We start from the raw sequence: 288,358 nt of genomic DNA on the forward strand, positions 1-288,358 counted from the left end.
CCGGGGACTTCCGACGACTCGTGCAGGCCGTTCTAGGTCGACTTGCTGCGCGACGCCGCGCGAGAGGTGAGACATGACATTAGGAGGCATCCCGTGTCATTTGTCAGCTCATTGTATTGTCCAGAGAAATAACGAGTACCGCTTTCACTGTACAAAAAGAGTTTCGTTTTGTAATAGAACAACTACGGTACAGAAATTGGGAAATGAGGAGCGTCAGGAGAACTTATGACGGGTACCACAAACGAGACAGCCGTGGTCTGTGCAACTGCTACCCACGCCCCGAAAGCAGCCTTGCCCTGCAGGTAACTTTGCTTGTCGCAGACGCGGCCTGCAGATGGCTACAGCTGCAGGGGCGAGCCCTGGACAGAAAGCGCTGAACTGGGCCGCAGTCGGCAGCTAGCCGCTCGTGGCGCTGCCAATCAACGGGAGGCGGAGAGGTGGTCCGGACTGGCCGCGGTAATCAGGAAGCCGGGGAGGGCTAGTCGGTGTCCGGCGCCACCATGGGCCGCGTGTCGCTGCTGCTGCTGCTGCTAGCGGCGGCGGCGGCGGCGTCGGAGGAGGCGCGGCTCGCCGCCAGGATTGCCAGCCTCGAGCGCCGCCTCAAGTCGGTCGAGCAGCCAGGTGCGTCGTCTCTCGCAGTCGTTACGAATTCACTGCCGACAGGTGTTGCATGTAGCGCGCTCCTCAGCGTCGTCATCAGCGGTTCTTTTTTTCTTTGAGTCATCATTCTTCTCAAACTTCCTGGCTGATTAAAACTGTGTGCCGGACCGAGACTCGAACTCGGGACCTTTGTCGTTCGCGGGCAAGTGCTCTACCAACTGAGCTACCCAAGCACGACTCACGCCCCGTCCTCACAGATTTACTTCTGCCAGTACCTCGTCTAAAGCTGTGAGGACGGGGCGTGAGTCGTGCTTGGGTAGCTCAGTCGGTAGAGCACTTGCCCGCGAAAGGCAAAGGTCCCGAGTTCGAGTCTCGGTCCGGCACACAGTTTTAATCTGCCAGGATGTTTCATATCAGCGCACACTCCGCTGTAGAGTGAAACTTTCATTCTAGAATCAGTCTTCTTATTGGTATGATGCGACAAGCGACGAATTCCTCTCCTGTGCCAACAGCCTCTTCGACTCGGAGTAACACTTGCAACCTACGTCCACAATTATCTTTTGCACGTACTCCAGTCTCTCTCTCTTCCTCTACGGTTTCTACTCTCTACAGCGCCCTCTAAAACCGTGCAAGCTATTCCCTGGTGTCTTAACAGTTGTGCTGTCATCCTGTCCCTTCTCCTTGTCAGTGTTTTCGGCATATTCGTTTCCTCGCCCATCTTGCGGAGAACCTTCTCATTTCTCACCTCACCGGTCGACCTAATTTTCAACATTCTTCTGCAACACTACATATCAAATGCCTCGATTCTGCTGCTGAGAATTTTTGCGGGTCGTACGGCCGTGGTCCGTGGAACTCTTGAAACGTCCTCTTAGAACAATTATACACGATTGTGCTTAAACTGAGACACAATATTTTTAGAGCAACGCAATCTGACTTCCAAAAATCCCTACGAAAGAATGGCCCTGACTAACATTAACCTATACGTTTCACAAATCACTTACCTCACAAAAATCTTCGTTACTCAAGCTACTGCAACACAGCGAGCGCCACTACTGCCAGCTAAATAAAAGATTCAAACTACTGAAGGCACTAACTACTGATAGACATAGTTAGCAAATGAAAGATTTTAATACAGAACAAACAATGTATTTACCTTAATAGTCATTATATATATATATATATATATATATATATATATATATATATATATATATCAGTTCGTGACACCAATTCTTACAAATTTCAAAACTCCGCCATCTCTCTCCACACGTCCACCACTGCTGGCGGCTCACCTCCAACTGCCTGTCAGTAGTTAGTGCCTTCCGTAGTTTGAATCTTTTATTTAGCTGGCAGTAGTGGCGTTCGCTGTATTGCAGTAGCTTGAGTAACGAAGATTTTTGTGAGGTAAGTGATTTGTGAAACGTATAGGTTAATGTTAGTCAGGGCCATTCTTTCGTAGGGATTTTTGGAAGTCAGATTGCTTTGCGCTAAAAATATTGTGTTTCAGTTTAAGCACAATCGTGTATAATTGTTCTAACGAGACGTTTCACTCTTCAATCCCTGACCTTTCGTCCGAGGCTACGTTGCACATCTTCGGACGTGCTCCTGGTTGTGCCATCCCAACTCGCGTATTATATCTGCCACACTCTCTCTCCTATTACGTGATAATACAAAACCAGCTGCCCTTTTTTGCACCCTTTCGATGTCCTCCGTTAATACCACCTGGTAAGGATCCCACACCGCGCAGCAATATTCTAACAGAGGACGAACGAGTGTAGTGTAAGCTGTCTCTTTAGTGGACTTGTTGCATCTTCTAAGTGTCCTGCCAATGAAACGCAACCTTTGGCTCGCCTTCCCCACAATATTATCTATGTGGTCTTTCCAACTGAAGTTGTTCGTAATTTTAACACCCAGGTACTTAGTTGAATTGACAGCCTTGAGAATTGTACCATTTATCGAGTAATCGAATTCCAACGGATTTCTTTTGGAACTCCTGTGGATCACCTCACAGTTTTCGTTATTTAACGTCAACTGCCACCTACCACACCATACAGCAATCTTTTCTAAATCGCTTTGCAACTGATACTGGTCTACGGATGACCTTACTAGACGGTAAATTAGAGCATCATCTGCGAACAACCTAAGAGAACTGCTCAGATTGTCACCCAGGTCATTTATATAGATCAGGAACAGCAGAGGTCCCAGGACGTTTCCCTGGGGAACACCTGATATCACTTCAGTTTTACTCTATGATTTGCCGTGTATTACTACGAACTGGGACCTTCCTGACAGGAAATCACGTATCCAGTCGCACAACTGAGACGATACCCCATAGGCCCGCAGCTTCATTACAAGTCGCTTGTGAGAAAAGGGTGTCAAAAGCTTACAGGAAATGTTCCGCCACGGCTGATTTGTCTGTTTTCCCGAGTCGGCAAAGACTTTTATGTTCCATCAACCGTGCATTCACACTTCTCTTTGCAGTTCCAATGTAGACCTTGCCACACGTACACGGAATCTTATATACACCACTCGCAGCCAGAGGTGGACGGAACAAAGTGCTTGGCCTATTTTGTTCAAATGTGTGTGAAATCTTATGGGACGTAACTGTTAAGGTCATCAGTCCCTAAGCTTACACACTACTTAACCTAAATTATCCTAAGGACAAACACACACACCCATGCCCGAGGGAGGACTCGAACCTCCGCCGGGACTAGCCGCACTGTCTATGACTGCAGCGCCTGAGACCTCTCGGCTAATACCGCGCGGTGCTTGGTCTATTATCGAAAGTCAGTCGAACGTCATGTTTCCTTAGAATCTTGCCGATCTGATCCGTCACTTTCTTGATGAAGAGTAGAGAAACCGTGTTCTTCCTTCTCTGTGTCCTAGCGTTGTCCTTAGGCATCCTGTTATTCGGTGGCAAAACTCTATTTATTTCCTTACTAGAGTATCCATTCTTCTCGAAAGCCTGCTTTAGATGTTTTAACTCGGCGTCCAGGTGTTCTGGCGTGCAATTCCTTTTAGCTCTGTCCACTATACTTTTAATTACACCTCTTTTCTGTTCTGTATGATGATTGGAATCCTTATGCAAGTATCTGTCGGTATGTGTGACCTTCCGAAAAGACTTTATGTTTCAAGCTGTCATCAGTCTGTGTCATGACGAAGACATCCAAGAACGATGTTCCATTCTCTTTCTCTATTTCTATGGTAAACCGGATTTTTGATTTATACTATTTAAACAAGAAAAGAGTTCCTCTAAAGCTTTTTTGCCATGTGACCAAACAACAAATGTATCATCCGCGTATCGATACCATCGGCATGGTGTCATACTCGCTTTTTCCAGAGCTAATAGTTCGAATTTTTCCATGTAGAATTTAGCAATCCTAGGACTCAATGGGTTACCCATGGTCACACCATCAACCTGCCCGTAAAATCGTCTTCCCACTGGAACTGACTAGAGGAAAGGCAGAGTCTGGAAAAAGCAGCGGGTTTGTTTCACTGCCATGCAGTGCTGTGCTCCAAAGTACGTTCTCAGAAATTTCTTCCTCAAATTAAGGTCTAAGTTTGATACTATCAGACTTCTCTTGGCCGGGAATGCTTTATTTGCCAGCGCTAATCTGCTTTCTATGTCCCTCTTGTTCCGTCCGTCATGGGTTATCTTGGTGCCTAGGTATCACATTTCCTTCACTTCATCTACTTCTTCATCACCAATCTTTATGTTAAGTTTCTCGCAATTCACATTTTTGCAACTTCCTGTTACTTTCGTTTTTCTTCGATTTTCTCTCAATCCGTATTTTGCACTCATTAGACTATTAATTTCATTCAACAGCTCCTGTAATTCTTCACTTTCACTAAGGATACCAATGCCGTCAACAAACCTTATCACTGATATCCTTTCACCTACAATTTTGACTTCACTTTTGAACCTTCTTGGATGCATAGATTGAACAGTAGTACATCCCTGTGTTACATTCTTTGTAATCCGAGAACTTCGTTCTTTGTCATTAAGTCTTATTGTTCCCTCCTGGTTGTTGTACATATCGAATTTACCCGTCTTTACCTATAGCTTACCCCTATTTCTCTGAAACTTTCGAATATCTTGCAACATTTTACATTGTCTAGTGGTTTTTCCACGCCGACGAATGCTATGAGCGTGTCTTCATTTTTCTTCAGCCCTTCCATTATCAGTTCAATTGTCAGAAGTGCTTTTGGTGGCTTTACCTCTGCTAAAGCCAAACTCATCATCATCTGAAACTTTCTAGCAGATTAAAACTCGGGATCTCTACCAGCAGAGCACTTTCCTGCGAAAGGCAAAGGTCCCGACTTAGAGTCTCGGTCCGGCAAACAGTTTTAATCTGCTATGAAGTTTCATATCTGCGCACACTCCGCTGCAGAGTGAAAATTTCATTCCGACCGTCATCTATTAGATCCTCAATTTTCTTTTCATCCGTGTGTATATTTTGTGTATATAGACTGAAGCGGCGAGTGAAATTTTTTTGACAAGGCTGGGAGACGAACCCGTGTCTTCTGCTTACTAGGCAGGTGCGTTAGCCACTTTGGCACAGCGGTTCACACAGCTTCACGGGTTACGCTTTCATGCCAGCCTCCTCGATCCAAATTCTCACTGCCGCCGCAGTCTACTTTAAATTCTTCCTTACACATGAACAAAATTTCCGACGCTCTGAATGTTCTGGAATAGCATCTCAGCGTCAAACCTAAATTAGGAATCCAGACGGAAATCCAGGTTCATGTACTTATACAAATGAAATGGAGCAATTTCAGAGACTTTACTGTGGTGAGTGGATATTTCTGCTCCGGCTTCGGCAATTTTCTCAGAGAGACCGCCAAATACTTGGTACAGCTGCAAATGGCGTAAGTTTCCCTTATGATTTGGATAGGTCTCTTGCAACTGATTGGCAACGTTTCTATCCAGAAAGTAAAAAAAAAAAATCTGAAGTACACTACGCGATCAAAAGTATCTGGACACACCCAAAAAGATACATTTTTCATATTAGATGGATTGTGCTGCCACCTACTGGCAGGTACTCAATATCAGCGACCTCAGTAGTCATTAGGACATCGTGAGAGAGCAGAATGGGGCGCTCTGCGGAACTCACGGACTTCGAATGTTGTCAGGTGATTGGGTGTCACTTGTGTCATACATCTGTGGCGAGATTTCGACACTCCTAAACATCCCCAGGTCAACTGTTTCCAATGTGATAGTGAAGTGGAAATGCGAAGGGACACGTGCAGCACAAAAGCGTACAGGCCGACCTCGTCTGTTGACTGACAGAGACCGCCGACAGTCGAAGAGGGTCGTAATGCGTAACAGGCAGACGTCTGTCCAGACCGTCACACAGGAATTCCAAACTGCGTCAGTACCCATTGCAAGTACTACGACAGTTAGGCGGGAAGTGAGAAAACTTGAATTTCATGGTCGAGCGGCTGTTCATAAGCCACACATGAAGTCAGTAAATGACAAACGACGCCTTGCTTGATGTAAGGAGCGCAAACATTGGACGATTGAACAGAGAAAAAAGGTGTGTGGAGTGACGAATCACGGTACACAAGGTGGCGATACGATGGCAGGGTGTGGGTGTGGCGAATGCCCGCTGTAAGTCATCTGCCAGCGTGTGTAGTGGCAACAGTTAAATTCGGAGGTGATGGTGTAATGGTGTGGCCGTGTTTTTCATGGAGGGGGCTTGCTCCCACATAAGAGGCTTACATTGATGTTTTAAGCACCATCTTGCTTCCCACTGTTGAAGAGCAATTCTGGAATGGCGATTGCATCTATCAACACGATGGAGCGCCTGTTCATAATGCACGGCCTATGGTGGAGTGGTTACACGACAATAACATCCCTGTAACGGACTGGCCTGCACAGAGTTCTGACCTGAATGCTACAGAACACCTCTGGGATGTTTTGGAACGCCGACTTCGTGCCATTCCTCACCTTTCGACATCGATACCTCTCCTCAGTGCAGCACTCCGTGAGGAATGGGCTGCCATTCCCCAGAAGCCTTCCAGCACCTGACTGAACGCATGCCTGCGACAGTGGAAGCTGTCATCGCTAAAGGTGGGCCGATACCATATTGAATTCGAGCGTTACCGATGTGGGGCGCCACGGACTTTTAAGCCATTTTCAGCCAGGTGTCCGGATACTTTTGATCACATAGGGTATCTTACTGAGTCTTTCACGCTCGGCAAAGCTCTGGGGCGTGAAATTTCCTCTACCAGCTGTACGCGCACGAACGCTGTTACGTTTCGTGGGAGGACAGCTGAAGGCTGCCCGCGATGTGACGTTGGCTGTGAGTGGAGTGCCGGTGAACGCGGGCCGCGTGTTTGCTGCAGTGTGGGAGCTGTCTTCGGGCCCTGAGCGCTGGTCTCGCTGCACGGAGGGCCCCTGCCGCTGCCGCCCGGAGACGCTGAGCCTCAGCTGCTGGAGGATGCAGCTGCGGGAGCTGCCGGCGCTCCAGCTGGTGCCGACCGACGCGCGCGCCATGTGAGTGAGTCCGACTGAGCCTGCCTGCCTCCGCGCTCTGCGGGCCGGGCTCATTTAAGTACAGGGTGACACAGAAAAACGGCAGCGTCTCCACTGTGGTTCAAATGGATCTGAGCACTATTGGATTTAACATCTGTGGTCATCAGTCCCCTAGAACTTAGAACTACTTAAACCCAACTAACCTAAGGACATCACACACATCCATGCCCGAGGCAGGATTCGAACCTGCGACCGTAGCGGTCCCGCGGTTCCGGACTGCGCGCCTAGAACCACTAGTCTCCACTGTGGTGTGCGTACTGTAAGACCTTCGGTACACACACAATCAGACTACTTGACTTGTCGCTCTAACGAAGTAGGCGAATGTCAGCAATATGTCTCGTGGTCTTATCGTGGCGTGTTTATCTTCTGCCGTTTGGTCAGACGGTAGAAATTGCACTTGCACGCTTAGAGTAGCAGATTGACGGTGACCAACTTTAAACAGAGGTTGATTAATTTTCTCACACATTTATTAAAATAATAACAAGCATAAACATTACGTAACTTGACTCTGGATGCTATTTACAATTGACAATCTGCAGTTCCTTTGGTCTTGGTACGTTAATCTTATTCTCACATATATCCGATACTTGACAAAGTGTCTATACATTTCCCTTCATCGCTATGTACAAGAATATGGTAATCTTATTAGGCGCAGACTGAAACTTGACTATAGACTGGTACAGACTAATGTAGAACACGTACAGACTGGTACAGACTAATGCAGACTGGTACAGACTGGAGCAGACAAATGCAGACTGACTAATCGAAGGTCTGTACACTCATTATAATACCTCGAGCGTTCAGGTATCACTGCGCGAGTGTGATCCGCGAGGAGAAAAGGTTCTACGTTAGCAGCAGTCTCATTGGCTGCGTTACATACAGTATTAATACGCGGATCGGTGGAAGCAGAATTTGGTCCGTCTCTAAGGCAGCGCCATCCCATAGTGCGGAGATGGACAAGCGCTGCGCCTGCGCCGTTGTGCTTAGCGGGGCGCGCTCCAGTGGGAAAGTTGTGTACGCGCTGACCACGCGGGACTATGTACACATCATCTACAATCCAATAAAAGTAAGAAGGAAAGAAATTACATTCGTAGTAACTGAAACCTTACAATTTTGCCATTTAAGAAACACTTATGGCATTTATCATATTTTTAAAGAGTTACGTCGTTTAAGTGGCATCCTCCTGTACGAATACATCCGTGAAATTTGCTGTTGAGATTCCTCATTGATCGCTACAACATCTCAGCTCGGGTACTGTCAATTGAATCCCTAATTCTCTGTTCTAACTCATCCGGGGCTCTCGGTCGAGTCATGAAGACTTTGCTTTCGAGGTAGCCCCACAAAAAAAAAAAAAAAAAAAAAAAAAAAAAACACAAAGGGATAACTCTGGCGATCTAGGGCGCCAGGGAATGTGACCGAATCGTGAGATCATACAGTTCCCAAACAATTCTCGTACATATGCGAATGAATGCCGTGTAGTGTATGATGTCGCTCCCTCCTGCTGAAACCATTCTTCTTCAACGTTAAATTTCCCCTAAAGCCGTCGTCACACGGACCGTGCTGTCGGACGTCAACGTTGAGCGTGCCGAGTTCAACGTGCTGCTGGACGCTCAGCAACGATGCGACTCGTGCACACGGTACGTGGGCCCCAACGTGCTGTATGCGATCGCACTCCAGCGACAGTCGAGGGAAGTTTCTAGTTTGTAAATCACACTGTTTACTGAACGGGCGCGCGTAAAATTCCGACGTTCCCTATATTAAAACGCACGCTTCCTCCATCGTGCACGAAAAGGAAAGTACCATGTCCAATCAATAAGGACACAGGCTAATAAAAGCTCCATTACAAACAGTGCGTTACAAATTTGGAATACTTCTCCGCATGACACAAACATTATTTAATCATTCCCACATTTTATTAAAACACCAAGGTCAGTCTTACTTGATCACTGCTCCTACCCACTAGCAGAATGTTTGCAACATGTCACGAGGCCTGGCCGCGGTGTCTACCCCTCCCGTCCCTCAATCACTCCCTCAAAGTTCCTTTCTGATTTATTTTATTATTTTTATTACGTTTTTTCTTTACCAGGAACTGGGTAAATGAACAAAAGATCTTTATTGGTACAAACTTAAATACAACAGAAATGCAATCCTTCCGGCGAAAATAACCCAAGACATTATACTCGCACAAGGCAAGCAATTTTTTTAAAATTAGGAACAAGGTGTAGGAAAAAAAGAATAATAATACTGATGTAAGCTAAGAGGTGTGAAGAAATATACAGTGGAGTGAGGGAAAAACCAGTGTTTTCGGGTATAGTGCATAAAAGAAAGGAGGCGCCTGCCCATGCGCCTACTCCACTGTGGGTTACAATGTAGAAAGTACCGCGGGGAGTCTCAGATGTCAGCAGGGGGGGGGGGGCGGGGGGGAGAGTGCTGTCGGCGTGTGGCACCATCCAACTGAGCGGGGGTGACGTAAAGATCGCATGAAGGTAATTGGCGAAGAAGGCACGGTAGCGCGCTCGGTGTTCGACTTCACTGTGGGCGGTTTGTAAGTACTGCCAGAAATCAAGGCGTGATTTGTCGCCATCATTATACATGTAGGTGATGGTCCATCCCTTGACCCATAGAATCGCATGATTTTTGGTGGCGGGGAAATAAGTATTCTCAGGATGGATAAAAGTCCATGGGTCAATCGAGTCCGGCGGAACACGGAGGTAACAGGCAACGAACTGTCGGGCAAGTTTCCAGACGTCACTGGTGGCAGCACAAGTCAGTTGGTGGACATCGTCATCCGCGAGGTGGCAGATGGAGCAGAGTGGAGAGTCCTTTAGTCCGATGCCGTGAAGACGATGATTTGTGGCGTATTTTTCATTTGCGACTTGGTACCATGTGACCCGGACGTTGGAGGGAAGAAAAGGCTGGTGGATGTGACGCCAGACCGTGGGCGTCTCAGTTCGATATTGTTGCTGGATATGGAACGAAGGAGTGGGGTGTAAAAATCTTTAGGTCGAGGAGAACGCGTGGTCGGTAAGTCTGTGTGAGCATAACTGAAGTCGACGATGAAATCAGAAATGTGCGTCAGATGGTGCTTGATGTGTCCGACTGGTACTGGTGGTGTTATGGTCGCGGGCACAAGAATTTCCAGCAAGCTGCGCGTAAGGGAGGTGCCCCCGTGCCACTGCTTGTGCATGGTGGACATGTACAAGGACGCCGCGCGGAGTCGCACATTGACAAGGCCGAGGGCACCCGCTCGCGGGGGAAGGGTGAGCGCGTCGTAGCGGACCTTAAAGAGCGTACCGGCCGTAAGGATGTATCCGAAGGCAGCCTGGAGGCTGCGTCCAATAGTTGATGGCAGCGGGAGGACCTGTGCGATGTGGACCATTCTGGACGCCACGTGTTGATTCAGGCATTGGACACGTTGTAAAGAATCGAGTCGTCGGAGAAGATTTTATCGCACCGTCGTGCGGATAGTTTGGAGAGCACGCCGAAAATTGATGGCAGCGGAGCGGCGCACGGTGGAGGTGAAAATGATACCGAGGTGTCGTAGTTTCTGTACACACGGGAGAGGTGCTAAGTCGTCGTGTGAGAGGCCGCGTCCAATGGGCATCGCCGCGGATTTAGTCACATTCATGTTACTGCCCGCTGCAGTGCCGTACGTTGATATCAAATCAAGTACCGTGTGTGTTTCACTCCGTGAGCGGATCAAGAGGAGGAGGTCGTCCGCATACGCACGACATCGAAAACTGTGCTGTCGCAGAGTGAGACCAGAAAGGTGGCTCGTCAGACTCCCGATGAGTGGCTCCAGGCTGATGGCAAAGAGTAGGGTCGAAAGTGGGCAGCCTTGCCGCACGGAACGCCGGATCGCCACTGGACCCGCCACACGGCCATTAACCTGAATCAGCGATTCGGCGGTGCCGTACAGGCGCCGGAGGCGTGCAAAACTTTTACAGTCTGCGTTAAGCAGAGTCAGGGGACGGTGATCTGCAGTCGTCACACCTGGTGTCGCTTTGTGGATGGGTATAATAATTCCCGGGACGAAGGACCATTCGTTACGCTAAACCAACATCACAGCATTCGGATCTAATCATAGTATCTTACCGTTACTAAAAACCTTAATCGCAGGTAATTACGTTACTAATAGAAATTTAATTATAACAAATCGTACTAAGAACAATGCGTTTTGGGTGGATCTTCAGTGTGTCGCTGCCTTCAAACGGCTTTCTCTCATAATACGCAAGTTACAATAATTCTTTGGCTTCGAATATTATGTTTTTCATTATTTTATTGCATCGAATCACACAACTAAAAACGGGTTTTCCAGTGATTGTCAATTTGCTGGTGCTCAGAAACGGCATATGTACATATAGGCTTGAAATGAATGCCAATATATGGCGCCTCACAACTCTGTACTGAAGGGAGACGGCGTGCGTGTGACGTAGGTGGCGCTGTGCCATCTCATTGGTCAACGCTCAGAACATCTGACATACCAGATACTGCTCTGCACGTTCGGAAAGACTCCCGAGCGTGCTATTCCTCGCTCTGACGTCAGAAACTGGGCACGCTCAAACGCTCGGATGCACGGTCCGTGTTCCGACGGCTTAAGACATTTAAGTCACTAATTTATCTACGATAACGTTGGAAGCTGAACATGTGAATTAAAATCTGTGCTGGGCTGGGACTCGAACCCGGGTCTTCTCGAATATTAGGCAGATATGCTGACCATTACACCACCAAAGCATTAGTGTAAACATACCTGCACGAACTATTCAACTCAAATACCTCTCCAACACAAACACAATTCACATCTCGCCTTATATTGTCACTATTACCAGGGCTCTCCGACATTGGAATAGAACCCTTGGATTGGACGTCATGGGGAAGTTCTGTATTAGATGTGATCGTATAGACCTTAAATTAAATATTCGCTGAGACATTTAAGTGTCTAATTTATCTACGATAAACGAGACCCGACCGCCGTATAAATTTTAACTCACTTCTTCAGCTTCCAACGTTATCGTAGATAAACTAGACACTTAAATGTCTTAGGAAAAATGTAACTTTCCTAACACTGAAAACCCCTGGTTTCATCAGGACGGAGAGACATCACACACTGTACGGCAATCACTGGCATATGTACGAGAATTGTTTGGGAACCGTCTGATCGTTGTTCAATTCAGGTGTAACGAAAATTCGTAACATCTCCACGTAACGATTAGCATTCACAGTTATTGTGTTTCCCTGTTCATTTGCGAAAAAATACGGTCCGGTAATCCCCTGCGATGAAACACCACACCTTACTGCTACTTTACTAGCGCGTAAAGGGCGCTCGTGAACGTAATTAGGATTTGTGTTTGCCCAGTAATGATAGCTCTGTTATTCACATAACCTGTGACATGAAAATGTGCCTCATCTGACATCCACAACGTGTTTACAAATTCATCGTCATTATTTTTGTTACCATTTGTTGACAGAATCCTAATCGTAACGGTAACCGTTCTCCTTCAGTTGTTGCACCATCTGTAGTTTCTACGGATGAAATTTTAAATCGAGATGAAGAATTCTGCGAACACTCTCTCGGGACATTCCAACCACTGCTGCTCGCTTACGAGTTGAACGCCGTGGGCTCCGTAAGACAGACTCGCGTACATCAATGTTCGCTGGACAAGCACACTTCTCGGTCGTCCTGTTGGGCTCTTCCTGACGGCAGATCCAGTTTATTCAAAGTTGTCAATCCAACATTTTATCTCGTGTTTCGACGGAAGGGCATCATGACGTCCTAAATTATAAAAACGTCGGAGCTCCCACTGCGCCGCTACCAAACAACCACTGTTTTTATAAAATATTTTTATGGCTCCGGCATGCTGTTTTCCGTTCCACTGATCCGTGACTTCTGAAATGAAGGACTGCTTACACGCTACCACGAACCCGCAGTGTTGCCGCGTGCCCATGGCTGCCTGTACTCATCCCAAACATTCCCGTTATCTGAGTCACCCTGTATAGATGCGCGCATGTATTCTAACTCAACATTACATGTACGAGCGCAATATCGTTTTATATAGTCTCATGTCCAGTGCTTAAACGTGCTCCATACACATGTATGGGGCCACGTGCACGAATATCAAAGAATACAACAGAGACTAAACAAAGTACAAAACAAAACTTTTCAAAACGTGCTTACTGGTAATAAAAAATTACAGGCATACATGCATCAATTAACATGGTAAAACACAACAATGTTATATAATAAAATAATAGGCAACCAGTCGCATAAAAGAAATTTAATTTTTTGACCGGTTTCTGGTACTGAGTGCCCTTCTTCAGAAGGTTTTGTTTATCCCATTATTTGCGAGAGTCAGTCACAAAGTGCATACAACACAATGGCATACCCTTAAACATATATATACAGGTACAATAAGTAATACAATACTGAATCCATTAATACAATAAGAGCTCTAAGATGCCTACATGTAGTTCGCAGTGTCTACATAAAACTGGTACAAGGAAGCTCTTTGTACTAGTTCACAGTGTTTGCATAAAACTTCGTGGCTACCGCGGAGATGCTGTGTCCCATCGCTCGCGCGCCGACTATAAACACCACGTTCAAACTTACATACTTAAATCTTGATAACCTGTCATTGTAGCAGCAGTAACCGATCTAAAACTGCACCAGACACTTGTTTTCTATAGGTATTGCCGACTGCAGTGCCTTATTCTGCCTGTTTACATATATCTGTATTTGAATAATCATGCTTAAACCAGTTTCTTTGGTGCTTCAGTGTATATGAGATAAACGGTCGTTATCTTCTGATTGAATTGACTTACAACCTTAAGTTTTACACAGAACTAAGGGACGATAGACCTTACTTGTTGTTGTCGCCTTCAGTCCTGAGACTGGTTTGATGCAGCTCTCCACGCTACTCTATCCTGTGCAAGCTTCTTCATCTCCCAGTACGTACTGCAGCCTATATCCCCCTGAATCTGCTTAGTGTATTCATCTCATGGTCTCCCTCTACCATTTTTACCCTCCACGCTGCCCTCCAATACTAAATTGGTGATCCCTTGATGCCTCAGAACATGTCCTACCAACCGGGCCCTTCTTCTAGTCAAGTTGTGCCACAAACTCCTCTTCTCCCCAATCCTATTCAGTACCTCCTCATTAGTTATGTGATCTACCCACCTAACCTTCAGCATTCTTCTGTAGCATCACATTTCGAAAGCTTCTAGTCTCTTCTTGTCCAAACTAGTTATCGTCCATGTTTCACTTCCATACATGGCTACACTCCAAACAAATACTTTCAGAAACGACTTGCTGACACTTAATCTATACTCGATGTTAACAAATTTCTCTTGTTCAGAAACGCTTTCCTTGCCATTGCCAGTCTACATTTTATATCCTCTCTACTTCGACCATCATCAGTTATTTTGCTCCCCAAATAGCAAAACTCCTTTACTACTTTAAGTGTCTCATTTTCTAATATAATTCCTTCAGCATCACCCGACTTAATTCGACTACATTCCATTATCCTCGTTTTGCTTTTGTTAATGTTCATCTTATATCCTCCTTTCAAGACACTGTCCATTCCGTTCAACTGCTCTTCCAAGTCCTTTGCCGTCTCTGACAGAATTACAATGTTATCGGCGAACCTGAAAGTTTTTATTTCTTCTCCATGGATTTTAATACCTACACCGAAATTGTCTTTTGTTTCCTTTACTGCTTGCTCAATATACAGGTTGAACAACATCGGGGAGAGACTACATCCCTGTCTCACTCCCTTCCCAACCACTGCTTCCCTTTCATGTCCCTCGGCTCTTATAACTGCCATCTGGTTTCTTTACAAATTGTAAATAGTCCTTCGCTCCCTGTATTTTACCCCTGCCACCTTCAGAATTTGAAAGAGAGTATTCCAGTCAACATTGTCAAAAGCTTTCTCTATGTCTACAAACGCTAGAAACGTAGGTTTGCTTTTTCTTTATCTAGCTTCTAAAATAAGTCTATGTGACATAAATTTCTACTTGATTCGTCTACCCGTTCATGACGTGAAGGGTTTTTCACAGTCCGACAGACAGACAGACGTGTAGACGGACAACAAAGTGGTCCTATAAGGCTTTCGTTTTTACCGAGTGAGATATGGAACCTTAATTGTGTCTTTCCTGTGGCACAATCGTCCTGAGCCCACCTTTTACTCGTAAGGAAGTAGACCTATTCTGTGAAAACCTGCCTTTTTGAGTGGTTGTATCGTGTGGAGCAGTAAATACAAAGGCAATTTTCATCCTCTTTATCAGACTGCTGCGGGTTGTAAGAGAAAGGGAGAAGAACTAGAGGGGACGTTCGTTGAAACGGGAGTGCTTGCTAACAGACGCTTCGTCAGGTCTAGTTTCTAGGAGGGCCTGAGGCGAAGGAGAAGACACGACAGACGACACAAAGGGATGCTGAAATTGCGTGGATCTGAAGAGCATGGCAGAAGACGGGGGGGTGCGGAAAGTTACAATGTGAAAACGTGCCTTTGGGCAAGACACTAATGATATCAGAAGTAGGCGTATCCACATTTTTTTCTTGTCCTTCCTTTTTGCAATTTCTTACCTTTATCTGTCTTTGCTCTCGTAGAACCAATTCCTTCTGCTTGAGATTTATTAGGTTCAAACAGCTTTTTTCGCAATTTCTACGTTCTGTTCTCCTGTGCATTTTTCTAGATTGAGTTTCCAACTGCTGTTGCCCCTTACAGTTTCCTTGTCTGGAGTAATGAAATGTCGTCTGGCTAGGGCATCCCGCCGGATATACAGATAGCCTTTTTAGTTGACGCCACTTCGGCGACTTGCGCTTCGATGGGGATGAGATGATGAGGATGATGAAGACGACACAACACGCAGTCCCTCGGCGGAGGAAAACCTCCGACCCTCCCGGGAACTGAACCCGGGCCCCTTCGCACGGTATTCCGTCACCCTGACACTTAGCTATCGGAGCGTACATGGATAGTAATGCACGCGCCCAACAGGAATACGTAAATGTGGCGCGTGGCTATGTTCGAATTACTTTGGAAACTACTGCAGTAACTTTCAGGCTTTCAAATTATGCAAATGGACGTTGTAGAGTAGAATAATCTCCTGCAACCGAACGAATATTTATTTCTACTCAACTTTGAAAGGTGTGTTTACTAGGAGTTTCGATGTTTGAATAGCAAAATTTACTCACCTCGCACAAAAACGTAAATACGGGGCACATTTCATAAATAATGCACAGGATGGCATTGCTGTGGATGCTTTGACACAACAACAATGAAAATTACGTCTGATGTGATTGCAAGGTTGAGGAAGGCGCACGTGTGTTTGTTTTTTCGCTGCGTACTCTAACATAAAATTGGCGAGAGGTAGAAATGGACCCTGCACGTGTCTCGAGTACTATGACTGCTGAGGACCAGAGATCGTACATGACGATCGAAACTTTACGCCTGAAAAAACCCGACAGAAATCCACAGTACGTTAAGTGGAGTTTGTCGTAAATTTACGGTGGACGTAGTACAGTTTCACGTTGGGTTTATCGTTTTCGTGGTAATAGTACGAGCGTAGATGACAGTTCAAGACCCGGGAGGGCAAAACGTCAACAGATGAACTACGTGTGTAACGTGTGGCAGATGCTCTTGAAGAAGGTCGCAGTGCGACTTTTGAGGAACCCTCCTAAGACACGGAAATTTCTTCACTATCAGTATTCCGCATTCTGACAAATGATCTGAAGAAGAGAGAAATTTCTACGAGATGTGTCCCACACCGTTTGACTGGTGAAGAGAAGCAGAAACACCTGGACATTCCAAACTTGTTCAGACAACCATTCGAACGTGAAGGTCAAGGATTCTTATGTTGAATTATCGCTGTTGAAGAAGCGTGGACTAGAGACTTTGGACCGGAGATGAGATCACAGTGCAATGAATGAAAAAACGCCGTTCGATCAAAGCTCAATCAAATGATGATTTTCTCTTATGATCATCAAAGAAACATATCATCATGATAGACAGAGTCGCTGTGGAACAAGTGTCACAGCTGTGTATTATCATAACTTCGTGCAAAACCTGCAAACAAAAATGCACAAAATATAACCTCTGTTGCTCGAAGCCGGGCCATTCCACGGCAATGTTGTAGCCCTGAAACTGCGTGAATACTGATGGGAAGTGTTTCACGTCCTCTCACCAGCCCCCCTACACGTGGTCGTCGTTATGTTTCTCTGTAAGAGCTTTCTATCACTATTACCCGAGACATTCTGCAGGTGAACAGAAGTGGTATCCTGAGTGGAATGATAAAGCTTCCGAGGTCTAGAGATTCAGTCAGAGACAAGCAGTGGGTCTACACTGAAGGATCGCAGGGAGAGATATTGAAAAAAAGAAAACATATAAGTAAAAAAATTAGAATGCATTATTTATGAAATGTCCCTCGTATGTTCTTCGCACTAAAATGTTTACTCGACTGGTGGCGCAAAGTTCGTGAGAGTCTTCAGTAAATGGCAGTACTAATCTTCGACGGTCGGTAGCGCTCTAGAGAGAAGTGCCCGTTGCGTAACCTCGCCCTGGTCTTCCCTGCTTACCAACGTGCCAGTACCGGACCTTCTATCCAGTCCATTCACTTATGGAGTGTGGGAAGAGTGACAGCTTAAACCATTGTGTGAACGCTGTATGTGTCTAATTTTTTCCTCGCTACTGCTATTGGAGCGATATGTACTCTGTTGTAGCATATTCCCTAGATTCATCATTTGCAGCTCGTTCTTGAAACTTTGTAAGTAGGTTTTTCCAGGATAGTTGGCGTCTGTCTTCAGGTGTCTGCCAATTTTGTTTGTTCAGAATCTCTGTGACACCCACCCACGGGTGAAACAAACTTCTGACCATTCGTGCTGCTCTCCTTAGCATACATTCGAAGTCCCCTGTCAGTCCTATTTGGTATGAATCCCACGCACTTGAGCAGTATGCTAAATTGCGTTTTATAAGCAATCTCCTTTGTAGGTGGAACGTCTTTCCTCGGTATTGTACAGGTGCCGAACATAGGCACATCTGCGTTGTCAGGATGGTACTGTGAAACCTGTAGAGCGTCTTTCGCTGCTACTAAAACCTTGTTAGCAAGTTAATATTTATTCACAGTGACACGGAGGAATTCCGTTGACTCCTATCGCTGGTTCAGCTGGCAGGTCTGCGGGTCAAGCAATACGGCGAAGTATTGTGGGTTGCCGTCTGGCAGGCGAAGTTCTGTGGTTGAATTATGCCCCACACTGCGTTAGAGCATCCTCGATCCTGCACCACAAAACTCGCGTTGGCCCATCAGGATGCACTGCAGTGTCGGAAATTATGTAGTCACATGATGTTCTTGGCTCTACTGGACCCTTTGGCCCCAGGAGCCTGGAAGTGGCTGTAGCGATGATCAGGAACAGAGGCAGCGAGTGGCGCTCTTAGCCAGCAGCGATGACGATGTTAGTGCGACAAGACCACGAGCTGAACTGGAACTGGAAGACCTTCGGTCTCCCCATCAGTGATGTCATAGGCAGCCAGTGCGAAGTTCCCTGTGTGGAAGGTGGTGATTACTTGGATACTGCCGCCTCAGGAATGGCAGTCAGCGTGTTCACGAAAAGTGCTCGAACAACTAATACATCGATGTCACCATAACGTAATAATCATTCAGTTGCTTGCTTCGGTAAAAACGCCATTAATCCTAAAGACCAACTGAATTCAGAGCAGGAGAACTGCGGTATTTATGGAGAGGGGCGGGAGGCAGAAACCATCGTTCCACTGTGATTGCTTAACGATTCGTTACAGGCTGTTAACTGCACTGTCGAGTCTTTAATGGGTTTTACTGCATCCGGCATACGGCTTGGTGCTCCACGTAACAAGAGCTCACAATTACATCTCTGTCTCTGTCTGTCTGACTGTCTGTCTCTCTCTCTCTTCCTCAGTGGTCTTTCTGCTAAATGTGTGTAACTTGTGCCTCGCGGTTGGGGTTGATGTAGCAATGTGTGCTCACGACTGCGACCGACGTGCAGTGTTGATTTTTGCTGCTTAGCTATGCCACCATTTGTGCGTGGTGTTGTTTGCGGTTGTGCTAGAGTGAACTTATGAAAATTTTTTTAATTTCTTCTCCTTTTCTACTCTGTGGCGTAACACTATTCTACCGATAAACCAAAGCCTATGTGATCTTCCCATTTCATATCCTTACCAACTGTTACACACACGTGTTTGTATGAGTCGATGTATTTTAATTGTGACTAGTTACGATTGTAGTCACAGGATACAAAATTTTTTATTATAGTGAATTGCACAATTTTACTTTTATGAACATTTAAACCAAGTTGACAAACTTTAGACCACTTTGAAATCTTATCGAGATCTGACAGAATATTCCTGCAAATATTTTCAGGCAGTACCTCAGAAAAATCTCCTTCGATCCATGATTTCATGATGTCATGGGAGAAATTGCGAGCTGAGTTTCACATGATCAATTTGTTGGCAATTCATGCTTGTTGGCTTGGAGAAGGTAATTGTGTTCGAGATACCTCGTTACCTAATCACCTTGAGGCTGAAACTCTTTTGTCCATGATTAATTACAAATAGATTTTTTGTTTGAGAAACGCTGCCTTGAGAAAATCAGAATTTTATTTTTTCTTCTACTTCCCAAAATTTTTCGCTCAGGTTCCATCATCAGTAGAGTTTTATTTTCTTTCTATTAAACAGGAAAATGCTCTTTATCACTTGAATTTTTGAGACAGTATTTTCAAATAAAAAACGAGACAGTTTTGCATATATTCCTTGTTAACACTTGCTGCGGCCTTATTGCAATGGTTTTCTTCCCCAGTTCGTCATCTGAAATCATGCAGAACGTAATGCAGAATAATTATTTACTTCGAAATTTTACGACTGGGAACAGGAAGTGAAGAATGAAACTTAGATAAGAATGAACAAACTTAAAAACATTGGAGCTCTTGTCACGAGATTACACAAGGGAAACTCCATGGTAGTAATAAAACAGAAGGACTACAAAGACAAAACCTTACTTTTTCTTGAAGACAGCAACACAACAAACCTAACCAGTAACCCAACACGAAGATACCAGAAAAATACGCAGACACTTATGAAAAAACGTATTCACAAAACAGAAAGTGAAAAAGCTAAAACAAAAGAACTCCAAGGCACCATCAATGAACAGCCTACTAAAGCTCGACAAGAAAGATATTCCGATATGCCCAGTTGTAAATTTCAGAAGTGCACCCACATATCGCCTTGCCAGAGAAATATACACATACGTACACAAACATTACACACACGCAAACAAAAGATGCATACACAGAACTGAAGAGTTGATACAAAATGTCAAAGACATTAACATGTCCATAACAGCGACACTCACATCATTCGACATCACATTTATGTACACAAACATCGCCATCACTTAAACCACGAACATAATCAAACAACAATATAAACAACAGAAAGGCATTCCCAAACCCCCCATAAAAGAAACAGTTGCCATTCTAAAACTAACCACAGACCAATACTGCTTCTTATTTGAAGACCAGTTCTACTCGCAATAAGATTGGCTTCCCATGTCACCACAAATCAGTGGATTCTTAGACGGCATCTTCCTGAATCACAACGGAAACAAAATATTTGGAGCACAGTAAATCCAAACAATACAGGATAGTGTGCTCGCACCACTGTGTTGATGACATCATATGTCTTCCAGATGAAGTTGCATCCATCAACTCCAAAATGACGAACACATTTCACCCAAAAGTAAAATTCACCATAGAAACAGAAAATGATGAAATCTTAAATTTCCTTCACATACACAACAATCAACACCAATTCTCCATACTCGTATAAAGCGATCGCCACGAGCACAGCCAGACACAAATACGCTTATCATCCGACTGTGTACAAATTAGCCAGTTTCCAATACGTGCTGCATAGACTGAACAGAACTCCAATCGGTGAACACAACTACAAAAGTGAATTACAGATAATCAGACAAATATCTGTAGAGAATGGATATGATACAAACATTATAGAGAAACTGAATCACAAAATAAAAATAAAAGTAAAGCGACACTTATCACAGGAAAACAAACAGCCTGTCACCAACATACAAAAACAGACACAACGGGTGGTGCACTCTCACTTACAACAACCATGCATCCCAAGGAATAGGGAACATACTCAAAAAATAAGGGCTTAAAACAGCCCACAGGACTAATAATTCAAAACGCAAAAAAAACTAAGGGCTACCGATACAAGGGTAAACAAACAAAACACAACTGGTGACATGCTAGGACTGTAAATCAATTTATATAGGAGAGACACGCAGAAACTTTAATACCAGATACACAGACCACGGAAGAGCTTTAAAAGTAACAGCTGCCCTTCTACATTTACTGAATATCCTATGGAGCCTAACAGACATCAACACTGACTTGAAAATTCTGAAACGCAGCAACAGTTCCCCACGAAAACTAATAACTATCAAATACAAAAAGCCGTACTTGAAGGAAAAAAATTATAAATGAATACATAGCTCTCTGCAACAGAACTCTGTTCTCTACCCTCAAAGACCTATCAGACAATACCAACCGACAAACATCCAAACCCCCGACCTCCGCCACACAAAGCTAAATAATTTAAAAAATATCCAGAAAAGAAAGGAAGATAGTAATTAAATAAAAACCCACAGCCTTTCACCAAGACACACACACATACACTCACACATAAAATGGCAGATAAATCTCACAGAGATTCAATATTTCACCCAGAATACATTCAACTGTTCAACCGTCCGTGACCTTGTTTTCGTAGTTTGTAAACAGTTATTTTATTTTATTTTATTTTATTGCGAGTTGCGTTGATCCTGATAGCAATGGAGTTGCAAGGATATGGAACGAGTCAGTATTTTTACAATGTTAACAATACAGCAGCACACAATATGGTTAATTCATGACAAGACTCTTAGTGTCAACATGGAACACTAGAAGAAATAAAAACATATTACATACATCAGAATTAACACTTACGTGTACACATTCAGATCAACAATATCAAAGTATTTGAGCAACCAAATGACACTACAGTAACGAGTAGTTTACATTTATGCTTACATTGAATGGCTAATTCAGTTGTATAATAAAAACTTGCTCCTACGCAATAAAAAAATTCACCAATTGAGTAGAATGAATTTTGTATTAGGCATTTCTTCAGTTTGCTCTTTATCTTTGGTATTTCAAGAGCAAGACTTTTGATGGCACTGGGTAGAGCATTGTAAATTTTGTGCACGTATAATTTACTCCTTTCTGTACAAGGCTATAATTTGACTGGTTACTACGAAAGTCCTCTTTTGAACTTGGGTTGTGACCATGATATTCACTATTGGTCTTGAAGAGAGAGTGGTTTTTATTAATAAAACATACAAGAGAGTATATGTACTGATGTATCATTGTAAATACCTGTAGTTTCGTAAACAGATTCCTGCATGAGTGCCTTGGTTGCACACCACTCTTGATCCATATAGCTCTCTTCTGAGCTATAAAAACTTTTTTTTCTCAAGGGCTGGTTGCACCAAAAGATGATTCCATAAGACAAAAGTGCATCGAAATATCCGAAGTAAGCAGCTTTTATCGCCTACTTATGTGTGGTTGATGAAATTATGTGTACATCTATGTTTCAGAATGTAGCCTTTTTTCTAGATCTAGGGTATAATTGAACCAAGTTAGGTTGCAAACTGTGTACACAGGCAGGAACTTGTATTTATATCTCCCGTTTCTTTATGTGCCATGTGAAACTGTACATAACGAGGTTTTTTTATATTCAGAGAGAGTCCATTACAGATAAACTATTTCAGAATGTCATCAAATGCATTGCTCACAGTTGTTTCCCAGTTGTTCCCTGTTGCTTTATCAACTAGAAGAGAAGTATCATCAGCGAATAGGGTGAACTTGCTCACTGGTGCGGTGCAGTGTGGGAGGTCATTTGTAAATATAAGAAAATGTACGGGCCCCAATACTGAGTCTTGAGGCACTCCAGTGTTGACTGTGACCCACTTGCATAAAGCTGGGATTCCATTACTGTCAGTAATTATTACCCTTTGTTTCCTATCTGTAAGGTAGGATCTAATCCATGTCCCGATTATTCCACTTAACCCATAGTAGTCTGCTTTCGACAGGTCTCATGGGATTCTAGCTGGTGCCAATTTTCTTTTAAGGGATTCGAGAATTTGATTGGTAAAAGAGAAAACAGCATCATCAATTGATAGGCCTTGCCAGAAACCAAACTGCCATTGACTGAGAATGTTATGGCTGTTCAGATGATTAACAATTCTCCTATATGCCAGTTTCTCAAGGACCTTTGAAAAACTTGTTAGCAGGGACATTGGGCAGTAGTTACATCAGTTTTTCACCTTTCTTGAAACATATTTTAATCTAAGTGAAACAATACCTTGTTTTAGGAATTCATTAAAAATGTGACACAAGACTGAATTTATGTAACCATGACTGTGCTTGAGTATCTTAGTTGAAATATTATCAACCTCACGAGAGTTTTTCGACTTCATCTCTCTGATTGTCTTATTGATCTCACTAATTGTTATGGAGGTTATCTGCATCTGGCAAACTCTGGCAATATTAGCTTTATGCAGAAGAGCTATCGCAACACCCGGGGAGCCTTCACAGCCAATTTTTTCTGCAGCTGTTAAAAATGTTTATTGTAGATATTAACAACTTCCTCAGTACATTTTACAATATTTCCATCCTGACTTATTTCTATGTCAGTCATGTGCTCTACCTTTTCACCACTCTTCATATCTTGCCAGATGGGTTTTGATTTGTTGTTTGAGTTATCAATTCCAGATGTTATGTATATAGTTTCGGACTTCTTTATTATCCTTTTTAAAATATTACAGTAAAATCTGTAGTTCTCGTTTTTGATGGGATCACTAGACAGCCTTAAGGATTCATATAAATTTCTTTTTGTCCTACAGGATATTCTGATCCCTCTAGTAATCCAGGGTTTCCGTTTCGCAGCCTGAGGATTGTTTCTCAAAATTATTTTTGGAAATACAGCTTAAAACAATGCCACAAACTCATTAGAGAACAGATTAAATGTTTCATTAATATTTCTATCCATAAATACAGACCTGCTGTAACAGAAGGTTGAAGATTTCTAAGTTACCATTATTGACTCGCCTGACAGTTTTAAGGGAGTGTTTCGGTTTATCACACAGTGTGATATCACGTACTGTAAGCAGCTGACCATCATGATCTGACAGACCGTTGAGAATTTGACTTACAACAATACTGCTGCTGCTGTGTCTGTGCAGGAACACAGGGTGAAGCGAAATTCGCGCACTCGGGATTCGCAGCGCGACTCTTCGCATGTCAGCGATAAAAAAAAAAGTCTGTTGCAAAATTTCGTCCTGCAAGGACATCCAGCAGAAAAAGGACATTAAAGAGTGACAATCTGACAGCACTGTAACCACGTGTATAGAAACTACCTCTGGTAGCTCTACTATTTGTACTGTCCAGTTGGTGCAGTGGATACAGTTTTCGGTTAGAACAGGGGTCTCCAAACCCGCGAGGCCGGCAAACCGGCCCGCTTTAGCTGGCCCGACATCCCCGGTATCCGGCCCGCCAAATATTTGAGGTGCTACCTATACTGCCGACGACTGAATTTCGAGGCCTATCGCGACTAATGTACCGTGACATTGGCCCTGCTACTCGCTACAAGACTACATAACTAAACTTATTGTTGCGCCGCTTGAAATAACAACGCGTTGACATACTCTACCTCTGTTACCTCTTGCAGTAATAGTGTTGCTAACAATGATTTTGAGATTTCGTTAACTTTGCAGGACGCTTTCGTGAAGAATGTGCAGTGACATACTTTTTTGTGGGTGAAATTCGCCAGAATAAAATACGCCAGAATTTCGGTCAGGCACGTCCACCAAACAAAATTATGTAATTAAATAAAAATCGTAGTTGGTTTAAGTGCTAGCTATTCCCACAACCTTAGATTTTTGCGATTTCATGTTTCCTTTAGCCTTACATTACGGTGTTCATGGAGTGCTAGGGTGCTTTAATCCCACTAGGAAGATCTTGGCCCTTATGAAATCGTGGTGGAGTCAATGTGGCCCGCGCACTAACAAATTTGGAAACCCCTGGGTTAGAATGCAGGAGGTCAAAGGTTAGGCCCTCGGTAGGGGCGCACTTTCTTAATTTGCTAATTTCATTCTGACATTTCATACTGTAATATACTCCATTTCTTAGTTCAAATGTACCCCAAATTTACAAATTTTTGTAACGCTGAACGTAAGAAATACATGGTTAGACAAATAAGAAATATACAGTTGAAAAAAATGACCTGTCTGAGGACAGAATAACTACAATAACATTATCAGTTTCGAGATGCTAAATGTGATAGCACAGTGCAATAACACATGTACTTGTCATTTATACCACATTTAATATAAGAACTCAGAAGTCGTGCATTAGCAACCAGTGACAATAATAATGTCCGTTTTACTGACCGCATGACAGAATGCGTTGTCCTCAGAACAAGACATGCTCAGAGCGACGTCCCTGCACATTCAAACGTGGCGCAACCCGCCAGATCACACAGCTCTGGACCCTTCGCAGCGAAGCTGCGCCCACAGTAACGAGAGCAGCGCCACCAAATCTTCCGCATCCGTCCGCGGAGTAACGTGCTGCTTCAGGTGCCCCCATAGGAAGAAATCCAGGGGATTTAGGTCAGGTGAACGCGGTGGACCTCCACGTCCCAGCCGTTTCCCTGGAAACGTCCTGTCCAAATACCGTCGCACGTTCATTCCAGAGTATAGAAGTGCACCATCATGTTGCAACCATTTCCTCCGTCGAACATGTACTGGAACATCTTCCAGTGTAGCAGACAGACAGGTTGAGAGCAATGCATGATACCGTCGTATAGTCAACTGGTCAGGCAATATGTAGGGGCCCAAACACCTGTCACACAATATTCCGGCCCAGACGTCGATACCAAAGAGAACTTGACACCCACGGTTGTGGGTGACGTGCGGGTTAAGCTCACACCGATGGTGGCCATTGTGCTCCCTCACGAGTGATGGCTGCTTCATGCGGCCATATTACGATGTTGACGGAGACATGGTCGGCCTCCTGTTGTTGTTGGAGCCGTCCACAGAATGGCGACCTGCAGGCTGCAGGCGTTATGTGAGGGCACAACGACAGGGGTGTGGCCCGTCGTCCTGCAGCTCATTAGCGACCGTGCGCTGCGAAGCAGCAGCTGCCACGTGTACTGCACTCAGTGTTTCGGCGTATGACCTCCAGAATAGCTTCCTTAGTAGCTGGAGTACGGCGACACCGTGGACGACCTCTGTCACGCGATGGCGGAAGGAGAGGACCTGACTCCCGAAGGCGCAGCTCCAGACAATGAAACACACTTTTATCTGGATGGCGTTGACGAGGATATCTAGCAGCATATTCATGAAAGGCAACACCACACCGGTTATCAGATGCACCATGGACCAGAAGCATAACCACATATTCATCGTCTGTGTGTGCCATACGTCTCCCACACGGGTTTAGAGGTTTACAGTGAGAAAATTCGATGCGTGTACGCATGTACATTGGAGCCTGTCACGGGTGCGTTACTCCGCTCGCAACGACTCCCAGTCTGGGGGACAGCGCACACAGTATACACACACCGCCAGTCCTGCGAGCTGTTCCACCTAATGCGCATTACCCCTCTGACAGATACTGTTCTGCACGATTCATCCCGAAACAGCTAATTGTGAAATGTTCAGTTTTGAATTACACTGTTTCCATAAGGGTAATGTACGTGATGTTTCCACAATCCTATAGATAATATTAATAATAATAATAATAATAATAATAATAATAATAATAATAATCCCGTGGAGAATAGGCCTCCGGTATGTTCTGCCAGTCGTAAAAGGCGACGAAAAGAACAAACCACTTATAGGGCTAACCCCCCTTTTAGTGTGATTAGTTGGTTCAGGACAGAACAAATGAAGCCTCGGGCATGCGCTGACATGGTCGGAGACGACGCTTGAACCCTATGCCCGTCCACAATGGTAACAACACTGCTAGCCACACAGAAAATTATTTAAATCTAAATAGAGGTGTTTTGCAGGATATGCTTCCTGCAACCACTCTAGAAGGAAAACAAAGACAGAGGATGAGATGGTCAGATGAAGTTAATCGACACCTCATGTTCTGTTATTACCAAGCAACAACCAACCAACACACAGAGGAAAACCATAAAACCAGCATGGCAACACAGGCTACGGATCAGAATAGAAAAACTGGGAAAAGACATCGGACAGTTAACACAATTTATAAGAAATGAAATATCATACAAAAAACGAAAAAGGTTAGATAAAATCTCACAACAAGAAGCGATAGAGCAATTAGATGAAAAGAAGCAGAAATTACAAGCATTGGCCAAACGACTTAGAAGATACAAAAAAAGTGAAAATAGAAGCAAACAAAACCAAACATTCAACACAAACCAAAAGAAATTTTAGCAGACAATAGATAACACACACATTAAAACAGACAATCCACCAAACATAACAGACATAGAACACTTCTGGAGCAACATATGGTCAAACCCGTTACAACATAACAGGCGTGCATGGTGGATACAAGCAGAAACAGACACATACAAGACGATACCACAAATGTCTGAAGTGATAATTTTGCAACATGAAGTCACCCAAGCAATTAATTCTATGCACAATTGGAAAGCCCCTGGGAAAGATAAAATAGCAAATTTCTGGCTAAAGAAGTTCATGTCAACACATTCACATCTAACTAAATTATTTAACAATTACATTGCAGACCCATATATATTCCCTGATACACTTACACATAGAATACCTTAATTGAAAACCTAAAGATCAAGCAGACACAGCAAACCCAGCTAAATACCGCCACATAACATGCCTACCAACAATATACAAAATATTAACTTCAGTCATTACACAGAAATTAATGACACATACAACACATTTTATATCCTCTCTACTTCGACCATCATCAGTTATTTACTTCCTAAATAGCAAAACTCCTTTACTACTTTAAGTGTCTCATTTCCTAATCTAATTCCCCCAGCATCACCCGATTTAATTTGACTACATTCCATTATCCTCCTTTTGCTTTTGTTGATGTTCATCTTATATCCTCTTTTCAAGACACTGTCCATTCCGTTCAACTGCTCTTCCAAGTCCTTTGCCGTCTCTGACAGAATTACAATGTCATCGGCGAACCTCAAAGTTTTTATTTCTTCTCCATGAATTTTAATACCTACTCCAAATTTTTCTTTTGTTTCCTTTACTGCTTGCTCAATATACAGATTGAATAACATCGGGGAGAGGCTACAACCCTGTCTCACTCCTTTCCCAACTACTGCTTCCCTTTCATGCCCCTCGACTCTTATGACTGCCATCTGGTTTCTGTACAAATTGTAAATAGCCTTTCGCTCCCTTTATTTTACCCCTGCCACCTTCAGAATTTGAAAAAGAGTATTCCAGTCAACATTGTCAAAAGCTTTCTTTAAGTCTACAAATGCTAGAAACGTAGGTTTGCCTTTTCTCAATCTTTCTTCTAAGATAAGTCGTAAGGTCAGTATTGCCTCACGTGTTCCAACATTTCGACGGAATCCAAACTGATCCTCCCCGAGGTCTGCATCTACCAATTTTTCCATTCGTCTGTAAAGAATTCGCGTTAGTATTTTGCAGCCGTGGCTTATTAAACTGATAGTTCGGTAATTTTCACATCTGTCAGCACCTGCTTTCTTTGGGATTGGAATTATTATATTCTTCTTGAAGTCTGAGGGTATTTCGCCTGTCTCATACATCTTGCTCACCAGCTGGTAGAGTTTTGTCATAACTGGCTCTCCCAAGGCCGTCAGTAGTTCTAACGGAATGTTGTCTACTCCGGGGGCCTTGTTTCGACTCAGGTCTTTCAGTGCTCTGTCAAACTCTTCACGCAGTATCGTATCTCCCATTTCGTCTTCATCTACATCCTCTTCTATTTCCATAATATTATCCTCAAGTACATCGCCCTTGTATAAGCCTTCTATATACTCCTTCCACCTTTCTGCCTTCCCTTCTTTGCTTAGAACTGGGCTCTTGATATTCATACACGTGGTTCTCTTCTCTCCAAAGGTCTCTTTAATTTTCCTGTAGGCAGTATCTATCTTACCCCTAGTGAGATAAGCTTCTACATCCTTACATTTGTCCTCTAGCCATCCCTGTTTAGCCATTTTGCACTTCCTGTCGATCTCATTTTTGAGACGTTTGTATTCCTTTTTGCCTGCTTCATTTACTGCATTTTTATATTTTCTCCTTTCATCAATTAAATTCAATATTTCTTCTGTTACCCAAGGATTTCTAGCAGCCCTCGTCTTTGTACCTACTTTATCCTCTGCTGCCTTCACTACTACATCCCTCAGAGCTACCCATTCTTCTTCTACTGTATTTCTTTCCCCTATTCCTGTCAATTGTTCCCTTATGCTCTCTCTGAAACTCTGTACAACCTCTGGTTCTTTCAGTTTATCCAGGTCCCATCTCCTTAATTTCTCACATTTTTGCAGTTTCTTCAGTTTTAATCTACCGGTCATAACCAATAGATTGTGGTCAGAGTCCACATCTGCCCCTGGAAATGTCTTACAACTTAAAACCTGGTTCCTAAATCTCTGTCTTACCATTATATAATCTATCTGATACCTTTTAGTATCTCCAGGGTTATTCCACGTATACAACCTTCTTTCATGATTCTTAAACCAAGTGTTAGCTATGATTAAGTTGTGCTCTGTGCAAAATTCTTCTAGGCGGCTTCCTCTTTCATTTCTTAGCCCCAATCCCTATTCACCTACTATGTTTCCTTCTCTCCCTTTTCCTACACTCGTATTCCAGTCACCCATTACTATTAAATTTTCGTCTCCCTTCACTATCTGAATAATTTCTTTTATTTCATCGTACATTTCTTCAATTTCTTCATCATCTGCAGAGCTAGTTGGCATATAAACTTGTACTACTGTAGTAGGTGTGGGCTTCGTATCTATCTTGGCCACAATAATGCGTTCACTATGCTGTTTGTAGTAGCTTCCCCGCATTCCTATTTTCCTATTCATTATTAAACCTACTCCTGCATTACCCCTATTTGATTTTGTGTTTATAACCCTGTAGTCACCTGACCAGAAGTCTTGTTCCTCCTGCCACCGAACCTCACTAATTCCCACTATATCTAACTTTAACCTATCCATTTCCCTTTTTAAATTTTCTAACCTACCTGCCCGATTAAGGGATCTGACATTCCACGCTCCGATCCGTAGAACGCCAGTTTTCTTTCTCCTGATAACGACATCCTCCTGAGTAGTCCCCACCCGGAGATCCGAATGGGGGACTATTTTACCTCCGGAATATTTTACCCAAGAGGACGTCATCATCATTTAATCATACAGTAAAGCTGCATGTCCTCGGGAAAAATTACGGCTGTAGTTTCCCCTTGCTTTCAGCCGTTCGCAGTACCAGCACAGCAAGGCCGTTTTGGTTAATGTTGCAAGGCCAGATCAGTCAATCATCCAGACTGTTGCCCCTGCAACTACTGAAAAGGCTGCTGCCCCTCTTCAGGAACCACACGTTTGTCTGGCCTCTCAACAGATACCCCTCCGTTGTGGTTGCACCTACGGTACGGCCATCTGTATCGCTGAGGCACGCAAGCCTCCCCACCAACGGCAAGGTCCATGGTTCATGGGGGGAGGGGAGGTAACATATCAAGCTAAAATTGAACAGAGGTCGCTACACTACGCATACATTGATTACCGAAAAGCTTTTGATAGTGTACCACACTCGTGGTAGCTACAAATATTGAAAATATACAAAGTAGATCCTAAATTGATACAGTAAACATAGTAATGAAAAATTGGAAAACCACACTTAATATCCAAACAAATTCAAATAATATCACATCACAGCCAATACAGATTAAGCATGGAATATACCAAGGAGACTCATTAAGTCCTTTCTCGTTCTGCCTTGCACTGAACCTACTATCCAACATGCTAAATAATATAAATTATGGATACAATATTACTGGAACATACCAACACAAAATCACGCAATTGCTGTACATGGATGATCTAAAACTACTGGCAGCAACAATTAACAACTCAACCAATTACTAAAAATAACAGAAGTATTCAGCAATGATATAAATATTGCTTTTGGAACAGACAAATGTAAGAAAGATAGCATAGTCAAGGGAAAGCACACTAAACAAGAAGATTACGTATTGGATAACCACAGCGACTGCATAGAAGCAATGGAAAATACAGATGCCAATAAATACCTAGGATACAGACAAAAAATAGGAATAGATAATACAAATACACTCCTGGATTTTTTGACACCGGTGTGTCAGACCCACCATACTTGCTCCGGACACTGCGAGAGGGCTGTACAAGCAATGATCACACGCACGGCACAGCGGACACATCAGGAACCGCGGTGTTGGCCGTCGAATGGCGCTAGCTGCGCAGCATTTGTGCACCGCCGCCGTCAGTGTCAGCCAATTTGCCGTGGCATTCGGAGCTCCATCGCAGTCTTTAAAACTGGTAGCATGCCGCGACAGCGTGGACGTGAACCGTATGTGCAGTTGACGGACTTTGAGCGAGGGCGTATAGTGGGCATGCGGGAGGCCGGATGGACGTACTGCCGAATTGCTCAACACGTGGGGCGTGAGGTCTCCACAGTACATCGATGTTGTCGCCAGTGGTCGGCGGAAGGTGCACGTGCCCGTCGACCTGGGACCGGACCGCAGCGACGCACGGGTGCACGCCAAGACCGTAGGATCCTACGCAGTGCCGTAGGGGACCGCACCGCCACTTCCCAGCAAATTAGGGACACTGTTGCTCCTGGGGTATCGGCGAGGACCATTCGCAACCGTCTCCATGAAGCTGGGCTACGGTCTCGCACACCGTTAGGCCGTCTTCCGCTCACGTCCCAACATCGTGCAGCCCGCCTCCAGTGGTGTCGCGACAGGCGTGAATGGAACGACGAATGGAGACGTGTCGTCTTCAGCGATGAGAGTCGCTTCTGCCTTGGTGCCAATGATGGTCGTATGCGTGTTTGGCGCCGTGCAGGTGAGCGCCACAATCAGGACTGCATACGACCAAGGCACACAGGGCCAACACCCGGCATCATGGTGTGGGGAGCGATCTCCTACACTGGCCGTACACCTCTGGTGATCGTCGAGGGGACACTGAATAGTGCACGGTACATCCAAACCGTCATCGAACCAATCGTTCTACCATTCCTAGACCGGCAAGGGAACTTGCTGTTCCAACAGGACAATGCACGTCCGCATGTATCCCGTGCCACCCAACGTGCTCTAGAAGGTGTAAGTCAACTACCCTGGCCAGCAAGATCTCCGGATCTGTCCCCCATTGAGCATGTTTGGGACTGGATGAAGCGTCGTCTCACGCGGTCTGCACGACCAGCACGAACGCTGGTCCAACGGAGGCGCCAGGTGGAAATGGCATGGCAAGCCGTTCCACAGGACTACATCCAGGATCTCTACGATCGTCTCCATGGGAGAATAGCAGCCTGCATTTCTGCGAAAGGTGGATATACACTGTACTAGTGCCGACAACGTGCATGCTCTGTTGCCTGTGTCTATGTGCCTGTGGTGCTGTCAGTGTGATCATGTGATGTATCTGACCCCAGGAATGTGTCAGTAAAGTTTCCCCTTCCTGGGTCAATGAATTCACGGTGTTCTTATTTAAATTTCCAGGAGTGTATTAAAGGAGAACTAAAAGAGAAATATAGACAAAGACTAACAAAAATACTGAAAACAGAACTGCCAGCAAGAAACAAGATAAAAACTACAAATACTTATGCTATACCAATATTGACCTACTCATTTGGAGTAGTGAAATGGAGTAACACAGACCTAGACGCACTCAGTACACTTACAAGGTCACAATGCCGCAAATATAGAATACATCACATACATTCAGCAACAGAAAGATTCACATTAAGCAGAAAGGAAGGAGGAAGGGGATTTATCAACATAAAAAACCTACATTATGGATAGGTAGACAATTTAAGAAAATTCTTTATAGAACCAGCAGAAACTAGCAAAATACACAAAGCAGTGACTCATATGAATACATCGGCTACACTACTGCAATTTCATAACCACTTCTACAACCCTTTAGATCACATAACATCAGCAGATACAAAGAAAGTAAATTGGAAAAAGAAAACACTACATGGCAAGCACCTGTATCATCCAACACAGCCACACATCGATCAAGACGCATCCAACACATGGCTAAGAAAAGGCAATATATACAGTGAGATGGAAGGATTCATGATTGCAATACAGGGTCAAGCAATAAACACCAGATATTACAGCAAGCATTTTATTAAAGATCCCAATACCACAACAGATAAATGACGACTTTGCAAAAAACAAATAGAAATAGTAGATCACATTACAAGCGGATTTACAGTACTAACAAATATAGAATACGCCAGAAGACATGACAATGTAGTAAAAATAATACATCAACAATTTGCCATACAACATAAACTAATAAAACAACACGTTCCCACATACAAGTATGCACCACAAAATGTACTGGAGAGTGATGAATACCAATTATACTGGAACAGAACCATTATAACAGGTAAAACAACACCACATAACAAACCTGACAGCATGCACACCAATAAAAAGAAGAAATTAACCTAACTAATCGAAATATCCATACCCAATACAACAAATATACAGAAGAAAACAGGAGAAAAAAATGAAAAATACGTCCAGCTGGCTGAGGAAGTTAAGGATATGTGGCATCAGGATAAAGTTGACATTATACCAATTATACTATCAACTACAGGAGTCATACCACACAATATCCACCAGTACATTAACGCAATACAGCTACATCCAAACGTATATACAGGGTGTTACAAAAGGGCACGGCCAAATGTTCAGGAAACATTCCTCACACACAAAGAAAGAAAATATGTTATGTGGACATGTGTCCGGAAACGCTTACTTTCCATGTTGGGGCTCATTTTATTACTTCTCTTCAAATCACATTAATCATGGAATGGAAACACACAGCAACAGAACGTACCAGCGTGACTTCAAACACTTTGTTACGGGAAATGTTCAAAATGTCCTCCGTCAGCGAGGATACATTCACCCACCCTGCGTCGCATGGAATCTCTGATGCGCTGAGGCAGCCCTGGAGAATGGCATATTGTATCACAGCCGTCCACAACACGAGCACGAAGAGTCTCTACATTTGATACCGTGGTTACGTAGACAAGAACTTTCAAGTGCCCCCATAAATGAAAGTCAAGAGGGTTGAGGTCAGGAGAGTGTGGAGGTCATGGAATTGGTCCGCCTCTACCAATCCATCGGTCACCGAATCTGTTGTTGAGAAGCGTACGAACACTTCGACTGAAATGTGCAGGAGCTCCATCGAGCATGAACCACATGTTGTGTCGTACTTGTAAAGGCACATGTTCTAGCAGCACAGGTAGAGTATCCCGTATGAAATCCTGATAACGTGCTCCATTGAGCGTAGGTGGACGAAACTAAAATGAGCTTTAACATGGAAATTAAGCATTCCCGGACACATGTCCACATAACATCTTTTCTTTATTTGTGTGTGAGGAATGTTTCCTGAAAGTTTGGCCGTACCTTTTTGTAACAACATGTATACCTCTACCAATGGATAGCCCCACTACTGGCGAATTCCAGAAAAAAACCAAAAAGGCTTCTAATGGACCACAATGTTCCAGAACATTCCAAAACATTCTAGAGTGTTCCACAATGATCTTGGATGTTCCGCGATGTTCCCGAACATTCTGGAATCTACCTGAATGATTATTCCCGAACATTCCAGAGTACACCGGATCATTGTCGAAAATTCCGGAACATTCTGGAATTTTGTTGAATATTCCCGAATACTCTGGATTGTTCTTGTATATCCTCAAATGTTCTGGAATGTTTCAGAAATTTCTAAAGAGCGAAACGTCCCAGCCTTTATATCTTCAAAAACACGCCCTTCAGGTAAAAGCGGGAAGTGTGGGAGTAACAGTCTGTAGGGATATGGAATGGAACGATCACACAGGGTGAGTCGTGGATAAAGCAGGTGGTAGGTTTCGGGTTTATTGCTGGAATGCTGGGGAGGCGCAGTCAGTCTGCAAATGAGATTGCTTAAAAACCACTTGTGTCATCCATCCTAGAATATTGCTCAAGTGTGTGGGACCCGCACCAAGTAGGACTAACAGGGAATATCGAACGCGTGCAGAGGAGGGCAGCAGGAATAGTCACAGGTTTGTTTAATCCGTGGGAGAGTGTCACAGAGATACTGAAGGAACTGTACTGGAAGACTCTTGAGGATAGACGTAAGCTGTTCCGAGAAAGTCTGTTAACAAAGTTTCAAGAACCGTCTAGGAATATACTACAATTCCCTACTTGTCGCTCACATAGAGATATTAGAATAATTACTACACACACAGAGGGATTGAGTCATTCTTGCCGCGGTCCATACTTGAATGGAATAGGAAGAAACCCTAATAACTGGTGCATTGGGGTCTACCCTCTAGCATGCACCTCATGCTGGTTTGCAGAGTATAGATGTAGATGTAGATGTTATACGTAGTAACATTAGGGAATAAACTTGCGAAGCGTATAACGTTCCGGCCGTTATGGCCGTGCGGTTCTAGGCGCTTCAGTCTGGAACCGCGTGACCGCTACGGTCGCATGTTCGAATCCAGCCTCGGGCATGGATGTGTGTGATGTCCTTAGGTTAGTTAGGTTTAAGTAGTTCTACGTTTCTAGGGGACTGATGACCACAGATGTTAAGTCCCACAGTGCTCAGAGCCGTTTTTTGTATAACGTGCTTCGAGATGTAGCAGCTTCTGAGGTGGCGCGCGCTAATGGTGACTGTTGCCTTGATGTCGTGTTACAGAGACCTGGGCGTGAATGCGCTGCCAGCGCTCCACAAAGACGCCTTCAAGGACCTCAGCCGTCTCGTCGAACTGTGAGTAGCAAATTTCATTTCAGAGACAGTGAAGAGTGTTGACTGTGTACGAGGGGTGCTCAATAAATAATGCAATACATTTTTTTCGCCCAGTTTCGGTTGAAAAAATGCGGAATCTGTTGTGGGACATTGTGGAATATTCTCGCTTCGGCCCCAATAGTTTCACGAAGTTTCGGTAGGTGGTGGTGCTATGCAGAGCCTTCAAAATGGTGTCTGTAACGAAGGTACGCTCCAAGCAGAGAGTTGTTAATGAGTTTCTTTTGAGGGAAAATCAGAGTATCGCTGATATTAATAGGCGCTTGCAAGAGGCCTGCGGAGACCCGGCAGTGAACAAAAGCATGGCGAGTCGTTTGGCGAGGCGTCTGTCACCAACGAAACAAGGTCGCCTAAACCTGTCCAATCTCCCGCCTACTGACCGGCCGCTGTGACACCTACGTCTACGTGATTATCCTGCTATTCAAAATAAGGTGCCTGGCAGAGGGTTCAATGAACCACCTTCAAGCTGCCTCTCTACCGTTCCACTCTCGAACGGCGAGCGGGAAAAACGAGCACTTAAATTTTTCTGTGCGAGCCCTGATTTCTCTTATTTTATCGTGATGATCGTTTCTCCCTATGTAGGTGGGGGCCAACAGAATGTTTTCGCAATTGGAGGAGAAAACTGGTGATTGGAATTTCACGAGAAGATCCCGTCGCAACGAAAAATGCCTTTGTTTTAACGATTGCCACTCCAATTCACGTAGCATGTGTGTATCACTATCTCCCCTATTTCGCGATAGTACAAAACGAGCTGCCCTTCTTTGTACTTTTTCGACATCATCCGTCAATTGCAACTGATGCGGATCCCACACCGCACAGCAGTACTCCAGAATAGGGCGGACAAGCGTGGTGGAAGCAGTCTCTTTGGTAGACCTGTTGCACCTTCTGAGTGTTCTGCCAATGAATCGCTGTCTTTGGTTTGCTCTACCCACAAAATTATCTATGTGATCGTTCCAATTTAGGTTATTTGTAATTGTAATCCCTGAGTATTTAGTTGAATTTACAGCCTTCAGATCTGTGTGACTTATCGCGTAATCCAAATTTAGCGGATTTATTTTAGTTTTCATGTGAATAACGTCACACTTTTCTTTATTCAGCGCCAACTGCCACTTTTCGTACCATACATACACTCCTAGAAATGGAAAAAAGAACACATTGACACCGGTGTGTCAGACCCACCATACTTGCTCCGGACACTGCGAGAGGGCTGTACAAGCAATGATCACACGCACTGCACAGCGGACACACCAGGAACCGCGGTGTTGGCCGTCGAATGGCGCTAGCTGCGCAGCATTTGTGCACCGCCACCGTCAGTGTCAGCCAGTTTGCCGTGGCATACGGAGCTCCATCGCAGTCTTTAACACTGGTAGCATGCCGCGATAGCGTGGACGTGAACCGTATGTGCAGTTGACGGACTTTGAGCGAGGGCGTATAGTGGGCATGCGGGAGGCCGGCTGGACGTACCGCCGAATTGCTCAACACGTGGGGCGTGAGGTCTCCACAGTACATCGATGTTGTCGCCAGTGGTCGCCGGAAGATGCACGTGTCCGTCGACCTGGTACCGGACCGCAGCGACGCACGGATGCACGCCAAGACCGTAGGATCCTACGCAGTGCCGTAGGGGACCGCACCGCCACTTCCCAGTAAATTAGGGACACTGTTGCTCCTGGGGTATCGGCGAGGACCATTCGCAACCGTCTCCATGAAGCTGGGCTACGGTACCGCACACCGTTAGGCCGTCTTCCGCTCACGCACCAACATCGTGCAGCCCGCCTCCAGTGGTGTCGCGACAGGCGTGAATGGAGGGACGAATGGAGACGTGTCGTCTTCAGCGATGAGAGTCGCTTCTGCCTTGGTGCCAATGATGGTCGTATGCGTGTTTGGCGCCGTGCAGGTGAGCGCCACAATCAGGACTGCATACGACCGAGGCACACAGGGCCAACACCCGGCATCATGGTGTGGCGAGCGATCTCCTACACTGGCTGTACACCTCTGGTGATCGTCGAGGGGACACTGAATAGTGCACGGTACATCCAAACCGTCATCGAACTAATCGTTCTACCATTCCTAGACCGGCAAGGGAACTTACTGTTCCAACAGGACAATGCACGTCCGCATGTATCCCGTGCCACCCAACGTGCTCTAGAAGGTGTAAGTCAACTACCCTGGCCAGCAAGACCTCCGGATCTGTCCCCCATTGAGCATGTTTGGGACTGGATGAAGCGTCGTCTCACGCGGTCTGCACGTCCAGCACGAACGCTGGTCCAACGGAGGCGCCAGGTGCAAATGGCATGGCAAGCCGTTCCACAGGACTACATCCAGGATCTCTACGATCGTCTCCATGGGAGAATAGCAGCCTGCATTGCTGCGAAAGGTGGATATACACTGTACTAGTGCCGACATTGTGCATGCTCTGTTGCCTGTGTCTATGTGCCTGTGGTTCTGTCAGTGTGATCATGTGATGTATCTGACCCCAGGAATGTGTCAATAAAGTTTCCCCTTCCTGGGACAATGAATTCACGGTGTTCTTATTTCAATTTCCAGGAGTGTATATCTTACCTAAATCATTTTGCAATTTGTTTTGGTCATCTGATGACTTAACGAAACGGTAACTGACAGAATTATCTACAAATAATCTAAGAGCGCTATTGAGATTGTCTCCTATGTGGTTCCTTGGGGAACTACGGATATTACTTTTCTTTTACTCGGTCACTTTCCGACTATTACTACGAACTGTGACCGTTCTGGCAGGAAATCACAAATCCAGTCGCACAACTAAGGTGATATTCCATAGGCCCGCAGTTTGGTTAGAAGACGGTTGTGAGGAACGGATTCGAAAGCGTTGTGGAAATCTAAAAATATGGAATCAATTTGACATCCCCTGTCGATAGCACTAATTACTTCATGAGTATAAGGAGATAGTTGCGTTTCGCAAGAACGATATTTTCTGAATCCGTGCTGACTATGTGTCAATAAATCGTTTTATTCGAGGTACTTGATAATGTTCGACTACAGTGTATCTTTCAAAAGCCTACTGCAAATCGACGTTAGTGATATGCACTTGTAATTCAGCGGATTAGTCCTACTTCCCCTTTTGGGTATTGTAGGTACGGATCTTTCTGTGAGCGCGCGGTTGTATATAATTTCGAAACGTGGAGCTATTGTATCAGCATACTCTGAGAGGAACCTGACTGGTATACAATCTGAACCGGAGGCCTTGCCTTCATTAAGTGCTTTAAGCTGTTTTCCTACACCGAGAATATCTACTTCTAAGTTTCTGATCTTGGCGGTAGTTCTTGACTGGAATTCAGAGATATTTACTTCGTTTTCTCTGGTGAAGGAGTTTCGTAAAACCGTGTTTAATAACTCTGCTTTACTGGCACTGTCATCAGTGACTTCACCGTTGTTATCGCGCAGTGAAGGTATTGATTGCGTCTTGCCACTGGTGTGCTTTATATGTGACCAGAATCTTTTTGGGTTTTCTGCCAGATTCCGAGACAGAGCTTCATTGTGGAAGTTATTAAAAGCATCTCGCATAGAAGCACGCACTATATTTCGAAGTTCTGCAAATTTTTTCCAATCTTGGGGATTTTATGTTCTTTTAACTTTGGCATGCTTTTTTCGTTGCTTCGGCAACAGCGATCTGACTTTTGTGTACCATGAGGCATCAGTACCATCACTTATTAATTTATGTGGTATATATCTCTCAATTGCCGTGCATGCTATCTCTTTGAAATAATTCCACATCTTTTCTACGCTTACGTGATCAGATCGGAAGGAGTGGACACTGTCTCTTAAAAAGATGTTAAGAGCATTTTTAACAGCTTTTTTAAAATAGATGTACTTTGCATTTCTGTTTGATGGTTGTGGGTGTTACGGTATCCAGCCTAGCAGCAACTGCCTTGTGGTCGCTAATCCCTGTATTCGTCACGATGCTCCGTATTTGACAGGATTCTTTGTTGCTTAGAGGTCAAGTATGCTTTCGGAACTTTGAGTGGTCTCATGAACTAATAATTTAAAATAATTTTCTGGGAAAGCATTTAGTACAATTTCGAATGACTCCTGCAGTGCTGGAACGTGCGAACACTTTCATTCGAGGTGCTCATGGTGACGGTCTTCTGGGACGCTGAAGTGTATTGTGCTACCCTCAGAAAACCGAAGAAACGACATCAGCGTGTTCGTCACCACAAAATGCATACGAACGTCCCCATAACAACGCGAGGCCTGCCACGAGTCTGCGCACCCGAGAGGAACTCAGAAAAGTTCGTTGGACTGTTCTTCCTCATCCTTCCCAGAGCCCGGATCAAGTACCTCCCGGCTTCCATCAGTTTGGCCCAATGAAGGATGCACACCAATGGAAGTATTACGTGGATGATTGAAGGTTATTGACGCAGCAGAACGTTGGCTCCGAAGTCGGCCGGTAGAGTGAGTGGTACCATGCGGGCGTGAGGGTCCTCGCAGTAAGGTGAGCAGAAAAAACTGAGTGCTGAAGCTGAAAGAGTATTGGAATCCTGACTAAAACTAACCTGCTTCCAGGAAAAAATATGTGTTGCATTACTTAACGAAAGCCCCTCGTATCAAGCAATTCGCCAATCCTTTGCTCTTATTGTTTCACATACAACACTTTGTAATGGTACTTGAATTACGTAACCATTACGGCACCTCACCTCAACCTCTCGATACCAGCAATACTGTGTTTCTGTAAAGTAGTTAACATATTTTTGAGACAACATTCAGATTTGATTTCATTAATGTAGAGGTACTTTGATACATCAATATGTTTATATTGCAATGATATTTATTCTATGTGAATTCTTTCTTTTGTCACTATAATCTTTGACGTACTTGTAACCTTGATTTTTGGGCGCGTAAGCGGTTATTAGAAAGTCAAGTCTTGGTCGTCATGTTGAAAAGACACAAATTGTAGTCAGTTTATAAAATGTGAACTTTAACAGTGAGGAAGATATTTTCAAGTATGTTTTATAATGTGATGTTTTGTGTGTTGCGTGGTACTGGAACAAAAGTAATAAAAAAGAAGTGTAACTTAAATTCGGAGTGCTGATTACTTTTTTACATCACCATTGTGCTAACTTTCAAAGGTATAATCTTCAAGAATGGTTTGTGAAACACATCCATAAAACTTTTGAATATCGCAGAATAACACCTAGGCCTCTTTGCATCCGAGCTTGGAATCATCACTACCTAGATTTTCGACGATAGAGCCATGAATTCACAACGAGACCAGAGTGGGAAACACGAAAAGATGAGTGCGTAGTTTATCCATTATTTCATGAAATGACTTTATAAACTGTACTCTAATGACACCTGCCACATAATATAACTTTGTTGTTGCCCGGAAATGCAGTATTTAGCAGCGTGAGCAACACCTCAACCATAATTAATTTTCGACCTATGTTGTGCTAGGGCTGTTAGAACTTCAAGTATTCTGAACTATGAATTACTAAACGTAGAAGAAGAAACAAACCGTTCTTAACTTCGTCACTCTTACTGGGTGCAATATTATGTAGAGGTTCCTTTTGTTGTGCTAACGGTCGGCTCCAATTGTATAGCGACCCCTCTGTTCAATCAGTCATTTTACAATGATTTATGCGTGCAAGCCCACTGGAGATAAACGACAGTGATAAAATCTCTCTACGAGGGCATCCCTACCACACCAGTATCATCACATGTCTCTGAACAAGGGTCTCCTAAACAGTAATGCCATCCTGTGTCTCTGTACAAGGGCCTCCCTGCAGCGATGCCATCATCTGTCTTTGTAAGAGCCGCCTACTTAGCAGTCCATCCTCAGTGTCTGTACACTGGTCTCTCAACCAGCAACGCTCTCCTCTCTCTCGGTCGAGCGGTCTCGGGCGCTGCAGTCAGGGACTGTGCGACTGGTCCCGGCGGAGGTTCGAGTCCTCCCTCGGGCATGGGTGCGTGTGTTTGTCCTTAGGATAATTTAGGTTAAGTAGTGTGTAACCTTAGGGACCGATGACCTTAGCAGTTAAGTCCCATAACATTACACACACATTTGAACATTTTTCTCTCTCTCGGTACGAGGGTCTCCTACATAGCAATGGCACCGCCTGTCTCTCTGAACAAGGGTGTCCTTACAGCAATTCCATCCTCTATCTCTGTAGAAAGGTCTCCTTACAACATTCTGTCTCTGTACAATGTCTTCTTACAGCAATCTTCTGTCTCTAAAAATGGGTACCATAACCGGCAATGCCACGTACAAGGGCCTACCAACCAGAAACGCTATTTCCACTCCCATACTACGGTCTCCTTCCAGCAATGCCACTGTCTGTGTCTGTACAAGAGTCTCCAAGCAATTAATGTCATCTCCTACCTTTCTACAAGGGTCTCGTCGTAGGAAGGCCATCCTCTGCCTCCGCATTCTTCCCCTTTCCGGTGTGTGCACTGCTAGCCACGTGAAGTGACCTGCTTGTTTTGCAGAGACCTGTTCGACAACAGCGTAGACCACCTGCCACCTGCCATCTTCGAGTCTCTGCACAGCGTCCGCCACATGTAAGTGCTGCCATATTCAAGTACAGCCTTTACAAGTGAAATCGTAAATTCTGTTTGCATACTTAAATTATTGGATGTAACCACACAAATCATTCCGTGAAACAAGATAGGCCAGACACATTGTGAGCATTTCCTGTTATTGAATTCGAGTGGGGAATATTGCGGTAAAGTAGGCTTGTCGTCCACTGGAATCGTATTTGCCCGTCAGCTGGCCAGCCGAAGAGAACCGATGACGATCCAATAATCTCGAGACAGATAATTTTTTGTTTGTTTGGTGACAGTACTGCACACAAGCTGTTCGTCTGAATATGGCCGATTGACGGGTGAATGCCAATCGCGTGGGCTGCCCGACGGATTAATTACGGTGAATGATTGTCGGTCGGACGTAGCCGTCGGGTATGCAAGGCAAGCGGTATCACCACTGCGACGTGGAGAAAACTGGTCAGAAGTTGTAGAGGACGTGGATAAAGGAGGAAAGTGGAGAGGCCAACATAAGTTACCACTAAAAATAATCTGATTTACTGAACACGTGACATTTAGAAGCAAATGTTACACGAAGTGTACGTTCGGGTCAGTAAAAACGTTTTTAGTCACTCTTCTTCGGTAAAAAATTGAGAACACCTAGAACAGCGGTTGTATTTCATCAGCCTTCTGCTCATAAGCAGGGCAATATTGAGAACCCATTGAGTTGAAGCACACAACTACTGCAAATTTCGTGAAAGCTTACACTTCGTAACAGTTTAAACCGAACATGGGACTGTGCCCTATTTTAAAGAGAGTGAATACATTTAATATGAACATGTGATAGGTAACATAAATCGGTAAATAAAATTACATGACAAAACGTGTTTTACATAATGCTTTACATAATGCAACATTAAAAAAATGGAAATGAAGTCCAATGCTTCTTTACAGAGCGTAGGGGAACGACGCGGGAGGCCTCCACAGCCGTAGTGTAGTAAAAACATGTCTCACCCACCAAATTGCCACTTATGGCTGCAAGTATGTAAACAAACCGTATCAGTTCCATAGCAGATATAACTCTTTCAGTAAACACAAATAAATTTATTTTCTACATGTGTCTGTAATTCATCCAATGAACTGTGCAAATATTTAAAGATACTTCGGAAAACTTGCACAATTACCTGTCTTTTAATAATTATTGCGCCATGTGCCGTGCTTGTCTCAAATAACTTTCTTTTCTGTATTAAGAAATTGTTTTTCTCATGAAATTTTATTCTACTCTCTCACATTCTCTTCAACTCATTTCGGGACAAATTTATTCATCACATCCTTTGTGTTGCTGTTACTGTTGGCTTCAAAATATCGTCTTTCCTTTAATAGCTTTCTTCTTCCATTTGAGATGTTGCGTTTTGTCTCCTTTCTTTTTTCATTCTTGTAACAGATTTAACTGTTTCCTTAAATATATTTTTAAAATAATATTTCTTTCGTCTGTACCTGTTTATCCTTCACTTTCTAAGATGCTAAACTCGCTGTTTAATTTGTTCTAGCATACATCCATAATCCTAAATAAATTGTCATTATCTATGGTTATGGCTTTCTGACGTATAAGTTTTTTTTCTACACTCTATATCTTATACGTATATTATAAACTAAAATCTGTAGTGGTTTAATACGTCACATAATTCTTTATTAATTAAAAAATATAAGTTGTGACTCTTACCAAGTCCAAGTCCAAGTATTGGTTTCATATGCAAGAACGTGTTCGCAACAAACATACTGTTGTCGACAGACTCTTCTAATGCTTGAGCCCTGTCATTTCTAGTAGCAAATCTGTAGTTTCCCACTGAACAATTGTTCTCTAACTCTTGGTGGACCGGAGTATAAAATTTCCTGTCACTACCGTGCAGTGGAATTCGTTGGCATTTATTAGTGTGTGGAAATATTTGTGAAGATATTCGTTCTCTTTATCAGAATGTGAACATTTTGTAACGTAGACTTGGTTTATTCCTAAAGAAGTCTTGCTATTTTGTTTGAGATTTAATGAATTTCTTTAATACTGTTTTTACACTTAAGTCTATATCCGAATATCTCCCCTTTATTGACATGTATGTAAAGGTGTATCAAGATTTTAATTCTGCACTGACTCCGCTTTCCTGTCACACTTCTGAAAACTCCATTATTTCCAATACGTTCTAATTTCACCCCTCTTCCAACTCCCAGAAACTGTCTTTGATTCCTAAGGTCCTGTAATCTGTTGTCCATAAATATAAATTTGTGGAGGCCTAAAGCAAGTCTCAGCTACAAGCGTCTGATATTAACTCGCTGCAGAGGGCGCAAGCTGTTTGCTCTTCTTCTTAGCGTGCAGCACGAGGCACTAACACAGACTCTCTCGCCTTGTAACAGGAGGCTGAACAGGAATCGCCTGGTGGAGCTCTCCGAGAGACTCTTCAGCAAGCTCGTCCACCTCGAGACTCTGTAAGTACCTCTCAGGTAGGCGTTTCTGCACGGAGGCGCAGGCATAAGAGGACTCCTGTCTGCTCCTACAACAAATTGCAAAGATTAAGGTTACGCAATACACTGAACACATATGTTTGTCAGTTGTTTCCATTCTCCTTTTATCTACCTCATAATTGTTATAACTGGGTTTGATATGATATTTGTCGCTGGTATAGAATGACTCAGTTAGTGCGCAATAACTTGTGTGCAGTATATAATTGTCATTTATACTGCGTATCACGAAACAAAAGAACTGGCAACCCCAGGTGACGCAGTGACGCGACTTCTCCTGAATCGCACAAAATCATTAATTTCCATTTATAAAGAGAAATCTGTAAATGATGTACACTGGATGCTGTGCTTCCAGTTTCACCGAGGCCAGGATAGAATTCAAGGTTAGTAAAGTTTAAGTTTAGAAACGAAATCTTATTACACTACTGGCCATTAAAATTGCTAAACCACGAAGATGGCGTGCTACAGACGCAAAATTTAACCGACAGGAAGAAGATGCTGTGGTATGCAAATGATTAGCTTTTCAGAGCATTCACACAAAGTTGGCACCGGTGACGACACCTACAACGTGCTGACATGAGGGAAGTTTTTAACCGATTTCTCATACACAAACAGCAGTTGACCGGAGTTGCCTGGTGAAACGTTGTTGTGATGCCTCGTGTAAGGAGGAGAAATGCGTACCATCACGTTTCAGACATTGATAAAGGTCGGATTGTAGCCTATCGTGATTGGGGTTTATCGTATCGCGACATTGCTGCTCGCGTTGGTCGAGATCCAATGACTGTTAGCAGAATATGGAATCGGTGGGTTCGGGAGGGTAATACGGAACGCCGTGCTGGATACCAACGGCCTCGTATCACTAGCAGTCGAGATGACAGGCACCTTATCCACAAGGCTGTAACGTATCGTGCAGCCACGCCTCGATCCCTGAGTCAACAGATGGGGACGTTTGCAAGACAACAACCATCTGCACGAACAGTTCGACGACGTTTGCAGCAGCATGGACTATCAGCTCGGAGACCATGGCTGCAGTTACCCCTGAGGCTGCATCAGAGACAGGAGCGCCTGCGATGGTCTACTCAACGACGAACCTGGGTGCACGAATGCAAAACGTTATTTTTTCAGATGAATCCACGTTCTGTTTACAGCATCATGATGGTCGCATCCTAGTTTGGTGAACGCACATTGGAAGCATGTATTCGTCATCGCCATACTGGCGTGATGGTATGGGGTGCGATTGGTTACGCGTTGACGGCACTTTGAACAGTGGACGTTACATTTCAGATGTGTTACGACCCGTGACTCTACCCTTCATTAGATCCCTGCGAAACCCTACATTTCAGCAGGACAATGGACGACCGCATGTTGCAGGTCCTGGTTACAGAAAATTCTCCAGATCTCTCACGAATTGAAAACGTCTGTTCAATGATGGACGAACAACTGACTCGCCACAATACGCCAGTCACTACTCTTGATGAACTGTGGTATCGTGTTGAAGCTGCATGGGCAGCTGTACCTGTACACGCAATCCAAGCTCATTTTGACTCAATGCCCAGGCGTATCAAGGCAGTTATTACGGCCAGAGGTGGTTGTTCTGGGTACTGATTTCTCAGGATCTATGCACCCAAATTGCGTGAAAATGTAATGACATGTCAATTCTAGTATAATATATTTGACCAATGAATACCTGTTTATCATCTACATTTCTTCTTGGTGTAGCAATTTTAGTGGCCAGTAGTGTATGTAGTTGGCACGAATGTAAAATTTTATGTTATTTCATATATTTTATTTCAGTATAAGATTAAACTGCCAACCGGTTGCACATAAACGTTAGGTACACTGACCTAAGTTTCGACTCCTACTAGGGGTATATACATCAGAACGGACAGTCTGATGTTCTTCCTAGGTGGGTACACGTGGCAAAGGCTACAACGTTTTGTTTTACTTTTGACTTGAGCATAGCTGCTTCAAATTCTGACTATTCCTTTCTAGCAATGTCGTTTTACGATTTAGCAATTGACCATTCTGATGAAGACACCCCTAGTAGGTGTCGAAACTTCGGTCAATGTGCCTAAAGTTTATGTGCAACCGGTTGGCTGTTTAATCTTAAACTGGAAGTAGTATACAGTTACTGAATAACAGCCATTTTCAAAACTGTATCTATTTAATTATTGTTTTTACGTTATTGACATTGTTATAAGTATTGCTTTTGTTAATGAAATAACTTTGTGCTGGCAGTCACGACTTCCTAACCACAGTCACCGTCCATGTCCTCCACGTTCGCTTATCTATACACTGGTGTCCGAAATTAAAGCAACAAATTTTGCAAGGCTGCATTTATTTTGCCACCGAACGGTATACACAGGTGATAGTAAAGTAGAAGCAATTTAAAGGATACTGAGACGTCAACAACTACAACGTGCAGAACGGTAGACAAAAATGTTCTTCGCGTTTTCCAACGTAACGGATTTGCACACACATTCTGACAACTGGCTAATGTGCTCGGCATGCGGTGTGGCCACCCCTGGCAACAACACAGGCACGACAACAACGGTGAATGCCGTGAATGATGTCGTCAATCTCATGTTGACGCAATAACGCCCGTAGCTCCTCCAGAGGTGCTCACAAGTCTTGGAGAGTGGTTGGCGCACGCTGATGTGATGCAACCCGTCTATCCCTGCAACCCAGACATGGTCTATGGGATTCAAATCGGGAGGCCACGGCATCGATACAATACCTTCCGTTTCCAAGAAAACATCAACCACCCCCGTGCTCTATCGTCCATCAATGCGACATCTGGCTCCGCAACATCTCTTCACGATACCTGAGAGCAGTTGAACACTGCCAATCTACCGGTACAATTTAGTGAAGAAGTGTTGATGTGATTAACGTAATGCCTGCCCCATACCATTAGGGAGCTCCTCAACATCGGTCTAGTTGGGCCTCGACGTTCCCTCCAGGTCCGAATTCCGTCGAGAATCAGTCTGCAGTGCAAACCGGGAGTCATCTGGCTCACTGCTCGACTGTTAAGGTAATATGTTGACCACTCCGCTCCAGACGTTGCCTTCTATGAAGACGCGTCAGAGGCACACACGCAGCAGGTCACCGGCAGCAAAGGCCCCTCTGCCAAAGCCTTCTGTACACCGTTTGCCTCGATGCGACACGTCCAGTGGATGCTGCTGGGTCAGATGCCAGATGCCGTGCAGTACTAAGGAGATACCGTTGTGTCCTTGCAGCCAAATAACGGTCCCCTCTTTCTGATGTCACAAATGGTCGGCCATGCCCTGGTCATCGGCATACAGTTTCGGTCTCTATAAACTGCTGCGACTTCCGAGAAAAGCAGGACGATTCACACGAGGCCAGCAGGCTACATCATTTTGCGAGTGTCCTGCTTCCATTTTTCCTATGGCCCTCCACCATAGAGAGTCTGGTAGGCGCCTTCTCTGCGCCATACTGCAAGGTCTGTGGTGTGCATACACCACTTGTGTATTAGGCTCTACCCGGCACACACTAATTGTTTTGATAGGTGCCCCGACGTCATCGTTGGCGTGGGTGTCAGTTGATCGGAATGCCACCCTCCTATCGTACGGACATATGCTCACAGTTTGTATGATTATATCGAGAATTAGACACACAACGGGGAAATAGCGCTCTGTTGGTTTAATTTTGGAGACGAGTGTATTTTGCACATGCGTTTTCAACTGCATATTTTGAGTGCTACGCCATTCATTCGTGATATTTTCCATTCAATGTATGAGGTGCTGCGTTATTCTGCTGTCTGTGCAAGAAGCGAACAAGCGTATTTTGAATTAATGACCGACTTTTGTTTGAAGTTAGTGGCGAATTAAGAAACAACTTTTACAAATGGCCACTGATTTTAATTTTGTCAGAGACGGGAAAGGACTTCGAAGGGCAGTTGACTGTAGTAAACAACATCTTGGAAAGAGATTATGAGGTGGACATCGACAGAGATAAAACACGGGGAAGGGAATTTAGTCGAATTATATCTGGCGATCCCGAGTGAATTATATTAGGAAATTAGAGTCTAAAGGTAGTAGATGATTTTTGCTATACGGGCAGCAAAATATGAAGTATACACATTGTAAAATTCAGACTGAGAGTAGGAAGAAAAGCATTTTTGAATAAGAGTGTTAGTATTTAATATGCTGCCGGGAAACATGCAACACAATCAAGCACTGTGTTCTGTGGCACCAGAGTACAATACGTTTGTAATGAGGGACTGTGATTCAGCTGAGACGGTCATCGGCGATCGGGCGGCGCTCACGACGCCTGTATGTGCTCCCTCCGTTCCGTCGCTGCAGGCATTAACTGTGATGAGTTTAGAGGCGAACAAAGTTTACGACATTTGTTCTTGCGTACAACCAAGCCCCACCGACGAGTTCCTACTGTTGTTGAATAACTTCAGCCGTTTGAATGGGGTCACACTGTTGGCTTGTGCGAAGCTGGATGCACTTATCGACGGGTTACTGCACATGTTTGGCACACAGTGTGTCGGCGGTGTGCCGCTGCATTAAAAGCGGTTTTTGGAACGTGCCCACGCCTGCAGACCAGGTTCTGGGCGTTCACATAGCACAGGCGCACTTCACGTCAAGACCAGCACGTTGTATCGGTGTAGCGGTGGCCATCCAAGTACCATCAGGCGACCATTGGGAACCGTCTGATTGTAATAAGATGGCGGGTGCCTCTGGCCGAGCTGCTGGTGACACCCTGACACCACCAACGACGGCTACTCTGGTGTCATCAAAGTGTTGACTGGAGACTGGAATGGCGTTCTATTCTCCTCAGTGACGGACCAACGAGGTATGACGTAGACCTGGTGAGACGCCAGTTCCAAAGTGCATCCGCCCGCTACACATAGATTCCGCCGTAGGCTTCAAGTTGTCGGGGGGCAACGTTGGTGTTTCTGGCGGGTGCATTTACCAAAGCCTACTACATTTCACAAGCTGTTATTTCCATGCTGCTGCCATTTCTTTGACAGGAAGGTGAAGTGTTTTTCCAGCAGACAGTGTACGTCCACATATGACTACTGCGATGGTAACGTGCTCATGTTGTGTACAGCAACCGCCCTGGCCGATAAGGTCAGCAGATCTCTCGCCACGTGTGGGACTTCCTGAGGCGGCAACTTACTCGTTCTCCTGAACCAGCTGAACCTGCAAGACCCAACAGAAGACGCAGGGCGCTTGGGATAGTAGATCGCAGGATACAGAATGGCATTCGGCACGTTTACGATCGTTTGCATGCGAGAACACACACCTGCGTTACCGCCAGAGGCTAGGGAGGAGGGGGGCAGGTACAATGTGTATTGATGCGATGCGACTGTTTCGGGTACCTTTTATTGTGGCATTAGTTTCATTTGGTCTGAATTTGTTATTATATGCTCTTATATGTCAGCTCACTTGTCAATAAGCTTATCTCGTCCCTCAGGGTATTGCATCGTTTCCAACATTGTATAAATTTCTTAGAAAGTCTTTTCTCAAAGTATTTGCCTGGCGTGTAGCTTTCTATGGAAGGGAAACGTGGACGATAAGCAGTTCAGAAAAAACAGAACAGACGCTTTTGCAAAGTGGAACTATGGAAGAATGCTGACGGTCTGATGGGTAGGACGAGTAACAAATGATGTCGTACTTAATCAAACTGGACAAAAAAGAAATTTATGGTGTAACTTGACGAAGAGGAAGGATTGGATTCTGAGCTATCAAATAATTGCCAATAGACTAATGGAAGGAATTATGTTTGTGTGAGGGGCGTGGAATTGAAGAGGGAGACCAAGGCTTGAATACAGAATGTAGATTGCGGAATGAAAAGGCATACACAGGACATTTTGAAAACACAGAATGTGAATATCGTTATTGAGCATGAGCATGACTTGTTCATTTTAGTAGGTAAAATGGAAATGAGCGTTTGGCGTCATTGGCCGGGAGGCCCCTTGCAGGACAGCTCCGGCCGCCTTGGTGCAGGTCTTATGACATTCACGCCACATTGGGCTACGTGCGCGCCGGAGGGGGATGAAATGATGATGAAGACAGTCCCAGAGCAGAGAAAATTGAGCCCGGGCCCGTAGGACGGCAATCCGTCACGCTGACAACTCAGCTATCCAGGCGGACATTTTACTAGATGTTCAGATAGATGATAAGCCATCGTGGAAAGCCCACGGCCGAGATCTTGTTCAAAAAGAGGATGATGCCGTGTTTACTACTAGAAGAGTATCTGTAATAACTGCTAGTCTACTTTGCTTATTTTCATTCGCTTGTGATATGGTGCATTATAATGTGAAGTAGCTTTTTCCATTTGCAAAAGGATATTTTCTTGGCTCAGAAATGAGCTGTTCGGGAAACATACGGTGTAAGTTCGAGAACCTCTTGTCAGTTCCTGTTCCGGAGTCCGGCCTCTCAACAGATATTTTCTTTAATGTCGTTTGTTGTTAACAATTTTATTTATTTATTTAATCGTGTCCAAGCCATAGACAAGCCACATATTACATATACACACAAATACAAATACAAATACAATACACATATGTATGAATAAAACAAACCGAAAATGGGGAGTCCCATTACAATAAAAGACAAACATAGTATATATATATATATATATATATATATATATATATATATATATTACGTCCCGCCAAAGTTGAGCGCATTTAACGGCCACTACCGTAGCGTTTGCCAGATCCGCTTCCCTGCACACTTCCCCCGTGTTGCTGCACTCCAGGAGGTGGCCCACTGTCTGGGCTGCGTCCGTGCCGCCTCGGTGTCCCCACTCACACGTGTTTACGTTGCCTCTGCCCACCCCAGTTCGTAGCCGGTTCAGAGTTATCCACAGTGGCCATGTTCGTTCACATCCAGAGGCCAATAGTTCGTTGGGGGAGATTAGAGGTGCCTGGGCTCCCGTAGGCAGTGTTGCTTGCCATTTTGACAACCTGGCCTTTTGTTTTCAGGTTTCGAGCTGTTGGACTCAGGCGACGAAACTCAGTCTCGATTTTAGACGTGTGTGTGTGTGTGTGTGTGTGTGTGTGTGTGGAGGGTTTTGTCCGAGGAGAGGATGGCGCCGGCCGCGCAGCTACTTGAGGCGCTCTGCTTCGCTTGCTGTAGCTCGTCTGATGTTGGCTGGAGCCATGCCACTAACCGGGGTGGGTCTTAGGCATCCCGCGATCACGCGACAGGCATCGTTCAGCAGAGGATCCACTCGTTTCGCAGGCGCTGACCTTTCACAAACTGGGGCAGCGTAGTCAGCAACCGAGTAGCAGAGTGCGAGTGCCGACGTACGTAAAATATGTGGGTCGGCACCCCATTTTGTGGAGGTGAGCTTACTCAGGAGGTCGTTTCTTGTTGATAGTTTGCCCCTGACCTTGTCTACATGATGTCTGTAAGTAAGTGTGGGATCAAGGGTGACGCCTAAATAACAAGGAATGCTGCTGAACGCGATCCGTTGGGTGTTCCACGTGATGTTTAGGGTATGTTAGGCGTCTCGGTCTCGAAGATGGAATAGGCAGGATAATGTCTTTGCTGCGTTCGGGCGTGGGCAGTTGGCTTCGTAATATGGCGTTAGACCGTTGAGGGCATTCGTAAGACTAATTTCTATGTCGTTAAAGTTCCGACCCTTCATGGCTATTGCAAGATCGTCCGCGTAAGCAAAGCTCCTAGTCCCTGGTGCAACTGGTTGATCATTCACATAAATGTTGAAAAGAGTGGGTGCGAGGACACTGCCTTGGGGTAGTCCATTTTTTCTGGACACGCCATCGGCTTCGCTTCCCTCCTAGGTTTACGATGAACCGTCTGTTGCTGAGAAGAGTTGATATAATTTGTATCAGCCCGAAATCATTTGTCATATCGTATATTTTAGTGAGCAGCAGTTTGTGCTGTACAGTGTCTAATGCGGATCAGACGTCGACAAGTACGGCTCCAGTAAGTAGACGCTTCTCGTACCCGTTCTCTATGAACTGGGTAAGATTCGAGACCTGTCCAGTGCAAGTTTTCCCAGGGCGAAAACCCGCCTGTTCCGGAATTATCTGATGATCAATATTAGGCACAAGTCGATTCAGCAGCATGCGCTCGAACACCTTGTACAAGCAGCAAAGTAATGTTACCGGTCTGAAATTTTTTGGCTCGTCCAATGGTTTGCCTGGTTTTGGAATGGCTATGACCTTGCCCTTTCTCCAGATTTTCGGGATGTTGTTTAGCCGGGTACAGGTACTGAAAAGTAGGAGCAGCCAGTTTTTCGTGTACTCGCCAAATTTAAGGATCTGTTCATTCCTAAGGTCGTCTAGCCCTGCTGCTTTGCCAGGTTTCAGAGATTTAAGTGCGGACTCTAGCTCTTCGATGGTAAATGGACGGCTGTAGTAGCTCGTCTCACTATCGCCACTTCTTATTGGGATGGTTTTTGCTGGCGTCTTCGTTTTCCCACTAAGAACGAGTTTGTGCGCTATTTGGTTGGCTGTTACTCTTGGTGCTTCCGTTTGCTGCTTAGGGTCATTATTTAGCTTCTTAATTGCCTGCCAGGCAATCCGGCTAGTATGTTTCATGTCTACACTTTCAATTACATGTTGCCATTCTTCTCGGCGCTTCTCGATTAGCTGGTCGGTAAGTGCATTTGCAAGTTCAAGAGTTTCTTCAGAGAATGGGTTCTCCTCATACCTTCCCTTATATGCATCGTATAGTTGCCGGCTGTCTGTCGTTAGGCCCGGTACAAACTCCGTTCTGCAGCCCCTAGGGATAGACTTTCTTGATACATTCTGGACGATTTCTAGGAACTTATCGTAGTTGCTGGGTGTTGGTTCTAGAGTTTGCAGCTTTTCGTCGATTCCAATTGCGAAACCTTCTCAGTTTGCCCTCTTGAAATTAAATCTTCGTCGAAATGGATTTCGCACTGGCACCACTGCTGACGTGACTGTGAGTCTGCTGGGCCTGTGTTGGGAGTGTGGAGCAGCAGCCAGGAGCCAGCAGCCGGGGCGTCTCTCGCAGAGTGATTCAGCATCTGCCCGTGTCTCCGCCTTGAGTCCGTCTTCATTAGATTCATTGTATCCCCAGCGTGTATGGCGACTGTTCAAGTCACCCATTACAATACTGTCCGTGGGAAGGGGATTATTGCGCGGCAGGTCATATTCGAATGGCGTATTTGGAGGCTTATATATTGGTGTTATTGTCATATGATCAGTCTCAACTCTGAGAAATTCCTGTTCCGTTGTCCGGCCTCTCAACAGATATTTTCTTTAATGTCGTTTGTTGTTAACAATATAAGCTTACTGCTAAGAAGTATCAGCTTTCACTCAGTCAACACTGAGCAGAAATCTTATCTGCATTTGGATCGCACCTCTGTGACTCTTGTGCAGCCTTGTGTGCAGTATTCTGCTGTCTCCTTTTTCAATAAAGTACAGTTTGCAAAAGAACTTTTTTGTTGCGATGCAGGAGTGTGAACTTGGCTCAAAGATGCCTACGAACCTTCCACTGTGACGGTGAAAATGCACGGCGCCTTGCCAAGTCTACCTCCAGCTCGGCGATGGTTCAACACGTGCGAAAGAAGGGCCACAGCTCGGCAGTCCCCGTGAGCTGTAGTACGGGCTGATGGTGCCGCACTGCTACCAAATGTCACCACAGAGCTGTAGTACGGGCTGATGGTGCCGCACTGCTACCAAATGTCACCACAGAGCTGTAGTACGGGCTGATGGTGCCTCACTGCTACCAAATGTCACCACAGAGCTGTAGTACGGGCTGATGGTGCCGCACTGCTACCAAATGTCACCACAGAGCTGTAGTACGGGCTGATGGTGCCGCACTGCTACCAAATGTCACCACAGAGCTGTAGTACGGGCTGATGGTGCCGCACTGCTACCAAATGTCACCACAGAGCTGTAGTACGGGCTGATGGTGCCGCACTGCTACCAAATGTCACCACAGAGCTGTAGTACGGGCTGATGGTGCCGCACTGCTACCAAATGTCACCACAGAGCTGTAGTACGGGCTGATGGTGCCGCACTGCTACCAAATGTCACCACAGAGCTGTAGTACGGGCTGATGGTGCCGCACTGCTACCAAATGTCACCACAGAGCTGTAGTACGGGCTGATGGTGCCTCACTGCTACCAAATGTCACCACAGAGCTGTAGTACGGGCTGATGGTGCCGCACTGCTACCAAATGTCACCACAGAGCTGTAGTACGGGCTGATGGTGCCGCACTGCTACCAAATGTCACCACAGAGCTGTAGTACGGGCTGATGGTGCCTCACTGCTACCAAATGTCACCACAGAGCTGTAGTACGGGCTGATGGTGCCGCACTGCTACCAAATGTCACCACAGAGCTGTAGTACGGGCTGATGGTGCCTCACTGCTACCAAATGTCACCACAGAGCTGTAGTACGGGCTGATGGTGCCGCACTGCTACCAAATGTCACCACAGAGCTGTAGTACGGGCTGATGGTGCCGCACTGCTACCAAATGTCACCACAGAGCTGTAGTACGGGCTGATGGTGCCGCACTGCTACCAAATGTCACCACAGAGCTGTAGTACGGGCTGATGGTGCCGCACTGCTACCAAATGTCACCACAGAGCTGTAGTACGGGCTGATGGTGCCGCACTGCTACCAAATGTCACCACAGAGCTGTAGTACGGGCTGATGGTGCCGCACTGCTACCAAATGTCACCACAGAGCTGTAGTACGGGCTGATGGTGCCTCACTGCTACCAAATGTCACCACAGAGCTGTAGTACGGGCTGATGGTGCCGCACTGCTACCAAATGTCACCACAGAGCTGTAGTACGGGCTGATGGTGCCGCACTGCTACCAAATGTCACCACAGAGCTGTAGTACGGGCTGATGGTGCCTCACTGCTACCAAATGTCACCACAGAGCTGTAGTACGGGCTGATGGTGCCGCACTGCTACCAAATGTCACCACAGAGCTGTAGTACGGGCTGATGGTGCCTCACTGCTACCAAATGTCACCACAGAGCTGTAGTACGGGCTGATGGTGCCGCACTGCTACCAAATGTCACCACAGAGCTGTAGTACGGGCTGATGGTGCCGCACTGCTACCAAATGTCACCACAGAGCTTCGCAACGCCACCGTGGTCGTATCAGGGTGTTCGTGACACCCCCGGCTTTTCCTCATCTCATCCCATCTCCTGACTTCTCAGTGATGGAGGTCATAACCGCAACGCCCAGCGTCGAAATCACGCGGTTTTCTTGTGGGTGACTGAGGAAAACATTGCACACCAACTGCCACTCAGAATCGAGAATAAAAGGCCTCACGATGTGGTATAAAGGGCGGCAATGTAACCAACCCTCCCGTGGGGCGTTCATTTACACACTTCTTGCGCTTGAAAACGACAGATTGCAGTATGATGTGCAACAAATGATGTTCAAATAACTTGCGGGTTTGCTGCCGGATGACGTCGTCGAACACCGCCGATCTTTCGATAGGAGCACATCCTGCCATTCTCAAGGCACAAATGCAAGGAAGAAAAAATGTGCAAGCAAATTTAATACCTCGGTTCACAGAGGACAAACAAGGAAGACACCACACACACAACAGGTGTCAACACAAGCAAAGATAACCAACATGAGCTATTGAAATCAGACCATCAAGTAACCTTATTAACAGAGATGGTGGAATTTGTTTAAATGCTGCTTGGAATCCGCCTCTGTCACTCATCAAAATACAGAGGGACAGAATTAGTGCTACCTCACCTGGTGATCAATAGTAACCATGGATATTTCTGATGTTGGTTATCTTTGCTTGTGTTGACACTTCTTATCTTCCTTGTTGCTCCTCTGTGAACCGAGGTATTAAATTTGCTTGCACATTTTTTTCTTCCTTGCATTTGTGCCTTGAGAATGGCAGGGCGTGCTCCTGTCGAAATATCGGCGGTGTTCAACGAAGTCACCCGGCAGCAAACCCGTAAGTTATTTGAACATTCGATTCGCCCGGAAAAGTGAGATCTCAACAGAATGATGTTCTTGACCATCTTTAACACTGCCGACACCCCACAAACGATTCAGCCCTTTTATGAGGAAATAGTGGACCTGCAGCCCAGCTGAATGTCATATGACCTCTTTTGAATGTAACACGACAGCAGTTTTTCCTCTGGTATACAGGGTGGAGCCGCTAGGGCCATTCAAAATTATTCGACGAAATTTGAACGTGGTCCGAAGCAGTAAAGGTTGCTTATGATTTTCCAGCCCTCCTGTTTCGTTCCTTCCTGTGACTGATCACGGGAGGGTGCCACATTGACATGTGTATGAATAAAATGGCAAAGGGTCCCTCTGAGACGCCCTTCCCCAGTTTGCCAACACCCTGGTCACCCATCTACTTTTGTTGAGCATTTTAAAAACGTGCCGGTACAGGGACATCCCTTGACAGGTTCCTAGGTACCTGCAGGCAGGTACACCGTGCCGCAGCTGATAGGCGCTACACTGCGGCTCTACCCCTGAATGCATGTACGCACAATCTGAGGGCTGTTGGAGGGACAGCCTGCCCACAGGCGCCTAGGAATCAGTCAGTGGTTCTTCCTGTACAGGCAAATTTTTAAAGTGCTCAACACAGGCGCACGGGTGAAACTGAGGCTGTTGTCGAACCAGTGGGAGGTCTTAGAGAGATTCTTCGGCATTTTATTTATGCACATGTGAATGTCACAACCCACTACGATCACACGACAAAGGGGCGCGAAATAGGATGGGTGAAAAAGCGTTAAAAATGCTTGCTGCTTCGGATCACTTTCGAATTTCGCCGAACGATTTTGGAACTATCTTTACTGGTTCCACCCATTATACTAGAGCCAAATTTGCGGTCGCGCTGCACACCAAAGGGCGTTGGATCACTTTCGAAGGGGTTGCAGCCCCTCAATGTCCTTAGACAAGAAGTTAATCATCTGGGGGTGTCGGCAGCGTCAAAGGTTGTCAAGAAAGTCGTCCTGTTGCATATCACACTGCAATCTGTTGTTTTCGACCGCGAAATGTGTGTAAACGCCCCAGGGAAAGGGTGCTTTCACTGACACCCTTCATGCCACTTTGTGAGGCCTTTCTGTTGCAGATTCTGAGCGGCGGTGTGTCTGAACTGGTTTCGTCGGCCACTCATAAGGAAACCTCTTGATTTTGACGCGAGGTGGTTCAGTTCTGATCTCCGTCGCAGAGGGGTCAAGAGAATGAATAAGATGTACTTAAGGGGGCAGGCTGTAACGAGCTCCCCATCATGTGACACGTTTACAGTGGTCGTCGGGCAGAACTGTGCTGAGTCTCGATGCCAACGAGACACCATTACCCTGCTTTACGTCCCACGTAACCTTCTGGGCTCTCACCCTTTTTCCACTCGTGTCGGTACCCATCTGTCTGAAACGTCGCAGAACCCCAGGAAGACATACTGCGCGGCGCCAGGCTTTTTTGTCTTTGCAGAGAAGTTTGTAGTCGGATTCGACTCAAATTTGCAACTTCTCCGACGCAGTAAGGAAAAATGACGCGGTTTCAAAAAAGTTATCTTATAATTCGCTTGCGCAGTGTACTAACAGAATTAAAAATTCGTAGCAGTAATCCTTGCACTTTCAAGTCTAAACTGAAGAATTGACTCATGGCTCATTCCTATTCTGTTGGGGAATTCATGGAAAAAATAAGCTAATTCCTATGTTATACCGTTGATTATGCTAGTATATACTCAACATTTGGTCGTCTGCGTAGCATTAATATAATTTTACTTTATTTGTTATTACTTCTATGATGTTAATATCGTGTACCGAGTCGTCCTATTAGCTTGGAGATTTGTCCCTCAATTTCTGCCACGGAACTAGATGGCTAAAATAAAAATACATGAAAGAGGATACACTAGCATGGACACTTACATCAACATGTGGAATAGTTACTTACATTGCTACCAGGGGATTAGCTTTTATATACATGACGGTTTTCACTTATATGTCGATGCTTTGGAGTGAACTACTGGTTCCTTCGTACGGTATGACGTCAGTGTATTTTACGCGTATAATTTTGATGTCATCTGCATTTATTAATTTTTAAGCATTTAACTTATTTTCATTATTGTCTGCCTTGTAGACCTGAAGAGGGCTGGTGACAGCTGAAACCAGTTATTTCTCGTTGACATTATACACTGTTGTGTCGGAAAATAAAAAACGATTTTAAGGTCAGTCACGTAACGAGTACGGCTAGAATGTCATTCTTTCCAATAACCTGTGTCCGTCTGAGAGCACACACGATGTTTAACAAAGCCTGACTCTCCATTAGAGAAACACAATATATGGAGTTAGACCTATGTCTGCCTATCTACACTGCCGGGAAAAAAATGAATCTCCGTCAAGGAGAAGGCCATTATATTGATAAGTGACAGGTAGGAGTATATAATGAATTCAGACGAAATGAATCATATATAGCAATGTAATATACGATGTTCCACCCCTCTATCGGCAAAGCAGGCGCGTATTCTCGCATGCAGACGATCATAAAGGTACTGAATGTCATCCTGTGATAGACTGTCTCTATAACCTGCCAGCTTTTGTTGCAGTTCGGCAGTGGTTCCTGCATTATCTGGAAACGGGTAAGTTCCCGCTTCAGCATGTCCCATACGTGTTCAGTTGCGTAGTCCGGGGCAGTTGTACACCATGAAAAGCACGTTGCGTCATAGCACCGCATGTGGACGGAGGTGCGTTGTCCTTCTGAAAATTCACACTAGCTTCCTGTGGAAGAAACGTCAGTATAATGAGGCTAACAACCTGTGAAATGTAGCGGGCTCTGGTTACTTTACCATGTAGTAACAGCAGATGTGAAAGCGAGCTGTAACGCCCCTTCATTCTCCCTCCCCCCGCCGATACACACACACACACACACACACACACACACACACACACCATGAAGCCTGCCGTGGGACCTGGGTATCGTGGGCGAATAAACTCTGGAATAGGCCTCTCACGAAGTCTACTCCCTACATAAATGCGTCGCTCACGTGCGTCCAAACAGAACCTCCTGCCTTCGGTGAAAGCAACAAAGTGCCATTCCACTCTCCAGTCGACTCCTTCGCGGCACCGGAGCAGCCGCGCCCGTCGACCTCACCGCGGCAGCAGAGGCCTGACCAGACGCGCCGTTCCGCTCCCTTGGTGATGTTCGGTCGGCCACCCGTGCTCTCACAATGCGCCGGTCTTGACACGCGGTTATAATGCGTGCACGTTTAGAACGCGCGCTGGCTTCCCATAGGGCCATAATCAAATGCTCTTCAAACGGCAGGAGTTGTGCAGCAGGAGTACATACCCGAAGGCGGAGCATACTTGCATTCCAGAACGAATGTTCCACACACTGCTCACCTCTAAAACCAGCACAGTTACTGCGTACAGGCTCAAAATAGAGAGCGCACCAGGCCGCTGTCTGATCGCCGACGACTGTGGCGAATGTATCACCAACACTACAGTCCGCTAGCACGCACATTTTGTACCCTGGTGGCACTGAACTCAGTCGTCGAGTGTACTGCGTAGCGGCCAGGATTCCTTGTGTCGCCCAGCACGACACTCAACGTGTTTGCCAAGACCGTTGTCTCCCATAACAGAGCGCACACTCTCCACCTAGATACAGTGTGTTTGTTCCAACTTAGCGCACACCGAAGAGACTTTACCTCCCTGCACGACACAGGCAGTCACCACCACTACGAATATCGTCCTGCCCAACATACCTTTTCTTTTCGTCAGTCTTCCAACTCTCCCCTGTGCTAATCTCTTCATTTCCGTTATTTTCTGGGTATATTCCAATACCTATCTTCTCCTAGAGCTTTCACCCTTTACAACTCCCTCTAGTTCCACGAAAGTGCACTTTCATTTTTTAGCAAATTTGCAGTCATACTGTCTTTTCTTGTTGTCACCGTTTTCCACATGTTCCTCTTCTCGCTGACTGCACAGAGAACTCCCAAATTCCTTATCTTATGAGGCTACGTGATTTTCAACATCCTTTTGAAACACCACATACAGTGTGTGAACAAAAGTATCCGGACACCCATCAAAACATACGTTTTTCATATTAGCTGCATTGTGCTGACACCTACTGCCAGGTACTCTATATCAGCGATCTCAGTGGTCATTAGACATCGTGAGAGAGCAGAATGGGCCGCTCTGCAGAACATACGGACATCGAACGTGATCAGGTGATAGGGTGTCACTTGTGTGATACGTCTGTACGCGAGATTTCCACACTCCTTAAGATCGCTAAGTCCACTGTTTCCGATGTGATAGTGAAGTGGAAACGTGAAGGGACACGTGCAGTTCAAAAGCGTACAGGCCGACCTCGTCTGTTGACTGACAGAGACCGCCGACAGTTGAAGAGGGTCGTAATGTGTAACAGGCAGACATCTATCCAGACCGTCACACAGGAATTCCAAACTGCATCAGGATGCACTGCAAGTACTATGGCAGTTAGTCGGGGGTCAGGAAACTTTGAGCTCATGGTCGAGCGGCTGGTCATAAGCCACACATCACGCCGGTAAATTACAAATGACGCCTCGCTTGGTGTAAGGACCGTAAACATTGGACGACTAAATAGTGGAAAAACGTTGTGTGGAGTGACGAATCACGGTACAGAATGTGGCGATCTGATGGCAGGTTGTGGCTATGGCGAATGCCCGGTGTACGTCATATGCCAGCGAGTGTAGTGCCGATAGTAAAATTCGGAGGCAGTGGTGTTATGGTGTGGTCGTGTTTTTCATGGAGGGGGACTGCACCCCTTGTTGTCTTGCGTGGCACTATCACAACACAGGCCTACACTGATGTTTTAAGTACCTTCTTGCTTCCCACTGTTTAAGAGCAATTCAGGGATGGTGACTGGAGCTTTCAACACGATCGAGCACCTGTTCATAACGCACGGCCCGTGGCGGAGTGGTTGCACGACAATAAGATCCCCGTAATGGACTGGCCTACATACACTCCTGACCACAATCCCATGGAACACCTTTGGGATGTTTTTGGAATGCCGACTTCGTGTTACGCCTCACCGACCGACGTCGATACCTATCCTCAGTGCAGTACTCCGTAAACAATGGGCTGCTATTCCCCAAGAAACCTTCCAGCACCTGACTGAATGTATGCCTGCGAGAGTGCAAGCTGGTCAACGCCATACTGAACTTCATAGAACGCCATACTAATAGAGGGAGGCACGAACTTGAAAGCCATTTCCAGTCGGGTGTCCGGATGCTTTTGATCACATAGTGTGTCAAACGGTTCGCTTCTCCCCTTTTTCGATTTTCACACAGTTCTTTATTCACTTACATAGAATGCAGTACTGCAAACGTACGTTTTCAGTAATTTCTTCCCCAAATTATGGCCTATCTTCGGTAATGGTAGACTTCATTTGGCTAACATATGCAGAGTGGAACTAGATCTTTGTCTCGCAACTCAGCGCACAGGCGACCACCGTGTACCCGATGGACGTGGGTGTATCTGGGACTGGCGTTGCAGGGACCTCTCGTGGAACCAGCTGCGGTCGCTGCCGGAGAAGCTGGTGCGCTTCTGCAGCCAGCTGACGCTGCTCCACCTCAGCGGCAACAGGCTGGTCACTCTGCCTGAGCGCCTGCTCCAGGGGCTGGCCCGCCTGGAGGAGCTCGACCTGTCCGCCAACAGCCTCGAGCAGCTGCCGCCGCTGCTCTTGCAAGGTACCAAGCCCTTCCGCAAAACTCTCACTACTCACAATATTTTCCAGTGCTGGTAAAAAAATGGTTCAAATGGCTCTGAGCACTATGGGACTTAACATCTATAGTCTTCAGTCCCCTAGACTTAGAACTACTTAAACCTAACTAACCTAATGACATCATACAACACACAGTCATCACGAGGCAGAAAAATCCCTGACCCCGCCGGGAATCGAACCCGGGAACCCGGAAGTGGGAAGCGAGAACGCTACCGCACTACCACGAGCTCCGTACCCCGTGCAAGTACCATCTTACAAGACGGTCTCGTATCATCGCAGCCAAATACGAGAAAATTAAACTTACGGATATTCTTGACTTTTGTTGTTGTGGTCTTCAGTCCTGAGACTGGTTTTATGCAGCTCTCTATGCAACTCTATCCTCTGCAAGCTTCTTCATCTCCAAGCACCTACTGCAACCTACATCCTTCTGAATCTGCTTAGTGTATCATCTCTTGGTCTCCCTCTACGATTATTACCCTCCACGCTGCCTTCCAGTACTAAATTGGTGATCCCTTTATGCCTCAGAACATGCCCTACCAACCGATCCCTTCTTCTAGTCAAGTTGTCCCACAAAGTCCTCTTCTCCTCAATCCTATTCAGTATCTCCTCATTAGTTATGTGGTCTACCCACCTAATTTTCAGCATTCTTCTGTAGCACCACATTTCAAAAGCTTCTATTCTCTTCTTGTCCAAACTATTTATCGTCCATGTTTCACTTCCATACATGGCTACACCCCATACAAATACTTTTAGAAATGACTTCCTGACACTTAAATCTATACTCGATGTTAACAAATTTCTCTTCTTCAGAAACGCTTTCCTTGCCATTGCCAGTCTACATTTTATATCCTCCCTACTTGGACCATCATCAGTTATTTTGCTCCCCAAATAGCAAAACTCCTTTACTACTTTAAGTGTCTCATTTTCTAATCTAATTCCCTCGGCATTACCCGACTTAATTCGACTACATTCCATTATCCTCGTTTTGCTTTTGTTGATGTTCATCATATATGCTCCCTTCAAGACACTGTCCATTCCGTTCAACTGCTCTTCCAAGTCCTTTGCTGTCTCTGAGAGAACTACAATGTCATCGGCAAACCTCAAAGTTTTTATTTCTTCTCCATGGATTTTAATACCTACGCCAAACTTTTCTTTTGTTTCCTTTACTGCTTGCTCAATATACAGATTGAATTACATCGGGGAGAGGCTACAACCCTGTCTCACTCCCTTCCCAACCACTGCTTCCCTTTCGTGTGCCTCGACTCTTATAACTGTCATCTGGTTTCTGTACAAATTGTAAATAGCCTTTAGCTCCCTGTATTTTACCCCTGCCACCTTTAGAATTTGAAAGAGTATTCCAGTCAACATTGTCAAAAGCTTTCTTTAAGTCTACAAATGGTAGAAACGTAGGTTTGCCTTTCCTTAATCTAGCTTCTAAGATAAGTCGTAGGGTCAGTATTGCCTCACGTGTTCCGATATAACTACGGAATCCAAACTGATCTTCCCCGAGGTCGGCTTCGACTAGTTTTTCCATTCGTCTGTAAAGAATTGTTGACTATGAGTAGAAAATAAGTGCGGAAATCTGTGGCCAGTCACTTTCTTTGCCTATCTGCACAAACACTTTTCACACTTTGTCAGACTCGTTATAAGACGGAGCACGCAGGTGTTTCGTCTTTAGTTTCGTAGTGTGTTTCTGTGTACCAGCACATGGCCCTGTGGATGGCATCGTCCAATTTGAGTGCCTGTTGGTCACACAGTAACCACTTTTCACTTCAAATGGAAATACAGGCTGTCACCACAAATCCGCCAGTCTCCAGCTGTGACAATATCAGTGACAATGAGAGACAAGAGTAGCAGTCATTTACTTGTACGTCTAAGAACATACTCCGCAAGCCATGTTGTGGTGTGTGGCGGAGGGCACATCTACTTCTACGCAGATACTCCGCAAGCCCCTATACGGTTCCTCTCGTGTTCCACTTGCAAACAGAGCGAGGGCGAGACGACCGCCTGCACGCCCCCGTCTGAGCCAAAATCTTTCGGATCTTGTCTTCGTGCTCCTTACGCGCACTGGATGTCGGTGCCAGCAGAATCGTTCGGCAGCCGGCTTCAAATGCCGATTCTCTAAATTTTCTCAATTGTGTTTCTCGCCTTGCCTCCAGGGATTTCCACTTGAGCTCCCGAAGCACCTCCTCAGCACTTACATGTTGTCCGAACCTACCGGTAACAAATCTCACAGCCCGCCAACGAATTGCTTCGATGTCCTCCCTCAATCCGACCTGGTACGGATCCCGCACACTGGACCAGTACTGACGAATAGTTCGCCCCAGCATGCTATATGCGATCTCCTTCACAGGTGCACCACTCCTTCCCAAAGTCTCCCAATAAACCGAAGTCGACCATCCGGCTTCCCTACCACAGTCCTCGCATGCTCGTTCCACCTCATATCACTTTGCAACGTTACGCCCAGATATTTAAACAACTTGACTGTGTCGAGTAGGGCACTGCTAATACTGTATCTGAACATTACAGGTTTGTTGTTCCTACTTATTCACACTAACTTACATTTTCCCACATTTAGGGCTACCTGCCGTTCATCACACAAACCGGAAATTTGTCTAAGTCGTCTTGTATCTTACTACAGTTACTCAATTTCAAATCCTTACCGTACACCAGGGCATCATCCGAAAATAATCGCAGATTACTGCCCGCCCTGTCCACCTAATCATTTATGTTCACAGCCAACAAAAGCGGTCCTATCACACTTTTCTAGAGCCCTCCTTATGTCGGATACAACATATTGGGTTTTGAAACTTCCTGACAGATTAAAACTGTATGCCGGACCGAGACTCGAACTCGGGACCTTTGCCTTTCGCGGGCAACTGCTCTACCAACTGAGCTACCCAAGCACGACTCACGCCCCGTCCTCACAGCCTTACATCTGCCAGTACCTCGCCTCCTACCTTCCAAACTTTACAGAAGCTCTCCTGCGAACTCTGCAGAACTAGCACTGCTGAAAGAAAGAATATTGCGGAGACATGGCTTAACCACAGCCTGGGGGATGTGAAAATCTCATTCTGGAAACATCCCTCAGGCTGTGGCTAAGCCGTGTCTCCGCAATATTCTTTCTTTCAGGAGTGCTAGTTCTGCAGAGTTCGCAGGAGAGCTTCTGTAAAGTTTGGAAGGTAGGAGGCGAGGTACTGGCAGATGTAAGGCTGTGAGGACGGGGCGTGAGTCGTGCTTGGGTAGCTCAGTTGGTAGAGCAGTTGCCCGCGAAAGGCAAAGGTCCCGATTTCGAGTCTCGGTCCGGCACACCATCTGCCAAGAAGTTTCATATCAGCGCACACTCCGCTGTAGAGTGAAAATCTCATTCTGGAAATATTCGGTTTTGTTACTCAGTTGGTTGTATATTACATGCTGTATGCTGGTGGGTTTATGTTGACCATAAGCATCTATATTTGCAATGAAACGTGAGTAGCTATTGCCCAACAGGCAATTACAGTGGAAGCTGCCAGGTGGATACTACAAGGACTTCCTAAACTGTAATGCTTCCGAATTTTTTATGTCGAAACGCTTAAAGACTTTTAAATAAAACAAACGTTATTAACAGTCTACGTCTTTATTCCTCATATACACTGTACCTGTTTGCAGACCTCTTCCGCTAAAGCTCTCTGAATTGTAGAGAGTAAAATGGCGATGTGTAACATACCTATGGCGGTGCGTGAGAAACAGCGTTCTGTCAACAGGTTTCCATTTCAAACAGTTCGTCCACACACGGAGCATCCTGTCCTTCAGCATGGAAATGTCAGACCACACACGACCGATACGGCGTCTGCAACAGTCCGACGCCTTACATTCAGTCATCGGTCATCTTCCATACAGTCCCAACTTGGCTAATTTCCAAGATACATATCGAACGTGCAATCGTAAATCGATTATGCCACTCTGGTGGCGGGTGTTGTATTTTTACAGTGGTCATTGCAGCAACGGCAAAACAAGGGCGTTACAAAAATACTTGTAATTGCAAAACAGACAACTTACCTCAATCGTCGTCGGTGTTGTCGCCATGTGACAGTCCATAACGGTGGTCTGGATGGATAATTTCGAAGAGTCGAATCACGTATTATTCCTGATACTCGTTCGTTTTCCGCACTGTCTGCAATTAAACTGTAACGGTAGTTCAGCATCGGAACTGTTCTTACGAAGTTTTACACTCTTCGCACCACCACAGTCTACACAGTCCCTTCTTTCCTCGTCCGGTTGTACTCCATATTTTCGACAAAAAGTCGGACAATTTTCTACGCTGCATAAACATGTGAGAGAATCCGCCGAAGAAACGTCAAGAACACCAGATATCCCACTCAATAACGACATAAATCGTCTGGGTTTCCATAGCAACTCATAAACAATTCGCTGAGGTATGTAATGTAGATCAACTAAGGGAACGACGGAAAACAGATAAAAATGACGATCACAAATAATTCATCACAACACCCGCCACCGGAGTCGCATGATCGATTTACGATCGTAAGTTCGATATGTATTGTTTGGACCCCGCGACTTCGATAGGCAATCATTCTTGGAAATTATCCCAACTTGACCCTAACCGCTTTTCGTCTTTTTCCAAAATTTAAAGAACATCTTCCAGGACTTCACTTTAACAGTGAAGTTGTGGCACCGTCAATGAACTCAATCATTCTACAGTGACGGTATCAACAGGCTCTCGTTGGGAGAAATGAGTTCGTCGGCAGGGTGACTGTGATGGGAAATAAATATGCAGATGTGAAGAATAAGCAAGTAGAATTTCATTAACGTTTATTTTATTTGAAAAAAAAATCTGAGGCATTACGTTTCAGCTGATCCTTGTAGTTACATGACCACCCATGCAATCGCAAACCAATACCCAGCACCGCGCTACGATAAAAACGTAACTACTGTGTGATCCATTTAATGGCGAGCCTCAAAAGGCTCAAAAACTAATCTATGGAAATAAAAAAAGGTATTTCTGAAAATACTGGTCGCAGTCTTGTGCATACGAACAATTCACGGCTCTGCTATTCAGTTCTGTCGCCTTTTGCTGACGCATATACAGGGTGTTACAAAAAGGTACAGCCAAACTTTCGGGAAACGTTCCTCACACACAAATAAAGAAAAGATGTTATGTGAACATGTGTCCGGAAACGCTTACTTTCCATGTTAAAGCTCATTTTAGTTTCGTCCACCAACGCTCAATGGAGCACGTTATCATGATTTCAAACGGGATACTCTACCTGTGCTGCCAGAACATGTGCCTGTACAAGTACGACACAACATGTGGTTCATGCACGATGGAGCTCCTGCACATTTCAGTCGAAGTGTTCGTACGCTTCTCAACAACAGATTCGGTGACCGATGGATTGGTAGAGGCGGACCAATTCCGTGGCCTCCACTGTCTCCTGACCTCAACCCTCTTGACTTTCATTTATGGGGGCATTTGGAAGCTCTTGTCTACGCAACCCCGGTACCAAATGTAGAGACTCTTCGTGCTCGTATTGTGGACGGCTGTGATACAATACGCCATTTTCCAGGGCTTCATCACCGCATCAGTGATTCCATGTGACGGAGGGTGGATGCATGTATCCTCGCCAACAGAGGACATTTTGAACATTTCCCGTAACAAAGTGTTTGAAGTCACGCTGGTACGTTCTGTTGCTGTGTGTTTCCATTCCATGATTAATGTGATTTGAAGAGAAGTAATAAAATGAGCTCTAACATGGAAAGCAAGCGTTTCCGGACACATGTCCACATAACATATTTTCTTTCTTTGTGTGTGAAGAATGTTTCCTGAAAGTTTGGCCGTACCTTTTTGTAACACCCTGTATAGGCTAACTTTCTTACTATCTCTGTTTTAAGGGATATTGAAACAAATGTGTATAAAGATGCAGTAACCTATATCATTACATTTAATTTTTTTGTAAGATTCACAGTCGTTTGCTGCACTGGAACATACCTTGTTATTTCCTTTTTAGGCACTTGCAAGGCTAGATAGTAAGTTGAGTGCATCAGAATATTTGTAATTGAATAAAACCAGTGAATGAACCACCACACTATACTCTGATCAGTCAGAAAGTATGACCACCCTCCTAATAGGCGGTATGTCCAGCTTTGGCACGAGTAACAGCGGCGACGCATCTTGGCGAGGAAGCAGTGAGGTCTCAGCAGGTCACTGGAGAGAGTTGGCACCACATTTGCACACACAGGTCACCTGATTCTGAGCTCTGACACCACGTTCAAACACATCCCAGATGTGTTCGATCGGTTTCAGATCTGGCGAATTGGGGTAGGGGGTGGGGGTGGGACAGCACATCACTTAGAAATCGCGCTGTGTTCCTCGGACCGCTCCATCACACCCCTGCTCTTACGACATGGAGCATTATCTTGTTGAAAAATGCCATTGCAGTCGGGAAACATGATCGTCGTGAAGAGGTGTACGTGGTCAGAAGGTTTCTCCTCGGCCGTCGTGCTGCCTTGGACGAGCTCCGCTGCACCCACGGACGCCCACGTGAATGTTCCACAGAGCATAACGGAGCCGCCGTCCCGCAGTACAGGTGTCAGGAGCTGTTCCCCTGGAAGACCACGCATTTGCGCCCTCCCAGAGGCACGACGAAGCATGTGTCGAGATTCATCAGACCGTGCAACGCTCCGCCACCGCGCCAACGTCCAGTGTCGATGGTCACGTGTCCATTTCAGTCGTGGTTGCCGACATCGCGGTGTTAACATGGACATATTGACACGTGCTTGGGTGGTCGGCAGCGGGGGCGCATCGTTTGGATGTTCTGTACACTGAGTGCTCAGACGCACTTGCAGTCTGCCCCGCATTAAGTTCTGGTGTTCGTTGTGGCACAGCTCCCCGCCAGCACCGATTTACAACTCTGTCCAGCCAACGAGACCTGACTTCTACAATGAAGGGCGGCCACGCAGCTCCACGACGTGTGGACGTGGTTTCACCACGTGGTGAAGACACTCGCCACAGCATTCATCGAACACTTGACAAGTCCTGCAGTTTCCGGAAAGCTCGTGCTAAAGCCGGGCCATCAGAGCCTGTCCGCGGTCCAACTCAGACAGATCGCGCGTCCCCATTTTACACACGGCTACTACATGCACCGCCGGCCGCGGCGGCCGAACGGTTCTAGCCCCTCCAGTCCGGAACCGCGCGACTGCTACGGTCGCAGGTTCGAATCCTGCCTCGGGCATGGATGTGTGTGATGTCCTTAGGTTAGGTTTAAGCAGTTCTAAGTTTTAGGGTACTGATGACCTCAGATGTTAAGTCCCATAGTGCTCAGAGCCATTTCAACCATTTTACTACACGCACCGTGCATGTGTCTGGCTAGCAGTCATTTCTCGCCAGATGACGCTGCTGTCGCCTTGGCGGGTTTATATCGATAGTAGGTCGGTGTTCATAATGTTCTGGCTCATTAGTGTACGTTTTGTTCAGTGCGAGTTCAAAGGGATCAGTAGTGAAAGTCATCGCTGACCCCTTTCGTATCTAAGGAACTGGAACTAGAGGGATACTCTCCAAAAATCAACAAACAGGGCACAAACATGCAATTTTCTGACAGCTATAAACTTGCAGATAGCGCAGACTTCCGTTGTTGGTCAACTTCCTATTTTCAATATGAACGATTTTCCATAATACATGAGGTAATAAGAAAATGTTCAAAAATACAGTAATTGAAATGATTACATCTTTCCTACACCTTGTCTGCACCATCAGCGTCAAAGTAGTCTCCTTCGGAACGAGTAGACCAATCCGAACCTTTCTGCCGCTTCCGAAATGCATGGTGGAGGTCTCTTTTTGATATGTTGTTCAGTACCGTTTGCGATTCCGCTTCAGTATCTTTCACTGCGTAAACTCTCCGCTCTTTCAATTTGATTTTCAAATTGAGGGACAGTTCGTACCAGCTACGTCTGGAGACTTCAGAGTATGAGTACCAACTATCATATTGCTTTTAGTCAAAAATGCCTGAGAAATGAAGACCGTATTAAGTCGTGCATTGTATTGATGGGGTACCCAGACTTTCGTATGGCACTTTCTTGGGCAACTTATCCTCTTGTCCTCCCTCAACCGTCTCGGTACATCTTGATACAACTCTTTACTGACCATCTGACCTTGACGGTCGAACTCTTCATTAGCAATCCATATATGCCTTTAAAATCCCCTGTCTACAATTGTGTTCATTAATGTTTGCTGTATATTAGCTGCAACATAAATGTTTCTCCTCAATGGAAACCTAATGTACACGTTTGTGAATGTTCAGTCTGCGCACCACACAGAGGTGCTGCCATCTGTTGGGCATAACCGTAAAAATATCAACAAATGTATGTTGGAGTACGTAGCGGCTTGTGATCGCCAGAATACACGGAAGTGGTTGAGTAGTTGGGCTGTCTTGTATAACTGATATTGTTATTGTTATTTTCCATGGTAATTATTGAATGATCAGTTTATTTATTGCAAAAGCGAATATTTCAAAGTTAAATGTTTTAGTCCATAAAAAGAACCCAAGCAGACACAGTATGTATTGGAAACAGTTACGTATATGTGTATAAAACTTGCATTCGAAATTGTTTAAAAATCATCAATTAGAGCACAAAGAAAAATTTTCCTTACTCTAGAAAAAGAAAATTCAGGTCTGAAAGGGATATACACTGCCTGACAAAAAAGTGGGGCACCCAGAAGGGAAGGAGGAAAAGAAATGAAACTCCATGGGTTGCGAGGGAGTTTGATGTTACCTACGTGAATGCAACATCAAGTTAAATGTACTAAGAAATGGATGCACGCACTGATTCACTTGGGAAGGGTGCCATAAAGACGTTGCGTCTTATAGTGATTCATGCAAGACAACAACTGTTGTAGCGGGTCCTGGGTACTGACTCCAGGACGTAGTTGTCATCTGATCTCGGTCCACACGTGCTCTGCTGGGGACAGATCTGGGGAACTTCCTGGACACAGAAGAACCTCAACATCAGACAGACAGTTAATGGAGATACGTCACATGTGTGGACGACCTTTACCCTTGTGAAAAGTGGCACCATAGTACTGTCGGAAGAGAGGCAACACATGCAGAAGCAGCATGTCGACCACACACCGTTGTGCCGCCATTGGTCCTACAATCGCTACCGGTTGCGAACTCAAGTCACACCCCATGGCTCCCCTCACCAAGACATCAGGATTAACACCGTTGTACCTCCCCAGAACATTGGAAGACTGGAAGAACAGGACATCTGCCCAGGTCGCCGACATACTTGCTGACGACGACGGTCACCTGGGGTAGTGCAGCGCTATTCACCAGCAGTCCATGCTTCCCGTCACGGCACTACTCCAGATGGAGCCGTTTGTACTGCGGTGTCAACGACGCCCTACGCGTTGCACGGCAATTCCACAGTCCAGCTGTTGTTAGTCTCTGACCAAAGGTGCGGGAACACACAGAATTTTGCAAGGCGTCGAGTACTTCTTCTTGGACGGTAGGCGCCGATGTGAGGGAGATATGATGTTCTTGGTGCACAGTACGTCTACTGTCATACCTTAATGCTCTACAAATCTGGATATAGCGTGGTTCAACCAACTGGCCAAATAGAGACCCGCAATGAGTCCCCTTTCAAAGTCTGCGAGGCGCTGATAAAGCCGTTTACAAAGAGCACGCAGCATCTCCGAGTCCTTCACAATGATCGTTCAACATCTGACCATGTTTACGCCCCTTACATACACTACCAGGTCCGATAAAAACGCTAAACACGAACATTAGTGCACTCTGTTGGCCATACCACACGTCACAGAGCATTGCAACACTAATCATTTACATACCTGCCGATGGTGTGTACGTGTACGAAGGTCCATTTTCGTTCGACCATTTCTTTTGGATGCTTCCTTTTTGTTGTCTTCCCACGCCCGGGTTCGATTCCCGGCGGGATCAGGGATTTTCTCTGCCTCTTGGTGACTGGGTGTTGTGTGATGTCCTTAGGTTAGTTAGGTTTAAGTAGTTCTAAGTTCTAGGGGACTGATGACCATAGATGTTACGTCCCATAGTGCTCAGAGCCATTTTTGTTGTCGAGCAGTGTATGAGGTGCACTCAAGTTCTAAGGCCTCCGATTTTTTTTCTCTGGACTGGAAAGAGATAGAACATGCGCATTGTTTTAAAATGAGGCCGCGTTCATTGTCAATACGTCCCAGAGATGGCAGCACCGTACGGCAGATGGAATTTTACCGCCAGCGGCGAGAATGAGACCTGTTTTAAAAACGTAAAATGGCGACGTTTCCCTTACTTGAACGGCGTGCAGTCATTCGTTTTCTGAATTTGCGTGGTGTGAAACCAATTGAAATTGATCGACAGTTGAACGAGACATGTGGTGATGGAGTTATGGATGTGTCGAAAGTGCGTTCATGGGTGTGACAGTTTAATGAAGGCAGAACATCGTGTGACAACAAACCGAAACAACCTCAGGCTCGCACAAGCCGGTCTGACGACATGATCGAGAAAGTGGAGAGAATTGTTTTGGGGGATCGCCGAATGACTGTTGAACAGATCGCCTCCAGAGTTGGCATTTCTGTGGGTTCTGTGCACGCAATCCTGCATGACGACCTGCAAATGCGAAAAGTGTCATCCAGGTGGGTGCCACGAATGCTGACGGACGACCACACGGCTGCCCGTGTGGCATGTTGCCAAGCAATGTTGACGCGCAACGACAGCATGAATGGGACTTTCTTTTTGTCGGTTGTGACATTGGATGACACGTGGATGCCATTTTTAAATCCAGAAACAAAGCGCCAGTGAGCTCAATGGAAGCACACAGATTCACCGCCACCAAAAAAATTTTGGGTAACCGCCAGTGCTGAAAAAATGATGGTGTCCATGTTCTGGGACAGCGAGGGCATAATCCTTACCCATTGCGTTCCAAAGGGCACTACGGTAACAGGTTCATCCTACGAAAATGTTTTGAACAATAAATTCCTTCCTGCACTGCAATAAAAACGTCCGGGAAGGGCCGCGCGTGTGCTGTTTCACAACGCACCCGCATATCGAGCTAACGTTACGCAACAGTTTCTTCGTGATAACAACTTTTAAGTGATTCCTCATGCTCCCTACTCACCTGACCTGGCTCCTAGTGACTTGTGGCTTTTTCCAACAATGAAAGACACTCTCCGTGGCCGCACATTCACCAGCCGTGCTGCTATTGCCTCAGCGATTTTCCAGTGGTCAAAACAGACACCAAAAGAAGCCTTTGCCGCTGCCATGGAATCATGGCGTCAGCGTTGTGAAAAATGTGTACGTCTCCAGGGCGATTACGTCGAGAAGTAACGCCAGTTTCATCGATTTCGGGTGAGCAGTTAATTAGAAAAAAAATCGGATTCCTTAGAACTTGAATGCACCTCGTACATGTAATTCAAAACAAAACTTATTACAGACAAGCTGCTTTTCCAAGTCATCCATAGTAAAACTGCAAACTCACAGCAGTGACAACAGTGAAAATATGTTCACTAATAACTAACCAGTGCACTCAGCTCGTAAACACATGGCACACTAACTCATCGAGGTTGTGTGGGTGGTATATCAGTGTACTCGGAACCATTTGCACGTAAAATGTAGATTTCCTGAGCTTTTGGACACCACACGCTACAGATACCGCAAAAATTATTTTGACGAACAGGAGAGTGGGTAACATGAAGGTATTGCTAACAGAAAACAGATCGGTTGTCATTTGCAACATATAGAAACGGAACTTTTGTCACAATGTTGATCATCTTAAGGCACTTGTTAGGTACTACGCACACCTCCGTGCGTCACTGCTGCTGATCGTCTTTAAACAGTCGTGGTATATACCTGGCGCAATTCATCTCTCGTTTAGTTCACCTGGCAGAATACGTTCACAGGTACCATAAGCGTTGCGGAAGTTTTGGATGGTCGGTCTACTATCTTACAAAATCAGATACCTCACCTTCTGAAGGTTTTTTCATATGACGCCAGTTGATGGCCGGCCAGAACAGTTATCATCCTCAACATCGGTTGATGTTCGCTTGATTTCGAAACACTTATGTCAGTCCTAAGTCTGTGTTTGACCTAAACCGTTGCCTCGAAAAGCCTGCTTCCACATGTTTAGTGTGTTTCCAAAAGTCCTCTCAAGTTTAAACCAAAAGTTTATATAGTCACGCTGTTCTTCAGGCCAGCCATCGCAAAATTGTAAACTTACGAAATAACAACATCGAAAACATTTTAACAGCAAGTAACCAAAGCTCTGAGCTCCCAGCCACTTGCCACATTGATTCAAGAAGGATGTATGGGGCACACCTAGCAGTATTTCAGGCGGAAGCTAGTGTCACTCTTTGCTAACACTGAAGTGACGTCACAATGACGTGCCACTTGATGTAACTGCGAAGCTTGATGGCAATAGACAAATGATGATCGATGGAGACGCCATATTGGATTAACGCCGTATTCCGTTCTTTTCATATTACAAGACTGTTATGACAGTATGCCATTTGAAGAATGTGGCGCATTGTAGATTTGTCACAAAAGACGTCACTCTCGGCAGATATGTTACGATTAAATGTCAGTTAATAACACATTGGTAGTAAAAGCTTTCAATAGGTCCAGAGATGAACATCATGTCGTTCAATTCTGAACGTGTTCATCGTGATTCAATTGTTAGAGACGTGGAATTACGGAAATGAAGAAGTAGATTTGTATTTTTTTATACATCTTATTAATGTAATAAAAGTGTGTTCTGCAATATTCGAAGTTATTGACATGTAAGAGAGCTCTCTCCGTCAGGAGTGAGTTGCTCCGGTTTTGTCAAGTCAGTGCCCTTAAAAAACGAGCAGCAATGACATTTGCACTCTTGCCTGTCAAAAATATTTGGTTACTTATTTCCAAACGTGTCGCGATTTCCGATTGTGTTGTTAGGTGGTGACCTAGAAGCACATCTTAAATATCCTTCTTATTGCTGCTAGTGCCAAGTATTAGACTGTCCCTTTCCAAACATGTTGTTGTTTCTGACTGTGTGGTTAGGCAGGAATCCACGAGCGCTGTTTAAGTTCCCACCAGTGAAACTAGCAGAGATAGTGTCACTCAAGGCTTGCTGAGTCGTCTGCTATCGAGTTTTATGGTCGCATCGAATGATTTCATTTTGACGTCACTTCACAGTAAGCTGAACGTGACACTAGCTTCTCTCGGTATTTCTGGGTACTTGTAACCTTTAGTGCATAAAATTCAAATTCTGGGTCAGGTAACGCAAGAAAAAAAATTCTTAGAAAACAATAGAATGGGTAAAAAGAGAAAACAGATTGGTGGTCAGTTGAAACAGAATGTAGTGCATATAGCGCTGAAGCAGATTACTCATGAATGTACTTTTGATTAGCACAGTAAAATAATATAAATTACCACTGAAGCCAAGCGTTTTAAACTCGGCCAATTATTGAAGACGTTGTGCATATCTGAGTGATGCTACCTTTATTATAAGAATATTCTCCAGTATTACTAATATGAGTGTGTGAATGAAACGGTTCTGTTTGGTGGGTGGGGGCGGGGGGTGGGGGGTGGAGGGGAAGGGTACTTTTTGACCACACATACAAAAAACAAATACCTACAAATTTCATTAACTGTTGTTGATTTCTTAACAATATACGATCTAAAGCGTCGTTAATGTGAAAATGGGGCTTACAGCCTGAAAATATCTTTTAGCACTGTCTTAAAAACGCATTTTTTATTGTTGGTGAATGACGCAACCAGACATTATATATATTTCGTGGCACTAAATACTGAAATATTCTTGTACACTGTGGAGAAGACGACTTGCTGTTAACCAAAACATCTATGTAACGAACAATATTAACCACCTGAAGGTGGGCATGGTCACCCAAATCCAGTTATGGGAGTAAAATAAAACATTCAAAAAATATTTGTGGCTGGTTTCGACATTCACCATCTACCATTAACAGCCGCAGAGTTCACAAGATCCAACATGGATAAAACAGCATTTCACTTATTGAGCCACTGAAGCGTATTTACTCTGAATGTATTGAGCAATATCAGTTTAAATTCGTAGTAAAAGTCGTTACAAACACTTTAATTTTTTTAGCACAATTAAAAAATATTACAAATATTTGATGTACAGTTTAAATAGTTTGCGTAACATATTTTCTAAAATAGATGGGTAGATCACATAACTAATGAGGAAGTATTGAATAGGATTGGGGAGAAGAGAAGTTTGTGGCACAACTTGACTAGAAGAAGGGATCGGATGGTAGGACATGTTCTGAGGCATCAAGGGATCACCAATTTAGTATTGGAGGGCAGCGTGGAGGGTAAAAATCGTAGAGGGAGACCAATAGATGAATACACTAAGCAGATTCATAAGGATATAGGTTGCAGTAGGTACTGGGAGATGAAGAGGCTTGCACAGGATAGAGTAGCATGGAGAGCTGCATCAATCCAGTCTCAGGACTGAAGACCACAACAACAACAACATATTCTAAAAAAATTATTCATCACTTTGTTCGAAATCAACTTCACACTTGAAGCATATAACAGGTTTACTGTCTTATTTAGAAGATTTATATCCCATACAATTCACGCAGGTTAGTGTATTTTCAGTCATTTCGTTGCACTTTTCGGCCTCTGACGAACTTTCGCTAGTGCCCAAATGACATTTACCTTTGCCCCCATGAGGTTCCTTTGCTCCAACGCTCTGCATGATAGTTCGTTCGTGAATACCCTCCATCGCCTAAACCACGCCTTGCCCTTGCGTCAGTGTGTGGCTTCGTGAGCTGCAGTCCAGTTTTTTGAAGAGGAAGTCGTAACTTACTATGTTTTTTCTTACTCTAAGGTGAGTAGAAGTAATGCATAATCATTTACCGCTGTTACGGGCACAGAAGTACAAAAAATAGGCAGCGGCCATCTTGTTCTAGCCTTCTTGTTTGAATGTTTCTTCACCACTTGATGGAATGTGTCAGAGCTGTCCTTCGACTCAGGGGGGGGGGGGGGGGGAAATTACGAACGAGCCGCATGTAAATGTAACAACAAAGATCATAAACGAAACAAATGTTGAGTATTATTTAATTATTTTTGCTGCGAAGAGACATAATGGAATTTTTATGTGTTGGAGACTCTCGGCATATACGGACAGGCGCAGACAACTTCGCAGATTTTCGCAGTCAGGTTGCCACGCAAGCACGAATTATTTAGTTTGATATTGAAAAAGAAAACGTATTTCACACTCATATGTTGATAGAAATATTGAAGCACCTTTGCAACGTCTTCATGGAGACGTGGAAATTACACCTGGAGAAAGCAACATAGACATCCTGGATAATTTTAACTTAAAAGCATATTTATTTAACGGGAATTACCCTGCAAGTCAATTAGTTATATTGGTACATACACAGGGGCTCTTTCAACTGAAACGGGAAACGGTCTCTTAAACAGCTCTAAAACAGTAGTAACATTGGCAGTGTCCTCAAAACATTTAGCGAACTGTCCTTGTAATTCTTTCAAAGCTACGATGAGTGCTTGAAACCTCCTGTTTTCTTTAACTCAGTTAGCTTAGGGAACTGGACTGTGTTTATCAGAATGTGTCTCTTCTACAACGCGATATCGTTTTTAAATGCATCTCCATCAAATTAGAAGTTTTTTCTCGTCTTGCAATGTCTCACTGTGGCCCGTGTGCAATCAACTCCACTTAAAATGCGAGGTCTGCAATCCATTTCGGATGTTCTAATTTTCGTTCCTGCACTGTCTTTCCCTTCATAAATTCGACAGAAGCGAGATTTAAATCGAAACATCGTACCTGGCATGCAGCTTGAGTAAACCAACGTACTTTGCAGTATACAGTCTTCATGCTTTTTGTTCAGTTCAGCAGACAGTGGAATAAAGCGTGTGACTTCAAAACATTTACTATTCGTACCACCAATTTCTTCACGTGCTCCTTGCTTGCTTCCTGATTTACAAAAGAATGAATCCCGTCTGTAAATCTTCGTAATTTTTTGCTCTTTCAGTGTCAACTAAATCTTTAAAATTCTTTCTGCGCAGTATTATAATGTCGCTTCATAGCAAACTTATAGTATCCGTCGATTAAGCGACTGCATATTAGATACTGAGAATTCTCATCTCTCTCTTTTGTCATTCCCATTCATTTTTAAATGGTTGTGACGATCGAGCTGTACACTGCTTCTTTTTGTGCAAACAGCCACTGGACTTGTGAATGTCAAATAAGATGTTTCAAATGGCTCTGAGCACTATGGGACTTAACATCTGAGGTCATCAGTCCCCTAAGACTTCGAACTACTTAAACCTAACTAACCTAACGACATGACACATGTCCATGCTCGAGGCGGGATTCGATCCCGCGACCGCAGTAGCAGCGTGGTTCCGGACCGAAGCTCCTACAACCGCTCGGCCACATCGGCCGTCGATGAACAAATAGCGATGGGTAAACAGCACTGGCACCACGATCCTGCCGGACTGAAGCCGTTTGTGCCGATCGAGAAATGCCACGCCGCAGCACTCAGTGAAGTGTGGCGCTCTTCCGCTGCTTCCGAGCAGGACAGAGCGTAAGTGGAGACGGGCCAGGAGCGGCACGCACACCCTGCACGCGTCAAGTTCGGCGCGGCGCGGCAAACCTTGATGTAGAGATTGTAGGAACAGGTGACTGGAATACTTCCAGTTTCAGCATTACCGAGAGCAACTATACTGCAGTATAACTTTCCTCTTGAGATATCTTTCATACCTCGAGGAATCTATGTTTTAATCAAATAAAACTATGTGGTTTCAGAGACCTTTTCAAGTCTCAAATATCTATGATGGATATATACAGACTGAAACGACGAATGGAAAATTGCACGGAGGCTAGGATTCGAGCCCGGGTCTCCAGCTCACTAGGCAGACAGGCTAACCGCTAGGCGACTCTGGCGTAGCGGCTGTGCGCCGCTGCACAGACTACCCTAGGACGACTTCCTCCTCGTCCAAATATCTATCCACGCTCCATTCAACTTGATATTCTCCACAAATGCTTATCAATTCATCATACAAAGATGGCTAAAATGGTACCGATGTGTCAGCCCAAAACCTTGGACAGGGTAAACAATGAACAAAATGTTCTCGGGTTTCCAACCGCGTCAATTGGTTAAAACTACACGAGCTTTCGGCCAAGCACTCGTCGGCCATTGTCAAGTGTTAGGACTGCCAGTGGGCTGTTGGTGCGCCCTTGTATACGCTAGCTGCCGGCTGTGACGTCACTGGTGCCCGTCACGTTGCCATATACGGGCATGTTTTGAGTCGGCGTTCGATGTGCCCTCTCCAAGCGCGCGATCGCTGGATCCCACGCAGCACTGAGCTGCAAGCCACCGTCTCTATTCAGGGTGTTTTCGGTAATTTTTATTTTAATAGCTTCCTGTATTAAAATGTCACAGAAGCCGTTAGTTCGAGCCACGACAGAGGTATCGTCAAATTTTATGTGGTGACCGTTTTCTAACGCATGCTCAGCTAACGCAGATTTCTCTGGATAGCGTAGGCGATAGATAACGCCTCTCATGTTGTTTCCTGCGTTGTTCCGCAGTGTGCACCGCCTGTCCGATGTACTTCTGGCCACACTCACAAGGTGTTTCGTAAACACCAGCTGTTCTGAGACCTACAGCGTCTTTAACTGGTCTCAGTAATTGAACGGATTTTCGTTGGAGGCCTGGAGATCGATTTGAACTTCTGTCTTTCCAACAGGAGGCTTATCTTGCCCGACACAGAGCCACAGAATGGCAGCAAAGCAAGTTTGTTTTTCTGCTCTTCGTCGCTGGTCTTATTCTGATATTTCCCAGAAATCACTTCTTTCACGTGACAGGTGCTGTAGCCGTTATTCCTGAAGACCTTGCGTAGGTGGCTCAGTTCGTGGGGCAGGTTGTCGTCGTCTGCACGGTGCACCAATGTCTGCAACACTGTGCGCTTCTGTGCTGGATGATGACGGCTGGTGGCGTGCAGGTACAGCTCTGTACGGGTGGGTTTTCTGCAGACGCTGTGGCCGAGGCACCCATTCCGTTTACGGTGGACGAGGACGTCGAGGAAGTTCGATGCATTATCTTTTTCCACCTCCATGGTAAACTGGATATTACTGTTGATGCCTTTGAGGTATTCCAAAAACTCGTCTAATTTCTCGCGTCCGTGTGGCCAAATGACGAACGTGTCATCAACGTATCGAAAGAAACACTTAGGCTTCAATGGAGCAGTATCTATGGCAATATCCTCAAAATTCTCCATGAAGAGGTTTGCAACAGCTGGAGCCAACGGGCTACCCACTGCTACGCCGTCTGTCTGATCTTAATACTGGCCGTTGTACACGAAGTAGGATGACGTAAGAGTGTGCCTAAATAGCTCGACCACGTCACTAACAAAGTACTGGGAAATTAGATCCAGAAAATCTTTGATAGGCACATTCGAAAACAGCGCCACTACATCAAAACTCACCATAATATCGTTCTCACTAAGGCGTAGACGCTTGATTCTGCTGGTAAATTCTGCTGAGTTTTTTATATGATGTTCGCAGTGTCCCACATGTGGAGCGAGGAGCTTGGCCAAGTACTTCGTCAGCTTGTTTGCTGGAGAACCTATTGTGGACACAATAAGGCGAAATGGCGCCCCGTCCTTGTGTATCTTCGGTAAACTATAAGCAGTAGGTGGTTTAGGCGCCTGTGGGAGAAGACTCTTAACCACACTGTCTTCCACTGAAGATCGCTTAAGAAGTTCTGATGTTTTTCTTACTATTCTTGATGTCGGGTCGCGTGGGAGCTTCCGATAAGTATCTTCGTTCAGTAGCGCACAGATCTTCGTATCATAATCCTCGAACTTCATAATTACGGCGGCATTGCCCTTGTCAGCGGGAAGTACCGCAATGCTGTCATCATTACGTAGCGCTCGAAGGCCGTTGCGCTCAGCCCTGGTCATGTTGGATGCTGGTAACTTCGCCTTGGTCAGTATACGGCTGGTTTCTCGCCTTATTTCGTCCGCTGTTTCATGTGGGAGCTTGTGGACTGCCTGTTCAACACCGCTTATTATTTCAGAGAGGTTGTAACTTACCTAAAACAAATGTAGTCTATATTCGTCTGTCAAAATGGACTTGATAAGCAACCTGAGCTATCGGTAAACGGAATCTAACCTACATAACACTGTGTGCGTGCCAGTTTCACTGCCATTTAGGCTCTCAACAGATCGTTACGTGAAAAACTTAAAACTAACGTTTGGATAAGCTTTCTGACTGCGTATTTAAATAAGAATTTACAAGTGATACAGAATGTGGCTTGTGCAACGGAATTTACCGATTAGATTGCATGACATGTTGTGGTGTGTCAGTGTCTCCGTTTAGGCCCTAAGTTCTGCACTCACCCCTTTAGATGACTGCCTTTTTCCATGTGGTTCACAGCAATTCGCAGCAGCAGCGGCTAAACTTTATTGGTACTGATCATCATCATCATCATCATCACCATTTAAGACTGATTATGCCTTTCAGCGTTCAGTCTGGAGCATAGCCCCCTTATAAAATTCCTCCATGATCCCCTATTCAGTGCCAACATTGGTGCCTCTTCTGATGTTAAACCTATTACTTCAAAATCATTCATAACCGAATCCAGGCACCTTCTCCTTGGTCTGCCCCGACTCCTCCTACCCTCTACTGCTGAACCCATGAGTCTCTTGGGTAACCTTGCTTCTCCCATGCGTGTAACATGACCCCACCATCTAAGCCTGTTCATCCTGACTGCTACATCTATAGAGTTCATCCCCAGTTTTTCTTTGATTTCCTCATTGTGGGCACCTTCCTGCCATTGTTCCCATCTGCTAGTACCTGCAATCATCCTAGCTACTTTCATATCCGTAACCTCAACCTTGTTGATAAGGTAACCTGAATCCAGCCAGCTTTCGCTCCCATACAACAAAGTTGGTCGAAAGATTGAACGGTGCACAGATAACTTAGTCTTGGTACTGACTTCCTTCTTGCAGAAGAGAGTAGATCGTAGCTGAGCGCTCACTGCATTAGCTTTGCTACACCTCGCTTCCAGTTCTTTCACTATGTTGCCATCCTGTGAGAATATGCATCCAAAGTACTTGAAATCGTCCACCTGTTCTAACTTTGTTCCTCCTATTTAGCACTCAATCCGTTTACATTTCTTTCCCACTGACATTACTTTCGTTTTGGAGATGCTAATCTTCATACCATAGTCCTTACATTTCTGATCTAGCTCTGAAATATTACTTTCCAAACTTTCAATCGAATCTGCCATCACAGCTAAGTCATCCGCATATGCAGGACTGCTTATTTTGTGTTGACATATCTTAATCCCACCTAGCCAGTCTATTGTTTTCAACATATGACCCATAACTAATATGAACAACAGTGGAGACAGGTTGCAGCCTTCTCTTACCCCTGAAACTACTCTGAACCATGAACTCAATTTACCGTCAACTCTAACTGCTTCCCGACTATCCATGTAAAGACCTTTAATTGCTTGCAAAAGTTTGCCTCCTTTTCCATAATCTCGTAGAACAGACAATAACTTCCTCCTAGGAACCCTGTCATATGCCTTTTCTAGATCTATAAAGCATAGATACAGTTCCCTGTTCCACTCATAACACTTCTCCATTATTTGCCGTAAACTAAAGATCTGGTCCTGACAACCTCTAAGAGGCCTAAACCTACACTGATTTTCATCCAATTGGTCCTCAACTAATACTCGTACTTTCCTTTCAACAATACCTGAGGAAATTTTACCCACAACGCTGATTAAAGAGATACCTCTGTAGTTGTTACAATCTTTTCTGTTTCCATGTTTAAAGATTTGTGTGATTACTGCTTTTGTCCAGTCTGATGGAACCTGTCCCGACTCCCAGGCCATTTCAATTATCCTGTGTAGCCATTTAAGACCTGCTGTTCCACTGTATTTGATGAGTTCCGACTTAATTTCATCAACCCCAGCTGCTTTATTGCACTGCAATCTATTGACCATTTTCTCCACTTCCTCAAATGTGATCCTATTTCCATCATCATTCCTATCCCATTCTACCTCGAAATCTGAAACATTGCTGATCGAATTTTCACCTACATTGAGCAACTCTTCAAAATATTCCCTACATCTGCCCAAGGCACCCACAGGATTCACCAGCAGTTTTCCTGACCTGTCCAAAATACTTGTCATTTCCTTCTTACCTCCCTTTCAAAGACTGCTAATTACACTCCAGAATGGTTTTCCAGCAGCTTGACCCAAAGTCTCCAACCTGTTTCCAAAGTCTTCCCAAGATTTCTTCTTGGATGCTGCGATTATCTGTTTGGCTTTGTTTCTTTCTTCAACATAACTTTCTCTATCTACCTGAGTTCTAGTATGTAGCCATTTTTGATACGCCTTATTTTTCCTTTTACAGGCTGCCTTGACTGTGTCATTCCACCAAACTGTTTGCTTCATCCTACTTTTACACACTACTGTTCCAAGACATTCTTTAGTCACTTCTAGTACTGTGTCCCTGTACCTTGTCCATTCCTTTTCCAATGACTGTAATTGACTACATTCAACTAACTGGTACCTTTCTGAGATTGCTGTTACGTACTTGTGCCTGATGTCCTTATCCTGAAGTTTCTCCACTCTTATCCTCCTACATATGGACCTGACCTCCTGCACTTTCGGCCTCACAATCCCAATTTCACTGCAGATTAAATAATGATCAGTGTCATCAAAGAATCCCCTGAATACACGTGTGTCCCTCACAGCCTTCCTGAATTCATGATCTGTTATTATATAGTCAATGACAGATCTGGTTCCCCTGCCTTCCCGAGTATACCGGTGAATGTTCTTATGTTTAAAAAGGAGTTTGTGATTATTAAGCCCATACTGGCACAGAAATCCAAGAGTTGTTTCCCGTTCCTTTTGGCCTCCATATCCCCTCCAAATTTACCCATAACCTTTTCATACCCTTCTGTTCGATTTCCAATCCTGGCATTAAAATCACCCATGAGCAGAACACTGTCCTTGTCCTTTACTCTAACAACTGCATCACTGAGTGCATCATAAAAACTATCCATCTTATCTTGATCTGTCCCTTCACAATGCGAATATACTGACACAATCCTAATTTTCTTGCTAGACACCATCAAATCTATCTATATCAGTAGTTCGTTTACACACCTTACTGCAGCTACTCTGGGTTCCATTTATTTCCTGATGTAAAGCCCTACACCCCATTGTGCTATTCCTGCTTTGACTCCTGACAGGTAGACCTTGTATTCTCCCACTTCCTCTTCTTTCTCACCCCTTACCCAAATCTCACTAACAGCTAAAACGTCCAGCCCCATCTTACTTGCAGCCTCTGCCAGCTCTACCTTCTTCCCAGGGTAGCCCCCATTGATATTAATAGCTCCCCATCTCATTGCCATTTGTTTGCCAAGTCGTATCTTAGGAGTCCCTGGTTTGTCAGTTAGAGGTGGGACTCCGTCACCTCCAAAGGTCCGAGGCATTTTGCTCTGATTGTTGCCAGCATCATATTTAAAGTACCAGGGAAGCAGGTAGCTAGCCTTACTCGCCCCGAGTCCCATTGGGTTTTAACCCTAACGGTTGAGGGACTAACCGGTGTATTTGGTAGTCTTTGCCGTATGAGCACAAAGGTGACCACGACTCGGAATATGTCCGAGATGCCCAGCCTTATTCCAAAGTAACTGGTATCCCGTTTGTCGGGACCACTTACTTGGCCACCCATACGTTGCCCGTGGTTCATGAACTAGGACATGACTACAGGATCCCACACCATGAACCACACTTTTTTTTATGGAACCACGTGACCACAGTTGGGTGGATGTTCGTTGCAGCGTTGTCTCACTTGGAATTCACGTCGAAAGAACTAACACTTTCTGAATCAAACCAGGGTGGTTTGCGTGATTGCCCATGAGTTGTTGGTGGAGCAATACTCAGTATTGCGCAATAATATTGGCCGCCTGAGAGCCGTATTGATGATTTGAGCAATATACTGAAGGAGACGGCAGAGCTTTAGAAATATTGACGCTCGTTCAATATGCAGACTAAGGCAGACTGTTGCAGACTTACTAATCGGAGGTCTGTACAATCGTTATAATACCTCGCGCGTTCAGGTATCACTGCGCGAGTGTGATCCGCGATGAGAAAAGGTTCTACGTTAGCAGCAATCTCATTGGCTGCGTTACATATTAATACGCGGATCGGCGGAAGCAGAATTTGATCCGTCTCTAAGGCAGCGCCATCTCGTAGTGCGGAGACGGACGAGCGCTGCGCCTGCGCTGTTGTGCTTAGCGGGGCGCGCTCTAGTGGGAAAGTTGTGTATGCGCTGACTACGCGGAACTATGTGCACAACAGTTGGCTATATTCTTTTCAATGTAATGTATAGTTCTGAAACACTACTTAATCTACAAGGTTTATGGAAAAGCAAATCATTACTTCGCGTAAGAAATGCTGCTCTGAATATAATTCAGTGAGAAAGCGAACTCAGGCAAGCAGCCGCCTTTTCCCTGTGCGCCGGCTAGCGGTGTGTGGAGACCGGGACTGTGTCTGCAGGTCTGTCGTCGCTGCGGCGGCTGCGGCTGTCGGACAACCGCCTGTCCGAGGTCCCGCAGGAGCTGCTGTCCGGGCTGTCGGCGCTGGAGTCTCTGGCGCTGCGCCGCAACCGGCTGGCGCGACTCGGGCCCCGCCTGCTCGCCGGCCTGCACAACCTCACCGTGCTAGACCTCACCTCCAACAGCATCACCGCCGTGAGTGCTCGCTCATCGGCTTACCAGTGTCAATGTAGCACGGCTCCACACGTTCATTTACTCCACCTACTATTTACTATTATCGTTAACTGTAGACACCAAGTCGTGCACTGCCCGTGGCTGTAATTTCTAGGTTAGGGGTGTACACTGAAGACCAAAACTAAAGCAAATGTTGCAAGGTCGTCTTTATTTTGCCACAGAACAGTATAAACAGGTGACAGTCAAGTTGTTGTTGTTGTGCACTTCAGTCCTGAGACTGGTTTGATGCAGCTCTCCACCCTGCTTTCCACTAGCAAATTGCTGATCCCTTGATGCCTCAGAACATGTCCTACCAACTGATCCCTTCGTTTTGTCAAGTTGTGCCACAAACTCCTCTTCTCCCCAATTCTGTTCAATACCTCCTCATTAGTTATGTGATCTACCCATCCAATCTTCAGCATTCTTCTGTAGCACCACATTTCGAAAGCTTCTATTCTCTTCTTGTCCAAACTATTTATCGTCCATGTTTCACTTCCATACATGGCTACACTCCATACAAATACTTTCAGAAACGACTTCCTGACACTTAAATGTATACTCGATTTTAACAAATTTCTCTTCTTCAGAAACGCTTTCCTTGCCATTGACAGTCAACATTTTATATCCTCTCTACTTTGACCATCATCAGTTATTTTGCTCCCGAAATAGCAAAACTCCTTTACTACTTTAAGTGTCTCATTTCCTAATCTAATTCCCTCAGCATCAACCTACTTAATTCGATTACATTCCATTATCCTTGTTTTCCTTTTGTTGATATTCATCTTATACCCTTTTTTCAAGACACTGTCCATTCCGTTCAACTGCTCTTCCAAGTCCTTTGTTGTCTCTGACAGAATTACAATATCATCGGCGAACCTCAAAGTTTTTATTTCTTCTACATGCATTTTAATACCTACTCCGAATTTTTCTTTTGTTTCCTTTACTGCTTGCTCAATATACAGATTGAATAGCATCAGAGAGAGGCTACAACTCTGTCTCACTCCATTCCCAACCACTGCTTCCCTTTCGTGTCCTTCGACTCTTACACTTGCCATCTGGTTTCTGTACAAATTGTAAATAGCGTTTCGCTCCCTGTATTTTATCCCTGCCACTTTCAGAATTTGAATGAGCGTATTCCAGTCAACATTGTCAAAAGCTTTCTCTAAGTCTACAAATTCTAGAAACGTAGTTTTGCCTTTCCTTAATCTTTCTTCTAACAAGGGAACCTCCCCATCGCAACCCTCCCGGATTTAGTTCTAAGTTGGCACAGTGGATAGGCCTTGAGAAACTGAACACAGATCAGTCGAGAAAACAGGAAGGAGTTGTGTGCAACTATGAAAAAATAAACAAAATATACAAACAGAGTAATTCATGAGTAACATAGACAACATTAAGAAGAGTGTGAGCTCATGGGCGCTGTGGTCCTGTGGTTAGCGTGAGCAGTTGCGGAACGTGAGTTCCTTGGCTCAAGTCTTCCCTCGAATGAAAAGTTTAATTTTTTATTTTCAGTTTGTATGACAAACTCTTTTGTTTTCACCACTTCTTTGGGAGCGATTATCACATTCACAAGAAAACCTAAATCGGGCAAGGTAGAAGAATCATTTTACCCATTCGCCAAGTGTACAAGTTAGGTGGGTCGACAACATATTCCCGTCTTGTGACGCACATGCCGTCACCAGTGTCGTATAGAAAATATGAGACGTGTTTTCCTGTGGAGGAATCGGTTGACCTATGACCTTGTGATCAAATGTTTTGGTTCCCATTGGAGGCGCACGTCCTTTCGTCTACTAATCGCACTCGTTTGCGGTGCGCTCGAAAAACTTACTGCGGTGAACAGAGACGTCAATGAACGAACGGACAGATCACAACTTCGCGAAAATAAAGGAAGCAAACTTTTCACTCGAGAGAGGACTTGAACCAAGGAACTCTCGTTCCGCAGCTGCTCACGCTAACTACGGGAGCACAGCGCTCCAGAGCTCAGACTCTCCTTGATGTTGCCTATCTTGCACATGGACTACTCAGTTTATATATTTTGCTTATTTTTTCATAGTTCCACACAACTTCTTCGTGTTTTCTCTATTGATCTGTGTTCAGTTTTTCAAGGCCAATCCACTGTGCCAACTTATAACTAAATCTGAGGGGGGTGAGATGTGGAGGTTCCTTGCAAGATGAGCCGTAGGGTCAGCCTTGCCTCACGTGTTCCAACATTTCTACGGAATCCAAACTGATCTTCCTCGAGGTCAGCTTCTACTAGATTTTCCATTCGTCTGTAAAGAATTCGCGATAGTGATTTGCAGCTGTGACTCATTAAACTGATAGTTCGGTAATTTTCACATCTGTCAACACCTGCTTTCTTTGGGATTGCAATTACTATACTCTTCTTGAAGTCTGAGGGAATTTCGCCTGTCTCATACATCTTGCTCACCAGATGGTAGAGTCTTGTCAGGACTGGCTTTCCTAAGGCTGTCAGTATTTCTAATGGAATGTTGTCTACTCCCGGGGCCTTCTTTCGACTTCGGTCTTTCTGTGCTAGGAGCAACGTAAAGAGTACAAAACGTAAACAACTGCAACATGCATAACGATAGACAAAAATGTTCTTCGGTTTATGCACCTTAACGGATTTGCACACACATTCCGGCTACTGGTGAATGTGCGCAGTATCGGATGTGACCACCTCTGGCAGCAATACAGGCCTAACAATGACGGGACATGCTGTAAACGATGTCTTCATACTTAGTGAATAACGCCAGTGGTTTCAGCAGAGCTGCTCACAAGTCTTGCAGAGTGGTTCGTGGAAGCTGACGTCACGCAAACTGTCTCCCTACTGCATCCCAGTCGTGCTCTACTTCAAATCGGGAGAGCGAGGAAGCCACGCCACGTGTGCAATATCTTCCGTTTCGAAGAAAACGTCAACCATCTTTGCTCTATTAGATTCAGCATTATCGTACATAAGTGCGAAGTCTGGGTCTACAGCACCTCGCAGCAACTGACAATGAGGTCCAGCAGTTAAACCTTGATGATTCACCCATACAATTTGGTGAAGACGGGTTCGAGTGGTAAAAATAATCCCAGCCCGCACCGTTAGGAATCCTCCTCGATGTCGGTCTCTTTCCACAGTGTTTGGCTCCCGAAATCAAGTCCCACGTTCCCTCCAGATTAAATCGTGACTCATCTGTGAACACAGCATTGGCCCACTATTGGACCGTCCAGACGGCATGTTGATGACTCCACCTAGACGTCCCCATCTGCGAAGACGCGTCAGAGGTAATACATACAGCAGGTCTCTAACAATGAAGGCCACTCTGCGGAAGCCTTCTGCACACCGTTTGCCTCGATACAACAATTCCAGTAGACGCTGCGCGCTCACGTGCCTGTTGCCGTGCAGTTCTAAGGCGGTGCCTCGCAGTCAAATAATGGTCCTCTGTTCTGAAGTCACCCGTGCTCAGCCTTGACCTCGCTTTCGCGATACAGTTTCGCTCTCTATAAACGGTTCTGGCATACGACCCGCCAGGGTAACCGAAAGCGCTACTGCGCTACTGCGCTGCTTCCTGGACTCGGGTAAGCGCGCCGACCCCGGACCGTATCCGCCTGGAGGATTAACGACGAGGGCCGGTGTGCCGGCCAGCCTGGATGTGGTTTTTAGGCGGTTTTCCACATCTCACTAGGTGAATACCGCCCTGGTCCCGAAGTTCCGCCTCAGTTAACGGCTCGCAGACATTTGAAAAACGTTCGCACTATGTGAGGTGTACATCCACGTAGAGAGCTGGAGTACACTAAATCCGTCCAGGGAGGTATCGGGTGGCGACACCTAACGCACCTGGCCACCCCTTAAAATTAACCGTGCCAAATCCGATCTTAACCACGCCGGCCTTGCGCAAAATGCGGGACAAAGGCACTAGCGAAAGAAGAAGAAGAAAATTGTTCCGTCGTAACATCGAGCGCCGCCACGTCGCCCTGGAACGTAACAGCAGAGGACGCTGTGAGACGACGTCAGCCAGTAGTACTCTGACTGTGGCCACACCACGAACGGAGCGGCCCCCGTACGAAGAGAATGTAAGCGCCGCTCGGCATAGCCGCGAAGCACTGGAAGACGAGCCGGGACGTGAACACCATAGCCTTCACTTGTGAACTTGCGTGATTTGATTGCATGGGAATTGTGTGTATCGAAGCGCATTGGTTACTTACACGTCGCCATTTGCTTGCGACACCTCATTGTACATCTGCTAAGTTAAGTATTGTCAATTTAACCATTAATAAGATTTGCTTGAATTGTTGTCTAGAAAACAGCTTCCTACGCCCTGTATTAGACTAGTGGGCAGGATCCCACATAATTTGTGGCCAAATTGGAGAAACAACAGAACGATTCACATGAGCCATCGGGTCAAATCAGTTTGCGACTGCCCTGCTTCCCTTATTGCTACGGCCCTGTATCGCAGGGAGTCTGGTAGATACCTTCGCTGTGCCATACTGCACCTTCCATGACTGTGTCCACAGCGATTGTGGATGTTGGGCTACCCGGCGAACGAACACTACCTCCTTTCACAGGTGCCCTGGAGCCATCGCTGTCATAGCTGCCCGTTGACCGGAATGCCATCTTCCGTGCAGAGGACAGCCGTACGTACATTTAGTTGTCAGTTTTTTGGTGTTATATCGTGAACTAGACATAGGACGGGGGAAAAAGCCGTTTGTTGATTTAATTTTCGGCGCCAGTGTATTTTATTAAGAATAGTCCGTCCTCAGTCGCAACATTTTTATTTGCTGATTTCTGTCCAACGCGTTTCGGAGCTACAAGTCCGTTTTCAAGGAGTCTACAACACAATGGTCATTACATTTGCTTCACTTTTTCACTTATGAGTAACAGAACGGCACCGTTATTAGTTTCAAAGTCTCACGTTCGATTAATGGGAGAAATGCTACAGAAACGAGAGGAACTGAAATATTGTAACATGTCATCTGCGCTTCATAACATGACAGTTTCTGCATTGGTGAAGAACTTCCACATCTGCACATGCATTTTGAAAATATAGTATGTTTATGACAGTACTATGCGACTGCAATGCTGGATATTTAACCTTTGTTACACCGATCTGATGGAGTACTGAATTTCGTATTCTTTACAGACAAATGGAAAATATGTTAGAATTATTAGAATCCGACCTTGGGGAAGATCAGTTTGGATTCCGTAGAAATATTGGAACACGTGAGGCAATACTGACCCTGCGACTTCTCTTAGAAGCTAGATTAAGGAAAGGCAAACCTACGTTTCTAGAATTTGTAGACTTAGAGAAAGCTTTTGACAATGTTGACTGGAATACTCTCTTTCAAATTCTGAAGGTGGCAGGAGTAAATTACAGGGAGCGAAAGGCGATTTACAATTTGTACAGAAACCAGATGGCATTTATAAGAGTCTCGAGGCACACGAAAGGAAAGCAGTGGTTGGGAAGGGAGTGAGACAGGGTTGTAGCCTCTCCCCGATGCTATTCAATCTCTATATTGAGCAAGCAGTAAAGGAAACAAAAGAAAAATTCGGAGCAGGTATTAAAATCCATGGAGAAGAAATAAAAACTTTGAGGTTTGCCGATGACATTGTAGTTCTCTCAGAGACAGCAAACGACTTGGAAGAGCAGTTGAACGGAATGGATAGTCTCTTGAAAGGAGGATATCAGATGAACATCAACATAAGCAAAACGAGGATAATGGAATGTAGTCGAATTGAGTCGGGTAATGCTGAGGGTATTACATTAGGAAATGAGACACTTAAAGTAGTAAAGGAGTTTTGCTATTTGGGGAGCAAAACAACTGATGATGGTCAAAGTAGAGAGGATATAAAATGTAGACTGGCAATGGCAAGGAAAGCGTTTCTGAAGAAGAGAAATTTGTTAACATCGAGTATAGATGTAAGTGTCAGGAATTCGTTTCTGAAAGTATTTCTATGGAGTGTAGCCATGTATGGAAGTGAAACATGGACGATAAATAGTTTGGACAAGAAGAGAATAGAAGCTTTCGAAATGTGGTGCTACAGAAGAATGCTGAAGATTAGATGGGTAGATCACGTAACTAATGAGGAGGTGTTGAATAGAATTGGGGAGAAGATAAGTTTGTGGCACAACTTGACTAGAAGAAGGGATCGGTTGGTAGGACATCTTCTGAGGCATCAAGGGATCACCAATTTGGTATTGGAGGGGAGTGTGTAGGGCAAAACTCGTAGAGGGAGACCAAGAGATGAATACACGAAGCAGATTCAGAAGGATGTAGGTTGCAGTAGGTACTGGGAGATGAAGAAGCTTGCACAGGGTAGAGTAGCATGGAGAGCTGCATCAAACCAATCTCAGGACTGAAGACCACGACAACAACAACATATGTTTACATAAATTAATGAAGTAAAATAAAAAAAAACATGAAGGATTGGCAGTTATTTGTTTTAAAACCTTATCTTAACATTGTTTTACTTTCGTGCTTTATATATTTGTTTTATTTCCTAAATCCACTTAAACGGAAATAGTATCGAATCACATCACTGTAACTTAGGTTAAATGTGGATCATTTGAGGGACATAGTACTGCCAAAAATATGCTAAATCTTTCAGAATGTAAATGCAGATGTGGAAGATTTTCAATAATACAGAAGACTTTATGGCTTCTATCTTTCTGCGTGCAGTATTTTCCTTTCGTCAGTCCACTTGATACTTTTTCTTTTCTTGTTTGCCCCTATATTGTCTGGCTATACTACCCAACAGCTTAGCTTTTGACCTTTTCCGATTTCTCTCATAATCGTATGTGTAAAACCTCATTGTTAGGAGTCTTTAAATATGTCTAATTTCGGAAAAAAAGTTTGTGGTAAGGTCCCATAGGACCAAACTGCTGAAGTCATCGGTCCCTAAGCTTATTAAATATGACTTACGCTGAGGACAGCACACACACACCCACGTGCGAGGCGAGGGAGGACTCGAACCTCCGACGGGGGGAGGCGCGCGGTCCGTGGCAAGGCGGCCCTGACCGAGCGGGAGGCGGGGTACTTCGTTTTCTAATATCTGCTGCAGTTACGGCGTTTCAATTCCGTTTTTTCTGCTCCTATATTTCTTTTTTTATGTCTTTATTTTTGCTAGCAATATTACGGCACTTAGGTCTTCCCTTACATCGAACCATATATCCTTAGTTTGCTAATATTACAATATGTCTAGTACATATGCAAAGCATGATAATAATAATAATAATAATAATAATAATAATAATGGCCGGCCGGAGTAGCGGTTCTAGGCGCTACAGTCTGGAACCGAGCGACCGCTACGGTCGCAGTTTCGAATCCTGCCTCGGGCATGGATGTGTGTGATGTCCTTAGGTTAGTTGGGTTTAAGTAGTTCTAAGTTCTAGGGGACTGATGACCTCAGGAACCATTCAATGATAAGGCACTTGTGATTCCATCATGAGGCGATTTTACTCGAAGTATACAGAAAATATTTTGCGTTCAAGAGTAAACACAAAATAAAATAGAGCTGTGGTGATGTAGTTGACCTGAAAGTATCGTAAAACTGAGGAAATAAAATGACATGAAATAGTTACACTGGTCCTGCTAATGCTCGGATGTAAAGAGGTAATGTTCTTCTCTTGTTCATTCATAGAACAGTTAACTTACGTGGGAACCCTTACATTACATGATGTGACATTACTTATTGGTCAAAGAGGCTTTGTCTTCATAGGTTTGTCTCAGAAAACTGGAGATCCAAATAATGGAAATTTCCTCAGAATGTTACAGCTCTTGAGTCACTATGATTCAGTTATCGCTAAACACATGAGCAAGGTCAGAGACGGACAAGAAGCTGGAGATAGTTACGTGTGCATTATCTGTCAAGTGACAGTCACAATGGATTTATTTGTAGATGTGCTCATTACGTCAGGAATGCCACCTTGGAACTGAGGGAAAATGAGAAGGATTACTCAGTTATTGTTGATGCAACTCCTAATTCAAATTATGCTCAACAGACAACATTCATCCTGAGTTATATTTAGTTCAGTAAGAAAATTTACTAGTATAAACAAAAAATAAATGAACGGCTTTGCAAGTCGTAGATTGTAACCAGAAAAGAGGAGTTACTACTGCCCACTTAATTCGTTCAGTTCCTATCAATGAATGACGCGGACAAGTATATGATAGAGTGTTCTAAAGGAGATCAGACGCATTTTCTGGAGTAGAGTCATCTTCCAAAATTCTCTCTGTGTGCTTGTCATCGCCTTGTGTGGCGTACATTCAGCTGAGAGCTGTCGTGAAGCAGATACTTTCTTCGGAGTGATTCAGCTTCTTCACAACCTGTTCATTTGTAGTCCACAACGATGGGAAACTCTGAAGTAGTTTGTTGGAAGTTCTTTATATTCCATGTCTGACACCCATGGAACACTTCGGTTGATGCCGTAAAACTAATTGCAGCTCACTTGAGTAAGATTGCCATTGATACTGAAACTCCCAGTAAACAGCTGAAACACATTTTGTGGTACAGGTTTCTTCCGATTATATGAAATTTTTCAAGAGTTTAATCACGACATCAGTTTGTCTAAAGCTGTAGGTGCCAATTGACTGCACAATCAAATCACTACAAACTCAAAAATCTATCATTGCTGTTGAGGTAAGACACCGTGACAGCTTAGTAAATAAGTTAAAGTATATTCGTGGAAATTGGGACATCATTCTCTCTGAATCTAAAGATCTTGTCGGTGCAACTAATACCCATCCTAAATTTTCGGAGGTGCGCACTAAGAAGAAGAAATCATTTCATTATGAAGCAAAATACGAAGCGACAGATGTAAATTCAGAAGATTTATTCAAGATGAATGTTTTGCGTTATAATTGACAGTCTAGTGTCTAACTTGAAAACCTGTAGTGAGACACTGAAGATAATAGATGAAACATTGTGGTTTTTATGGAAATAGGCGAAGATGACTGATGATAAGGTCGTTGAGTTGTTTATTTATCAGTGAACACCATAATGATGTCACTACAGATTTAGAAGAAAAATTAACTATTTGAAAATTATTCTTACTTCCAACTATGTAGATATTGCTTTGAAAGAGTTAGACCTCTTGAATAAAGTGCATGAGTTTAAAGTTTCAAACTCATTTTCTAACATAAATGTAACTACGCGTATCTTTTACTCTTCCATGACTATAGCTGAAGCAGAAAAGTCATTCAGCACTATGACTCATGTTAAAAACTGTGTCAGATAACATATGCATCAACAATGTCTCACAGATTTTAGGACCTTCCCAACCGAATATATTTTGGCAAGGGAACTAGACTCTGATGCTGAATGAAAGTCTCGCAAAACCACGTTGACGGTGCCATAGGCAAAGAAGTCATAATATACTCCCTATTGCACAACTCATTGCTGTTTACATGAGAGTGCGCTGGTGCCTGTTTACTGAAACGTGTACGAATGCCAGGAGACGACCGGGGAAACAGCACCCCATAGTACAGCGTACTGGGGCCAGACGTTTCGTCAATGTGCAAAGCAACAGCCTGGCTTTATTTTCATGTGAGGACCTCTTCCCTAGCTATGGTGGTCTTGATAACTGTCTTCATCACTACTTTTCAAACCAATATTTGTTACTGTTCTGTCAGTCTCGGGCCGCGCGGGATTAGCCAAGCGGTCTGGGGCGCTGCAGTCAGAGACTGTGCGGCTGGTCCTGGCGCAGGTTCGAGTCCCCCCTCGGGCATGGGTGTGTGTGTTTGTCCTTAGGATAATTTAGGTTAAGCAGTGTGTAAGCTTAGGGACTGATGACCTTAGCAATTAAGTCCCATAAGATTTCACACACATTTGAATTTTTTTTTTTTTTTTGTCAGTCACCTATCGCGTGAAAGCATCATGGGGCTAGTATTCTTTCTCCACATACAAACATAAAAAAAAGTTTTGCATCTCCTCGGTTCCCGGAACTCCTGAAGACAGACGTTGACTGTGGATATTTTATCACAGACACAGTCGCTTTGACTGTTCAGAGATGTCAATAAACCCGCCCAAAGATGTAAACATCCACGTATGAGCAGCGCCTATTAGACGGAGGGGGTCCGACAGCCGATCAGTTCCAGTCATTCCACCAGGAAGGCCGTCCGCTGTGGCCGAGCGGTTCTAGGCGCTTCAGTCCGGAACGGCGCTGGTGCTACGGTCGCAGGTTCGAATCCTGCCTCGGGCATGGAGGTGTATGATGTCTTTAGGTTAGTTAGATTTAAGTAGTTCTAAGACTAGGGGACTGATGACCTCAGATGTTTAAGTCCCATTGTGCTTAGAGCCATTTGAACCAATCCACCAGGAAGGAGATACACGGCTCGTGTTGTCTGCAGTTCAGCCATGCTGCGGTTCGATCGCGTCCGTATTGTTACTTTGTGTCACGAAGGTCTCTCAACAGGGGAAGTGCCCAGGCGTCTCGGAGTGAACCGAAGCGATATTGTTCGGACATGGAGGAGATACAGAGAGACAGGAACTGTCGATGACATGCCTCGCTCAGGCCGCTCAAGGGCTACTACTGCTGTGGATAACCGTTACCTACGGTTTATGGCTCGGAGGAACCCTGACAGCAACGCCATCATGTTCAATAATGCTTTTCGTGCAGCCACAGGACGTCGTGTTATGACTCAAACTGTGCGCAATAGCCTGTATGATGAGCAACTTCACTCCCGACGTCCATGGCGAGGTCCATCTTTGCAAGCACGACACCATGCAGCCCGGTACTGATGGACCCAGCAACATGCCGACTGGACCTCTCAGGATTGGCATCACTTTCTCTTGGCCCATGAGTGTCGCATATGCCTTCAACCAGACAGTCGTGTGGAGGCAACCCGGTCAGGCTGAAAGCCTTAGACACACTGTCCAGCGAGAGCAGGAAGGTGAAGATTACCTGCTGTTTTGGGTTGGCCTTACGTGGGGCGGACGTACTCCACTGGTGGTCATGGACGTTGCCGCAAAGGCTGTACGATAGGTGAATTCCATCCTCCGACAGATAGTGCAATCATATCGGCAGCATACTGGCGACGCATTCGTCTTCATGGATGACAATTCGCGCCCCCATCGTGCACGTCTTGTGAATGACTTCCTTCAGGATAACGACATCTCTCGGCTAGAGTGACCAGCATGTTCTCCATACGTGAACCCTATCGAACATGCATGGGATAGACTGAAAAGGGCTGTTTATGGAAGACGTGACGCACCAACCACTCTGAGGGATCTACGCCAAAGTGGGACAAAGTGGAGCAACAGTGCCTTAATGAAGTTGTGGATAGTATGCCACGACGAATACAGGTATGGATAAATGCAAGAGGGCGTGCTCCTGGGAATTAGAGGTAGCGGTGTGTACAGCAATCTGGACCACCATCTACCTGTATGAAGGTCTCGCTGTATGGTGGTACAATACACAAGGTGTGCTTTTCATGAGCAATAAAAAGGGCGGAAATGATGTTTATGTTGATCTCTACTCCAATTTTATGTACAGGTTCCGGAACTCTCGGAACCGAGATTATGGATAAGTTTCTTTGATGTGTGTATTTAACCTTTCCTCACTCATTCATGATTGATCCGACTGGCATGTTAGCAGTTTGCAAGCTGTAAACGAAATTTACGGGCATGCTTTAGGACTATTTTCTCACTTTTCTGCATTCGAAGTGATTTTGATTGTAATAGAACGTTACACAAGGTGTAACGTAATAACTGTTTCTAGTTTTGTGAAATAATGGAGGGAATGAAATTAAACATTTTTCGTAATAAAGGCACGTCTAGTAATGCGTCGGTTTCAACTTGCACTGGACATAAGGAAACTGTATATTGTAATAAATGTGCTGGAAGGACTTCGGTGCAAAACGAGCATGAAATTTAGAGCAGTGTCTTAGCAGTGCCATGTCACGCAAGCGTGCTATAAACTGTTTACTTCCTACGAAATAATTATAATTAAATAAAATGGAAATTTGCAAATACATTCATAAAACCAGAATGAGATTTTCACTCTGCAGCGGAGTGTGCGCTGATATGAAGCTTCCTGGCAGATTAAAACTGTGTGCCCGACCGAGACTCGAACTCGGGACCTTTGCCTTTCACGGGCAAGTACTCTACCATCTGAGCTACCGAAGCACGACTCACGCCCGGTACTCACAGCTTTACTTCTGCCAGTATCCGTCTCCTACCTTCCAAACTTTACAGAAGCTCTCCTGCGAACCTTGCAGAACTAGCACTCCTGAAAGAAAGGATATTGCGGAGACATGGCTTAGCCACAGCCTGGGGGATGTTTCCACAATGAGATTTTCACTCTGCAGCGGAGTGTGCGCTGATATGAAACTTCCTGGCACATTAAAACTGTGTACCCGACCGAGACTCGAGTACCGGGCGTGAGTCGTGCTTCGGTAGCTCAGATGGTAGAGCACTTGCCTGCGAAAAGCAAAGGTCCCGAGTTCGAGTCTCGGTCGGTCACACAGTTTTTATCTGCCAGGAAGTTTCACATTTATGAAAGTTTTTTTAAAATTTGTAGCTAAAGCAATCTACTCTAATGCTGAATGAAAATAGTTGTATGTGTGGAAATCAGAAATGGAAGTGCAGAAAATGTGCTCGGAAAAATCACGGGCTGGAGGCAGGAAAATTAACTTATGCACGGTGAGAGGCAGCGCCTGAAATCTGGTGTTCTCAGCACATTCTTGACACTGTGGATGTGGGAATACTGAAGTCCCTAACGATTCCCTAGACCTCTAGCTCCAACTGCCCCTCCGCGTTCAACGACAGTTAATTCCCGTCGTACGGCCGTCATCACGTCGTAAGCCTTTTCACATGAATCGCCAGAGTGCAAATGACAGCCTCGTCGATGCGTTGCCCTTTTCTACCTTGTGTACGCGATAATACCGCTATCTGTGTATGTGCGTATCGCTGTCCCGTGAGTCTCGTCACCTCAATGAATGATGATGTGCACCGTCGCCGTACTCTTCCACTAGATTTATATGGATTCATACAACGTGGGCTTTCATGGCCGGTGTTGCCTTCACTTCAAACTTCCGGGTTGAGAGGCCGTGATCGATGTATAAAATTTCCCCTGACGTTTCGTCTCCATCTGCGGGAGACATCTTCTGAGGTGGCCCGGCTACTGTCACTGAGGCTCCAGGTACCCCCGCATTTATAGAGCGCATAGACGGCAACACCATGCCGACGGTATGCCTATCTTTGGAAGGAGTCATCATTCTCGATTAAGAGTAATCGATTGTCATTCTGCTGGCGCAATGTCGACATCCATATTTTGTCCAACTTTAAAACTTCCTCTTTTCTATTAAAATTGTTTGCTGTTTGTGAATTTCTATTGCATCTCTATACATGAGCGCATGATAATGGGATGTCCGTGCTAGAACGCTTGTCACATTAAATTTAATTACGTGATTCCTATCTCGAAAACATGCTCAGCTACAGCCGATTTTTCGACGTGTCCTAAGGGACAGTTTCTTTTATGTTCGGCTAACCGGGTGTTTACACTTCTTTTCGTTGTTCCAACATATACTTGTCCACAACTGCATCGAATTTTGTATACCCCAGGTGTTTCTAGGGGATGTCGGGCGTCTTTGGGATCGAAATAATCTTCAGACCCACCAAGAAGATCAAGGAATATTTAAGAACTGCAAAAGACGCCCGACATCCCCTAGCAATACCTGGGGTGTACAAAATTCCAAGCAGCTGTGCAGGACGTGCGCTGGCGACTCTCGTGGAAACAGAGGCACGTACTTCCCGTGTAGGGCCGCGGCTGTTCACCACGGAGCCACAGCTCGCCTCCACAGGGGTTGGGGGGCGACCGCCGCTTGCCTGTGGCAGAGAGCCTGTATAGGGAGAGAGCGGCCAACCGGGCGATACGGCGGCCATTTTGTGCCAAACTGCGGGCGGGCCTTTTGAATGGCCAGTGGTGGACTAGTGGAGAACACTCTCATCGAATCAAAAGCACAAGACAATATGGCGAAATCAGTCGTTAAATAGCTATAATATACTCATAGTAGCCTACTACGTACAGCACAGTGCCTGTAAAAATTATTCGTTACTTGCATGTATCTCCTTTAAAGTTCGTTTATGAGACATATTGCAAAATGAAAGTAACGTAAATAAAAAAATAGTGTATAGCATTTGTTTTGTATCGGAAGTGCATAACGCTAAAGATTCGACGTATCTGTATTGCGTCAGATATTAAATGAAACAAAAAGCAAAAACGACTTACTTCGCATAAATAAGAGTACTTAGTTGGTTTCCACAAGGCTCCTGTTTGATTTATGTCAGCCCTGTTGACTGCGAAAGCCCACTGCTTTCGTCTTTCTCCATTGCGCTGAGATGCTAACACGCGAAATATACCTTCGCCTCTATTAGAACAACCAAATGCAGCACAACCTGGCATCGTTTACGAACGTCTGCAGAACGAATTACAGATGTCAAAAACAACAGTGTACAATTGTTAACGTGTTTACTTCAAACATGTAGGACTACCGACTTCTTCACAAAACGCTTCATTATATAAACTCGTACTTAAGATCGCAAACCCTAATTACATGCTAAAAACGACATACAACTAAATCGAATATGCATGCACAACGCGTAACAAGTCTCTCAATAACTCAAATACCTTTTAATCGTTTCCAAAAGTCCCCTGAACTTCAACTCAAAAGCACTGCGAACATAGGAAGCGCGAGAGACGTTTGGCAGAAACATGGCGCCAAAGCTAATCAACCAATCACGGGCAAATTCACCTATGGCCACTCTCTCTGTATACAGGTTCTCTAGTCTTTAGCAGCAGAGAGCGCTGTCGGCAGGGCACTGTTTTTCTGCGCCAGCTGAAGTGCCTTCGCAGCGCACGAGGATATCCGTCGACGTCCGAGTGTTGAGGTCACCGCCGGACCGTTCTAAATCAGAAGAGAACAACGTTCAAACGAACGTGCAAAAGTGAAGATAAACTAAACCCGAGGTGCACCTGGACGCAACTTACCGAGCGAATTTCACGCGAAGCCCACTAGGGTTAACAGTACACCAGGCGAGGGACACTGAAAACCTTCAGTAGAAGAAACAGCGCGGCTGATTCAGTTACGTTATACGACTCAACTTGGCAGTGCCGGCAGTTCCGTGCGGCCGCACCAGCAGTTGTTCTCCAGCGCTACAGCTCGGCACCACCAGTAGTTTCGTCTCACCGCTGCAAGCTGGGCGATGCGGTCCTGTTCGTAGCGGTCTTCACCAGCAGTGCGTCAGACGTCACACGCCGGCGGTACCGGCCCAATAGCGTGCCAGCTCATCGCGCTGGCGCCTACCACGACTTTAGGACGATGATGATGATGATGATGATGTTTGGTTAGTGGGGCGCTCAACTGCGCTGTCTTCAGCGCCCTTACAAAGTCCCAGTTGTTACACAGTCAATTTCTTTTCACAGGCAAATCTAACCACTGACACAAATGATGATGATGATGATGAAATGATTAGGAGAACACAAACACCCAGACCCCGGGCAGAGAAAATCCCCCACCCGGGCAGGAATCGAACCCGGGACCCCGCGATCGAGAGGCAGCAGTGCTAGCTACTAGACTTCCGGAAGGCGTTCGATGCAGTACCGCACTGTCGCCTGATAACCAAAGTAAGAGCCTACGGAATATCAGACCAGCTGTGTGGCTGGAGTGAAGACTTTTTAGCAAACAGAACACAGCATGTTGTTCTCAATGGAGAGACGTTAAAGTAACCTCTGGCGTGCCACAGGGTAGTGTTATGGGACCATTGCTTTTCACAATATAGATATAAATGATCTAGTAGATAGTGTCGGAAGTTCCATGCGGCTTTTCCGCGGATGATGCTGTAGTATACAGAGAAGTTGCAGCATTAGATAATTGCAGCGAAATGCAGGAAGATCTGCAGCGGATAGGCAGTTGGTGCAGGGAGTGGCAACTGACCCTTAACATAGACAAATGTAATGTATTGCGAATACATAGAAAGAAGGATCCTTTATTGTAGGATTATATGATAGCGGAACAAACACTGGTAGCAATTACTTCTGTAAAATATCTGGGAGTGTGCGTGAGGAACGATTTGAAGTGGAATGATCATATAAAATTAATTGTTGGTAAGACGGGTGCCAGGTTTAGATTCAGTGTGAGAGTCCTTAGGAAATGTTGTCCATCAACAAAGGAGGTGGCTTACAAAACACTCGTTTTACCTGTACTTGAGTATTGCTCATCAGTGTGGGATCCGTACGAGGTCGGGTTGACTGAGGGAATAGAGAAGATCCAAAGAAAAGCGGCGGGTTTCGTCTCAGGATTATTTGGTAAGCGTGATAGCGTTACGGAGACTTTTAGCAAACTCAAGTGGCAGACTCTGCAAGAGAGGCGCTCTGCATCGCGGTGTAGCTTGCTGTCCAGGTTTCGAGAGAATGCGTTTCTTGTTCAAATGGCTCTGAGCACTATGGGACTTAACTGCTGAGGCCATCAGTGCCCTAGAACTTAGAACTAGTTAAACCTAAGTAACCTAAGGACATCACACACATCAATGTCCGAGGCAGGATTCGAACCTGCGACTGTAGCGGTCGCGCGGTTCCAGACTGAAGCGCCTAGAACCGCACGGCCACCACGGCCGGCTGCGTTTCTGGATGAGGTATCGAATATATTGCTTCCCCTTACTTATACCTCCCGAGGAGATGACGAATGTAAAATTAGAGAGATTCGAGCGCGCACGCAAGCTTTCCGGCAATTAATCTTTCCGCGAACCATACGCGACTGGAACAGGAAAGGGAGGTAATGACAGTGGCACGTAAAGTGCCCTCCGCCACAGACCGTTGGGTGGCTTGCGGAGTATAAATGTAGATGTAGACCACGAACTGGCTACCACGACTCTGGGATCCGTCCTGTAGGCACATCACAGGAACAAGACAGGAGTGATATTTCTGATATATGAAGTCTCGATATTCATCCGAGGACATTTTCGTTTTCTTAATGAAACTATTGTTTTAAGAGTGTCTTCAGTCACTCATCAATAGGAGGCTATCTTATATTCTGTGCCCGTTGGGTTCTAAAACGCCTTTTACAGTGGTCAACGGATGATTGTTTGTCTGAACCTTCATTTAAAATCGTGACCGATGATGAGACTTGACTCTCTGAAGCTAACGTCGAGACAAAAGAGGCAATCGTGTGCGGTCATACCTGACTGCCCAACAAACAAACAAAACGTCGTGGCAAACTCTAGCATCCAGAAACGTTTAGGCTACTAATTTTTTGTCTCTTGCAATTTTATTTGTTAATTTTATGGAATATGGAACAACAATCAGTTCTGAAGCATATTGTCAGGAAGGCATAAAGGAAAGTGAGTAGAATGATTCATAAAAAGCAACTCTCTGCTAGCTGAGTCATGTTTTTGAGAGACAAAGCTCGGCGACACTCTACTGAGAAAACACACGGGCTCTTACGTCTGCGCCACAGCCCAGATTTCACTCCTAAACATTTCCGCCTCTTCATACACCTGAAAAAAATGGCTTAGCTCCCAACGCTTTGACTCTGACAAAGATGCTGTCACAGATTGTCTGCAGTCTCAGGTGGTAGAATTTGAAGCAGAGGAAATTAGTCAGCCCTTTCCGGGATAATAAACGATAAAATCTGATCGTTGATTATGTAGAGAAATAATACATAAGAGTAGCTCATTGCGTTTTCAAACTAATTCCGTTTAAGTATTCTGTTATTATACACTAAACAGCCAAAGAAACTTGTACACCGGCCTAACATCGTGTAGGGTCTCAGCGAGCACGGACAAGCGCCGTAACTCGACGTGACGTTGACTCGACTAACGTCTGAAGTAGTGCTCGAGGGAACTGACACCATGAATCCGTCACGGCTGTCCATAAATCCGTAAGAGTACGAGCGGGTGAAGATTTTTTATGAGCACCACGTTGCAAGGCTTCCCAGGTATGCTCAGCAATGTTCTTGACTGGGAAGTCTGAAGTATTTAAACTCAGAAGACGGTTCCTCGAGCCACTCTAGCAATTCTGGACGTGTAGGGTGTCGCATTGTCCTGCTGGAACTGTTCAAGTCCGTCAGAATGCACAACGTTCATGAATGGAACTAACTGACCAGACAGGATGCTTAGATACGTGTCACCTGTCACAGTCGTATCTAGACGTATCAGGGATCCCATATCACTCCAACTGCACACGCCCCTCAACATTTCAGAGCGTCCACCAGCTTGAACATTCCCCTGCTGTCATGCAGAGTTCATCGATTCATGAGGTTGAATCCATACGCGTACACGTCCATACACTCGATACCATTTGAAACGAGACTCGTCCTACCAGGCAACATGTTTCCAGTGTCGGTGTTGACGGGCCCAGGTGAGGCGTAAAGCTTCGTGTCGTGCAGTCATCGAGGGTACACGAGTGGGCCTTCGGCTCCGAAGGCCCATGTCGATGATGATAGCTCAGCATTGAGATCTATAGCAATATGTTACCGGGCAGCCCGCCTACAGTGACGCTTGTGAAGATGCATGGGGTGTCTCGTCCTGCGACATGCTGTGTTCTCGACCTCGCCTCATACGAATACATCACAACGTTCAAACTGGAATTTTCAGAATCTGTTTAGCTCAAAATGTGTTGACTTTACGTCTCAAATTAGTTTGGTGTTTCATTTAACCAAGAACATCAGTGACCACTTATACTAGCTCTACCCAGAGGAACAAACATGAAGAATAGGACAGAGAGAAAACTTTGTTTATGTGGTATATTATGAATGATTCTACATGTGAAGTGCGGATTTACAAACGTCAACTACTAACTGTTCATTATGGTTTGTCTTAAAAATTACGTCGAACTGTTCCACACGCTGCCAGGAATATTTGTAACTCTGCTGTTGTAATATAAAAAAAATAAGTTAAGACTTTTTACACTTTCATCTCTATTATAGCCGGCCGGGGTGGCCGTGCGGTTCTAGGCGCTACAGTCTAGAACCGCGTGACCGCTACGGTTGCAGGTTCGAATCCTACCTTGGGCATGGATGTGTGTGATGTCCTTAGGTTAGTTAGGTTTAAGTAGTTCTAAGTTCTGGGGGACTGAAGACTTTAGACGTTGAGTCCCATAGTGCTCAGAGCCATTTGAACCATCTCTATTATATTTACTTATTTTCTTCCCACAAGATTTGCTTTATATTGTCCGATAACCTTATCATCCACAGTTTTCTGTAATTGTCTTGCCGCTTGTGTTTTCTTATGACTAATGTGGGTAGTCTAAATACTTAAATTGTCAAATTTGTTGTTCTGATTTGTACCAACGATTGATTTAGATTTACGTGGGCATGTTTCAGTTTATTTAGATTTTAATTCTTTGTGACTAAATATTTTAGATAGAGGAAATTTTATCGTTCGTGGAAGGCAGATTGCAACCTGATATCTTTGTTCTCTACTACCAAATGTCATCACTTGAAGTGAGAGTTCACAATTTATCTTCCACAAAACGTTTCGAAAATGACTAATATTCACGCTGGAGAACATGATTTTGTGAATAACTGAACTGTACATTATTTTATGGAGAGAAACATCTTTCTGACTGCACTTCCTTATACTGAAATGCGCTGAAAACTTTGCTGTAAGTGCTCTAAATGTTTCACACAGTCTCTCGGGAGATTTCTCAGCAAATATCTCGTTAATGGCTCACATTTAGCTTGCAGTGGAATGACTACTATGATTACACAGATGCCAGAAATATTTCGCACCCTGTGCACAATTGCAGTATAATAAACTCTGCGCAATATATCGTCCCACGTTCTTTCGAACAGTGTAGCGGAAACTATGCAGCGATCACCAATGAAAGAGTTCATTATTGTGCTAAACTCAAAATAAAACTCTTGAGGATTATCTCTTATGGATGTTAGCTGTTTTGTTGACCTCTGCATTTCAATAACGCCATAAGAGGTTCTTCATTCTCTTTCTGAAGTTCTTGCCTGTAGATATCTGAACATGTTCCTTGGTTGAGGTCTTCGTAGTTTCATTTATACCTCAAAGAAAGAATAGGTCATCAGAGGAAAGTATTCTGAACAGGTCAGAATGGTAACACTTAGGGAAAAAAATGTTGTCCTGGCAGGAGTTAGAGTCATGCGCTTTCGTTACAGTGTCAGAGAAGAAACAAGCTGTCATCTGCATGCGTGTGGCAACACTGCTTGTTAGCCACAGCGGTTATCGCTTTCGGTACGCTGACTAATTGAAACGACTTTCAGTTTTGCCTATCAGAAAGGCGAACTAAAGTGTCAGACCTATAGTGCGACTGTATGTACTCTTTATTGACATTAATGTACCAGCAGCAAAGAGGAGGGAAGAAATGTTAGGGCTTAACTCCCTATCAATAATGAGAACATTCGAGACGGACCACAAGCTCTGATGCTCTGGATTTGGGGGAGGGGAGGGGGGCAGGGAATGTTTGAGTTGAAAGGGAGGAGTATAGGACTCATGTCTTATTTCAGGAACTAACGTGACATTTACCTTAATCTTCACGGGAGAAATATAAATTGGTTGGCGGGACGGGGATTGTAAACTATGTGATGCGCTTGACGCTGAGAGCTCCGAGTGTGTGAATTCTGTTCCAGTGTGTGAAGTGTGAGCTGACAAGTAATTTTAAGCACACAGTACTTGCCGTGCCAGACTTGTTGAGTCTCCTATAGGGCAGGGACGTGACAGAAGTCAGACGTTCCCATATAACAGCAAGGCTGTTTAGGGCGACGAGCATGTTCTTCCATGTGCTGTGGTACCAAAGATGGACTTGGCGTGGCACAGATTCTCCACGTGGCGACAGACACGTGTTGGCCAATTCGGCACGAGAATGGCTCAGGCGTGCCCTGGTTCGCACCGCAGTGCTGGTGTCACGTTTATCACAGTCTTCGATTTATGCAGCAGCCATATTCAGGGCTAACTCAGTATGTTGCTGACATATGATAAATTAAATCAATGGTCAGACATTCTGGAAATATTAAATTCGTTCGAGTTGTTATTTAAGTGGCAACCGAAACATGCTCTGTGTTACTTTTAGTTTACAGATTATGTATGTAGACCACGCCAGAATGTCGTCTAAGAACGTCACATGGAAGAGTATTCTGTCTGGATTTAGGTGCTAACGTTATTTTCCAGGTATCGAGTTGCTTGAAAACTTAGCAGGAATCGAACGCACAGAGTGCTGCAACTTCTTAATATTACTCATTATTATTGGTGGACAAAGCGAGGACGTAAGAGGCATGCTAGCACAGACAACGAGGAAATTCTTCGCTAAATACCTCTATTAATTTCAAACATAGGCCTTAATTTAAGGAAGATGTTTCTGGGTATGTACCCACGCGTACATAGTATTGCATGCAGGTGAATCATGGAAAAAATATATATAGTCCATGATTCACCAGCATGCATTGCTGTGTACACGTAAATACCCAGAAAAACAAGTACACACACACACACACACATACACACACACACACACACACACACACACACACACACACACACACACGCGCGCGCGCGCGCACAAGAATCGGCGTGTTTGAAATTAGGCGTTGCAGAAGGATGTTGAATATTAAGTGGACCGGTAGGAAGTGAAGAAGTTCTGTATAGGATGGCTGAGGAAAGGAGTATTTGGAAGACACTGAGTAGAAGAAGGTACAAGATGACAGGACGTGTGTTAAGACATCGGCCAAAACTCCCGTAGTACTAGAGGGTGTGGTAGAGGGTGAAAGCTGTAGGGGGAGATAGATTGCAGTAGATGCAAAAAGTAATTGAGAATGTTGAGTGTAGGTAGTAATCTCAGCTGAAGTGCTGGCAAGGGTGAGGAAGTCGTGGTGTTCCACGTGAAACCAGTCAGAAGAATAATGACAACATTAACAAGTAAGTTAAGACTTTTTTTCACCTTCATCTCCGTTATATTCACTTATTTTTATCTGTTTCTTCCTGATTTCCTTCCCACAACTATTGCGTTATATTGTCCTTCAATCTCTTCGTCCACAGTTTTTTTGTGATGGTGATGCCACATGTCCTTTCTTATGACTTTATGTGCGTCACTTTTGTCACTTCATTTTAAAGCCTCATCATTTAGTTTGCATACTACTGCATCTGCTGCAAGTGATCTAGTTTCAAATGTGTGTCAGCTTCCGTTTATTTGTCTGTATTAGTTATGTACTATCTTCACAGCAAGCAGCTCTCTTTTTCTGTAATCTTTGATTGTGCTCTGCACCCATTTCCTATATCCACACTATTCACTTAAATTCGAATTATCCAGTTTTATTTCAGAATTTCAAGCTTTTTTGTTGTTTGTAAGATGTTTAGAAGCAACATAAAAGCTGTATTTCATACAACATTGTTAATGTCGAAACACCACTACAAATATGTCAACAATTTCTCATATATCCCCAGAATGAGATTTTCACTCTGCAGCGGAGTGTGCGCTGATATGAAACTTCCTGGCAGATTAAAACTGTGTGCCGGACCGAGACTCGAACTCGGGACCTTTGCCTTTCGCGGGCAAGTGCTCTACCACCGAGTTACCGAAGCACGACTCACGCCCCGTCCTCACAGCTTTACTTCTGACAGTACCTCGTCTCCTACCTTCCAAACTTAACAGAAGCTCTATACATTATTCTCAACTTATTAAACCTAGCAAAATCGACGAAGGTTGATTTAATTAATGCTCACAGCGTTAACCACTGAGGTATTCATAATAATTCGTCAGGCAGCCACTGATGTAAACACAGTTATAATTTATTTAGTCACGAGCTAGTTCTTAAAATTTTCGTTTTTACGTTTGTCTATAAATAACACTTATCTTTTCCCTTCCTGGACCGCATCTTTTATAGAATCATCGTAGACGGGAGACATCTTAAGTAGAGGGTTTTCTTTCTTTCTTACAAACTTTGCAGCTTTTCTTCCTGCCTATTGATGGTAGTTCTTTTTATTTTAGAAACCGTAAATGCAGCCGTGTGTGACTATGCTCTCGAGGTTTAATCGTCAAATCGAAGTGGTGTGACAAGTTTTTTTTTTCTGATTAGCGACGATGATACGCGCAGCAAACGACACAGCTGCATCGTATCGCAACGTAGATATTTGTTTACACGAATACTTTACTTTGAATCAACTTCTATATCAGATAATGGATAACTTATCTATCGCGGAAATTGTGGCTAAATGTTAGGCTACAGCCGACACACGACTTTTATCAGGTGAGTGATATGTTATACGACGATGTCTATTTCATTTTTACTCGAAACTGTAGTTCAGATGGTGTAATTTATGCTCATGAAAACTACCTGCCTGAAATGAGAGACTGGAATACTATGTTTCAATATAACTATATTTATTGCTCCTCTAGGGAAGCACAATTTGGAAGTCTCTCACACTCTGACTCCAGTCGTGGATGGCAGTAGGACTGTCTGGTTAACGACACGGTGGTAGTGTTTAGTTAAGGGCGCGAGTATTATTGCACACGATTTGAAACGTAAGATTTAGAAGCTAATTTGGACTGCATCATCAACTGCTACTTCATTAGTTGGAACCAATATATGCAATTTCGCCTTTTGAGCTCTGTAGCGTAACTTTCAACCACTTCATGTTAAAGTACTTGCTAATATTACGTCCACCAGTTGGTAGGACCATGTATTGTCAATTCGTTCGATTGCAATTAGGGCTTTTCATTTGCGAACAACCGAGTAACAAAAGAGATACCAAATGTACTGTGGCTGCAATGGCTGAACCACGTAACGACTCTGTTCGGCATACTGTCAGGTTGCTATGCTATTGGATAACATAACAACATCTAATTACCTCGTAATTACTGTAATTCATAAAACGAAAAAAATTAACAATGTAAACAGTCTATATGGCTGCTGTGTTACACATTGAAATTCTGTTCATACTGAAAAATAATTTACTCATATTCAAAACAGGAAACATCATAGAAATGCTTGGGATGATGTAGTTTTAGCGTAATTAACAAAAATTAATAAGCATTTTTATTCGTATCATTTTACACATTTTTCCATGAAAATAAGAGATATGTAACGGTTTTTGTCTACGTTCCTTGCATTCTAATAGTAACCATTTGATGATACTGTTTTTTTGTGATCATCAATCATTTTAGTAATTGTAATTAGCGAATTTGCTGTAGGCAACACAACGTCAGTTGTTAGCAAGAGTATATAAAACCCGCGAGAAATAGTGCTGGTGATCTAGTATGATGTAAGATCTTGAGCAGCACTCTGTGATGTAATAAATTGTACACCAGAAAGACTAACCGACTTTTCACGTTTTTTGAGAACGATGGTGTTCTCTGGTACATTTTCACTTAAAAAACGTACAGGAAACATGAGCTGCAGCGAAGCAACACAATGATCATAGGTTCTGGTCATCGTTTACTATTTTGAACAAACTAAGTTACAGCCGGCCGGTGTGGCCGAGCGGTTCTAGGCGCTTCAGTCTGAAACCGCGCGACTGCTACGGTCGCAGGTTCTATTCCTGCCACTGGCATGGATGTGTGTGATGTCCTTAGGTTAGTTAGGTTTAAGTAGTTCTAAGTTCTAGGGGACTGATGACCTCAGATGTTAAGTCCCATAGTGCTCAGAGCCATTTGAACCAAACTAAGTTACACATCCACCAAAGTCCAAGAACATTTATTTCAGCTAGCATTGACAAAATTAATATTTCACAAAGACATTTACTTTGAATTATTTTCTGTAGGAAACAATAATACCCAGCGAGGTGGTTACACCGCAACTTTCACGATCAGAATCATTTAACATGAAAGTATTCTGGGTATACAGCGGGGTCATATCTTCAAATAAGTGTCACTAAAAGGATAAATATAGCATTTATCCATCTAGTGACAAATGTTTTATTGGAGAACGTGATGCGGCTATACATCTAGCCAATTATTACTTTGAAAGTGTCAGATCTGCCAAATCAGGCAAGACGATGAAGAGATGTTGAAGTGTCCTGGATTTGTCTAGTCCTCTCTAACAGCTTGACTGACAGAAGACAATGGATAAATACGTGCTAACAGCCTAAAGAGTTCGCGAACTCTCTTACAAGTAGTGAAAAAAATGCAAGTTAAGGCTAGTAATGGGAAGAGGTTAACAATATCAAGGAAACCTGTTACAGTTTAGTCATGGAAGGAGAATATCTGAACTACAATGAGGAGCCAAAGAAAGCGGTACATCTGCCTAATGTCGTGTAGGGCCACCGCTGGCACCCAAAATATTGTAACAAGCGTATGGCATCGTTGGCCGTGAGGCCCCTATTGGGGGGAAGTTCGGCCGCCAGGTGCAAGTCTTACTTCAGTCGACGCCACTCTGGGCGACCTGCGCGCCGGCGATGACGAGGAAATGATGAGGAGGACAACAAAACACCCGGCCCACGAGCCGAGAAAATCTCCTCCGCAGCCGGGAATCGAACCACCTAAACACCTTGTGAGTATTAGAGAAGCAACACGTAGGACATGTAAACACTACCCGACCTCCGGTAATCATCTCGCGTACAAGCAACCTCGCTACCGCGTTAGTCAGTCTGTGACAAACGCAAAACTCAGGTATGCTCACTAGTTAACTGTGAACTTTCACAGGCCTTGTCGACTTGTGGAAAAATCTACGAGCTCTAGGATTAGGCAAACACAAGTATACTCCTGAACTTGTGGTTCATATTGAGGGTCTGAATCGGTATTCTGCTACGCTGATATTTTTATATGACCGACGCACAAGGGCACGAATCTTCAATTTCTGTAAAGAATTAGTGGTCGATGCAAACGAAACATTTTTCTGCATTCCTTAACCTTAAATACGGTCAAGAACTCAATAGCACCAATTCGTACGACAGGCGCAGTGCACGATAATATTACAGAGCACGTGATCAACTTCCACCAGTGTCCAAGGCAACGGACACTGTTAACCGTTCTCTGACCTACAGCATCTTCCCGATAGCCTCCAATCAGGGGCTCGTAAAACCTGTACCTGGAAGGGAAACTCCCAAAGAAGCCATGAGCTACAGGCCACTTTGTATTCGGCCAGAGTTGTGTATACCTCACCACCAGCTTATTAATTACTTAACCTCAAGTAATGTTTTGTATGAATAACAGTCAGGTTACTGGAAAAATGTCAGCGCGACGAGTGTTCTTACGAAAGTGACTAACGAAGTGAAACATTCTGTGTATAAGCAAGAGGCGACTAAAATGTGCCATTTCAGCAAAGATTTCGACATTGGTGACTCTGACATTCTACGTTCTAAACTAATTAGTCAGAAAATTTCTTCGAGTATTATAGAACGATTCCGTTCATACCTTACATACCGCCAATAGCGTGTAATGATTGGTACAAAAAGGTTATAACGAAGATATGTAATATTAGGTGTCAAACAGTGATCAGCATTAAGTCCTTTGCTTTCCTCAATATATCTTAATGACGGAGCGACTATTCTCTTCCGTACCATATCAGATTGGCCGCCGATTATAGGTTTGAAACTTAACCCATATAAAATACAAGAAATCTTAGTCACAAAAGTTTGAGAAACTCTTCTACCCTGAGTCCTAAACAACACACAAATAAGAAACTTCCTGGCAGATTAAAACTGTGTGCCGGAGTGAGACTCGAACTCGGAACCTAAGCCCTTTGCGGACAAGTGCTCCACTATTTTTTTTTATTTTTTTATTGTTCATTGCGATTGGTCTGGGAGGACGTCACAAGATATCTGTTCAAGTTGATCGTTGACTCTTTGACTCAGTTTTTTTTATTACAGAGAGCACGCTGCCGTCTGACCGAACACGCTGAGCTACCGTGCCGGCATTATCTGAGCTACCCAAACACGACTCACGACCCGTCCTCACAGCTTTACTTCTGCCAGTTCCTCGTCTCCCACCTCCCAAACTTCACAGAAGCTCTTCTACGAATCTAGCAGAACTAGCACTCCCGGAAGAAAGGAATGTTAGTTCTGAAAGGTTCGCAGAAGAGTTTCTGTGAAGTTTGGAAGGTGGGAGGTGAGGTACTGTCAGAATTGAAGCTGTGAGGACGGCTCGTGAGTCGTGCTTGGGTAACTCAGATGGCAGAGCACTTGCCCGCGAAATGCAACAGGTCCCGAGTTCGAGTCTCGGTCCGGCACACAGCTTTAATCTGCCAGGAAGTTTCATATCAGCGCACACCCCGCTGCAGAGTGTAAATCTCACTCAGGAAACACACAAATAGCCTTTTCTTCTTCGGCAAAGAATCCGGAGATAATTCTGGATCATTAGTTAGACTGGACAGAACACACCGCTGAAATCTGTAACAGGGTGTCACTTAATTAATTAGAGAAATATAAATAATTCCTCTCGAGCTTAAAAAGGAACTCGTAGAATTATTAATACTCCTTATTCTTGATTATGGTGACCCTGTTGTCAAAGTATTTTCATACAAGAGCTGATGCCGGTCAGTCCTGGCGATGAATTTTGTGCGATACATTTGTAATGTTTCAACCATATCAGTCCTGCCTAAGAACAGTAATTATGACTAGAGACTATCATATCTTGTGTTTTCTCGGTCGTCTTTTCAATCACTGCACCCGTCTTATATAGGCTGATTTAGCTGCCCTACAGCTATGTTTTTATGCAACCCGCAGCCTTGTAGCTAACTTTCAAAAATGATGAGTGAGATATTAATATTTTCTCGTTCTCTACGCGCAAGCTATTAGTCCTACAAAAAAATGAGCAGGAGTTTTTGTAGAAAATTTAATGTATTTAAATCTCGTACTAGAGTACGTTTCCGCTGGAGGCCACTCTTTTCGAGTTATTTAAGAGAAATCTAAAAGTGTGACCTTCAAAGTCACCTCCAATCCACATTCACCCCACAACAGTCAGGATTCATAGTCCGTGGCAAGGCATGCCTCCCACCACTGTAGAAACATTTCCGACTACACGAACTATTGCCAAAATTCGATCTTTTTTGGTCTCTGTTGATTGGGATATTACGCCACTATTAACACTATTAATTTAAAAGCGCACATGAGGGTAATAAAAGAAAAATGACTTTTGTAAAAGTTACGCTAACAACTAATTATGTTGAAATTTGATCCAAACTTAACCCTTCAAATCGCAGTAGTTTCGTCGTCGGAAGGGCTGCTGAATACAGTGTAGTTATTTTATGCTGATAAAATTCACGAAGTTGTCAGGTAAAATGTCCACAAACGTCTGTTTTACAAATTGTAGCTGCTCGACTAGCTGCTGGCTTTATAACGCCGCTCAATGAAGACCATGAAGGCTGACTGTGGGAAATAATTCGCGCAGTCCATAATTTTTGTACAGTGTCAGAAACGAGTGCATGAACAACATAGTAGAGCTCCTGAACGGCGAGAGCCGAGTGGGGAGTGGAAGTTTGGAGTGGGGCTGCATTTGAAGGTAACTTTTGTACGTTTTCCTTCAATAACTCAAAAAGTATATCCAGTGGCGAAAACGTATGCCAGTACAAAATTTAACTACATCAAATTTCCTACAAAATGGTCCTATTCATTTTTTTTCTATAGAACTAGTACTTTATATACAGCATGGACGAGAATATGAAAATGTTGTAAATTGTATTTGAATGCACTGGTGGTTACATAAAACCCAGTGGTAGGGGCAGCTGAATGACCACGTATTATCTCTCAGTTTCTGGAGAGTATGGCAGTTCTGATTTCATCGAGAATATAATTCAAATGTTGAAATATGAGGGAATTATTAAGGACCCCAGAGAGGACTCGAACCTCCGGAGGGAGAGGCCGCGCAATCCGTGACATGTCGCCTCAAACCGCGCAGCCACGACGCGGCGGAATCTAGTATGATACTGATCACATATGCAAAAAAAGCATGGAAATTAGGTAACACCTGATAGGTATACAACACACCTGACATACAGATAATGCTGTTACAGTCTTAATTGACCAAGGCTGCTAAGAAAACTATTGTATACTACTTTTACTTGTGACAGTCTGCAGTAGTTTTATAACTCTACTTATTCACAATACATTTGTTGGTTGGTTGGTTGTTTGGGGGAAGAGACCAAACAGCGAGGTTATCGGTCTCATAGGATTAGGGAAGGATGGGGAAGGAAGTCGGCCGCGACCTTTCAAAGGAACCATCCCAGCATTTCCCTGGAGCGATTTAGGGAAACCACGGAAAACCTAAATCAGGATGGGCGGACGCGGGATTGAACTGTCGTCCTTCCGAATGCGAGAATACATTTGTGATGTACAGTATGTCGACCATATCACTCCTGTTTAGGAATAATCATTGGGGCTACATGCCAATGAACATAGAGACTATCATACCTCGTGTCTGCTCTATTGTCTTTTCATTCATTGCACTCCCTGTCATGTATCTTCAACTCTTTTACTACAGTGTGAATAGCACAGCAAAAATACTCGTTGTCAAGAAACTAAAACCCTCCCTCCATCACTACATAACACAGCCATCTTCTAAAAATCATTTTTTTGCCTCACGAAGCCGAATTTAGGATGTTCATTTCCAAAATATTAGAGAGCTTACAGGGTGACAATTACTGAACTATACGAAAAAAAACTTAAATTAGTTGCGAATTACGGCGTGCACACGCTTTATTCAACATATAAACGTCACTACAGGTATTCGGATTTAGATTAGGACATGTTCGATACGCCTGACATCATTGGCGATGATGTGGCGCACAGGAATAGCGGAATTCCGCGTGACTCGCCGAAGTGTCGGAACATCGATGGTGGAGATGACCTCCTGAATGGCTATTTCCAGTTCATCAGTGGTGTTTGGGTTATTGCTGTACACCTTGTCTTTAATATAGCCCCAAAGAAAGGAGTCACATTTCTTCAGATCCGTAGAATAAGGCCGCGTGGACTTAGGCGCCTTGTCACGGTCCACCCCGTCGCGTCGCGCCCCCCCCCCCCCCCCCCCCCCTATGCCCCGACGACAGAGGTCTCATTGGTATGTGTGCTGTCCATAGCGTAAGTTAGTTTGAGTTACATTAAGTAGTGTGCAAGCTTAGAGACCGATGACCTAAGTAGTCTGGTCTCACAAGACCTTAACACAGACTTACAATGTATGTAGAGCACGGCGGACAATGGAGGCCCATGCTAGTGCCGTCTCGGTTCTGAATGGATTCCCCGAAGTGCTCCTCGAGGACATCAGAAAAGCTCTCCTGCTTGGTCGAGCTCCATCTTGCATGAACCACATCTTGTCGAAGTCAGGGCCACTTTGGATAATGGGGATGAAGTCACCTTCCAAAAGCTTTCGGTAGTCATTGTGCCAGCAAGGAATAGTACACCGATAAATCCGTGACTGGACACTGCAGACCCCAAAGTCACCCGTTGAGGGTGAAGAGATCTCTCGATCGCGAAATGTGGGTTCTCAGCCCCCCAGATGTGCCAAGTTTGGTTACTGACGATTGCATCCGAATAAAAGTCGGCTTCGTCCCTAAACGAAACCGTAATACTGTTGGTAGTTCCTAACATGGCCCGCGGCCAACCATGCAGTTTGAACGTCCTAACGGAAGCCGTTCAGAAGTTATGCCGATTTTATTTGATGTTGTTGTTGTTGTGGTTTTGAGTCCTGAGACTGGTTTCATGCAGCTCTCCATACTACTCTATCCTGTGCAAGCTTCTTCATCTCCTAGTACCTAGTGCAGTCTACATCCTTCTGAATCTGCTTAGTGTATTCATCTCTTGGTCTCCCTCTGCGATTTTTAGCCTCCACAGTGCCCTCCAGTACTAAATTGGTGATCGCTTGATGCCTCAGAACATGTTCTACCAACCGATCCCTTCTTCTCGTCAAGTTGTGCCACAAACTCCTTTTCTCCCCAATTCTATTCAGTACCTCCTCATTATTTATTTAATCTACCCATCTAATCTTCAGCATTCTTCTGTAGCACCACGTCTCAAAAGCTTCTATTCTCTTCTTGTCTAAACTATTTATCGTCCATGTTTCACTTTCATACATGGCTACACTCCATACAAATACTTTCAGAAACGACTTCCTGACACTTAAACCTATACTCGATGTTAACAAATTTCTCTTGTTCAGAAACGCTTTCCTTGCCATTGCCAGTCTACATTTTATATCCTCTCTACTTCGACCATCATCAGTTATTTTGCTCCCCAAACAGCAAACCTCATTTACTACTTTAAGTGTCTCATTTTCTAATCTAATTCCCTCGGCATTACCCGACTTAATTCGACTACATTCCATAATCCTCGTTTTGCTTTTGTTGATGTTCATCATATATGCTCCCTTCAAGACACTGTCCATTCCGTTCAACTGCTCTTCCAAGTCCTTTGCTGTCTCTGAGAGAACTACAATGTCATCGGCAAACCTCAAAGTTTTTATTTCTTCTCCATGGATTTTAATACCTACGCCAAACTTTTCTTTTGTTTCCTTTACTGCTTGCTCAATATACAGATTGAATTACATCGGGGAGAGGCTACAACCCTGTCTCACTCCCTTCCCAACCACTGCTTCCCTTTCGTGTGCCTCGACTCTTATAACTGCCATCTGGTTTCTGTACGAACTGTAAATAGCCTTTTGCTCCCTGTATTTTACCCCTGCCACCTTTATTTGATGTAGTTGGACTGCTGTCGGCCATTAAGCTTCTGTACGGCGTCAGCAAAGTGTGTGTGTGGGTGGTGGTGTTGCAGCTGAGCGGGGAGGAGCTGCGCGGGCTGCGGTGCCTGCGCGAGCTGCACCTGGGCCAGAACCTGCTGTCGCAGCTGCCCGACGGCGCGTTCGTGCAGCTGCCGGCGCTGCAGAAGCTGTTCCTGTTCGCCAACACGCTGGAGCAGCTGTCGGCCGGCGCGCTTCGCGGCCTGCACAACCTCACCACGCTGCTGCTCAACAACAACCTGCTGCGCGGCTTCGACGGCCGCCTGCTCGCGCACTCGCCCAGCCTGCTCAAGCTGTCAGTACACACCCCGCACAGCGCCGCACTGCCGGCATGTCAAATAGGGGCATTCCACTTATTCTGCTTACATCTACGTCTACATCTACGTCCACACTCGGAAAGCCACCCGGCGGTGTGTGGCGGAGGGTACCTTGAATACCTTGTAACACCTCCGTTTTTATCCCGACCTGATCTGATCGAATAGCAGCCCAATATTTATTATTAACATGAGCGTGAACCTAAAGGGGCTGGTAATCGGAATTGACTGCTACGGAAGTTGTTACTTTCCAGTTCGTCCTGTTCAATACTACAATACTGAATGTATGGTAATAAGGAACACCAACACAGTTTTACTAATTACGAACTTATATTCTTCTCAAAACACAAAAAGGAGACAGCCACTGCCTTCGTCATACATATCTAATTACGGCTAATCTCAGCACAGGCTTTCTTCATTTGCCATTATCGTCACACGCTAATCCATCACTGCATCCAACACTGCAATCCAAGGTTAGGCCGGCACGGCAGACGCACTGGTGACGTCACTGATCACTTTTATAAAGATACTCCATCACTTTGCCGGTATTTATTTATTATTTAGGGGTTTAACCACGGCGATGGTCACACTCTTCTCGGTTGAAGACCCTGTATTCCAACAATGGGCTCCACACACACACACACACACACACACACACACACCATTCCCGCCATCCACTCTGGCGCGACTCGACACTCGCTCTCGCAACACATCGCAATCGATTGTTTGCCCTATCGACCTGTGCCGAGTGCAAAGTTATAGTAAGGGCCTACGGACCCCATACAACCTCTATCGGTTCTCCCTTCTGTTCCAGTGTCGTATCGTTCCTGGAAACAAAGATTGTCGGTATTCCTTTGTGTGGGCTCTAATCTCTCTGATTTTATCCTCATGGTCTCTTCGCGAGTTATACGTAGGAGGGAGCTTAATTCCTCGGTGAAGGTATGTTTTCGAAACTCCAACTACCGAGCTACTGACCCTCTTTCCTGCATAGTCTTACACTGGAGCTTATCTATCATCTCCGTAACGCTTTCGCGATTACCAAATGATCCTGTAACGAAGCGCGCTGCTCTCCGTTGTATCTTCTCTATCTCTTCTGTCAACCCTATTTGGTACGGATCCCCCCTGGTGAGCAGTATTCAAGCAGTGGGCGAACAAGCGTACTGTAACCTACTTCCTTTGTTTTCGGACTGCATTTCCTTAGGATTCTTGCAATGAATCTCAGTCTGGCATCTGCTTTACCGACGATCAACTTTACATGATCATTCCATTTTAAATCACTCCTAATGCATACTTCCAGATAATTTATGGAATTAACTGCTTCCAGTCGCTGACCTGCTATACTGTAGCTAAATGATAAAGGATCTTTCTTTCTACGTATTCGCAGCACATTACACTTGTCTACATTGAGATTCAATTGCCATTCCCCGCACCATGCGTCAATTCTCTGCACATCCTCCTGCATTTCAGTACAATTTTCCATTGTTACAAACTCTCGATACACCACAGCATCATCCGCAAAAAGCCTCAGTGAACTTCCGATGTCATCCACAAGGTCATTTATATATATTGTGAATAGCAACGGGCCTACGACACTCCCCTGCGGCACACTTGAAATCACTCTTGCTTCGGAAGACTTCCCTCCATTGAGAATGACATGCTGCGTTCTGTTATCTAGGAACTCTTCAATCCAATCACACAATTGGTCTGATAGTCCATATGCTCTTACTTTGTTCATTAAACGACTGTGGGGAACTGTATCGAATGCCTTGCGGAAGTCAAGAAACACGGCATCTGCATGTGAACCCGGGTCTATGGCGCTCTGAGTCTCGTGGACGAATAGCGCGAGCTGGGTTTCACACGACCGTCTTTTTCGAAACCCATGCTGATTCCTACACACTAGGATTGTATATGTAGTACTATGGTTTGGGGGGTAAACAGAATGCAAAATGTCGCACACAGAGCTGGAGTGCGCACAGAATGACATGGGTGATAGGCGCCCAACCTGCCGGGCACGCTTGGCGGTGGCGGAGGGTGCTGTAGGCGACGTAGCGAGCGCCGGGGTGGAGGCGCCCCTCTAAACTGAAGCCTGCACTCACATCTTTCGTAAATATTAAGTGGGGTCTCGCCACTGCTGCACTTGCACGGTGACCATTCAAAATCTACTCTATCCTCTGCTTTGGTTAGCCTCTAAAAAGAACCACTTTGTAAACGCAAAAAAGCAGGAATTTATTTTCGCCTGCCTTGTTAACCGTTTGTAACTTTCAGAGAAGCGTCATGAATGGCGAATTTTAAATGAAACCTATATTTCTCTTGTTATCAAGTTAAAATTAGCTTCTTTTGGCGAAACACAGAAGAGTTGACACAATGCCACCTGGCAGACAAGTTGTGCGAAGTGATACGAAATGGAACGGGCACGTGGTAACTGTGCTAGAGGAGGAAAGTGGTCGACTGCGGTTTACCGGGAGAATTTTAGGAAAATGCGGTTCACCTGTAAAGGAGACCGCATGTAGGCCACTGGTGTGACTCATTCTTGAGTACTGCTCGAGTGTTTGGGATCCATACCACGTCAGACTGAAGGAAGATATTGAAGCCATTCAGAGACAGCCTGATAGATTTGTTACTGGTCGGTTCAAACACCATGCAAATGTTATTGAAATGCTTCGCCAACTCAAATGGGAATCGCTGGAGTGAAGGTGATGTTATTTTCAAGGAATAGTGCTGAGAAAATTTAGAGGTGGCTTTTGAAGCTGAGTGCAGAACGACTCTGTTGCCTCCAAGATATATTGCATGTAAGGACCACAAATATAAGACACTACGAATTAGGTCTCATAGGGAGGAATATAGATACTCGACTTTCCCCCGCTTTATTTTGAGTGGAACAGGAAAGGAAATGACAAGTGATCGCACAGGGTACTCTACACCACATACCGTAGCTACGTAGATGTAGATGTAGGTATTCTGTAGACGCAACTGCGAGAGAATTAAGTTTATCAAGTGAGGAACTCACTAAAATTAACATCAATAACTAGTAAAAAAAAGCACATTCTCGGTACTAAAATAAGCGAGCAGTGTCTTCACTTGTTGATCACTTGCTGTTTCAAAATGCGTACGATTTCCCATTTCATCAGTTATCGTTAGCCATTACATATTAAATTCTTCCACCGGAAAAGTCTGTAGTTAGTGAAATAACATGGCAGATAATCAATTTTAGCATAATAACCATACGGAAAAATACTCTCCTCCTTGTGTGCTATCATTTGTCAAATTGTCATTTCGAATTCTGAAATGGCTTATGAAATATGAGGAATGTTGTGGATGTTTCATTCTAGCTTACCGCTGGCATCTACAATCACAAATGTGTGTGCTACATCAAATCAGTTCTTTCTAGAATGGTGACAGACAGAGACCTCCAGCCAAGTCCAAACAAAAATTCAATATCTTGTCTGAATTTCATATGCAACAACATATTATGTAATATGCATCAAACACAAAATCGTAGCGACCCCCAGTTTTCAATGAAATCTTTTTCGAATTTGAAATGATGGGCACATCTTCATGAAGCTGACATATGAAGCAATAAGTAACGCAAAAATGATTTTGTTGCCAAGTAGTTTCTGTGAAATTGTTTGAGTGAAAGTGCAGGCCGTGGGGCGCATCGCCAGTCGGCCGAAAGTGGGCAAACCCTCACCTTCTGCCTGGCACTTCGGAGGAAAAGTGGTCGCTGCACGTTGACCACAGTGTCCAGTGCAGACTCGACCGCTCACAACGGCAACAAGGGCTCTAACGTGGCTTGTCATGGAGTCCAAGTGAACAATGATCATAGGGTACGACATTCCACGATGTTTCAACTGTATGCGGCAGCTGGTCAGTTGGAGTGGGTGATGGCATAGCGTCTATAATCGACGTAGGTCAGGATAGCACCGGCAACGTGCGGTCTTGCACTGTCGTGCTGAATGATATCATCGCATACACCTCGAAGTTGTGACATGACTGGTACACTTTCTGCGATTCACTGATTGCTCGAGACCCAAATGAAAATTAAGCGCCGTTCGTGAAACTGAAATCCTATCTTAAGAGAATATTGAAAACAATTTTAGTACCGACAAGAATATTTCGAGTAAAACAGAACAAGAGCCTTTAGGCTTCTTTAGAGCTTTGAGATTACAACTGAACAATTATTCAGAAGTGCTAATAGCAAACCATCGGCCAAGCTGAAAGCAATTTAGCAATGGTTATTAAGCAGGTTTTACACTTTACAGGAATGATAATTATCTTTACTAATCAGAAACTCGAAAGGAAAGGATCAACTCATCAAAGAGCTGCACCAAAGTCAAAATAAAATTTTACTAATGACAGCAGTTACAGAATAACGGCGGTAACATAAACACACCAACATCAGAATTAGTGCAAACCGCCTTAGCCTCCCTAGCGGGAGTATACAACTACGTCGGGCACCGTTTGCTCAACCAAACCCTCGCACTTGCCTTTAGAATAAGCACGGGAGCAGAACATGTCTATAACAAACAAAATACACTCTCTGAAATACGCATGACAATTAAATACCAATTCAAGGCTCTGACCGCTATATCGGGTGTGAGCTGAGCTGAAACATAATCTTCAGCTGAGCGAGCTAAGAACACAATGAACAATTAGTGTTAAGATGTTATCTGCCCTCTCTTTCCCCCGGAATAATAAACGACTTGTGAGGAGCTCCATAAAGAGGCCAGGTTAGACCAATAAACAATTTTAACATGGGAGAAGAGAGCGCACAGACGTACCAGAAAGCGCCAGAAAATATAAGCAAGCTCGCTCACACTGCTTTTAAATTGAAAAATCACAGCTCAGGACGAATGCGTCACTAGCTTACCTGATAATTTGTAACGTTCCCATGAAAAGAAGTAACAGCGGTCCCCACCAAGCAGCCCCGCTCGGTTTCACAGTTCAAGATGCACAAATACAACGGTGAAATCAATATCCACGGCACGAATATCTTACAAAGAAAATAATTAACAACGTCCATACCATCGGAAGCCGGAGCTTAAGGACCAGGTAGACGTGGGTATAAGGATCTACCACGCATAGGATACCTCTGAGTGGACACAAGTACCACGCATCCGGGAATACAGGGAGGCTGAGCACAGCCACTCTACAGAACTTGGTAAAATACCTGCCAGCCACAGTACAAGTAGCGACTATAATGATTCCCATGGGGACAGTACTGCGGAGCCATGAAATAGCCTTTAAATTAACCTGCGTCGCCCACCACTGCAACGGACCGTAGTTCGAAGAAATCCACACCAAGTACGTCTTCACCGGACTCCTGGTCGGCGCTGAAGACAGCTGGTCTGGGTTGCGGCAGCAGACGTAATTGCAGCACGTCACACTTCAACAGCCGATCTTACTGCAGTAGACCAGACCATTCCGTCTGTTCGACTGCGTCCCAACAGGACGTCGTAACCAGCGTCACACACTTCACACCCCGCGTCCTGTGTGACCGCGACGTCTTCTGTCGAACCCAGGAGCCTTGGAAGCCAGAAGGCCACGCTCCAACACCGCACCGCTTCAGTCTACATCTCCCTGCGCTTCATCCAGCGCCGTACTGTCAAATCGCCCCTTTCCAGCACAAGTGCACCCTCTCGACGGCCAGTTCCGTACACCAGTGTCTTTGTCTCAAAAACGTGCTACAGTTTACCGATAGGTCGTGGCACAGCTCAATGGCGAACGGCTTTAATACGTCAGAAACGTAATCGTTGCTGTGCAAATTACCATCTATTCGAATTAGAGGTTGTTTTAACCAATGGCATTCCGTACTGTCACACCAAGTGGCGATCCAGTATGACCATGACGAATGGAATCTGGCAATGTTCGTTCTCCTTGGATACTCCACACGCAGATATATCCTTTTTGATTCTGTATGCACAACCAGGTCGGACTGAAAAGAAATCGTCGGAGCACTCCTGTGGAAAGTATTCGTAGCGCAAAAATTGCGGCAGTGGCCACCATGCTGCCAGTCCGTGCTGGTCCAGACGGCGTCGCACTGTCCACGTGGATGCGTGCCTTGCTGAATACAAGACCATTTCCTGAAGCCAGCTGCCCACGGTCCGCCGTGAAGGTCCTACGTGCCACTCAGAATAGCGCTACCAAACCCATCGATTCCGTATTCGCGTGACAACTGTCGGGTCCCGACCAACAGAAGCAGCGATATCGCCTAACGATGATTCACAGTGTGGCTCTGCTACGATTCTGCCATCACCAAATTCAGACATGGTAGACGTTTCCCCTTCTTAAGCGAGGTATAACAGTATCCTACCGTAGACAGCCATCATTCCAATGCGAATTCTAAATGAGAAACAAGCTACATAATCTTTTCTCATACGCTCAGGAACATAGAAAATAGTCCATCAAGAGGACAGCATCAGATCGAAAAGCAGTTTATTGGACATAATGATACAGATGAGAGATTCACTTTACCGTAAAATAAAGGCATATAAACAGATACAGAGTCGGCCGGAGTGTCCGAGCGGTTCTAGGAGCTACAGTCTGGAACCGCGCGACCGCTACGGTCGCAGGTTCGAATCCTGCCTCGGGCATGGATGTGTGTGATGTCCTTAGGTTAGTTAGGTTTAAGTAGTTCTACGTTCTAGGGGACTGATGACCTCAGAAGTTAACTCCCATAGTGCTCAGAGTCATTTGAACCATTTTTTGAATAGACACAGACAGTACAAGTAGACAAATTCAGTGCCACATCGATAGTGCATGGAGCACCTTCTGCTGCAATACATGCCGCAACATGGTCCGGCATCGAGTTGATTACATGCCTGAAGCATACTGGCCCGCTGATCTTGAACACTTTCAAAACATGTACAGAGTGACATCCGGCGTTCCATCAGGTCGCACATCTGCTCTGTAGGGGACAAGTCCAGGGAGAAAGCCGGCCATGCGGGAGTGGGAACATCAAGTAGGAAGGCTTGAAAAACTCGAGCTCTATGTGGACGACGATTATCTTGCTGGGAGAGTGCCACTGGATGACCACGAAGGCATGGTCCTACAAAGTGTTCAAAAATGTCATCAGTGTAACGCTGCCCAGTTAAGGTTCCACATACCACCTTTAGAGAGGATCACTCATGGTAGGCTATGGCCCCTCAGACCGGCTGTGCTGGCGATGTGCGAACTCGCAGCCTGGCTGGAACTGTACCGTTCTCCAGACTGCCTCCACACTTGCAAACGGTTATCACACGTTCCGAAAACGAATCGAGAGTCATCGCCAAAGAACACGTCTCGCCAATCTGTGGCAGTACACGTCGATCTGGCTTGGCACCACTTGTAGGTGAGCCGATCCTTCGATGCTCTGTCCCCTTTCTCTTCCTGGTCGCTCCAGCCAGTACGTTGCACGTGCATGGCATCTCATGTCCCAACATTGACGGAGCACTCCCAGTGATCGACCTGGAGAAACACACGGCGTGCCGACCAGAGTGCGGTTCTCATGCCGATGACCAGGCCCCTCTCAAAGGGTCTCAACTGTGAGAAATGTCGTCTAACACGTCGACCTGGCTTCCTGAACATCCTAACGCCCTCCTCGAGTCGACAAATGACCTCACATGTATGACTCGTCCACTGCAAGGTCTATGGGCATGCAGACGGGCGCCAAGTTTGGATAATTTGCACATCGGATCTCACAGTACCTGTTCGCAAAGTTTCGCGTTTGTACCTTTCTTCCCTCTCGATGCACTATTTTCAGTGTTCGAGAGTGTGCGTAAAGAATGCAGATGGCGTTACTTCTACCTACTTGGTATGGTTTTGCTTTAATGCATGTGTGCGTGTCTGTACTGCAATTCTTACTAATAAGACGTTCGGTGTATGCCGCATTCATGATGTTGCAGTTTTAATTGCCAACAGTTTATTTACTAGCAAGAAACAGTTACTGCTCTCGTCCACGAGAGTTACCTTTTAAGTTTTCACAATTGATATCTAACATAATATTGCTGTTATAAAATTAATTATCTGTGTTTGATACAATAACGGTAACTGAGAAACAGAGCGAACAGTTTGCGTGTAGTGTGCGAGTAAAAAAAAAAAAAAAAACAATGCTCTGACGGTATGGAAATTTCATGTCGACAATTTCGTTGTTTGACTCTTTTATGACTTTCGTCAATGTTTAATTCCGAGTCAATGCCGCGGATCAGTTGGCCCAGCTTTCGATAATATGTCACTCGCTACGTGCCGTCGTGATCGTTCTTCCGTCACAGGTGGCTTTCGCCAGATCGAACAGAATCAGTTGCTGTTAAAAAAAAAAAAAAAAAAAAAAAGCATCGATTTCGTGCGTAACATGACAAGAGAGGATCTCCATGTGTCGTACCGTGAGACAGATGTTTATCGAAGTGTGCAGTAGTCCGATTTTGCACGAGGATCTAGCGGTGAACAAGACCTCTTCCAGATGTGTTTCTGCACAATTTGACCGAAGCTCAAAAACAAGCTCTTGTTAGTTTGTCTAAGGCATTGGTCACAAAATTATACCGAGGAGATGCAAAATCCGTATACACTATCCGATCAAAAGTAGCATATCTGGACACGCACCTGTACCACGGAGTTGACCACTAGATGTGACGAGTGGCGCAGCCGCCAGTACAACTGCAAAAGCAGAATTTGTCGGTCAGCAGAACTCATTATGTTCGAGCGTCAAGTAGTCACTGGGTGTCACTTGAGAAACAGATGCATGAGGGACATTTAAACTCTTCTAAAGCTGCCCACTTCACCTACTGCTCACGCAGCTGGGAGCTTGGCGAAGAAACCATCACAGCTAAAACAAGGCCAAGCGGACCTTGTGTACCGAAGGACAAGGATCGTCGAGCAGGGGGATTGTAAACACATGAAATCAGTGGAAGGAATCACTCGAGAGTTCCAAAGTGTTACCAGGAGTCCAACTGACACACTCGTTATTCGTAGAGAGTTAAGAATAACGGGCTGCAAGGGCCGAGCAGTTCCTCGTAAGCCACACATTTCTGTAATCAGTGTTAAGAGATTTCTGAGGCGGTGTAAGAAACGCCGACAATGGACGCTGGGTGACTGGAAACGAATGATTTGGAGTGATGAATCACGCTCTATTCTGGGACAATCAGATTTAAGGGTTTGGGTGTGGTGAACGTCCAATTTTTGCAACACCAAAGTGAAGAATGAAGTAGGCGGTGCCACGGGCTCGGGATCTTTTTTGTGGTCAGCATGTGACCGCCTCATTGCGCTCAGTAACACTCTAAATGTGGAAGGATATGAACATTATTACAGCGTTATGTACTGTGTATCTGGAGACTTTGTCAGTTACAGTTCATATCGTACTACACTGAAGCACCAAAGAAACTGGTATAGGGACGCGTATTCAAATACAACAGCCAAACACGGCGCTGCGGTCGGCAACGCCTCTTTAAGACAAGTGTCTGGCGCAGTTGTTAGATCGGTTACTCTTGCTACAATGGCAGATTATCAAAATTTAAGTGAGTTTGAACGTGGTGTTACAGTCGGCGCACGAACGCGGGACACAGCATCTCATAGGTAGCGATAAAGTGGGGATTTCCCCGTACGACCATTTCACGAGTGTACTGTGAATATCAGGAGTCCAGTAAAATATCGAATCTCCGACATGGCTATGGCCGGAGAAAGATCCTGCAAGAATTGGAACAGTAACGACTGAAGAGAATCGTTCAACGTGACAGAAGTGCAACCGTTCGGTATTGCTACAGATTTCAGTGCTAGCACATCAAGAAATGTCAGCGCAACGTCATCGACGTGGGCTTTCGGAGCCGAAGGCCCGCTCGTGCACACTTAATGACTGCACGACGCAGAGCTTTACGCCTCGCGTGGGCCCGCCAGCACCGACATTGGACTGTTGATGACTGAGAACATGTTGCCAGATCGTACGAGTCTCGTTTCAAATTGTGTCGAGCGGATGCACGTGTACAGGTATGGAGACAACCTCATGAATCCATGGACCTTGCATGTCAGCAGGCGACAGCCCTGTAAGATTCATGGTGTCAGTTTCCTCCAGCACTGCTTCACACATTAGTCGAGTCCATGCCACGTCGTGTTGCGGCACTTCTGCGTGCACGTGGGGGGGGGGGGGGGGGGGGGGTACACGACATTAGCCAGGTGTATCAGTTTCTTTGGCTCTTCAGTGTACCTTTATACAGATTTCATTGTTGTTGTTGTTGTCTTCAGTCCTGAGACTGGTTTGATGCAGCTCTCCATGCTACTCTATCCTGTGCAAGCTGCTTCATCTCCCAGTACCTACTACAACCTACATCCTTCTGAATCTGCTTAGTGTACTCATCTCTCGGTCTCCCTCTACGATTTCTACCCTCCACGCTGCCCTCCAATGCTAAATTTGTGATCCCTTGATGCCTCAAAACATGTCCTACCAAACGATCCCTTCTTCTAGTCAAGTTGTGCCACAAACTTCTCTTCTCCCCAATCCTATTCAGTACCTCCTCATTAGTTACGTGATCTATCCACCTTATCTTCAGTATTCTTCTGTAGCACCACATTTCGAAAGCTTCTATTCTCTTCTTGTCCAAACTAGTTATCGTCCATGTTTCACTTCCATACATGGCTACACTCCAAACAAATACTTTCAGAAACGACTTCCTGATACATAAATCTATATTTGATGTTAACAAATTTCTCTTCTTCAGAAACGCATTCCTTGCCATTGCTAGTCTACATTTTATATCCTCTCTACTTCGAACATCATCAGTTATTTTACTTCCTAAATAGCAAAACTCCTTTACTACTTTAAGTGTCTCATTTCCTAATCTAATTCCCTCAGCATCACCCGATTTAATTTGACTACATTCCATTATCCTCGTTTTGCCTTTGTTAATGTTCATCTTATATCCTCCTTTCAAGACACTGTCCATTCCGTTCAACTGCTCTTCCAAGTCCTTTGCCGTCTCTGACAGAATTACAATGTCATCGGCGAACCTCAAAGTTTTTACTTCGTCTCCAAGAATTTTAATACCTACTCCAAATTTTTCTTTTGTTTCCTTTACTGCTTGCTCAATATACAGATTGAATAACATCGGGGAGAGGCTACAACCCTGTCTCACTCCTTTCCCAACCACTGCTTCCCTTTCATACCCCTCGACTCTTATTACTGCCATCTGGTTTCTGTACAAATTATAAATAGCCTTTCGCTCCCTGTATTTTACCCCTGCCACCTTTAGAATTTGAAAAAGAGTATTCCAGTCAACATTGTCAAAAGCTTTCTCTAAGTCTACAAATGCTAGAAACGTAGGTTTGACTTTTCTTAATCTTTCTTCTAAGATAAGTCGTAAGGTCAGTATTGCCTCACGTGTTCCAACATTTCGACGGAATCCAAACTGATCCTCCCCGAGGTCTGCATCTACCAGTTTTTCCATTCGTCTGTAAAGAATTCGCGTTAGTATTTTGCAGCCGTGGCTTATTAAACTGATAGTTCGGTAATTTTCACATCTGTCAGCACCTGCTTTCTTTGGGATTGGAATTATTATATTCTTCTTGAAGTCTGAGGGTATTTCGCCTGTCTCATACATCTTGCTCACCAGCTGGTAGAGTTTTGTCATGACTGGCTCTCCCAAGGCCGTCAGTAGTTCTAATGGAATGTTGTCTACTCCGGGGGCCTTGTTTCGACTCAGGTTTAATAAGCCACGGCTGCAAAATACTAACGCGAATTCTTTACAGACGAATGGAAAAACTGGTAGATTTCATATGTACCCTAAATCTTATCCTTAACTCACTTGGCTGTCACATTTCTGATTTGTCCAGTTGCATTGTTTTTCAGTTTCACAGCAATTAATTTTTACCATAAAAAGAGACCCTGACTGGATAATTCTCTCTACAGTCAACCCCTAACATGGAGTATCAGGTAACTTGATTTCCAAGTTTGCTTCCAGTACATTTTGAAGAATCTAAATATATCTGGAAGGCACCACCTGCTTGTTATGTTCCTCCGTCGATTTCGTTCCCCTATTTCTCCACATGTGGTGTGTCATCTACGGAGGCGCCCAATGAGAAACCGGCAGTTCACTTCTTCAGGGAAAAAAAACGGGAACACAGGTTTAACGTGCTGGCATATGCAACACTGCTGGACATAGCAAAAATCAGACTCATTGCAATAAATTCAAAGATCCTCGTTTATAAAATTCTTATTATATTCGTTCTCGCTATTGTTTTGGTATTTAAAAAACTGCCTTCTACAAAACACTACGTGTTTCTGTTTCCTGCACGTCGTGTTTTGCAATCTCAGGAGAAATGTAAACAGGAGCTTTGAACCTCAGCGAGATTTTAATGTCGTAATATATATGCCTATGAGAGCTAGATATTAACAAAATCAGAAAAGGTGAAATTAAAAACCTCTGAGAGGCAAATGTTGAGAAATATGTTTGGAGGAGTCCAAGATAAAACCACAGCTAAAAGTCGAAAAACGCGGAAGTCTGTGATTTGTATGGAGTGCCAGACATTATATTCAAAATTAAAGCTAGATTACCTAGTTGGTATGGATACAAACTTCACTATAAGAAAGAAAGGAAAATCCTCGAACTGTTTACGGAACACCATAAATGACGAAGACCTCGCCAAACCATCTTTGACATCAGAAAAGATACGAAAATCCTGTGCGTGAGGAAAAGGGAAATTAAATACTAATACAGAACTTTCTGGGAAGGCACTGTAAAACCAACCGTTAAAAGCTTTCATAGCTAGTGAAGCTTGTTAATAATAATGATTTTCGAATACACTGACAGAACAAGGCCCAAACACCAGAAAATAAGTAATGTAGAGTAATTAAATTTCAGGTATACATTTGCCTAGAAGAAATATTTAAGTGATTAACAGCGGAAGATCACTGATGAATATAAGCGCGAGATACGCGGTTGTAAATGTACATTAGTAACCGGTGTAGCCGTCAGAATGTTGAATACAAGGATGCAAAGGTGCATGCATTGTGCTATGTAGGTGCCGGATGTTAGTTTGTAAGCTGGAGTTCCATGCCTACTGCACTTGGTCAGTCAATAGAGGGACGGTTAGCGCTGTTTGTGGATGACGCTGGAGTTGGCGTTCGTGCTCGACTGGAGACAGATCTGGTGATCCAACAGCCCAATGCGAACTGTGACTCTTTGTAGAGCACATTGGGTTATAACAGCGTTATCGTGTTGGAAAGCACCCCCTGGAATCTGTACGTGAATGGCAGCACAACAGGTAGGTTCACCAGTTTGACATACAGCTTTGCAGTCAAGGTGCGTGGGATAACTACGAGAGTCCTCCTGCTGTGATACGAATTCGTGAAGGTGAAGGTCTAGTGCCTCTGTCAAGCAGCCGGGCTGGGCGCAGCTCCTCTGCTGGTCCACATCTAACCGACACGCGTTCGTCACTGCCACCGAGGGAGAACAAGCTCCCAACAGGGAACGTAACAGACCTCCACCCTGCCCTTCAGCGAGCTTTCGCTTCACACCGTCGCATGTGGTGGCGGCTTGCGGTCAGTGGAATATACGCTACAGGACATGTGGCGCTGAGATGTCCTTGAAGTAACCGCTTTGTAAGAGTTTTTTGTGTCACTGTGGTGCGAATTGCCGCTGCAGATTAATTGCGATGCGCGGTAGCCACACGCCGAACATGTGGACGTCCTCTCCGTAGTGCCACATGGCCGCCCGGCGCCCCCTCTTCTCCGTATGTCGTGAACGCCGCTGCCAGCAGTCAGCTACTGTGCCTACATTCCTGCCGAGTCTTTCTGCAGTATCGCAAAAGGAATGTCCAGCTTCTCGTAGCCCTATTACACGACTCGGAGAGTGTCGGTAACGACGTCTTTGACGCTTTGAAGGCTTTCTCGGCCGTGATCAGCTCGACACTTTCAGCCTCAGAGGCAGCTAACGGCCACGACAGCTACAGTGAGGACGTAAAGCAAACGTGGCGCTATCAGCGCCACTCTTAGACGGCTGGAGCGAAATCTGCATAGACATCGTCTTTCAAATGCAGAAACACGCCTACCAACTGTACTTTATGACCCGCGACTCCTTCTTGGTGTTGCTATTTTCTTTCCGTCAGTGTATATTCCTTCCAAAGTCTTCCTTTCTGTATATAAAATAACGAGAAGATATGGTACACGTATGTTTTGCAGTCACGAAAAGACATTGCGTGAGGATATAACAGGACGGTCCGCTGCCTTCTACTGTGTATTCGATTTTGTGCTTTTTATTTAAACTGTACAGTAGAAGATCTGATGGAACATTTATAGACGTGTACAATGACAAGCGTCGCACTACACTGTGCACGTAAAACAAAGAGACACCCGGTTTTCTTTTTCGTTTTGGCCCGAAACTCATACAACCAAGAAACCCTGTTTAAAACATCCCAGGCAAGACCAATGAAGTATCAGGGTCACATATAAACACCCAACGAGCAGTCCAAACGCGCACAAGCCTGAAGCGACGTTCTGGTAAGTCATCATAGTGAGAAGACCGTGACGACGTTCACATATACCCAGCACTGACCTCAGGCTATGAAGCCATTTGGAGGCCAAAACCAAGAGGATTCCCTGACAAACACTGGTGGCAGGACCTGGAGGCTCGCACTGCTAGCGCCAAAGGCAGTGTGACAGTATTGTGCAAATTGAAGGTGGAGAGGGAAGAAAGGAAAGGAAGGGAAGGGACTGATGATATCAGCTGCATCCGGACCGGCAGAGAAAACATGTTCCAGACTGGGATTCGAACCTGGGATCTCCTGCTTACTGGGCAGGTGCGTTAATCACTTCGACACCCGGACACTGCGTTAATTGCAAATGCGAGGACTATCTTGGCACGGTCCTCAGCCGATCCTCATGCTTACCTATCGCTAGTAATCATCCACAGTGTCCGTTCATGTCCTTCGTGCTTGATAACTTTAGATTCCCGCTGGAGCTCGAATGTAAATGTGCATCTGCCCTGATGGTTGTGGAATCACAGCACATCGAGGAATCAACTGCACGAATGTGTGGCATCTGTTCATTTGGGACATGCCCAAAAGAACAGACACCAGGTGGAATCCGCAGCTGCGATACATATTATGCTAATTGAAGGTTGAAGGGAGAAGAAAGGAAAGGAAGGCAAGGGACTGATGATATCAGCTGCATCGGGACTTTATGCGCAATGACGAGCGACGAGTTAAAATGTGCGCCGCACCGGGATTCGAACCCACGATCTCCTACTGACTGGGCAGTTACGTTAACCAATGCATCACCTGGATTACTGCATCGCCAACGCACTGACATCGAGTGTCCACAATCTCGTCGATTGCGACCCATATAGGACTATCCTGAATTACGTCTCGAATCGACGCCAAACAATCCTCGTAAATGCTGTTGACATACTTTTTTCTAAGTGTATATTCAGTAGCAATATGTTTGCTTGGATAATTCTCTAGGAAGTGTTTAAATACTGGGTTGTTTAATGTCCATAAAGGTATGTCTCCACAAATCACGCCATAACATAAATATTTCGAGAAAGTAGAACATTGGGAGCCACTGGCTGTTACATCAGAAAAAATTGATGTTTGAATTCATCCTTTCTTGTAATATTTACCTTATGTTTTGTGGTAGATATGTGCTGTGATATTAGAAACCGTTGCTCAGTCGACACGGATTTTTCACAAGCATTACAAAACAGTACTTTACAATCTGCACTCAAAGACTGGTTTGTGATATCTTCAGTATATTTTTTCACTTTGAAATACAACCGTTACCAGCTGTGAATGACACAGACGTGAAGTTATGCATACTACTTGTGGAGGCGCGCGCCAGACGTTGCGCGTTGAACGAGACACTCGAGTATAATAGTGAGGGAACGTTTAAAGCTGCAGGCTTACTGTTCGCATCGCTGGCGTGAAATAGCCCGCTTGATTGTAAGGCCTAATTGTTTTGTATTCCACGCCAAAGCCAATCGAGTGATTAAGCAGAAGACGTGGAGGAATAGAAATCATGTAAATATCTACGACGAAGATAGCTTATAACGTATCGTCTGTAAACTTCTTAGTGAGCTCTTGCACTCTCGTTTAAAACTGGTAGTTTTCGCGGACGTCGAGGTTACCAACAACCTTTGCCATCGAAAGGATGTGCTTTTTAGCTGCCTTAATTGAACATTGTGTTCATTATTACAAAGAAACTCGATAACAGCGTATTTATAAATGTGCTGTCACGAAAGCTCGTAACCTTGGTGAGACATTTTCGCTACAGGAGATGACTGGTAGGGAACGGTATGTTCTCAGCAGTGGATATCATGTCGAAAACTGCTACTCCCCTCCCCACCACTCCGAAAACACGTTTTCAATGCTTCACTGTCCGGAATAGCGTTTGCTTTATTCCCTCTTCCCATAATGTGTGGGAAGCAACACTTACGGTTTGCAGCCTATCTGAAAGACTTAGGATACTTTGCACGGTGTGATTTATGTTTCTGGATAGTCCATTCCGGGGCCAGCAATCGCGCTTTGAAGCATCATTTAATGAATTCTTTAATGCTGTTACGCCGTTTGAAATATTGATTTATGCAATTCTGATACAAAAATATGGACTAAACATTAAAATACGAAACATATAAACTTTGAAATGTGGGAAATGAAAGTTACATTTTCAGACTCCAGATGTCATGAAATACGTAGAAAACTATAGAAAGAATGGAAATTACTTAAAACGAAAATACACTCCTGGAAATGGAAAAAAGAACACATTGACACCGGTGTGTCAGACCCACCATACTTGCTCCGGACACTGCGAGAGGGCTGTACAAGCAATGATCACACGCACGGCACAGCGGACACACCAGGAACCGCGGTGTTGGCCGTCGAATGGCGCTAGCTGCGCAGCATTTGTGCACCGCCGCCGTCAGTGTCGGCCAGTTTGCCGTGGCATACGGAGCTCCATCGCAGTCTTTAACACTGGTAGCATGCCGCGACAGCGTGGACGTGAACCGTATGTGCAGTTGACGGACTTTGAGCGAGGGCGTATAGTGGGCATGCGGGAGGCCGGGTGGACGTACCGCCGAATTGCTCAACACGTGGGGCGTGAGGTCTCCACAGTACATCGATGTTGTCGCCAGTGGTCGGCGGAAGGTGCACGTGCCCGTCGACCTGGGACCGGACCGCAGCGACGCACGGATGCACGCCAAGACCGTAGGATCCTACGCAGTGCCGTAGGGGACCACACCGCCACTTCCCACCAAATTAGGGACACTGTTGCTCCTGGGGTATCGGCGAGGACCATTCACAACCGTCTCCATAAAGCTGGGCTACGGTTCCGCACACCGTTAAGCCGTCTTCCGCTCACGCCCCAACATCGTGCAGCCCGCCTCCAGTGGTGTCGCGACAGGCGTGAATGGAGGGACGAATGGAGACGTGTCGTCTTCAGCGATGAGAGTCGCTTCTGCCTTGGTGCCAATGATGGTCGTATGCGTGTTTGGCGCCGTGCAGGTGAGCGCCAAAATCAGGACTGCATACGACTGAGGCACACAGGGCCAACACCTGGCATCATGGTGTGGGGAGCGATCTCCTACACTGGCCGTACACCTCTGGTGATCGTCGAGGGGACACTGAATAGTGCACGGTACATCCAAACCGTCATCGAACCCATCGTTCTACCATTCCTAGAGCGGCAAGGGAACTTGCTGTTCCAACAGGACAATGCACGTCCGCATGTATCCCGTGCCACCCAACGTGCTCTAGAAGGTGTAAGTCAACTACCCTGGCCAGCAAGATCTCCGGATCTGTCCCCCATTGAGCATGTTTGGGACTGGATGAAGCGTCGTCTCACGCGGTCTGCACGTCCAGCACGAACGCTGGTCCAACTGAGGCGCCAGGTGGAAATGGCGTGGCAAGCCGTTCCACAGGACTACATCCAGCATCTCTACGATCGTCTCCATGGGAGAATAGCAGCCTGCATTGCTGCGAAAGGTGGATATACACTGTACTAGTGCCGACATTGTGCATGCTCTGTTGCCTGTGTCTGTGTGCCTGTGGTTCTGTCAGTGTGATCATGTGATGTATCTGACCCCAGGAATGTGTCAGTAAAGTTTCCCCTTCCTGGGACAATGAATTCACGGTGTTCTTATTTCAATTTCCAGGAGTGTATTTATGTACATATTAAACCGGGCCCTAGTTGCGAGGTATGAAAACAATTAAAGCATCCGCTGTTGGGAGCACAAAGTAGTGGCTGCGTAATTACCGAGAGATCCTTCAGTGAGAGCGAGGGAAACCATATTTTATCACGCGATCACGCCTTACACCACTACTTCATTATATCGCTAAAATGAACAGATAACTTGAATTAAAATTCATTAAAATTCTTATTTATCAGATTTTACGTAACGGTCGCACGCTTGCCGTGCGACTATCAGCATGGCTTCCGAAAACATAGATCATTTGAACGAGAACTCGCACTTTTCTCGCTCGCCGTCATGGAAGCCATGGACTAAGTCAGTCAAGTCAATGGAGTATGTCTCGATTTCCGAGAAGCATTTGACTCAGAATCGAACGCTTATTAGCTTATTGTCAAAAGAACGAGAGTATGGTTTATGAATCAAAATTTGTGGCTGGAATGAGGATTTTTGATAAATGAGGACATAGAATCTTATCACTGGCAGAAATGGAATCAACTTCAGGTGTGGTTCACAGAAGTGTGGTAAGATGCTTGCTGTTCGTGCTGTTTGTTAATTATCTAGTGGACGGTAATAATAATAACCTCAGATTTTTCGGAAATTATGCAGTCATATTCAGTCCGACCTTGATAAGATTTAAATATGGTGCAAAGGTAGTCAACTTACTTCATATTTTCGGAAATGTAAAACTGAGCATTTCCTAAAACGACAAAAGTAATATTCTATGATTACAGTATCAACGAGTCACAGTTGAAATCGGTCAACTCATACAAATTCCTAGGTACTTTCTAAGGATATGAAATGGTAAGATCAGATAGGCTCAGCGGTAGATAAAACAGGAGGCAGACTTTAGTTGGGTGATAGAATTCTAGGGAAATGAAATTAGTCTTCGAAGGAGGTTGATCACAAATCACTCGTGCGAGCCATCCCAAGAATATTGCTCAAGTGTGTGGGACGGTACAAAGTAGGGCTAACACGTGATAGTGAACGTATGCAGAGAAAGGCAGCTATACTAATACACTGCAGCCTACTATGTATATCTCCCGTAGGTTTCGTGAGGACGAGATTAGATTAATTACAGCGTCCACAAAGGTATTTAAACAGTCATTGTTTCTGCGCTTCATACGTGCCTAGATCGGGAAGAAATCCCAATATCTACTACTTTGGAAGTGCCCTCTGCCAAGCACTTCACAAAGGTTTGATAGTGATACAGTTTTAGGCGTAGATACAAAATTACCGAAAAGGTCTCTAACATTTGAAAATGCACTAACTCACGGTATAATGTACACAGGGACGGATAAATTGAAACACGTGCCTTGCTACAATTGAGAGAGATCTCTGTTTGGTGAGGATTGCGTTCTGAGCCACAACGTCCGTCATGCTTGGCCTCCCATGTCCCCAGACCTCAGTCCGTTCCGTGTGGTTACTGTTTATGTGGCTACCTGAAGCCTCGAATCTGCCGCGATCGTACGGCCTCCGACGTCAGTTTTTCACCATACCTACTGACAAACCATAAAGTGCTGTTCACAACTTTGTCCCTCGGCTACAGGGATTGTTGATAAGCGATGACTGAGATGGCGAGCCTATGCTATGAAGAACACCGTCTTTGCTAGAAACCAGTTGTTTATGCTAACTGATGTATTTGTGCAGATTGAAGCGACGATTGAAAATGTGTACTGTTTTGTAGTGAACACATCGGCGTAGTGAGCGGGAGCTCAGGGTACCATCCTGGTGCAGTGGCTTTGTAGAAACGCATGGCCTACCCCAGCAGTCCAAATTCCCATTCACGCCTCAGCTCACTTGGTATTTCCCCAAAGCCGAACAGCAATGCAGAGGCGCTCCAACTGTTTTTGAATAGTACCTCAGCATCTAACGAAATGGAGGATCCTGCCTGGAATCCAGGCATGGATGCTTTGAACACATGATTGTATACGCTTCCAGAGGCCTTTTCATGTCCCGAACATCAATGATGATCTACCGCAGATTGAACGGATGAACGAATTTTTTTTTTTTTTTTTGAAAAGGATTTGAACGTGGGCCTCTTGCTCACTAGGCGGATGTGCTAACCATCACACCACACTGGCACCTGCAAGCACTACCCGAGCACGCATCATTCCTCAGTACAAATTCCCAGTCGTGCCTCAGCCCACTTGGTAGGGACGGCACTGTGCTACTGTAGTCCGTGCAGTTACGCAAAGTCACTGCGTCAGGGTGGCGTAGTGGTTACTGCACCTGCCTATAATCGATTCATCGTAACGATACACCTGACGTAAACAAACACAAACGCGATGATTGGTCAGAAGCCGTAGCACACGTACACTGGTCGTGTTACGCTACTTATACATTAGATATCTTATTACTAAGTCACGTTAAATGAACCTTTAAGATATTCTTGTATTAATAGTCATCAACGTTTCTCTTAAACACGCTTCAACCAAGTAGTTTTTATTTCAAAAATCGTGAACAGTCAGAGCCTCTGCAGCGTTGTGCTCTGATTGTTGCGCTGTTAATGTGTAGTATGAAAATGGCTGAGGCTACTTTCTGTTCCGCAGTGAAACACGAGCGTGGAACACGGTTAAAAAGTGCCGAGAAACAGGCTGTTCTTAATGTGTTTCATAAATTTACGGAGATGCCATGAAGTTTTGTGTATACTGCAGTTGACATACAAATCTACGTCGAACGTGTAGCACAGTTGGGAGCAAAATGGAATGTACTAAATGCGGTTATTCGTGCGTTGGTTCAAACCTCCCCAATGTCATTTGTTCTTTCTCGTTCAATTTGAAATACCTACATCTCGTAATTATAAAACTCTTCATTTTTTATGAATAATGCACGTCTTCTTGCTTCTAATTACATAATGGACTCTAAATTCCCGTTTCCGTTTCAAAAACAAATCCTTAGTTATCGATGTTTTATGAAACTCTGTTCATAAAAGTTGTTTAAATTAAGAAAACATAATTTAATTTTTTAAGGCAAAAACGAAAAACCAAAATGTCTTTATTTGGGCCATGTCCATCGTTTTATACCACAGAGGTACATAAGTATCGTAGAAACATGAAAGACTATGATTTTCACAGCATCGAGTGCATCACGCAAATGCAGCATTTTTACATTTACCACTGTACAATCACAATGCTGCATTTTTACATTTGCCACTGTACAATCACAATGCTGCATTTTTACATTTACCACTGTACAATCACAATGCTGCATTTTTACATTTACCACTGTACAGTCACAATGAGAACCCAACAGAACTGATCTGCAGCCAAGCTGCGGGATTTGGCCCGAGAAGCAAGAAGACTGTTAAGCTGCCAAACGTACTGGAACTAACGCATGCAGCTTCTCCACACGTCACTGCCGAACGCTGGCGGGGTGTGGAACGGCTCGTCATAAAAGGAGAAGAGAAAATGCTGCGCCTGTTTGGCTTCGTGGGTTCTGTTCTTGATAGGCTCGTTATCAAAGTAGCAGGTGACACTTCCAGAACTGAAATGTATTTCTCGGTTTCGGATTTGGAAGGAGCTAAGAGATTACCAGAGGACTGACTGAAAGTAATACCTTCAGTAGCTTCAAGACTCTCTTACGTTACACACAGCTCATGCAAAAAATTATCCTATGATTATGTCAGGAATTTTCGTGATTCTTGTTTTTAATTACAATAGTACGTTGGCTAAAAACGACAACGTGTTGCACTTTTCGTCTAGTCGTCTAAGAAGCGTACTGTGAGAGATTTGCAGTGTGTTATTTCATTCTGCTTAAAAATTAAATGACGTTCGGAGCTGTATTGCTCCTCTGCTCGTCTCTTTTTACGTGTGAACTGCAGCTGGCCACGTCACTATGTGAGCGTGGGGTTGATCTCCTATTCTGCGCAACGGCTTAATCTGAGATGCACCGTTTACTCTGTGGCTCCTGCAAGTTGCAATTTCCACACCCACACTACTACACAAGTCAGACAGACGCTCCTAACATTATAAAGAGAAATGCTCGAAAAACTTTCAGCAATAAATATCTTCTGGAGTCTTCCGCTGTAAGGAAAGACACAAAAATTCACAAAATTTCTTTATGTAACTAGTGGGATACTTGGGTACTGGAGTAGTGCTAGTTAGTGTGAGAAAAAGATGAAACTAACGAAAATTATTACTTATTTTGAAAAAATTCTGAGAAATCGCAATGGCACTTTTAGTTAGGAAATGAACAAGTTATTTCCGAGTTCTTTTCGGAATGTGAAGTTACCTCTTAAGCATAGGATTCGTTAATGAAATTTCTATACAAAGTTTAAGATTGTTATTAAATTGGCAGAATGGCTGACAGCCACGCCTACTCAACTTGAATAATTATCCGTTACAATGTTCCTAGGTACGATCGAGGCTGTCGCGTGTGAAATGCAGTGAAGTGTACTGTTGTGGAGGAAATATGGGGCCCGCCAGAGCTGTAGCGCACAATACTGTAAGCTGCGATGGCTGCTGTCTGCGCCGCTCGCTGCTGACAAATAAGATAACTCTCGTTCTATCCTGATTGACCTTCGCCAATCAAACTCTCCCTATGCCTTGATGAAGTCAAGGACTCCTGTTCGCCCCTAGTCTAACTACTGGCGGGGTACACCGGTCAGATAACCAGTCCACCGTGATGCCACTCAAAAATTCGCTCGCAGGCGTTTAACTATAACTCTGTCCGTTCACACCGCACAGTAAGTGTGGCAGCCAACACAGTGAACAGCGCTTAATCGCAAGGATTCAACATAGAGTCGCACTCCGTTTCGCTCTCGACAGAGGTGCTCTCCCAGTGAAGTACTGAGGAGAGACTTGGTCCTCGCTCTTTGAGTACACGTACGAGCGCACACGCTCTCGTTACGTGTTCTCGCTCCAAGAGCGACAACAGAACGGCCCCTCTCCACGTCAGACGTGAAGGGGTATATCTTTTGGTCTCTTCCATTGCTCCTTCAGCTCAAGGCGTCAGGAATATCGTCTGCCAATCAGCATTGCTCTTCTGAAACGGGAGAATAACGTTTCGTTTAGGGCGGCCAATCCGGAAATTTGTAGCATCGGCGTTTGGCGTTTGCTGTCTCTCTGTGAAAACTTCTGAAACGGCGTGCCGTGTTTGTAAAGAATGCGTAGGCTGGGCGTCCCCACACAATGTAGCGGAATTTGCTTTTAAGCCGAACATGGGGTCGTTCTCCCCTTTCACTCGGGCAGTGGCTGTCCTACGTTGATAGCCTGAATCGCCCTCTGAAGGGACTGGCTTCTCTGCGTGCATTCCGCCTCTCCCGAACTAAAAGCTCTTGTGACAGACGTGTCTTGAGTGTGTGTGCGTACGCCAGCCTCGAGTATCTCAACCCCAGTGTGCACTTGTTACTTGAGTATCGTTTATATGAATTCACACAACATTGACTTTATCTTATCGAGTTTGGGTTCGAATGAAGCGCTTGATGTGCGGAATATGACTGTGAGGGCGGAATAAGCAAGCAATGAAGGTCGGGAGAGCACGACGCCTTACAGCTGTACCAGCTGACCGGCCAGTGCAGTCCAAGTTAAATGCGCCGCTGAAGCTGTCGTCCCGTACTGCCGCTGAGTCGACGTGCGCGCTACGCACAGCACAAAACGTGCCCTTGTTATCGTACTTGACAGTACTCCAGGCAGCTTGGCTGCAGTCCCATGTAAAACGGAAATCCAATGAGGTTCCAGCAAACGCGGAACAATACATAGTGCAATGTTCACATCAGGTTTATTCTTACGCAGAATGGATTTATAGTGAGTAGACACCAGGGTTCGGATTCCAGCCTCGGTACAAATTTTCATTTCTCGCATGAGTCTGCATATATACTTGATGGATGTTTGAGGCCTGAAAAGGTGTTACTTGACTAAAGCACATATGCCTGTGTTTCAGGCACGACACCGCATTTCTTTCGATGCTTTCCAATATAGCTGGAGAGCCTCTGCAATGCTGTTCCAGTTTAGGGGGAATACCAAGTGGGCTGAGGCGTGAAAGGGAATTTGGACTGAGGAGGGAGACGTAGTAGGGCGGGCCTTGCCACTGTGTCAGGGTAACGTAGTGGTTAGTGCCTGCGCCAAGAGAGCAGCGTTGGTACGAATGTTCATTCGTCGCTTCAGCATGCGTGTATACATCATAGATGACTGCCTCTGGAACTTTGTAGTTCCATTTGGTTACGCTTTGCTTTTGCATCGTATGAAGCGCCATCTGTTGGTCACTTTGTGCAGTTTTCTTGGTTTCAGTGAAGCCTCATGCCATTTCGAGCACGCAAGTCAAATGTGACGCTGTCCGTTCGCAGGCAGATCGACAGCAACAAGCTGCAGTACATCCCGGCGGGCGCGTTCGACGCCGTGCCGGACCTGGTCGCCATCAAGCTGGCCAAGAACCCCTGGCACTGCGACTGCTCGGCGCTGTACCTCGCCACGTCAGTACCTCTCCTTCTGACAAAAATGTATTTAAACCAACGTCGGTAAATCTCAAACGTCACTTCAGAAGGATGCAGTTAGTTAAGTGCATGAAAATGTTTTCACTCATCGTTGCCTCCTTGTGTTCTATAAACCCCATCATGAAGATGGGGAAAGAGTCATCTTATACATTAACAAGCAGGATCAGTCACTGAAAGTTTATTTCTATAAAGCATACTAACGACCAATCACGAGTAGTTTTAAACAGTTGGCCGGCCGGAGTGGAGACGTGAAATTTCACCGCCTTGCCCCAACGAATAAGCTCGTCTACGTCGCACATTGACTTCTGCTGTTATTTCAGGCAGTGTTGCTTGTCTGTTAGCACCGACAACCCTACGCAAACGGCGCTGCTTGTTACGTGAAGGCCGTTTGCCACTGCGTTGTCCGTGGTGAGAGGTGATGCCCGATATTTGATATTCTTGGCATTCTTTTGGCACTGTGGATCTCGAAATATTGAATATCTAACGATTTCCGAAATGGAATATCTCATGTGTCTAGTTACAACTACCCCTCCGCGCTCAGAGTCTGTGAGCTCTCGTCGTGCGCCCGCAATGCTATTGGACGCCTTTTCACGTGCACCATCTGAGTACACAGGACAGCTCCGCCAGTGTACGCAATACCACCGCCATCTGTATATGTGTGTACCCGTGTGCCATCCTTTCCGCCCTTTCTTGTTCGGGTTGTAAAAGTATCATGAAGCAGTGCCCACAGTTTGTGCAAAAATCAAAATTCGCGAGATAAAATCACGCAAAAAGGATGTTGCAGGTATGGAGTAGTTGTATTTGAAACAGACAACAGTGTTGCAGGTCCACCTGCCCTCAGATCGTCGCTTAAAAACTCAAACGACCTCTCTGTCTCTTTCCAATTTACCAGTTACCGAAAGAATCTTGATAGTAGACTATTTCTTTTAGTCTCACTAATCATGCACCAGCTGACATGTACACATACTGAAACTGAAATATCTGGAGTTGGTGCTGAATATTATTGAAATATGAACAGAAAATTATGTGTGTACATTCACGAAATTACATCTTAAACCTAACAAGCTTTACGATGATTATTGTATTGGAACCACACTGTACGTTGAAAACACGTTTTGGAACGTATTTCTCCAGTAAAATGGTACGATACAGAAAAATCTTGCCAAGTGCTTTAAAGCTATTATTGCAAGTTGGAATTATGAAGAGGGACATCAGTTTTACGCTGAGGCATTGATCATTTAGAAGTGAATGAGCTCTTCAAAGTTGTTATTCGAGACTTTTCCTGCGTAAATAAAAGATCTAGATGTACTTTCAAGCAGATCTCTAATTGTTAAAGATATGTGGTTGAAAGTAGGACACGTCATAAAGCGTGATACAAAAGAGGACGACATGAAAATAGTTAGAATATATACACATACCCCAAACTTAGAATAAAATTACCATATACACAAAACAAAATCTGAAAATTAGCTGCTACTGAATGATCAAGTGAATATGACTAACCACTTACTTTTTACACTGGCTTATCATATAATAGACAATAATCCCAATAGATGATCAGAAATCCCATTTCTTTCGCAAGTATATAAACGAAAAATAACAAAGAAAGAGAAATATAGTAAACAGTAAAAAATAAAAAAAATGGGAAATTTGAAAATAAATGCCAGCCGCGGTGGCCTAGCGGTCCTACACGCTGCAGTCCGGAACCGCGGGACTGCTACGGTCGCAGGTTCGAATCCTGCCTAGGGGACGGATGTGTGTGATGTCCTTATTTTAGTTAGGTTTAAGTATTTCTAACTTCTATGGGACTGATGACCTAAGACGTTAAGTCCCATACTGCTGAGAGGCATTTTTGTGAAAATAAATGATTAAAAAATAGAAAGGCACACACACACACACACACACACACACAAAAACACACACACACATACACACACACACACACACACACAAGTGTTACATCAGCACATATAGTCACAGAATTAACAACTGAAAGCAAGTAAGTCGACAACAGTTACAGAAACAAATGACACTCTAGATGTAGAAAATGGCAGTTACAGTGCTATATTTCGAAAACAGTGACCACAAGAAAAACTTTGTCATATGAGAGAAAAGTATTTGGCTTAAAAATAATGAATTACACGCTGATCTGATTTCTTTTTGTTTACTGAAACTTCAATGAACTATAACCTGTACGTACAAACGATGATCTATACGAAAAAATCGTGGAATATTCCGGGACACCTACTCAAAAAGGCCTTGTATCTAAGGCGGAACGCGGCTGAATGCATATGTTAAACAGCAGAAACTTACTGAACAACAAGTGAAAGGCAGTTTTGTTTTGGATTACTGCAGTTTACTTGTATTATCATTTTTTCTTCCAATTTATCCAGATCGGTGGAGTACTTTCCGAGTTTCATTGTCTGGCCAGCACGAGAACACCGCAAGAGACCCAGACATGAGTAGTAATTACCATTTTGACTGTATGAGACTTCATGTCCAGTTTGTGTCATGCAACCAGTATCCACAGATGGAGGGGAGTGGGTACACAGTACTACACTTCTCGTGGCCCTGTGAGAAACGGACCCTTTCAGGTCTAAAAAAACCAAGAAGACAGCACTGCAACGCAGTGGTGTCTCTGCGGAGTGTAGGACCACAAAGAGCCTGGGCGTGCCTTAACGGACGGATGACGGCTGGACAGCTGCCGTTGCTAGCGGAGGCAAGCGAAAGAGTGTGAGGCATACCCCGTGCCAAGCACCTAGTCCGTAAAATTGGTCACTGCAACGCTCTTATGCATATAAAATGTTTTGAGCTGGAAGAAGATTCGTAAATTTTTGCTACAAGATGCTCCTTAACGAATGTCTGGCTGACTCGGCTCAGCTTTCTTAAAGTCTCACGATGAGGTTCAGGAATTATTATTCTTCTAAGTTCCACAACCTCTGCAAACAAAATCCCTTTGTCATCTCAAAAAGGTGCATTCATGGCCTTTCTAGCGAATTGTGTTTTTTGTTTCTTAATTGTTGGGCGAGGCAGTGAGGCATTACACTATTGACCAGTGTTTCGTCTCCACATAAAAATAGGAAACTAAAGACTCTCTGGCACGATTATGTTCAGACCATCTTTCAGATTCTCAGAAAGAAGTTATGGAATCTAAAAATCGTAGAACTTTAGGTACATTTATTAATTAGTAAGGCTCTGATGCAAAATTGCTTGACAACTGAGTAGATACAAAATATCAATTTTCAGACATTATTTTGTCAGTTTTTTTTAACCAGCTCATTGCTGACTACAGAACTACAGACGAGGGAAAATCTCTGCCGTAGTCAGAGAGGAATCCGAGCCGAGACTAAGCTTCGATTCATTTCGTGATGTGTACTCAGATGGCTGAATTTGTAAAAACACTGTCGTCATGGTCTCTGTCTTACACAGACAAGAAGTATGTACACTACCGAAAATAAAAATTAGTACACCTTTTTAGAGGTTTTTGCTTCATTCAAGATTTACTGTTGCAACAGTGCACATGGAGCACATGAAATGATAACATTTATAGATCAACAACACAAGCGGTTCAGAGGTACCATGTATCAACCCATACTAAAACACCATATTACAACGTGATGTAGCCTCCACAGGCGCCACTGACCATGACATTCAGGACAGAGAGAGCGAATACTATCCTGGGATACGTTATTCCACGCCTACCCGACCTGTTCATGTAGTGCTGCAAGGTAGGTTGACGAGTCGCAAGCGACGCTTCTCATCTCATCATATCCCACACGTGCTCGATTTGAGGCAAGCCAGAGATCGTGATGGCCGGGCGAAGTTGCTTCACGTCTTGCGCAGCACGTTGAGCTTCATTGGTAGTGCGTGGGTGAGCATTACCCCGCAGGGACAACGCATCACCTTCCTGCGGCAAGAACGGCAAAAGATCGCGTCTAACAACATTCTGCACGTACCAAACGCTGATGAGCTTCACCTTCAGAAACGCCAAAGGCGGACGAGAGCTGTAGCTTACCGCCCCACAGAGAGGGAGTCGTGGGCTGGCGCCAGTGTTCCTTGGACGGATACACTCTGGGACACAGCAGTCACCAGGTCTACTTCGTACACCAAACGAACATCACTCGCGTGCAGGCAGAATCCGTTTTCATCGCTGGAGACCACGGCGCGCCATTCCATCTTCCAACTGATCCTCCGTGGCACCCATCGAGCCGTACACGTCGATGTTACGGCATGTGTGCAAGTCGGGATAGAGGTGTGTGTACGTGCCTAATACCCGGTTCGCGACAGTTTGTGTCGATACGTCTGGGCTAACAGGCCCTCATATCTGTTCTATAGTACACTACTGGCCATTAAAATTGCTACACCAACAGGAAATGCAGATGATAAACGGGTGTTCATTGGACAAATATATTATACTAGAACTGACATGTGATTACATTTTCACGCAATTTGGGTACGTAGATCCCGATAAATCAGTACCCAGAACAACCACCTCTGGCCGTAGTAACGGCCTCGATACGCCTGGGCATTGAGTCAAACAGAGCTTCGATGGCGTGTACAGGTACAGCTGCCTACCAAGACTAATGACTGGCGTATTATCACGAGCCAGTGACCAGACGTTTTCAGCTGGTGAGAGATCTGGAGAATGTACTGGCCAGGACAGCACTCGAACATTTTCTGTATCGAGAAACTCCCGTACAGGACCTGCTACATGCGGTCGTGCTTCATCCTGCTGAAATGTAGGGTTTTGCAGGGATCGAATAAAGGGTAGAGCCACGGGTTGTAACACATCTGAAATTTAACGCCCACTGTTCAAAGTGCCGTCAATGCGAACAAGAGGTGACCGAGACGTGTAACCAATGGCACCTCATACCATCACGCTTGGTCATATACCAGTACGGCGATGACGAATACACACTTCCAATGTCCGTTCACCGCGATGTCGCCAAACACAGATGTGACCATCATGATGCTGTAAACAGAACGTGGATTCAACCGAAAAAATGGTTTTGCCATTCGTGCACCTAGGTTCCTCGTTGAGTACACCATCGCAGGCGCTCCTGTCTGTGATGCAGCGTCAAGGGTAACCGCAGCTGTGGTCTCCGAGCTGATAGTCCATGCTGCTGCAAAAGTCGTCGAACTGTTCGTGCAAATGGTTGTTGTCTTGGAAACGTCCCCGTCTGTTGACTCAGGGATCGAAACGTGGCTGCACGATCAGTTACATCCGTGTGGATAAGATGCCTGTCATCTCGACTGCTAGTGACACGAGGCCGTTCGGATCCAGCACGGCGTTCGGTATTACCCTTCTGAACCCACCGATTCCATATTCTACCAACAATCATTGGATCTCGATCACCGCGAGCAGTGATGTCGCGATATGATAAACTGCAATCGCGATTGGCTACAATCCGACCCTTATCAAAGTCGGTAACGTGATGGTACGCATTTCTCCTCCTTACACGAGGCATCACAACAACGTTTCACCAGGCAACGCCGGTCAACTGCTCATTGTGTATGAGAAACCGGTTGGAAACTTTCCTCATGTCAGCACGTTGTAGGTGCCAACCTTGTGTGAATGCTCTGAAAAGCTAATCATTTGCATATCCACATCTACATCTACATCTACATCCATACTCCGCAAGCCACCTGACGGTGTGTGGCGGAGGGTACCCTGAGTGCCTCTATCGGTTCTCCCTTCTATTCCAGTCTCGTATTGTTCGTGGAAGAAGGATTGTCGGTATGCTTCTGTGTGGGCTCTAATCTCTCTGATTTTATCCTCATGGTCTCTTAGCGAGATATACGAAGGAGGGAGCAATATACTGCTTGACTCCTCGGTGAAGGTATGTTCTACCGAGCTACTGAGTGTCTCTCCTGCAGAGTCTTCTACTGGAGTTTATCTATCATCTCCGTAACGCTTTCGCGATTACTAAATGATCCTGTAACGAAGCGCGCTGCTCTCCGTTGGATCTTCTCTATCTTTTCTATCAACCCTATCTGGCACGGATCCCACACTGTTGAGCAGTATTCAAGCAGTGGGCGAACAAGCGTACTGTAACTTACTTCCTTTGTTTTCGGATTGCATTTCCTTAGGATTCTTCCAATGAATCTCAGTCTGGCATCTGCTTTACCGACGATCAACTTTATATGATCATTCCATTTTAAATCACTCCTAATGCGTACTCCCAGATAATTTATGGAATTAATTGCTTCCAGTAGCTGACCTGCTATTTTGTAAGGAATCTATCTTTCTATGTATTCGCAGCAGATTACACTTGTCTACATTGAGATTCAATTGCTATTCCCTGCACCATGCGTCAATTCGCTGCAGATCCTCCTGCATTTCAATACAATTTTTCATTGTTGCAACCTCTCGATACACCACAGCATCATTTGCAAAAAGCCTCAGTGAACTTCCAATGTCATCCACCAGGTCATTTATGTATATTGTGAATAGCAACGGTCTTATGACACTCCCCTGCGGCACACCTGAAATTACTCTTACTTCGGAAGACTTTTCTCCATTGAGAATGACATGCTGCGTTCTATTATCTAGGTATTCTTCAATCCAATCACACAATTGGTCTGATAGTCCGTATGCTCTTACTTTGTTCATTAAACGACTCGGGGGAACTGTGTCAAACGCCTTCCGGAAGTCAAGAAACACGGCATCTACCTGTGAACCCGTGTCTATGGCCTTCTGAGTCTCGTGGACGAATAGGGCAAGCTGGGTTTCACACGACCGTCTTTTTCGAAACCCATGCTGATTCCGACCGAGTAGATTTCTAGTCTCCAGAAAAATCATTATACTCGAACATAATACGTGTTCCAAGATTCTACAACTGATCGACGTTAGAGATACAGGCCTATAGTTCTGCACATCTGTTCGACGTCCCTTCTTGAAAACGGGGATGACCTGTGCCCTTTTCTAATCCTTTGGAACGCTTCGCTCTTCTAGAGATCTACGGTACACCGCTGCAAGAAGGGGGGCAAGTTCCTTCGCGTTCTCTGTGTAAAATCGAACTGGTATCCCATCAGGTCCAGCGGCCTTTCCTCTTTTGAGCGATTTTAATTGCTTCTCTATCCCTCTGTCGTCTATTTCGATATCTACCATTTAGTCATCTGTGCGACAATCTAGAGAAGAAACTACAGTGCAGTCTTCTTCTGTGGAACAGCTTTGGAAGAAGACATTTAGTATTTCGGCCTTTAGTCTGTCATCCTCTGTTTCAGTTCCATTTTGGTCACAGAGTGTCTGGACATTTTGTTTTGATCCACCTACCGCTTTGACATAGGACCAAAATTTCTTAGGATTTTCTGCCAAGTCAGTACATAGAACTTTACTTTCGAATTCATTGAACGCCTCTCGCATAGCCCTCCTCACACTACATTCCGCTTCGGGTAATTTTTGTTTGTCTGCAAGGCTTTAGCTATGTTTACGTTTGCTGTGAAGTTCCCTTTGCTTCCGCAGCAGTTTTCTAACTCGGTTGTTGTACCACGGTGGCTCTCTTCCATCTCTTACGATCTTGCTTGTCACATACTCATCTAACGCATATTGTACGATGGTTTTGAACTTTGTCCACTGATCCTCAACACTATCTCTACTTGAGACAAAACTTTTGTGTTGAGCCATCAAGTACTCTGAAATCTGCTTTTTGTCACTTTTGCTAAACAGAAATATCTTCCTACCTTTTTTAATATTTCTATTTACGGCTGAAATCATCGATGCAGTAACCGCTTTATGATCGCTGATTCCCTGTTCTGCATTAACTGATTCAAATAGTTCGGGTTTGTTTGTCACCAGAAGGTCTAATATGTTATCGCCACAAGTCGGTTCTCTGTTTAACTGCTCAAGGTAGTTTTCAGATAAAGCACTTTAAAAAATTTCACTGGATTCTTTTTCCCTGCCGCCCGTTATGAACGTTTGAGTCTCCCAGTCTATATTCGGCAAATTAAAATCTCCACCCAGAACTATAACTCGAAATATTTTCCATTCTTCAGGTGCTCAGCCACAACAGCTGCTGAGCCCGGGGGCCTATAGAGACATCCAATTACCATGTCTGAGCCTGCTTTAACCGTGACCTTCACCCAAATCATTTCACAATTCGGATCTCCGTGAATATCCTTCGATACTATTGCACTTCTTATCGCTATAAACACGCCTCCCCCTTCACTGTCCAGCCTGTCTCTGCGGTATACATTCCAGTCTGAGTTTAGGATTTCATTACTGTTTACATGTGGTTTCAGCCAACTGTCTGTCCCTAGTACTATATGGGCGTTGTGACCGTTTATTAATGAGAGCAGGTCTGGGACCTTTCTATAGACGCTCCTGCAGTTTACTATTAGCACATTAATATTGTTATTCCCTGTTGCATTTTGCCTACTCCTACCTTGACGCGTCTCAAGAGGCGTCTTGTCGGGCCTAGGGAGGGAATTCTCTAACCTAAAAATACCCCATGTGCACTCCACACGTACTCCGCTACCCTCGTAGCTGCTTCCGGCGTGTAGTGCACGCCTGACCTATTCAGGGGGACCCTACATTTCTCCACCAGATAGCGGAGGTCGAGAAATTTGCACCCCAGCCCTCCGCAGAATCGTCTGAGCCTCTGGTTTAAGCCTTCCACTCGGCTCCAAACCAGAGGACCGCGATCGGTTCTTCTTCCTGTCGGATAAATTTCGCGTGTGTAGCACGTCATCTTCGTGGTGTAGCAATTTTAATGGGCAGTAGTGTAGCTTGAAACTACTTTGTTTAATCCTGAAACTGCTGAATGCAACTGAATCCTCTTAAACTGCTGAGTGCAACTGAACGTACTGTGTCTTTACTTGTTACAACACTGACATATAGAATTTTCCCTGACAAATACGACTGAAACTTATTCTATTAATTTAATTGCCCACAATAAACAAGCGCAACACAATGTGACTGCAAATAATTAACACAAAAGAATAGCCCTAAATTAGAAGAAATCCTAATAGTAACCCATACATTCCATAAGTCACCTCACAGAAAATCTTCATTACAAGAAGTACAGCAAGCAGCAGCTACAGCCAGCTAAATGAAAAGATTCCAACTACTCTTCTAAACATTCATGGTGGTATCTGATTGTACTATATCGTGTCTCCCTACCACTTTCGCGCAACGACGCTCTGAGCGTGTTTTTTAGGGAATTAACAAGTTTGACCCTGGGACCTGTTGCTGGTAAGGAGACGCCAGACCACACATGACATGTAGAATTCAGAAGAGTTCAGTGAGACTAGCGATGATATAACCAAATACTAAATGATCTCAGCGTCAGCTCCACTGCACTCCCTGTAAAAGAATCTTAATTCTAACTAAATATAGTGGAAAGGGTTCAAGGCTTTCCTATTTTTAGTTAGCTGGTAAAATAACGTCGAAAAAGCAGTTAAGTTTACCATTGGAAATTTATTCTAATCACAAAACATCGTTTATAAATTGCACTATTGATAAAAGGAAATGTTTTAATACAGGATGGTAAAAACCAACAGCGTTCAACAAAAATGTGAACGAATATTCCCTAAATGGGTTTCCAAGTTCTACAAGCGATCGAAGGATGACCTATGCCATATCACATCAATAATCTAGGTTTTATTTAAGTTTCACAAAAGAGAAAACTATCAAAATGGTCTACAGTGACCCTCAATTATCTTTAATAACTTATCTAACTTGTCGTAAATTACAGTGGCTGATGTGGCTTCTCAATAACTATATAAAAGAAAAATCATCGCGTTTCAGATCTGTTCTTCAAGTGGCAAATGTGAACACCATGAGTTTTAATTAACGATCACACTAGTATTACGCAAAAAAGGGGTGTAACAGATGAGACTTCTGCAGTTCTGAGTGAAGCCTTATGCGCTCAAAAATGCGGCATCGCGTGCGTTCATTACCTTGTCGGTGTCAAAGCTGCGTCAGGGTGGCAGCGGCCGGCGCAGCAGCCATCCAGCTCGCCGTCTCGGAACCAACTCTCCTAACTTCTCCTTACTACAATTTACCGAAGTTAGTTTAAAAAAATTATCTGGCTATGTTTTCATCTGACCAATCAGGGTCTCAATGTTAACCTTAAGCTCCGCCTACAAAAATTCTGTCTATCCAATAAGAAATGTTATACTTTACGTGGTGGGGCAATGTTTTTAAAGTTAGCAACGTAACAGAGACGCTAAAAAGTCTCACGCTAAAACCTGCAGCTAGTGTGGTCCTTTTAGCGTTATCGTGAGATCTATACTGTTCTTCTGGAGGGCTCTATCTTTTAACATGGGCTGGGGAGTGATCCTAATGTAACAGACACGCGAAAAAGTCTCACGCTAAAACTTGCGGGTGGTAGTGGCCCTTTTTGTGTTATCGTAAGATCTATACTGCTTTTCTGGAGGGCTCTAGCTTTTAACATGGGCTGGGGGTGGTCCTTGACATACCTGAGACGCGAAAAAGCCTGACGCTAAAACGTGCGGGTTGTATAGTTGTACAGGTAGGCTCGCGGCGTGGGTACCCAGCCCCTCCCCACGGTTCTGCTCTCCGCTTCTGTCCTCGTTTCTCCCCTCGGAACTGCGTCTGCCTCACGGTGGGAAGGTACGACATGCATTTAGGCATTCTTATGTTAGTCTGTGGTATTCCATTTGCTCACTCGTTACTCGTATTACTTTGGTTAATTTAATGTCACGATTTATTCGGAGCTATGTGACATACTACTGGATTTGCTTATCATGTCAGGGTTTTAATGTAAGGTGTTGGATTTGCCTGACACCTTACATATCACCACCCTTCGACCTTAATTTTTGCACTGAATTTAGGCAATTATTGAATCGTTGTCTAAGTCAGTCAAAAATTTTCTAATTTATCTAAATTTTGTTGCACACTGTTCAGCCACATTATTCTGTTCTATGCTAGTTTGTATTACTAATTTATATTTTTATATTCTTCCACATTATAATTAAAAATGACATCAGAAGAATATTTTTTGTCTATTATTAATTTTTAATTATTTTCTTTCTTTATTTAAGTGTGTAGTTTGTTTTTTAAGAAGTTTGCTATCGAAAGTGAGGAGTCTTTCACATCGATTTTCTTATAAATATTTTTTTTATAAATGTAGTAATTGAGTAAAATCTATTCCTAACACATTCTCTAAATATCATGTGCAAGAAAAAATGTTTTTGTTTCTAGACACACATTTCAACATTGTTACACTAACAAGTAAGAATTATTTCCAAGAATTTCTTTGACAAAGAATTATACATACACACATTTTGAGGTATTATCCTAATAAATGGTACAAATGTTAAAGAAAGGGAAAACATCCAACAAGATAATTTTTTATTCTTTGTTTTTATAAGGAAAAAATAAGTAAAATATAGTTATTCTTTCATTTTTATGAGGAGAAAATAAGTGACATATTGTTTCTTTATACACTGTCCATTTCAGAACTAATGACTTATTTTTATCGATAGTCCATTTTTTACTTAAGTCCATAGTCAATGACTGTTATTTTGTAGTTTATTAGCTGTCTGGTGTGCTTAACGTATTTAGTTTTTCACACGTTTCTTTTGCACAATTCCTACATCATATAATTTGATTTCACACGTTCACACAATCCTATGAATGTTCAAGCATGAGGTTGGCGAATGTTTTTGCACGAAGGTGATGGACTTGAGCGGGATGGATCTGGGCAAGTATTTGATGTACAGCTTCGTTCGTCGTTCCTTGTTGGCTTTGTAAGTGTGTGTTGCTGTTGTGGAGGTCCCATAATGGAATGGAGCTGTGAGTGCAGAATCTCGTGGTTTACTGGCTTTGTATGCGTGAAAGTCATCGTTATGTGTCGCTGAAAGCGGTCGTTTTTCGTTGTAATACTTCGCAGACGACTAGTTTACAATAGGATAGGGATTTGGGAAGGTATGTCGTCTATTCTTCACCCATCTTCTTTCTTGGTCTCAATCTTGCGAATCTTCAACTTCTGTTCTTCCTGCTTTTTCTCTGCTTCTTACTTGCTTCTTGGTTCTTCTCTGGGCAGGATATGGAAATATTTATTGATAACGAGTCGCTTTGAAGCTCTCCTCCTAGTCACAGTTTGATAAATTGTTTGGGCGCGTCATTTTTACTTTGTGGACGTTCTTCTTCAGTTTCGTGCATCAGCGTGCTGTTTAATAGCAGTAGTGTGACTTTTACGCATATTTTTTGCCAGCGGTGGCTTGCCCAAGCGGTCTTCTCGTCCGGCCGTTTTTTGCTCGCTCTACTGAGTCGGGGGCGCCCTGGGGTTTACGAGCGGTGAAAATCCGGTGTCCTGGCGTCCCGTGGCGCCTCTGCAGGGCTGTCACTGTGCGGCTTCCTGTTCCATCCCAGTAAGGTTCTACGTAGGCACATTTATTGCCCACTTTCGCTACAAGGGCCGTCTGTTAGTTTCGCCTTTCCCTTCTCTCGACGCTCCTGCTATGTGGGAATCGTGTCTTGCTAATTACGTCCTTTTCTTTCTTGATACATCTCGCGTTGCAACTTGTGGGTCGTTGCATCTCTTCCTTGCTGGAGTTTTTTACAATGGTTCTTACAAAAAGTTTTACTTATAATCATCTAACATATATCTAGTATCTACTTGTTTGACGCCTACTTAAAAAGCTTTACAAATTTCGGCGCCCTTTCCATGTTACAATTCTAAGATATTCGGAGTCTTAACGTCTACTCAAGAATCCTCAAATTCGTTTTTTATTTTTGTGTAGTGTCGTGGTGTATAGCATTTTAGTATTCCATGCTGTTAGACTATCTACGCTTTATCCCTTCACCTTAAGCTATGATACTATTGGTGTTATTATTGAAACTACTGTCTTTTTCCCACCTTCCTCTCTCTTCATTCTTCTTTCTCCTGACGATCTTATCTGCAACATAATCTTGGAATATTGTGCTGATTATTTACCAATAATAAAATTAATCTTCAAACTTGTACTGAAAGTGTGTAATACTACCAGTCTTAGGTAAAAATACCTCTGCTTTGTCTCGTAAAATACCCTCCAATTCTCTTTTACTGTGTTTCGAAATACCTTGAACTTCTTGCAATTTTTCGTCGATTTCTTTATGGACTTCTAACATGAGTTGAGGCGATTCCCCCTTTTGTGCATACCATTCTAATTCTTCATCCTCTTTATCTCGCATCATTCTTAATTGTTTGTTTATAACTGGTATCTCTTCTAATTTTAGCTTTTGCTCAAAGAGAAGTGTGACATTCCCGAATGTTACGCTACCTTTCCCCATATCTATTATCGCTTGTCTCTCATTTAAAAAATCTGCACCTATAATCAAATCTACAGTTAGTTTAAATATAATCACTAAGTTGGCTTCGATCTTTTGACCTTGGCACGAAAGAGTTAACCTTGTTTGTCTCGTAACTTCCGCAGCATTGTTTCTAATAGGATCTCTTACTTTAATCTTTCGTGTTTTCAGAACTGGCAATTCCTCATTGGCATTACACTGCATGAATAAATTTTCTGAGATCGCAGTCAGTTCACTTCCGCTATCAATTACAATATTGACTGGTATATTCTTTACCATGGCCTTCACAATTGGTTGAATTTGAAAGGGTTGGTTCTGTTCTTCTTCTTCTTGCATCAACGAATCCTCCACTAAATCATACATGAGTCTTTTTAGGAATTTCCCTTGTGAATTCGAACTTTCTGTAGGATAAGCTTCGACTGCTACTTCTCTCTCTTTTATTTCCTCTTCTCTATTTCTTCCTTCATTTACGCTTTCTTCAACATCCTCTACTTTTTCCTCATCCTTGTCTAACTTCTCCTTCTCCATCGCTACTTCCACATAATCGCATCTAAATGCACTAATTATCGCTTAATAACTTCCTTCATTATATACGTTGGGTTGTGTGCCCACTTGTAACTTATTTTCAACTTCTATCGACTGCGCATTACCCTCATTGAATTCGCTTTCCCTGGTTTCCATCTCAAATAGCTCTGCAATACTCATTACTTCGTCCTTTCCTCCTACATTCGTTGTGCATGCCTCTGGTAATTCATCTTCCTCGTCAGTATTCTCCCAATTAATTTCGTCCCAACATGATATTGTTATTCTCTTGTCTTCGTTTTCATCTGGTCCCTGCGGATTTGTTTCTTCTTTCTTCTCTTCTCGTGATAAGATTTTTACTTCTCTGTTCAAGGTGCTGCAATTGTCCTGGGTCGGTGCGTCATTCTCTTTGGCATGGGCGCCTAGCTGTCAACTCGAACGTTTATCGGGCTTTGGTGATCTTACCTCCACCTCTTCTATCTGTATTCGCTTTTCTTGTTCAGCTTGTTGATAGTGGTTTCTTTGTTGATAATTTGTCGGTCTATTGGCTCTCCAGTACTCGTTCCAGTTGTCGTTATTCCCTCCGTAATAGTTGTTGCCGTTCCTGGGTGAATTATAGTTATTGCCATATTCTCTTCTAAATCTATAACCGGTTCTTTATTGAAATCTATTCTGGTTTCTTGGTGCAAAGTTATCACGTGGTTCGTAATTGTTTCTTCGTACTGTGTCTTGTGGATTCCACTGCTTTTTGCTTTCGTTTTCACGTGCGCTTCGTCTTTTTCTTGCGTCATCTTCCGAAAATATGAACTCTACTTTCCGTAGAATACCTTTAAATGCTTCGACGTCATTGCCTCCGCGACCTACTAATGATTGCCGGTATTTCAATGGTAGCTTCCTCGTGCATAATTTAATCAACTCTCCGTCACTGTATGGTACATCTAAGAATTGATTTTTGTTTGCCATTACTTCGAAAAATTTCACGGGACTCTTCTCTCCTGAATTTTCAAAATATGGGTTCTGTAATAATCCGTACTTCACTCTGTTCTGTGTTTCGCTGGACCAATATCGTGAGAGAAACTTCTCTCTGAAATCTTCGTACGATCGGCATGTCGCTGCAACATTTTGCATGATTTCTGCGACTGTTCCTGACATGTGTGCACATATAAAGTCTAATTTGTGTGCTAACGTCCAGTGTTCTGGTAATCCTACTCGGAACTGATCAATAAAAGTTCGTGGATGTAATGCGTTTCCTTCTCGAAAGTGTTGAAATTTTCTGACTGTGAGGAAATGATCGTTGTCGTACTTCGTCATAGTTCCATATGAAATTCGCGATTCTTCGCCACTTTTGTTTCTGATCATTTCTCCCGTCGTTCTTTCCGGTTGTGGTAGATCCATTGGATACTGTCCACTGTAACTTTCGCCTACCCGCGGTGCTGTCTGTCTGATTTCACATATGTTACTTTCCGCCTGTGATTGGAATCGCAAATGCGTAATATCTTCGTTAATTTCTTGTTTTTCCGGTGCTCTTGCAGATACGGATGTGGTTGCAGATTCTGTGCTTGTTCGATCCTGTTCACTACGCTCTTCAATGGTTTGCAACAATTCTGTTCGCAATTTCTGAAATTGTCGCTTCGTTTGCGCTTCTATTTTGACTATGCGGTTATCATATCTTTTCAGCGCTGCTTTTGTGATACGTTTGTGTAACACACTGTTTTCGACAATTTCACGCGCTGTACCTGCTGCTTGTCTAGTAATTACGTTTATCTGTTTCTCTACTTTCTTGAATTCTCCGTGGGTGTTGTTACGTAATGTTTTGATCTCGTCCTGAATGTCATTACTCAATGTTTGTACGTCCGCTTGTACCTTGTCAATGTCTGTTCTCAATTGATTGTAACCTGTTATTAAGTTTCCTATCACTTCTCGAGATTCTTTTGCCTCGTCTTCAATATGACTTAGGTGTAACTGAATTTTTTTGTTTTGTTCTTTAATCTCACGCATTTGTCTCGTGGTTTCTGCATTCTGAATTTTAATTTGGTTCGCAATTTCTTTATTTTGCCTTGTCATGGTTTTAGTAATTTGTTGTAATAATTCTGCCAGATTGGTGGGTCCTATTGCGTTTGCTTCCGACATCCTACGCTCTGTGTTTTCGCCCAAGTGTTGGTTCGCAACCGATTGCATTGACCTCTGCTGCAACACGTTTCTGCTCGCATTTCTTATACTCTGTGGTGAGGGAGCTCTGATTACTTGTACTATGGGTTCTACGTATTCAAGACGCAAGTTAAAATCTTCATCGACTGTCTCTCTACTTTCCTGCTCTGTCGTATGGTGACCTAGGTTTTCTGTGCCTTGGCGTACATTATGATCGTTATGGTTCGCTATCTGTCCTACTTCCCGCGATACTGCATCGTCTGTTGTACTGTGCTCTATTCTCTGTCCAATTTCATGCTGGGTCTCTACCTCAATTCGGTCAAGGTCTCGATTTGCCATTGCTAATCTTTCTGAATCCCTTATTTTTTGTTTTAAAAGCAATTCACACGCCCTACTTCGCGACAACATGCACTCATACGATCTCACACGCTTCATAAACTTTTTGTTCACACGATTTGACACTACCAAGACTGACAATCCATTCACTTACTTGTTGGGACAGAACCAACTTGTCAACGATGTATCCGCCACCTGTGCGCCTGCATTGGAGAGAAAACTTAATTCTAACAATTTTTTAAAATTCATAACTTAATTATGCTATTGTCTCTGCTAGAACTCTCACTTTTTCTTGAACACTTTTACTATCTATCTATCGCCGCAGCTACGAAATTTTTAGCAAGATATTTTTCTGACCTAATTAGGCATGTGGTCGACCTTCAATCATGGCATTTTACCATCCTGGCAGGGTCGCCATTTTCTAAACATTCATGGTGGTATCTGATTGTACTATATTGTGTCTCCCTACCACTTTCGCGCAACGACGCTCTGAGCGTGTTTTTTAGGGAATTAACTAGTTTGAACCTGGGACCTGTTGCTGGTAAGGAGACGCCAGACCACACATGACATGTAGAATTCAGAAGAGTTCAGTGAGACTAGCGATGATATAACCAAATACTAAATGATCTCAGCGTCAGCTCCACTGCACTCCCTGTAAAAGAATCTTAATTCTAACTAAATATAGTGGAAAGGGTTCAAGGCTTTCCTATTTTTAGTTAGCTGGTAAAATAACGTCGAAAAAGCAGTTAAGTTTACCATTGGAAATTTATTCTAATCACAAAACATCGTTTATAAATTGCACTATTGATAAAAGGAAATGTTTTAATACAGGATGGTAAAAACCAACAGCGTTCAACAAAAATGTGAACGAATATTCCCTAAATGGGTTTCCAAGTTCTACAAGCGATCGAAGGATGACCTATGCCATATCACATCTATGATCTAGGTTTAATTTAAGTTTCACAAAAGAGAAAACTATCAAAATGGTCTACAGTGACCCTCAATTATCTTTAATAACTTATCTAACTTGTCGTAAATTACAGTGGCTGATGTGGCTTCTCAATAACTATATAAAAGAAAAATCATCGCGTTTCAGATCTGTTCTTCAAGTGGCAAATGTGAACACCATGAGTTTTAATTAACGATCACACTAGTATTACGCAAAAAAGGGGTGTAACAGATGAGACTGCTGCAGTTCTGAGTGAAGCCTTATGCGCTCAAAAATGCGGCATCCCGTGCGTTCATTACCTTGTCGGTGTCTAAGCAGCGTCAGGGCGGCAGCGGCCGGCGCAGCAGCCATCCAGCTCGCCGTCTCGGAACCAACTCTCCTAACTTCTCCTTACTACAATTTACCGAAGTTAGTTTAAAAAAATTATCTGGCTATGTTTTTATCTGACCAATCAGGGTCTCAATGTTAACCTTAAGCTCCGCCTACAAAAATTCTGTCTATCCAATAAGAAACGTTATACTTTACGTGGTGGGGCAATGTTTTTAAAGTTAGCAACGTAACAGGGACGCTAAAAAGTCTCACGCTAAAACCTGCAGCTAGTGTGGTCCTTTTAGCGTTATCGTGAGATCTATACTGTTCTTCTGGAGGGCTCTATCTTTTAACATGGGCTGGGGAGTGATCCTAATGTAACAGACACGCGAAAACGTCTCACGCTAAAACTTGCGGGTGGTAGTGGCCCTTTTTGTGTTATCGTAAGATCTATACTGCTTTTCTGGAGGGCTCTAGCTTTTAACATGGGCTGGGGGTGGTCCTTGACATACCTGACACGCGAAAAAGCCTGACGCTAAAACGTGCGGGTTGTATAGTTGTACAGGTAGGCTCGCGGCATGGGTACCCAGCCCCTCCCCACGGTTCTGCTCTCCGCTTCTGTCCTCGTTTCTCCCCTCGGAACTGCGTCTGCCTCACGGTGGGAAGGTACAACATGCATTTAGGCATTCTTGTGTTAGTCTGTGGTATTCCATTTGCTCACTCGTTACTCGTATTACTTTGGTTAATTTAATGTCACGATTTATTCGGAGCTATGTGACATACTACTGGATTTGCTTATCATGTCAGGGTTTTCATGTAAGGTGTTGGATTTGCCTGACACCTTACGCTCTGGATTCTGACTACTAATAGGCATGAGGTTCGAATAGGAAAGATTTTGTTGTAGAGCAAACAACGTATTTAACAGATTTTACCTTATTCATGTGACATCCAGTTCCAAAAATTTTATAATCATCAATAATTCCAGTATCCAAACATTAGCAAATACATCAATTATCATTTTACAATCCACATCCAACCAATATCAAATCTCCATAGCGGACACACGCCCAAACCGCCCGCTCGCTCATTGCCTACCAACATCACTGCTAACTGTTAACTGCCTACTGCGTGTCCTTCCAGCCACAGAGTATCTTAGCGATGGTGCAGAGCTCTGTCACTGACGTTAATGCAGTCTGTAGTGCTGCCAACATACAAACATATAAACAGGATACTTACAAGCTGAACGATCTGCGACTGCTGCCCTCGAAACAGGACCATCCTGGCGAGCGCCCGTGGTGCGTGGACGTCCAGAACCTCATACAAAGGTGTGAAAATGTTCACGTGACTACTGATAGCGGCAACATTGCGCAACTGACGCAGCACATGCACCTTGTGTGGCAACAGCATCATTCCGCCACTCGGTAGGCCGCCATTCCAACCCTTACAACCTCGCTGAGTTGACTGTAGGAAACACAAGTGTGTCGCTCTTGTGTACTTGTCTGCTTGCTTCACACGTTTGCCTCACACTGAGCCTTCTAACTGTGAGCACAGATGGCGCTATGTTAGCTGTGTCACTGAGCTATATGTTGGCGGACGACATTGGAACCACAATCAGTACACCTACTATCAAACCATTATCAGTATGTTTACTATCCCCCATATGGCATATTGTTGTGTACATAGTTCCGCGTAGTCACCGCGTACACAACTTTCCCACTAGAGCGCGCCCCACTAACCACAACAGCGCAGGCGCAGCGCTCGTCCGTCTCCGCACTACGAGATGGCGCTGCCTTAGAGATGGACCATATTCTGCTTCCGCCGATCTGCGTATTAATATGTAACACAGCCAATGAGATTGCTGCTAACGTAGAACCTCTTCTCCTCGCGGATGACACTCGCGCAGTGATACCTGAACGCGCGAGATATTATAACGAGTGTACAGACCTCCGATTACTCAGTCTGCATTTGTCTGGATTTTTCTGTACCAGTCTGCATTTGTCTGTACCAATCTGTACGTGTTCTACATTAGTCTGTACCAGTCTATAGTCAAGTTTCAGTCTGCACCTAATAAGATTACCATATTCCTGTACATAGCCATGAAGATGAATGTATAGACACTTTGTCAAGTATCAGAGATATGTGAGAATAAGATTAACGTACCAAGACCAAAGGAACTTCAGATTGTCAATTGTAAATAGCATCCAGAATCAAGTTATGTAATGTTTAGGTTTGTTATTATTTTAATAAATATGTGTGAAAATTAATCAACCTCTGTTTAAAGTTGGTCACTGTCAATCTGCTACTCTAAGCGTGCAAGTGGCATTTCTATCGTCTGACCTAATGGCAGAAGATAAGCACGCCACGATAAGACCACGAGACATATTGCTGACACTCGCCTACTTCGTTAGAGCGACAAGTCAAATAACCTGATGGTGTGTGTACTGAAGGTCTTACAGTACGCACACCACACATATGCTGTCATCTGATTATAATCGATGTTGTCTTTCCACGTGTAGTAATTTTTTCCGGCAGCGTACATACTCTCTCAAGTGTGTAAATGAATCTCACTAAAACCTTCTCGTTGCTATGTGTGGCAGGTGGCTGCGTGATCACTCGTCGCAGGTGTGGGACGCTTGGCCAACCTGCCGTGGACCTGGGGACCTGGGCGGTCGCAATATGCACGAGCTGGGCTTCGAGGAGCTGTGTGATGGCCAGTGGGCGTCCATGGTCCGCCTTACGCCTCGCATTCCCGTCGCCTGATGGCGCCACCAGCGGGCCTCCGAGGAGAGCTGCTCACACGTTACGTCACCATCGCCACGAGTGGATCTCCGTAAAGCACCGCAAATGGCACATCGTCATCACCCGGTGGTGCCACCAGCCAGCGTCTATGGGGCGCCTCATTCCGTGCATCCCAGTCACCTGGCAGTACCATAGAGCAGGGTTTCCGTCCATCTCTTGGTAGTCCAGAGGGCCGCACAGCACTTGGGTCCTCTCAGCTCCTACTGATCTACGAAGTTTTCTGTTATATTCTTGAACATCGTCAAAAAAAAAAAAAGCCAGAAAAAGAAAACAGATATAAGAAATCTGATTGATCTTGATAAAGAATCAGACTATTACACAGACGGGAATTTTTATGATGTTGATGACATGTCAGTGTCCCTGTTGATCCATCGTAGATGCAGCTGGCGGCTAGATATTTATCAAATAAAAATCACCAAACAGCCGCATGTTTTCAGAAGTTGTTATTTTATTTACATGACCAGTTTCAGCATCTCAGTAATGTAATCTTCAGGCCCCTATGCACTCCATCTGTAGAGAATCAGATATATGGATGCACGCATAATCGGAGCCATCAGTACCTGAAATCAGTGGATTTTTATTGTGTACACATCGAAGATTTGATGACTCAACTCTTCGAAGTAAACACTACACAAAAGCTGTTATGCGTGCATCGATGTACCTAGTTCTCTACGTGTGAGGCGTGAAGATGGCATTAATGAGATGCAGGATCTGCTTGTTTAAACAAAATAGCACCTCCTGCAGACATGCGGCTGTTTGGTGAGTTTTGTTTGGTATACGTGTCAGTTTGGTCGCCGACAGCAAGCTCTTTAGCGTCAGTACTAAAATTTTGTGAGACGAATGTGGATAAAAGGGAAATTATTAAAACGTGAACTACAGATACCAAAATTAAGAACTTCCTAAATGACACACACACACACACACACACACACACACACACAAACAAACAAACAACAATAACGAGAATCACGTTACCAGACCTAAGATCTACAGTAAAAAGAGAGAAAGCAGTGCAAAGGGTGAAATTTTGCAGTTCCATTTCAGGCTGAATATGATACCTTCTTTATGTCAGCAATTTAGGTCAGAGAGGCTTTTGATTAGTGACTAAAATGGGTCTGCCAAATCGTTTCGATCTGTTTCTGCAGTTCATTTCTATCTATGTCCATAGCTTTCTGGGAGACACAAATGCTCCACTCAGCAAGAAATTTTATACCAAGATAGTGAGAAGAGCATTATGTGTTGTGCAGTCGAAAGGCTTCTATATTCTGTGTAATATATGGTGGGGCTTTGCCTTATTGGAATGGAATAAGAGTTTGATGTAGGATTTACAGTTGGCAGAATTTGTTATTTCCAATGCTTGACGTAAAAGGCTCACGTGGTATAACGTGTTTAACCCATTTTTAAGACAATTGCTCCACGTGGAACACTCATGCGTGTACACGTGATCACTGCTTAAGACTGTGTGCTCTGCTACCGTTCGATCATCCTCCATACATTTTTTTCCTTCATCAGCTTGCTTATAACTATTTAGCTGCTTTGCACATTCCGTTGGGGCTATTCTCCGTTGACTAGTCGTTACCGGAGCCTTAGCACTCGTTTACACAACGTGTGAGGCAGTTTGCAGGTCGGCTGTGCCATTCACCAAATGCCTTGGGGCCGGTACGTGAACCATTGTGCTCTAAACTTCTCTTGCGGTACGGTTTTCTGTCCGCACCACAGCATGTGTAAAAAAGTGGCCCATGTTGAGAACTGTAGATAATACGGCATACCACCACCAAAGGCGTGAACGAATAATACTGACGAAAGGTGAAGAACACACTAGTTTCACAAAACATGGAGTTTATCCATGTCCGTAGCTTTCTTATGGGAAACCCTGAATTGTACAATAGCCAATATATCCGTAACATGCATCAAGAGACAACGGAAATATTCACAAATTGGACGACAATATCATAATTATTTGTTCAAAACAAATAGAGAACTTCCACAAGAGATCATGTAAGTATGGAAATAGCTACAGTATAGAAGAACTGAGTAGGTCTCAGTCCCTGTTCTTAACCATGTGGTTCACCAAGATCGTGGAGCAAAGGCAAAACATTGAGAGTAACATTTCTCTACAAAGGAAAGTGATGTCCTCAAAATTATAAGAAGGTGCCGACACAATTAACATTCCAAGTATGAATCAAGATGCCCGAGTAGAATGTAATCAACGAGAACGTGAACAAACTTACCATATGAATTAAAGTAATCATAATATCATTCAGTAATAAGCGACTGGGAGGATGAAATGGAGATCCTTGGAGTTTCTTGAAGCTGCCAGACTGAATCCCATCCACCTCCCAAGCATGACGCTAGAGTCCTTCACCGCAAACTGGTAGATAACTGATAAGGCAGGTAACGGATCAGTAGTATACTTTTCCCAAGACCAGTGATAATATCAGAGGCAGTCTGCCACTCATTTAGTGTAGTTCCACATTCGCAGTCATGTTGACCACCTACCGCGAGATCAGAGAATATGGCCCTGTGAATCTCACAAGGCGACCTGCCACCAGTCCACATCATTTGGGTTGTACTTTCGTCCACTGCACAGCTTGTGATTCCCCGTGACATAAAGGGTGGAAGGCGGCAGCGACGATTATCAGCGACGCGACGTTGATGACAGCAAATTACCCCAGTGGGAAGACTAAGCTGGCCAGATTCCAGAGAGAAAAAACAGGGGCACTTGTGCCTATACCTGAGCTCGTTACCACACTTACGCTTATCCTTCTTGTCAGTTATGATATTTTGGAATCGATAGCAGACTTATTACGATGAAGCAGTTGAAAAATCCGTGGCAAGAATGTATCTTCATTTTGTGAATTGGGAAGGAAATTGTAGGTACACTATACAAAAACAAATTTATTTTCTGCAGAAAGAAAAAAAAAAGAATCAATATATACTTTTTCACTGCAATAGCCAGGATATATTTTCTGCAATATTTACTCACTTACTAAGTATTTAAGTACAATTTGTTAGTTCTAAATACTAAGTAATATTACCAGTCAGTAATCAGGTGGAATTATGCATTTCATATTAAAATTTAAAATTTCAGACTGTTAGGGCAAAGGTGTGTGCGTGACTAACAATATTCAATAAGCATTGCTAACGTTCGCCGCATCGCTCACATTGATCAGAAAATTAACTTCCATACCGCTGCAGTCCCGTTTGCAGAAATGGTTTAAGTTAAGTGATGCTCCTTTATACCTCCTTTGGTTTTGTTTTTACTCGTTTTGAGGGTCATAGAGCGGAAGGTTGACAGGTTAGAGGCGAGGGTAGGCAATACGTGCTTTTCTTTTCAACATATCTCTTACTCTCTAGGCATAAGACGAGTTATACCAAATGTAGTAGGCCAATATGCTGTTAAAATATATATTTCTGTAAGTTCTCGTGCTTATAGGAAACTTGTTTTTCACAAATATTTGATTAAATGAAAGATATTGTGCACGCATTGTGTTTCCCGACTAAAAACCGTGACAATTTTGCGTCCCGAATGATATATTCAGGACATTTATGTGAAAACGGGGACTGTCCCGGCAAAACTAAGACGTCTGGTCAACCTAGCGAAGCAGGCTGACGATTAAAGATTCGTATCCTTCCTTCAAAGCCCCAATGGTAGTGTACTCGAATAAAAAAAAAACAGCTAGCCACATGATCCTCACACATATCCACGTCTGCTCCACAACAACGACAGAAACTGTCCTTTCTTGACGTGCCTTTCTGTCGCGTCCACGACTGTCCCTGAGACAGTTACTACGGGTGGTTTTGGGAATGAATATCCTTCAGAAAATATCTCAACAGCTTATCTAACGCGTATTTCGCACCACGTTAGCACCTGAGCTGTTGTGATGCATCTTTCAGCGTGTATCATGTATTGGACCTGCTATATATACCTATAATCTTAGTAAGCAAATGTTGGTTTAGTTCTCGATCGTATTCATTCGTAGTTGTTAGTAGAAAAAAGAACATAAATTGTAACCACTGAAACGGTACCTTTCCTTTGCTTTATGTGTACTTCATTACAAAGTAAGGAACCCACTTTAGGACACTACTGCACATTTCGGCAATTGAATGTCGTGTGGTTTAACAGCGTAATACGGTAACTGAATGATGTCTCCAGAGTTCTCATAACAGAAGGATTGGGTCATTTCATGATAGCCAAAGGAGCCGAATTCTGTTTCTGTACTAGAAACATGTTGCAGATAAAAGGGAATCATAGCAATGTCGAGTTACCAGTACATTCTCAGCGGTTCTGTTCTCATCTCAACTAGTCAAAGCAATAAAATACCTCAATGTCCATCGGCAAGAAGCTTTCCCCCTTTCTTAAAAGAGGAGGGTGATCAGGAACGTGATAACGATCTTTTATATTCGCTTGCCCCAGCAAGTTAACAATGGGGGTGCCACAGTAAGTTAACAATGTGAATCTAACTAATCAACAAGACAGGCGGACGGCAGTTTCTACCCGCATATTGCAGAGTTGTGATGAATCTGCATATTTTTGTCTCATCTTCACTTAAATCTAGTAGACATATTGTTTTTAGATAATGGTAAAAAAGGTATTTTCTTATCCTCTATCTCGTTACAAAGGAATCTGTAAACCCATTTGTGAGATATCTCTGGCATGAAATAGAAAATGACATTTACGTAGTCCACATTTTACCGGAGAGACAGCGCAAAGCATGGTTGAGCTTTCACCGCATTATGCTTTGTATTACAAGTTTAACAGTGCAATCATGATATCATCGGGGCAAACAGACTAATGTGATGAGAAACAAACTAAACTTTTGGGTTTGAAAACTTTTGATTTGTGAAGACCAATGTTTTCCAAACAATGAATAAGTGTAACAATGACTAACATTCTAGCATGAGTGCATGTCCTAAGAATTCATACAGTAATAGTGAGACAAAAGAAAGTTCCATGTGGTTTTCCCTTGCGCTTGATGTGTACAAAGGAAGCATCGCTGTTCTATGGAGATTTAGAGTTGCATTGTAAAACTGTCATATTCTGTCAAACTGTTGGAAGTCTGACAAATGATACAAGATTTTCTTACCTAAGCCTTGTTATGATACAATACGTTATTTTGTATAGCAACCAGTATCAGACGTTAATATAACTTGAAACTGTTTCTAAAGCTTCGATCAAATATAAAGAATTTTAAAATGACATTGCATCCAGCACATGACTCTCAAAATCCCTAACACCTTTCCTAGGCCACTTAATTGTAAGGTTGAGGTAGTCAGTATAGTGTAGGATGGAGACCTGCATCAATCCAAACCTCGGACTGAAGACAACCGCCACAACAAGAACAGCAACAACGACCACCACTACTACTACTACCATTGCTACAATAACGTAGTCGCTAAGTTAAATAGCTTTGCCGATACTCGTAAGCACTGGGCAAGAAACACGTAACGGAAGTCTTTCTACAATAATGCTACCAGCAACTACTTTCTCGTAGCTCTTTGGAAACAAAAACTGTCATCAGAAATTGTAACTACAATGTTTAAATCACCATCTGTTACACATTTTAAAGTCTTTCATGTTTTAGTGGATAGTATACTAATGTCAAAGTAAATATGTATAGTGAGTGCACAGGTACATCTGCGTAATTATTATATGTGCCCAGGTGATAATTTAAAAAATGTTGTCTCTTGTATTTCATGGAACGGCCTCTGTTACGAGGTGATTAACATAGATGATTCGTACAGTGCGACTGTCTGGGATTCTTAGAAGGAATTTCTTCGGAGTTATGTATCAGTAGCTTAAACAAGTTTAAAAAGCGTCCATGGTGTTTTTTGGAAGGAATTACATCAGCTACTAAAATGTTTGGGACCAGATCATTCCCCAGAGATATGCAACTTTTTATGTTCCTCAGATCTCAAATCAAATCGCTCTAAAATTCAATACAGCGCTGTGATTCAGGAAACAATCTCAGAACACGCAACATTTACATCACACACACACACACACACATGAATATTTACATGTAACATGCAGAATGTCAAGTACTACCGTTGCTCACAACGTGTGCCACTCTGAGATAATTAAAATTGATGACGGAGGATTTGTGGATCAGTTACATACTAGTAAGTGAGATTTGTTTACTATCAGACTTCGCGGAACAGATTCATTATACCATCTCGAACGTAAATTAATTTTCTCAACTGCGTACGATGATTAATGTGGGTTATCAGCTATTATTTACGGGAAATTCACAGACTGACTTTTCCAAAATTCAATCATAACCAGCTTCTTCCCACTGAACTGTTGGTATTGTAATAGACTCACCCAATAAACCTAGTTACACAAACACCTGAGTACAACTTTTTATTTGAAGTTGTATGATCACATAGGCTGAGTCATAGGTAAAGCAGTTCATTGATAGGACACTGGCAAAAAGCAATTAGCCTTCAAAGGAGACTGCTTATAAAACACTGTACTACCTATACTTGGATATTGCCAATATGTTTGGTACCCATCCCAAAAAGGAGTGGCAGGAGATACTGAAGGTAACAATATTCGACGAACGGATATGGAATAAGGACTGGACTTCATATTGCATAAATTATATAGTTTGTACGTAAAATTGGAACGCATCATTTATTTTTCATTTTTACGAATTCTAGGGTGATCATGAAATAGTATTAAATGTAGGAACAGACATAAAAGCAAAAAATCTATTTTCTACGAGATTTGAAGCCGGACTCTTCTATTCTACGAGGGGCCTTCAATTAGTAATGCAACCCTTTTTTTCTGAAAGCAGAATGGCTTTATTCAGTATTCCAAAACACCATATTATTCCCTACTCTTTTGGTTACAAAAACGTATTTGTGAAAATAATCTAGGTTCAGTACCGTGACCTTGCGCCATCTTACTGGAAGGGTGTGTATGCCCGCACGCTACCACTGTACCGGTCGACGTCTTGGTGAATGAACAACCTTCCCGCCATACACCGACTGCTTCCCGCTGAGTGCATCCTTCATTACGCCAAACAGACCCTCTGCAGGCGCGAGGAACCCAACGCCACACATCTTTCAGCACCTCAGCTGTTGGACGAGTGTGTCAGCAGACGTCCAGATGAGCAGTGAGGTATTCGATTGTGAGTGGGGGTGTCCGCATGTTCCAGCACTACGGGGAGTCACAGCTGCGTGCGGCTGGCCGCGACTTGTTGCGATGATGACGGGCGCCTCCCCCAAAGATTCACCTTGCTTTTGGTCACTTACAAGTTTCCGTAGATATTTTGCAATCTCGTACCAATACGGTGTTCTTCTTCTCCGCCAAAAGAAACTGAGCGACAGCTCTCTGCTTGGAAGGCGTCTCCGTTACAGGCGCCATTTTGTAGGCAACGTATAGCGCCGACACCTATCGGACCTTCATGAAACTATATGGGCTGAAGCGGTAATATTGCATGATGTCCCACAATAAATTCCGCACTTTTTCAGCTAAAATGGCCAACAAAAGCAAAATCTTGAATTACTTATTGAAGGTCCCCGTTACACCGATTCTGTCAGTAGTATGTCTGACAAAAGAGGGGAGCCAGTGTAAGTAACGTCATTGCCTTATCATTCCTTGGTACTGTTGAAATAATTAGAAAGGCAAACTGATACAATTATTTTTTATTGTTATCACAAAAGGACTGCCGCCCCTGTCGTGGGTTATGTGATAGTGCAGCGCTTCCAAGGGAGGGTAGCACGAAAGGTCACAGGTTCGTTTGCCCTCGCTGAAGAAACTTGAGCTGACAGACGCTTGATAATGATTCCAATTATCTCCTGCAACGTTACTTCAAAATCTTTCAAGAACCAGTATTAAGAGAAGAAATAATCATACTAAAGATGCATATGCCCTGCACTCACAATTTGTTTTTCATATTTATTCTCACTGCTCAAGGAAGGAAGTGGGCTGATGAAAGAGCTTCTGCTGCTTTTCAGCCCAGGTTTTGGATTTTCTGTTTGATTCACTTTATTTTTAGATGATAAGGATAAATAACTTTGATCTCAGGGATATTCTAATCAGAAACACCCCATAAAAATTCACCTGGGACTGGCACAGGGGCTTTCAGAGTATAGATGTAGATTATATTTACTGGTTCTAAAAACTGAGCGTTGAGAAATTTTTTACAATAAATTTGAATTTGTAATCTTAAAAAAAAGAAAAAAATCTACGTTTCTATGTTCGTTTTAGTAATTTACTTCGCTCATACACAAGGACTTCACTGTCTTTACAGCTTCGTCAACTTGTTCTGAAGTCAGCGCAATGAGAATTTTACGTCTCTAGCTTGTGTCACGGAGTAATAATACACTCCTGGAAATGGAAAAAAGAACACATTGACACCGGTGTGTCAGACCCACCATACTTGCTCCGGACACTGCGAGAGGGCTGTACAACCAATGATCACACACACGGCACAGCGGACACACCAGGAACCGCGGTGTTGGCCGTCGAATGGCGCTACCTGCGCAGCATTTGTGCACCGCCGCCGTCAGTGTCAGCCAGTTTGCCGTGGCATACGGAGCTCCATCGCAGTCTTTAACACTGGTAGCATACCGCGACAGCGTGGACGTGAACCGTATGTGCAGTTGACGGACTTTGAGCGAGGGCGTATAGTGGGCATGCGGGAGGCCGGGTGGACGTACCGCCGAATTGCTCAACACGTGGGGCGTGAGGTCTCCACAGTACATCGATGTTGTCGCCAGTGGTCGGCGGAAGGTGCACGTGCCCGTCGACCTGGGACCGGACCGCAGCGACGCATGGATGCACGCCAAGACCGTAGGATCCTACGCAGTGCCGTAGGGGACCGCACCGCCACTTCCCAGCAAATTAGGGACACTGTTGCTCCTGGGGTATCGGCGAGGACCATTCGCAACCGTCTCCATGAAGCTGGGCTACGGTCCCGCACACCGTTTCACCGTCTTCCGCTCACGCCCCAACATCGTGCAGCCCGCCTCCAGTGGTGTCGCGACAGGCGTGAATGGAGGGACGAATGGAGACGTGTCGTCTTCAGCGATGAGAGTAGCTTCTGCCTTGGTGCCAATGATGGTCGTATGCGTGTTTGGCGCCGTGCAGGTGAGCGCCACAATCAGGACTGCATACGACCGAGGCACACAGGGCCAACACCCGGCATCATGGTGTGGGGAGCGATCTCCTACACTGGCCGTACACCTCTGGTGATCGTCGAGGGGACACTGAATAGTGCACGGTACATCCAAACCCATCGCACCCATCGTTCTACCATTCCTAGACCGGCAAGGGAACTTGCTGTTCCAACAGGACAATGCACCTCAGCATGTATCCCGTGCCACCCAACATGCTCTAGAAGGTGTAAGTCAACTACCCTGGCCAGCAAGATCTCCGGATCTGTCCCCCATTGAGCATGTTTGGGACTGGATGAAGCGTCGTCTCACGCGGTCTGCACGTCCAGCACGAACGCTGGTCCAACTGAGGCGCCAGGTGGAAATGGCATGGCAAGCCGTTCCACAGGACTACATCCAGCATCTCTACGATCGTCTCCATGGGAGAATAGCAGCCTGCATTGCTGCGAAAGGTGGATATACACTGTACTAGTGCCGATATTGTGCATGCTCTGTTGCCTGTGTCTATGTGCCTGTGGTTCTGTCATTGTGATCATGTGATGTATCTGACCCCAGGAATGTGTCAATAAAGTTTCCCTTCCTGGGACAATGAATTCACGGTGTTCTTATTTCAATTTCCAGGAGTGTATCTTTGGAGTGAGCCTACAAATGTGCAGAACAGAAGTTCTGTCGCTAACACGCAGTTGTGTAGTGGTTCATCGTGGACTAAAATAAATAAAAAATAATACGCAGTTTTGAGAGCTCATATGTGTCTAGTGCCTTCATGAAGTGAGATGCTTTTGGAGCTTGGAAAAAATACTACGAACCATGGGATGAAAATACACAAGGCTGTGTGCGATCAAATGGGTCGGTGTGCGTATATAGGTGGCAAATTGAGTCTGTTTCACGAAAATCATTTCAAATAACCATCTTCTCCAGTCCAAGAGCGTCTGAAGTAACTAATTATATTTTCTTATAAACAGTAGCCATTGTTTTGAAGCATTACTGCATGCCTCAGCAATTCTGCTGTTTGTAGATATTCTGCATGTAGCGGACGTACATGCCCCAGAAAGCTTCGTAGAATATAGAAAACTTTGGTGTGTGATATGGCAAAGCCATCTTCAAATGTTATATTGAAAGCTTGTGCGCAATATTTCATATTTCATTTCCAGCTGATAATATCTTTCTAAAAGTAAAAAAAAATTAACCCGATTGTAGGTTCACACGAAAACATGGATCTTGTCAGGTTCGTGGGACAGATATGTCACCTTAACATTTTTTTGGTAGTGAAAGTGTATTATTTGTCATAAAGGAAAACAGTTTTCGACCTTTTCTTTTTTAAACATACGCAAAATAAACTTTAACCATTAAAGGGTTAATGACTAGAACACACAGATTCCGTTAAAAAGCAACACGGATTCTGTACACACAATTAATTTGCGCTTCCACAATTTGCATTAGATACATGGAAAGAATTTGGCTTAAAGCTTTTAAGGCATAAACACAAGGTCATTTCACTTTTTTCCAACCAGTACCGATAGTTCATAGGTCATCTTTTTTATGGAAAAAGAGGGGATAGCCATAGCTATATTTTATGTTTTGTACTAATCATTCACACTCAGAAGACGTAAGGCCTGGTATCTAAAGAAAATAGCCACATCGATAGAAGTCGAATGGCCTTGGTCAGAACCTACCAAAAAGAGAGAATACACATGTAGAAACTGTGTCACGTTATTTAGTGCTCCTTGCGGAGGCACGTTGTATTACTGGCCGCCATAATTTTTGAAGGCATTTTACAGTTGATGCGAAAGCCAGAGAGCACGTGTCGGAACTTGTAAGGTAAGAAATTGCCGAATTTATTTTCGAAATCATGCCCAATGTTCAGGCAGTGTACAAATAAATGCACAGAAGCAATAAAACTATGAATATTTCTTGTTTCAAATGAGATCTGTTTAAAATATTATGTTTGTGGTTGTGATAACAGATTGATCTGTAACGTATCCTAACGCTTATGTTCACGCCTTCTTTCACCGCACTTTGCCATGCTTAAGGCACCTTTCGTCATAAAAACGAAAACTGGAAGGTAAACTCAGAAAACGTAATTAGATAATGAACAAGCCCTCCAAGAACTTTGGGCATATTATGTATATAAATCATAAATAAACTACGAAAAATTCGCGGGGGTACCAATACGTAACGTTTATCAGTCACTTTGTAAAATATATGAGGAGAGTAGGTGAATTAATGAGAAAGATAGTAATTTGCTATTACTTTAATAAAATTATCAACTACAAAAAAACTTCACTGGATATTCGACTGACTAGGTAGCTTAGATTGTAATATTCCTGCTTTTTTGAAGGGTTTCTTGTCTCCATTTATTGTATTTTAGCTTCATATGAACTGACATGTAGACGTTTTCCTCCACGTAGTGGAAAGGAATACACCAATAGCAACCGTACGTGAATATTACAAGTTTTATTTGACGTGGCAGTGAACTTTAAATACGAGACAGAGCGCGTAAATCTGTACTATTTCTGGACAATAATATTTTTCATTTATACTTTATGGTTGGGTCTGGTAGTCTGATGGTGAGGTGTATTTATTTGTAAAACCCAATACTGCAATTTCCACCGTACGGCTATTATTAAGTGGAAATTATGTTCCTGATCACTACCATCTTCTGCATATTCTACTCTCCGAATTACAAAGTAAATATTTGTTCGTATTCTGCTTAATTTTGCTCTCATCCGTAATGGTTGGTGGGGTAAATGAGTCCATTATTGTTTTTTTAGATGAAATAGAAACTGGTTTCGTGACATAGTTGTCTGTAGATTTTTTATTACCATCCGTTTCCGTTTTTAGTACTCTCGAATTTAATAGTAGCCACCGAAATTTTCATTGGCTTCTGATAAAATGTAGTCTTTGCAGTACCTGTTAAAGTGTGAAAACATTTGCGTAACTACTGTTGAGTTTTATGTATTATAAGAATGTATGTAAGAATGCTCGAGTCACTAAGACTACAAAGTACAGGGCCTCCTCATCTACATCTACATCCATACTCAGGAAGACAGCGAAATGCGCGGCACCCAGGGGTCAGAAGCAACATCATTCAAAGCAGACTTATATACTCATTCTGTGGCAAGATGTGATAAAGATGAGTACCATTACTGCGAAAACTTGCTAACATGGAGTTCTGCATTAAATGCGAGAAATTACAGAAAACGGAAGCAAAAAAATAACGTAGAATACAAACAATATACTTAAAATGCATTTAAATCGAGCAGATCACACTCGGATTCGTAAGTAATAATGTATATACATTGGTCCTCATGCCACCACGCAACAAAAGCAGCTTCCGTTATATGTGATGCGAGTAGAACGCAATCAGCATATGAGAAACATATTTACAACGAGATTAAAGGAGTGCAGTACACATGAGAAGTCGTAATCAGAAGCACACTGTGAAGAAAGCAACTTCTGTTAGTTATGAAACGAAAACAAATATGGAAGATTAAAAATTAGCCAATAAGAGAGCGAGATGATGGACCGATGAACTCGCAGTGCTCTAAGTGGGGTCACAGCGAACAAAGGCCGTGTTACCAGGAGGCCCTGTAAGAAACTTTTGTCATTCTTCGAAAGTTTTATGTAGAGCAGAATGTACTAAATCACACGAATACGGATCCTAAATTGAATATTTCAGACAGCTTGTAAATGCTCTGCTGCTGACTGTATGGGGCTACAGTATTTATACGAAACCTACTAACAGTGTACAGAGACAAAGTATATAAAGTGTAAGTGTGCTATACTCAGAGATATTATTGTTTCTGGCCATGACTGCTTAATAGTAACAGTTGAAAGTTGTTTCATGACACCCTGACGCCCCTTTATTTGGCCTTCACAGCGCATGGCGGAGGATTGTTCAGTTTCCTACATTCTGGCCGCTGTGTTGCGTCTGTGTGGTATTCTGTGTATTTAGCAACGACAGATTTCTCGACGCAGTCAAGTGGCTCAGGCTTAGTAAGCAGAGGACTTTACACCTTTAAAAATTCTTATAAATTCATCGAAAGAAGATACAGAGCTGGGTTTAGTGTTGTTTTGTAGGGAAACACATCAATTTTTTTTTTACCTTAAACTAAAAATGTTGTATGTGGCTTTCGTTGGTTATCCTGCACATATCCCATCGGAAGTCAATTTCTTCCCAAACCCGCTTTAGCACTGCAGGTGTAACTTGCTGAGTGGCGGCGTAAACTCTTGCTCCAAGTTCAGGTAGAGAAGCCGGCACAGGAGGAACGAACACGATATACTTGACGAATACCCATAAAAAATCGAGTGGTGTCAAACTTGGCGATCGTGTGGGCCACGCAGTTGGCGCATCACGGCAAATCCATTGACCTGGAAGGCGGTCACTGAGGAAACCCTGGATGTCAGCCAGATAGTGGGGTAGGGGACCACCTTGCACGAGGTAAACATTTCGTTCTTGGCCATTGTTCTGGCGTAACCACAAGCACCGGAACGAAGATGAAGAACGCAAGGGAAGTGAACGCGGTGCAAGGACATCGGCCAATGCTGCGCTGATTACAGTATTCGCACAATTGTAGACCGGCCCTCGCAGAACAGTTATTAGTGATCCGTATCCATTGTTTGTGTGTACATTGTCTATAGCAAAGAACGTTACAGTTTGCATGTCGCCCATCGCTTGCGACACTTGAAAATACGAATTAAGTATTGCCATTCTTCTTATTTGTAATAAAAACTATTAATGGGATCTGCTTGAATTGTTGTATAGCATTCCGAGAACGCAGCATCCTCTAGGCACCCTATACGAGACGAATGGGTAGGACCCCACAGTTTGGCGACGAGTATCCGCCGAACCCAGTGCCTGATGGCCACGGATTTTTTGGTTAAGTTGTGGTGGCGCCTTATTCTCTCTTTGTCTTTACTTTGCTCTGGCGCTTATTTGCTTTAACAGTTTATTGTCATTTTCGCTAATCAGTGTCTTCAGCTGGGAGTTGCAGAAATTTTCCTCGATTCTGTCCTTGTCTGTTAGTCGCATTTGTGTATTCAAAACATGGCCACGCCGACTGTCCCGGCCCTGTTCAGGCGCCGCAGCCTCAAGCGTTAGGTGTCACACAAAAATGGCTCACATGGCTCTGACCACTTTGGGACTTAACATCTGAGGTCATCAGTCTCCTAGAACTTACAACTACTTAAACCTAAGGGCATCGCACACACCCATACCCGAGGCAGGATTCGAACCTGCGACCGTAGCGGTCGCGCGGTTCCAGACTGAAGCGCCTACAACCGCTCGGTCACTCCAGCCAGCTAGACGTGATTTCCACACTCCTAAACATCCTTAGGGGGAGTAGGAAAAAGCACTCTCCATTGTTGCCAGATGTATCCAAGAAGGCAGCGATGACATCATCGAAGATGGCGCATTTTGGCGGGAAGATACGTTAATTGGGCTACCTCCACTAACGTAACACCCACTCCACTCCCCTCCCATCCCAAATAAAATGGCGGGAAGTTCAAATTACATCACGAGGCACCAAGAAGCTGGGATGGACCAGCAGCCCCCACGACGTGACATGGCCGTCACCTGTCAAGCCATGCACAGATGCCAGTTTGGGTCCCTCAGGCATGAGGAGGAGGCATCCCTTTCATACTTGACAATACAATTACATCAGGACAATGCAACACACCACGGCTACCTCTACTAAACTAAGAAAATGGCTGGAAGTTAGGGCACTTGGGCTGCCTCTACTAACCTAAGTCATCCGACCGCCACTTCTTCCGAAGAAGTTTGTATTTTCGAGGGAAGATAGATCAAGTGGTCTATCTCTGCTAATCTAGTAAAATGGCAGGAAAGAAAGGGCAGTTGGGCTACCTTTACTAATCTAAGTCATCCGACGACACACTCGACCTAGGAAATAGCGGGAAGGGGACTGGTCCTGTGCTGGAAATAAGTCTTTATTTTGGATGCACTATTTATTTAAACAATTAGAGGCAGTGTAGACGGCATGGAGTCTGGAGTCCAGCTGACCTAGTACACAATACTGCCACCAGAGGGAGATGGCATCTGTTCAGTGACGTAGTCCGAGACGGCATTCTGGGGTGGGGAAGAAATGGTCGGAAACAGGGAGGTCACTGTGGGGTCTGGAGTCAAACTGACCTAGTACACAGTACTGCCAAATAACGCATAGCACATCCTACAGACCTGCTCGCAACATAATGCAACAGACATGCAAACAACATATGCAGGCACCAACCTCCACCGCCCTGCCCACTGGATCGCACAGGAGGCTACTGCACGTGCACCAAGAAGTTGGGATGCACCAGCAGCCCCCACGACGTAACATGGCCGTCACCAGCCAAGCCACGCACAGATGCCCGTTTGGGTCCCTCAAGCACGAGGCGGCGGCATCCCTTTCATACTTGACATGTGAGAAATTCCTCTCGAAGTACGTGATCACCTAGGCACCATGGCTGACGCGACTGGACGGGAGCGAAGAGCTATTTGCTGAGCACAGACGCTCCAAGGGCCCAGCATGTCGACGCTGTCACGAGCTGTCGCTGGATGCAAGCCAGTGCGAGCCGTTGCCCTCGCGTTGCAGCACGTGTGTTTACCGTTGCTGATGTGATACCTGTGGGTATGGTCGTCACAGAATACTTTCCTAGCAATCCCAACAGGAAGTGCAAGCTGTGTCTAGCATTCCCAGCATGGCTGACACATCACGCGAATTGTTCGTCCTGCTTCTATATACGTTAAATGTTCTTACCATTGAAAGCGTGTGCACTCTCGCGAAAACACCGTTAATCATAAAAGCATTCTTGTTGTTTGGAAAGGGAGCACTTTCTAAGCACAGATGGGGAAAACTCAGAACAAATATGCAAGCAGAATTCGAAGCACTGTCTTACAGATAGAGAAAAAAATGGTCGGAATTTTCGGTATCCTACAGCTACAGGTCTGGATATGTCCTAATGCCACAGTGGCGGATGAGAGACGGCGTCCCCGCCAGGGATGGATGGTCTGCTTCAACTTGTCTTTGAACACTTGCTTTCTTAGAACTTTCTGTACATGCCTTGCCTCTATCTTGTTCAAATCAGTTTGTAGACGCTCCTACATCCTGGCACAAACGATGTCTTGTGAATGAATACAACATTATAATTGTATTTTTTACGGACCACCATATTGCGCCAACAATTAAATCCTGAAAAGTTGACTATACATCGTCAAATACGGAAATACTCTTACTCAATCACACTGCTGTCCCACTCAGGAGAGGAGATTGAATATTAGAGCATGAAACAGATCTCCAACCCAGCAATACACACTCCTGGAAATTGAAATAATAACACCGTGAATTCATTGTCCCAGGAAGGGGAAACTTTATTGACACATTCCTGGGGTCAGATACATCACATGATCACACTGACAGAACCACAGGCACATAGACACAGGCAACAGAGCATGCACAATGTCGGCACTAGTACAGTGTATATCCACCTTTCGCAGCAATGCAGGCTGCTATTCTCCCATGGAGACGATCGTAGAGATGCTGGATGTAGTCCTGTGGAACGGCTTGCCATGCCATTTCCACCTGGCGCCTCAGTTGGACCAGCGTTCGTGCTGGACGTGCAGACCGCGTGAGACGACGCTTCATCCAGTCCCAAACATGCTCAATGGGGGACAGATCCGGAGATCTTGCTGGCCAGGGTAGTTGACTTACACCTTCTAGAGCACGTTGGGTGGCACGGGATACATGCGGACGTGCATTGTCCTGTTGGAACAGCAAGTTCCCTTGCCGCTCTAGGAATGGTAGAACGATGGGTTCGATGACGGTTTGGATGTACCGTGCACTATTCAGTGTCCCCTCGACGATCACCAGAGGTGTACGGCCAGTGTAGGAGATCGCTCCCCACACCATGATGCCGGGTGTTGGCCCTGTGTGCCTCGGTCGTATGCAGTCCTGATTGTGGCGCTCACCTGCACGGCGCCAAACACGCATACGACCATCATTGGCACCAAGGCAGAAGCGACTCTCATCGCTGAAGACGACACGTCTCCATTCGTCCCTCCATTCACGCCTGTCGCGACACCACTGGAGGCGGGCTGCACGATGTTGGGGCGTGAGCGGAAGAGGGCGTAACGGTGTGCGGGACCGTAGCCCAGCTTCATGGAGACGGTTGCGAATGGTCCTCGCCGATACCCCAGCAGCAACAGTGTCCCTAATTTGCTGGGAAGTGGCGGTGCGGTCCCCTACGGCACTGCGTAGGATCCTACGGTCTTGGCGTGCATCCGTGCGTCGCTGCGGTCCGGCCCCAGGTCGACGGGCACGTGCACCTTCCGCCGACCACTGGCGACAACATCGATGTACTGTGGAGACCTCACGCCCCACGTGTTGAGCAATTCGGCGGTACGTCCACCCGGCCTCCCGCATGCCCACTATACGCCCTCGCTCAAAGTCCGTCAACTGCACATACGGTTCACGTCCACGCTGTCGCGGCATGCTACCAGTGTTAAAGACTGCGATGGAGCTCCGTATGCCACGGCAAACTGGCTGACACTGACGGTGGCGGTGCACAAATGCTGCGCAGCTAGCGCCATTCGACGGCCAACACCGCGGTTCCTGGTGTGTCCGCTGTGACGTGCGTGTGATCATTGGTTGTACAGCCCTCTCGCAGTGTCCGGAGCAAATATGGTGGGTCTGACACACCGGTGTCAATGTGTTCTTTTTTCCATTTCCAGGAGTGTATCACCGCATTCTGTGTCAACGTAGTAAACATAGAATTCGTTTCCAGCGCCATACAAAATCACCCCTTTTACATCCTTCGTACACATACCGCGAAGACAGGCAGCACCGTGTCCACTGCTCGCAGCACTAGATACTTCCCTGTGAGGTTGGCAGTCGTCCACCCCTGATGGCTGACCAGAGCGCCCTCAGGAGACTGAAGTCACTCTCAGAACTGTTCTACAAATTTGGGCTCATTCCCCCTCGGCGCAAACGCATTACTCTTTCTGGTCCAGACCTGCTTGCTTGCTTGGTTTTCTTCACCCATCTCCAGACTCTGGGATTACAAGAACACATGAATTTTCTCACGGTTTACTTCTCGATATCAAGCACACAGCAGTATTCTACTGAGCGCTCACGCAACATAATTCCGAAGATATAGACTGGAAATTATTTCTCTACAAACCCGAAACTTTAGCAAGGTGGGGCATGCTGTAAACCACTGACTAAGTAGAAACTTGTCTTACCTGGGAAGACGTTTACGCAAATGCTCGAAAAAAATAGAGAAAACTGATATCTCCACTCGTGAATACCGAAGTCGGTGATGTAGCAGATTCCACATCATCCCAATAATTTACAAGGCCAACTAAGGTGTTTCTCATGTCTAGAGAACCGGCAAATGTGTCTGTCACATGCTAGATGCACACACCACAATCGATCTTCTCTCGACTAAATAAAGGCGCGAAATGTGCAGAAGCAGTCAACTGAACAATTTACATGGGAGGGAATAACGATTCAGAGCAAACACACCATATTCAGTCTTCTCAAATTTCCACGTGATCGTGAAAGCTATCTAACACATACTAAGTGGTCATCTGGAGGACAACACAGTTGTCATCTACATTTCCACACTCCAGCAGGCCTATTCATTCGGACAGGTCCTACCGTTAACGGGAAATGTGAATCATGCGCGCACAGATCACTGGCGCTGCATGCCAGTCACGCACAGGTAGAACCATCATCCTAAGAAATCGGTCACATATATATTTCATCCCTGTACTTAGAACTAAATGTTACGATCGTGGTCTCAGTTGAATGACATTCGACAATGAGCATAGTATCAGAATTACACCCTGTTGATGGCTGTGGCTCTGGAAACAGAAATATCTGTGCCATTCTTATGGCTCGACACGCTCTTCCTTTTGGTAACACAGTACTCCACGTCAAATCCGCACCCTCCTCACGGATGGACACAGTCAGTGCTCAAGGCGAGACTGCCATGCGCCCCCTACCAGTAGACATGTGCTATCAGTAACTGATCACTCGTGATATGAAATAATACTGACCGGAAGTCAACGATGGGTGGACATGTCTCATGGGTTTCTCTTAGGAGCGCTAGCACCGTGTCCTAGATAGAGACAGGTTTAATCATCTTACAAACGGCCGGATGTTAAGAAACCCGATCCAAGCAACTACTGTATGTTACTGTCACAAGCGGTCTTGGTTCTACATGTGCACATAAGTATCCATGTTAAAAGGTATAATGGCTTTATAAATCCACGTATGGCATTACCTACGAATAATGTGGTCTTTCCAGACAAATACCGAAACAGTGATCGTAGGAGTGTATATTATCAGACCAGCAGTCCGGTTACATGTAGCCCACGATGCAACCTTGTCATAAAATCGCTGAACTTTGAAAGTGATTTGGATAAGATCGTGGTATGAAGCCGCTATTTGAAACTCCCTCACGTCACTGCCACTAGATATTTCTCCAGTATTTGTAACGTATTCTGTCTCAATACCATGTCACAAATTCTGCAACATATCCACTGAGTTATAATAGGCGATGACTGATTGAGAAGTATCACAAACAATAGCGGATGGTGTGCTGATTGAGGTCGCAAGAAATGTACACTAGCTTTTCAGAGCTCTAGTGTTACGCTAGCTATTAGAAATGATGTCTATGATTTAAAATCAAGTTTTTCCGTTCAACCACATACCTACAATGGAACCTATGGAGAAGTCCTCTGATGATTACAGCCACAAGTGAATCATATTTCTGGCTCTCTCATATCTCGAAAAGAGTCACCTTACAGCCACAAGTGAATCATATTTCTGGCACTCTCATATCACGAAACGAGTCACCTTTCTCGAACATGTCTACTACAGTAAAATTGCAGCGCGGTTTTAGCCAGTCTCTAGGCATCTTGTGACTGCTGCCATTTCAACAAACTTGCGCTCGTGATCGTTCCAATTTAAGTCGGAATTGGGTTCGAGAAAGCCATATCCGCCACCTTCCGCAACCAGTTTAGAAACAGAGCGACCTGAGTTTTGACCATTCGGTGGAAATGGGCGCATCGGGGTGCGTCCCGAGTCTACAGTCCGAAGCAGATCCACGTCCGAAGCAGATCCACGTCCGAAGCAGATCCACGTCCGAAGCAGATCCACGTCCGAAGCAGATCCACGTCCGTCACGCCTATCAGCCCAACATGCTATCGTCGTTATTCTGTACCATCCAGCGGAGAAACATTACGAAACATAAAAGCTTCACTAACTTCATTCGATATAGAGCTCGATAAGATTTTTACCACATTTGCTCTACTCCCAAATATAGAAAATAAATACCATATGCACGCAGGCATCGAGCACACGTGACAATCCTATTAAATATACAGGTGTTGATCAACTGCACAGACCAGTTTAAAGTTTCCTCACCAGTACTGTAGGAGGGTGACCGTATGCCACAGACTATACTGTAAGCCGCAAGAGATGCTCCCTGTGATCCTGTGTCATTGTTTGAAACAATGGTTTTTCTCTGCCCTAACACGCTTTGTACACTGCCGTACGTTTAGTTTTCCCGCGACGACTCCGAGGCCTGGTCAGGTTTAACACGTTCTGCTCCACGGCCCCCTCGCAGAAAACCAGACCTTGCACTGTGACGTGATTGACGTCACTCAAGAGGGCTTCCGTGACGTCAGCTGATGACGCGAGTACCGATACCCAAATTGGCGGGAAAGTGCCACACTCCCCCTGACAAGTCCCCTCTCTGGCGGGAAGTTTGAATTTTGGAGGGAAGATAGGTCAACTGGGCTACCTCTACATTTAAACTCATCTGTCACAGTGACGGAATAGCTGATGGCTGTGCATTCCATTTCGACTGATTCCTCGTATTACACTCATGTATGCGATCACTGTTTCGGTGCTAACCATCCCCAGTAGGTGTCACCCAACCACAAAACTCTCTCTCCAACTCAAACACGCATTGTCAGTCAGTCATTATGTCTAACCAACAGCATGCCAGTTGACGGATGGGATGGAAAAGACACCGCCGACGTACTGAAATAATAAGCATTACATTTGACAGTGTGGACAATTTTAGCAACTTTACAGTAATTTCAACACCGACCAATGATGCTGCAGCATGTTTCCCAATTTCAGTATCATAGCTAAACTACACCTTCTCAACTTTGCGAGTATCATTGCGAATGTAGATACTGTGCAGTACGTCCATTAATTGTTAATTGTCGAACACATACATCATCCAAGTATACCAGACAGCACTCTAAATACTTCCAGCACCTCGAGCATAGTGCATAATTTGCGATCTATCTCTATGCGGATTGGAGTCACGGAGCATTCTCGCAGTCTTAGGATAAGATTATAGACTAAAATGCCTTCCATCACTGTCTTTGACCAGCCCGCCCTGCAGCACCGTTAGCGATTTAATCTGCAGCTGACCAGAAGTAGACCGCTACATCCCATGTCTCGTGAATGAATGGAGGTAGCCGAGTCCTCGCCCATCCAAGTACACAAGAATTCTCCAGCTGCTCCCATGTCGAGGAGGTTAGCACCCCTTACTGGTGTATAGTAACAGATCTGAAAGTGTTGTGATGTAATAGCAGATGGTTAAGAAGAACAAGAAAAGGGTGATTTCTATGCATGATGGAGCTCCAGACGGACGGAATTGCAAGCATTTTACGTAAATCAACTATGCTATGAACTCTAAAGTCCGGTTCTAGAGTCTAGGATCAGTACCTGGAAGATACTGGTAAGAGAGAACATAAACACACACACTCCTAAGGCTACAACGTTCTACACTTAAAACAGGCTATAATGTTAGATCGCTTGAGTTTCCGACCTGTCAGTCGTTTGTAATACAGCGCTGTTAATATTCCAGTGTAAGAAATATATTTACAGAGCATGACATACATCCTTCTTGCAGGTTTTCTATGATAAACTATGGTATCGAACCGTGAAAGGAGAAAACTACTTGCTTAAAACAGTGGCTCTGTGTGATACATACACAATATAGCATTCCAGAGAAGTGTAGTGTCCACTGCTCACATCCGATCACGGTTCAGATATTGTACTATGCCCACATCAGTCCTACAAAAATGATCGTTAGTAACGGAGAATACCTCTTACAAGGAAACAGATAAACGCATAGCAGCGGTGTCCAACATGTGAAATTACAAGTCATGCCGCCACTAACTCTGTAAACACCACATATGTCAAGCAGACGTATACACAGGGGATTGCAGTGTCTCGCTAACACCTGTCACTAACTTTGTTATGAAACTGAAGTATCGATTTTACACTTAACATGCAACAGGGAAATGGAGCACATCGAATAAATCATGGTCCGTTTAGAGGAATGTGCCACGTTTCATCACACATGAGATGTAAGTCCTCTGATGACCGACAGGTTTACGGTTAACGATCGCAAGTGGACAGTGCTTTTAATCACACACAGAACACGTGGCTGCAAATGAGTCGAACGCAGGCTATGTCACGTGGCTGATGCACCGTGACACAACAGAGGAAAAATTGACCTGCAGCAACTTCTCCCCCTCTAGAATGCATCATCAGTCTACCATTAAGTCGAACCTCGTTACAGCTCCATCTCAATCGATCACCCCGTCCACTCATTGTTTTCCTTTAACGCAGATGTGTGTAATTTAGAGGTGGATGGTTTCCTGTCTTTCAGAAAAGTGTCAAATACAGTAGTCAACTCACATGTATCACTGGCACCTCAATGGACATAGAGTATAATGCTGCCTCGATGGAGAAAATTTGACTGCTGCCCTGATTCTCTTCGTTACCATGTCGGTGTTTTCTCGGATTCCTCTTGCTGCTGCATACTTGTTCCCATGTACAAATTGTTCTGCGCAAACCAGAAGATACGCAACTACTTGCTCAATTTCCCCACATTTCAGTGTATATTCGGTCAATTTATACATATTCCCCCGTAATTTTTCGCAATTCTATCGATTTTATGTCAGCACTATCCATGCGATCAAGGCATAACCTCTCGTTCTGTGTTCTAAAAGTGCTTTTAAATGTAGCACAGCTGCCAACACCTAGCCCAGAGGCACTGATCGGGAGGTGTAGTATGGCACTGTATATTGTGTTCAGTCACCTCCACATTTGGAGAGCGTTTGCTCTGTTTTCGGCCTAGATGATCACGTATTTCGAGAGGAATTTCTCAGGTGTCAAGTATGAAAGGGATGCTGCCGCCTCATGCTTGAGGGACCCGAATGGGCACCTGCGCGTGGCTTGGCAGCTGACAGCCACGTCACTTCTTGGGGGCTGCTGGTGCGTCCCGACTTCTAGGAGTGTTGGCAGTAACCTTCTGTGCGGTCCAGTGGACAGGGGGCAGAGGGCAGGGTCTGCAAAGCAACAAGGGGTGAAAGCTCCCTCCATGGAAAACACGACCACACCATAACACCACTGCCTCCAAATTTTACTCTTGACACTAAACACACTGACAGATGAGATCCACTGGGCATTCGCTGCTATCGCATCGCCATATTGTGTACCGTGATTCATCACTCCACATAATGTTCTTCCATTGTACAATCGTCCAATGTTTACGCTCCTTACACCAAGCAAGGTGTCGTTTGGCATATACCGGCGTGATGTGTGGCTTATGAGCAGCTGCTCGACCACGAAACCCAAGTTTTCTCAACTCCCACCTAACTGTCGTAGTATTTGCAAGCCGCCCAGTGTGGCCGAGCGGTTCTAGGCGCTACAGTCTGGAACCGCGCGACCGCTATGGTCGCAGGTTCGAATGCTGCCTCGGACATGGATGTGTGTGATTTGCGTAGGTTAGTTAGGTTTAAGTTGTTCCAAGTTCTAGGGTACTGATGACCTCAGATGTTAAGTCCCATAGTGCTCAGAGCCATTTGAACTACTTACGCATACACACCATCGGCAGGTATGTAAATTGTTAGAGTTTCAATTCTGTGAGCCAGGTAGAACGGCCACCTGAGTGAATGCTCACTTTTAGTGTTTCTACCACGCCTGTTCAGGTATGTAGGTGGCGTGAACAGCATCACGTGTTGAGAGATCACTGTTAAGGATATGGAGATCCTACGTTCTCGTGTGAGACAGTGTTACCAACAGCTGACAGAGTTTGAAGGGGCCTTATTGATGGTCTTCTATGGTCACGTGGTAGGTATCGAGTTATTTGGGCATTTGGATGTGGCAGCAGCCCTTTGTGCGACTGCGTGGGAATGTGAGAGTGAGGATTGGCCTATTGTGCACCAAGCACGTCATAACACATTCATGTCTGCATCTGCCATTCGAGAATGAGTTATGGAGCCCCTGCATAATTCTATGACATCCCTCACGATTAGTCAGACATTAGCTGGCCTAGGGAATTACCGTCCCCCGTGTAGGTCGTCATAAACACCGCATCACAAATAGTTGCATTTGGAATGGTGCTGTGACCGGAGAGCACGGACTGCTGATGTGTGGCATCCCGTTGTGTTCAATGATGAACTGCGGTTGTGTACTACCTCGGATGACCATCTTTACAAGAATGGTAGCGATGTGAGGAGAGGTCCTATTCTTCCTGTGCTGGCGTAAGCTGGCACCAGCACACCAGGCGGCAAAGAGGTTGCGAGAAGCTAGACAGAGGCCAAAAATAGACTCGCAGGAAACGCCCCACCAACGCTCTCTCGGCCGCCACTATTTAGATCACCGCCGCAGACCTGAGGGTCAGGTTGTCTCAGTCTGTCACACCACGTGAGTTCCAGTCTGCCATCAGTTGCAGCCCAGTGGAAATTGCAGAAGCAGTTAGCTCCGCCACTAACTCAGAGACAGGCAGCAGCTAGCGATCAAAATAATGTACATAGCGGACTTGTGCTTCACCAGCAGTGAGGCTAACGTGGACTATTACAGAGACCCTGTACGACAAGGACAATCAAGAGTTAAATAATTTTCTGTTCTTATGAATAAAGAACCCAGCTAATATATACCTGTAGTTTGTGTTACACAGAGAGGATACTGGCCACCAAACAACATCCTCTTCGTGTTGTGTTGGTACAAGCACACAGAGACAACGAGATGAAATGAAACTTCCAGTGTCTCGGAGGCACAGCGACATTACTCCTGCTGTCATGATGTGGGGAGCCATCCGTAACGACTGGTAATGACTGAGGGAATTCTGACAGCACAGTGGCATGCAAAGGATGCCTTGCGCCCTCTCGTGCAACAGTATCGTGCTGCTATTTTACAATAGGTTATGCGTGATGCATACATGGCACTGGCTTCTGTGACCTGTACGCATGATGTTGAGATACTTCTGTGGCCAGCGAGATCCGCAGGTCTGTCCCCGGCACAAAATGTGTTGAAACTGTTCGAACGTCGACTCTATACCAGAGCCAGTGTCTGTCTGGGTTATCGAGGGTCAGTTACAACAGTCGTAGCCCACCTGGCCTGAGGAGAGGATGTAACTGCTTTATGACACCCGTCCCTACCGATTCAGTGCTCGAATCCCTGCCAGAGGGGATGTAATGCCATACTGATAAGTGGGTTCATTCTGCCAAGTCCTTTGTGAGTTTATACGCAAAGTGAAGGAAAATCAAACCTGAGAATCAGAGATGGTAAAATAGTCTATATTATTCTGAGTGAAATCCCAAATCGTAGCTGTTTATTCATTTACCCCTGAATGACAAACGGTTTCATACATGTGCTACCCGAGCTCGTCTTTAGACAGCGTTCTGGAGATGTCTTACTGGTCACGCACTGTTCGGATCGGATGCCCATCTGAAATTTCATCCATCGTTTCACAGAGGAGTGAAATGTTCTTTTGCGCACTTGCACCTTGGAAGTCATGGTAGTTTTATATGACCCGAAGATATGCCTCCAGTGTTGAACCCGGTCGTGATACAAGGATAAACACAATAAACAGCTATTGCGGATTTCGACTCAGTTTAATACCTCTGATTCTAAATTGTTTGTCTTCACATAATGTAAATTTGTTTCGGTTTTCTAATCACTGAAATAATGTCGTATACCCTCTCAACTAATGAAGCTTCATGTCGTTTTCTTCTCTCACATTTTTGTCAGGCGATGTGTTACGTGAACGAGTGCAACAAATTATGGTAAGTAAAATGACTGTCGCCTGTCAACGACGCACTCACAATATATTCAACGACATTATTACTGTGTAAATACAAACTATGAATAAAATACTTACTCCTCACTTCCTAACAAACACTCATAAAATATTGCAAATCATATAACAGTTTGGTACATTGATTAAGTACCGGTCTTTCTTGTGGGAATGAAAAGAAGCTTAATGAATCACCAGCTTATAATAACAGATACTACGTAAACCTAAAGATTAATTTTGGAATACCTGATTTAATTGTTCAGGTACAATTTTGAAATAACTGAAGTGAACAGTTTCGTAGCTAACAGGCAGAGGTCCCCAGCGGTGCGATCGACTTTTTGATATCAAGCAGACGGTGGTGATGCAGATTGAGGTCCCAGGTAACACACCTGCCGCCATTCACCCTGGCGGGTCCTCGTGTGCGTATAACAGACGAAAAAAATTTCGGAATTTTGCGTGATTGCAATAACGTTAAAAAAGCTGTCCTACACGTTCTGGTTGCATGGTGTAGTGCAAAGGATAATAAACTCACATGCAGGAGGTTGTGGCTTCGATCTCATCAGGTGCAGTAAGTTATTTTTAAATCTTTATCGAATTTTTAATAAATTAATTGATTCACATGTAATTTTTTATTTCCATTTCTTTGTTATATAATTTTAATCATAAAATCAACTTATTCATTTGCTCTCATTTTCTTCCTACCATTCTTTTCCACTTGAAATCTTTGTTCATGTGTTTTAATTAATTTTATGTATTAATTTACATTTAATTTCTATTGTTTTATCACCCTGTTTTTTCGCCCACATTATTGCGTTCTTTGTGTCTATTTCTCATTTTACTTGAATTTCGTGTTAATTATAAACCATTGTTTCACTTACATCTTGAGGTGCATTGTTTCGTCCGAAGTGCTTTAGGTATTAGGTTGTGTTTCAAATGTCGTATGACGAATCCCATTCAAAAAAATTGCACATCTGGAAACGAAAACTACATGTTTCACACTGTCTGTATAAATAGATTATTTAGCCTTTTGTTTTTTAATGGATACATCGGAACTTTCAAATAATCCAATATTATAATAGGTACACGTAATTACACTACTGGCGATTAAAATTGCTACACCAAGAAGAAGTGCAGATGATAAACGGGTACTCATTGGACATGTAGAGGACAAGGGATTATTTCTTTGCTCGGTTCTTTCTTCTCTATCTCTAATTCCGACACTCGCTCAATTAGCTGCTGAATAGCCACCTGAGCTGACAAACACTGCTCCAACACTACCAGCTATCGAATCAAGAATACGGTAAGCCCAGAAAGAAGAACATGAAGGGAAGACGGACTATGCTACAGGTTCAGACAAGCCACCAAACGAAAAATTGGCACTTACTTGTCATGTTGCAGGAGCTGCCGATCCATTGTTGTCCTTCTCAGGTGCCACAGTTTCCTCCAAATCCAGGGAGAAGACCACCACTGTTACCAATTGTAACAGGAGTGTGTGATGCGCAGGTTGCCCGACTGACACCATTTGTAATAGGATGACCGGAGCGGGGGATGTGGTCGGGGTTGTAGAATGTGGCTGGGTAGAAGAAGGTGGCCGTTTTTAGCAATCTTCCTCTTTATTGTTTGTTCTTGCAATACATTTGCCGGTAGCTGAGGCCCGCCGCCCATGTCGTGGTGGAGACGTGATGACGCACGCAGTCCGGACAACGCGACGCCGTGCTCGGTGAGCGGCAGTGCACGCGGTGGGCCCGGCCCAGCTCGCCCCCTGCAGTGACGACGCAGGGAGCCGCCGGTGCAGCAGCGGGCAACGCCATCCGCCAGTCAGTCCTCTGGCACAGACTCACTGATGGCGACGACGTGGCAGCGACCGAACGCCCGAATGCCGACAGCCACCTCTGCTGCCCTCAAATAGTGTAGACCGCTGCTGAATCCGCCGGTTACGCGGCGGCATGTTTATTAGAAGGTTCTCGAGGAGTCGGCTAACGCACCCGCGCCACACGCGGCCCGCGCCTGTGTAATCCTGCCAGTGCTGTGTTCTGGCTGTTGATGGCTGCCGCGCTCCTACACACGTACCGACGTTCGTTGCAAAACTGTGTCACCTGCATAACGCGCTGGCCAGCCTTCGTCCGCCATCTGGCGTGAGACTCGCGCATCGCGCACTCAAACACTCTAAATCACAATTTCGCACCATATTTCCTACAAATAACCCCTTGTCCTCTACAGACAAATATATTATACTAGAACTGACATGTGATTACATTTTCACGCAATTTGGGTGCATAGATCCTGAGAAATCAGTACTCAGAACAACCACCTCTGGCCGTAGTAACGGCCTCGATATGCCTGGACATTGAGTCAAACAGAGCTTGGATGGCGTGTACAGGTAAAGCTGTCCATGCACCTCCAACATGATACCACAGTTCATCAAGAGTAGTGACTGGCGTATTGTGAAGAGTCAGTTGCTCGGCCACCATTGACCAGACGTTTTCATTTGATGAGAGATCTGGAGAATGTGCTGGCCAGGGCAGCAGTCGAACATTTTCTGTATCCAGAAAGGCCCATTCAGTACCTGCGACATGTGGTCGTGCATTATCCTCCTGAAATGTAGGGTTTCGCAGGTATCGAATGAAGGGGAGAGCCACGGGTCGTAACACATCTGAAATGTAACGTCCACTGTTCAAAGTGCCGTCAGTGCGAACAAGAGGTGACCGAGGCGTGTAACCAATGGCACCCCATACCACCACGCCCGGTGATACGCCAGTATGGCGATGACGAATGCACGCTTCCAATGTGCGTGGTGCAACTAACTGGTGTCTGAATTTTACCCAACCATGCCAAGTGAATCAACTGCGGCGCACCGGTATGCACAACTCTTCTAGAGTTGGTACTTCAGTACTGCTCCAGTGACTTATAACAGAGAACTTTGACTGTATACAAATAATGGTGATGTAAGTGGTCACAGTGTTGTGAGAGACATCATAAGAAGGATACTGTACCTGTTATGATCATCGGCTTAGAAAACCTCGAGAGTACTATATGTCAAGGAAGAAACATTCTTCAGCTCCCTGCACGTCTGTCCCTTAGGGATCGTGGAGACAAAATAAGGCACATCTGTAACAGTCTGCGCTGCGGCACAGAGCAATCGTTCTTCCCACGTTCGGCCGGGCGGAAGCGTTCGTACATGATTCAATAAAAAGTATTCTCCACCACGCATTTCACAATGATTCATGGTGTATAGTCACAGAAGTGTGAAGGAAATAGGCGTTTCCTTTTCTTTTACTGGCGCGTCACCAAAAGGACAGTCACTGAGTGCCTCACCGCTCATCAGCAACAGAAACTGTCCTTGGTCCGTGCACTAAACCTGCTGCACACTGGTCGCTGTTTCTCTTTTTTCGTAGAACAAATGTTTAATAGTAACTTAACAAATTATTGTAGATAGTAATATTACTACCAGAAATTAACATTTAGGAGTGTAACACGAAAATTTTGGCCTTCTATAGGAAGTTTCGTCCGTCATACGAATGAAAACTCGACATTTTAGACAGTGGTTGATGTCAGTAAGAACACAATAATAATCAATTAAGGAGAGTCCACTTTTTTTGTTTAACATCCGAACATGTTTATCGCAGTTGTAGCATCCTCAGTGGGTTTCTTCTTGTATTGTTTTCAAAACATATACATACGAATTTGAGACATGTTAGGAATATGTTAACAGCAGATTTCGTTGTTGTTTAGGTTACGTATGTACTTTACCTTTTTTAAGTTAGATGTGCCCTGCGTATGCCAACAGAAATCAGTTACGAGTCTAAATTAATACGCCATATCATCTGTGACACATGTTGTTACGGCACGAAAATAGTAGCATGTTATGCCCCTTATTTACGCTTCGCATTGCTGTATTTGATCTGTCCAGAGCTGTACGCTGTTTCTATTTGCCTGCACTATGTCTTTGTTGTTGCTTTTATATTTAAAATAACCTGTGGAAGTCGTCAAAGTCTTGTGAGGCTTTCGAAGGGAGAACATTTTGCTATGGTTTTTAAATTGTGTTGCCTATTTTTAACAGCTTTTTAACTTAAATTTTCTTCTGGCTGTCGACGAATTCTGCATCTTGTTCTGTTGCTGTGACTTAGACACACGTTTCATTGCGGAATTTACGTTTCTGTCGTTTGTTTCACTGTTTTGTGTTACACGTAGAGGTTCCAAGCTGTGGGATTGACTTTTTAAAACAATTCATAGGGTGACGTAGGGCAAGGTCCCCCCCCCCTCCCACCCTCCCCCTCCACACCGCCTCTGCCACACCACCCAGGTGCGTGTAATCCACAAAAAAAATTCGTAATTCATTCTCTCCCTCCCTCTCTCTCTCTCTCTCTCTCTCTCTCTATCTCTCTGCCTCCCTCCCTCTCTCTCACACACACACACATTTTTCACTCTTTAATCATTATTAAAATGACATTAATCGTTATTTCATTCGGTTACATGGATTAAAAGTAATTTTTTTTATTTCTGTTCCCTCGTTACGTCATTTTATTCAGTGTGTTAACTGTTTCAACAGATCCTATTTTTTCTTCTTATCGTTCTTTTTCCACTTGAAATCTTTATTCACATAAACTTAATTATTGTTATTAAATGAAACAATAAGTTTACTGTTACCAGTCACTGTTTATTTGTTTCCACGACGCGTTTCGAAGGTTTAAACCTCCATCATCAGGTGGATATACATCAGTTAATATGGCATTTGTGTGTTTGTGTTGTGTTACGATTTCTTTGGAGGAAGTTGTGACACTGTCTCCAGTGGTCACAGGATCCTTTCACAGTCGTAACACATCACATGAACACTATCATATTGTATAAACAAATATTACGACGCCATATTTGTTTATACAATATGATAGTGTTCATGTGATGTGTTACGACTGTGAAAGGATCCTGTGACCACTGGAGACAGTGTCACAACTTCCTCCAAAGAAATCGTAACACAACACAAACACACAAATGCCATATTAACTGATGTATATCCACCTGATGATGGAGGTTTAAACCTTCGAAACGCGTCGTGGAAACAAATAAACAGTGACTGGTAACAGTAAACTTATTGTTTCATTTAATGTCAATAACAGTCACGGTAAAGCCTAACCTAAAAATGTTCGCATTTAAAGTTAATTATTGTTATTTATTGATTTCGATTCCATTTCTTCTTTTTTATTATTTCATATTCTTATCCATGTTATTGCATTCATTATTTTTATTCCTCGTTTTACTTATAATATCTTCTTTCGTTTAAATATTCATCTGCGTTATTTTGGGCATAACGCAATAAGAATTTAAGATTTAAACGTATATGCGACGGTTGCATCGAAAAAATGTACGTCTTGTAACGAAACATACACTCCTGGAAATGGAAAAAAGAACACATTGACACCGGTGTGTCAGACCCACCATACTTGCTCAAAATACTGCGAGAGGGCTGTACAACCAATGATCACACGCACGGCACAGCGGACACACCAGGAACCGCGGTGTTGGCCGTCGAATGGCGCTAGCTGCGCAGCATTTGTGAACCGCCGCCGTCAGTGTCAGCCAGTTTGCCGTGGCATACGGAGCTCCATCGCAGTCTTTAACACTGGTAGCATGCCGCGACAGCGTGGATGTGAACCGTATGTGCAGTTGACGGACTTTGAGCGAGGGCGTATAGTGGGCATGCGGGAGGCCGGGTGGACGTACCGCCGAATTGCTCAACACGTGGGGCGTAAGGTCTCCACAGTACATCGATGTTGTCGCCAGTGGTCGGCGGAAGGTGCACGTGCCCGTCGACCTGGGACCGGATCGCAGCGACGCACAGATGCACGCCAAGACCGTAGGATCCTACGCAGTGCTGTAGGGGACCGCACCGCCACTTCCCAGCAAATTAGGGACACTGTTGCTCCTGGGGTATCGGCGAGGACCATTCACAACCGTCTCCATGAAGCTGGGCTACGATCCCGCACACCGTTAGGCCCTCTTCCACTCACGCCCCAACATCGTGCAGCCCGCCTCCAGTGGTGTCGCGACAGGCGTGAATGGAGGGACGAATGGAGACGTGTCGTCTTCAGCGATGAGAGTCGCTTCTGCCTTGGTGCCAATGATGGTCGTATGCGTGTTTGGCGCCGTGCAGGTGAGCGCCACAATCAGGACTGCATACGACCGAGGCACACAGGGCCAACACCCGGCATCATGGTGTGGGGAGCGATCTCCTACACTGGCCGTACACCTCTGGTGATCGTCGAGGGGACACTGAATAGTGCACGGTACATCCAAACCGTCATCGAACCCATCGTTCTACCATTCCTAGACCGGCAAGGGAACTTGCTGTTCCAACAGGACAATGCACGTCCGCATGTATCCCGTGCCACCCAACGTGCTCTAGAAGGTGTAAGTCAACTACCCTGGCCAGCAAGATCTCCGGATCTGTCCCCCATTGAGCATGTTTGGGACTGGATGAAGCGTCGTCTCACGCGGTCTGCACGTCCAGCACGAACGCTGGTCCAACTGAGGCGCCAGGTGGAAATGGCATGGCAAGCCGTTCCACAGGACTACATCCAGCATCTCTACGATCGTCTCCATGGGAGAATAGCAGCCTGCATTGCTGCGAAAGGTGGATATACACTGTACTAGTGCCGACATTGTGCATGCTCTGTTGCCTGTGTCTATGTGCCTGTGGTTCTGTCAGTGTGATCATGTGATGTATCTGACCCCAGGAATGTGTCAATAAAGTTTCCCCTTCCTGGGACAATGAATTCACGGTGTTCTTATTTCAATTTCCAGGAGTGTACAATTTGACACTATTGCACAGTCGATAATGAATAGATTAGTTCGTCCTTTCTTGTAACTGATTAATCGATGTTTTCAAATGTTTAAATATTATGACAAACAAACAAAAATAAATCGGCATTCTGAAATGTTTAATATTATGAAAGATAAACAAAAATAATGAAACTCACATGCGTAACATTGCAAGTGGAGAAAGAATGACAGGAAGAAGGAACGAGAGAAATTCAAACAGTTAATATGCTGATTAAAATGACGTGAAAAAGGAATAGAGATAAAAATAAATACTTTTAAACCAGTTAACTAATAAAAATAACGATCAAAGAAATTTGAATAAAGAGTTTTAAAAAAAATTTCGAAGCACCTAATGAGATTAAAACGTACAATCCTGTTAGCGCGTGAAGACTGCACAAAATCCGTTACGTTTCTGTATCATTCTAAGTAGCATTGCTATTTTAAAAGCTGTAGAGTATCTCATGCGAAATTCGGAAATATTTTTATCGTCGATTATTCGCAAACGAGGCTTAAACGGCTGCAGCGTGTCACACATCGGATCTTAATCTGCATCCCCGCATAGATGATTTCGAAAAGACGATCCCACAATTGGAAGCCTGTCATTGTTAGTGTTGAATAACGTTTAGTTGCAGAGTACTGGTTGATGACTTCGTTTTGGTTTATATGACAGCTTTTTGGGAATTAAACAAAACAAAAACAGCTTCTTTGCAAAAAGTCTAACCCTCTTCAGTTGGTTATTATTTTCTGCAGAGCTTAAAATTCCATTACGGTAAAGACGTAACAACTAGAGGTTCTGTGCATTTCTGTCTTAACCGCCCCACTGTTGTGTCTTGCTTTGACGCGGCAGCAGAGCCGAGCCGACAAGGGTGCGTCCGACAGGAGGGTTTTTTCCTGACTCAAAAGCTTTACGCTTAGAATAATAATATTAGAAACATTTTAAAAATGTGTATGAAGGAGCAAAATGATAAAAATAAGATGTAAGACACTAGTAAATATTTCCTTTTCGTGTTGGTTCATCGTTTCGTCGCATCCACTGTGTTTGTTTCCTCTGTTGCAACTTAAAGTGAACCAGTTCTCTTATTTTTTTTAGCATACAGGGTGCTGAAAATCTTTAATGAAACCCGTTTTAGTGTACGTGTCGCAATCTTCCTCGGCAGCGTTTGCACGCTCTCCTACGTAAGTTGCTTTGTGGCCCATTACCAACATCACCGCTGCCCTCTTTGCTCCAGACTGCCTGAGTGTTTCCTGTGCAATAAATCCATCGCGTCATGTTTTATCTAACTTTTCCAGACGTTGCCGAGCCAATTACGTAACGCCGTTGACACTTCCGCAAGAGCATATAGATGGGTGATTCGAAGAATGACTGACAAGCTTCCACGATTCCTTCCATCTTGCCCTGTCAAAATCCCAGCAGCAAGACCTGTCAGTCATGCTCGTCAGTTTTCTTCGTTATCAGATGAAACCTTTTGACAATGAAGTGCGGCTAGTGACCGATTTGCACGCCTTACCTTGTCATCGGCACAGCAGCCTAATCAATACTTTTCACTTATCGCTGTCAACTGTCGTTGCCATCAGATACTAACAGAAGGCCAGATGAAGTTTTCTGTAGCTTTCTTTGTTAGCTTAATGCACGCTTGTTCGTAGAAGAGAGACTGACGTAGCCTGCTTGAGAGTAACCCGGGAAGGACGTGGCGTCGAGACGGCCCGATATAAGGGCGCCAGCTGCGGCTTTAGCTGCAGCGCGCCCCTGGAGCGGTGGTTAGACTCCAGAGAGTGCCGCCCAGCCGCTTCTCTGCAGACATGGCGCAGCCCCGGGCCCTGTTCGCTTTCGCCGTCTTCTGCTCAGCTTTCGTCGCCGCCCGAGCAGCCGCACCCAATGGTATGTCGGCCACCACACAGCTGCAGGCCGCATCCACTCTACTGCTGCCGTTTTTGTTGACGTCAGCGCAGAAACTGGCCTGGCTCCGCTGTCTACGCTAGAGGTGGATTCACGAAAGATGGCGGTCGATTTTAAGCTTGTTCTGCGCACCTACGTCACGCGTTTTCCGACAGCCAATGAGCGTTCAGTGATGTTCTGAGCTCTCTGCTGCGAATGCCACATCCAGTGCGAGCGTAAAATGTGATCGCAGCTGGTTACGGATGCTGATGGTAGCGGCAGGAGACAAATGTTACGTAAGCATGAAAGATACGTTATTTGCTGACACACGCTGTCTTCAAGTGAAAGCACACGTATGTGGCTACCGCAGCCGTCCCTTGGAACCGGCAACAGTTCAGCTCCCATCGGTGTCTCGAGCTGGACGAGCCGCCATCGTCGAGGGTGAAGGAGGTTAGTGCCCGACGTCCCGTCGGCAGCGTGGCCACTAGAGACGGAGAAAAAGCTCGGACTAGGGAAGGATGGCAGAGGAAATCGGCCCAGCCCTTTCAAAGAGACCATCCCAGCACTTGCCTTAAGCCACATGGAAAATCACGGAAATCACCATAACGAGGGTGGTCGCACGCGAGATTGAACCGTCGTCATTCTGAATGTGAGTCCAGAGTGCTTACCACTGCGCCAGTTCGTGAATCGGACTATAGCCTAGCCCATCTCTGGATCACTGCATAACTGCTGCAATTTACACCTATACTACTGGCCATTAAAATTGCTACACCACCAAGATGACGTGCTACAGACGCGAAATTTAACCGACTGGAAGAAGATGCTGTATTATGCAAATGATTAGCTTCTCAAAGCATTCACACAAGGCTGGCGCCGGTGGCGACACCTACAACGTGCTGACATGAGGAAAGTTTCCAACCGATTTCTCATACACAAACAGCAGTTGACTAGCGTTGCCTGCTGAAACGTTGTTGTGATGCCTCGTGTAAGTAGGAGAAATGCGTACCGTCACGTTTCCGACTTTGATAAAGGTCGGATTGTAGCCTATCGAGATTGCAGTTTATCGTATCGGGACATTGCTGCTCGCGTTGGTTGAGATCCAATGACTGTTAGCAGAATATGGAATCGGTGGGTTCAGGATGGTAATACGGCACGCCGTGCTGGATCCCAACGGCCTCGCATCACGAGCAGTCGAGATGACAGGCATCTTATCCGCATGGCTGATACGGATCGTGCAGCCACATCTCGATCCCTGAGTCAACAGATGGGGACGTCTGCAAGACAACCACCATCTGCACGAACAGTTCGACGACGTTTGGAGCAGCATGGACTATCAGCTCGAAGACCACGGCTGCGGTTACCCTTGACGCTGCATCACAGACAGGAGCGCCGGCCGATGTGGCCGTGCGGTTCTAGGCGCTTCAGTCTGCAACCGCGTGACCGCTACGGTCGCAGGTTCGAATCCTGCCTCGAGCATGAATGCGTGTGATGTCCTTTGGTTAGTTAGGTTTAAGTAGTTCTAAGTTCTAGGGGACTGATGACCTCAGAAGTTAAAACTCATACTGCTCAGAGCCATTTCAACCATTTTGAACAGACAGAAGCACCTGCGATGTTGTGCTCAACGACAAACCAGGGTGCAAAAATGGCAAAACGTCATTTTTTAGGAGGTTCTGTTTACAGCATCATGATGGTCGCATCCGTGTTTGGCGACATCGCGGTGAACGCACATTGGAAGCGTGTATTCGTCATCGCCATACTGGCGTATCACCCGCCGTGATAGTATGGGCTGCCATTGGTTACACGTCTCGGTCACCTCTTGTTTGCATTGACGGCTCTTTGAATAGTGGACGTTACATTTCACATGTGTTACGATCCGTGGCTCTACCCTTCATTCAATCAGTGCGAAACCCTACATTTCAACAGGAAAATGCACGACCGCATGTTGCAAGTCCTGTACGGGCCTTTCTGGATACATAAAGTGTTCGACTGCTGCTCTGGCCAGCACATTCTCCAGTATTCGTTTCTTTGTCTCCGGATACAGGGTGAGTTTTTTTCATCGTGTACAAACTTGACGGATTTAACGGCGAGAGGATATGAAACAAAAAAGGTCTAATGAACTTACTTCCGGGAACACATTGTTTCCATGCTAGAGACCATTTATTCAATCGTACAGAGACTGCGGTCTAATACATGCTGTACCATGCAGCCACAGTTATAGTATGTGTTGAAAATGGTTTCCTTGTGCCTCAACGTGTGTAAATATGCGCCGTAGCAGGTCCTGTCTCGCGCGCTCAAATCGGCCAGGCTGCATCCAAGCAGTGTCAAAGGCAGCACGAATCAGCTGCTCCAGTGTCTCGTCATCTGGAATGACGAGAGGACGCTAGGGTATGACGTATGACGGGCAGTACTACCCTCTATGAGGAAACCATGCATACTGTAGCTGTGGCTGCATGGTACAGCGCGTATTAGACATCTAATCTTCAGCATTCTTCAGTAGCACCTCATTTCAGAAGCCTCTATTCTCGTCTGACGTGTTTATTGTCCACGTTTCATTTTCGTACGAGGCTACACTTCAGACAGATACCTTCCGAAAGGGCTCCCCATCATTTAAATTTATATTCTATGTTGAGAAACTACTCTTTCAGAAATTTTATCCTTTGAATGTATATTGGATGTAAACAAACTACTCTTGTGTAGAAATGCTTTTCTAATTATTGCCAGCCTTCATTTTATATTCTCTCTATGTCGGTCATCGTCAGTTGTTTTGCTGTCCAAATAACAAAACTCATCGACTACTTTTAGTGTTTTATTCCGTAATTAAATTCCCTCGGCATTGATTGATTTAATTCGACTGCGTTCTGTAATCCTTGTTTTACATTTGCTGGTGTTCATCTTATAGCCTCTTTTAAAGGCGCTTTCCATCCTGTCCAACTGATCTTCCACGTCCATTGCCGTTTCCAAATTTCTCTATCATTCTAAATCTATTTGAACTTGCTTATTGCCATAGGTGCTCTCTATAGTTTTAGTCTTCTCAGTTAACTACATTACAAAACATAACTTGATTCTTCAGATGATTTCTGTCAGCTTTTCTGTTCTTTCAAACAAGTTCTGTCATAAAGCTGTTTTCTTCCCTAATTTCATTCAGTATCTCTTCATTAGTTGACAGAGTCTTCCTACTTAATACAGCCCATTTCATTAATACCATGATTCGAAAGCTGCTATCCTTCACTTTTTGTTTATCTTCCACCTTTCATTTCCACCATATTAGCGATCGCAAAATTTTAAACACTTCAATCGCGATTGACACACCGCTCATTAGCACACACCCGTACTGTAAGCAGACTCTCAAAGCGAACTGCGGCCAGGCCAGTTTGGCTGCCGCCCTTACACAGCTTCGCTCTGTCCTTACAAACTCCCACAAAATTACACATACTGCACATATTAGTGTGAAAACGACACATATAAACAATCTACATGATTCCCGCTTGTATGCTAAATCCTTTTAGCGATTAAAAACACCAATCTTCATAATCCTTTTATCAGAAAATCTAGCGTAATATCATTCGATGGTTGCACACGAATCTTGTAACGAATAAAATAACGTTAAAGTTATCGCTATCGTAAGTATTATACATGAACTAGGGATAGAATTTTACCAGCTTTTTCTTTGGTGATGTTAATTCTTACTGGGTTCCCTGGTTTCTGTGTTATTTGCATCATATTCAGTAAAATAGTCAACACCAGAGTTATTTGCTATTATGTATTTTAAACCTAATGACAACTAAACATCTATAGGGAGTTATTGTATTCTATTGTCTTAAAATAGCATTATATTTATTGTTTTGCAAATTTATTTTGCACTAAACTATGTTTTTAACTTTCAGCAAGAACATTCCACCTCATAACTCAAATTGCACTGCTTTCTGCTTTAGTGTGTTGTTGTTCTGGTCTTCAGTCCTGAGACTGGTTTGATGCAGCTCTCCATGCTACTCTATCCTCTGCAAGCTTCTTCATCTCCCAGTACCTACTGCAGCCTACATCCTTCTGAATCTGCTTAGTGTATTCATCTCTTGATCTTCCTCTACGATTTTTATCCTCCACGCTGCCCTCCAATACTAAATTGGTCATTCCTTTATGGCTCAGAACATGTCCTACCAACCTATCCCTTCTTCTCGTCAAGTTGTGCCACAAACTCCTCTTCTCCCCAATTCTATTCAATACCTCAACATTACTTATGTGATCTACGTATCTAATCTTCAGCATTCTTCTGTAGCACCACATTTCGAAAGCTTCTATTCTCTTCTTGTCCAAAATATTTATCATCCATGTTTCACTTTCACACACTACTACACTCCATACAAATACTTTCAGAAACGACTTCCTGACACTTAAATCTATACTCGATGTTTACAAATTTCTCTTCTTCAGAAACGCTTTCCTTGCCATTGCCAGTCTACATTTTATATCCTCTCTACTTCGACCATCATCAGTTATTTTGCTCCCCAAAAAAGCAAATCTCCTTTACTACTTTAGGTGTCTCATTTCCTAACTTAATTCCCTCAGCATCACCCTACTTAATTCGACTACATTCCATTATCCTAGATTATGCTTTTGTTGCCGTTCATCTTATATCCTCCTTTCAAGACACTGTCCATTCCGTTCAACTGCTCTTCCAAGTCCTTTGCTGTCTCTGACAGAATTACAATGTCATCGGCGAACCTCAAAGTTTTTATTTCTTCTCCGTGGATTTTAATACCTACTCCGAATTTTTCTTTTGTTTCCTTTACTGCTTGCTCAATATACGGATTGAACAACATCGAGGAGAAGCTACAACCCTGTCTCACTCCCTTCCCAACCACTACTTCCCTTTCATGCCCGTCGACTCTTATAACTGCAATCTGACTTACGTACAAATTGTAAATCGCCTTTCGCTCCCTGTAATTTACTCCTGCCACCTTCAGAATTTGAAAGAGAGTATTCCAGTCAACATTTTCAAAAGCTTTCTCTAAGTCTACAAATGCTAGAAACGTAGGTTTGCCTTTTCTTAATCTAGCTTGTAAGATAAGTCGTAGAGTCAGTATTGCCTCAAGTGTTCCAACATTTCTACGGAATCCAAACTGATCTTCCCCGAGGTTGGCTTCTACCAGTTTTTTCCATTCGTCTGTAAAGAATTCGCGTTAGTATTTTGCAGCTGTGACTTATTAAACTGATTGTTCGGTAATTTTCACATCTGTCAACACCTGCTTTCTTTGGGATTGGAATTATTATATTCTTGTTGAAGTTTGAGGGTGTTTCGCCTGTCTCATAGATTTTGCTCACCAGATGGTAGTGTTTTGTCAGGCTGTCAGTAGTTCTAATAGAATGTTGTCTACTCCAGGGGCCTTGTTTCCACTTATGTCTTTTAGTGCTCTGCAGAAGTCTTCACGCATTATCATACGTCCCATTTCATCTTCATCTACATCCTCTTCCATTTCTATAACATTGCCCTCAAGTACATAGCCTTTGTATAGACCCTCTATATACTCCTTCCACCTTTCTGCCTTCCCTTCTTCGCTTAGAACTGGGTTTCCATCTGAGCTCTTGATATTCATACAAGTGGTTCTCTTTTCTCCAAAGGTCTCTTTAATTTTCCTGTAGGCAGTATCTATCTTACCCCTAGTGAGATAAGTCTCTACATGCTTACTTTTGGCCTCTAGCCATGCCTGCTTAGCCATTTTGCACTTCCTGTCGATCTCATTTCTGAGACGTTTGTATTCCTTTTTGCCTGCTTCATTTACTGCATTTTTATATTTTCTCCTTTCGTCAAATAAGTTCAATATTTCTTCTGTCACCCAAGGATTTCTACCAGCCCTCGTGTTTTTACCTATTTGATCCTCTGCTGCCTTCACTACTTCATCCCTCAAAGCTACCCATTCTTCTTCCACCGTATTTCTTTCCCTCATTCCTGTCAATTGCTCCCTTATGCTCTCCCTGAGACTCTGTACAACCTCTGGTTCTTTTAGTTTATCCAGTACCCATCTCCTTAAATTCCCACCTTTTTGCAGTTTTTTTAGGTTTAATCTACAGGTCTTAACCAATAGATTGTGGTCAGAGTCCACATCTGCCCCTGGAAATGTCTTACAATTTAAAACCTGGTTCCTAAATCTCTGTCTTACCATTATATAATCTATCTGAAACCTGTCAGTATCTCCAGGCTTCTTCCATGTATACAAGCTTCTTTTATGATTCTTGAACCAAGTGTTAGCTATGATTAAGTTGTGCTCTGTGCAAAATTCCACCAGGCGGCTTCCTCTTTCATTTCTTAACCCCAATCCATATTCACCTACTACGTTTCCTTCTCTTCCTTTTCCTACTATCGAATTCCAGTCACCGATGACTATTAAATTTTCATCTCCCTTCACTATCTGAATAATTTCTTTTATCTGATCATACATTTCTTCAATTTCTTCGTCATCTGCAGAGCTAGTAGGCATATAGACTTGTACTTCTGTAGTAGGTGTGGGCTTCGTGTCTATCGTGGCCACAACAATGCGTTCGCTGTGCAGTTTGTAGTAGCTTACCCGCATTCCTATTGTTTTATTCATTATTAAACCTACTCCTGCATTACCCCTATTTGATTTTGTATTTATAACCCTGTATTCACCTGACCAAAAGTCTTGTTCCTCCTGGCACCGAACTTCACTAATTCCCACTATATCCAACTTTATCCTATCCACTTCTCTTTTTAAATTTCCTAACCTACCTGCCCGATTAAGGGATCTGACATTCCACGCTCCGATCCGTATAACGCCAGTTTTCTTTCTCCTGGTAACGACGTCCTCTTGAGTAGTCCCCGCCCGGAGATTCGAATGGGGGACTATTTTACCTCCGGAATATTTTACCCAAGAGGACGCCATCATCATTTATCCGTACAGTAAAGCTGCATGCCCTCGGAAAGAACTGCGGCCGCAGTTTCCCCTTGCTTTCAGCCGTTCGCAGTACCAGCACAGCAAGGCCGTTTTGGTTAATGTTGCAAGGCCAGGTCAATCAATCATCCAGACTGTTGCCCCTGCAACTACTGAAAAGGCTGCTGCCCCTCTTCAGGAACCATATGTTTATCTGGCCTCTCAACAGATACCCCTCCGTTGTGGTTGCACCTACCGTACAGGTATCTGTATCGCTGAGGCATGCAAGCCTCCCCACCAATGGCAAGGTCTATGGTTGATGTGTGGTCTGCTTTAGTATAAATTCTGAAGGTATTCTCGGTAGTGCTGTTCAAGCAGTAAGAGTCGACACTATCATTTAAGATAGCTTAAGATGTTTAGAAGTTATTAATTTTTAACGGTAATAGATAAATTTCATCGACAATATGTAAAACAATGTTGTATATACAGGGTAGTCTGTCAGGCGTCTCTCTTTCGTGTGTTGCCATGTCCTATTCTCTATGTTTTTAATTATAGATTTCACTTATGCTGTGAAGGTGACGTACAATGTGCGACTGAAAAATTCGGTGAATCGTCACAGAAAATAAAAGAAACAAGAGCTGCAAACCAAACGTCTTTACTGGCCTCCAAAGTAATCACCTTTAAATCGGTCGCGGTTCGGTAGTATACGTCGGACCCGCGTGTCGCCACTATCAGTGATTGCAGACCGAGAGCCGCCACACGGCAGGTCTAGAGACACTTCCTAGCACTCGCCCCAGTTGTACAGCCGACTTTGCTAGCGATGGTTCACTGACAAAATACGCTCTCATTTGCCGAGACGATAGTTAGCATAGCCTTCAGCTACGTCATTTGCTACGACCTAGCAAGGCACCAGTATCCGTACTATAGATATTGTGAATCATGTACCATAAAGAGCGACGTTCTCCATTAATGGATTAAAGTTAAGTATTCCACCAGCTACGTCCATTTTTCACAATTCTAATTCCCTTGTCATGTTCCAGACCTCACGCCAGCCTGCGTAAACTAAAACGCGTGCCTTTCGGCCTCCTGTAGTAACGGTGTTGGCTCTCCTGCCAACCACAACATTTGCGACGAGGCAAAACCGCGTTCGTATGGATATTGCCCTGATTTACTTGTGTAATGGCTTCTCCACAATCTCCAGATGTACTGTCCGAATTTTATCGCTTACAGAATCAGCAGACGCAGGCCTTACTGGATGCCCTTGGACAGCTCGTCCAGGGTCAACGTGCGATGCAACACGATGCGGTAGCACCCGCTTCACCGCTAACGCAGCCACAACACGCAGTTGCGCCCACTTTTCGACCTTTTGATGCTGCACTGGAAAGCTGGCCGGAGTGGTCACGCCAATTTGGATTCCATCTCGCCGCCTACAGAATTCTAGGTAACGAGCGGCAGCCTTTTTTATTATCGTCGGTCGACGTGACCACTTACCGTGTGATGGTCAAATTATTTCCCCGACGCGACGTAACAACTCTGTCCTACGAAAAATTTTGTCTGCATTAGATGCATATTTCAAAGAATCAGTCAATGTAGTTGCGAAAAGGTATACCTTCTTTCGTACAAAACGTACGGCAGGACATACTAATCGGGAGTGGGTTACAACCTTGCAAGGCCTTACTACAGATTGTGCTTTTGAGTGTTAATGTGGACTCCCTTATTCAGATACTATGGTACGTGATGCAATTGCACAGAACGTTTCTGATGTTCGTATAAGGGAACAGATTTTGAAACTAGTAAATCCCTCCCTTCAACAAGTGATGGACATATTGTATCGGCAGGACACACTTGACTTTGCTCAGGAATCATTTGAAACTTCGCCAGCAGTGTGTCAGGTTAACCGGCACGCCGGGCGAGCTGCACGGAGCAGTAAACAGCCCGCGCGCGCGGCAGCGCCGCTGCCGCCAGGCTCTCAGCCACGTGTGCCGCGCCGGCAGGCAAATGCAGTGATCAAATCATGCCCGCGGTGTGCTACTAAACATTCGCGCGAGAATTGCCCGTCACGCCAAGCTATTTGCTTTTATTGTAATAAAAAAGGACATGTTCAGAGTGTTTGCCAGAAAAAGCTCAGATCGGAAGATCAAAACCGTCCCAGGCCCTTTGCTTCGCTCCGGAATCGGAATCGAACCAAGGATACTCAGGCCCGCGACACTTCGCCCATGGAAATTCATGTAGTTCATTCCACTCCGCGCAGTGCCACTCTCTCTAACAGTGACTGTGTTCGTCCCAAAAATAGTGTGCGTCGACATCGCCGGAACTCCCGTGAGGTCGCAAGTGATTATGTACCAGTGTCAGTTCACGTTGCACGAGACAGTCGCTCTTGTCGTCAGCAGGACAATAAACTTTTTGTAGACTTGGACATTAACGGCAAAGTGATACCATTCCAGCTCGATACCGGAGCTGCAGTTTCACTGATCAATCAAGACAAACTGCTGTGCACACCTCCGTTGCGTGCAGCAAATGTTAAGCTAAGCAGCTATTCCGGTCAAGATATCCCTGTGTTAGGACAGTGCAGCCTTCTTGCAACATACAAAGGACAAACAAAACTTGTGTCATTTTACGTACTGCGTTCTTCTTCTGCAGTGAACTTGTTTGGTTTCGATTTATTTCGGTTGTTTAACTTGTCTATAGTAAATCAGGTCCTATCAGTGAACCAGACTGTGCCTTCAGACAGTGTTTCTCGTCTATGTGAAGAATTTGCAGACATTTTTGCACCGGGCCTCGGTTGCGCTAAGAACTATAAAGCACGTTTGGAACTGAAAGTAAACACGCAACCGAAATTTTTCAGAGCGCGCAATGCCCCACGCATTGCGTGATGAGGTCGCAAAAAATTACACAATTTGGAATCACAAGGAGTCATTGAACGTGTGCAGGCTTCTCTCTGGGCATCACCCTTAGTAATTTTGCCAAAACCTTCCGGAAAGTTGAGACTTTGTGTGGACTTCAAGGCAACAGTGTATCCACAACTAGTGATTTGCTACTTTTTCTTTACCCCTCCCGGAAGATCTCTTTGACAAACTGTGCCCGAGTAAATATTTTTCGAAGTTGGACCTCGCAGATGCGTACTTACAAATACCGGTGGACGAAGAATACCAGCGCGTTTTGCTGGTTAACACGCATCTTGGTTTGTATCGATTCAAACGACTGCCATTCGGGTGTGCATCCGCCCCTGCATTGTTTCAGCAACATCTACAAACTGTTTGTGCGTCGGTCCCTACTGCAGCAAATTATCTGGACGATATTGTGATCTCCGGAAAGACGGAAGAAGAACATTTGGCCAATCTCAGAACATTATTTCAGGTCTTGCGACAAAATGGTCTTCGCTTGCGGAAGGACAAATGTGTGTTTTTTGCTCGGGACTTGCCATACTTGGGACATGTACTCCATGCCCAAGGCATACATTCCAGTCCAACGCACCTTCGTGCCATACAAGACCTGCCTTCGCCGCAGAATTTGAAGCAGCTACAGAGCGTGCTGGGAACAATCAACTATTATCATAAATATGTGCCGCATGCCTCTTCCATTTCAGCTCCGCTTCATCGCTTACGCCGTAAAGGTGTTCCGTTCGTCTGGACGACGGAATGCGAACGCACCTTTCGCCAGCTGAAATCGGCGTTGCTTTCCAATACTTGCCTTACGCCATTCGATCCCCAGAAGCCCCTCTTGTTGATGGTGGATGCATCCGATTTTGGGATCGGTGCTATACTTGGGCACAAAGATGGATCGCACGATCGCCCTATTGCCTTTGCGTCCAAATTGCTCTCGTCTGCGCAAAGAAATTACTCACAGATCGAGGAAGAAGCACTGGCTCTCGTATTTGGTGTTACAAAGTTTCATGATTCCTTGTATGGTCGTCACTTTACCATAATCACAGACCACAAACCACTGACATCGCTTTTTCATCCGACCAAGCCTGTACCTCCACGTACAGCGCAGAAATTCATTCGATGGTCTATTTTCCTCTCGCAGTACCGCTACCATATCTTGTATCGGTCCACTGCTAAGCACGGAAACACCGATGCGTTGTCCCGCTTGCCTGTTGCTGAGGATAGGGCATTCGATTCCTCCGAACTTGCTTGCCTGTTCATTGCTGCGGAAACCGATGACGTGGACGAATCGTTTCCGATTGATTTTCGTCGTGTAGCTACAGCCACAGCTGCCGACCCTGTCCTTGCTCCCGTTCTGCGTTTTTTTGCTACGCAATGGCCCTTACCAAAGATACGTATCGGAGACCGGTTGGTTCACCGATTTTTTTGCTTACAAGGAGACTTTTTGTACGACGTGGTGTTTTGCTGTTGCGTTCTGATAGTGATCAGTCCAGGGTCGTGGTACCACCTTCGTTACAGTCCTCTGTCTTACAGCTTCTCCACCAAGGACATGGGGGTATAGTGAGAACAAAACAACTTGCTCATCAGCACTGTACTTGGTTCGGAATCGATGCCGCGATTACGAATATGTGCTTTACTTGCATGGTGTGTGCCGAACAACAATCAGCACCACCGCGGAAATTCTTTGCATGGCCAAAAGCCACTTCCCCTTGGAAACGCTTACACATCAATTTTGCTGGTCCATTCTGGAATGCTCGATGGTTGATTGTGGTAGATTCGTTCATTAATTTTCCTTTTGTTGTCCGGATGTCTTCCACGAAGTCATCTGCCACCATCGAAGCGTTATCCGCTATCTTCTGCATTCAAGGTCTTCCACAGACTATTGTTTCCGACAATGGCCCACAATTCATGTCCGCAGAATTTCAGTCATTCTGCAAGGCCAATGGTATTCACCATCTGACGTCCGCGCCGTTTTCGCCACAGTCAAACGGTGCCGCTGAACGATTGGTCAGGACTTTCAAGTCACAGATGTTGAATTTGAAAGAGTCGCATTCTCGGGAGGACGCGTTATTGCTCTTTTTGTCCTCGTATCGCTCTCAGCCCCGAGATGGTCGCTCGCCGGCTGAGTTGCTCCACGGTCGTCATCATCGAACCTTGATATCTTTGCTACATCCGCCGCATCAGGTTCCTGTGCAGCAGCAGACACCTGCTTTTGCTCCAGGCGACGTTGTCTGCTATCGCCACTATCGAGGTTCACGGCGTTGGCTCGAAGGGCGCATTCTTCGCTGCCTTGGACGCGCTACGTATCTCGTTTTGGGGGCCTCTGGTGAGGTGCGCCGGCATCTCAACCAGCTGCGCCTCTGCCGTCGCACGGGATCTGCCGCTCGCCGTCTGCTTTCAGCGACGGTGCCGTCCGGTCAGCGCCCCGGGGACCCATCTATGGCTCGCCTCAGCCCCAGGTGTTACCGACGCTGCCTTCCATTTTGCCCTATGGCGACGCGCCGCCGCCGCCATCACCGCCGCTGCCGCCGCCTGTTCTCCCGCCGGCGACGCCCGCAGTGGACGCGTCGCTGCAACCGCCGGGCGCCTCCCTGGGTCACACGCCGCCGATCGCTTCCCGTGACCAGTTGTCCTCCGACGTGGAACTCTTTCTCGCTCCGGACCATATGTCGTCTTCGCCCGTCGGGTGCCCCGGCCCGATGGAGGTCGACTCATCGGCCCCTCCTGTCTCTCTACAGGCGCATACACCGCATGTTGACGTGCACCCTGGAGCAGGTTTTCAGGCGTTTCCTAGCTCCCCGCGGTCCGAATGGCAGGGTGCGGGTGGCTCAGCGTCACCTGTTGTTAGGCTCCCCACCTCGTCGCATACGTCGACATGCGGTCCTCCCCACGGCGGGCGGAAGCCTTATGCCACAACCGTCCGCCGATTTTCGAGGGGGTGTCACCGCCAGACACCACACTTGCTAGGTGGTAGCCTTTAAATCGGCCGCAGTCCGGTAGTATACGTCGGACCCGCGTGTCGCCACTATCAGTGATTGCAGGCCGAGCGCCGCAACACGGCAGGTCTAGTCTACAGAGACTCCCTAGCACTCGCCCAGTTGTACAGCCGACTTTGCTAGCGATGGTTCACTGACTTCTACGTTCCCATTTGCCGAGACGATAGTTAGCCTAGCCTTCAGCTAGGTTATTTGCTACGACCTAGCAAGACGCCAGTATCCGTACTATTGATATTGTGAATCATGTACCATAAAGAGCGACGTTCTCCATTAATGGATTAAAGTTAAGTATTCGACCAGCTACGTCCGTTTTTCCCAATTCTAATTCCCTTGTCATGTTCCAGACCTCACGCCAGCCTGCGTGAGCTAAAACACGTGCATTTCGGCCTCATTTAGCAATACGGTTGGCTCTCCTGCCAACCACAACACTTTGTCTCCTTTTCTCTATTCTGAATGACAGCCACCGATCGTCCGCAAGCATGTGTCGCATTCTTTCGATGTTGTCTGGAATTCTGCTTGTTGATGTGAATATGGCTCATCTTCGACACCGTTATTTTCGTGTCTAAGGAATTTAAACCATTCAAACACACTTTCCACTCATTGCTTCAACACATTATGGATATATGAATAAAACAACTTCTTGTGAACAACTCGTGGATTTCCCTGTATTTTATATGTAGTTTCAGATCGTTGAATCAAATAATCACACTCATGTAAGTCTCGTCCCCCCTTGACACGTTGTTGGCTTCCGTATTTAAAAAACTGACAGAATTTGTAAAAATCAAGTTAGCAAATGAATATTGTTTCCTTGTCATTGAGCAATGTAGCAACTGTCACTGATGATGGCGGTGGGCATTGTCCCTGTTGTATCTCATGTTGTTGTTGTTGTTGTTGTTGTTGTTTTCAGTTCTGAGACTGGTTAGATGCAGCTCTCCATGCTACTCTATCCTGTGCAAGCTGCTTCATCTCCCAGTACCTACTGCAACCTACATCCTTCTGAATCTGCTTGGTCTATTCATCTCTTGGTCTCCCCCTACGATTTTTACCCTCCACGCTGCCCTCCAATGCTAAATTTGTGATCCCTTGATGCCTCAAAACATGTCCTACCAACCGATCCCTTCTTCTAGTCAAGTTGTGCCACAAACTTCTCTTCTCCCCAATCCTATTCAATACCTCCTCATTAGTTACGTGATCTATCCACCTTATCTTCAGCATTCTTCTGTAGCACCACATTTCGATAGCTTGTATTCTCTTCTTGTCCAAACTAGTTATCGTCCATGTTTCATTTCCATACATGGCAACACTCCATACAAATACTTTCAGAAACGACTTCCTGATACATAAATCTATATTCGATATTAACAAATTTCTCTTCCTCAGAAACGCTTTCCTTGCCATTGCCAGTCTACATTTTATATCCTCTCTACTTCGACCATCATCAGTTATTTTACTTCCTAAATAGCAAAACTCTTTTACTACTTTAAGTGTCTCATTTCCTAATCTAATTCCCTCAGCATCACCCGATTTAATTTGACTACATTCCATTATCCTCGTTTTGCTTTTGTTGATGGTCATCTTATATCCTCCTTTCAAGACACTGTCCATTCCGTTCAACTGCTCTTCCAAGTCCTTTGCCGTCTCTGACAGAATTACAATGTCATCGGCGAACCGCAAAGTTTTTACTTCTTCTCCATGAATTTTAATACCTACTCCAAATTTTTCTTTTGTTTCCTTTACTGCTTGCTCAATATCCAGATTGAATAACATCGGGGAGAGGCTACAACCCTGTCTCACTCCTTTCCCAACCACTGCTTCCCTTTCATGCCCCTCGACTCTTATGACTGCCATCTGGTTTGTGTACAAATTGTAAATAGCCTTTCGCTCCCTGTATTTTACCCCTGCCACCTTTAGAATTAGAAAGAGAGTATTCCAGTTAACATTGTCGAAAGCTTTCTCTAAGTCTACAAATGCGAGAAACATAGGTATGCCTTTTCTTAATCTTTCTTCTAAGATAAGTCGTAAGGTCAGTATTCCCTCACGTGTTCCAACATTTCTACGGAATCCGATCTGATCCTCCCCTAGGTCCGCATCTACCAGTTTTTCCATTCGTCTGTAAAGAATTCGCGTTAGTATTTTGCAGCTGTGAATTATTAAACTGATAGTTCGGCAATTTTCACTTCTGTCAGCACCTGCTTTCTTTAGGATTGGAATTATTATATTCTTCTTGAAGTCTGAGGGTATTTCGCCTGCCTCATACATCTTGCTCACCAGATGGTAGAGTTTTGTCATGACTGACTCTCCCAAGGCCGTCAGTAGTTCTAATGGAATGTTGTCTACTCCGGGGGCCTTGTTTCGACTCAGGTCTTTCAGTGCTCTGTCAAACTCTTCACGCAGTATCGTATCTCCCATTTTGTCTTCATCTACATCCTCTTCCATTTCCATAATATTGTCCTCATGTACTTTGCCCTTGTATAAACCTTCTATATACTCCTTCCACCTTTCTACCTTCCCTTCTTCGCTTAGAACTGGGTTTCCATCTGAGCTCTTGATATTCATACACGTGGTTCTCTTCTCTCCAAAGGTCTCTTTAATTTTCCTGTAGGCAGTATCTATCTTACCCCTAGTGAGATAAGCTTCTACATCCTTACATTGGCCTCTAGCCATCCCTGCTTAGCCATTTTGCACTTCCTGTCGATCTCATTTTTGAGAAGTTTGTATTCCTTTTTGCCTGCTTCACTTACTGCACTTTTATATTTTCTCCTTTCATCAATTAAATTCAATATTTCTTCTGTTACCCAAGGATTTCAAGCAGCCCTAGTCTTTTTACCTACTTTATCGTCTGCTGCCTTCACAACTTCATCCCTCAGAGCTACCCATTCTTCTTCCACCGTATTTCTTTCCCTCATTCCTGTCAATTGCTCCCTTATGCTCTCCCTGAGACTCTGTACAACCTCTGGTTCTTTCAGCTTATCCAGATCCCATGTCCTTAAATTCCCACCTTTTTGCAGTTTCTTCAGTTTTAACCTACAGGTTATAACCAATAGATTGTGGTCAGAGTCCACATCTGCCCCTGGAAATGTCCTACAATTTAAAACCTGGTTCCTAAATTTGTCTTACCATTATATAATCTATCTGATACCTTTTAGTATCTCCAGGGTTCTTCCACGTATACAACCTTCTTTTATGATTCTTGAACCAAGTGTTAACTATGATTAAGTTATGCTCTGTGCAAAATTCTACCAGACGGCTTCCTCTTTCATTTCTTAGCCCCAATCCATAATCAACTATTATGTTTCCTTCTCTCCCTTTTCCTACTGACGAATTCCAGTCACCCATTGCTATTAAATTTTCGTCTCCCTTCACTACTTTAATAATTTCTTTTATCTCATCATACATTTCATCAATTTCTTCATCTGCAGAGCTAGTTGGCATATAAACTTGTACTACTGTAGTAGGCATGGGCTTTGTGTATATCCTGGCCACAATAATGCGTTCACTATGCTGTTTGTAGTAGCATCCCCGCTCTCCTATTGTTTTATTCATTATTAAACCTACTCCTGCATTACCCCTATTTGATTTTGTATTTATAACCCTGTGTTCACCAGACCAAAAGTCTTGTTCCTCCTGCCACCGAACTTCACTAATTCCCACTATATCTAACTTTATCCTATACATTTCCCTTTTTAAATTTTCTAACCTACCTGCCCGACTAAGGGATCTGACATTCCACGCTCCGATCCGTAGAACGCCAGTTTTCTTTCTCCTGATAACGACATCCTCTTGAGTAGTCCTCGCCCGGAGATCCGAATGGGGGACTATTTTACCTCCGGAATATTTTACCCAAGAGGACGCCATCATCATTTAATCATACAGTAACGCTGCATGTCCTCGGGAATAATTACGACTGTAGTTTCCCCTTGCTTTCAGCCGTTCGCAGTACCAGCACAGCAAGGCCGTTTTGGTTAATGTTGCAAGGCCAGGTCAGTCAATCATCCAGACAGTTGCCCCTGCAACTACTGAAAAGGCTGCTGCCCCTCTTCAGGAACCACATGTTTGTCTGGCCTCTCAACAGATACCCCTCCGTTGTGGTTGCACCTACGGTACGGCCATCTGTATCGCTGAGGCACGCAAGCCTCCCCACCAACGGCAAGGTCCATGGTTCTTGGGGGGGTTGTATCTCATACCCATCTAAAAAGTATGCAATGACTTCAAAATAAAATTTACTATCAGTTCCGTGGAGTCTGTGCCTGACAGAAAAGAGCGCAGCAGAATCGATTTTCGAAGAGAAAGGCTGGATCATACGTAATTTGTGCTTGCTAACAATGATCGCATGTCACTATTAAATGATCCTCAAACAATCTCAGCGAAGTGCTATGCCTATAGCAGAATGAAGTCAATGTCTAAACGCGAATCGCCATTCGGCACATTGCATCTCTTTACCACGATCTGCTGAGATCACAGTTCTAGTTAGCTTTTCAGAAATACATATTTCAAAAATCACAAACCATGCTCCACTTGCTTGCGGGGAGTACATTTTGTTTTCAATGATACTTAGTTTCAGTCCGTATTTATATATTTAACTATAAATCAACATTAATTCCTTCTACAGAGAGGGAGAGAGATTTACATAAAATACGTCTGCTCAATTCGATGGAGACGATAGAAAAGTTACAAACATTTGAAAACGCTATTCCTTCGATGTTGATTTATCTGGTACTGTTAATCTGAATTCACAGTTCATAGACGTTTTATTAATTTTTTATGGACGACGTGAAATATTTCATTCAGAAAAGATCGCACATTCGCGCAAGAAAATAACTTTGAAATTTTTTTTTAATTTAAAAAGGAGATAGCGTTCTTCAAGCAATGCTTCGCTATGTCGTTCGGGTTCATCGAGTAAACATCACAAGAAATTGAGTAATAAACAGACTACCTGAATCAAAGATAGCACATGATGTCGTTGTGGCTCCAAGCTGTTAGTCATAGGATACTCGCCACTGAGATGCCCACCTGCCACTCTGCACTGTCTTTTAACTGTTGCAGCGACCTGCGACCTGCTGTTTGACGGCACCCCAATCAGCGACTCCAGCTGGAATAGCGCCCTCAATGTGTCCAGATACGTGGGCAATCTCAAGGACGACACGGCTGCTGAAGCAGAGTATCTGGTGCTGACCACCAAGGAGGTGACCGCCTTCACTTTCAACTCCCCGTCCGACTACGTCGACGTGAGGTTCGATAATCCCCCCATCACGCTGAAACTTGTCGTCATGGAGGCGTTCACCAATTATGAAGAGGACATGATCTCTGCCACAGATCCGGTAATTCGCACTGCGCAGAACCTGGAGTAGGTCGTAAATCTTGTCGGTTTGGTTACATATATTTCACCACAACTGAAAACAATCGCAATGTGTCATTTGCGGTAAGGTATGGCTGTTCACTAAGTTTCGATTGTGGACATCGTCGGAAAGCTTCCCTTCTCATAGTAAGAATCGAAATGAAGAACCTCAAACATCAACAACTCATTGTGACAATAACGCCTACCTAAGCTTGTAAGTAGGCTGTTTAGGTTTTTATGTTGGTAACGCCACGTAGCGCTCTGTATGAAAATCTCTGACTGTGCTGTGTGCAGTATGTGGCTTGTTGGCATTTTTGGAATATTCACTATTGTAATGTTGGGCAGTTGGATGTGAACAGCGCATAGTCAGTATTACACTATCAAATTTCTTTGTCAAATATCTTTGCCAAAAATCTTTGTCAAAGATATTTTATGTTTTAATAGGAAATTTGTTAAATGTCGTCCAATATTTGATCAAATCTAGGGCCTCGCTGTAGGTTTGATCAAAGAAATCGCTTGCGTTCTGTTCACTGCAATGTGACATGTTACCACATGGAGCGCTAGCATCGCTGCAGCGTTCTGTTTTCTGTAGTGTTTTTATAAACATTGCCGGTAAATACAATTGGTGTGTGCCGACAACTACAAAATTAATAGAGAAGTATGAAGCTGATGTGGCGCTTTACAATGTGAGGCACCCTGAATACAAAAACAGATTAAGAAGACTGGGAACCAGATCTAAGCAAACCTAACCAAACATAACCCTCTCCTGTAGCAAGGAATTGGTGTGTTACAGTGAGCCTGTATTCTGAAGATGTAGCAGTTCTTAAGTGAATATTGTGCTTTTTGATGTGAGGATACACTTCACTGAGCACATACAGAAATGTATGCTCATCCATTCTCAAGTAATTGATGTAAGACTTGACGTCTTCCACTGTAAGCTCACATAACAAGTTTAGTTGAATGCTTTTACCGTGTCGCCGTTAAACCGACGGCTTGACCCAGTTTAGATTAGTTTTTCGTTTCATAGATCCGCGCTGAGGAGATCCTCGTAGATGTGGAACATGTGAATTTTTTTAAGCTGAAATAACAGTACTAAAAGTATTCTATTAAAAATTTCGTCAATGGAGTAGAGGGAGTTGGCCATTAGTAAGTCTTTCAGGCTTCTTTTAAACTGATCTTTATTTGTAACCAATTTTTTATGTTTGCTGGCAAACTATTGAAGATGAGTGTTCCTGAGTAGTGGACCCCTTTTTGAACTAAAGTAAGTGCTTGTGCAGATCATTTTTGTTCCTAGTATTGTATGTATGAACTGAGTTGTTTGTTGGAAAAAGAGATATATTATTTAGGACAAATTTCATTAAGGAGTAAATATACTGAGAGACAGTAGTTAGTAGAAGTTAGTATACCCAGTTCTTTGAAGAGGTTTCTGCAGGACGTCCGTGAATTTACTCCACAAATAATCTGTATTTGGACTCTGAAAACTTTTGTTTGACTTGAAGATTTACCCCAAAATATTATACCATATGACATTAAGGAATGAAAGTATGCAAGCTTTTTCATTTTATGTTGCCTTTGTCTGCTAACACTCGAATTGCAAATACAGATTTGTTAATGCGTTTCTGCAGTTCTGTGGTGTGCTCCTCCCAACTGAATTTATTATCAAGTCGTCATCCCAGGAATTTAAGACTGTCAACCTCGTATGTATGGTTCCTTTTTCTTCCCCACTTCTTTTCCGCATGTGCACACAATGCAATTGCGGTACGTGCAACTGCTGCGGCTAATAACAAGTTGTTGTCAGCCATCTTGAACTTTGACGAAAAATTTGATGACAGTGTAATACCACAGTCTAATATATACAGTCGCGACACTTTCGCTGCTTTTCGTTATACACCGCGACAACAGCGCCCCAAGCAGCGGAGAAGCTACGCTGCTGAATACGGTATTCAGTAAATGTAAGCAGTATCGTTTATATTCATTTTTAACATGGTTTTTACGAAAGGCAGCGTATGTAGCGCAATCAGTTGCAGTAATAATTGGAAGGAGACACCACATTTGTCATTCTTCAGGTTTCCTAAGGACCCTGAGATGTATGAAACATCACATTAGAGCGCTAATTATTTAAAATTTTTTTTGCAAACTGTATTGAATTACTGAATTTGTTTTTCTAGGAGCAATCAATGGTTAATAAATAGTAGAAGGCAGAAAGATGCCCTTTATTTGCACAATAACGTGAAGTTTTGTGCGTTAAGTGTCGAGTCAAACCAGTTCATGAGCGCGGAAAAGAAGAGACTGGTATGGAATGCAGTTCCTGGCCGAATAAGCCACAACTAGTGGCGACGAAGAGAAAATTGCCATACAAACCTGAAAGTGTTACTGCAAAAAACAATAAAACTGCCTCTTGACACAGATGAAACAGCTACCACAAGTGTTCCTACACGAGAGACATATATAAAGTCACTACCAACGGAATCTGCAACAGAGACATCATTTAAAGATGAAATGCTTAAATTACGTGAAATTATTCGCGTGTCGGAAAGTGGTGTGAAATGTAAAAACGTGCAAATCATTAGACTTAGTAGAAAATTACTACGTGACAAGGAAAGTGCCCATCGTAAGAATAAACTGCAACCACAACGTCTCAGGGCACAAGTACAAAAGGACAAGGTTATTTTAAAAAGTATTGGTTCCAAGTACTTGAAAAAAGATGTTCTCGATATATTGATAAGCCAAATCAGTATACCATTGAATGGAAAACGTGGTGCGAGATGGAAAGATGAAACTAAATTATTTGCTCTTAATTTGTTGTATTGTAGTACTCAGGCATGCAGATTTTTATCACACTGCTTTAGCCTTCCATCAGTACGTACCTTACAAAGGTATGTGGAAGATATACAATTAAACTGTGGGATAAATAATAACATAGTTCATCTTTTAAAGCAGAAAGTGCAGCAGTTACCAGAAGCTGATGTAATTGTTAATTTGTCAATGGGTGAGATGACACTAATGGAAAATTTGATATATGACAGCTCTAGGGATCGTGTTATTGGATTTGAAGACATTGGTATGATATGTACATCTGTGGTTGCCAATACTGCATTAGTTATAATGATTAACGGCATCTTCTCACATTTTAAACAGCCGTTATTATATCATTTCTCCAAAGGACCAGCTGGAGCCACCCATCTGACGCGCATATTTTTTGAAATTGTCAAAAAACTCACAGATTGGTTTGGACTGAGATTCTTTTGACTTTATGTTCGGTAAATGTATCGATGGGATATAAAAAGTTTTAAAACAGTCATGCTTTTATTGAGATAACATGATAGCACAAAGAATAAGACGGAAATTGTATTTTTGGAAGCAGGCATCCTGCAAAGCGGAACGTAATGAAAAGTGATGTGTTGCTTTGTTTTTACACAAGGAAGAGCACGTATATACTTTATATGTGGGATATACAGTGTGTATTTTCTGACTTACAGTGGAATAAGTGCGAGTGTATGCTATTTCTTAAGTATTTCTTCAAGACTATCTTGCAGCTTATGTCACTTCATTCAGTAGTTCGTGCTCTGTTTACTTATACTTCACGATCATTTTTCTCTCGCTAGTCTCCTAACACTTGTGGCGCAAAACTATACTAACTATTTTGTAAATCACGTACAAAACGAATTAAAAACAAATATTATTTTTAGGTCGCATCTGTCGTCAGAGGAAGGAGAGAGTTTTGGCCGCTAGGGGCGCTAGTGTCACTTGAAGTGTCAAATGGCAACAACTTTCACAGCAGTGACTGTCGCGCTACGACAAAGATCTTTGTAAAATATATTTGACGGAATATTTGATCACATCTTTGATCAAATCTTAGACAGAGAAATTTGATATTGTAATACCTGCCGTAGCGTTCGGCAGTAGGAGGTGAGCCGCCAGCAGTGGTGGATTTGGGGGGAGAGGTGCCGGAGTTTTGACAGGTTACTATAAGCTGACTATCTGGACGTGTGTCCGCCATAAGAAGGAAATTTGTAAAGATGGATGTCATCAATTGTGTGTGTAGTCTTCAGTGCTGAGACTAGTTTGATGCAGCTCTCCGTGCTACTCTATCCTCTGCAAGCTTCATCTCCCAGTACCTACTGCAACCTACATCCTTCTGAATCTGCATAGTGTAGTCATCTCTTGGTCTCCCTCTACGAATTTTACCCTCCACGCTGCCCTCCAATACTAAATTGGTGATCCCTTGATGTCTCAGAACATGTCCTACCAACCGATCCCTTCTTCTGGTCAAGTTGTGCCACAAACTTCTCTTCTCCCCAATCCTATTCAATACTTCCGCATTAGTTATGTGATCTACCCATCTAATCTTCACCATTCTTGTGTAGCACCACATTTCAAAAGCTTCTATTCTCTTCTTGTCCAAACTATTTATTGCCCATGTTTCACTTCCATACATGGCTACACTCCATACAAATACTTTCAGAAATGACTTCCTGACACTTAAATCTACACTCGATGTTAACAAATTTCTCTTCTTCAGAAACGCTTTCCTTGCCATTGCCAGACTACACTTTATATCCTCTCTACTTCGACCATCATCAGTTATTTTGCTCCCCAAATAGCAAAACTCCTTGACTACTTTAAGTGTCTCATTTCCTAATCTAATTCCCTCAGCATCACCCGACTTAATTTGACTACATTCCATTATCCTCGTTTTGCTTTTGTTGATGTTCATCTTATATCCTCCTCTCAAGACACTATCCATTCCATTCAACTGCTCTTCCAAGTCCTTTGCTGTTTCTGACAGAATTACGATGTCATCGGCAAACCTCAAAGTTTTTATTTCTTCTCCATGGATTTTAATACCTACTCCGAATTTTTCTTTTGTTTCCTTTACTGCTTGCTCAATATCCAGATTGAATAACATCGGGGAGAGGCTACAACCCTGTTTCACTCCCTTCCCAACCACTGCTTCCCTTTCATGTCCCTTGACTCTTATAACTGCCATCTGGTTTCTGTACAAATTGTAAATAGCCTTTCGCTCCCTGTATTTTACCCCTGCCACCTTCAGAATTTGAAAGAGAGTATTCCAATCAACATTGTCAAAAGCTTTATCTGAGTCTACAAATGCTAGAAACGTAGGATTGCCCTTTCTTAATCTAGCTTGTAAGGTAAGTCGTAGGGTCAGTATTGTCTCACGTGTTCCAACATTTCTACGGAATCCAAGCTGATCTTCCCCGAGGTCGACTTGTACTAGTTTTTCCATTCGTCTATAAAGAATTCGCGTTAGTATTTACTGATAGTTCGGTAATTTTCACATCTGTCAGCACCTGCTTTCTTTGGGATTGGAATTATTATATTCTTCTTGAAATCTGAGGGTATTTCACCTGTTTCATACATCTTGCTCACCAGATGGTAGAGTTTTGTCAGGACTGGCTCTCCCAAGGCCGTCAGTAGTTCCAATGGAATGTTGTCTACTCCGGGGGCCTTGTTTCGACTCAGGTCTTTCAGTGCTCTTTCAAACACTTCACGCAGTATCGTATCTCCCATTTCATCTTCATCTACATCCTCTTCCATTTCCATAATATTGTCCTCAAGTACACAGCCCTTGTATAGACCCTCTATATACTCCTTCCACCTTTCATCAATTGATAGATATATATATGATGACTTTTGAACATTATTAAGGTAAATACCTTGTTTGTTCTCTGTTAAAATCTTTCATTCGCTAACTATGCCTATCAATGCTTTCACTAGTTAGAATCTTTTATTTAGCTGGCAATACTGGCGCTCGCTGTATTGCAGTAGTTCGAGTAACGAAGATTTTTGTGAGGTGATTCATGAAAGGTATAGGTTATTGTTAGTCAGGGCCATTCTTTTGTAGGGTTTATTGAAAGTCAGATTGCGTTGCGCTAAAAATATTGTGTTTGAGTTAAGTGATGATGAGAATAAGTCAAGAGAGAAATGTCTGAGTACGTTCAGTTTTACTCAGCATTCTTTGTATCAAATGACGTAGAAGTTTACAGCACTGTCATTTTTAATTTTCCAAAGCGGATGTTTCAAGCTGTCCGACGCACATGTTCTGGTCGATGATCGGCTAAAGAGCGGGATCAGAGTTTGTAATCTCTACAATGACAGTCAGTATTCTGAGTTAAGTATGTATTTGTTTCTCAGTGCTTGCCCTGTCCATAGCAGGTTTTACCTACAAGTGGATGTGACATGTAGTAGTAGTAGTGTGGTATCCTGCTTCATGCTGGGCTTGTCGTGGGTTAAGCCCCTTCCACTTTTGTCTGTCCGTAGCCAGTCTTTTCATTTCTTTAATATTTGTCTCCTTTCATATTGTCGATTGATTTATTCTTTTTGCTCTTCCCCTTTTCCCCTCCACTATTCCTTCTACTCCTTCCTTCAATAAACAGTCCCTCCTCAAACAATGTCCAATCCAGTTTCGTTTTCTGCTTCTGATGACTTTCAGCATGTTTCTATCTTCTCCATCTCTTCTTAATACTTTTTCATTCCTTACTCGGTCTTCCTATTTCACTTTTACCTTTGTTATCCATATCCACATGTCTAGTTCCTCTAATCTTCTTTCATTTTCCTTCCTCACTGTCCAGGTCTGCGCACCATACAGTGCAACGCTCCAGATGTAACATTTGGCAAGTCTTTTCCTCTGATATTTGTTTAGTGGTCCTCAAAGTAATTTCTGTTTCCTCTTGAATCCTTCTTTTGCCATTCCAATTCATTTCCTAATTTCTGTTGAGCAATACATATCGTACATTATTACACATCCCTAGTAACTGAAGTTATTCAGTTGCTTTATTTCCTCTCCCCCTATTTTCATATGGCACTTTCTCCCCTTTCCTACAATTACCATGCTTTTCGTTTTATTCTTGTTAATATTTATTCCATATTCTTCTGATTTTATGTTTAGATCTTCTAACATTTTTTCCATCTCTCTTGCACTCTCTGCCATCACAACCATGTTGTCTGAAAATCTTACACACTCCACTCTCTGACCCCCTATACACACTCCCCTCCTTCCATCAAAACTTTCATTAATAATTTCCTCCACATAGATATTGAACAGTGTTGGTGATAAACAACAACCTTGTCTTACACCTCTTCCCAGTTCAATTTCTTCATTCATCACACTTCCTATTCTTATTCTTGCTCTCTGGTTCATATATAGATTTCTACTTAGCCGTCTATCCCTCCAGTCAAATCCATGTTCCCTTAGGATTGCCGTCAGTTTGTCCCATCTGACACAGTCAAAAACCTTCTCAAGATCAATGAACAAAGCATACACTTTCCTTTTCTTCTCCATGTTCCTCTCTCCTACCTCCCAGTAGCCAAACGGTATCTCTCGTTCCCACTCCTGGCCTGAAACCAAATTGTTCATCTCCTATTACGCAATTCCGCTTTCCATATAGCCTTCTGCTGAGCGTCCCCAGCAAGACTTTGGCTGCATGCGATATCAGACTCACTGTTTTGTGTTCCTCACACTTTTTGCTGTTCTTTTTCTTTTCCATAGATATTAAGATACTTTCTGTACAGTCCTTTGGCCATTTTCTTGCCATGTATATTTGATTACACAATTCAGTCAACTCACTTTTTCCTTCTTTCTCCAATGACTTTAACAGTTCCGCAGGAATCTCATCAATTCCCATTGCCTTTCCATTTTGCTTTTCTTTTATAGATGCTTTAATCTCACTAGTTACTATTTCATTTCCTTTCTCATCATCTGCAACTTGATGTTCTTCTTCTATCATTAGCTCTTCTTCGGTTGGTCGGCTGTCTGCAGCGTATAGCAATTCCATATATTCTTCCCATCTCCTCATTATTTCTAGGGGTTCACTCACCATTTTACCGTCTGCTGCCTCTACTTCCTTTAGTCCATTGTTTATCTTTCCCCTGAATGTCAAATCCATTGCTTCTTTGTACATCAAATCATATTTTCCTTCTTTCTCTAATTTCTCTATCTTGTCACACTTTTCTGTCAGCTATTTCTCCTTTGCTTTTTCTGTCCCCTTTCTTAATTCATTATTTAACCTCCTGTAGATAGGCTTCCCTTCTTATGTGTTTACAGTTTTCCATTTCCTGCGGTCATCCATATTGGTTATCATATCTGGTGTTACCCATTATTTCTTTACTTTTTCCCTCTCCTTGGCTCCAAGCGTTTCCTTAGCTGCCTTTTTTATCCCATTTTCAAAACGATCCCATCTTCCTTCAGTGCATTCCGTTTCTTGTCCTTACATCATGAATTCACAATATGCATTCTCTAATTTTTCACAAGTGCCTTTGTCTTTCCAGAAGTAGGTCACCGATTTTCATCAAGTTTTACAAGGGACGCTGTACATTGAAAATAAAGACAGACTCCCTGTTTCCTGAAAGATATGTAAGTCAAAAGTGATGTCGGAAAACCGTATTTTCAATGTTATACATCGAAATGTAGTCTAAAAACTAATTTTTATTAATATAATATGGTGTCCAAAGTCAATAATGTTCGAGTTATTAACGTTTTTGTGTTTTCGTATTGTAGCTTGGATACGTGTCGTTCAACGCGTATATCAGAGCGAAGTCGATGGTCGAACTGCCAAACATAACATTGTGATACACGATGCACTGCAGTAGGACTTTTGTGGAAGATGGTGTTCAGCCAACCAGCACCGTGAAAGTGATAACACTAAAATGTACGTCTGTTAACCGTGTCACGTTTACTTTTTCCGAAAGGTAAGGAATTGAAACTGCTCTTGAGCACTTACCCGCGAAAGGCAAAGGTCCAGAGTTCGAGCCTCGGTCCGGCACACGGTTTTAATCTGACAGGATGTTTCATATCAGCGCACACTCCGCTGTAGAGTGAAAATTCCATTTTAGGTAAAGAATTTCATCGCACACTTCAAAACCATGCCACACGATTGCGAAGCAGAGAATTACAACACTGGGCAGTTGCTATCAAAATACATCAGTTAGTCCGTAACCAGCTGTCCGCGCCTTTGTTCCACGACATGCTTTTATATTCTTGGTACGCATGCAAACTGATATCCGATAGATCTGTTTTCAGCAACGTGAAAGGGATCTGTTTTCCTCGAAAAATGTACCGGAAAACATCCAGTGTGGCGAGATTTCATTAGTGTGTTCTGCATGTGCGAGAAATATTTGTTTGGCCTCTTTCTATAATAAGTTTCACCCCACTGATTGCGAGATCGCTCACGAATAGACGATACGATCATCTGGGATTGCGCAATATGTAATATACTTTAGCTGTATTTTTATACTATGTATCACGATGAAAGTAACTGTGAATATATTGATTATTAATCACACCTCTCGATGCCGGCCGCGATGGTCTCGCGGTTCTAGGCGCGCAGTCCGGAACCGTGCGACTGCTACGGTCGCAGGTTCGAATCCTGCCTCGGGCATGGATGTGTGTGATGTCCTTAGGTTAGTTAGGTTTAAGTAGTTCTAAGTTCTAGGGGACTAATGACCACGGCAGTTGAGTCCCATAGTGCTCAGAGCCATTTGAACCATTTGAACACCTCTCGATGTTTTACTTCAAGAAAAGGCAAAGGGAGGGTTTCTGATCGTCGTAATATTATCAGATACACAGAAAAAACTATCGAATGAGAAAAAGCTACGATCGAGACTCGAACAGGACCAGCAGATCGGTACTTTAATGCGTACAGCTCTCGATCGCCGACCTCGCTCTGCTAGACGTTTAGGATGACGGATACCCAAATTACAGCATGAAAACACAAAAACGTTAATAACTCGACAATTATTAACTTCGGACCCCGTATTATCTCAATGAAAATCTTTATTTTTAGACGATGTCTCGTTTTATGACACTGAAAAATTCGATTTTCTGTCATTATCTATTTACCTCGATTTTTTTTTCAAAAATTAGCGAGTGTCTAGCAAAGAGCAGAAACACGCGCCTCTTTACTTCAAATGTACAAGTCCTCGTAAAGCTCGAACAAAGCGTTGGCCCACACGCCACGCCCTTCCCTTGTGAGTAGAGGCACCCTCTCTCCCGTTCTCGAGTCGATAAGTGACCAATACTACAGAAAGCATCAGAAAAGTGCCCTTCCTACCGCCATATCCTCGGCTATCTTAAAAAAGGAAGCCCAGCAAACAAAGGGTCATTCGCGTTGCTTATCTTATGCACGATTGCAGCACGTACTTAGATCCACCTAACGAATGCTGCCTAAGTACGATGCGCTTCTCAAGCATTTTCCAGAAATCGAGGCTCGAAATTTTACGAGCCTGTTGATTATGACACGAGAGCGCCAATTGGTGCTGCAACAGACGACGAAGGCTAGTAGATATCCTTGGGTAAGAGAAGAAATATTCAATTTAAGTGACGAAAGGAGAAAATATAAAAATGCAGTAAATGAAGCAGGCAAAAACGAATACAAACGCCTAAAAATGAGACCGACAGGAAGTTCAAAATGGCTAAGCAGGGATGGCTAGACGACAAATGTAAGGATGTAGAGGCATATCTCACTAGGGGTAAGATAGATACTGCCTACAGGAAAATTAAAGAGACCTTTGGAGAAAATCGGCGCTGACTTCGGTCGCGCAGCTTGAGGCTGTTGCCAATGGGCACCACTGTGGGGAGCCGGACTTGGGTATCACGGGGATGTCAACCTCATCCCGTCTGTCCCCAGATCGGTCTGCCGCTGTGGTTGCCCCGGTTGCTGCCCGCAGTGGAGCTGAGCCCTCGCCTGTGGTTGATTGGGAGGTCGTTCCAAGGCGTGGCAGGCAGCGAAAGGCGTCCCCGGAAGCTGACCAGAAAGCCTCCCCGGTGCGTCTGACAAACCGGTTTCAGGCACTGTCTCTGGCTGAGCCAGATGCAGCTGCCTGCCCTGTTTCAGAGGATCATTCTCAGCCTTCAAGGTCCGGGCAATCGCAGAGGTTGGGCTTACTGGTAGTTGGGAGCTCCAATGTTAGGCGCGTAATGGGGCCCCTTAGGGATATGGCGGCTAAGGAGGGGAAGAAATCCAGTGTGCACTCCGTGTGCACTCCGTGTGCATTCCGGGAGGAGTCATTCCTGATGTGGAAAGGGTCCTTCCGGATGCCATGAAGAGCACAGGGTGCAGCCAGCTGCAGGTGGTGGCACATGTCGGCACTAATGACGTGTGTCGCTTTGGATCTGAGGAAATTCTCTCTGGATTCCAGCGGCTATCTGATTTGGTGAAGGCTGCCGGTCTTGCTTACGAGATGAAGGCAGAGCTCACCATCTGCAGCATCGTTGACAGAACCGACTGCGGACCTTTGGTGCAGAGCCGGGTGGAGGGTCTGAATCAGAGGCTCAGACGGTTTTGCGACCGTATTGGCTGCAGATTCCTTGACTTGCGCCATAGGGTGGTGGGGTTTCGGGTTCCGCTGAATAGGTCAGGAGTTCACTACACTCAGCTGGCGGCTACACGGGTAGCGGAGGCTGTGTGGCGTGGACTGGGCGGTTTTTTAGGTTAGAAGGCCTCGGGAAAGTGCGGGATGGGCTGCAATGTCAAAGGGTGCTTGGCAATTACAGGACGTGCTTGGATCAAGGAACAGTCGGAATTATAGTTGTAAACTGTTGTAGTTGCGCTGGAAAAGTCCCTGAGCTTCAAGCGCTAATAGAAAGCACAGAAGCGGATATCGTTATAGGTACAGAAAGCTGGCTAAAGCCTGAAATAAGTTCTGCAGAAATTTTTACGAAGTCTCAGACGGTGTTCAGGAAAGATAGATTAGGCAGAATTGGTGGTGGAGTGTTGGTGTCTGTCAGTAGTGGTTTATCTTGTAGTGAAGTCGAAGTAGATACTCTGTGCGAATTGGTGTGGGTGGAGGTTATACTTAACAGCCGAATTAAGTTAATAATTGGCTCCTTCTACCGACCCCCAGACTCCGATGATACAGTTGCGGAACAGTTCAGAGAAAGTTTGAGTCTCGTAACAAATAAATACCCCACTCATACGGTTATAGTTGGTGGGGACTTCAACCTACCCTCGGTATGTTGGCAAAAATACTTGTTCAAAACCGGTGGTAGGCACAAAACGTCTTCCGAGATTGTCCTAAATGCATTCTCCGAAAATTATTTAGAGCAGTTAGTCCACGAACCCACGCGAATTGTAAATGGTTGCGAAAACACACTTGACCTCTTGGCCACAAACAATCCAGAGCTGATAGAGAGCATCATGACTGATACAGGGATTAGTGATCACAAGGTCATTGTAGCTAGGCTCAATACCATTTCTTCCAAATCCATCAGAAACAAACGCAAAATAATTTTATTTAAAAAAGCTGATAAAGTACCACTAGAAGCCTTCCTAAAAGACAATTTCCATTCCTTCCAAACTGACTATGCGAATGTAGACGAGATGTGGCTCAAATTCAAAGATATAGTAGCAACAGCAATTGAGATATTCATACCTCATAAATTGGTAAGAGATGGAACGGATCCCCCGTGGTACACAAAAAAGGTCCGAACGCTGTTGCAGAGGCAACGGAAAAAGCATGCGAAGTTCAGAAGAACGCGAAATCCTGAAGATGGGCTAAAATTTACAGACGCGCGAAATTTGGCACGTACTTCGATGCGAGATGCCTTTAATAGGTTCCACAACGAAACATTGTCTCGAAATTTGGTAGAAAATCCGAAGAAATTCTGGTCGTATGTAAAGTACACAAGCGGCAAGACGCAGTCAATACCTTCGCTGCGCAGTGCCGATGGTACTGTTATCGACGACTGCGCCGCTAAAGCGGAGTTATTGAACGCAGTTTTCCGAAATTCCTTCACCAGGGAAGACGAATGGAATATTCCAGAATTTGAAACACGAACATCTGCTAGCATGAGTTTCTTAGAAGTAGATACCTTAGGGGTTGCGAAGCAACTCAAATCGCTTGATACGGGCAAGTCTTCAGGTCCAGATTGTATACCGATTAGGTTCCTTTCAGGTTACGCTGATACTATAGCTCCCTACTTAGCACTCATATACAACCGCTCGCTCACCGATAGATCTGTACCTACAGATTGGAAAATTGCGCAGGTCGCACCAGTGTTCAAGAAGGGTAGTAGGAGTAATCCATTTAACTACAGACCTATATCATTGACGTCGGTTTGCAGTAGGGTTTTGGAGCATATACTGTATTCAAACATTATGAATCACCTCGAAGGGAACGATCTATTGACACGTAATCAGCATGGCTTCAGAAAACATCGCTCTTGTGCAACGCAGCTAGCTCTTTATTCGCACGAAGTAATGGCCGCTAGCGACAGGGGATCTCAAGTTGATTCCGTATTTCTAGATTTCCGGAAAGCTTTTGACACCGTTCCTCACAAGCGACTTCTAATCAAGCTGCGGAGCTATGGGGTATCGTCTCAGTTGTGCGACTGGATTCGTGATTTCCTGTCAGGAAGGTCGCAGTTCGTAGTAATAGACGGCAAATCATCGAGTAAAACTGAAGTGATATCAGGTGTTCCCCAGGGAAGCGTCCTGGGACCTCTACTGTTCCTGATCTATATAAATGACCTGGGTGACAATCTGAGCAGTTCTCTTAGGTTGTTCGCAGATGATGCTGTAATTTACCGTCTAGTAAGGTCATCCGAAGACCAGTATCAGCTGCAAAGCGATTTAGAAAAGATTGCTGTATGGTGTGTCAGGTGGCAGTTGACGCTAAATAACGAAAAGTGTGAGATGATCCACATGAGTTCCAAAAGAAATCCGTTGGAATTCGATTACTCGATAAATAGTACAATTCTCAAGGCTGTCAATTCAACTAAGTACCTGGGTGTTAAAATTACAAACAACTTCAGTTGGAAGGACCACATAGATAATATTGTCGGGAAGGCGAGCCAAAGGTTGCGTTTCATTGGCAGGACACTTAGAAGATGCAACAAGTCCACTAAAGAGACAGCTTACACTACACTCGTTCGTCCTCTGTTAGAATATTGCTGCGCGGTGTGGGATCCTTACCAGGTGGGATTGACGGAGGACATCGAGAGGGTGCAAAGAAGGGCAGCTCGTTTTGTATTATCGCGTTATAGGGGAGAGAGTGTGGCAGATATGATACACGAGTTGGGATGGAAGTCATTACAGCATAGACGTTTTTCGTCGCGGCGAGACCTTTTTACGAAATTTCAGTCACCAACTTTCTCTTCCGAATGCGAAAATATTTTGTTGAGCCCAACCTACATAGGTAGGAATGATCATCAAAATAAAATAAGAGAAATCAGAGCTCGAACAGAAAGGTTTAGGTGTTCGTTTTTCCCGCTCGCTGTTCGGGAGTGGAATAGTAGAGAGATAGTATGATTGTGGTTCGATGAACCCTCTGCCAGGCACTTAAATGTGAATTGCAGAGTAGTCATGTAGATGTAGATGAAAGAGAACCATTTGCATAAATATCGAGAGCTCAGATGGAAACCCAGTTCTAAGCAAAGAACGGAAAGCAGAAAGGTGGAAGGAGTATACAGAGGGTCTATACAAGGGCAATGTACTTGAGGACAACATTATGGAAATGGGGGAGGACGTAGATGAAGATAAAATGGGAGATATGATATTGCGTGAAGAGTTTGACAGAGCACTGAAAGACCTAAGTCGAAACAAGGCCCCGGAAGTGGACAACATCCCATTACAAATACTGACAACCTTGGGAGAGCCAGTCCTGACAAAACTCTACTGTCTGGTGAGCAAGATGTGTGAAACAGGTGAAATACCCTCAGACTTCAAGAAGAATATAATAATTCCAATCCCAAAGAAAGCAGGTGTTGACAGATGTGAAAATTACCAAACAATCAGTTTAATAAGTCACAGCTGCAAAATACTAACGCGAATTCTTTATGGACGAATGGTAAAACATATAGAAGGCGACCTCGGGGAAGATCAGCTTGGATTCCGTAGAAATGTTGGAACACGTGAGGCAATACTGACCCTACGACTTATCTTACAAGCTAGATTAAGGAAGGGCAAACCTACGTTTATAGCATTTGTAGACTTAGAGAAAGCTTTTGACATTGTTGACTGGAATACTCTCTTTCAAATTTTAAAGGTGGCAGGGGTAAAATACATGGAGCGAAAGGCTATTTACAATTTGTACAGAAACCAAATGGTACTTATAAAAGTCGAGGGACATCATAGGTAAGCAGTCGTTGTGAAGGGAGTGGGACAGGTTTGTAGCCTCTCCCCGATGTTATTCAATCTGGATATTGAGCAAGCAGTAAAGGAAACAAAAGAAAAATTCGGAGTAGGTATTAAAATCCATGGAGAAGAAATAAAAACTTTGAGGTTCGCCGATGACATTGTAATTCTGTCAAAGACAGCAAAGGACCTGGAAGGGCAGTTGAACGGAATGGTCAGTGTCTTGAAAGGAGGATATAAGATGACATAAACAAAAGCAAAACGAGGATAATGGAACGAAGTCGAATTAAATCGAGTGATGCTGAGGGAATTAGGTTAAGAAATGAGACACTTAAAGTAGTAAATGAGGTTTGCTGTTTGGGGAGCAAAATAACTGATGATGGTCGAAGTAGAGAGGATATAAAATATAGACTGGCAATGGCGAGGAAAGCGTTTCTGAGGAAATTTGTTAACATCGAGTATAGATTTAAGTGTCAGGACGTCGTTTCTGAAAGTATTTGTATGGCGTGCAGCCATGTGTGGAAGTGAAACATGGACGATAAATAGTTTGGACAAGAAGAGAATATAAGCTTTCGAAATGTGGTGCTACAGAAGAATACTGAAGATTAGATGCGTAGATGACATAACTAATGAGGAGGTATTGAATAGTATTGGGGAGAAGAGAAGTTTGTGGCACAACTTGACTAGAAGAAGGGATCGGTAGGTAGGACATGTTCTGAGGCATCAAGGGATCACCAATTTAGTATTGGAGGGCAGCGTGGAGGGTAAAAATAGTAGAGGGAGACCAAGAGATGAATGCACTATGCAGATTCAGAAGGCTGTAGTTGCAGTAGGTACTGGGAGATGAAGAAGTTTGCACAGGATAGAGTAGCGTGGAGAGCTGCATCAAACCAGTCACTGGACTGAAGACCACACCAACAACAACAATTCTGTCTTACACTGATGTTCCAGTTAAGCGCCTGTATACAAATAGAGAGTAATAAAATTTTAATGGAATGTGTAACTGTTCTGTTTCAGTCCATAATCGACGTCGGAGTCCAGTTTAGTTGCAGTGATGGGAACACCGTTCCGTTTGTAAGTATCTAAGATATGCGCGGTGTATCTTGTGCTTTGTTGAAATTAAAACATATTTATACAAAAAAATTTTACTGTGTAGACGACAAATTACATTAAATAATTAAATCATGATGACTAGTTTCGGGCCGGCCGTTGTGGCCGAGCGCTTCTAGGCGTTTCAGTCTGGAACCACGCTGCTGCTAAGGTCGCAGGTTTTAATAATGCCTCGGGCATGGATGTGTGTGATGTCCTTAGGTTAGTTAGGTTTAAGTAGTTCTAAGTCTAGGGGACTGATGACCTCAGATGTGAAGCCCCATAGTGGTCAGAGCCATTTGAACGATTTGAACCGTTTGACTAGTTTCGGTTGGGTACAACGACCATCTTCAGATCGTAAAAGCACGTAAATACGCATTGAAGAGTGTTAGTAAGAACATCATGCGAACATATGCACTCGTATTAAAAAGCAACCGCAGTAGGACAACACTGACGTTAAAAGCATCACCAAGGACGAGCCAGGTCGTAACCCACAATCTTGTGAGACGCAAGGAAAACAGATGTGGGGGTGAGGGGATGGAGGGAGCATTTGCCTAAGTAGAATTGCAAGTAGATAACTCTATCATTCTTAGAACGGGAACGTACTGCCCGGCTGGATGATCTGCTTTCATCTTATTTCTGTCAAGAACAAGTACATACAATGTAACGATGGCTGTTTTATATGTTACAATGGATTATTCTCTTGTCAGCGAGGATGTAGAACGCTTTTTGATTCTTGTTTCCGATGCATAAAGCTTTACTCATTGTATTAGGTGTTTTACAAAAGCATAGAATAAATTCGATTTTACTTATGCAACTGTCCCACCTCTTTTTTACCTGCATCTCGCAAGGTTATGCTTTACGAGCTGGTTCGTCGCTGATGATGTTTTTAATGTGACCGTTGCCTTAGTCTAGCTGTTTGTTGATACGAATGCATATTTCTGTATGATGTTCGCTATAGATGCACATTTACCTGCATTACGACTTGAACGTTCTGGACATGGTTGATGACCGAAACTATTCACCATGTTTTATTTGTCTAATGCAAATTGCGGTCTAGGCAATAAAAGTATTTTGTATAATTTTTTGAATTTTATGAAAATTAAAACCGCTGTTACCTTTCCTGTTAATGTCAGGCTTCACAAGTATTTGGTGCTGATAATCAGATGTGTATGTTAAAATTGTTATTTCTTTCATGTTAATGAAATTAGTGCTTTTTTCCCTTTTTTATTTGCTGAAAATAACTTTTCATAATACATTAGTAATATGAGTCATTTCTTCAAATAAATAGATGGCTACAAATATAAGCTGTGCAATTAATAATTCATATAACTCATGCACCTTTGTACAAGATAATCTGACACGTAAATGTCTCTGCCATGACATAGATATGGTACGTGGAGAGAAGAGAAATGATGTGGTGGAGTCAGAGACGGGACAAAAATTCTGAGAAGAGGAAAGACTCTCTCGTCTGAATGATGTATACTTCAGTTATTTAAAAACTTCAGATGAGGGCTAAAAGTCGTAAACCTAACAAAGTATAAAACAATCGAAATAATTGTGAAGAATTTTGTATTAACATGATACACATTCACCTTTGGCTATCGTTCCACATAATCACTACCTCTATCTAGACAATGAGTGTCTTTGATCCGACAAGTTAAAAATATGCGCCAGAGTGGGGTTGGAACCCAGATTCTGGTTTTTACAGTAGTAAGTCAATTTGTTACGAAATAAGGAGAACTTATTCTTCTTCTCTCTCGTCTGGGCCCTCTGTGTCTCTTTCAGTCTCGCTTAAGTTTGAGAAATGTTGATTCACCAGGGTTGGAAACAGAGCATACACGCTTACACTCTTTAAGTACTGTGTCGAGTGGGTAAGTTCAAAAGATGCACATGTTGAGTGGGACGAAAATTATTCTGTATGACTTTTTAATGTGTAAAGAAAATAAGATAATGTCTTATACATTATACAACAAATTATCGTAGATGAAACGTGTAGATTAAACTACAGGATGGCGCAGTTAAAAATTTACCGCCTCCCCTTCCCATTCGAATGCAATATTTCGACTTCTGAAGTAAGCAACAACAATGGGACAGTTTTATAAAATAATCGATCGTTAGCATTCTTGTCAGCATTTCAGTTTATTTCATTGGTGAAGTCAGACGTTTCTCCTTGCGGTCTTCAAAATGAATTTGTTGACAGAAGAAAGAACTAAAACTGTGGAAGCATATGTGAAAACAGGTTAAGGAAACTTGCGAAATTTTCGGGGTCAGTATCCGGACAGAGAGATAGCAAAGAGAGCAGTACAGGGTCTGTATGAAAATTGGAGCATGTAAGTAGCAGGAGTTGCCAGCGGATCCGGAAAATCCTAATTTGAAACCATATCGTGTGATGTTTGTGCGGCGATTACGGGAAGACGGAGTTCAAAAACGTGTACATTAGGCCTACTGCAAGTGACTCTTGAATAACATCGACGATGGTTTGTTAGACCCTTTCCATTACATCATGAGTGATGTAGCATGGTTTCATCTTTCTGATCATGTAAATTCACAGACCACGAGGTCCCGGGCAACGGAGAACCCTAACATCGTGTGTCATCAACTACTCCATGACGAAAGAATCGGCGTTTGCCGCGTAGCAACAGCAAAGCGCATCATTGGACCGGTGTTTTTTTTTTTTTTTTGACAGTATCCTTAACACGGTTACATAAATGGAAATTTCTGATAGAGTTCAGCTTAATGAATATGAAAGACAATATTTGTTCTTCCAGAACATGCCACATGTCTATGGTACCCCTGGAATTAGTCGATGACGACTGCACTGAGGAACGAACTCTCAGGCCAAAACAGTGCCGGATCTAACAACATGTGATTTTTTTTCCTTTGGGGACTTTTGGAAAGCAATGTCTATGAAATAAATCCACACACAATATAGCAACTGAAAGGCAACACCAGTCATGAAGTTGCCGCCTCCGATATCCAAACTTTACGCCGGGTGTATCTGAATACCTTTAGATGTGCACAGCTGTGTATTGATGTGGGAGGTAACTTTCAGCATCTTCTATAAATGTATTTTTCATTTTAAGTAATTGGTAAGTCCACTTTAGCTCTTTGATTCTGTAATTTCTCTGCATTTCCACTGGCTACTTTTATCTGCGCTACCCTTTAGTTGTGTGCATGATGAATTTTTCTAGGTTATCAGCCGGGGTCAGGGCGTCGTTCTGCGGCAACGTTTCAACAACTTTCTTTCTCGTCGTCTTCAGGCGAAAATGTCGAGAAGGAAACTTGTCAAAATGTTGCCACAGAACGACCCTTTGACTCGGCTGATAAACCTGAGAAGATATCGTCATTGAAATTCGCAGAGAATGCCTGTATTCCCTTATAGTTGTGTATAGTTTATATTTTTTCACTCCAGTGTAGTTGAGCATTCCGTGTGTTCTCAGAATATTTTTAGGGACATGCAGCATAATGAGGAATCACGTTTTGTGGCGGTATGCTTTCTCCTTTCTCTTATTTGTGTATCAGCCCAAACCACTTCATTTGCGAACGAGGTGAAACAGTGCTAACTCAAAATAATACCTAAGACCAGATCGAACGCGACATATTTTTAGTGAAACTAAGCTGTTGGTCGTTTAACGATCGTGGCCCTTACCTGTGCCCTCAGATCTTCAGGATCACAGTGGAGGACGTGAACAAGCATGCGCCGGTGTTCGAACAGTCCAGCTACAACTGCACCCTGCCCATGCCCTGCCCACCGGATAGCGACCTCTCCTCCTTCATGGTTGACATCAACGTGCGGGACATAGACTTCAGTAATCAAGCCATCACCATCCATTTCGACGAAGAGGGAGAGCAGCTGTTCACGGCAGAAACAACCTACAAGGGGAACAGAGTCTACGCCGTTCAGCTGTACAGCAAAGCGACGATCAACCTCGCAGAGACCGCGAACTTCACTGTGACCGCCGTGGTAAGTGGCTGCCTGCAACTCACAGTACACAGGCGCATCACGGCCAGGCAACCAGCTGCAACGGGACTGCAGGGTAAGTTGTTGGTAAAAGCAGGGCACTCCACGAATTCATAGACAGACTGCCTTAGTAGAATAGTCAGGCTCGGATGTTGGGATTTCGTCCATACTATAGCTCGGTTCATTTTATGTAAACGTCAGTGACCTGAGAGTGAGGCAGAGACATTCCGAATTGCGATTCTTTGCGAGGTCATTTTTCAATTATGGCGTTTATCTTAAAAATATTGGGAAAGTGCCCAAAAACGTTGGTCAGATGCGGTTGTTTGTAGATTGATTTAAACAATGAAAACAGCCCCAGTTACTTATATTTTGGTGCTTGGCACAACACGTTCCGAGAATTTATTCTCATTTTCAAGTGCGTTTGCACATTTGTTTACATGAATATGTTTGGTGATTTTGGCATATGTGCTTTTCTGCGTCTCTTGCGTCGTTTCGAAGTTAGAAGGCATTGTGCCTCGTCTAGTATACAGAACATCACACATTGTGTGTATAATATCTTTTGTAGTATGTTTTGCAAACAAACAGTGTAAGTGATGATTTGCAAGTGTGTGATATTCTGTATACAGGGTGTACATAAAGTCCGTAAACACTTTCGATTATTTATTGCACAAGAACCAAAAACTGTACAGATATCAGACATATGTCATTTCCAAGAGAAACCCTGAAAGTTTTTTTCATGTATACCGTCACAGCGCATTTTGGCAATTTGCCGATAGACAGCGCTAGTTGCAAACGTGGCGAGTTCAGGAGTGGAGCGAACTTTCTGTGTGTTGGACTTGGACAAAAAGAAAAGTGCTACAGCTGTTCAGCGGATGTTTAGAACCAAGTAAGGTAAGAAGCCACCACCAAGGAAGGCCATTTACCACTGGCACAACAAATTAATTACAACGGCAAAGAGAAGAGGACATCACAGTGTGAGTAAAGTGAATGTGGAGCGGGTACGAGAGACATTCATAAGGACTCCAAAGAAATCGGCGCGTCGTGCATCCCGTGAACTCGAATGTTTGTATAAAAATACTTTGAGAGTTTCTCTCCAAAATGAAATATGTATGACGTCTGAACAATGTTTAGTTATTGCGCCATAAATAATTGGAACTGTTCCCTGACTTTATGCACACCCAGTTCTTGAGGTGGCACAATACCTTCTAACTTCGAAAAGACGGAAGAGAGACAGAAAAGCACACATGCAATCAGCAAACGTATTCATGTCAACAAATGCACAAATGCACTTGAAAACGAGAAAAAATTCTGGAAAATCGTGGTGTCAAGCTGCAAAAAATAAGTAACATGTGAAGTTTTCATTATTTAAATTATGAATGACACAGTTGCAAGCTTTCCCAAAACATCTAATACGATGAACGAAATTAAGGATTGCAGATTAATAATCATAAGTAGCAATGTGTCCTAGATAAAAGTATGAACGCGTAGTGTATGTGTGTTAGTATGTGTAACAGGGCCAGTCCAACTATCTGCTCGACATGTATAGCAGTGTAGTACAGCCGTGGTAATCGTTTGCTTACAAGCACCGAAGCCACATAATTTCTAATTGCCTTCCATAATAAATCCTGCTTTGAGACAGCGTTATAAATGCTTCTGTGCTGCAGGAATAAGACTGTCCCTTCTAGGTGTTGAATTTTTCGCAAACGTCAGTATACAGATAGGAAAAACTTCCGGTTAAATCGATACCGATATTGTAGTTCTGAAGAAATCATATTTTTTGGTACTTGTTTGGTCTCGGTTGTAACGGGTGTTTCTTTCTATTTTTTTTTTTTTTTGCTAGGAACAGGGTAAAAAGTCGAAATATCAGTTAGCACTAGCAGCAGGACTGAAAATTTTGGTTTTTAAGTAAATCTTAAAAAAAACTCTTAATTTTATTTGTAAAATTTCCATTGCGTTATGTTATTATAGCAAACGGGAAAAACGATCAGCGCTATTTTAATAAGACTGCCGTTAGAAGCGAGCAACAAACACACGGCACCGAGATCAGAACAGCACTGCCGAGACAATGACGTATCGCGTGGTGTGACCTATTCTATGGTTCGAGTGTTCACGCAGCGTCCAGCACTTGCCTCACTCATCTGCAGTATCTCGCTGCCGTTACCGGACATCAGTTATATTACAGAATGACACCATCCTTGTCTGGAAGTATTTTATGCAGTGGGGTATCACTGAAGTACAATACTCCATTTGCTTTGAATGCAGCCCTTGAAAACGGACAGTTTAACTCGAAAAATAGTTCTTCAGCCTAAGTTTTCACCCTTTAGCACCGACTGTTCGTAATGCCCAAATAGTGGTATGATCCACGATTACAAATCGATTCCTGAGCAGTTTAAAAAAATTAAAATGAATAGGAAAATACTGGTGATTTTTTGTAGTACAGCAGAGCCTCGATTATCCGAGCTTCTGTGTTATCGTAACCTTTCACCCCGCCGGCCGTGCGCCAGCCGACGTCAGCTCAGTGACTTGCTTGTTGTTTGTTGCTACTCACTTCATTGTCGCCGTCTGCTACTCTTCACTCCTCACTGCTAACTTAGATCTGTAGTGGAGCGGACGTGTTGCACTTCGTTTATTGTAAAAATTTGTGGTGATGGCTTCAAAACAGAAAAAGGTGGTCGTTTCAATGGAAGAAAAACTTAAAGCTTTAAAAAGAATAGACTATGGTGAAACTTAATTAAAAGTGGCGCAAGATTATAACGTCGGGAAAACAACAGTTGGACACTGGGAATGGAACCCCAATGACGTTGAGAAGTGGTGTTCTCAGCGAGCACCCTCGGCTGCTTTGGAAGATCGGAAAACCATGAAAAAATGTGATTATGAAAAAGAAAGTGAAGCTCTGTTCCTAAGGTTTACTCAACATAGAGATAAAGGTGTACACCCATGTCGGGACTCATTTTGCAGGAAAAAGCCTTAAAGTTTCGTAACGAACTAAACGAAGGTGAACCTGATTTCACAGCTAGTGTAGGCTGGCTCGATAGATGGAAGAAAAGATACGGAATTCGGCAACTTAATGTCTGTGGTGAAAAGCTTTCAGCAAATTTTGAAGCTGTTCAATTGTTTAGGAATAAACTTCACAAGGTATTGGACAAGGAAAACTTAACAGGAGATCAAATTTTTAGCTGCGACGAGACTGGTCTCAATTACAAAATGTTACCGGAAAAAACATCAGCGTCAAAGGCTGAAAAGGCAGCTCTAGGCTATCAATGTAGCAAAGAAAGAGTGACAATTCTAGAATGCAGTAACGCCACAGCAAATTCGAAAATGAAACTGTCTGTAATAGGTAAGCCAAAAAAACCGAGAGCTTTTAAAAATGTATCAAAAAATGCTGTACCGCTGAAATATTACAACAAAAAAAAGCTAGGATGAGCTCAGGCATTTTTAAATACTGGTTTTTTAACGACTTCGTGCCACAAACTGAAAAGTTTTTGAAAGCCAACAATTGCCCCGCAAAGGACTGTTGCTTCTAGACAATGCCACTTGTCATCCTAATGAAGATGAACTTCCAGATCAAGATATAAAGGCCATATTTTTGTCTCCAAATGTCACATCCTTATGTCAGCCTATGGACCAAGGCACCTTAGAGACACTGAAGAGAATCGTGCTTCCCTCTTTAACTAATGCTATGGACAAGGGAAAGGACATGCTAGAGCAGTTGCGCCGTATTAACTTGAAAGACGCAGCTTATGACGTGGCCCAATCTTGGGAGAGTGTTGAAGCAAATACAACTGCAAAATCCTGGAAAATTTTGCTACAGCAAAATCAATAAAATTCTCCAGATGATGAAAATCTACAGCAGCAGACCGAACCAGAAAATACTACCCTGCTTTCATTGTTACGAAACGTTCCGGGATGTGCTAACGCCACAGAAGATGACATAAATGAATGGATTGTCCAAGATGAAGAATTTGAAGTGACAGATGCAGAAATAGTCAAGATGGTAAACGAAAAAGAAGACGAAGAAGCGGATGTAGTGGAGGAAAGTGCGCCCAAGATTTCTCACAAGGAAGGATACAAGGCCTTAGAAACGGCTTTAAAATATGTAGAGCAACTGGAGGGAACATCGTCTACCGAGGTTTTACTTCTTAAGAGACTACGTGATTTAGCGGCAAAAAAAAAAAAAAAAACGGCAAACAACAGGGAAACAAAAGACAATTACACTCCTGGAAATTGAAATAAGAACACCGTGAGTTCATTGTCCCAGGAAGGGGAAACTTTATTGACACATTCCTGGGGTCAGATACATCACATGATCACACTGACAGAACCACAGGCACAAAGACACAGGCAACAGAGCATGCACAACGTCGGCACTAGTACAGTGTGTATCCACCTTTCGCAGCAATGCAGGTTGCTATTCTCCCATGGAGACGATCGTAGAGATACTGGATGTAGTCCTGTGGAACGGCTTGCCATGCCATTTCCACCTGGCGCCTCAGTTGGACCAACGTTCGTGCTGGACGTGCAGACCGCGTGAGACGACGCCTCATCCAGTCCCAAACATGCTCAATGGGGGACAGATCTGGAGATCTTGCTGGCCAGGGTAGTTGACTTACACCTTCTAGAGCACGTTGGGTGGCACGGGATACATGCGGACGTGCATTGTCCTGTTGTAACAGCAAGTTCCCTTGCCGGTCTAGGAATGGTAGAACGATGGGTTCGATGACGGTTTAGATGTACCGTGCACTATTCAGTGTCCCCTCGACGCTCACCAGAGGGGTACGGCCAGTGTAGGAGATCGCTCCCCACACCATGATGCCGGGTGTTGGCCCTGTGTGCCTCGGTCGTATGCAGTCCTGATTGTGGCGCTCACCTGCACGGCGCCAAACACGCATACGACCATCATTGGCACCAAGGCAGAAGCGACTCTCATCGCTGAAGACGACACGTCTCCATTCGTCCCTCCATTCACGCCTGTCGCGACACCACTGGAGACGGGCTGCACGATGTTGGGGCGTGAGCGGAAGACGGCGTAACGGTGTGCGGGACCGTAGCCCAGCTTCATGGAGACGGTTGTGAATGGTCCTCGCCGATACCCCAGGAGCAACAGTGTCCCTAATTTTCTGGGAAGTGGCGGTGCGGTCCCCTACGGCACTGCGTAGGATCCTACAGTCTTGGCGTGCATCCGTGCGTCGCTGCGGTCCGGTCCCAGGTCGACGGGCACGTGCACCTTCCGCCGACCACTGGCGACAACATCGATGTACTGTGGAGACCTCACGCCCCACGTGTTGAGCAATTCGGCGGTACGTCCACCCGGCCTCCCGCATGCCCACTATACGCCCTCGCTCAAAGTCCGTCAACTGCACATACGGTTCACGTCCACGCTGTCGCGTCATGCTACCAGTGTTAAAGACTGCGATGGAGCTCCGTATGCCACGGCAAACTGGCTGACACTGACGGCGGCGGTGCACAAATGCTGCGCAGCTAGCGCCATTCGACGGCCAACACCGCGGTTCCTGGTGTGTCCGCTGTGCCGTGCGTGTGATCATTGCTTGTACAGCCCTCTCGCAGTGTCCGGAGCAAGTATGGTGGGTCTGACACACCGGTGTCAATGTGTTCTTTTTTCATTACCGGGAGTGTATTAACGTCTTCACACAGTAAATATGTATTCAGTCTAATGTGATTTGTATTGTATTAAATGTTTAACTCATTTGGCCTACTTTAGTTTAATTTTTGTATTATTTTCCGTGTTATCCGACCATCCCGCTTATCCGACCTGGCCGCGGTCGGTTTAGGTCGGATAATCGAGGCTCTGCTGCACTGAACAACTTACGACTTTTCGAGAAAAGCGGCGAACGGTGAACGAAAATGCTCTTATTTGTCTTTTAAATTTAATGTTTTTATTCTACGTATCTAAAAACTGAGGTAGTCAGCATTTTCCCTCCTTTTTTTCGATTTTTACGTTTATTACAGGAAATGACAGGAATAAAAAACTGAGAGTCGGATATCTCAGAAACCGATCTTTTGAGCGGTTTGAGCAGCCAGGTTAAACTGGCGTTGAAAAAACCTGTATACCTGAAAACCGATATACCTGAAAACCGGTTGCTTCAGCGATAATCGCCGTCTCCCGCGTACAACCAGCAACGTGTTAGAAAGTTATAGCGACTTTGTTAGTAGCAACTTCATCTGTTTGCGTGCTTGGTGAGGACAATGGTTGCCAAAATGCTCAGCCTGATCAATGTGTGTCTTCCCAGCGGTCGACCTGCAGTAAGTACGGTAAATGCGAACTCATACTTGGGACGTATTTTGCACTGGAGCCGGTTGCTTACGGGAAGTCACAGGTAACGGGGATCAACTACAATACAACAGCACGAGTATTGATAATGTGGAAAGGGTAATCCTGTAGCGAACATGTTGCATTTCATATGGCTGCGTACAGGGCTCACAAATCTATTGTGCATTTCAGTGTTCAAACAGTTGTCTACTTCTCAGCTACTCTCATTAATTTTTAAATGAATTTGTGGTGCCTTGAGTATAAATTTTCTTAATATGATGTACGATTGTACAATTTCAACCTTATATCATTTTCAAGCATCTAAAAAGGAAGCATTACACATTGGATACAATAGTATGACTTACGTATTTAACATAGAGCATCCCAATATTTCCTAGGATTATTGTAACTTATTTTATAGAGGATTTGTTAATGGTACATTACGCCATGTGCGTCTTTGCTCCTATGACTGCATATAATTGTTGTAAAGAAAATGGTAGATCATGCATCGTAATTTTAAGAGCACATTCTTTTTGATCAGTTGCTGCAAAGTTTTTTCATCTATGGTCCATGTTTTTAATGTAAATACATTAGGAAGATTATAATTATTTCACAGAACTTGATTAATTACGATATATAGGTCTTGTTTGTGCTGTTCTCGTGTATCCAGGCGCCACATTTCCGAAGGCGTACCTTGCAGTCATCTTCAGATGATACCTGCGGAATAAGCACCTGCGCTACATCACGCCTCCTTTCTGTCGCTCCACAGTCCTTCATCCGCTGTCCGGTCGCACGCCGCGACGGCTGAAGTCGTGGGGGGACGGAGTAAGTGAAGGCGACGAACTGGCTCTCGTCCGACGCTAGGATTTTAGTTGACTGACCTCTGGACGCCCGGCTTTGCTTAAGGTGTTGCCATTGTCTCTGTTGGTCAGCCCATTGCGCACTCGTGTTTCAATCGCCTCCTTCAGAATACGGTCACAAAACGACGAGGTCTGTCTCAACATTTCCGTTTTTTTTTTTTTTTTTTTTTGTACTTCCTTGAGTCCCTCCTGTTGCCGTGCAATGTTCTGAAACCGCAGATATTGTTAGGTGCTTACGTCCGGTGTGCTCCTTGCATGTTTCGTCGATTGTCTGCACGATCTGCCTGATATACACTGATGAGCTAAAACATTATGACCATCTGCTTAACAGCCTGTTCGTCTGTCTTTGGAACGAAATACATCACTGATTCTCCATCAGGGATCCAACAGTTCGTTCGTGGGTTTGCGGAGGTATGTGGCATTAGATATCTATGCACAGGTCATTTGATTCGCGTGAATAGCGGGCTTCTGATTTGCGTACGCTGTGACGGCGGCCTATAGCGACCAGGATACCTCCCATAGGAGTTACACCAGGCGAATCTGGTCGTCGACGCACCACCGTGAGTTCACTATAACGCTCTTCAAACCACTGTAGCACGGTTCTGCCTCCGAGACAAAGCCTTCCGAAATACCTTCAGAAAAGAAGCTGCCAACATGAGTAACGTAGGAGTAAATATCCTCGGAGTAGTGAAGCAACTTAAATCTCTTTTGGTCCAGACTGTGTACCAATTAGGTTCAATTAGGTTGCTTTCGGAGTATGCTGATGCAGTAGCCCCATACTTAACAATCATGTCCCCCCCCCCCTCTCCATATTGAATATGTAAGACGAAGAGCCAGAGTCAGAATGAGCCTTCTCCACCCGCTCCTCAATACACAATGCTCCTTGGCTGCAACCATAGGTTTAAGGGTCTACTGCTCACTAATCCGGCCAGTAATGGAATATGCATGCGCCACCAGGGGTTACGCAGCTGAAACTCACATATTAAAACTCCACCGAGTTCAAAATAGAGGACGGGCACGAGCTTATTGATCGTGAAAAAGACAAAACTTGGTCTAACGCAAAGAAAAATCTAACCTGAAAGTAAGTGCCAACGTAATGATCAACTAAGTGATCAGACAGTCCCCATTCAAAAATTTGTGGTCAAGATATTGAGTCTTCACTCGAACCTGACGCGACCCGAACATCATTATTAATTTATACATGGATACCATCACGCAAAACTTTGAACTAATTAAATGAACAGGTTGATGCCAAATATTCTTATACGTCGAGGCCTTGTCATGCTTCTAACTGTACATCTTTTACTTTCTGCAGGACAGCGGTACTCCAGCATTGACATCTGATCCGGTCACCATCGTCGTAAGTGGATACAACGTCAACTAGAAACGGCACAAGAAAAAAACGTCGCATGTGATAAGTAAGTGTTGAATATTAAAATACCAACTGTCGATAGCTGTACGCCGAAATGTGACGCTGTGTTGCCCCACAGACGCTCGCAGTGACCTACTTTGCAAGACATGACGTCAGTTTCTGACACGCGCCGGCAGCATGCCCATGTTTCGCCCACCTTCATACAGAAGTTCACCCGTAGCCGGCATCAGCTCTCTGCTCAGTGCAGCAGCTACTTAATTCGATTGCTTACGAGTCTCCATTAACAAAATAGGCACGGCTTACAAACTGCATCAGTAATGAACTGCTCTGGAGCATTTGCATTTAAATAATGCAGAAGAGATCAGTGAGACTCTTCCACGAAATTTTAAAGTATCCCAGAACTATCAGAAAATCGAGGTATGGGATGTCCTTCAGCCAGAGTTCGAACTTGCAAAATTTGAATTATAACGGTTAAAGTTGGCGGTTGACAGAAGGGCTGCACGGAAAAATTATCAAAGGAAGAATGGGCAAAAGTTTTGTTAACAGATTTTAAATACAGTATATCCCCAATGCTACTAGTGTTAGATAAGGAACACACTCGTACAGATTTAGAGGTATGCAGAGTGCAGCAGAACAAAGCTAGTAACCTTTAAGATAAATCAGGAGAAAGAAGAATAGGAAGCCAAGAGGTGTGCCGGTGGATAGCAGTCACTGGAGAGGAGCGCAGTAGCATCAACAAGAGAAATTGGGCTCAGGAAACTAGTGCACAAATGCGAAACCAACTGCTGGTCTTAGCCAGGTAACAGAAAACTTAAGATGAACGTGTACGGTACGTAGCAAAGATTATAAAGGGGCTGCTATTAGAGGTCTAGAAACAAAATTGGATAAAAGCGTACAGTACGTTATTATCACACACCTGCATAAAATGGAGGAGCTACTGAAAATGTAACTGTGGAGGCCCTGTGAAGCCATGAATAGCCCTGCGCTGTCTAACTCTCTCGTAAAAAGAGAGAATACAGAGGTGGATCGACTCCTTTGGGTTGGCTGCGATTCTTCAGTTTCGATCAGTTTGAGTGGATCATATACGATAATAGGATGTATTTCTTATGTCTTGTACTTTCATAGCCGGCCGCGGTGGTCTAGGGTTCTAGGCGCTCAGTCCGGAACCGCGCGACTGCTACGGTTGCAGGTTCGAATCCTGCCTCGGGCATGGATGTGTGTGATGTCCTTAGGTTGGTTAGGTTTAAGTAGTTCTAAGTTCTAGGGGACCACGGATGTTAAGCCCCGTAGTGCTCAGAGCCATTTGAGCCATTTGTACTTTTATAGGAACGGTTAACACGAGGTAGTTCTATTATCGGAAGCATAATAGGGTCCACCAGCATATAAAGCGCTTATTGAGGTCAGGTGAGAGAACAGTTTTAAGCTAAATTCGTAATTGAGACTGGCAGTAGGAAAAAGATTAAACTGAAAAGTACTCTCAGTTCATCATAAAGAATAAAGTGAAAATGGTATCGAATTACTTCATCATAGTATTAGGGACGGGGGCGGGCTGAATAAAGTAAATAACTTGTTAGTTTCTTTACGAAAATCACAAGGGACCCCTTGAGTGTGACGTTGGGAGAGGCCTTCGATTACTCACATGTTGTCTACCACGGTGCCACAGTATTGGCTGCTAATGGCAACAGGGTCGAGACTGGAAGTCTGCAGTAGCGAGCACAGTATGGGGCTACGGAGCGTAGTCGAACTGCGTGGTCGACGAGCAACTCACAACGGAGCTACGACACTGGTGATGGCAACGACAGGGAAAGCAGCTCGAAGAGGTGAGATAACGAAGTTTCAAACAAAGCGTCAACCTGATGATGCGCAGCAAACTGCGGAAATTGCCTGAAATTTTTTTGGTGGGATAAATAAACTTATCCAATCATTCAGTATGGAATGTTTTCAACTCCGACCAGTCGGTATTCAAACAGGAAATGCATACGAAAGTAAGCCTCGAAATCAGAGGTCCAAGAGAATTATATCAAGATCAATTAGCATCAATGCCTTAACGCACTCGTATACAATCGTGCCGACTGTTAACCTAGATAGTAAATTGACTGGAAAGTTATTTATTGTACTGTGATAAGTTGAAGGTGCTCTGCCCCCTAAAATTCTCATGTGTGTGATCTTGCAAGGGCAGTACGGAATATTTACGTCACAGCAAGCAAGCGTGGGAAAATGGGCGTGAGAGATCCATAACTATAGTATGAGCACTGCTCTTGGCCATTAGGTGATCAAAATAAGTTGATTTTCCCGATTCCTGGTCTGTGTATAAAAATCATACTCCTTTAGAGCAACCTATATGCCTCCTGAAAACATTTGTGACATTTCAGTTCATACCACTTGGAACCAATGGATAGATTCAACCTCTGGATGTTTGATTTTTCCGCTCCTACAATACATATTATCGCATTGTCATCAGCTACTCCTTAAAGCACAGCGAGTTGCACGGTAAGGTCCACGTCAGACTGTTTCGCATTCGGTTGCGTGCCATCACACTGCATCAGGTCTCATCAGCCCGGTACACCAACATGCATTCTTCAACAGTCGATACCTCGCTGAACGTCCTGCATGGTTTGTAACTCCTAAGGAGATCGCCTGCGATCTTGATGGTGCGAACCTTTGTGATCACTGTGTTGCGTCTTTTTCATTCGGTGGTGCAATTTAATGGTTTGTTCTGAACATTTCTTTAATGTCGGTGATGCCCATTTCGCCTAATACATGCATCACACAGAAGATTGATCTCTGCACCTTCCGGACACTCATTTTCTGTCACCCTCCTGATTCACATGGTGAATCATTAGCAGCTAACATTTTTACTGTCATAATTGTTAACATAAGACTTTCAAAGACTGAACTTGCGACTTGCTCTCACGAGATTCCTTACCAGTGGCTGGAAAGGAACTGGCTCTTCGTGACCAGAAAAAGCATTTCAGCAGTTGCATACACAGTATCAGCATTAATAAACTAATTATACACTGAAACGCTAAAGAAACTGGTACAGACATGCGTATTCAAATACAGAGATATGTAAAAAGGCAGAGTTCGGCGCTACGGTCGGCTACACCTGTGTAAGACTATGTGTCTGGCGCAGTTGTTAGATCGGTTACTGTTGCTACAATGGCAGGTTATGAAGACTTGAGTGAGTTTGAGCATGGTGTTATGGTCGGCGCATGAGAGATGCGACACAGTGTCTCCGAGGTAGCGATGAAGTGGGGATTTTCCCGTACGATCATTTCACGAGTGCACCGTGAACATCAGGAATCCAGTAAAACAACAAATCTCCGACATCGCTGCGGCCGGAAAAAGATCCTGCAAGAAGGGGCAAACGTCGTCCGAAGAGAATCGTTCAACGTGACAGAAGTGTAACCGTTCCGCAAATTGCTGCAGATTTCAATACTGGGACGTCAACAAGTGTCAGGGTGCGAACCATTCAACGAAACATCATCGACATGGGCTTCGGAGCCGAAGGGCTACTCATATATCCTTGATGACTGCACGACACAAAGCTTCACTCCTCTCCTGGGCCTCTCAACACAGACATTGGACTGTTAATGAATGGAAACATGTTGCCTGGCCAGACGAGTCTCGTTTCAAATTGTATCGAGCTGATGGACGTGTACGGGTACGGAGACAACCTCATGAATTCACGGACCCTGCATGACAACAGGAGACTGTTTAAGGTGGTGGCCGTCCTGTAATGGCATAGGGCGTTTGTAGTTGGAGAGGTATGGGAACCATGATGGTCTACAAACGACAATCTCATAAGCATCCTGTCTGATCACCTGCGTCCATTCATGCCCATTGTGCATTCCGACAGACTTGGGCAATTCCAGCAGGACAATGTCACACCCAACACGTCCATAATTGCTACAGGGTCGCTGTCCACCAAACTCCCTAGACATGAACATTATTGAGCGTATCTGGGATACATTTCCGTGTGTAGTTCAGAAGAGATCTCCCCACCCCCTCGCACTCTTACGAATTTGTGGACAACCCTGCGTGATTAAGGTGTCTATTCCATCCACCACAACTTCAGACACAAGTCGAGTTCATGCCACGTCGTGTTTCGGTACTCGTGCGTGCTCGCGGGGGCCCGACATGATATTAGCTAGGTGCACCAGTTTCTTTGACTCTTCAGTGTCAAGAAAGCTACACAAATGAACAAGTGGTCAGTACTATTCCGAAAGTATGGGTGTCCTGAAAGAAATTTGGTGATTTGATGGATTTAAATTGTTGAAATGTATTGCTGACAAAGGCTTATCTGTGGTCATCAGTCCCCTAGAACTTAGAACTACTTAAACCTAACCAACCTAAGGACATGACACACGTCCTTGCCCGAGGCAGGATTCGAACCTGCGACCGTAGCGGTCGCGCGGTTCCAGACTGAAGCGCCTAGAACCGCTCGGCTACAACGGCCGGCCCTCCTCGGAGCGTCCGGTCTTCCGAAATCTAGGCTGCTACAGGCCCTTGAACTCCTAAAACAACATGGTGCTACTGTGTCTACAGTTTCTCTCTTTGTGGAACACTTTCTCTCTCACCACTGTTTACACTTTGTATAGTGGCTGTTGTTCCCTCACATACGCTTCACCTCACAGTGTATGGCGACTGGTGCATCCAGTATATTTTGTCACCTAGTCAAACCTTATGTTCGATCGATCGGGTCGCTAGGGAATGAACTGGGATATCTGCTGGGCCGATAGCTTGCCACTGATGATGGACGTAGGCTCCACAATCAATGACGAAGATTAAGAAAGTTCCTGAGGACGAAATTCTCACTACTATGACTCGGTGTTGGTAGCCGTTGTGGTATTGCTGAATATTCTGGGATCACTGTTCTGTGCCAGTACGCCCATCCTCGGCTGCTAACAGCTTGTCAAGTGAACTAAGTGTGGCGAAATCAAAAGTGACATTCGTGTAGCTTCTGTTATTCGGTGGCAGGATTTCGAAGGGATTATTGTGTAGCTACATCAGAGCATATGTTAGGTTAAGATCCATAGCCTCTGTTATTATCGCTGGAAGCTGAGAAGTCGGTTCCGTGATGTCACACTGAATCCTGTTTAGAATTATCCTTCTGTTCCGTAATTCCAATCGTTCTGTTGTCCTTGAACGTGAGTCGTATATTGAGTACAACCAATGAGATCCTGCTTCCTGAAAATGTGTGCGCTGTATGTATGTATGTCTTAACATTTTCCCTATCATCCTAGAACCTGTTGTGTTCTGCCATTTGCTTGTGGGTGTAAAATGTTTGTTCTTAATTTACGGGTAAGTAACAAAAGACAAAGCTGCTTTGTCAGTTTCAACATCCAGTTAGTATTTTTTCCCATAGTCAACGTTTATGGAGCACTAATTATTAACCATGGCTTGCGCCACTTTGTCATATTGTTGATTTAAAGCAGCTATCATTTCTACAAAGCGCCAAAAGTGATCTGTTATCGCTAATACATTACCATTAGTTGCAAGCGTCTGCCAAAGAGGATGAAAGATGTTCAAATCGTTCATCTCAAACGGTTTTCTGACCTCTGGTAACCTCAGCAGCGGTATACACTAATGACTTAATTCACCCCATTGCGCATATTATTCACATTTCTTTCCATACTGTTCTATGCCCTACTTACATGTTTGCCTACAAATTGACCTGTTCTTCGACCTCCACGCCCTGCTAATAGATGTTCATATGCCTGTTGTAACATTTCATTTTGGGATTTAGCTGTTACCACAACACAAGGTCCGAGTTCTGTTTGTTTACATAACACTCCACCATGCACGATGAATTATGGTCGCGTCGCAAATAGCTTACAGTCTGCGTCAGCTGCTTGTGACTTCTGCCTCACTGGAGAGATAGAACCTATTCAACATGCCACACAAAGTTCCTGTATCAGCCCATCGGAATTTCCCCGTGACTTGCTGGATCAATGAATCACCTGAAAATAAAAGTCATAGTTTTATTGCCCACCGCTCGATGGATGTTTTAAACCAAAAAACCATATCAGTTTCATTTTGTCCAATACAAATAACATAGAAAATATGCTATGCAATATATGAGACTCAGCATCTATTTCTCCACTGTTAAATAATTCTTTTCCTCTCCATTTAAATGTTGTGTGGCATAGGCGACTGGATGTTCTGATATGTGCACTTCCTGACTTAATACACAGCCGAGTACATGGTAACTTGAATCACATGATATATTCTTTCTCATAGTTTGGGAAGACTAATGTCGGTCAGTTCTTAACAGTTCTTTCAACTGACTGAATGCATCTTTGTACTCTGCTGACCAGTGAAAATTAATTCGTTCCTTCAATAGATGAGTGGGCGGCTATACTATTTCCACAGATTTTGGTAGAAACTTTCGGTGATAATTCGTCAGGACCAAGAAAGACTAAAACTCTTTTTCTGTACATAGTGCCATCAAATCTTGAATATCCTTGGATTAGTTTCGGCTCTCTCACAACTAATAATGAGGTCTAAACAATATACTTTCAGCAAAAAGTGAGACTTTTTTAAACGGAGTGTTAGTTGTGCCACAGGTAGCCACTTAAACACTTGCCTCACCCACTATACATGCTCTCCCATATCGTTAATGGCATTTAAATGCACAGTACACTGTCTAGGTTTCAGTCCCTGCAGTATCCTTGGAAGGTGCTTGTTGATTTAATCTGACTATTGGTAGCATAAGTCTTTGGAGGTATCTGCAGTTCATAATTGATAATGGCTTGTGAACCAGTAACAAACAGCCCATAGCTCCTGTCCTACTAGGACACATTAGAAACTTCTACCACCAGATCCCTCCATTACTGTCCTTATCTGGTTGTCAACCATAAGTTGCATCTGTTCAAACGAAAGTGTGAACCATCTAAGCCCAAGGGAGAATATCAGTCTAATCCTGAAAACAGTAATGCTAATTTGGTACACTATGTGATCAAAAGTATCTGGGCACCTGGCTGAAAATGACTTGCAGGTTCGTGGCAGCCTCTGTCGGTAATGCTGGAATTCAGTATAGTGTTGGCCCACCCTTGGCCTCGGTGACAGCTTCCACTCTCGCAGGTATACGTTCAATCAGGTGCTGGAAGGTTTCTTCGGGGAATGGCAGCCCATTCTTCACGGTGTGCTGCACTGAAGAGAGGTATTGCCGTCGGTCAGTGAGGCCTGGCTCTAACTCTGCGTTCCAAAACATCCCAAAGGTGTTCCATACGATTCAGGTCAGGACTCTGTGCGGACCAGTCCATTAGAGGGATGTTATTGTCGTGTAAACACTCCGCACAGGCCGTGCATGACTAACAGGTGCTCGACCGCGTTGCAATCACCATCCCCGAATTGCTCTTCAACAACGGAAAGCAAGAAGGTGCTTAGAGCGTCATTGTAGGCCTGTGCTGTGACAGTACTAGGCGAAACAACAAGTGGTGCAAGCCCCCTCCATGAAAAACACAACACCATAACACCACCGCCTCTGAATACACACGCTGGCAGGTGATGTTCACCGGGCTTTCGCCATACCCACACCCTGCCATCGGACCGCCACATTATGTACCGCGATTCGTCACTCCACACAACGTTTTTCCACTGTTTAATCGTCCAATGTTTACGCTCCTTACACGGAGCGAGGCGTCGTTTGGCCTTTACCAGTGTAAAAAATGGTTCAAATGGCTCTGAGCACATAACATGTTATAGGACATAACATCTGAGGTTATCAGTCCTCTAGAACTTAGAACTACTTAAACCTAACTAACCTAAAGACATTAGACACATCCATGCCCGAGGCAGGATTCGAACCTGCTACGGTAGTGGCCGCGCGGTTCCGGACTGAAGCGCCTAGAACTGCAGGCCTTTACCGGTTTAATGTGTGGCTTATGAGCAGCCGCTCCTCCATGAAATCCAAGTTTTCTCACCTCCCTCCTGACTGTCATAGTAATTCCAGTGGATTCTGATGCGATTCCTATGTGGTTGGATAGATGTCTATTATACATTGTGACGCTCTTCAATTGTCGGCGGTCTCTGTCAGTCAACAGACGAGGTCGGCCTGTACGCTTTTGTGCTGTACGTGTCCCTTCACGTTTCCACTTCACTATCATATCATAAACAGTGGACCTAGGGATGTTTAGGAGTGTGGAAATCTCGCGTATAGACGTATGACGCAAGTGATGCCGAATCACCTGACCACGTTCGAAGTCCGTGACTTCTGCGGAGCGCCCCATTCTGCTCTCTCATGATGTCTAATGACCACTGAGGTCGCTGATATGGAGTACCTGGCAGTAGGTGGCAGCACAGTGCACCTAATAGTGAAAAACGTATGTTTTAGGGGTGTCCAGGTACTTTTGAACACATAATTTACATCCTTGTGGGGACATGACTTGGACTCTAAATAATATTTGCACCATTCATTCCGCAACTCGTGGTCGTGCGGTAGCGTTGTCGCTTCCCACGTCCGGGTTCCCGGGTTCGATTCCCTGCGGGGTCTCGGATTTTCTCTGCTTCGTGATGACTGGGTGTTGTGTGCTGTCCTTACGTTAGTTAGGTTTAAGTAGTTCTAAGTTCTAGGGGACTGATGACCATAGACGTTAAGTCCCATAGTGCTCAGAGCCATTTGAACCATTTTTGCACCTTTCAGATTTATACCACTAACACTGCACTGGGACTGTGGTCAAAGTAGTTTAAAAAGACGCATAGCAGACCAACACTTGTATTGACATTGTCTTGGAAAACAGACATCAAATTTTAATGCAAAGTATGTTGAATAACGAGGCACTATCATCCCGTATAAATTCGTTATCAGATGTAAAACTGATGGACAAAAGTTATTACCATGGAGGAAACTCTGTGCAGTGAGGGGCTGAACGCTAATGTTGGATAGAACACTCAAATCTTGATCAAAGAAGTATAAAGCAAAATCATAGCAGCTAAGCACGAGTGCCGCTAGTTAAGGGTAGCCAGAACGATCCATCTCCTACATGTTAATTTTAACAAATAGAAGAAACATTTTTTCTAAAACCATTAAACATATTGCTCTGAAATTTGGACTACATTTTCAGTGAATATTTCTCTAAAGAGTTATAATGTCATGTTAAGAAATAGTTACTGGTTTTTGTTTTATATTTTTTTAACAGATGCTTATTTTTCTTCTCTAAAATTTTGCACTTTTCTTCTATACCTCTTGAATTATACAATATTTTTTACAATTTGTATAAAAATGAAGGAAAAAAGTAAACAATATTGTGTACATTGATATATTGTTAGCAGTTTTTGAGAAAATGTTCCTCAAAGATGTAAATTTTAAAGTTACAGGAAATGTATTCCAAAGTTTTTTAATACATTCCTGCCCCATATGATGGATTATCAGAATCCTCTTCTTTTTCCAGTGGTACTTTCCTTTTCACTGGTCTTTTCTTCACTTTTGATGTATGTTGTAGGCTTTTGTCTCTTCTTCCTGCAACTCTTAATCTTTCTTCATCGATTAGGCGCAATGGTGTTGTGTCCTGGTTGGAAACTTAAACGTTTCAGCATATCACATTTGATAATGTTTCCTTCATTGTGTGTTGCCACTGCATCATACACTCCAAAATGCAATGTTTTAAACTGTACAAACGCTCTTTTGGGAATCCTAATCCAAATTAAATTGATTGGCACTCTCACCATGAGTCATCACCTGTGGGGTACAGTACATGTTGTGGGTGCTCATTTGTTGATGCAGTATGAAAAAATTATGCCCATACTGCTTTCCTCGTATGCTCAATGCTTCTTGTATTTTGCCTAATTGCACACCCATAATACCGCTGCAATCTGTCAATTGCTTCATCTTCTTCTTCCTCCAAGGGTCTTACCATCACAGTGCTTCTGGGATCCAAATGTGTGCTTTACTTTGCGCAAGCAAGCCACCATGTGCTTCTGCACGTCTCCAATGCACTACTGTTTTTTAATGTGAATTTCATTGCCATAAGGTTTGAGTTCCTCTACAGCTGCATATCCCTTCGAATCACCATCTCATAGATAGTTATTGTATCATACATTATACCACTCCTGTGATCCGGAAAAAATTGCTTTCACTCGCTCTACTTCCATCGCTCCACTCGTGCCGTGAAAATTTGCTTCACAACTTTCGCTATGTTCGTTCCTGGGTATTGCCCTCAAATCTACAATGTTTTGAGAGAATAGCAACAGCAATTACTTTGCAGCTGTCTCCACTGGTAGCTGTCACAACTCCATTTAGAGATTTATGACCTCTACATTGCCATGATCCATCTAAAGCAACAGTTAAATCTCTACAATTCCCATTATCTGACAGAGCTGCTTCAACTGCTTTCTTCGCTGTTGCTTGAGCAATATCTTCAGCAGAAGATGCCACCAATTCATCACAAAATCCAAACTTGGTTGGTGGTTTTGACAAGTTCATAATTCAACATAACATTGTCCCTGCAGCACTACCCTTGTAAAAGCAATGCAAGCCATACACTAGCCTAACATTTATATCATACACCTTCTTTCCACTATTACCGCTACAAGGAATACTGTTAGAATTAGAAAACGAAACATCCGCAGTAAATTTGTTACACTTCAATAACATTTTACATGCCAAACCAATGTGTAAGTTCTTTTCAATTCCAATCCTCTTTATTTTCAAACGTGGCATAATACGCTATGTTTCAAAATTTTAGAGAGCAAGGAAATATTCATTATTTCATTCACATCATTACTGTCACTTTCATAGTTTTCACCTTTTTCTTTGCTGTCACGATGTTTCTTGCTGCAAGAAGTTGTCTCACATTCATTTGGAGTAGTCGGTGAAGCAGTCTGAACAGTATCTCTTTTCGATACAACAAAAGATTTCTTCTTCCACTCATTGTGCCTTTTCTGAAACACACTAGTGCAGAAACGGGGCATGTTGATATCCACAAACCAAATACGTAAAACAGGTACGTGTAAAATTCGTCAAATACGCAAAATTGAACAGCTAAACAACAGAAAGCAAACCCCACAAGTCAACACACTCGGTATAGCGTTTATGTTTACCGAGATGAACAATCACTTTTTACAGAGATAAGGCCATACAACGTTGGAAAACAAAACACTGTCTAATTCCGCAAAGACACCCTGCTTGCAGCCAGCGAGCGGTGCCGTCAGAGGTGACACAGAAGTCGCTACAACTGTTTACGCGGCGCGTCAACTTCGCAGTGATAAATAAAACACTTGGAATTCACTTAGAAGGGTGAAAGTTGTTTTATTCAGAAGAGTCCAAATAATTTTATAATGAAAAATAAATAAAAAACGTTAATTTTGTAATTTTCATCGTTCCGGCTCCCATTAAAGCTTCGAACATCTGGTTCCTATCGCTCCCCACAGCTACCTGACAGTACTTGTGATGGCGATGATGCATGTGTGGGAAGCTGTGGGATGGAGTCTCCACTAATTCAGATGGTAGTGAGTCAAGAATGCTTTCTGCACAGTAAGAATCTTTAATAATAGTTACCTTTCAAACAGTACTCTAATGATAGTGGTTCAGAAGCCAAATGAGCCTGGTAGGCAGCGAGTGAAGTGTAGTGAGACAACCGACAGCGTCTGGCGGTGATGGCGCCCGTCCTGGTGCGTGTCGCGTGTAAGCTGCTCGGTACGGCGTGGCCTGGCAGCTGCGCTAGCGCACGTGGCACGCAGCCTGAGATGCCTGGAGGCTGGCTGTGGAGAAACCCCGTGTGCTCCACCTTGCAGCCACGTAGTCCAACGCTGGAGGTGGACTGCCACGCTGCAGACCGCCCAGCTAGTACTTCCGCAATGCTTGGCCACGTGAGTGCCTAGTCCTTATACCAACTTACCAACTGGATGATTGTGAAGGCTTGTCTGATCCTGATTGGCAGCCACGGAAACTTGAGGTCAGAGTATCTTCTGACCGAAAATGACAAATTTAGGACGTAGCGAGAATAATTAAGGATCAAGAAATAATTTGATAGTATAAACAACGCAGTGAAATGCTTCAGATACGTATAAAAATTGGAATGTGTCTACCTTCTTAGAAATTGATAGGTTTTTACAATTAAATCAAAACAATGTTGAATATTGTTAAAACAGAGACAAGGAAACATGCTTTGGAAATACAAGTTAGGGCACATAATCTCTGCTCCCCTCAAGTGAATATTATTTTGACACAGAAAAGTGTGAAATACATAGCGATGAAACTCATTTACAATGTGCCCAAGAAAATAGTGTCTGCAGGTGGGATTAGAATCATTGTTCTTTACCAACTCCTTCCATATCACAGTAGAATTCTTGATAGGACTAAGTATGCAGTCACAAACTTTGTAATTGTTTGAATAAATACCCCTAAACATACACACACATTTAATCTGAATATGAACTATAAATCTTGGGACAATCACTCCCTACATTGAATGTGGTAAAATTACAAGACCTGCAATGCTTTGAACCAAGCTGCTGCTCCGTAAAATGTATAGCTTGTGTTTACCTCACACTGCTAGGTTAATATCCTCATGATTAGACTGCTACTTATGACAGAGCTGCAGCAACACGAATCTCACAACAAAAACAAGAAAGGAAATTTATGCTTAATGTTAAGAAAAAAGAAAGCTGTGTTTCGGATGCTAAAGGTGAGTTAAACTGTTGTATACCTAATATATTGGTGCTTCAAGCAGTTAAGATAAAGTTAATGGCTGCAGTATAAAATGTCTTTTCCCCCATAGACAAAAGTGGTCTTTTCCCCCATAGACAAAAGTGGTCTTTTCCCCCATAGACAAAAGTGGTCTATGTACTTTGCACAATCTTCATAATTCTATTTACTCTTCTGTTAACCTAACTGGTTTAATTACATTTATAGAACACATTTATCCAATTCGTTACTCAAGATTGGATTACTCATAACTTTTTGTTGTTGAAAAACGTGATTTGGTAAAATATATGTAAGTCAGTTTATGAAAACTACCAGTTTCAGCCAAACAATAGACAATCATTAGGCATCTACAGAATTAAAAAATGTGCTAATTAACTACAATGATCACAAACAAAAACCAATCATTTGATAGCCATAAAATCTTGGTCACATAGCATATATTTACGAAAAGCGACATTAAATCTTGGACATGAGTCCATTCATGATCATTTGCATCTAGGCTGACTTTATAAGTTACATTAGCTGCATGAAAATTATAGAATACAGGAAAGCACTTGATTGAGACATTAGGCACTATATTAACAGGGAAATGCACAAGCCATGCTGAACTTCTGTTGTCACAAAAAAGGTGTTAAAGATTGTAAAAGTCATTCCAATGATGCCCTTTATGGATAAATCAATAGTCATACTCAGGTTATCTCTAGTGTCAACGAAAAATCGAGTTATTGTGTGTGTTATTTTTATTTCAGACTGCTGGGGATAAAACTAACCACATAAATAGAGAAGGATAATTTAAACTGTTTCTGAAGTTCAGCTCTTCTTATGTATTCACGTAGAGACAGAAAATTTTGATAGCAATTGCTTATACACTCCTGGAAATGGAAAAAAGAACACATTGACACCGGTGTGTCAGACCCACCATACTTGCTCCGGACACTGCGAGAGGGCTGTACAACCAATGATCACACGCACGGCACAGCGGACACACCAGGAACCGCGGTGTTGGCAGTCGAATGGCGCTAGCTGCGCAGCATTTGTGCACCGCCGACGTCAGTGTCAGCCAGTTTGCCGTGGCATACGGAGCTCCATCGCAGTCTTTAACACTGGTAGCATGCCGCGACGGCGTGGACGTGAACCGTATGTGCAGTTGACGGACTTTGAGCGAGGGCGTATAGTGGGCATGCGGGAGGCCGGGTGGACGTACTGCCGAATTGCTCAACACGTGGGGCGTGAGGTCTCCACAGTACATCGATGTTGTCGCCAGTGGTCGGCGGAAGGTGCACGTGCCCGTCGACCTGGGACCGGACCGCAGCGACGCACGGATGCACGCCAAGACCGTACGATCCTACGCAGTGCCGTAGGGGACCGCACCGCCACTTCCCAGCAAATTAGGGACACTGTTGCTCCTGGGGTATCGGCGAGGACCATTCGCAACCGTCTCCATGAAGCTGGACTACGGTCTCGCACACCGTTAGGCCGTCTTCCGCTCACGCCCCAACATTGTGCAGCCCGCCTCCAGTGGTGTCGCGACAGGCGTGAATGGAGGGACGATTGGAGACGTGTCGTCTTCAGCGATGAGAATCGCTTCTGCCTTGGTGCCAATGATGGTCGTATGCGTGTTTGGCGCCGTGCAGGTGAGCGCCACAACCAGGACTGCATACGACCGAGGCAAACAGGGCCAACACCCGGCATCATGGTGTGGGGAGCTATCTCCTACACTGGCCGTACACCTCTGGTGATCGTCGAGGGGACACTGAATAGCGCACGGTACATCTAAACCGTCATCGAACCCATCGTTCTACCATTCCTAGACCGGCAAGGGAACTTGCTGTTCCAACAGGACAATGCACGTCCGCATGTATCCCGTGCCACCCAACGTGCTCTAGAAGGTGTAAGTCAACTACCGTGGCCAGCAAGATCTCCGGATCTGTCCCCCATTGAGCATGTTTGGGACTGGATGAAGCGTCGTCTCACGCGGTCTGCACGTCCAGCACGAACGCTGGTCCAACTGAGGCGCCAGGTGGAAATGGCATGGCAAGCCGTTCCACAGGACTACATCCAGCATCTCTACGATCGTCTCCATGGGAGAATAGTAGCCTGCATTGCTGCGAAAGGTGGATATACACTGTACTAGTGCCGACATTGTGCATGCTCTGTTGCCTGTGTCTATGTGCCTGTGGTTCTGTCAGTGTGATCATGTGATGTATCTGACCCCAGGAATGTGTCAATAAAGTTTCCCCTTCCTGGGACAATGAATTCACGGTGTTCTTATTTCAATTTCCAGGAGTGTAGATGGATTTTTCCGACTTTACACTGGGTAACAGATTAGTTGCCTTAAACATGCAGTTCAGTAATTAACTACATTTTTGTTTTCAGGCAGTCTTGTGATGCAGAGGCAAGCTGAGAAGAACATTAAGAACAAGATAACTGAGGACTCATCAATGCTTCTTATTCAAACAAAAACTAAACAATGCATCGCTAAATAAACATCAGCAATTGTTCATCTTAGAATAAGTTCTATGGCAATTATAGTTTCATGTGTCACCTTACAGGAAACCATTTTTTTTTCAAATTTATGCATGCTGTAAATAATGTGATGTAAGTTTGCTATAATGGAAAGACAAAGCATGTAATCATGGTATGTTTTTCAATGACTGATATTTGAAGATTAAAATTTTTGTTAGCAAAAATCATTTTAGATAATAATTTTTTATAAGTTTATAAAAGCTATGGAAGTAGCATACTATGAAAACTGTTAAGTAACGGGCAATGCACAATAAAGTATAAACTGTTTGCTCCACTTTTACGAGTATTACTAATTTTTAATCTTTCATATATTAGTAAAATGTAATTGAATCAGTAAAAATTATTTCCTAAATTTATATAGAATTTCTGACCTCAACCATTTCTGTGCAACACAGATAAATAAGAGTTACCTTTGCTGGTGAAAAAACAATGGTATCAGGTTGCATACCAGTTGTTCTAAGGCTCAGACGGATAAACAATATGTGGTTCATACTCACCATGTCATTGAGCGATTACTGACAGTAAACTAAAGGTTTTTCTGTGGACATAAGTTTAGTTCCCAGTGACAAACAGTCAATATGAAGAAACCAAAGGTATGTACGATTAAATAGGAAAACTATCAGGAAGAACAAAGAAAAATTGTAATGTTATGGTAATGAGAGACTTAAATACCTGTGTGGGTACCTATCACAATGCAAAATCCGTTGGCACATCTGGGTGGAAAAACATGAAGTTACTTGTGGAAAGCACTAAGAGATATTTTAAGAAACAATATAGTCTATATTCTAGTAAAACAAGGACACATAAACCAAATAAAATCGAGTCATTCCTACCCTGACAATGATACCAATCACATTTTCGTTATAGCCAAGTACAATATTACATTTGAAGAGCAATACTAGGACTAAGTGGTGCACAGCAGGATTAAGGAATCAAGACACATATCAAAATTTTAGAGGGATGATGGACAAAATAGTTCTGTAAACTGTAAGCTGGGAGGAAGGAGAACATCACTGCAAAAGTACAGAATATAATACGGAAAAAGAAAGTTTCCTCAATTAAACCAGGTATGACATAAGAAATACTGGGTTTTATAAAAGAATGAAATAAATGGTTAAAAATAGATTTTGATCTGCACAGAAGAATGGAAAATCAAATAACTACTTACAGACAGATGACACAAATAAGTAGGAAGGTGGAAGAAGAAGTAGCAAAACGTATATCTAGGCCTACTCTAAAATTACATAATTACAGATTAGAATGGTAGTATTCTTGCTGAATCCGAAAGAAGCACCATCTAGTCTAAGTGAAAAGAATATACTGTGAAGCACTATTTAATGATGATGATGATATTGGAGACGATTCAGATTACACAGCTATAATGGCAGAAGTAGATTTGATTTCACAGGGTCACCAATTAGCAGATCGAAAGTCAACAGTGCTTTAAACAACTTGAACAAATACCTAGTGATTGGAGCAGATAACTTCCCAGTAGATTAATGTGTGTTTTTGCTATTATGATGGAATACCAACAATGGAATTATAAAAACTGAATCAGTTACCACGTCCAAGAAATTATAGAACGTTCATAGTAATAATCCATGCTTTAAAATTTTACTCAGTATTCTCAAAGAAAGATTAATACCTAAGACAAACCGACATTTACAAGATGACCAGTTTGGATTTAAAGAAGGGAAAGTAATCAGAGAAGCTATAATGGCATTATGAACAATATTAGAAAAAATCATATAAATTGGAAAACATATGCTGCATTCATTGATCTAGCGAAAACGTTTGATAGAGAGGATTAGAAGATACTGTTTAGACAACTGAATGAAATGGAATAGCCTGGAGAGATAGATCATTTCTCAATATTTACAAAAATCTGAGTACAGATATAAAAGGGACTAAGAAAGGAGTCACAATAAAAAGAAATGTCAGACAAGGCTCTCCTCTCTCTCCATTTTTATTTTAGAGAACACAACACAAACAACGAAGTGCAGCACAAAAAGGATCAAAATTTGTTTTCAACATTGCATTTGATTTGCTGATGATAAAGCAGTATTCGTGGATTCTGGAAAGAACATGAACTATAGAACAAAGATTTTGCCTGATGCCTTTGAAAATCTCAAACTGAAAATAAACACCAACAAGAATAAAACAATGGTGATTGATGAATCGAAATGACAACTAAAGCAAACATTAAACTAGGAAATACAGCATTAATCTAAGTAAATTAATTTTGCTAGTAGAAAGTACAGTAACAGACAAAAACGAAAGGGTAATGAATATTAAAGGAATAGTTACAGTGAGCAAACAAGTCTTCAGGTATAGAAGTAATTTATTATCAGACAATAACCTATTTATTAGGAGTAATTTTAGATATGATTGTGAATGGTGTTTTGAGAAGCTCGATTGGGATGGTATATATCGCAATTTTAACTTAGATTTTATCAAGACTTTTGTCGTTCTTCTCTCTCACTATTCTGAATTGTTAGTGAAATTAGCAATAAGCTGTTTACTGGAATTAGTGTTAAACTGGTTCAGTTATCTACTGAAGGTAGTATTACTCCCTTTCATTTGTAACGAAAGCACTGTGAACATTTCTATTAGATTTAATTTTCTTGTCACACACACACACACACACACACACACACACACACACACACACACACACACACACACGCAAACGGTTCATCATGTCCATTTTCAAATTGCTCACGTTTTGGGCGAACACCTGGTCGTAATGCGTGAACGATTTGGACCTTGTACATATACATTTTAAGACCTTTGCAAACCACTTTAACCACTCTACTGTTTTGCAATTGAAGCTCCCGTGAGGCTTGTCTAATCGATTTCTGCGGCGACCTCATGAATGTGGGTTGGACTGCCTGGACTGTTTCCTCGGAAACAGATGATCTGTCGCTGAACCAACCCCATTGGTATAAAGTTTCCATCAATGTTCTAATTAGCTTATTTCTGTTCATAGTGGGACATAAATTTTCACTGCACAATTACGGGAGATCTGTTTCTGCTAGTCACAAAACACACTGAGCTTTCTCCTGGGGCGGGGGTAGGGGAGGCTGGAAGCCATTTTTACGATATAACTCGCACAGCACTCCTTGTGGCGAAAGGGCTGGATGAGATACAGCTGTACAGAAACTTCGTTGTTTCCCTAGTCCAGCTCTAACAGAAAAACAAACGTTACATTCATAATCACTACAATTATTTAATCTTGAAATGAAGGTAAAAATTAATGGACATCCTGTACATACATATATCGCTGAAAAACAGAAAACTCAATTGCTCTCCAATAATGTGGTGACGGTTTGCTTGAATGCAAACATATTCCATGTCACACTTTTAATCACATAGTAATTCTTTAGTTTCCATAGCTTTTCAAGTAATGTTCGGGTCTGTAAGAGTGACAACAGACTTTGTACAGGAACCATGATTAGAACATGACTTAACAGAGCGGAACCATAACCACATCTTTCTTCAGTACTCTGACTGACAGAGCAGCAGATTATAAGACGTTAAGCCCTATGTTACTACACGGAAACAGAAGTGAACTTCTTTTATGGAAAAAAAATTTGCATAAAAATCTGTATTCAGCCTTTGTAACGTACGAGTATTAGATGATAATAGTTTTCATTTATACTTTGTGGGTGATCCTCGTTATCTGATGGTAAACTGTGTACATGGAATACTTTTGGTGTCCTTACAAAGTAATATTTTCGAGAAATCTCAATGAAAAACTGAGATTAACTCTTTGAAGCTTGCTTCCACAGTTATGTACAATTTTATAAATGACATTATGGTCATCTTCTGACTGTAAAATTATTTGTTTATAAAACCCAATATCACAGTTTCGACCATGTGGCCGTTATCAAGTGGCCATGTATATCTATATCTACATATGTAGATAGCGTCTACATATATAGATAGCGCCGTAAGAGTATTGGTGTAGTGGACTTTCGCAGACATGCACTTGGTTTCTATTTGCCTGCTAAAAGTATCTTGGTTGCTGTTTTTATATTTAATAAAAAATGGTTCACATGTCTCTGAGCACAATGGGACTTAACATCTGAGGCCATCAATCTGACAGAACTTAGAACTACTTAAACCTAACTAACCTAAGGACAACACACACATCCATGCCCGAGGCAGGATTCGAACCTGCGACCGTGGCGGTCACGCAGTTCCATACGGAAGCGCCTAGAACCGCTCGGCCACAACGGCCAGCTTTTATATTTAAAATAACCTGTGGACGTCTGTAAAAATTTTGTAACTCTTTAATGTGGATAACCATCTGTTGTAGTATGTTATTTATAGATTATGTTACGTATTTTTAACAGTGTTTTCTTACGTTTTCTGCTGCTCTTCGGAGAATTCTGCATCTTATTATGTTGCTATACTAAACATATGTTTTACAGAGCAACTTACATTTCAGATAAGCACTTGTCAGTAGCTCGTTTCACCGTTTCGTTTTCGATTGGCGGCCAGGAAATTTGAATTCATTCCAATATGTCTTCGTTTAGTTTGTGTGTGTGTGGGGGGGGGGGGGGGAGTTTTTATTGTGCTTGTTTGTCAGTTCACTTAGACTGCTGAATAATGTTTTCTTGAAGAGTACTGTTCGTTCACTGATGATTTCTTTTGCTATGTATGTCAGCTTTTTGGATGTTACACAAAACAAAAACAATGCTTCCGCTAAACGCGGACAGTCTTTACTTCATTAGTATTTTCTGCAAGCACGGGGACAAAGCTTGAAATTCCTGTATCGTAAGTCCATGGACGTTCTGAAGATTTCAGAGTTAAACAACCACTCTTGCATTTACAAAATGAGAAAAATAAGAAGAAAGCCGCAATTTAGCACTTCCTTTTGGTCCTGGTCCGTCCTTTCGCCGCTTTCACTTCGTTTCTTCCTTTGTTACGACTCAAATTTTAACCGATCACTGTATGTTTATTAGTATCCAGCGTGCTGCATCTCTTTAATGAATTCTCTTTCAATGTACGCAATGCACTCTTTCTAAGTAGCGTTTGCACACTCTCCTGCAGTTTATGTAAATTATTATTTAACTCAAGGCCCACATCGCCACTGCATTTCTTATCTGTGACTGCTCAGTTTTTCGTGTGGAATAAATTCAGTAACGTGTATAGCGACGCGATGTTTCATCCTAAATTTTTGATGTGCAACAAATTCAGAAACGTTTATAGCGTCAACTGGTGTATTATCTAAGACTGCCTGATGTTGCCTAACCGTTCCTGTGATGCCGTCGGCATTTACACAAGAGTACCTGAATGTCTGACTGCAAGAAATCTGACAAGGAAGTGTGCTAATGGTCGACAAGGCTCTACAATAGTTGGGCGTGTTGCCTCGTCACCATTCCAGCAGCCTAAGCAAGCCTTTTCACTGGTCACTTGTCAGTTGTCGTTGCTATCAGATGTTAATAGATGGCTTGAGGAAGTTTACTGGCACTTTCTTTGTTAGCTTAATCAGAGCTGGTACGTATGAGCGCGATTGACGTAACTTACTAGAGGCCGCCCCGGGGAATGTCGCGGCCTGGGACAGGCCGATGTAAGAGCGAGCACCAGTTGTGGCCTTGGCTTCAGCGCGCCTCTGGAGAGGTCATCAGATTCCCGAGAGTCCAGACCAGCCGCTCCCCTGAAGACACAGCGCCGCCACAGGCCCTGCTGGCATCCACTATCTACGGCTCAGCCTTCATCGCCTCCCGAGCAGCCGCACCCAGTGATACGTCAGCCACCACACAGCTACACGACGCACAGAGTCTGTTGTAATTGTGAAAGTTGTTGTTGTTGTCGTTGGCGTCGGTGGGGAGATTGGGTTGATGCTGGTGTCTGCGCTACTCCATCTGCTGTCTGTCCCTTCACCTCTGTATAACAACTGCAACATCAATTTGAATCCAGTTGTTGTGTTCAAGTCTTGCTCTATAGTTTACCCCCAACACTTCATTCCGTTACCAAAGATAACCAAAGTGACGATTTCTTGATGCTGCACGAGGTCTCTTATAAACCGATCCCTTCTTTTAGTCGAGCTGTGACACAAATTTCTTTCCCCGGTTTGGTTCAGTACCTTTTCATTAGTTACTCTACCTACCTATCTAATCTCCTTTATTATTATGTTACATCACATTTCAAAACCCCTGGGCAACATTTAAAAGAAATACTTTCAGATAGAGCTCCCTGCCACTTAAATTTATGCCCCGTGGAGTAGCCGCGCGGTCTTTGGCGCCTTTCCACGGTTCGCGCAGCCCGCCCCCCCCCCCCCACCCCCCCCCCCCCCCCCACCCCTTACCCCATACGGTGGATGTTCGAGTCCGCCCTCGGGAATGGGTGTGAGTGTTGTCCTCAGCGTAAGTTGGTTTAAGTTAGAAGAAGTAGTGTGTAAGCCGAGGAACCGGTGACCTCAGCAGTTTGGTGCCATAGGAACTGACCACCACCACTTAAATTCATATTTATTTTATGTTAACAAATAACAGATTATACTATTTAAATTTATTTTGATGTTAAGAAATTACTCTTTTCTAGAAACTCTTTTCTTACTCTTCCCAGTCCTAGTTTTATATTCTCTCTACATTATTCATCGTCAGTTATTCTGTTATCCATATAACATAACTCAACAACAACTTTTAGTGTCTTATTTCGTAATGTAATTTTTTCAGCATTCCTTAATTTAATTCGCTTAAATTCCATAGTCATTGTTCTACTTTTGTCGATGTTCATCTTACAGCCTCTATAACGCTGGCCATTCCCTTCAAATGGTCTTCCAGGTCCTTCGCCGTTTCCAAATTTCTCCTGTATTCTAAATCTATTTGAACACGCTAGCTACATAGATTTCTCTCTATAATTTTACCCTTTTCATTTTCTTCCTTACCATCTATACCTTGATTCTTCAGGATGACTTCTATCAACCTATCCATTCTTTTAAAACCGTTTTGCCTCCTATGTCCCGATTTAATCTGCACCACTTTGAAACTAGTTAAGATGCTTTCAACTTGTTAACTGTAAACTGTGTGTGTGTCAAAACCTTTCGCTAGTAATTTGAAGCCAATAAAATTCCACGACTGATTCTGATCAAGAGATGCTGTAGTTACTCTACTTTTCAACATGCACATATTTATACAGATTACTTTTTAGGTATGTGCTTGTATTTGATCTGAAAGGCATCTGACCATTTGTAAATAAAACTGAAAATACACTATAGCTACCAACAACATGTAGAATGACTGTCGAGAAACAGTCGCAACCAATGGCTAACTATTGTGTAAGAAAATCCGAGCCCTTCTATAAAACGAATCCACTGAGTAATAAGAACTGTTTCTAGTATACCCACAACGGTTTGTTTCAGCCCTAAAACTGTTTGTTACCTTGCAGCGGATAACTGGACTCTGCACTGTCCGCACTGAAAAAATGATGAACTGAAATAAATCACTGCTCGGCAATTTGCCTTTTTACCAAGCTGCGTTAGCAAATTGAACTTTTTGTTCCTTTTTAAGGTTGTGTACCTGAGTCGGTAATAACGAAACCCTCATAGGATCACATTGTTGTCTGTTTGTCTATCTGACTGTTAAAAATCCTTTTTCTCACTCAGGGATAGAGGTAGAAGGTTGCAGTTTATGTCACATACTGAGTTCTATGGTTCCTCGGAGATTTAAAACTTGAAGTTTCGTAGTCAGTTCAAGCAAAAGCTGTGGCCATTTATGTCACGTATTCTGATACTCGCAATCAAAGCTATAGTACTTACCATTGGCCTAGAATTTTGAAATTAGGAAAAAAATGAAGTTGCCACAGTACAACAAAAGGAAAAAAAAATCCGAAAATTGTTAAGTTGTAATTATATCATGAGAAAAATATTTATTTTGTCATTTGTTGTCCTACATCAAATTTGAAATTAAAATAGTCAGAAGTTCTACATTAAGGCTGATTTAATCGCAATAGTAAAAGTCAAACACTGGGCAAGGAGTAAATTTGTTGCTCATATGACGCGTTTTGGAATTTATCCATCGTCAGATATCCAGGACTGATTAGTGTTCGTAGATATGGCTGTTCAGTTTGTTTGTGAAACGCATATCTGTGAGCCGTAATCCCTCCTAGATATCTGATGATGGATAAAGTCCGATACATTTCATACACGTAATAAAGTCGTTTGTTGCTTGATGTTTGACTTGTACCATTGTGGCCCCGTCAGCCTGAATGGAGAACCACTGATTACGATAATAATGGTCGCCGGTCTCATGTATGACTTTATGTCTCATCAACATCACTGGAATAAAAAAAAATATCGATAATCTTGGACTCCCTGGGACCGATATCTTCCAAGTGTTAATGCCGGTAACAGGCAAAAATGATCGAGATCTTCGATTCCCTGGATGGAGGAATTGTCTGTGCACATAATTAAGTTTTTAAGCAATGCTCAGTGCGAGTCCCGCTAACACCTCTCGATTTTTTTCAAAAATGATAGTCGTTATTCACACAATAATGGAAGGCGTGACAGTGCAATTTCTTACCAAACGCATTTTTCATTTAAACAATGAGGATAAGCTTCACTGAAATGTTTTGTAAATAATGAAAGGGTATTTTACAATTACATTGAAACATTTTAATAAGACATAAAAAAACTAAAATGAGCTATTAATATTTCTCAACACCTTTCTCAGGATTGTTATGCACCACACTGAATACTTTTAGCAGACACTTTTTAAAATCATGCAGAATTAATTTTTTATTTCTAAACAATTATCTTTAAACTAATCTTAGTGGGAGAAATTAATTACAATACTGAACACATGACTGACGATTCTCCCTGGATACAACTTGTAGCTATTGTTGAACACAATGAAATCCTTACACTACAGTCATTACCAAACTATCGCTTGCAACAAATGAACTCAATGAAAATTACCATTGCTTTCAAATGAGCTGTATCTCTACACAGTCACACCAAACATTCTCTGTCCTCAATTACACATCATACAACACCTCAAATTAAAATCTCTCTGCAGAACATCCGCCATCATAGCTCATCACTCTACCATGACACAACACTTCAGTCTCGCTCAACTGGCCGACAATTGCTTCGCACTCTTTCGCTCATCTGAGCTCTGCTCAATAATACCACACCTTCTGGTAGCCAATGAATACCTATCACTCATGTGTTTGGGATACAAAGACGCTCAAAGTGGTAAACATGCCAAATAACTGTGATTTCTCTTGATATTTACATTCAAAGATACACCAAGTGTCAAACATAACAGACCGACTGTGATTTCTAATTATGTTTAAATTTGTTACAACAATTTCTACTAATATAGCTCTTAATGTATCAAACAAGATTTTTTCACAATGTTCCTTGCTAATTGTAGACGATATTCAAAAATTCGTTAAGAAACCAGAACTGTGTGTTGGTGTATGAATATATGAATTAAAGAAACAAAAACCATAGAGATGTAAATATGAAAATTACAAAATGGAATACAAAGTATTGTAAATTGAAATAGTACACATATGAAACATAATTGATCAACCTAAGCAGATGTCACTTGGACAGCAAAATATTACAAATGTTACTCATTGTGTAATTTCTGTGATTCATTATGTTTCAGGATAACCTTCAAGAGTGACTAGTTTTATACAACTGTGAGGTACTTGCAGTAGGATGAATATCAAATGGCAACATAGTAAGAAAGTATTATGGATTTGGAACAAAGAAATGAACTACGAAATCAAGTGTTGACATCATATTGACACAAAAGGTTAGATTTCTTTAGAAACAACTAAGTTTTATTTCTCAATGGAGATATAAAATACATCTGGAACAATGTGCTGCAATGGAAGGCGAAAATGTTTAACTAATGGTAAATTTCACAGGCAGCACAGTACATTTTCACAAGGACGCGGTATTTGCTTTATATATTCACTATTACAGAGGATGATAAGTATTTATGGATTAAGGACAAACTCAGGGAATAAGAAAAGAGATCAATTTCTCCACTGACAACCTGAGATCTCGACAATAAAACAATAGTGTAGATGATGGTAGACTCACTGACGACAAAAGTTGAGTCAGTTACGCGACTGACAACACAGTCATTCACACTAGTCAGAACAACAGCACTACTGTCTCTTCCATCACCTACTGTCAGCTCTGTTGCACACAGTCTATATTTGATAAAAAGCCAGGCAGTAGCATCGTGGTGAACCCACACTGTAGTGGAGTTTGCGGAGTGGTACACTTGAAATGCTCCCAAGCCAAGCATAACTGTTCGTCTTGTAAATGAAACATAAGTGGACATCTCAGTCTTAATACCATCCATATGAGAGCTCCTCTCAATGTAATTCGTGCATGAATCCCTGTGGAGTAATGAGCACATGCCATGTTTGTCCACAAGATATGTAGCATAAGTGAGCAAATGTTAGACATTGCACCAAGTAATATCTTGCAGGACTTGTGGGACTATCACTCATTGAAGAAAGGAGATCGTGGAGATATGGCTTATTCATAGCTTGGGGGATGTTTCTGGAACGAAATTTTCACTGTTTCTCTTCTTCGAAGTTTGAAAGGTAGAGGCGGAAATGAAGCTGTGTGGACAGGTCGTGCATAGTGCATGGATAGTTCAGATGGCAGAGCATTTGCCCCAAAAGGCAAAAGTCTTGAGTTCGAGTCTCGGTCCAACACACAGTTTTAATCTGCAAGGTAGTTCCATATCAACGTATACGCCCCTGTAGAGTGAAAATGTTACTGTGGAAACATGCCCCAGGCAGTGGCGAAGTCATTTCTCAGCAACATCCATTGTTCCAGGAGTTCTAGCCCTGCAAGTTTTGCTGGAGAAGTTCTATGAAGTTTGGAAGGTTGGAGACGAGGTATTGTCAGGACAGGCCATTAGTCATGCTTGGATAGCTCAGATGATAGAGCACCTCCAGATGAAATGCAAAGATCCAGAGTTGGATTCCCAGTCCTGCACACAGTTTTAATCTGCCAGGAAGAGTCTTTTGTAACAACCACCACTTCTTATTTATACAGTCAGTATATTTTTCAGAATTGTTCGTGAGTTGTATGAAGTTGATGACTACCTTAAATCTTTCCGTAACAGTACTCAACTGTTGTTCATTATCTATTGTCCGATTATCAGAATAGTTCTCAAGAAACTGTGCTTGAAATCTTAATTCCTGGATCAGTGAATCTAGCTGATAATCCCATTCAAATGATAACGCATTATTAGGTTGGACAAAAGTCACTTCCTCACCTACTACTTGTTTATTCATAACATCCATGAAAGTTTGTTCCACTATTCTCTCTCCGTCTGTGCATACTGTTCTTGGTCTACCTGGTACATCTGTAACTGCTGTTTTGGATAAGATTTTATTTCATATTATGTATGTTTCCTTGTTAGTTACTTCGCTGTACCCTACATTTTTGTGTGTATTGAAGGGACGCTGAAGGGAGGACTACCTGAAGAGAAAAAAAATTAAGTCTCCCTGTGTGGGTATCACGTAATTGTGCTAGGACTATGGGAAGCCGACACTGCATCATATGGAGATGTGGTTTGGTTCTGGAAGATTCCTCAGGTTGGTAATCACTTATGAGTTATGGGAAATACAGATTCGACTCCGAGTCCGGTACAAATCTTCATGTTTCTAGTAAATTGTGCAATTTTTGTAGTACTGAATTTGCAGTTTGCAAATACATTTCATAATCCTTCTCACAGGTTGCAAAAACTAACATCAGTGCAGTTATTAACAACTCTTTCTACTGCCTGCACTTATCTCTGCACTCTGCTGACCAGTGAAACATTACTTCTTTCTTCAGTAGATGAGTAGCCATGCTAGTTCCACAAATTTTGGCACAATTTATCAGTAACTGGCCAGGCCCAAGAAAGATGGCATCTCACTTTCTCTACATTGTAGCAGAAAATATTGTATGGCTTTTTCTATCTTCTAGTCCGTCGGCTCCATCATCACTAACTGTGTGCACAGAATAGTATACATATAGTATACAGAGTGATACTTTACTGACACCTACTGTTAGGTGTCCCATTTACAGCCATTTAAACACTTACCTTAGCTGTGATACATGCTCTGCCCTGTTCTTTGCAAAGAGAATTATCTCTTTTAACACAACCATATATTGTCTAGGTTCAGTCCCCACAATAGCCTGACTAAGAGGCCCTGAAATATGGCTGGTAAGCTTTTCAATACAAACAGCATACTGGAAGACAATAAAGTAAATAACACATAACATCAGTGAGTATTGCTATCTACAGCTGGATCTAAATATATCACATTTAAATATTCACATTATATATACTTGAATTAATATTTAAGCATTTTATTTAAATTTCTGTAAATTCTTTTTTATTAATTGTTTCAAAGGTGCAACAGCGATATTGTCAACAAAGCCAAAAACTTATGGGCTTTATGTCTTCAGTCTTCTTCATTCTGAGTAGTATGGGAAAGTGATGTGAAATGGACAGCCTTGGCGGAAGAGTTGTTGTAAATGGAGATAATGTGTGTCTGTAACACTTTTGAAGGCAGAAGTATTTTGTGTTAATACTTCAGTGTGTGCAAACAGTAGTGAATATACCTGTTTAAGATCCTCAATTTCTTTGGAACGTCATTGGAAGCCACTGGAAGAACACAATCCTTTTACTAGTTAATGTTTCTTCATGTCATAAATAGTCTCCACGACCAGTATCTTGTCCTACAAAAAGCAGTAAGACCAACAAACAAATAACACAATAAGTCATATTTAATAAGTAGGTGTGGATATGAGAGATTCTATGTAATTCACTTAAAATAATGATCAACGTCTTTTTCAAAGACAATCACTGAACATTAAGCATTGAAGGCACTAGTACAATATGCTGATGTTGATAATGTCCTGATAGGACCATGTGTGCTGTCTTTGTGTGACCCTCCACTGCTATGTTTAACAGTGAGAACCCTTCAATAGTTCCTGGTGGAATTTTTTTTGCATTGCCCCAGGCTAAATGAAGGTTCCATTGTATTTGGGATTGGAGGAGCATCTGTATGCTTGTTAAGGTACCAACATTCACAACAAAGTGAAATGCCTTTGTCTCACCTGTACTTTTCTTCAGGACAGCTAACACTGGCACTCCCAGGGACTGGTGCCATCCTCAAAAAAAAAAAAAAAAAAAAAAAAAAAAAAAAAAAAAAAAAAAAAAATTCATCTGTCGCCGATTGCAGGTGTTGTAGTATACATCATGGGTTACTGTATACAGGCACCTCGTATGCAGTTATGGTTCTGTGTTGTGTCACTGGAATCACTGACAAAGGCGAACAAGAATGAAACAGATCTTCATATTCTAACAACAACTGTTCAAACAATACCTTCTCTGATGCATCACAGTCCATTACTTTCACTCATAAGGCAGATAAACTGACAGCTTGCTGAAACTTAAGGTCCAAATTTGCTTCATGTAAATCATCTGTCTGTGAACCTCCAAATTGGTGAACATCTTTAGTCCTGAAATTTTCTCTCTACAGGCAATGTCTGTTCACCATTTAACTCCTGTATGCATATCACACTAATACATAAAAAACACTGTGCTTTATGTAATCCTTCATTTTCCTTGAGTGGCTCCAAAAAAAATGGCTCTGAGCACTATGGGACTCAACTGCTGCGGTCATCAGTCCCCTAGAACTTAGAACTACTTAAACCTAACTAACCTAAGGACATTTCACACATCCATGCCCGAGGCAGGATTCGAACCTGCGACCGTAGCAGTCGCACGGTTCCGGACTGCGCGCGTAGAACCGCGAGACCATCGCGGCCGGCGAGTGGCTCCAGTGCACATAATAATTTTACAGCCAAATTTGTTTCTATATGTGTACGCTTCCCACAGATTCTAATATACATTGCAATCGAATACGGCATGTCTATCTGCAGTATTGAAAAGGCCTCAATTATGAAGGAAATAAACCGACATGGTATGCTAAAGTATACAATTAATTCTTAATATGACAAGAGGACACTCTGTGCTGATAACAAGTGAATGCAAATATATGCAACAACAAAGATTAATTTTGAATGTCTACTCTAATTTTTCATTGAATAAAAATTGGAAATTAATTGTATTTTTATGATGTAATAAAATAAAATGTCTCCAGGCCTAAAGCTCACAATTTACAATTCAAACCATTTAGTTTTGATCGAATTTAAGGTTGTATAATAATTAGTAAACTGCATAATCGCAACAGTGGTTATTCTTCATGTAGGAGCTGATTTGTATAGGTAGTTGATTACAAAATTTGTTATTCAAATCCAAACATATACTCAAAACTTTTCAGTTCTTTAAGGAACTTCTAGAGAAAATCAAATATGAATGAATTATTGGTTTGTGTGACAAGATAACAATTATGGAATGTAACCTCCTTGTAATTTTTACTGTTGCAAATTTTATTAATGAACCATTAAAATAACTATAACAGTTAAATGGAGATGGCTTCAGAACAACAACAAAATATCATAGCAACTCTTAAATACTACAGCTTAGATGTTGATAGGTTAATTTATTATGCAATCATGGAATGGTAAGCAGAATAGTCGAGAGTAAGGTGATGTTCATTACCGTTTGCCATTTCAATTGTTTCCAATAGCTGTTACAAACATTATGTTCAAATAATTAATTATGTCTGTTGTATTCAAAATTTATATAATACTCTAATAAACATGCAATGAACTTCCAAGACAAAAGAAAATTTGCCTATTTTGTTTTGTATAATTATCATATTTTACTTTAAAGTATTTTTCATTAATAATGTGATTCTTGTAACGTAGGATAATAGTATGTGAATCCTGTTTATGGTGACAAAGACTTGGGTTAATGACCACTATAAAATGATGATAAGATTTCACACAAGTGCTTAAGTGCCTCAACAGTTCTAAATAAGACAGTGGCAAGCCTTTTACGAAACTAAGTGTCTGAAAAAACTAAATCTTACTTTCTGTGAAGCTGCTGGCGTGAAGTATTATTTGCATGGCAATAATTACAAAAATCAAGTCTCATCTTCCAGTCGCAAGCAGTTGTTAGGATGCTTTGCCCAAACAGTACTCTTCCTTTTTAATTCTCTTCAAGCCTTCTTGTTGTTGTTGTGGTCTTCAGTACTGAGACACGTTTGATGGAGCTTTCCGTGCTACTCTATCCTGTGCAAGCTTCTTCATCTCCCAGTACGTACTGCAACCTACATCCTTCTGAATCTGCTTAGTGTATTCATCTCTTGGTCTCCCTCTAGGAGTTTTACCCTCCACGCTGCCCTCCAATACTAAATTGGTGATACCTTGATGCCTCAGAACGTGTTCTACCAACTGATCCCTTCTTCTAGTCAAGTTGTGCCACAAACTCCTCTTCTCCCCAATTCTATTCAATACCTTCTCATTAGTTATGTGATCTACCCATCTAATCTTATAAATCAGTAATTGTACTATGTCCCATGGAAATTACGTTGCCTCTAACAACTACATAGCACTGCTTCATGCATACCCACTACGCTGAAGCCACAAACACACATTTGTGTCCTATTTCATTCACAATTAAGCCATGTTTCATTCTGTTCGTTACTGTCTTTCTACTCCTCATGTGTACTTCACAGAGTTCATTTTATCATTCTGCCATTATAATTCATTCTATATAAAGCTATATCCTTAACATTAACAAAGTGTCTACAAAAGTTAAAAATATTTGTTTTTAAACTTTTATATCAAATTCATTTCACTGTACTTAATTTGACTGTATATAATATAGAAATAAGAAAAAAACCTTTCTTTTATGAAATAGTCTATCATGTATTGACATAATGTGATCTAGTGGCACACACTCACCCACAGTAGTTTTCCTGTATCTTGCAGTACATTATATTCTTAGTGGCTTTGATTGGAGTCTCAGTAGCTCACTCTTTTCCCAGCATGAAGATTGTGGCATTGTGCACTGAGAGCAGTTTCCCACAGATGGAACGAGGTCCCATCGATCTCCCTGCCGCCGTTGGATAAGCAGCTGCCAGCAGCAAGTCGTATACCCCTAACTTACTTATTTGTTGGATAGTTTAATTAATTTCTTTGCGTGTTTTTGGGTACTTGCATTGTTTAATTCATATATTTCGGGCGTATTATAGTATTTGAAGGTTGTAGCATCGCTCCTTAGTACCTGAATAGTGTAAATTCGCGTAGTCGTCTGTCTTCTGTTTTTGTTTTGAACAGCCAGTGTCGGTTGGTCACAGCCAGTGTCCTCCCTGCCGCCGTTGGATAAGCAGCTGGCAGCAGCAAGTCGTATAACCCTAGCTTACTTATTTGTTAGAGAGTTTAATTAATTTCTTTGCGTGTTTTTGGGTACTTGCATTGTTTAATTCATATATTTCGGGAGTATTATAGTATTTGAGAGTTGTAGCATCGCGCTTTAGTGTTTACTTCGTAGATTCTTACTTAAATTGCGTGTGAGTTTCGTATAGGAGGTGTAATTTCGAGTTTTAGTTACTGTAATCGTAAATTCAGGCAGATTGTAGCGCAGTTGTTAGGCATTTGTACAGGTTAGTTGATACATTCTTTGCGTGTTTCGCTTGCATTATCTAGGCACTGACTCTTGTTTCAGTAACTGTTGTTCAACATGGATTAGAATGGACAGGGACTGCGATTGCTGTGTTCGGATGAGGGCTGACTTGGCATCCCTTCGCTCACAGCTGCAATCGGCGCTGACTTCGGTCGCGCAGCTTGAGGCTGTTGCCAATGGGCACCACTGTGGGGAGCCGGACTCGGGTATCACGGGGATGTCAACCTCGTCCCGTCTGTCCCCAGATCGGTCTGCCGCTGTGGTTGCCCCGGTTGCTGCCCGCAGTGGGGCTGAGCCCTCGCCTGTGGTTGATTGGGAGGTCGTTCCAAGGCGTGGCAGGCAGCGAAAGGCGTCCCCGGAGGCTGATAAGAAAGCCTCCCCGGTGCGTCTGACAAACTGGTTTCAGGCACTGTCTCTGGCTGAGCCAGATGCAGCTGCCTGCCCTGTTTCAGAGGATCATTCTCAGCCTTCAAGGTCAGGGCAATTGCAGAGGGTGGGCTTACTGGTAGTTGGGAGCTCCAATGTTAGGCGCGTAATGGGGCCCCTTAGGGATATGGCGGCTAAGGAGGGGAAGAAATCCAGTGTGCACTCCGTGTGCATTCCGGGAGGAGTCATTTCTGATGTGGAAAGGGTCCTTCCGGATGCCATGAAGAGCACAGGGTGCAGCCAGCTGCAGGTGGTGGCACATGTCGGCACTAATGAAGTGTGCCGCTTTGGATCTGAGGAAATTCTCTCTGGATTCCAGCGGCTATCTGATTTGGTGAAGGCTGCCGGTCTTGCTTGCGAGATGAAGGCAGAGCTCACCATCTGCAGCATCGTCGACAGAACCGACTGCGGACCTTTGGTGCAGAGCCGGGTGGAGGGTCTGAATCAGAGGCTCAAACGGTTTTGCGACCGTGTTGGCTGCAGGTTCCTTGACTTGCGCCATAGGGTGGTGGGGTTTCGGGTTCCGCTAAATAGGTCAGGAGTTCACTACACTCAGCTGGCGGCTACACGGGTAGCAGAGGCTGTGTGGCGTGGACTGGGCGGTTTTTTAGGTTAGAAGGCCTCGGAAAAGTATGGGGTAGGCTGCAATGTCAAAGGGTGCATGGCAAATACAGAACGTGCTTGGATCAAGGAACAGTCGGAACTATAGTTGTAAATTGTTGTAGTTGTGCTGTAAAAGTCCCTGAGCTTCAAGCGCTAATAGAAAGCACAGAAGCTGATATCGTTGTAGGTACAGAAAGCTGGCTAAAGCCTGAAATAAGTTCTGCAGAAATTCTTAGGAAGTCTCAGACGGTGTTCAGTAAAGATAGATTAGGCAGAATTGGTGGTGGAGTGTTTGTGTCTGTCAGTAGTGATTTATCTTGTAGTGAAGTCGAAGTAGATACTCTGTGCGAATTGGTATGGGTGGAGGTTATACTTAACAGCCGAATTAAGTTAATAATTGGCTCCTTCTACCGACCCCCAGACTCCGATGATACAGTTGCGGAACAGTTCAGAGAAAGTTTGAGTCTCGTAACAAATAAATACCCCACTCATACGGTTATAGTTGGTGGGGACTTCAACCTTCCCTTGGTATGTTGGCAAAAAAACTTGTTCAAAACCGGTGGTAGGCAGAAAACATTTTCCGAGATTGTCCTAAATGCTTTCTCCGAAAATTATTTCGAGCAGTTAGTCCACGAATCCACGCGAAATGTAAATGGTTGCGAAAACGTACTTGACCACTAAGCCACAAACAATCCAGAGCTGATAGAGAGCATCATGACTGATACAGGGACTAGTGATCACAAGGTCGTTGTAGCTAGGTTCAATACAGTTTCTTCCAAATCCATCAGAAATAAACGCAAAATAATTTTATTTAAAAAGCGGATAAAGTGTCACTAGAAGCCTTCCTACAAGACAATCTCCATTCCTTCCGAACTGACTATGCAAATGTAGACGAGATGTGGCTCAAATTCAAAGATATAGTAGCAACAGCAAATTGAGAGATTCATACCTCATAAATTGGTAAGAGATGGAACGGATGCCCCGTGGTACACAAAAAAAGGTCCGAACGCTGTTGCAGATGCAACGGAAAAAGCATGCGAAGTTCAGAAGAACGCGAAATCCCGAAGATTGGCTAAAATTTACAGACGCGCGAAATTTGGCACGTACTTCGATGCGAGATGCCTTTAATAGGTTCCACAACGAAACATTGTCTCGAAATTTGGTAGAAAATCCGAAGAAATTCTGGTCGTATGTAAAGTACACAAGCGGCAAGACGCAGTCAATACCTTCGCTGCGCAGTGCCGATGGTACTGTTATCGACGACTGTGCCGCTAAAGCGGAGTTATTGAACGCAGTTTTCCGAAATTCCTTCACCAGGGAAGACGAATGGAATATTCCAGAATTTGAAACACGAACATCTGCTAGCATGAGTTTCTTAGAAGAAGATACCTTAGGGGTTGCGAAGCAACTCAAATCGCTTGATACGGGCAAGTCTTCAGGTCCAGATTGTATACCGATTAGGTTCCTTTCAGATTACGCTGATACTATAGCTCCCTACTTAGCACTCATATACAACCGCTCGCTCACCGATAGATCTGTACCTACAGATTGGAAAATTGCGCAGGTCGCACCAGTGTTTAAGAAGGGTAGTAGGAGTAATCCATTTAACTACAGGCCTATATCATTGACGTCGGTTTGCAGTAGGGTTTTGGAACATATACTGTATTCAAACATTATGAATCACCTCGAAGGGAACGATATATTGACACATAAACAGCATGGCTTTAGAAAACATCGTTCTTGTGCAACGCAGCTAGCTCTTTATTCGCACGAAGTAATGCCCGCTATCGACAGGTGATCTCAAGTTGATCCTGTATTTCTAGATTTCCGGAAAGCTTTTGACACCATTCCTCACAAGGGACTTCTAATCAAGCTGCGGTCCTATGGGGTATCGTCTCAGTTGTGCGACTGGATTCGTGATGTCCTGTCAGGAAGGTCGCAGTTCGTAGTAATAGACGGCAAATCATGGAGTAAAACTGAAGTGATATCAGGTGTTCCCCAGGGAAGCGTCCTGGGACCCCTGCTGTTCCTGATCTATATAAATAACCTGAGTGACAATCTGAGCAGTTCTCTTAGGTTGTTCGCAGATGATGCTGTAATTTACCGTCTAGCAAGGTCATCCGAAGACCAGTATCAGTTGCAAAGCGATTTAGAAAAGATTGCTGTATGGTGTGTCAGGTGGCAGTTGACGCTAAATAACGAAAAATGTGAGGTGATCCACATGAGTTCCAAATAAATCCGTTGGAATACGATTACTCGATAAATGGTACAATTCTCAAGGCTGTCAATTCAACTAAGTACTTGGGTGTTAAAATTACGAACAACTTCAGTTGGAAGGACCACATAGATAATATTGTGGGGAAGGCGAGCCAAAGGTTGCGTTTCATTGGCAGGACACTTACAAGATGCAACAAGTCCACTAAAGAGACAGCTTACACTACACTCGTTCGTCCTCTGTTAGAATATTGCTGCGCGGTGTGGGATCCTTATCAGGTGGGATTGACGGAGGACATCGAAAGGGTGCAAAAAATGGCAGCTCATTTTGTATTATCACGTAATAGGGGAGAGAGTGTGGCAGATATGATACGCGAGTTGTGATGGAAGTCATTACAGCAAAGACGTTTTTCGTCACGGCGAGACCTTTTCACGAAATTTCAGTCACGAACTTTCTCTTCCGAATGCGAAAATATTTTGTTGAGCCTAACCTACATAGGTAGGAATGATCATCAAAATAAAATAAGAGAAATCAGAGCTCGAACAGAAAGGTTTAGGTGTTCGTTTTTCTCGCGCGCTGTTCGGGAGTGGAGTAGTAGAGAGATAGTATGATTGTGGTTCGACGCACCCTCTGCCAAGCACTTAAATGTGAATTGCAGAGTAGCCATGTAGATGTAGACAGTGGACTGGTCAAGGTTATTCAAGGTTTACGTTTGGAAAAGGTTCTTACTGAGACTGTGCAGTAATCGCTGCGATTTTCTCGACGCGCGAGACACCTGTAGCTCAAAAACTGGACTCATTTTGTATGCAAACGTCTCAGTACATGTCCCTTGACAGATGCTGCCTACTATTTTAAATTTCGGATTATTTCGAAAGAAACACAAGTGAATATAACAGCCACTGTAGCGAATGGCTAAGTCACTACATCATCGCACTGATGTACTTTCGTGCATTTACTGTTTAGGTTTCGCAGTTGGCTGTAGTTCTACTACAAATAAGTCACGTTTGCTAAGTAAGCAAGAAATTTTGGTAGTTAAAGAGTAAGAAATTGTTCAATAACAATCCTTGAAATTTTTAGAGGAATAATTATATTTTGTGTCATTATTTTAAAACTTGTAAACCATCATAGAACTGAAGCAAATATGAAAAATAAATCTTTAGCCTGGTCCTTTTTTAAATATGTATTACTCTTGAAGATATACCAATTACACATGTGCTAGTAACACTTTAAATAATGGCATAAATGGCTGGCATTGTCGGCTTGCTGTTCTGCTAATTGGCCGATCTTTGAAGTGTTAAGTTTTGTGACAAAAATCCCTGTGAATTTTTACTCTGGAAATTATAAAAAGGGTTCCGTTTCAGATATAAAATATGAGGAAAATGTTCCATAATATACTGCTGCTTTATACAGTCAAGGTACATATAGGTTTTACACTATAAAGAGTCCTTCCTCTGATCGAAAGTGGTTGATTTACTTCTTACCATCTTCATAACTGTACACATCCTCGTTTTAGAAGGGTGTATTTATGTTAATTTAACTGGAATAATTACATTTTGAAAACACATTCATCCAATCTTTACTGAAGATGTGATCACTGATAACTTTTTCAAAAAAACCATGAGTTGACAAAGTACCTGTATTCATTTTGTTCAAACTACCAGTTCCAGAAAAACAACAGACCGTCCTCCGGTATTTATATCCAATGTAAAAAATGTAATAACTAGGAACAATGATCACAAAACAAATATCTGATTAATAGACAAGTACTATATTAACAGGTCGAAGCATAAGCCACATTAAAGTGGCGTCTTCTATTGCATTTCAAAAGCTGGTGTTAGAGATCGTAAAAGTTAATCCAAAGTTGTTCTCTCGATAAATCAATAGTCATACTAAGTGTGTCTCTGGTGTCATCGAAAGACTCCAATTATTATGTGCATTATTTTCACTGATTTAAGACTGTTAGTGATAAATTGGCCAGGTAAGCAGAGAGAGATAATTTAAATTATTTCTGCAGATCGTGGTATATATTTGCTTAGAGTGAGGAGACTTTGACATTTACTGTATACAAATGGAATTTTCCAACTCTACAGCATGAAAATAGTTTTCATGACTGGTTACCTTAAACATACTCTTCAGTAATTAAGTGCTTTGTTTTGTTTCCAGGCAATTCTGAAAAGCAGAGACAAGCTTAGGACATTAAGGACAACATATTTAAAGATTCACGAATATTTTTATGCAAATAAAAACTAAAAATTACATCACGAAATAACAATTGCAGTTCGCCGTCGAATAAGCTGTACTGACATCTTACGTTCACATATCAGCTCGCAGCAAACTCTTTTCTTTAGATTTATGCATGCTCAAAATAGTGTGACATAAAAGTTACTATTGTTAAAAGACAACATGGTTCCATGGAATAATTTTATGTTGTTTCAATGGCTGATACATAAACATTTAAATTCATCTGTTAGCAATAATTATTTTTGATAATGACTTCTGTATGTTGGTAATGAGTGAGAAAACTGTAAAGGCACTGCAACCCCGCACTCACAGCACCAACTGTTTTCTCCATTTTTAAAAGTATTACAATCTTCTGGCCTTTGACGTACTACACATTTAAAAATTTCTTCTGGTGGCAGTTTTTAGAGTGCTGCATGCTTTTTTGACATATAACTCTAAAGTATGCATGAACACCTATAAATGAAGGTAATCTAAATAGACAGATATTAAATGTATTTACAGGATGTGCCTCCAGCAAATAAACCTCATCACCATTCAGCTTAAAGTAGGTTTAGAGTGGGGATGAACAACATAAATCTGTAAGTTGTAAGCTGGGAAGAAATGAGACATCATGAAAAGAGCACTCAATGGACCAGGGAAGAAGAAATGGAAGCCAAGGAAACCATTGGTGACTCAAGAAATACTGGTTTTCATAAAATAACGAAATTGGTTGTGAAATATGAATTTTGATCGATACAGAAAAATCTAAAATCAAGTAACAACTAAGTGTAGCGCAGAAAAAGATAAATGTACGAGATAAATAAGTAGGAAGGCTGAAGAATACGTAGCAAAAGCATACACTGAGGCCCACTGCAGAAGTAGACAACTACAGTTTCAATTTATAACATATAGTAACATAGTTAAGGGTTCAGAAAAGGTAGCATTCTATTTTAATCAGAAAAATCACGAGCGAGATTGAAACAATGTATTGAAGCACTATTTGAAAAAGAAGATGTTACAGGCGATTTATATTACAAACGTACACTCGAAATAGTGGAAAATTAATTCATAGGGCCACAAATTACCAGGTGGAAACTCAACAATTGTCTAAAATATTTGAGAAACAAGAAAGCGTTTGAAGCAGATAAGTTTCCTGCTAAGTTAATAAAGATTGCTAGAGATAAGGCAAAATAACAACTACGTAAATGAGACGTAGCAGAAATGGGGAGAGTGGGAAACTTAACATCAGAATCGAGGATCACGAAGTAGACGAAGTTAAGGAATTCTGCTGCCTAAGTATCAAAGTAGCCCATGAGGGGCGGAGAAGGCGGAGTTAAAAGGCAGATCAGAAGTGACGAAAAACGTCAGTCCTGTGCAAGGGAAGCCTACTAGCGTCAAACGTAGGTCTTGATCTGAAGAAAAAATTTCTAAGGATGAAAATTTTGAGCACAACATTATTTAGTAGTGAAACGTGAACTGTGAAAAAACCGGAAGAGAAGACAATCAAAGCATTTGAGATGTGGTGCTACAGACAGGCATTGGAAATTACGTAGACTGGAAACGAAAGGAATGAGGAGGTTCTCCACAGAACAGGGGAGGAAAGGAATAGATGGAAAATACCGACAAGAAGAAGGGACAGGACGATAGGATATCTGCTGTGCTGTCAGAGAATATCTCCCATGGTACTAGGCGCAGTTGTTGAGGGTAACGACTGCAGAGGAAGACGGATATTGGAAGACATCCAATAGATACACTACTGGCCGTTGGCAGCTTCGTGGTCTAGGGGTAGCGTCTTTGATTCATAATCAAAAACGTCTTCGGTTCTGGGTTCGATCCCCGCCACTGCCTAAATGTTGATACATTATTAGCACTCGCGGCCGAAGACTTCCGGCATAAGAAGTCAGCCTCATTCTGCCAACGGCCTTGTCAAAGAGGGCGGAGGAGCGGATAGAGGTTCAGGGCACTCTCTTGTCCTAGGGGTGGGAAATTGCCCCTAAAGGCGGAAGAATCAGCAATGATCAACGACATGAGGATGCAGAAGGCAATGGAAACCGCTGCATTAAAGACACGTAACGTGTATCCACAGGACATGTGGCCTGTAGTTGAAGAAGTGTCATGATGATCTCTCCATCGGCAAAAGATTCCGGAATAGTCCCCCATTCGGATCTCCGGGAGGGGACTGCCAAGGGGGAGGTTGCCATGAGAAAAAGATTGAATAATCAACGAAAGGATAACGTTCTACGAGTCGGGGCGTGGAATGTCAGAAGCTTGAACGTGATAGGGAAACTAGAAAATCTGAAAAGGGAAATGCAAAGGTTCAATCTAGATGTAGTAGGGGTCAGTGAAGTGAAGTGGAAGGAAGACAAGGATTCTGGTCAGAGGAGTATCGGGTAATATCAACAGCAGCAGAAAATGGTATAACAGGTGTAGGATTCGTTATGAATAGGAAGGTAGGGCAGAGGGTTTGTTAATGTGAACAGTTCAGTGACCGGGTTGTTCTAATCAGAATCGACAGCATTCCAACACCGACAACGATAGTTCAGGTATAGATGCCGACGTCGCAAGCTGAAGATGAACAGATAGAGAAAGTGTATGAGAGTATTGAAAGCAGTATGTAAAGGGGGACGATAATCTAATAGTCATGGGCGACTGAAATGCAGTTGTAGGGGAAGCAGTAGAAGAAAAGGTTACAGGAGAATATGGGCTTGGGACAAGGAATGAAAGAGGAGAAAGACTAATTGAGTTCTGTAACAAGTTTCAGCTAGTAATAGCGAATACCCTGTTCAAGAATCAAAAGAGAAGGAGGTATACTTGGAAAAGGCCGGGAGATACGGGAAGATTTCAATTAGATTACATCGTGGTCAGACAGAGATTGCGCAATCAGATACTGGATTGTAAGGCGTACCCAGGAGCAGATATAGACTCAGATCACAATATAGTTGTGATGAAGAGTAGGCTGAAGTTCAAGACATTAGTCAGGAAGAATCAATACCCTAAGAAGTGGGATACGGAAGTTTTAAGGAATGACGAGATACGTTTGAAGTTCTCTAACGCTATAGATACAGCAATAAGGAATAGCGCAGAAGGCAACACAGTTGAAGAGGAATGGACGTCTCTAAAAAGGGCCATCACAGAAGCAGGGAAGGAAAACATAGGTACAGAGAAGGTAGCTGCAAAGAAACCATGGGTAACAGAAGAAATACTTCAGTTGATTGATGAAAGGAGGAAGTACAAACATGTTCCGGGAAAATCAGGAATACAGAAATACAAGTCGCTGAGGAATGAAATAAATAGGAAGTGCAGGGAAGCTAAGACGAAATGGCTGCAGGAAAAATGTGAAGACATCGAAAAAGATATGATTGTCGGAAGGACAGACTCAGCATACAGGAAAGTCAAACAACCTTTGGTGACATTAAAAGCAACGGTGGTCATATTAAGAGTGCAACGGGAATTCCACTGTTAAATGCAGAGGAGAGAGCAGATAGGTGGAAAGAATACATTGAAAGCCTGTATGAGCGTGACGATTTGTCTGATGTGATAGAAGAAGAAACAGGAGTCGATTTAGATGAGATAGGGGATCCAGTATTAGAATCGGAATTTAAAAGAGCTTTGGAGGACTTACGGTCGAATAAGGCAGAAGGGATAGATAACATTCCATCAAAATTTCTAAAATCATTAGGGTAGTGGCAACAAAACGACTATTCACGTTGGTGTGTAGAATATATGAGTCTGGCGACGTACCATCTGACTTTCGGAAAAGCATCATCCACACAATTCCGAAGACGGCAAGAGCTGACAATTGCGAGAATTATCGCACAATCAGCTTAACAGCTCATTCATCGAAGCTACTTACAAGAATAATATACAGAAGAATGGAAAAGAAAATTGAGAATGCGCTGGGTGACGATCAGTTTGGCTTTAGGAAAAGTAAAGGCACGAGAGATGCAATTCTGACGTAACGGCTAATAATGGAAGCAAGGCTAAAGAAAAATCAAGACACGTTCATAGGATATGTCGACCTGGAAAAAGCATTCGACAATATAAAATGGTGCAAGCTGTTCGAGATTCTGAAAAAAGTAGGGGTAAGCTATAGGGAGAGACGGGTCGTATACAATATGTACAACAACCAAGAGGGAATAACAAGAGTGGACGATCAAGAACGAAGAGCTCGTATTAAGAAGGGAGTAAGACAAGGCTGTAGCCTTTCGCCCCTACTCTTCAATCTGTATATCGAGGAAGCAATGAAGGAAATAAAAGAAAGGGTCAGGAGTGGAGTTAAAATACAAGGTGAAAGGATATCAATGATACGATTCGCTGATGACATTGCTATCCGGAGTAAAAGTGAAGAAGAATTAAATGATCTGCTGAACGGAATGAACAGTCTAATAAGTATACGGTATGGGTTGAGAGTAAATCGGAGAAAGACGAAGGTAATGAGAAGTAGTAGAAATGAGAACAGCGAGAAACTTAACATCAGGATTGATGAAGTTAAGGAATTCTGCTATCTAGGCAGTAAAATAACCAATGATGGACGGAACAAGGAGGACATCAAAAGCAGACTCGCTATGGCAAAAAAGGCATTTCTGGCCAAGAGAAGTCTACTAATATCAAATACCGGCCTTAATTTGAGGAAGAAATTTCTGACGATGTAGTCTGGACTACAGCATTGTATGGTAGTGAAACATGGACTGTGGGAAAACCGGAACAGAAGAGAATCGAAGCATTTGAGATGTGGTACTATAGACGAATGTCGAAAATTAGGTGGACTGATAAGGTAAGGAATGAGGAGGTTCTACGCAGAATCGGAGAGGAAAGGAATATGTGGAAAACACTGATAAGGAGAAGGGACAGGATGATAGGACATCTGCTGAGACATGAGGGAATGACTTCCATGGTACTAGAGGGAGCTGTAGAGGGCGAAAACTGTAGAGGAAGACAGAGATTGGAATACGTGAAGCAAATAATTGAGGACGTAGGTTGCAAGTGCTACACTGAGATGAAGAGGTTGGCACAGGAAACGAATTCGTGGCGGGCCGCATCAAACCAGTCAGTAGACTGACGACCAAACAAATAAACTGGCCATTAAAATTGCTACACCACGAAGACGACGTGCTACGGACGCGAAATTTAGCCGACAGGAAGAAGATGCTGTGATACGCAGATGATCAGCTTTTCAGAGCATTCACAGAAGGCTGGCACCGGTGGCGACACCTACAAAGTGCTGACATGAGGAAAGTTTCCAACCTGCAGGCCCGAGTGGCCGTGCGGTTCTAGGCGCTACAGTCTAGTACCGAGCGACCGCTACGGTCGCAGGTTCAAATCCTGCCTCGGGCTTGGATGTGTGTGATGTCCTTAGGCTAGTTAGGTTTAAGTAGTTCTAAGTTCTAGGCGACTGATGACCACAGAAGTTAAGTAGCACAGTGCTCAGAGTCAAAGTTTCCAACCAAAAAAATGACTGTCAGCACTATGGGACTTAAATTCTGAGGTCATCAGTCCCCTAGAACTTAGAACTACTTAAACCTAACTAACCTAAGGACATCACACACATCCATGCCCGAGGCAGGATTCGAACCTGCGACCATAGCAGTCACGCGGTTCCGGACTGAGCGCCTTAACCGCGAGACCACCACGGCCGGCAAAGTTTCCAACCAATTTCCCATACACAAACAGCAGTTGACCGGCGTTGCCTGGTGAAACGTTGTTGTGATGCCTTGTGTAAGGAGGAGAAATGCGTACCATCAAGTTTCCGACTTTGATAAAGGTCGGATTGTAGCCTATCGCGATTGCGGTTTATCGTATCGGGACATTGCTGCTCGCGTTGGTCGAGATCCAATGACTGTTAGCAGAATATGGAATCGGTGGGTTCAGGAGGGTAATACGGAACGCCGTGCTGGATCCCAACAGCCTCGCTACACGAGCAGTCTAGATGACAGGCAT

The 288,358-nt window shown here is 43.8% G+C and overlaps 2 protein-coding genes and 1 non-coding gene across 9 annotated transcripts; 2 read left to right on the forward strand and 1 right to left on the reverse strand.

Moving 5' to 3' along the window:
* The first annotated feature begins 367 nt into the window (after positions 1–367).
* LOC126285011 (carboxypeptidase N subunit 2) lies at positions 368–168,727 on the forward strand. 3 transcript variants are annotated; one of them, XM_049984320.1, is made up of 10 exons: positions 368–621; positions 6,949–7,099; positions 36,157–36,228; positions 42,721–42,792; positions 45,160–45,231; positions 62,715–62,908; positions 86,516–86,709; positions 118,358–118,617; positions 143,060–143,185; positions 163,326–168,727. In XM_049984320.1, exons 1-10 carry the CDS (start codon positions 501–503, stop codon positions 163,486–163,488), a joined length of 1,425 nt encoding a protein of 474 aa, XP_049840277.1. In that variant the 5' UTR covers positions 368–500; the 3' UTR covers positions 163,489–168,727. The 3 variants fall into 3 exon arrangements, with proteins under 3 accessions (XP_049840277.1, XP_049840279.1, XP_049840278.1); XM_049984322.1 differs by lacking the exon at positions 143,060–143,185 and having other exon boundaries at positions 386–621; XM_049984321.1 differs by lacking the exon at positions 36,157–36,228 and having other exon boundaries at positions 467–621.
* Positions 65,776–65,850, reverse strand: Trnas-cga (transfer RNA serine (anticodon CGA)). Its single transcript has one exon. It is a non-coding gene; the product is annotated as a tRNA-Ser (tRNA).
* A 29,626-nt stretch (positions 168,728–198,353) lies between the features above and the next one.
* On the forward strand, positions 198,354–282,479 carry LOC126285013 (uncharacterized). Of its 5 annotated transcripts, none has more exons than XR_007551595.1 (9): positions 198,354–198,460; positions 216,266–216,540; positions 232,667–232,723; positions 236,403–236,705; positions 245,146–245,248; positions 260,228–260,489; positions 270,001–270,150; positions 271,827–271,963; positions 282,365–282,479. XR_007551595.1 is itself a non-coding variant. In XM_049984323.1 (6 exons), the coding sequence occupies exons 1-5, from the start codon at positions 198,382–198,384 to the stop codon at positions 245,212–245,214; spliced, it is 783 nt and encodes a 260-aa protein (XP_049840280.1). In that variant the 5' UTR covers positions 198,354–198,381; the 3' UTR covers positions 245,215–245,248; positions 260,228–260,544. The 5 variants fall into 5 exon arrangements, 1 of the variants encoding a protein (XP_049840280.1); XR_007551598.1 differs by lacking the exon at positions 271,827–271,963 and adding an exon at positions 272,531–272,638; XR_007551596.1 differs by lacking the exon at positions 282,365–282,479 and adding an exon at positions 272,768–273,546.
* Positions 282,480–288,358: the final 5,879 nt, after the last annotated feature.

The sequence above is a fragment of the Schistocerca gregaria genome, chromosome 8 (assembly GCF_023897955.1).
Source record: "Schistocerca gregaria isolate iqSchGreg1 chromosome 8, iqSchGreg1.2, whole genome shotgun sequence".
Lineage (NCBI taxonomy): Eukaryota > Metazoa > Arthropoda > Insecta > Orthoptera > Acrididae > Schistocerca > Schistocerca gregaria.

Bases quoted from the DNA above. Each gene is read 5' to 3' on its own strand.
- LOC126285011 (XM_049984320.1), top strand. From the start codon at position 501: ATGGGCCGCGTGTCGCTGCTGCTGCTGCTGCTAGCGGCGGCGGCGGCG. The intron at 118,618-143,059 runs GTCAGTACACAC...GTCCGTTCGCAG, and splicing joins TCGCCCAGCCTGCTCAAGCT to GCAGATCGACAGCAACAAGC. The intron at 143,186-163,325 runs GTCAGTACCTCT...TATGTGTGGCAG, and splicing joins TCGGCGCTGTACCTCGCCAC to GTGGCTGCGTGATCACTCGT.
- LOC126285013 (XM_049984323.1), top strand. From the start codon at position 198,382: ATGGCGCAGCCCCGGGCCCTGTTCGCTTTCGCCGTCTTCTGCTCAGCT. The intron at 216,541-232,666 runs GTAATTCGCACT...GTTCTGTTTCAG, and splicing joins TGATCTCTGCCACAGATCCG to TCCATAATCGACGTCGGAGT. The intron at 232,724-236,402 runs GTAAGTATCTAA...CTGTGCCCTCAG, and splicing joins ATGGGAACACCGTTCCGTTT to ATCTTCAGGATCACAGTGGA.